Source organism: Pristis pectinata, chromosome 2 (genome assembly GCF_009764475.1).
Source record: "Pristis pectinata isolate sPriPec2 chromosome 2, sPriPec2.1.pri, whole genome shotgun sequence".
Classification (NCBI taxonomy): domain Eukaryota; kingdom Metazoa; phylum Chordata; class Chondrichthyes; order Rhinopristiformes; family Pristidae; genus Pristis; species Pristis pectinata.
In genome coordinates, this window is record NC_067406.1 from 45,570,698 (window position 1) to 45,859,055 (window position 288,358).

The following is a 288,358-nucleotide window of genomic DNA, read 5'->3' on the forward strand; positions in this document are numbered from 1 at the left end:
CGTGAGGAGGTACCGCGCTCCTCGAGAGACTGGGAGGGGGACGACCAGGTCAACATGGATATGGTTGAACCTCTGGCAGGAAGGTTGAAAATCCTGCAGGGGGGCCTTGACATGCTGCTGTACTTTCGAGGTCTGGCAATGTGTGCAGGACTGGGCCCATTCGGAAACTTGTTTACGCAGGCCATGCCAGACGAACTTGTGTGCAAGGCTGTGGATGGAATCAAACACCCGTCAGCGCCAGGCAGCTGGGACGATTGGGTGAGGTTTACCAGTGGAGATATTGCAGAGCTGGGTGTGCTCACCGGGGCCTACCTGTAGGTCTTGCAGTTGCAGGCCCGAGACTGCGGTGCGATAGCTGGGCATCTCCATGTCAGTTCGCTGTGCCTCCGCCAAGGCGCCGAAATCCACCCCCTGGGACAAAACTTGGATGGTGGGCCATGACAGTGCAACTGCGACCACGTTCGCAGTTGGGTCTGGTGAAATGGTGGATGGCATCGACCTTTGGAGGCAGGGGCGTGGCGCCGTGTTTGTCGATCTGTTAGCCCAGGAAATCGATTGTCTCAAGCCCGAATTGACATTTGGCTGGGTTGATGGTCAGGCCAAAATCCCTCAGGCGAGAAAAGAGTTGGTGGAGGTGCGTGAAATGTTCCTGGTGGCTGCTGCTGGTGATCAAGATGTCGTCGAGGTATATGAAGGCGAAGTCAAGGTCATGCCCGACCGCGTCCATCAGTCGTTGGAAGGACTGAGCAGCGTTCTTGAGGCCAAAGGGCATCCGGACAAATTCAAAGAGGCCGAAAGGTGTGATCAGCACTGTCTTTGGAATGTCATCCGGGTGCACCGGGATCTGGTGATAGCCGTGGACGAGGTTGACCTTGGAAAAAATGGACTGCCCGTACAGGTTGGCAGCGAAGTCCTGAATATGCGGCATGGGGTAACGGTCCAGGGTAGTTATGTCGTTCAGGCGTGGGTAATCGCCGCAGGGTCGCCAGCCTCCAGCTGCCTTGGGGACCACGTGCAGAGGAGAGGCCCATGGACTGTCCGACCTGCGGATGATCCCCAAATCTTCCATCTTCTTGAATTCCTCCGTGAGGCAGAGCTTGTCCGGGGGTAGCCGTCGGGTGCGGGCGTGGAGGGGTGGGCCCTGGGTGGGGATGTGATGCTGGACGCCGTGCTTGGGCAAGGTGGAGAACTGGGGCGTTAGTACAGACGGGAACTCTGCCAGGACCTTGGTGAACTCGTTGGTCAACATGGTGACGGAGTCGAGGTGTGCGGCCGGTAGCTTGGCATCACCCAACGAGAATGTTTGGAAGGTCCTGGCATGTACCAAACACTTAGCCTGCAGGTCAATCAGCAGACTGTTGGCGCAAAGGAAGTCTGCCCCAAGGAGTGGTTGCGCGACGGCGACCAGGATGAACTTCCAAGTAAAGTTGCAGGTGCCGAACTGGAGGTGTACCAAACGGGCGCCAAAGGTCTGAATGGCGCTTCCGCTGGTGGCTCTGAGGGCAGGTCCTGGTGTGCAGTTGCGAGTCTCGTGGCTGTTGGGAGGCATGACGCTGACTTTGGCTCCAGTTTCCACTAGCCGACGTCTGGAACACCTGTCCCACACGTGCAAGAGGCTATCCGGGTGGCCAGCCGCCGTAGCCATCAGTGGCGGCTGGCTCTGGTGTTTCCCGGAAACCTGCATGGTGGCCGGCATCTGCGGGCGTCTGCGCCCCATCGCTAGTGGTAAAAACATCATTGGTCAGTCGGTGTCTCAGACCTGGTGGTGGGTGGGGTGCGTTCGATTGCTGGGTCTGGCCTGCTGGGCCGCTGGGTACGTGGCGTGGCAATGCACTCGACGGACGCCCCGCTCTCCTTGATCGCCCGCCAAAGGACATCTGCCCGGGCGGCCACCTTCTGGGGGTCGCTGAAATCGGCATCCGCCAGGAGCAGGTGGATGTCATCGGATAACTGCTCCAGGAAGGCCTGCTCAAACATCAGGCAGGGTTTGTGCCCATCTGCCAGGGCCAACATCTCGTTCATGAGCGCAGAGGGGGGTCTGTCGCCAAACCCATCGAGGTGGAGGAGGCGGGAGGCCTGTTCGCGTCGGGAAAGGCCGAAAGTCTTGAGAAGGAGGGTCTTGAATTTATCGTACTTCTCCTCCTCCGGGGGCACCTGGATGAAGTCCTCAACCTGGGCTGCGCTGTCTTGGACGAGGGCGCTCACCACGTAGTAGTACTTGGTGTCGTCCCTGGTGATCTGGTGAATCTGGAACTGGGCCTTGGCCTGGTCGAACCAGACACGGGACCTGAGGGTCCAAAAGGTGGGCATTTTAAGGGCTACTGCCTGTACCTCTTCTTGTGCAGACATCGTGGGTCCAAAAACGTTTGGGCCCGTCGGAGTCACCAATGTAGTGACCAACTACACCCTATGAAATGAAGACACAGAGTCGCTGGTTTGAAATCAGAAGTCGAATGAACGACAGGGGCGTGGTGCGCCTTTAATATCCGAAAACTTCCCGTGCTACAGTTCCTGCGCTGACGTCACGTGCGGGTCACCTGACTTTCCCTCGCGTGGGCTTTCCTAGCCCGACGATGGGGAAGAAGGAGGGCCCCGCGCCATCTTGGATTGGGGCCTCCGACGATGTTCGCGATGTCGGGAGCTAGTTCGATGCTGGTGCGGTGAGTCGCTACAGTACCTTGTTAAAACTGTCCCTATTCTAACATTGTTGATACTGTGCAAAACATTATTTAATTATTTATATTCTATTATTTGTGAACTTAGTAGAAGGACCCATTTGAAAAATGTATTATTTGCATTTTGGCTAACACATTTTCCAGGTTCCATTTGCAATCCTAGTGTTTATTATTAATTTTAAGCATAACTGTTAGTTTAACAATGCAAGCATTGTTTTAACCATCCTGATGGAATGCCTTTCATGTATTACAAGTGCTTGTATCAATGTGTTTTGTTATGCTATCAATTATTTTCATCAATTGTTTTTAGTGGCAGCCATGGCTCAGTCGGTAACGCTGACTCAGAAGATTCCATGCAGAAGTCCCACATTGGAGAGTTGAGCACAAAAATCCAAGCTGATATTTCAGTGTAGTGCTTTCTGAACTATTGGAGGTACTGTATTTCAAAAGAGACTTTTAATTAAGACTTGGTCTTCTCTCTCACTTGGACATAAAAGATTTCATAGCACCTTTTCAAAGAATGGTAGAGTTAATGCCTTGCCAAAATTTATCCCTCAAATAACATCCCCAAATCAAATTATCTTACAGAGGTTTATAAAATCAAGAGGGGCATGGATGGTCACAGTCTTTTTCTCAGGTGAGTGTCTAAAACTAGAGGGCATAGGTTTAAGGTGAGAGGGGAAGGATTTAAATGGCATCTGAAGGACAAGCTTTTCAGATAGAGGGTGGTGGTATCTGGAACAAGCTTGGAGGATTACAAAGTTTAAAATACATTTGGACAGGATAGAAAGGTTTTCAAGGGATCTGGTTCAAATCCAGACAAATGGGATTAACTCAGGAAGACACCTTAGTTGACATGGACGAGTTGGGTCAAAGAGCTTGTTTCCATGCTGTATAACTCTGTGACTCTAAACTTGCTATATGCAAATTGATTGCAATATTTCTTGCATTATAACAATGACTGCACTATTAAGGAATATCACTGACTGTAAAGCAATTTGAAATACCCTGAAAGGGATATGCAAAGTGTTTTATTGCAAAAAAAGGAAAGTCTTTTACCTCTAACAATTGCAATCCTGGTCCAAGTGAGGATCAAAGAGCTTGAACTGTAGAGGTGATGTGGGAAGGATTGCTCTCGACATCAAGGCAGCTCTTGACAAAATGTATAATCAAAGTAAAACTTTGGTTAGTGGGAGCATTGGGGAAAATGCTGCACGGAGTAGAGACATACCTCATACAAAGAAAGATGGTTGTGGTGGTTGATGGTCAATCATGCCAGCTCCAAGGCTTTACAACAGGAGTTTCCGAGGGCATTGTCTACGTTCAAACATCTTCAGCTCTTTCATCGGTGATCTTTTTTTCAATGTAAGGTCATAGTGAGGATATTCACAGAGGATTGCACCAACTTCAATTTCATTTGCAACTTTTCAGAAAAGAAACAGCTCATGTTTGCCTACCACAAGATCTTGATAACATTCGGGCATGGGCTTTAAGGTGGCACAGTAACATTCATGCCACACAGCCATCTCTAACAAGAGTGACCATCATAACTTCCTTTGCCATTCACCCATCCCTTCTCTATCAAAACCCTGAGGGTTGCTATGAATCAGAAATTCAACTGGACTAATCACATAATTAGCATGGATGGAAGAGCAAGGCAGAGACAGCAAGAAGTGCTTCTCAAAGCCTTTCCACCAGCTGCAAGGTCTGTCAGAATTGTTTCAGAACACTCTTTACCTGGATGACTGCAGCTCAATTTACGCTCAAGAAGCCTGACACCATCCAGGACAAGGCATCTTGCTGGATTGGCACTCCATTTACCACCCTAAATGTTTACACAGTTTATTACAGTACACAATATAGCCACAGTGTACCAACCTACAAAATTCACTGCACTAACTCAGCAGTGCTTTTGACACCACCTCCCACTGGCAAGAACAAGGGAGCATGTGGCTGCAGGTTCTCCTTATGTCATTGGAAATATGTCATTATTGAGCAGTCTAAATCTTGGAGCTCCGTACCCAGCAGCACTGTGAGAGTACTGTCATTGGAAGGACCAGAATGATTACCAATTTCTCAAGAGCAAAAATAGGGATGGGCAGTAAATAAAAAAAACAAATTTTTAATCTAAAATAAGGACAGAAAATGTTATAAACACTCAGTAGGTGAGACAGACAGAGAAACTAAGTTAACATTTCAGGTCGAAGATAAAATGTTAGCCTTGCCATTGATGCCCACATCCTATAAAATTATGAAAAGATACTTCTACAATATATGTATATCAGTTATTGGTTTCTGTTTTCTGCATTAATTGCTAATTTGCATGTATCTTGTATGCTTAGCAGAAATTTATCCAATTAGGGAGAGGAATCCCAGGAGAAAGATGAACCATTTGTTGTTAACAAAGGAGGTGAAGGAAAATATTAAATCAAAGGTTAAGCCCATAAAGTAGCAAGGACTAGTGGTAGACCAGAGGGCTGGAAATTTTACAAGAACCAGCAGTGAGAAACTAAAAAGTTAACAAGGAGAGCTAGAAGGAAAATTAGAAAGTAATATCAAATCAAATAGTAAGGGTTTCTCTGAGTTACAAAAGGAAGAGGGTAGCTAGAGTAAACCTGGGACCCCTGGAGAGTGAAATTAGAGAATTAATAATGGAAAACAAGGAAATGGCAGTTAAGTTAAATCAATATTTTGCATCATTCTTCACAGTGGAGGACACTGCAGATACCTCAAAGATTTCTGATGAGCTACAGTGATAATTTGAAACAATATGGAAGAACTTGTAACAATCACTTACGTGAGGGACAAGGTATTGGAAAAATTAATGGACCAAAAGGCAGATAAGTCACCAGACCCCGATGACATACATCTGAGGGTTTTAAAAGAAGTGGCTACAGAGAAAGTGGAGCCATTATTTGAGATTTTTTAAAATTCACTGAGATCCGGGGAAGGTACCAGTGAATTGGAAAACCATAAATGTGACTCCACTGTTCAAGAAGGGAGGAAGACAAAAAGCAGGTAACTACCAGCCTGTTAGCTTCACATCTGTTGTTGGCAAGCTGCTGAGTCCAAAACCAAAGAAGAAGTTGCTGGTTGTTTAGAGAATCTTTAAATAGTCAAATTGGCTTCATGAAATGTAATTTCACAAATTTGCTCGAGTACTTTGAGGATGTAACATGCAGAGTCAGTAGAGGGGAATATGTAGATGTATATTTGCATTTTCAGAAGGCAATTGACAAGGTGCTGGTGCACAAGATAAAAGCTCATGATGTTAAGGGATGTTTATTAGCATGGATTGAAGGTTCTTATCGGTTAGAAATCAGAGAATTGGGATAAGTGGGTCTTTTTCAGGCTGGAAGGATGTAACTAGTGAACTGCCCCAAAAAATTAGTTCTTGGCCTTCAAATATTTATGATATATATTAATCAACTGAAGGAGGGGGCAGAGTACGAGGTATCCAAGTTTGTCGATGACAGGAAAGTAGGTGGGAGAGCATGTTGCAATGAGGATATTAGGACTCTGCAATAGATAGGTTGAATAAGTGGGTGAAAACTTGGCAACTGATTATACACTTTGGTACGAGGAATCTAAAGGCAGACTATTAGTAAATGGAGAAAGATTGCAACTGAACAAAGTACAGAGGAATCTAGGTGTGCATGTGCGTGACTCACAAGTTAGCAGGCAGGTGCAGCAAGTGATTAGGAAGGCATATTGGGCTTCATTGAAAGATGGTTGGAGCTTAGAACTAGGGAAGCATTTTTAACTATTATTCAGGGTACTGGTGTGGCCACACCCGGAGTACTATGCAGTTTTGGTCCCCTTGTGTAAGAAAGAATATACTAGCAATGGAGACAATTCAAAAGAGCAGGCACAGTAGTGTAGCGGTTAGCGTAACACTTTATAGCACCAGCGACCCGGGTTCAATTCCGGCCACTGTCTGTAAGGAGTTTGTATGTTTTCCCTGTGTCTGCATGGGTTTCCTCTGGGTACTCTGGTTTCCTCCCACATTCCAAAGACTTACGGGTTAGGAAGTTGTGGCATACTATGTTGGCGCTGGAAGCGTGGCAACACTTGCGGGCCGCTTGCAGAACACTACGCAAAAAAAAAAGATGCATTTCACTGTGCGTTTCGATGTACATGTGACAAATAAAGATATCTCAAGATATCTTTGCTAAATCCTGGGATGAAGGGGTTGTCTTATCATGAATGGCTAAAGAAATTAGATCTGTGTTCTCTGGAATTTAGAAGAATGAGGGATGATCTAATTGAAACACAAACGATGCTGAAGGGTCATGACAAGTTAGATGTTGAGATGTTTCCATTAGTGGGAGAATCTCAATGAGGGACCTTAGGTACAGGATTAGGGAGTGGTCATTTAAAACTGAGATGTGTAGGAACTTCTTACAGAGGGTGGTCTCTATTGTTCTCTACCTGGGAGTGTTGTGCAGGTTAAATTGTTCAGAATATTTCAAGAAGTAGATACATTTTTGAAAGATCATGGAATTGAAGGCGACAGGAAGCTGACACAGAAGTGGAGATGAGGCCTGATCATGTTGAATGGCCTGCTTCTCCTATTTTCTTAGATTTTTATGTTCTGATTGCAACTAATTTTAAGTATTGCTTACTATGATTTATCTAACATTAATGAAAGGAAAAGTTACTACTCTTTGGAGCTTAAATAACTCATTGGAGATTTATACTGCAATTTGTCAAAGTACAATGGGTTTTACCTCACATGAAGGACAGCTGGTGTATGTTATAGCATTTTTTTTCAGTCATTGCCTTTCAGGTGCTGTGTACACATGATGTAATATATAGACAAGTCCAACGATCGATTACCTTTGTTTGCTCAGTGCTATACTGTACCATGTAGATCCACCCACATCGTCACTAAAATTGCTTAATGTACCTTTTAGTCCAGAGCACAGACCAATTCTTTACCATGGTCCAAACAACTTTTAGGGCAATCTTTGCAGTTTTCATGTAACTTTCAAGAGTAATTTGAATTTTCTGTTTTTGTTTTGTGAACATAACAACTAACTTTGATGGATTTAATTACTGGGTGTTTCTTCGTTGTGGATATTTGTTGACGGTAACAGAAGGAGCAGCTTATGGTGCTATGGTTTGAAGTTGCCAAGTACAGTTTTTTCTGTAAGGAAACATTGAAGAAAAACACCAGGTCAATACCATTCAGGAATTGTTAAGGTGAGGGGTATTTCCATCTACTTTTCAATTGATAAAATACATGGAATTCAACTGAACCATTTATTAATGTTGAAAAATGTTGTACAGTTGATCATAATCATTGTAAACCATGAGATGCCAGTTTTATTTATTAATAATTATTGAAACCTTAAAATTTTTGTAATTAAAACAAGTCTGACTGTTGTCACGAACCAGCAGCAAAAGAAACACACTGAGCATGATTCAGCGTTAAAAACTATTTTATTAATCACTACTTATGGTAATACGTAAAATAAAAGTAAAAAAAAATGTTAGTATGTTAGAATTCAAGAATGTTAAACCTCGAACGTTAACCCCAAAACTAAACTCTTCGTGTGTGTGTGTGACAAAGTCCAAAACTCCCAGTTCCGGAATGGTTCTTAAAGTTCAGTTCCACAAGCCATAAGGTGAAATATGAGCAAGGGCTTCTTCAACAACCACCGTTGTCTGAAGATAAGATGTAGATGTAGAAAAACATAGAGAGAGTACATACGAAATCCAAATGTTCCACGATGGAACCCAAACGACACTTCAGTGTTTACTCGGTAGTGACTTCCTCACCCCGAAAAGCATCCGAACCGTGGTCGTCCACACACAAATACCTGTTTCCTTCTACAGGTCAGCAACAAAGTGAACTCCACCGGATTACTTCCAACTTCCATACATGGATTTCAGTGGCAAACACAGTTATTGTTTCTCATCCATCGATAGAGAAAACAAGCAGGCTGGTGTCTCTCTCCCTTCTCTCTCTCTCTCCTTCTTCTTCTTCTTACTTCTTCAACAACGTCATTACGTCCTTTATCTTCTATTGACGTAAGCACGCCCCACACACACATACACACACACTCTCTATCTTAAAGGGACTTTCACTGAGTCCGTAACACCTCCCACCTAAAAAAAAAATTTTTCCAAGAAAATTTTAACCGCGCATACAGTTAGTAATGTTAATAATTATCATGTTACACAACTACAGACTATCAGATTAGTACAGATACATGTTTCCCATTTAACATCGGGAAAGACAATCAGCAATCACATTATCTTTGCCTTTAATGTGAGTTATCATGAGATCAAACTCTTGCAAAATTAAACTCCAGTTTAACAGCCTTCTGTTCTTGTTTTTGACTCGGCTCAGAAACACCAATGGGTTATGATCTGTATACACAGTCAATGGTTTCTGAGCGGTGCAAACATATACACTGAAATGTTGCAAGGCTAAAACAAGCGACAGTAATTCTTTCTCTATGGTGGAATAATTCTTTTGATGCTCATTAAATTTCTTTGAAAAGTAAGCTACAGGATGGTCAATATCATCAAGGTCACCCTTCTGCAACAACACAGCTCCTGCAGCTTCATCACTGGCATCTACTGCTAATGAAAATGGCTTTTCAAAGTCAGGTGTTCTGAGCACAGGATGGTAGCATAAAATGGCTTTCAGCTTCTCAAATGCTTCTTGACAAGAATCTGTCCAAACAAACTTTACTCCCTTCTTCAGAAGATTAGTTAGGGGAAGAGCAATATCAGCAAAGTTTTTACAAAATTTTCGATAATATCCAACCATTCCCAAAAATCTTCTAACAGTCCTCGTACCTGTGGGAATAGGGAACTCAGATATTGCTTGAACTTTTGCCTGAACAGGAGCTTGCTTGCCTTGACCTACAACATAACCAAGATACGTCACAGTGGCATGGCCAAATTCACTTTTAGCCAAGTTAACTGTAAGGTTAGCCTTGGAAAGTCTTTCAAACAACCTTTCTAACGCAGAGATGTGATCCTCCCAAGTATCATTCCCAGTCACTAAGTCGTCAATGTAGGCATCTGTATGTTTTAACCCATGAATCACTGAATTAATCATTCTTTGAAATGTTGCCGGAGCATTTTTCATTCCAAATGGCAAAACATTGTATTCATACAATCCAGAAGGGGTTACAAAGGCTGAAATCTCTCTTCCTCTATCTGTTAATGGGACACACCAGTACCCTTTTAATAGGTCAATCTTTGTAAGAAATTTTGCCTTTCCCACTCTGTCTATGCAATCATCCACTCTAGGAATAGGGTAAGCATCTGACTTTGTTACAGCATTCACTTTCCTGTAATCTGTGCAAAATCTAACAGTTCCATCAGGTTTAGGTACAATAACACAGGGCGAACTCCAATTTGAAGTTGAATGTCTAATAATATCATTTTCCAACATGTATTTTATTTCCTGATCAACAAGTTTACTTTTTTCCACATTCATTCGATATGGGTGTTGTTTGATTGGTTTTGCATCCCCAATGTCAACATCATGGGTAATTATCGATGTTCTGTTTGGAACATCTGGGAACAAATTTTTAAATTTTAAAATTAATTCTCTCATCTGTTGTTTTTGTGAAACTTGTAAATGGTCCAACTTCGTTTCAAGGTTCTCCAGGATATTTTGGTTTTTCAGTTTCGATGGAACAATATTTGGTCTAAATTGGCCTTCCTCAACATCAACATCAGGCATTCTAGAAACAACCTTTACACCATCCACCAAGGCCACCACTGAATCCCTCTCATAATAAGGTTTTAGCATGTTTACATGACAGAGTTGTGTTTTCTTGCGTCTGTCTGGTGTTTTGATTATATATGTTAGATCAGTCACTCGAGATTCAATAACATAGGGTCCAGAAAAAACGAGCTTGCAAGGGATTATTTTGGCTAGGGAAAAATACCAACACCTTTTGCCCCACTGCGAATGTCCTAGGCCGAGCACGTCTATCAAAATATGTCTTCATTCTTATCTGGCTTGTTTTCAGATTCTCTCTCGCTAGCTGGCAGACTCTCTCCAACCGAGTTTTAAATTTTTGGACATAGTCCAACAGACTCAAGTGAACTTCCTCATTAACCCATTGCTCTCTTAACAACTCCAAAGGTCCTCTCACCCTATGTCCAAACACAAGCTCAAACGGACTAAATCCGATTGACTCCTGGATCGATTCTCTAACGGCAAACAAAAGTAAATGGATCCCTTCGTCCCAATCCTTGGTGTTTTCAAAGCAATAAGTCTTCAGCATATTTTTGAGAGTAGAATGAAATCTCTCCAGAGCTCCTTGAGATTCTGGGTGATATGCAGATGATACAATCTGCTTTGCTCCCAGCTCATAGACTATTTGTTGAAAAATTTTTGACATAAAATTACTACCTTGATCAGATTGGATTTCTTTTGGCAAACCAAACAAGGTAAAAAATTTTACAAGAGCCTTTGACGCCGTCTTGGCCTTAATATTTCTAAGGGGTATTGCCTCTGGAAATCTAGAAGTGGCACACATGATGGTTAACAAATACTGATTTCCAGTCTTAGACTTTGGTAATGGACCAACACAGTCCACAATCACCTTCGAAAAGGGCTCCCCAAAAGCAGGAATTGGTTTCAAAGGAGCCACAGGGGGGTTTTGATTTGGTTTACCTACCATCTGACATGTGTGGCAGGTTCGACAAAACATCACCACATCTTTTCTCAAACCAGGCCAATAGAATTGTTTCAAGATCTTCCCTACAGTTTTATTCACACCAAAATGACCACCCAAAGGCATACTATGGGCCAGGTTTAAAATCTCATCCCTATAAACTTTTGGAACAACAACCTGATGAATAACTTCCCATTCCTCATTAACAGGAACATGAGGAGGTCTCCATTTCCTCATTAACACTCCATTTTTGACATAGTATCCAGTTGGCACCTTTTCAATCTCCTCACATGAGAGAGCTTTTTCTTTCAATTCTGTCAACTCAGGGTCCTTTGTCTGTTCCACCATAAAATCCTTCCTCGACAAAGACAAATCTTTAAATTCAGGCTCACTGTAAGGATGTTGATCCTCCAGTGAAGACAGAAAAGTCTCAGATAAGGCATCATAATTTTCTTCCTGTTTAGGACTGTCACAAGGAACTACATCAGACTGCACCGGACTGTCTGTCTTGGCTAATTCTCTAGCTCTAGCTCGAGTCACCGCACATGATGGGTAAACATCTGGATCATCCTCAGACTCATCAATCCTTGGTTTGGTTGTTAACCGTACCACAGGATCACTTTCTCCATTTGCAAGGTCATTTCCCAATAACAAAGAAACTCCTTCCACTGGCAAACTAGGTCTTATCCCTATCTCGACTGGTCCTTCTACGAACTTTGACTTTAAAATCACCCTGTGAAAAGGGACAGACATGGTCTCACCTGTAACGCCTCGTACTAGATTTACTTCACCAGTGTCACTTTCTTCACCAAAATTTAAAAACACTGTCCAGCAAGAGAGATTGACTAGCCCAGTATCTCTAAGAATTTTCACTGGCACCTGGGGTGACTCATCATTCAGTGAAACAAAACCCTCTGATACATACGAACGGAATTCTTTTCTCACCTCCTCCAACTTTTCCACTTTTCCCTCTTGCAAGGACTGATCTTTAACAGCATCTCCTGAACCTTTTGATTTTTAATTGCCTGAAAGCAAGCATTGGGCCCAGCTTCCTTCTTTTTCTTCAAAAGGGCACAATTAGATATCACGTGGCCAGGTTTCCTACAGTAATAACAAGTACGCTCAACAGGTTTCTCCAGCCCTGGCTTCTTTTCATCTTTTCCTTTTTGATTACCTCCCAATTTAATCTCCGGTTTCCCTGGATTGTCTTTGTAACTCTTTTGAAAGGTTTTAGGTTGTCCCCATTTGGATTTATGGGTTAAAGCATAATCATCTGCCAACCTAGCAGTTTCTTGTAAAGTTTCCACTGCCTTTTCATTTAAATATGTTGTTAATTCAGCTGGAACACATCTTTTAAAGTCTTCCACTAGTATCAATTCTGTCAATTTATCATAATCCCCATCTACATTTTTAGCCAGGTGCCATCGTTCAAAACATATTCTCTTTCCATTGGCAAATTCCATATAAGTCTGATCTGCAGATTTCCTCAAGTCTCTGAATTTTTGTCTATAAGCCTCAGGGACCAATTCATAGGCCTTCAAAATAGCTTGTTTTACCTTGGTATAATCAGCTGCATCCTCAGCAGACAAAGCAGAATAAGCTTTTGAGCTTTACCTTTAATCACACTCTGTACCATAAGAGCCCATCCTTTCCTTGGCCAGTTTGAACTCACAGCAACCTTTTCAAAATGTTGGAAATACTGATCAACCTGATCTTCTTCAAACGGAGGGACTAATCGAACCTCCCTGCTGGCTGAAAAACCATCATCAGAATCAGATTCCGAACTCCTACGCTTCATTTGTAACTCATGCTGCCTCTGTTTTTCCTTCTCCTCTGCCTCAAACTTTAACCGAATTAGTTCCCGTTCCCGTTCAGCCTCTAACTTCATCCGAGTTATCTCTCGTTCCCGTTCAGCCTCTAACTTCATCTGAGTTATCTTTTGTTCGGCCTCTAATTTATTTTGCTCTCGTTCAGCCTCTAATCTCTTTTCCTCTTGTTCGGCCTCTAATTTCTTTTGCTCTCGTTCAGCTTCTATCTTTGCCAGCTGCACCTGTGCCTCAGAAATTGCTATTTCACTGCCAGGAAACTGTTTTAACACTTCCTTCTCAAACACCTTCTTTTCCACATAATGGCCAGCTATCAATCTCTGAATATCTGCCTTTCTCATAGACTGCTTTACTTCTGTAAGGTTTAGCCTTGTAGCAATCTTTATCAGATCATCCTTTTTCGCCACCTCCAATCCCTTTTGGGTTGGTGACTCCAAAAATGCCTTAATATCCATTGCTGCTGGTTTCCACACACACAAGCCAATTAAAAAGAATTTATCAGACCTCCCTCAAAAATCTTTGGATTGAATCCCGAACAAATCTTGTCAATCTGGGGAACAATCCCAGACAACACTCGTTAATCTTTGGATTGGATCCCAGACGAATCTCGTTAACCTTGGGAACTATCCCAGACGAGCCCCCAATTTTGTCACGAACCAGCAGCAAAAGAAACACACTGAGCATGATTCAGCGTTAAAAACTATTTTATTAATCACTACTTATGGTAATACGTAAAATAAAAGTAAAAAAAATGTTAGTATGTTAGAATTCAAGAATGTTAAACCTCGAACGTTAACCCCAAAACTAAACTCTTCGTGTGTGTGTGTGACAAAGTCCAAAACTCCCAGTTCCGGAATGGTTCTTAAAGTTCAGTTCCGCAAGCCATAAGGTGAAATATGAGCAAGGGCTTCTTCAACAACCACCGTTGTCTGAAGATAAGATGTAGATGTAGAAAGACATAGAGAGAGTACATACGAAATCCAAATGTTCCACGATGGAACCCAAACGACACTTCAGTGTTTACTCGGTAGTGACTTCCTCACCCCGAAAAGCATCCGAACCATGGTCGTCCACACACAAATACCTGTTTCCTTCTACAGGTCAGCAACAAAGTGAACTCCACCGGATTACTTCCAACTTCCATACATGGATTTCAGTGGCAAACACAGTTATTGTTTCTCATCCATCGATAGAGAAAACAAGCAGGCTGGTGTCTCTCTCCCTTCTCTCTCTCTCTCCTTCTTCTTCTTCTTACTTCTTCAACAACGTCATTACGTCCTTTATCTTCTATTGACGTAAGCACGCCCCACACACACATACACACACACTCTCTATCTTAAAGGGACTTTCACTGAGTCCGTAACACTGTACTTTGCACTTTTGTCACATTGTTGGCAGTAAAGCTTATCAACCTCTATGTATGATGTTAGCTGAACAGGATAAACACTTAAAAGTATTAAACAAGAAGGGCATTTCGTGATTTGTCTCATAAACATACTGGTGTTAGCACAATGGGCAACGTGTTTCGTAGGATCTTAGGATGGAGAATATAAACTTTTGAATGGTTAACCATGGAAATTGTGCAGAAACATACCTTTGGAGTCACGGTTGTAGGGTGAAAGGAGCTGGCTTCACATTCCTTATTTCTTAATATATTTCCTTTTACTATGCATCGCATACTAAGGAATTGAAAATAATTTGCTGGGTTGAGCCTAGCCTTATTTTCCAGCACCTCTAAGCCAGGGGAACAGGCTACTTTAAAACAAAATAATTGTATACTTTTTCTAGTCATGTTTTCTAAGTGTCACCTCCATCTGGATTAGTTTTAGGAAGGGAGACCAAAATAGCATGGAGGGTATTTTTATTGTATGGTAATAAAACTGGAAACCATGTCGTATCTAAGTATTTAAAAAAAATTATCACAAGAATAACTTTGATTGATTTTCAATGAACCTTCATTCTTTCTTCTGTAGAATTGTGACTTTGCCTAACCACTACAATTATACTTTACTAGTTTGCAGCAAGGAATTAGATGTTTTTATTCTACTTTACTGCAAGCAAACTGAGATCAGGCATAACACTTTTATCGCAGTCATAGCTGCGATGTATTAAAACAGTAAAGACCTGAGAATTTCTTTCTTTTTCAATCTTTTTATTGAATTTCAAATTAATTCAATTGATGTACATAACATTAATAATTATACATATGATACAAAGAGATCGGGGTAACAATAATAACAGTCAATATTTATACTCACAAGGAGTAAAATATGTAATCTAGACCTCCCGCAGTCTTGCTAAGTGTACATGATGGGAAAAAAAATTGAAAAGAAATTTACTTATATGAAGAGAAAACCCCCAAATCAAAAAAAAGGTATAATATTAAACAAAAGCAAACCAAAAACTTCAAAGAAAAAAAAACTGGACTGATATATCTTCGATTTAGAAAAAACTCATTGTTATATCGTCAGCTCCGCTCCTCTATATTCAAAGGTTATTGAAGGGGATTCGAAAAAGGTCTGCTCATATCGTATGGAAACATTGGATAGATGGATTCCAAACTTCCTCAAATTTAAGCAAAGGATCAACAGTACCACTCCTAATTTTTTCTAAGTTTAAACATGTTATAGTTTGAAAAAAACATTGAAATGTAGTAGGGGGTACAGGGTCCTTCCATTGAAATAGAATGGATCTCTTGGCCATTAATATAACAAAAGCAATCATACGACAAGCAGAAGCGGATAAATAGCCAGAATCCATCATTGGTAACCAAAAATTGCAGTAATAAGATGGTGTTGCAGATCAATATTCAATACAGTTGAAATAATATTAAAAATTTCTTTCCAATATTTTTCCAAAAGAGGACAGGACCAAAACATATGTGTCATGGAAGCCATCTCCGAATTACATCTGTTGCATATAGGGTTTATATGGTGATAAAAACGAGCTAACTTGTCCTTCGACATATGGGTCCTGTGGACCACCTTAAACTGTATCAAAGAGTATTGAAGATGTATTAACTAATTGGAGAATTTTCTTCCATGTCTCTGTAGGTAAGAGTATCTGAAGTTCTCTTTCCCATTCATTCTTAATTCTATCAAGTGTCTCTAGACGTATTTTCACAATCAGATCATAAATTATTGCTATCAAGACCTTCTGATAAGGATTAAACCTAAGATTTTTTCCCGTAATTTCAGTTTTATATAGTATCGAAAAAGAAGGTAAAGTGACTTTTAAAAAGTTTTCTAATCTGTAAATATCGAAAAAAATGTGATCTAGGCAAATTGTATTTATTAGACAACTGTTCAAAGGACATGAAACAGTTATCAATGAATAAATCACGAAAACACGTTATTCCTTTCATTTTCCATAAAGAAAAAGCTAAGTCAATTCTAAATGGTTGAAAGAAAAAATTAGATTGGATAGGACTTGATAAAATGAATTTATTCAATCCAAAAAATTTATGAAATTGAAATCATATTCGTATTGTATGTTTAACTATTAGGTTAATCATTTGTTAACTCAATTTAGTAAGTGCAAAAGGGAGTGGGGCTCCTAAATAGAAGCTAATGAAGACCCTTGCACTGATTCATACTCAAGATGCACCCATCGAGGACATTGAATTACATCTAAATCTTGCGCCCAGAAAATTAAGTATCTAATATTAATTGCCCAATAGTAAAATCTAAAGTTAGGCAAAGCCATACACCATCCTTTTTTAGTTTTTGTAAATATTTCTTACTTAACCTTGGATTTTTATTCTGCCATATATATGAAAGAATTTAGAATCAATAGAATCGAAAAAGGATTTCGAAATGAAAGTTGGAACCGCCTGAAATAAATACAAAAATTTTGGTAAAATATTCATCTTAACCGCGTTAATTTGACCAATAGGTCGAATAGATAGAGACAATGGGGACCATTTAGTAAACAATTGTTTACCATGATCAATTAAAGGTAAAAAGTTAAGTTTGAATAAGTCCTTATGCTTCTTGGTAATTTTAACACCCAGATACGTAAAATAATCAGTCACTAAATGGTAGTTGCCTATAAATTGGGACTTTAACTTTTTTTAAACTTTTATTTACAGCGTGGTAACAGGCCCTTCTGGCTCAGCGAGTCTGCACCACCCATTTTAAACCCAAATTAACCTACCCATACGTCTTTGCAATGTGGCTTGTATATTTAATGGGAAAAGTTCACTCTTATTAAGATTTAATCTATAACCAGAGAAAACACTAAACTGAGCAAGCAATGATAATGCTGCAGGGATAGATTTCTCTGGGTTAGAGACATAGATATAGGTCTATATCTCTAGACCTGGGAATTTGAATTTGAAACCTTCTTGATCTTGTTGTATTATGTTACACCTTTACACAATGAGCCACATAAGATGCTGCAGATATTTTTGAATGACTCATCTGTTCATTTTTGGATTACAGTGCAAGAGCCCTCTTTTGAGTACTAAGCCCTTTTCCAATCTTGTCATCTCTACTACTCGTTCAAGGTCCATTCTAAGTTTCTCACTTAGATATCCTCCCATCTGGGCTGAATTTCTGCACAGGGTGATTGCTTAACTCAGGCAAGTGTAGTTTTCATCTCAGTGTACCCTGTTTTGCCTCCTCTGACTTCATGTTAACTTGATATCTCTTAACCTCTCCCTCAATATAAATTTCTTACCCAAACTTATGGTCATCTTTTTCACATCACCATCTCACATCCTCCTAAAACCCATCGACGTACCATCTTGTATACCATTGCCATCAGCTAATCGCTTCAAACTCTACTACTTTCTTTGTCTGCCCCAGAACTAACCTCTCTTCTATGTCACTTACAGCTGGAACTTCCAAATGTTTAGTCATTTTCCCTTCATTTCTCACAATATTTTTGCAGTTACCATTCTGTTCAACTACTTTCCCACTTTCATGTTTGATATCCTTGTCCCAAATAAAACATTTATGGATAGAAATTAATCTTTGGTGGTAGTGCTAAGTGGGTGGTCTGGTATTGGCCACTTGTTGTAGTCCCTGTTTGAAGTTTGGTTTTATTGAAATGATAATGTCTATTTTAAGCTAACTTCCAAGGCAAATCCATACTTACACCTGTTCTGGTTATTCTTCCTAGTATTTCCTCCAATTTCAATGGTCTATACTAGAACACAGATGATTGATATATGATCTGTGTATCACTAGGTAGGTTTTTGGTGAGTGTGTGTCAGGTGTTTCTTGTAGCATTGTTGATGAAATCTCCCATCATTTATCTGATTATTAGAACAGAATGATAAGGAGGCCACTACTCAGACTGGATTTGTCATGCCTTTTTGAGGACAGGACAGGCATGGGCAATTTGGCGATGGTGACTGTGGTGAACGGCTTTGGGTCAAAGCTGAGCCAGAACTTGCAGGAGGTGTGCATTCACCTGTGCCTGAACATGAATTGGAATTGGAATTGGTTTATTATTGTCACATGGACCTGTGACCTGTGTAAGATTCTGCAGATGCTGGAATCTGGAGCAACACACACAAAATGCTGGAGGAACTCAGCAGGTCAGGCAGCATCTATGGAGGGAAATAAACAGTCGATGTTTTGGGTTGAGACCCTTCATCAGGACTGGAAAGGAAGAGGGCAGAAGCCAGAATAAAGGGGGAAGGGGAGGAGCACAAGCTGGCAGGTGATAGATGAGTCCAGATGAGAGGGGTAAGGCAGGTGGGTGGGGGAGGGGGGAACGATAGGTGGAAGAGGCAAAGGGCTGAAGAAGAAGGAATCCAGTAGGAGAGGACAGTAGACCATGCAATAAAGGGAAGGAGGTGGAGAATAAGAGGGAGGTAGTGGGCAGGTCAAGAGGGCGGGAAAGGGGAAATAGAAGGGGTGAGGGGGGCCATAGGAATGAGGGAAAACAAAAAGTGGGGGGGGGGAGGGGGTGGGAAGGAGTTACCAGGAGTTAGAGAAATTGATGTTGATGCCGACAGGTTGGAGACCACCAAGGCGGAATATGAGGTGCTGCCCTTCCAACCTGCATCTAGCCTCCATGTGGCAGTAGTATTTACTGTCCAGATGCTTCAGAAATGAGTATAGGGCTAGGAAGATAGCAAGATGGCATCCGCCATGGACCTATTTCAACAGTAGGCAAGTTGCAGTGGGTCAAGGTTGTCTGGAAAGCTGGAGTTGATGTGTACCATCACCAGCCTCTCGAAGCACTTCATGATAGTGGATGTCAGAGCCAAGGGACAGTAGTCGTTAAGGCACATTACCTTATTTTTCATAGGTAGAGGGATGATAGTGGTCTTAAAGCAGGTGGGAACCTCAGATTGAAGCAGGGAGAGGTTGAAAATGTCTGCAATGTCACAGCCAGCTGATCTGTGCAGGATCTGAGGACATGGCTGGGGACACCATCTGGGCCAGATGCTTTCTGCAGGTTCACTCTCTGGAAAACGGATCTGACGTCTGCAACGGTGACTGCGAGTTCAGGCACATTGCAAGCTGTCAGAGTTAAGGATGAAAGTGTTGTAAGAGACACCTTGCAGAGTCAGAGATAGAATACCTTGTGATCAGCATAGTGAGTTCTATCTAAAGTCATCTAGAATTAGGGAATAAGTAATGTTTAGAGTTAAATGGGTAGCTTGCAAATAGGATTGACCACCTCTGGAGAGAGAGAGATAGTCCAGCAGCTGCATTTAGCGGTAAAGCGTGTAAGATACAGCATACAGAAGTTCTACTTATGTACAATAGAATGCAACATTTTATATCATACTTCCGGTAATTTCTTGTAACATCATATGTAATATTATTTGTGTTTATATTCATATTAGTGGTATTTGGTAGGGTTTTAATAAACTTGTGAAGAATAAGAGGATGACTAGAGTGAGGGTAGGACCATTCAGGGATAAAAGAGGAAAAGTGCCTGGAGTTGGAAGAGGTAGGGAAGGTCCTTAATGAATACTTTGCTTCAATATTCATCAGAGAAAGAGACCTTGACATTTGTGAGGATGGCGTATGACAGGCTGATATGCTAGGGCATGTTGACATGAGGAAAGAGGATGTGCTGGAAATACTGAAAAACATTAGGATAGATAAGTCACCGGGGCCAGATGGGATATATCCAAGGTTATTACAGGAAGCTAGGGAAGAGATTGCTGCACCTTTGGTGATGATCTTTGCATTCTCACTGGCCACAGGAGTAGTGCTGGATGATTGGAGGGTGGCAAATGTTGTTCCTTTGTTTAAGAAAGGGAGTAGGGATAACCCTGGGAATTACAGACCAGTGAGTCTTCCTTCAGTAGTGGGCAAATTACTGGAGAAGATTCTTAGAGACAGGATTTATGGGCATTTAGAGAAGCATAGGCTTATTAGGGACAGTCAGCATGGCTTTGTGAAGGGCAGGTCGTGCCTCACGAGCCTGATTGAATTCTTTGAGGATGTGACAAAGCACATTAATGAAGGTCGAGCAGTGGATGTGGAGTACATGGATTTTAGTAAGGCGTTTGATAAGGTTCCTTATGAAAGGCTTATTCAGAAAGTCAGGAGGCATGGGATCCAGGGAAACTTGACTGTGTGGATTCAGAATTGGCTCGCCCATAGAAGACAGAGGGTGGTGGGTCAGTGACCAGTGGTGTTCCGCAGGGATCTGTTCTGGGACCCCTGCTCTTTGTGATTTTTATAAATGACTTGGATGAGGATGTGGAAGGGTGGGTTGGTAAGTTTGTTGATGATACAAAGGTTGGTGGTGTTGTTGATAGTGTAGAAAGTTGCTGTAGATTACAACAGGATATTGATAGAATGCAGAGCTGGGCTGAGAAGTGGCAGATGGAGTTCAACCCAGAAAAGTGTGAAGTGATACACTTCAGGAGATCGAATTTGAAGGTAGAATACAAGGTTAATGGCAGGATTCTTAGCAGTGTGGAGGAACAGAGGGATCTTGGCGTCCACGTCCTTAGATCCCTCAAGGTTGCCATGCAGGTCGATAGGGTTGTTAAGAAGGCGTATGGAGTGTTGGCCTTCATTAGTCGGGGTGTTGAGTTCAAGAGCTGCGAGGTGATGTTGCAGCTCTATAGAACTCTGGTCAGACCACACTTGGAGTATTGTGTTCAGTTCTGGTCGCCTCATTATAGGAAGGATGTGGAAGCTTTAGAGCGAGTGCAGAGGTGACTTACTAGAATGTTGTCTGGATTAGAGAGCATGTCTTAAGAGGGTAGGTTGAGTGAGCGAGGGCTTTTCTCTTTGGAGAGAAGGATGAGAGGTGTCTTGATAGAGGTGTTCAAGATGATAAGAGGGATAGATCGAGTGGGCAGTCAGAGACTTTTTCCCAGCACAACAATGGCTAACACGAGGGGATGTAATTTTAAGGTGAATGGAGGAAGGTATAAGGGGAATGTCAGGGGTAACTTTTTTTACGCAGAGAGTGGTGGGTGCACGTAATGTACTGTCAGCAGAGGTTGTCGGGGCAGATACATTAGGGACATTTAAAAGACTCTTAGATAGACACATGAATGATAGGAAAATAGGGGGCTATGTAGGAGGGAAGGGTTAGATAGATCTTAGAGCAGGATAAAATGTCGGCACAACATTGTGGGCCAAAGGCCTGTCCTGTGCTGTAGTGTTCTATGTTCTATTTTCATAAAGGAATTCTGAGTCTTGTTGCTCTGTGAGCCTTATCTGATTCCCCCCCTCTAGACAGATTCAGACTGAACGGAGAAAACTATAGCTGTGATGAAGAAGATGAATCCTGAATTTCCCATTCTACCCAACAACATGGCAGTATGCATTATAAGGGATAGGCTCAATCTGAGTTTGAGAGAGAAATGTACCATGGGATAATGTAAACTCTGAGCAGGTGGCAAAGGCACTGGAGTCCCTGATTACCATACATGAACCATAGACCAATTAGACTGTGAAGAACAAACATTGGTATGGGGATGTTTGCTTGATTGCATTCCCAGATTTTCTGCACAGAAAGAAATTTAGCTCTAAAATAAATGTAAAATGAAATAGAAAAATTGCCAGGTAGAGTGTTGTAATTGTACTGGAATAGCTTGTCTAAAGGTGCAACTAGATCAAAAGTGCTTGTTTTAATTTCTGCAGCTTGGATATTGTCACGTCCTTTTGTCTTTGTTTAACCAGTTGTCTGAGTGATTAATTGATACCAAGTGTAGTGAATTTGTTGGGGCGGGGGGATGTTGGAGGGTAGAGGAGGGGTAGCATAGCAGTGCAACTAGCAAAGCTGCTGCTTCACAGCTCTGGTGACCAGGATTCAATCCCAACTTTTGCTGCTGTCTGCGTGGAGTTTGCACTTACTCTGTGGTTGTGGGGCTTCCACCGGGTGCTCTAGTTTCCATCCAAATATCCTGGGCTTGATTATACGTATTAGTAGAGTGCTTGATATGCTAGACCAAGAATTACAGACTGATGATGTACATTTCTGTCACAGCTCAAAGTCCACAGTGATGCTTGATTTGGGCTACAAAATCTCTTCTGAGTCTGTCCTATTTTACACAATGGTAGTGCAGCACAACAAAATGAACATTGTCCTCAATGTGGAGCTGGGACTTTGTCTCCACAAGGAATTTGGTGTGTATACTCCTATCAGTGCTATCAAGGACATGCGGTTGCAGCAGATAGATTGGTGACGGTGAAGTCAAGTAGGTTTATCGCTCTTTTTGGTTCACTTAATACCTCCTGCAGACTCAGATTGGTTGCTGTGTTCTTGGGCAGTTCAGTCAGTGAGATGCAACAAAACCACAAAGAGACAATGAAGTTCTACATTACAGTACATTGTATGTCCTTGCTACTTTTAGTATTTCCAAGTGTTGTTCAGCATGGAGCAGCATCAATATATCAGATGAGGGAGGACAGTAGATGGAAATTAGAAGGAAGTTTCCTTGCCCATGTTTAACTTCATGCCATGAGGTTTCACAATCTTATGGAGTCAATCTTATGGAGTCTCGAGGCCACTGCTTCCTGCCTGTATACCGCTGCTTGTCATCTTTAGTGGATTTGTTTTTCTGCTGGGATAGGGCAAGGCAGGGAAGGAGTTTAATGTGATGTCTGTAAGGTATATTTCTGTGAGTCTGGCCATGGCTGGCTGCTATTTGACTATTCTGTGGAATAGCTCTCCCAATTTAGTTACTGGTTCCCAGAAATTTGTGTGAAGGACTTTGAAAATTGACTGGGAATAATTCTGCCATGTCTGTAGTCACTGCATAGGCTAATGCTGGGTGATCTGTCTAGTTTTATCTTTTTGTCTGTTGTATCAACTGAGTGGCTTACTAGGATATTTCAGAAGGCAGTCAACCAAATTTCTGCAGGCCTGGAAGCAGGTAAATGGTATATTGCGGATGGAAAGCAGATTTAATTTCCTGAATGATATTAGTGATCCAGTTGGGTTTTTACAATGAAGTGGTAGCTTTGCAGTCACCATTACTGAGGTTAGTGTGCCTTTTTTATCAGTGGTTGCTCTTGTAGGTTTTTAATACTGTTTTTTATTTGCTGGTAATGATGTTATTTTTATGCCTTTATGTCTTGCACTGTACTGCTGCCGCAAAACAAAAATTTCACGACATAATAATAAGCCTGATTCTGATTGACTGAGCAGAGATATAGGGTATCTGGGTCTCTTATGTTGGCTTGTTTGATATATCTTATACCCAATATTAAATTGTCATTAATATACTGGCTGGTCCTTGCCCTTGAAGGGAATCAGCTGTTGAGAGCTCAGATCATCCAGAGAGAATCATGATGCCTTAGATCTATGCATAAAAACATTCAGAACTGTCAGTAGGAGGCAGGAGAAGTCTTCCAGAAATCTTCCTGAAATCCAGTTTGTAGACTTTCTATCTCCACTAAAAAAAAGTCACCATTCATTTTGACGGTGAGAGCTCATTTACACAGTTGTCTCTATGAGACCCAGTCTTCCTGTCGGACTCATTATAATGAAGCAGGTGCTCACTAGGTTCATACTTGGGTGTGCAGCTAAATAACTTAGAGGAAGTTTAGTTATTCCTGGCTCTTAATAGCAGCAAAAAATTTGCAGAGTCAAAGTAAATGAAAGCTGGGGGGAATTACAAAAAAACTAAAGCCAGCAATTTATGGAAGCAGGATTGTTATTTTGAAAGTTGAAAATGAGTAGATTATTTTCAATCAATCTAACTGCCGTCATTTAATAGCTTTTATGTCTCTTTATTCATGTTATCTCTCTCTAACTGCTCCCATTAATTTATGGACTGGATGATCTCGTATACAGCTCATTCCCACTGCAATCCTGGCTCACTTTATCAGACATATTCCCTTTGCCCTATCCAATCCTCCCCACCCTCTCTGCAAATTAAAACCAACTTGTTTTGTTTCTTTCCCAGTTCCAATGAAAGACCTTTGATCTATAACATTAATTACATTTCTCTTTCTACAGCTGCTGCCTGAGCTGCTGAGTGTTTCCAGAATTTTCTGTTCTTATTCTTTCTGGAAGCTGTAATTTACTTTTTATCTTTATTTAAATGAATTGCAAATGAATTGTTAATATGAATACACCACAGCATCGATGGAATTCAAGCACCCTTGCAGCCTGTCGTGGAGAGTTAGTGAGTAGGATGAGGAAAACATAAAAGAGTTACAAATAGATATCTTTATGGTTTCAGATTGCATGATTTGCAAAAAGCTGCTATGCAAGTTCTTCAAGTAATCAATACAGTTAACAGAATATTATCATTTATAGTGTGGCAATTGAATGCAAAATTAGGGAGGTTATGTTTCAGTTGTATAGTGCCTGATGAGACCAGATCCAAAGTCCTCTGCACAGTATTGCTTTCCTTATTTAAGGAAAGAAGTTGATGCTTTAGAAGCAGTTCAGAGAGGGTTTAGTAGACTAATAGCTGAAATCCATGGGTTGTCTTATGACGAAAGGCTGGACCTTTCTGCCACAGTTTTGCGTTGTGCCTTATTTTTTGGCAAACAAGGGAAACAGCCATGACACCCCCTTGAGAGCTATTGAGTAAATGATCCTGCTCTCTTCTGAGTCACAAACAGCTGTTTCCACACCAGAGTAAGAATAGACTTTCTCCTAAGCCATAGAGATCCTGCTTCCCACTTTGAACATTAAGTAAAACCAATTTGCTCCACTACTCTCATTCTATTGTTCTTCAGATCTAAGCTTTAAGTTAAGATAATTTAAAATATATTTCCCTGCCAAAGTGAGCAGTTTCACATTTTCCCACATCATACTCTATTTGCCAATTTTTTTTATCCATTCATATAGTCTACCTATATCTATTTGTAACTCTTATGTTCTCTTTACAACTTCACCCACCTTTGCTACATGGACTAACTTGTTTCTATCTTTCTCTGATGAAGTGTCTCAGATCTGAAACATTAATTGTTTCCACTGATGCTGACTGACTTTCTGTGTTTTTTCCAATATTTTCTGTTTCTGTTTCAGATTTGCAGTATCTGAATTTTTTTTATTTTCATTAAGTGAAACTGGTGACTGGCAGCTGACATGTACATTGTGTCCAGGGATACATTTCAATGAGAAAGGAAGAAAGGGTTACATGATCAGATGCCAGATAGAGCATTTCCTCCAGCCTTGCCACTCACAATGAACTTGTCTGTAATTTCCATGGTCACTTCTTTTAATTATGATGGGCTGCTCACCTACTCCCCAATTTTTGCAAAATTAAGGCATTAAATTTAAAGAAAAGAGTATATTATAGTTTGTGGCTTGTTAGTGGGATGCTCAAGAGTTGGAAGGAATTGCAGGAACCAGGGCTCAGTGAGTTGGAGGAAGCATGGAAACTGGGATCCGGTAAGTGGAAGGAAGCATGAGAACCAGATACTGATGAATGGAAGCAGAGTGAAAGAACAGTGCCTGGTGAGTCGGAAGGGAGCGCAGCACTATCCCTTTGCCTCCATGGATGCTCCCTGATCTGCTGAGTTCTTCCAGCAGTTTATTTTTTGCTCAGGATTTCTGAATGGTCAGATAGTGGATTATTGTAATTTTACTGTAGCCACCAACATAAGTAGAAATACAAAAAAGTTCTTTAGGCATATAAATTGTAAAAGGGCAGTAAATGGAGAAATGGTGCTCACAAAGGACAAAAATAGGAACTTGCAAATGGATGCTGAAGGCTAAGTGAGTACTTTGGACTTGCCCTCACATTCACTATTCTAACGTAATAGTGAAGGAGGAGATGGGGGAGACACTGGGTATATTAAAATTTGATAGCATGGAGATACAGCTCTCCTCCAGTTATTGAACGGTTACTTCATAAAATTTTGCTACAATAAAGGTTTTATTTAATTTGTCCCTTAACAAAGATTTAATTTGCTACTTCAAAGACACGGGAACATCTTTGGAGACTGTCTTTCAATCTCAGGTCTATAAAAACTAGTAACATTTAACAGTCTTTTTGATTGGTTCAATGGGATTGAGTCTGTTAAATAAACATGCTTTTTAAAATGCATCAAAAATAAAATCTTGAGCACCTGTGCTCTGCCATCTGGCAATAAGGGACCATTTGGGGAATGACTTGCATGTTTCAGCTTGGCAAAAACAAGTGCAGTTTGCTGTTGATTTACTGCATCCTTACAAGGAGGAAATTGACCAGCTTCTGACTTTTCTCGCCATCCAAAGCAACTGAAATCCCCTGCAAAAGTTAAGTGTTTACTGTACATTTTATGCTATGCAATTTTCACACAATGGAAGATTATTTTGGAACCTAAACCCTTCGTAAACTGGGGGAGGGTTGAACGAGAAAAGTTGGCTGAACTTAAAAACAGGAGATGCTGGAAGCACTTTGCAGTTCTGGTAGCATCTGTGGAAGAAGAAACTGTTAACGTTTCAGGTCCTAGACCCTTTGTCAGAACTGTGAAAGAGAGAAATCGAGTTACTTTTCAGTAGTAGAGAAGCTAGGGAAGGGATAGGTAAAACAAAGGGAATGGCTTTGATTGGATGAGACCAAATGACTTAAAAGTGGCAGTTAGATGCCTATTATAGTTACTTGTCTGCAGTTATGTGTTGCTAACAGCAAAGCTGTGGGACATGGCCAGCAGGCAAGATTATATAAATGGAAAGAACAAACCTGAGCCAAAATGATTACAAGCGGCAAAGGCCAGCTCTGATACAAACAGAAAGTAAGAGCGTGGTAGACTTGGAGGCAGATGCTCAGCAAATGAAGTTTAAAGTGGAGAAATGAGAGGAAATGTGAGGTGATGCATTTTGGTGGGAAGAATAACATGGGAAATATGTGCAAAAATCATGGAAAGTGGCAATACAGGTTGAGTAAGGCATACACATTTCTGGGCTTAATAGTGACATTGAGTATAAAGGCAGGAAAGTTGTGCCAAAACTTTGTAACACAAACACTGGTACTGCCTTCACTGGAGTATTGTGTTCATTTCTAGTTGTTAAATTATAGAAAGGATGCAAAAGCATTAGAGAGGGTCCAGAAAAGATATTTGAGAATGGTTCTTGAATTGTGAGGTTATAGTTACAAGAGTGGATTAGAGAGGCTGAGATTCTGTAGAGAAGAAAAGGCTGAGGGGAGATTTAAAATGATGTGGGTTCTTGACAGAGTAGATGGTGGGAAGCTGTTCCCTTTTGTGGAAGGATCGAGGACTAATGTTTACAGGTATGAACTAAAGGGGAAAAGAATCAGAGTGACACGAGAAAAGCCTTTTTCATACAGTGTGTCATTGGAATATGGGATGATCTGCTTGCTGATGTGGTGGAGGCAGATTCCTTTCTGGCTTTCAAGACAGAATTGGATATTTTATGGTGAAAACAAATTTGTAAGGCTACAGAGAAAGAGCCAGGGGTTATTTGTCTGTAACAAAACTAACAGAATTAGTTTGTTTAGAAAATGTAGGAAATACACTTCTAAGTTTGTGTCCATTGGTATATCAGTATGTATTGCTAAATGGTACGTAGCTAATTTAGGAGGTTTTTATTAGGGCACCTGATTTGCTAGTTATGTTTTAATTTGCTTAAATTGTAGATTCTCAATAATAGAAATATCATTACAATATATATCATTTTGGACAAATATTTCCATGAGACTTAAGAGTTTGTAAAATAAATAGAATTTCACCTGATGGAATTTGTAAATTGGGTATTGCCATTGCTGGAATAAAAAAAACAGAAAAAGCTGGAATGCTCATCAATCAGGCAACATGTGCAGAGAGAGAAACCGAATTTACTGGATTTGTGCTGTAAAATAAATTGAACTTTCTGCTGAAAGTTAGGGCTACTCTTTCATGGTGTAGGTGCTTAGTTAATAAATTGATGTATAGAATGTGTGAACAGAAGCCAAGAGGAAAGGGTAAGTTTTTTTTTCCGATAGAAGAATGAGCCATTGTGGTTCAGTGCTAAAAAGGGAATAATGGGGAAGATGTGTTTGGTGCTGGCATTTGTGCTGGAGAAAAATAGTGGAGGATAATCTATCGAATGTGGAAGCTGTGGATTTATTAGCTATTCTGCTGCTCTCAACTTGCACCTCTTCTGGATCCTATTCTTTTGCCAGGCTGGAGAACTTTAATAATGATGAAAGGATTGCCTGTGTTGAGGTTGTTTAATTTTGAAGCAGAGGAGAGTTTAATTGAGGAGTATAAAATTAAAAGAGGCCTTGGCAGAGTAACCAGTTTGCCGCAGAGGCTGAAACCATTTTTCATATTGATTTTCATCATCACCACCAACAATCCCATTCCTTCCCATGACCTTCCATGCAACTGCAGGACTTGTAATACCTCACATTTTGACTCCTTCTATCCTACAGACCATGGCCTCAAATATCCTTTTCATCTTAAAAAGCAATTTACTTATTCTTCTTAAAGTTTAATATATTTGCTGGTCACAATTAATTCTCTTCATTGGGGAGACCAAATAAAGATTGGGCATCTGCTTTGCATAATACCTCCATTCAGTTAACAAGCTTAACCCTTAGATTCTTGCTGTATGTCATATTAATTCTTCATGCCACTCCTATTCCAATTGATGTCCTTGATCTCCTTTATCATTCTAAAGAAGCTCAAGAAAGGAATGGGATGTTGGTGGTGATGATGAAAATCAATATGGAAAATGGTTTCAGCCTCTGTGACAAACTGGTTACTCTGCCAAGGCCTCTTTATCTTTCAGTTTGGCACAGTGGTGCAATGGATAAATTACTGGACGAGGAACCTAGAGTCCTAGACTGACAATCCAGCTACCTGAATTCAAATCCTACCATGGCAACTGTGAAACTTAAATTTGATCAGGAAATTAAAGTTGTTAGATTGTCATAAAAACCCAATGCTGGAGGAACTCAGCAGGTCAGATGGCATCTGTGGAGGAAAATGGACAGTTGATATTTTGGGTCGAAACCCTTCGTCTGGACTGAAAGATAGAGGGGGAGAGAGGGAGGGTTCCACCCCTTCAATTAATCTTTTTAAACTGGCTATCTCCCCTCTACAATTATGGCGTTTAAAATGCATTTGGACAGGTACTTGGATTGGAAAGGAAAAGAGGGATATGAGCCTAACACGGACAAATGAGATTAGCATAGATAGGCATTATGGTGGGCATAGACAAGTTGGGCTGAAGGGCCTGTTTCTGTGGCATACAGCTCCATGACTAAGACTATTATACCTTGACAGGATGAATAAAAAAGACATATTTCCCTTACATAGAGGTCAATGATTAAAGGACATAAACATAAGTGTGGAGAGAGAAACACAGTTTGAATATTTCAAGCTGATAACCTTTCTTTAGAACTGTGAAATCAATTGACAAGAATGGGGAGGAATTGAGAGCTCAAAGAGAGTGGTTATTGTAGGGTAGATTCCAAGAGAAAATTGATGACACAGATTGCTGTCAAGTAGGAGAGTGCCGAAGACTTGCTAATGCAGCTCCTCGGTCAGGAAAAATATGGGAGGACACAGGAGGGAAAAAAAACCCTACAGGAACAGAAGTTGCTGGAAATCTGATAAAGAGAAGAATGTTGGAAACATCTAGCAGGTCAGGCAGCATCTCTGGAGAGAGAAAATGTGAGTTGGATCAGAAATGGATTGTAAAGCTCCATTTCCAGGAAATGCCTTCAGTTTGGCCAGCTTGAGCGCTGGGTTTCAGTGCTTGAGCATTGGCTGGAGGCATAGTGCTTGCACGAGACTGAAAATTATGTAGATAGCACATTTTTAGAGATGATCACCCTGCAACTAAAGGAAAGTCATTGAGAGAAGGAACGGATGACCACCAGGCAGAGGAAGGGTGGCAGGCAAGTAGCCAGTGAACCTCAAAGTGCATCTCGTTCCAAAACCATTTCTGCACATTGTAAAATGTTGGGAGTGAATGTATCCCTGAGGATTTCAGCCAGAGCCAAATCATGACACTATGGGTGGCTCAGCTGCACAAGGAGGGAGGAGTAAGACCCTAGGGGCAAATTCAAACAGTAGGAAATTCAACAGCGAGAGGAATAAACAAGTGCTTCTGTGCCTGTAAACGTGAAACCAGGATGATGTATTCTCTCTCTGGGGCCAGTGTCAAGTATGCCAAAGAACAATTGCAGGGTATTGGAAAGGGAAAGTGTAAACAGCCAGAGATTCTGGTTTGCGTTGGTACCAATGGCATTTGTAAAAAGAGGGATGAGGTCCTGCAGCATGGATTTACTGAATGAGGTAGCATATTCAAAAGCATGACTTCTCAGGTTGTAACCTTTGGATTACCTCAGGTGTCATTTGCTAGTGAGTATTGGAATAAGAAGATAGGTCAGGGGAGTGGGACACAGAGTAGATGTATAGTCAGCGGGAAGTAGTACAGTTAAATATCAAAGGAAAAGTAGTCAGAGCACATATAGACATATAAGGCACATGAAAGGAAAGGAGGGCTATATTGTATCTATTTTAATGGAAGGAATCAGTGTAGTAAGCCTAATGAACTTAGAGTGTTGATCAGCCATGGGAATATGAATTGTTGCTATCACAGGGTCATGGTTGAAGGAAGGACAGGATCTGCAACTCAACATCCAGGGTATAGAATCTCCAAGCATGATAGGGTAGAGGTGTGTAAAGGAAGAGGGTGATTGATTGAAGAGTCCATTACTTTGGAAAAAGGGAGAATATCCTAAGAGGGTCTTCAAATGCAGCTGCGTAAGTAGAGCTTAGAAATAAAAAAAGGGTGATCACTTTGCTGGGAGTATACTACAGGCCTTCTAACAGTCAGCAGGAGATAGAGAAGCAGATATGTAGACAAACCTTACAGATGTGTAGAATAATGAGGTTATAGTAGTATACGATTTCAGCTTCCCTCATATTAACTGGGATGGCCTCAGTGTGAAAGACTTAAGAGAAGCTGGAATTTTTAAGCTGCATCCGGAGAGCTTTTTGGTATTGGTTTATTATTGTCACTTGTACCAAGGTACAGTGAAAAACTTGTCTTGCAAACTGATCATACAGGTCAATTCATTACACAGTGCAGTTACATTGAGTTAGTACAGGGTGCATTGAGTTAGTACAGGTAAAAACAGTAACAGTACAGAGTAAAGTGTCACAGCTACGAGAAAGTGCTGTGCAATAAGGTGCAAGGTCCAACAAGGTAGATCGTGAGGTCATAGTCCATCTCATTGTATAAGGGAACTGTTCATTAGTCTTATCACAGCGGGGTAGAAGCTGTCCGTAAGTCTGGTGGTACGTGCCCTCAGGGAATGACTTACGGACCCGATGGAAGAGGAGAGAAGAGAGAATGTCCTGGGTGGGTGGGGTCTTTGATTATGCTGGCTGCTTCACCAAGACAACGTGAGGTAAAGACAGTCCAAGAAGGGAGGCTGGTATCTGTAATGCGCTGGGCTGTGTCCCACAACTCTCTGCAGTTTCTTGTGGTCCAGGCAGAGCAGTTGCCATACCAAGCCGTGATACATCCAGATAGGATGCTTTCTATGGTGCATCGGTAGAAGTTGGTGAGAGTCAAAGGAAACAAACCAAATTTCTTAGGCCTCCTGAGGAAGTAGAGGTGCTGGTGAGCTTTCTTGGCCGTGGCATCTACATGATTTGACCAGGACAGTCTTGGTGATGTTCACTCCCAGGAACTTGAAGCTCTCAACCCTCTCTACCTCAGCACCATTGACGTAGACAGGTGCACGTACACCGCCCCCTTTCCTGAAGTTAATGACCAGCTCTTTTGTTTTGTTGACATTGAGGGAAAGGTTGTTGTCATGACACCATTCCACTAAGCTCTCTATCTCCTTCCTGTACTCTGACTCATCGCTGTTTGAGATATGGCCTACAACGGTGGTATCATCTGCAAACTTGTAGATGGAGTTAGAGCAGAATCTGGCCACACAGTCATGAGTGCATAGGGAGTAGAGTAGAGGGCTGAGGACGCAGCCTTGTGGGGCACCAGTGTTGAGAATAATCGTGCCAGAGGTATTGCTGCCTATCCTCATTGATTGCGGTTTGTTTGTTAGAAAGTCAAGGATCCAGTTACAGAGGGAGGTGTTGAGTCCTAGGTCTCGGAGTTTGGTGACAAGCTTGCTTAGGATTATTGTATTGCAGGCAGAGCTGTAGTTAATAAACAGTAGTCTAACGTAGGTGTCTTTACTGTCCAGCTGCTCCAGAGCTGAGTGTAGGGCCAGGGAGATGGCATCTGCTGTAGACCTGTTTTGGCGATAGGCGAATTGCAGTGGGTCCAGGTTGTCTGGTAGGCTGGAGTTGATGCGTGCCATGACCAACCTGTCAAAGCACTTCATGATGGTGGATGTCAAGTCCAACCAGAGAAAGGGCAGTACTCAGCCTATTTTCGGGGAATGTAACTGGACAAGTGGTTGAAGTGTCAGTGGGAGAGCATTTTGGAAATAGTGACCTTAACTTTGTAAGTTTCAAGCTAGATATGGAAAAGCATGAGGATGGTCTAGAAGTTAAGGTCCTGAATTCAATATCATGAAACAAGATCTGGCAAAAGTGGGCTAGGAGTAACTAAGTTCAATTAAGTCTATAAGCAGGACTTATTTAAAAGTGAAATAATGAGAGTTCAGGCCAATATGTTCCCATAAGCTTGACAGGCAGGTACAACAATTCCAAGGATATTTGGGGGTGGATTAAAAAAAAACAAAGGATGCGTATGGCAGTTATAGAGTACTGAAAATGAGGGAAGCCCTTCATGAGTATGGAAAGTGTAAAGGGGATACCCAAAACTAGAAATTAGGGCAAAGAGGGGTCATGAACTATCACTGTCAGTCAAGATTAAGGAAAATCCCAAAACATTTTATATCAAGGGTAAGAGGGTAACAGGGAAAGAGTCGGGTCCATTAGGGACCGGAGGACAATCTGCACGCAGCCAGTGGAGGTGAGGGAGGTCTTAGTGAATACAGATGAGCTCTATTCATTTAAGGAGAAGGACATTGCAGTTGGAGAATACAGGTAAATTTGGTAAATTGGTTTACTACTGTCACGTGTACTGAGGTAGAGTAAAAAACTTTGTTTTGCATGCCATCCACACAGATCACTTCATCAGATCAGTATATCAGGGTAGTACATGCAATAACAGAATGCAGAGAATAGTGCTACAGTTAGAGGAAGTACATAGTGTTATATTTATAGAGAAAGTGCAGTGCAGGCAGAAAATAAGGTGCAAGGCCATGACAAGGTGGATTGTGAGGACAAGAGTCCATCTTATCATACAAAAGGTCCGTCAGTCATCTTAAAACTGGGATAGAAGCTATCCTTGAGCATGGTGGTATATGCTTTCAAGCTTTGGTAAATTGGTTTATTATAGTCACGTGCATTGAGGTGTAGTGACAAACTTGTTTTGCATACAGTTCATACAGATCAATTCATTACAACAGTGCATTGAGGTGGTACAAGGTAAAACAATAACAGAGTGCAGAATAAAGTATTACGGTTACAGAGAAAATGCTGTGCAGACAGACAATAAGGTGCAAGGTCTTAACTGAGTTAGATTGTGAGGTCAAGAGCCCATCTTATCGTACTAGGAAACTGTTTAGTAATCTTATAACAGCAGAATAGAAGCTGTCCTGAGCCTAGTGGTACATGCTTTGAGGCTTTTGTATCTTCTGCCTGATACAAGGAGGGAGAAGAGAGAATGTCCAGGGTCAGTGGGATCTTTGATTATGTTGGCTGCTTTACTGAGGCAGAGAGAAATGTAGACAGTCCTTGGAGGGGAGGCTGGTTTTCATGATGTGCTGAGCTGTGTACACAACCCTCTGCCGTTTCTTGTGGTCTCAGGCAGAGCAGTTGCCCTGCCAAGCATTGATGCATCTAGACAGGATGATTTCTATGGTACATCTGTAAAATGAGGGTCAAAGGGGACATGCAAAATTTTTTTTAGCCTCTTGAGGAAGTAGAGGCGCTGGTGTGCTTTCTTGGACATGGCGTCTATGTGATTGGACCAGGACAGGCTATTGGTGATGTTTACTCCTAGGAACTTTAAACTCTTAACCATTTCCACCTGAGCACCATTGATGTAAACGGAGCATATGCACTGCCCCGCCCTGCTTCCTGAAATCAATGACCAGCTCTTTTGTTTCACTGACATTGAGGGAAAGGTTGTTGTCAATGATTGTTGCTCTCCATCTCCTTCCTGTACTCCGACTCATTGTTATTTGAGATTCGGCCCACTAATGTGGCGTCATCTGCAAACCTGTAGATGGAGTTAGAACACAATCTGGCCACACAGTTATGAGTGTATAGGGAGTAAGGTAGTGGGCTGCGGATCCAGCCTTGTGGGGCATCAGTATTGAGGATAACCATGGTGGAAGTGTTACTGCCCGTCCTTGGACTCTGTCTTTACCTCTCGTTGTCTTGGTGAAGCAGACAGCCTAAGCAAAGACCCCACCCACCCGAGACATTCTCTCTTCTCTTCTCTCCTCTTCCATCGGGTAGAAGATACAGGTGCCTGAGGGCACTTACCACCAGACTTAAGGACAGCTTCTACCCACTGTGGTAAGACTATTGAATGATGAGATGGACTATGACCTCACAATCTACCTTGTTGGGACCTTGCACCTTATTGCACTGCACTTTCTCTGTAGCTGTGACACTTTACTCTGTACTGTTACTGTTTTTACCTGTACTACATCGATGCACTTTGGACTGACTCAATGTAACTGCACTGTGTAATGAATTGACCTGTACGATTGGTTTGTAAGACAAGCTTTTCACTGTATCTCGGTACAAGTGACAATAATAAACCAATACCAATACCTTACTGATTGTGGTCTGTTGGTCAGGAAGGCAAGGATCCAGTTGCAAAGGGAGGTGTTGTGTCCCAGGTCTAGGAGTTTGGAGAGGAGTTTGCTTGAAATTATGGTACCAAGGTGAAACACTACACTGAACAGTAGTCTGACGTCAGTGTACGTATTATCCAGATGCTCCAGAGATGAGTTTAGGGCTAGGGAAATGGCATTCGTTGTGGATCTGTTTTGGCGGTAGCGAATTGCATTGGGAGGTTGCCTGGGAGGCTGGAGTTGATGTGTGCCATGACGAGCCTCTCGAAGTTCTTCATGATAGTTGACGTCAGACCCACGGGACTGTAGTCATTAAGGCATGTTACCTTATTTTTCTTACGTACAGGGATGATAGTGGTCTTCTTAAAGCAGGTGGGAACCTCAGATTGAAGCAGGGAGAAGTTAAAAATATCTGCAAATACCCCCACCAGCTGATCTGCACAGGATCTGAGGACACAGCCAGGGACTCCATCTGGGCCAGATGCTTTCCGTGAGTTCACTCTCCAGAAGAGTGATCTGACGTGTGCAATGGTGACTGTGGATGCAAGTGCGTTGGAGGCCATTGGGACGGGTGGTGACATACCATTCCCCGTCTGTTGAAAATGTGCATAGAATGCGTGAAGCTCATCAGGGAGGGATACGCTGTTCTTGGCAATGCTGCCTGATTTTGTTTTGTAGCCTATTATAGCATGTAAGCCCTTCCACAACGGACAGCTGGTGTGGGACTTGATTTTGGACTGGTATTGTCTCTTGGCATCCCTGATAGCTTAATGAAGGTTGTACCTCAATTTCTTGTGTAGGTCAGGGTCACCCGATTTGAATTCCGCAGACCTGGACTTCAGTAGGGAGTGGATCGCTCAGTTCATCCATGGTTTCCAGTTTGGGAACACCTGGATTGACCTCTTTGGTACACAGTCCTCAACACACTTGCTGATAAAGTCTGTGATGGTGGTGACATACTCATTTAGGTTGGCTGCTGAGTATTTGAGTATGGACCAGTCTGCCAACTCAAGGCAGTCATGTAGAAACTCATCTATGTCCTCAGACCACCACTCTACGACTTTCTGTACTGGGTCCTCGTGTTTCAGTTTCTGATTGTATGCAGGGCGAAGGAGTACAGTCTGGTGGTCTGATTTACCAAGTGTAGGTGGGGAATGGATTGGTAGGCAGCTTTGATGGTTGTGTAGCAATAGTGAAAGGTGTTTGGGCCCCTGGTGGGACAGGCGATGTGCTGGTAGTATTTTGGTAACGCACTCTTGAAGTCAGCCTGGTTGAAGTCACCGTCCATGATGAACAGGGCCTCAGGGTATACTGTTACAGGGCTGTTGAACATGGAGTATAGTTCATTGAGTGCAGATGTTGACTGCCATCAGTAAGGCTGAAGTAAACTCTCGTGGCAGGTGGTATGGGCACCACTTCATCGTTAGATATTTCAAGTCTGGTGAGCAGGAACTTGCCAGGGCCATCACATCCAAGCACCACGTGGAGTTGCTTACTAAGCAGACCCCTTTGCCTCTTACTTTGCCCAAGGTCGCCGTATTGTCCATCTGATGAATTGAGAAGCTCTTGGGTTGCATGGCGCAATCAGGTGAAGCAGATGTAAGCCACTTTTCGGTGAGACAGATGGAGGGGAACAGGGAAATTCTGGAATATGTTATCATTAAAAAGGAGGAGGTATTAGATGTCATAGCATGCTTAAAGGCAGATAAATCCCCAGGGCCTGTTGAAGTATATCTCAGCTGTTATGGGAGGCAAGGGATGAGATTGCTAGAGCTCTGGTAAAGATTTTTAAATCTTTGCTGGCCTCAGGTGGGGTACCAGATGACAGGAGAGCAGCAAATGTGGTATCTTTATTCAAGAAAACCAACAATAATTACAGGACTGTGAGACTAATTTCATTGGTAGAGACGTTATTGCAAAAAATTCCAAGGGACAAGATTAATTTACATCTGGAAAGGCAGGATTAATCAAAGATCACTCTGTCAGGGTAGTGCACTTTATGTAGTTTATACTGACATCAGTATGACCTTCAACAAGACCCCACATGGGAAACCAGTACAACAGATCCAAGGCAAGTTAGCAAATATAATCCAAAATTGGCTTGGTAATAGGAGGCAGAGGGTAATGGTGGGGTTTGTTTATGTGACTGGAAACACGTGACCAGCAGTGTACCACAGGGATTGGTGCAGGGACCCTTACCATTTGCGACATACATTATCAGTTTGGATATGATGGTATGAGGTCTGATTAGTAAGTTTGGAGATGACACAAAAATTGGTGGTGTTATAGTGAACAGGACAGTTGTAGGCTGCAGAAAGATATTGATCACTTGGTAAGACTGCAAGAACAATGATTAGTGTGAGATGATGTACTTTGGGAGGAGTAATAAGGATAGGACATATTAATTATTTGGACCCTAAGGAGTACTGAGGAACAGAGGAATCTTGATGTACAAGTCCAAAGATCTCTGAAGGTGGCAACACAGATAGATAAGGTGAAAAAGGCGGTATATGGGATACTACCTTCCCTAGCCTGGGTATAGAATATAAGACTAGGGAGGTTATGTACAACTTTATAACACATTGATTTTGCTACATCTGGAGGACTGTGTGCGGTTCTGGCCGCCACACTGTAGAAAGGATGTGATTGCACTAGATAGGATGCAGAGGAGATTCATCAGGATGTTGCCTGAGGTGAAGCATTTCAGTTATGAGGAGGGACTGGATAGGTTGGCTTTGTTTTCCTTGAAGCGTACTGTGGGGCCTGTTTGAAGTATATAAAATTATGAGGGGCATAAATTGGGTAGATTGGAAGAAACTTTTCCCCAAAGTAGAGGCATAAAAAACTATAAGGCATTGGATGAGGGTAAGGGGTAAGAAGTTTAGAGGGGGTCTGAGGAGGAATTTTTTTCACCCATAGTATGGTTGGCATATGGAATGCACTGCCTGAGTTGGTGATGGAAGCAAGGACTCTCATGTTTAAGAAGTATTTGGATCAGCTAAGGCATAGAAGGCTATGACCAAGTGTTGGTAAGTGGGATTAGTATAGATGGGCACTTGATAGTCAGTTTAGGCATAATGGGCTGAATGGCCTTTTTCTGTGATGTATGACTCTGTGACTCAATGACTCAAAAAAACTAAATATTGGAATGTAAATACATCAGCAACTAAAGTGAACCCAGGATTATTTACTTCTGTATATTTCAGACTGTGGTAAGTGCAATGTTAATAATAAAGTCCTTTAGGTAAAAATTTAACCCGAAAGCATCTTGTGGTTTGCAGCAAGGAACTGCTATCAAGCTCAGTAATAGAACAGTTGGTGGCACTATTGCTTTATTCTCTCTCCTTTTGGTCTGCATTACTGCCATCTACAGCCAAATCTAAATGCAGATAAAACTTATTTCACCAGGGATGATTTCTTTTGGGCAACAGGTGATTTAAAGCTTAAATGCAATTGCAAAATGTGATTGGTGCTTCCAGGCAGTGTATACTGGGTAATTATGTCCCCGTTGCTCATGCATTTGATGCAGTGACAATAACATGCAATTTATGTTTGATGTTGCTGCAAAATTTAAGTGCACATGCACACTTCAGAAACCATTTGGACTTCAATTATAAGAGAAAGTTTTAACAGGCATGCTTGAACATAAGTTGAAAGATCCTCCTTTACCTGAGTGGCCAAAGATGACCATTTATCTTTCTGTGATGGATCAGATATCTCTGTTTCTTGTAAGGCCTTCTATTATCTTTGGGGTAGGGGAAGGGTATTCAATTTTTATGATCCTTCTGCATACTCTACTTTGAAGCTAAATTGTCCCAATATCTGTGAGACAAGCATGGCTCCCAACCCTGTATTCAACCAACTGCTTGAGAAAAGTTGCAAGCCACTACTTGAAGAGATGGATACTGTTGAGAACTGCCACTTTGATAGCTGTTGATATGGCAGGAGGTGACACTTATAATTTTGTAATTCTCACACAATCTTTGAAATCATATGTGGTAGCTGCATGTCACTATACTGAAAAGCTGGGATTCATGATGCTTATACATGTAGAACATTTTGCATGTCGTGTATAACAAAGAAATCATTCCTCCAAAGTTCCACCAGAGACTAATGTGAGTTCCCTGTGTACCATTAATGTCTACTCTCAGCCATCTGACATCCATGGGGGAGGGGGAGGTGCCAGTTTCATGAGAATTGCTCAAAAATATTACTGTACATCATACACTTGTATTCTATGCATAAACCTTTAAATAAATCACTGAGCTATATGCCATCTCTTACCCTTTCAAATAACAATGTTTTAGCCTGAAATTCTATACTTAAAGGCAAAACAGTATGAACGTAAAATACAGCAAAAATAAATCAAATGACTGTACTCGCCATCCTATCTTCAAAGAGGTTGTTGTTGCTAATTAGTGAAATAAGATTCACTGTCTGAGCTTATTTTCAGAAAAACAATCTTATGTACACAATGCACAGGCTCTTGTGTATAGCCTGGCTTGGACTAGGCTACCACTTAAACTAAAATCAGATAATACTAAATGTCAAAAGGGTAGGAAACAATTGCTGTATTCTGGATTAATGGCATTTCATTAGGTTCAACAGAACTTCTTGAGTCGAAGATGAAGGCTGAAGAGATTTAGGCTCACTAACCTTATTGAATTGCTTGCCTGCTTGCCTTCCTTCTTTCATGCAAAAAGTATGACACTTGTAAAGACGTGAGAGACTGAGGATGGGCTGCTATACTGTAGGTTGATGGGAAACAGTGCATCAAGAAAATCACATCTGAACCCGGCACACCAAATTCAAATTTATGCGTCTGAAAAGAAATTCTGAAAATGCCAAATATTCTTAGAAATATTTGCCAGTTACATGACAATTCCAGATGCATAAGTGCCAGATAAATGAGTTTACTGTATTTTAAGGATTTATTTCTGCTTTTGAATTTCTCAGAATTGTTTCACATCGTTGGTTGCATAGTTGGGTCATTAGCCTGGTATTCGGAGATTTGTGCTGTTATCTAGACACATGAGTTTGAAAACCAACTGGGGAATTTAAATTCAAGTAATTGAATGAAATCTGGAATGAAAAAATAGTAGCAGCTTTGGTAATCACAAAATGAATGGTCATCATAAAATGTATCTGGTTTACTAATGTCCGTTATTGAAGGAAATCAGCTATCCTTGTCCGGTTTGACTCTTAACTGCCTTCTATTATAGATCAGCTGCTTCATTTAGGGAGTACAGGGGAATGGACAATAAATTTTAGTCTTGCGATTGATGTTAACTAGTCAATCTTCTGACTGATGGGGTTAGACTGTTGTTTTGCCAAGTGTTTCTTGCAACATTTTCTCTTTCTTGAATTTTGTTTGATAAACTAGGCCTAAGGATGCAAATACTTCTTTGATGAGAGCTACTTTGTTATTAAGATCTAGCTCCGGACCCAGTTTTGCCCTGAGCCTGGATCATCTCAAACACTCCCCTTTGTGAGTCCCATGTCCCTTTGATCTAGAGCTTATCTTATTATGTCTAATATATAGATAGCTCAGGAATCAAACAAGCAAAAATAGGGCCATGAATGGGTATGCAGATAGAAACATAGCAAAATACTTCTGTGTTCCAAAAGGTACCAAGAAAAATTTATGCTTCATTCTTATTGGTCCCTTTCCTATCCTGACTCCAATCTCATAGGAACGTTCTCTTTTTCAGTTTATAGTCATTCTGGAACCTGAGACTGCCCACCTTAAAACCTCTTCCTAGATTATTCCTCAATTTTTAAGAGTCTCCTCATTGTACTCATGCACCTTGTAAAAAAAAAAGCCATTTTTCCAAATTGCCCTTGATACTAATAAACCTGTTCTTGTTAATATTACTTACCATAAGAGGCTCAGCTAATAAGATTCCTTATCTGAAAAGAGTGGAAATAGATACTAAGATTTTTCTACTGTTTTTTTCTATTACTTATTTTGCATTCTATTAACAAAAATGTATATCTATTTAAAGGAAGCTTAAATTTCATAATGTGGGTGTGTTAAACTATGCAAAAATGTGGAATACTCAGATGCCTGCTCAATCCCCATTTTATTAAGTTTTTCCCAATTTGGGGAGAGAACTTTTTATCACAGATTTCTTATCATCATGCAAGTTCCAAGTATTATGGTCTTAACAAACGAACTGGAAAATTAAAAAAAGTGAGGGGGAAGGGGTTAAATGTAACACATTTAAACTAATAATTTAAGCTTCTAATTGTGTTAACTATTCCATTTCCTTTAACAGGAGTTTCATGGATGCATAGAGCATTTAAACAGAAATATTTGGAATGCCACTATTTGGTATAGATTGTACCAAGCCCAAACCTCAAGGTAAATTTTAGAATTTCCTCAGCAGTTTTTGTATCTGTTTTAAATACACCCACACTACAAAGGTCCACTTGTCTTTGTCTCTGTACTAATATGTGATTTTCAAATCATAGAGCATGGAAGGTAATCCATTTGGTGGAGCTCGTGCTGGGTTTGTATAAGAGTAATTGTTTAATCTTATTCCCTGGAGCCCTCAAATGTTTCTTTCTCCAAATACTTACAATTTGTTTTGAAATTGAATCAGTTTCTATTACTCCTTCAGGCAGTCGATCCCAGATCATTCCTGTTTATAAGAATTTGATTCATGAAAAGTAAAAGACCTAGAACTTTTTCTGTGTGTTACGAACCAGCAACAAAAGAAATACACTGAGTCATGATTCAGTGTTAAAAACTACTTTATTAATAGCTACTTATGATAATAAGAAAAATAAAAGTAAAGATGTTAGAATGTTAGAAGTAAAAATGTTAAACCTTAAACATTAACCCCAAAACTAAACTTGTAGTGCGTGTGTGGCAAATCCCCAAACTCCAAGTCCGGGAATGGTTCTTAAAGTTCCAGTCAGCAAGCCATAAAGTGAAACGTGAGCAAAGGCTTCTTCAACAACCACCGTTGTCTGAAGATAAGACGTGCATGTAGAGAGAAAATAGAGAGTAATTACGAAATCCAAATGTTCCATGATGGAACTCAAATGACACCTCAGTGTTTACTTGGTAGTGACTTCCTCACCCCGAAAAGCATCCGAATCGTGGCCGTCCACACAAATACCTGTTTCCTTCTACAGGTCAACAACAAAGTGGACTCCACCGGATTACTTCAAATAATCCATATGTGGATTGTAGTGACAGACACAGTTATTGTTTCTCATCCATCGATAGAGAAACTAGCAGGCTGCTCTCTCTCTCTCTCTCTCTCTCTCTCTCTCTCTCTCTTCTCTGACTGACCGTGACTGACTTCTTCAACAACGTCCTTTATCTTCTGTTGACGTAAGCACGCAACACACACACACACCACTACGCTCTATCTTAAAGGGACATTCACCAATAGTAACCTAGTCCGTAACGTGTCTGAGAAGGCATGTTAATTCAGTGGTTTGTGGTAGGCCAATAGCAGTGGTTTCTCTTTGAGGGCCAATCTTTGCAAATTTCTATAGCATACAAAGTCGAATTAGTTCAGGTCCTACACATTTAGTGTGCTCGAAGGGTTTTACAGTGGAATATGTGAAAGGTAATGAAAGTTGTGGCTCTGGGTCGAGGAAAGTGAGTTGGGGAATCAGTTGGGCTGTTGGGGGGTGGGATGAAGTTATTGGCGAGGATCAGACAAATGATGGCAGGTGGGAGGTTATGTAGGGAAAATCCCAACGAATAATGGAGAGGGTCGGCCTTGTGGTTAACAGAAAAGATAGGTAAAGCAAATGGGGAGGGGAGGGTGGTAAGAGTTGGTCTATCGATTAGAAGGTGGTGATCAGAATGGATGGGTCTGGAGATCTTGAGAAAATGGGCTGTGAAAAATAAGGAAACTTGTTATAGATAATCTGTTGAGGTTGATTTCTAGTGCCAGGCTCCATGGGCATGCATCCAATGAGAAGCACTTTGGAATAGTGGCACAATCTTCACATCTACTAGGAAAGAGCAGAAGGATGATCTAATTTGCTTTCTGCAGCTGAACACACCAGTATTATTTAAAAGGATCATCAACCATTTATCTTTATTAAATCTGGCTGTTGCCAGAATTCCTCACTTTCTTTTGCAAAGGTTTGTTGGGAATGGTGTTCAAGTGCACAAGGAATCAGTTGTTCCTGGGTGCAATAATAGGTCTTCCCTTGAAGCTGAGCATGTGGGAAGATGAGCAGAGACCACAGTGTCACAAACCAGCAACAAAAGAAACACACTGAGCATGATTCAGTGTTAAAAACTATTTTATTAATCACTACTTATGATAATACGTAAAATAAAAGTAAAAATGTTAGTATGTTAGAATTCAAAAATGTTAAACCTCGAACGTTAACCCCAAAACTAAACTCTTCGTGTGTGTGTGTGACAAAGTCCAAAACTCCCAGTTCCTGAATGGTTCTTAAAGTTCAGTTCCGCAAGCCATAAGGTGAAACATGAGCAAGGGCTTCTTCAACAACCACCGTTGTCTGAAGATAAGATGTAGATGTAGAAAAACAGAGAGAGAGTACATACGAAATCCAAATGTTCCACGATGGAACCCAAACGACACTTCAGTGTTTACTCGGTAGTGACTTCCTCACCCCGAAAAGCATCCGAACCGTGGTCGTCCACACACAAATACCTGTTTCCTTCTACAGGTCAGCAACAAAGTGAACTCCACTGGATTACTTCCAACTTCCATACATGGATTTCAGTGGCAAACACAGTTATTGTTTCTCATCCATCGATAGAGAAAACAAGCAGGCTGGTGTCTCTCTCCCTTCTCTCTCTCTCTCCTTCTTCTTCTAACTTCTTCAACAACGTCATTACGTCCTTTATCTTCTATTGACGTAAGCACGCCCCACACACACATACACACACACTCTCTATCTTAAAGGGACTTTCACTGAGTCCGTAACACCTCCCACCTAAAAAAAAATTTTCCCAAGAAAATTTTAATCGCGCATAGTTAGTAATATTAATAATTATCATGCTACACAACTACAGACTATCAGATTAGTACAGATACATGTTTCCCATTTAACATCGGGAAAGACAATCAGCAATCACATTATCTTTGCCTTTAATGTGAGTTATCATGAGATCAAACTCTTGCAAAATTAAACTCCAGTTTAACAGCCTTCTGTTTTTGTTTTTGACTCGGCTCAGAAACACCAATGGGTTATGATCTGTATACACAGTCAATGGTTTCTGAGCGGTGCAAACATATACACTGAAATGTTGCAAGGCTAAAACAAGCGACAGTAATTCTTTCTCTATGGTGGAATAATTCTTTTGATGCTCATTAAATTTCTTTGAAAAGTAAGCTACAGGATGGTCAATATCATCAAGATCACCCTTCTGCAACAACACAGCTCCTGCAGCTTCATCACTGGCATCTACTGCTAATGAAAATGGCTTTTCAAAGTCAGGTGTTCTGAGCACAGGATGGTAGCATAAAATGGCTTTCAGCTTCTTAAATGCTTCTTGACAAGAATCTGTCCAAACAAACTTTACTCCCTTCTTCAGAAGATTAGTTAGGGGAAGAGCAATATCAGCAAAATTTTTACAAAATTTTCAATAATATCCAACCATTCCCAAAAATCTTCTAACAGTCCTCGTACCTGTGGGAATAGGGAACTCAGATATTGCTTGAACTTTTGCCTGAACAGGAGCTTGCTTGCCTTGACCTACAACATAACCAAGATACGTCACAGTGGCATGGCCAAATTCACTTTTAGCCAAGTTAACTGTAAGGTTAGCCTTGGAAAGTCTTTCAAACAACCTTTCTAACGCAGAGATGTGATCTTCCCAAGTATCATTCCCAGTCACTAAGTCGTCAATGTAGGCATCTGTATGTTTTAACCCATGAATCACTGAATTAATCATTCTTTGAAATGTTGCCGGAGCATTTTTCATTCCAAATGGCAAAACATTGTATTCATACAATCCAGAAGGGGTTACGAAGGCTGAAATCTCCCTTCCTCTATCTGTTAATGGAACACACCAGTACCCTTTTAATAGGTCAATCTTTGTAAGAAATTTTGCCTTTCCCACTCTGTCTATGCAATCATCCACCCTAGGAATAGGGTAAGCATCTGACTTTGTTACAGCATTCACTTTCCTGTAATCTGTGCAAAATCTAACAGTTCCATCAGGTTTAGGTACAATAACACAGGGCGAACTCCAATTTGAAGTAGAATGTCTAATAATATCATTTTCCAACATGTATTTTATTTCCTGATCAACAAGTTTACTTTTTTCCACATTCATTCGATATGGGTGTTGTTTGATTGGTTTTGCATCCCCAACATCAACATCATGGGTAATTATCGATGTTCTGTTTGGAACATCTGGGAACAGATTTTTAAATTTTAAAATTAATTCTCTCATCTGTTGTTTTTGTGAAACTTGTAAATGGTCCAACTTCGTTTCAAGGTTCTCCAGGATATTTTGGTTTTTTAGTTTTGATGGAACAATATTTGGTCTAAATTGGCCTTCCTCAACATCAACATCAGGCATTCTAGAAACAACCTTTACACCATCCACCAAGGCCACAACTGAATCCCTCTCATAATAAGGTTTTAGCATGTTTACATGACAGAGTTGTGTTTTCTTGCGTCTATCTGGTGTTTTGATTATATATGTTAGATCAGTCACTCGAGATTCAATAACATAGGGTCCAGAAAAACGAGCTTGCAAGGGATTATTTTGGCTAGGGAAAAATACCAACACCTTTTGCCCCACTGCGAATGTCCTAGGCCGAGCACGTCTATCAAAATATGTCTTCATTCTTATCTGGCTTGTTTTCAGATTCTCTCTCGCTAGCTGGCAGACTCTCTCCAACCGAGTTTTAAATTTTTGGACATAGTCCAACAGACTCAAGTGAACTTCCTCATTAACCCATTGCTCTCTTAACAACTCCAAAGGTCCTCTCACCCTATGTCCAAACACAAGCTCAAACGGACTAAATCCTATTGACTCCTGGATCGATTCTCTAACGGCAAACAAAAGTAAATGGATACCTTCGTCCCAATCCTTGGTGTTTTCAAAGCAATAAGTCTTCAGCATATTTTTGAGAGTAGAATGAAATCTCTCCAGAGCTCCTTGAGATTCTGGGTGATATGCAGATGATACAATCTGCTTTGCTCCCAGCTCATAGACTATTTGTTGAAAAATTTTTGACATAAAATTACTACCTTGATCAGATTGTATTTCTTTTGGCAAACCAAACAAGGTAAAAAATTTTACAAGAGCCTTTGACACCGTCTTGGCCTTAATATTTCTAAGGGGTATTGCCTCTGGAAATCTAGAAGTGGCACACATGATGGTTAACAAATACTGATTTCCAGTCTTAGACTTTGGTAATGGACCAACACAGTCCACAATCACCTTCGAAAAGGGTTCACCAAAAGCAGGAATTGGTTTCAAAGGAGCCACAGGGGGTTTTTGATTTGGTTTACCTACCATCTGACATGTGTGGCAGGTTCGACAAAACATCACCACATCTTTTCTCAAACCAGGCCAATAGAATTGTTTCAAGATCTTCCCTACAGTTTTATTCACACCAAAATGACCACCCAAAGGCATACTATGGGCCAGGTTTAAAATCTCATCCCTATAAACTTTTGGAACAACAACCTGATGAATAACTTCCCATTCCTCAGTAACAGGAACATGAGGAGGTCTCCATTTCCTCATTAACACTCCATTTTTGACATAGTATCCAGTTGGCACTTTTTCAATCTCCTCACATGAGAGTGCTTTTTCTTTCAATTCTGTCAACTCAGGGTCCTTTGTCTGTTCCACCATAAAATCCTTCCTCGACAAAGACAAATCTTTAAATTCAGGCTCACTGTAAGGATGTTGATCCTCCAGTGAAGACAGAAAAGTCTCAGATAAGGCATCATAATTTTCTTCCTGTTTAGGACTGTCACAAGGAACTACATCAGACTGCACCGGACTGTCTGTCTTGGCTAATTCTCTAGCTCTAGCTCGAGTCACCGCACATGATGGGTAAACATCTGGATCATCCTCAGACTCATCAATCCTTGGTTTGGTTGTTAACCGTACCACAGGATCACTTTCTCCATTTGCAAGGTCATTTCCCAATAACAAAGAAACTCCTTCCACTGGCAAACTAGGTCTTATCCCTATCTCGACTGGTCCTTCTACGAACTTTGACTTTAAAATCACCCTGTGAAAAGGGACAGACATGGTCTCACCTGTAACGCCTCGTACTAGATTTACTTCACCAGTGTCACTTTCTTCACCAAAATTTAAAACACTGTCCAGCAAGAGAGATTGACTAGCCCCAGTATCTCTAAGAATTTTCACTGGCACCTGGGGTGACTCATCATTCAGTGAAACAAAACCCTCTGATACATACGAACGGAATTCTTTTCTCACCTCCTCCAACTTTTCCACTTTTCCCTCTTGCAAGGACTGATCTTTAACAGCATCTCCTGAACCTTTTTGATTTTTAATTGCCTGAAAGCAAGCATTGGGCCCAGCTTCCTTCTTTTTCTTCAAAAGGGCACAATTAGATATCACGTGGCCAGGTTTCCTACAGTAATAACAAGTACGCTCAACAGGTTTCTCCAGCCCTGGCTTCTTTTCATCTTTTCCTTTTTGATTACCTCCCAATTTAATCTCCGGTTTCCCTGGATTGTCTTTGTAACTCCTTTGAAAGGTTTTAGGTTGTCCCCATTTGGATTTATGGGTTAAAGCATAATCATCTGCCAACCTAGCAGTTTCTTGTAAAGTTTCCACTGCCTTTTCATTTAAATATGTTGTTAATTCAGCTGGAACACATCTTTTAAAGTCTTCCACTAGTATCAATTCTGTCAATTTATCATAATCCCCATCTACATTTTTAGCCAGGCACCATCGTTCAAAACATATTCTCTTTCCATTGGCAAATTCCATATAAGTCTGATCTGCAGATTTCCTCAAGTCTCTGAATTTTTGTCTATAAGCCTCAGGAACCAATTCATAGGCCTTCAAAATAGCTTGTTTTACCTTGGTATAATCAGCTGCATCCTTTTTGAGCTTTACCTTTAATCACACTCTGTACCATAAGAGCCCATCCTTTCCTTGGCCAGTTTGAACTCACAGCAACCTTTTCAAAATGTTGGAAATACTGATCAACCTGATCTTCTTCAAACGGAGGGACTAATCGAACCTCCCTGCTGGCTGAAAAACCATCATCAGAATCAGATTCCGAACTCCTACGCTTCATTTGTAACTCATGCTGCCTCTTTTTCTCCTCGTTATCCAGCTCCATCCTCTTCAATTCCATCTGCTTCATTGCTAGATCAGCCTCTATCTTCATCTGAGTTATCTTTTGTTCGGCCTCGAATTTCTCTCGTTCGGCCTCTATCTTTAACTGGGTTTGTTCTCGTTCAGCCTCTAATCTCTTTTGCTCTCGTTCAGCTTCTAATTTATTTTGCTCTCGTTCAGCCTCTATCTTTAACTGGGTTTGCTGTCGTTCAGCTTCTATCTTTGCCAGCTGCACCTGTGCCTCAGAAATTGCTATTTCACTGCCAGGAAACTGTTTTAACACTTCCTTCTCAAACACCTTCTTTTCCACATAATGGCCAGCTATCAGTCTCTGAATATCTGCCTTTCTCATAGACTGCTTTACTTCTGTAAGGTTTAGCCTTGTAGCAATCTTTATCAAATCATCCTTTTTCGCCACCTCCAATCCCTTTTGGGTTGGTGACTCCAAAAATGCCTTAATATCCATTGCTGCTGGTTTCCACACACACAAGCCAATTAAAAAGAATTTGGATTGAATCCCGAACAAATCTTGTCAATCTGGGGAATGATCCCAGACGACACTCGTTAACCTTGGGAACTATCCCGGACGAGCCCCCAATTTTGTCACAAACCAGCAACAAAAGAAACACACTGAGCATGATTCAGTGTTAAAAACTATTTTATTAATCACTACTTATGATAATATGTAAAATAAAAGTAAAAATGTTAGTATGTTAGAATTCAAAAATGTTAAACCTCGAACGTTAACCCCAAAACTAAACTCTTCGTGTGTGTGTGTGACAAAGTCCAAAACTCCCAGTTCCTGAATGGTTCTTAAAGTTCAGTTCCGCAAGCCATAAGGTGAAACATGAGCAAGGGCTTCTTCAACAACCACCGTTGTCTGAAGATAAGATGTAGATGTAGAAAAACAGAGAGAGAGTACATACGAAATCCAAATGTTCCACGATGGAACCCAAACGACACTTCAGTGTTTACTCGGTAGTGACTTCCTCACCCCGAAAAGCATCCGAACCGTGGTCGTCCACACACAAATACCTGTTTCCTTCTACAGGTCAGCAACAAAGTGAACTCCACCGGATTACTTCCAACTTCCATACATGGATTTCAGTGGCAAACACAGTTATTGTTTCTCATCCATCGATAGAGAAAACAAGCAGGCTGGTGTCTCTCTCCCTTCTCTCTCTCTCTCCTTCTTCTTCTAACTTCTTCAACAACGTCATTACGTCCTTTATCTTCTATTGACGTAAGCACGCCCCACACACACATACACACACACTCTCTATCTTAAAGGGACTTTCACTGAGTCCGTAACAACAGAGATTAAAAAAAGCATCTAGAAGAGGAAGGAAGAAGGGGAGAAGAACTCCTTGGGAGAGGCAGTAGTCATTCAAGATGTTCAAACAGCAGATCCTCATGTGACTGATGTATGAGATGTCTATGCCTCACCAGGGAGTGTACACTGAAATCTTCCAGCTACTACAGCTATAAAACCAAATTTCAGAACAGAGCAGACACTGCATTGCTAATGACTGTTAAGGGGGCTTTGTCAATTGGCTGGAGATGTTTGCAACTTTTGGCAGTTTACAGTGCTATTGCATAGAGCTGGTCATTATACAGTGTTAGTGAACCCTGATTATTCAGTGAGAGATCACTTCATTTCATTCCCTTTTGCCATTAGTAATGCTGACAGATCAACATGATCACAAGGAATTCAGGCTTACCAATGGTGCTGTGCCATTGATTGTATGCATATTACTTTGTACTCACCACATATCAATTCCAGCATGAACCTGAACCAAAAAGGATAGCCATAGATAGCACATCATGCAGTTTGTGACATGGCTGCTGAATCTGGTTTGCAGCTGACACATTCACGCACCATATGCACTGCATGAAATCTTGGCTGTCATGGGAAATGTGATCGAGGAGACCCTTGGCTTACTGAAGGATCATGCTGGAGGGGTGTCAACTCTGCATAATTCCTTTGGGCATTACAATGAATGTACTAATGCCCTTATCAATATGGTAGGTGCCGTGACTTGCATGACAAATGTGTGCACAGGCATCTATCACCATAATAGAACCAAGTTGGCAACCAGATCACTCAAACAACAGGCACTACAAAGCTAATTTATGTGGCCATTGTGTGTTTTCAGTGTTTCATTCATAACATGAACAAACTTCGGTTTTGTAATTATGGTATGTGAAAAAGAGTTTTACTAGTAAAATGGCTCATATATGTGTTTACATGTAGCACAATTGTATTTGTGTTGTATTTGACTGTCACATTTAGTATCTCTAAAACTTTCTCGATCTTAATTCTTTGATAATGCAATAAAACTCCAATAGTTCACTCTCTGATTTTTCAGAAAACCCGATAGTTCAATATCTGGCTCATCAGGTTCTTTTTCCCATGCTCTGTTTAACCTCAGAGAGGCCCTGTTTGCCAAGCTCTCTTTAAACTCAGTAGGGCCCTGTTTTCCGTGCTTTCTTCAGATTCACTGAGGCCCCATTTCTGATGCTTTTTAACTCACCTGGTTAACTGGAAAATGTATTATGCTATTGTGTAACATCTACAAAAGTAAAATAACACGCTATAGTCCGGAATATTTGCCATTCTGACCACCAAAGTTTCAATGATGCTGGAATATCAGAGTTTTACTAATCTGCATAGTTATTTAAAAGGTGTATTTGTGACCCAGTGTCACAGGAATTGTGTAAGATTTATGAAGTGCATAAATAAGAAACTATGACTGAGACACTGAATGCTATTGATTGTTGCCACTTTATTAAAAATTTGTCAAAGAAATTTTGTAATTCTGAATCTGTTGAGAATAAAATCTTTATAAATATTGTCAAATCTAACCCTTTTAAGTTCATATTTTTTCTTCATTGAAAGCACTTTTAGTGTTTTATGAAAGAAACAGAAAAGAACCTGAAGCAGGATTGCAAAGATACATAGTTACATTTAGGGCAGAACATGTACAGGTCCAGTACAGTAAAACTCCGGTAATCCAGTATACTCAAGACCTTGGTGGTGCTGGTCTGGCAGATTTTCTGGACTATTCCAATTAATACTCCAACATGCCTATTAACTTGCCTTTTTTTTGATATTTCACAGTATAATAATACATTTTTTTAGTAAATCTGGTAAGTTTAAAGGGAACTTGAGAAACAGAACACAGTGAATTTCAAGGGAGTGTGGAAAGGGACCTTGATGAGTTTCAATGGAGCTCAGGAAACAACCAGATGAGTTTCAAGGGAGCGTGGGAACAGGGACTGCACTGTGTTTAAGGGAGCATGGGAACCAGGGTGCTGGTGTGTTAAAAGGAGTGTAAGAATCATGATCTCGTCAAGTTTAAAGAGAGCATGGTAAACAGAATCCAATGAGTTTCAAGGGAGCGTGGAAAGGAATATCAGCGAGTTTCAAGGGAGCTCAGGAAGTGGAGCCTCGGTGAGTTTAAAGGGAACTTGGGGACCAGGGTCCCAGTGTATTAAAGGGAGCACAGAATACTGTCCCTCAGTGCATTAAGGGGAGCATGGGAACAGGGACCCTGGTGTTATTAAGGGGAATGTGGGAACTGGGGTTTTGGGATCTTAAAAGGAGCACAAGAACTAGGGCCCCAGCATGTTAATGGGAGCACAGAAACTGAGGTCCCAGTATGTTAATGGAAGTGTTGAACCTGGGTCCAGTGAGTAAATGGGAATGTGGGAACTGGGGACCCAGTGTATTAAAGGGATCGCAGGAGCGAGTGCCCTGGTGTATTAGAGGGATCACAGGAGTCAGAACCTGGTGAGCCAGATGCCAAACCATTGGGGTTTCTGAATAACTGGATAGTAAATTATTAGAATTTTACGATAAATGGACATTAATGCTACAGTTATTTTTACCTTTTAATTTTTAAACAATATTGCTCATGCATTAACATTTGAACTGCATTTATATAAACAAATGAGTAATTAAAACCACTGTAAAGCACATATGTTATCAAAGAACCTTGTACCACTGAAGGAAGATTTTTGACCCAATATGCCTGTACTGGTTCTTTAATAGAATTGCCCAATTTACTCCCACACCCCGTTTTTAGCCATTGACCCTCTTCAAGTATATATGTGTGATTAACACAATTATTTGTTTGTATTTTATAGAGGAAGAGAGATATTTAAGGGCAAATGATAGAAATTTCAATGTGAAATTTCAATATGTGGTGAGTAAACAATATTTAAATTCCCATCATACCCTTTGATGGCTTAGTGTACAAATACCAAACATAATATGTGGCAGAACAGGGAAGATCCAGGAGTTGATGCCACTTATCCACTGGATGTAAAACAATGTTCAAACTTATAATTTGTAACATCAGATTTCTGAATTGCTGATATCCTTACCTATAAGGATAATTCTGCTGTAGCTGAAAGCTGTAAATGCATGATAAATACCTAATTTTGGTATGGGATATTGGTGTGTTACCACTTGCCATCTCATTTCATGCTGAGGGTATTTATATTCAAGTGTAGTGGTACAGTACAGTTTTGTGTTTTTCTCTCTCTCTATCCTTAACTTTTTATTAAATATTTTGTGTTTGGATCTGGCAAACCTTTGTCAATCTCTCTCAGATCTCCAATTGCACACAAGATCAATTCCTTCTAGATTAGACTCTAGCCTTAGGAATTCATCTCTTCGTTATGGGTACATACCATTGGTTTCCAAAGTAGTTGATCTATCAAAACAGATTAAAAGTTGGAAACCTGAAATCGAAACAAAAGGTGCTGAAGATACTCAGCAAGTTAAGTAGCATCTGTGGAGAAATAAACAAAGATAATGTTTTATGTTGATAACCTTTCATTAAAGCTCTGATCTGAATGTTCTGATGAAAATTCGCCGACCTGGAATGTTAACTTTGTTTCTCCCACGGAAGCCGTGTGATCTGTTGTATGTCACTAGTATTTTGTGATTTTATTATGATTGATTTGACAACTATTTTTCGGGCCCCTCCCGCAAATTGTTTTGTTGTTTCTTACCTGACAAGTTTATGCTGACAGTTTACCTGACAATTGCTTTCAGCAATTAATGATGAGTGTGAGAGGGCCTTATTTTACAAAGAAATTTACCAACATTTGGTCCTGTTATTACATTCCAAAGAGCTAATCTCACTTTGTTTAGCACAAACAAGCAATTTATAAGAATTTATAATTCCTCCAACACTAGATATATGTATATGCAGCAGATTTCTGTCTAAAAACAAGGTGATGTGCTTGGAGCAAAATATCCTAAGTCAGGTGTTGAATCAAATATTGCAGCTGTTATGATAAATATTCAGAAATTAGACGCAGCATAATAAAATTATAGTTTTTTTAATGCAGAATTCAAAGTTAAGTCCTGAGATAGTACAAGTGAATTGGAGAGTGTCACGAACCAGCAACAAAAGAAACACACTGAGCATGATTTAGTGTTAAAAACTATTTTATTAATCACTACTTATGATAATACGTAAAATAAAAGTAAAAATGTTAGTATGTTAGAATTCAAAAATGTTAAACCTCGAACGTTAACCCCAAAACTAAACTCTCCGTGTGTGTGTGGGTGTGGCAAAGTCCAAAACTCCCAGTTCCGGAATGGTTCTTAAAGTTCAGTTCCTCAAGCCATAAGGTGAAACATGAGCAAGGGCTTCTTCAACAACCACCGTTGTCTGAAGATAAGATGTAGATGTAGAAAAACATAGAGAGAGTACATATGAAATCCAAATGTTCCTCGATGGAACCCAAACGACACTTCAGTGTTTACTCGGTAGTGACTTCCTCACCCCGAAAAGCATCCGAACCGTGGTCGTCCACACACAAATACCTGTTTCCTTCTACAGGTCAGCAACAAAGTGAACTCCACTGGATTACTTCCAACTTCCATACATGGATTTCAGTGGCAAACACAGTTATTGTTTCTCATCCATCGATAGAGAAAACAAGCAGGCTGGTGTCTCTCTCCCTTCTCTCTCTCTCTCCTTCTTCTTCTAACTTCTTCAACAACGTCATTACGTCCTTTATCTTCTATTGACGTAAGCACGCCCCACACACACAAACACACACACTCTCTAAAAGGGACTTTCACTGAGTCCGTAACAAGAGCAGGATGAAAATTAGTGGCAAAATTTATGAAATTGTCGAATTCCGCAAGGGTAGAAGAGGTGGCACCAATGCAGTCATCGATATAGCAGAGAAAGAGTTGAGGAATGGGGTTTGGAGTTGGCTTGGAACAGAACCTGTTCAACATAGCCAATGAAAAGGCAGGCATAGCTGGGGCCCATGCAAGTGCTCATAGCTACGCCGTTCATCAGTAGAAAGTGAGAAGTATCGAAAGTGAAGTTGTTAAGGGTGAGGACAAGTTCAGCCAGGCGGAGGAGAGTGTTAGTGGAAGGGGACTTCACTTGGACTATCTCTGACATCTCTCTCTCCTTCCTTGATCTTTCCGTCTCCATCTCAGGAGATTTCTTATCCACTGACATCTTCTACGAACCCACTGACACCCACAGCTACCTCATTTACAGCTCTTCCCACCCTGTTTCTTGCAAGGATGCTATCCCCTTTTCTCAATTTCTCTGGCATCGCCGCATCTGCTCCCATGATGAGGCTTTCCACTCCCAGGACATCCGAGATGTCCAATTTCTTTTCTAACCGGGGCTTCCTCCCGACTGTGGTCGAGAGAGCTGGCACCCATATCCCTGCCATTTCCTGCACCTCCACTCTCACCCCCACCCCTCCCAGACTCAACAGGGATAGGATCCCCCCTGTCTCACATTTCATCCCACCAGCCTACGTATCCAACACATCATTCTCCGTCACTTCTGCCATCTCCAACAAGACCCCACCACCAAGCATATCTTCCCCTCCTCACCCCTTTCTGCCTTTTGCAGGGACTGCTCTCTCCACGACTCCCTAATTCACTCCTCCAACCCGTCCCACCACACCCATCCTGCTCCCACCCCGGAAACTTTCCACTGCCCCTGTCACAAGTGCAACACTTGCACCTGCATCACCTCCATTCAGGGACCCAAACAGTCCTTCCAGGTGTGACAGAGATTCATCTGCACTTCCCTTAATATCATCTACTGCATTCGGTGCTCCAAGTGTGGCCTCCTCTACATTGGTGAGACCAAAGGCAGACTAGGTGACCATTTCACAGAACACCTGCACTCTGTCCGTAACCGCGATCTACATATCTCCATTGCCAGTCACTTCAACTCCCCCTCCCACACTATCACTGATATGTCAGTCCTTGGCCTCCTCCACTGCCAGGAGAATTCCAAGGGCAAACTGGAGAAACAGCACCTCATTTTATGTCTCGGAACCTTGCAGCCTAACAGCATGAATATTGAATTCTCCCACTTTAAGTAGTACCCACCCTCCTTCCCCACAACCCCCACCATGCTTCTTCTCATCTTCCCTCTCCTAGCCTCTTTTTTTCTACCTTTTATTTCCTTTCTCTCCTTACCTTTGAACTGCTCTCCCCTCCTCCCCGTGCCTGCCTATCACTATCTTTTACCTGCATCTACCTATCACCACCTTGTGCCCACCCTGCCTCCCCTCTTTTGTCCACCTATCACTGCTCTACTTTTCCCTCCTATATATTGGGCTTCCCCTTTTCCTATCTTCAGTCCTGAAGAAGGGTCCTGACCCGAAGCGTTGACCACCTGCTTTTCTCCACGGATGCTGCCTGGCCTGCTGAGTTCCTCCAGCATTATAGTGTTTTTCAAAATAGGTTATAATTGACCTTCTTCATAGTTGAGAAACAAACAGAAAATTTTGAAACTTTTGTCACTCTCGTTTAAAACAAAATTGGTGTTACCTAGTATTTGTATTAAAGGTAATTCCTTCTACATGATCCATTACCAAGCATTAGAATCTTTGAAATAAGCAAAATAAAATCTCCCTTTTCTCATTTATATAGTTATTGGTTATGATTATTTTATTTTAAAGTTATTTAATTTTTGTGATTCATCCACTTAAAGTCACATTTTACACAGTGATTCTTGGTTTTGATGTGAAAGTGTTGTAATTTGATATGTATTTTGGTTACTTAATGTCACATGCTTACTAAATACAAATATTGATTTTCTTTTCAGAACAATAGAATTAAAACTTCCAAATATAATATTTTTACATTCCTGCCAGTCAACTTATTTGAACAGTTTCAGCGAATTGCCAATGCTTATTTTTTATTTTTACTAATTTTGCAGGTGAGTGCATATTTATGTTACCTTTTTAGACCAACCTGTGGCCTCTCTAATTTCTTCTTTGGTTTGACATTGACTTTTGCAAATTCATGCTACAATGCAGCACTTTTGGACATTTTTTATATAATGTATTGCTGTAAAATGTATTGTTAAATTACTCCATAGGCTTTATGTGTATATAATCAAAATGTTAATTAGGGAAGATTTCCTTCTGCCACATGCAACAACCAAATCCATTTATAAAAAGTCATTTATGATTTTGTAGCATCTGGAATGCACTCTGGAAACTACTGTCAATACATCCAAAGGCTACAGTTTTCAGTGCCATTGTTGAAAGAGGTCTGTCACATTCCGCAGATAGAGTTCCAGCCAAGCACCCTTCCTGATTGTTTTATTAATAAAGAATAAAGTTGGGTTGCCCTGAAGTAATTAGCTGCAGGAAATTTCCAGGGGCAGGCCCTCTATCTGCCACATGCCACAGTTTTCAGCACACAGCTCCATACAAAGTATTAAGGGTTCTCTCTACTCAAGGAGATGGGAATTTAATTAGCCTTTGAGTGGAGACACCAGATAACCTCTGCTTCTGGAATTGTTTATATTGGTGGGCTTCTTGAGAGTTCAGGGAGTGAAAAATTTCAGTAACGTAGTAATGCAATTTCTAGTCCTACTTTTAAATAGCATTAAAGCAACACTGTGGGTCACTCTAATGCTGATTGTGAAAAGAGCATAAAGATTGAGAGCCTCATTTGAACGGTCCAGGGAATAACATTATTGGATTACCCTTTGAAACTGTTTGTTTTAGAACAGCGTTCTCTAATGATGTGGCCTAAGTTCTTACAGTTGCCAGCAGTCAGCACAGCAGGTGCAATCTCTGAAACCAACATTTAAAGTGACATATTACATTACAAGCAACAATCTTCCAGGTGTGGAAAATATAACTACTGAATGAATGGATGCTGCAATGATAGGGAAGGTGTGGGAGGGTGATCCCAAAGAACCAGCAGGACCTCTTTAAAGTAGTGAAGAACAATATCTGCAGGAGGCATGTTCATTGTTCTAGATTGCAACAGAAACTCTCTGGGTTATAGTCAGATGCTCCCAGCAGGAAATTACTGGGGAGCTCTCTGTAAGAGATACAGTGTAGTCTATGAATGCCTGCACTTTGGGGGAGTCTGCCCTTTAGGCAAGTACCCATGTCCATTCTGCCTGCTACTGTTTGCTAAAGATTCCTCTCTCTGAGTATGAAGTTTGGATAACCTCCCCAATGCACAACTGAGCAGCAAACTGTGAAATATGACAGGGATCAGTAATAGCATCATGGCATGATCTGGACCATGAAGTTGAGAGAGGTCATAACCTTGGCTTCTGAGGGCAAAGCACATAAAGCCCATATGTGTGGCTGTATTAGAAAATGCAGGTCACTGATCTCACTGAGGACAACAAGTGCAGTTTGAGTGTTGGCCTTTTTAAAAGCCCAGTCTCAGGGGGAAATGGGATTAGTAAAACTTGGTTTCTGTAAGTAAATAAGAACGGTTGCATTTCAGTTAATTGAGGTTGAAAATCTCACTGCAGATGAGTTATATATGTTTCACAACTGTTAAAATCATAATTCCATGACAAGTTTATGACATGCAATAAGGCCATTCATCCCATTGTGTCCATGCCAGTTGAAAAAGAGTTTTCTGGCTGTTTCCCACCTTCCCATTCTAGGTCCATAGCTCTCCAGATTGTAGTTCTTAAAGCACACATTAAATACTTTTTAAAGGTGATCTGGGTTTTTGGCTCTTTCAGGCAGTGAGTTCCACTGGGTGAAAAATATCATTTTTTTGTTTATCTATGCTCTAATCCTTCTGCCAATGTCCACACCTATTTTACATCTGCCCCTAGTTTTTGATCCCATTGCTAAAGGGAAAATGTCTTGCCTGTTTGTTTAGGCCCTTTGTAACTTAATACATCTCAAGCATGTCTTCCCTCTGCCTCCTATAATCCTGAACAAAAAGTGATAACATGCTTGTAAATCTATTCTAAATGAGAAAGGCCTGTGTGTGTGGTTAGGAGACACGGTGGCTGAAGAGGGAAGTTTAAGCCACTTGAATCTTAAAAGGCTGGAGAGAGTTGGGATGAGGGGAAATGGGATCTGAGCATATTGTTGTCTTCAGTGACCTTTGAATGTCATGAAATATCCTAGATGTGTGGGGAAAAATAGAGCCAGTCATAGTGTCCTATTTTAACTAGTAACCAAATTAAATAAAATACAGACAATTTTTAATATTTTAAAATTTATGGAATTACAATGTGTTCTAATTCTTGGCTTTGATGCATGTTGAAAATTGTTACTCCAAACCCTATGTTGTTACTTTTTGAAATATTACAATAGAATGATAAATCTTGATGCATTACACTGCAATTAAAATAATGGCCCATATTTTCCTGAGAAATGCTAGCTGTTCCATGTGACTCATTGCTTCCAGGGAGTTATGGGCCAGTGTTTCTTTTAATAGTTATTTACAAGATACTATTGTTATTTATTTTGAAGATATTCAAATGAATTGTTTCATGTATCCTTCAGCTTATTCCACAAGTTTCATCTCTGTCCTGGTATACCACTGTTGTGCCCTTGGTCCTGGTATTGTCAATAACAGCAGTGAAAGATGCTATTGATGATTATGTAAGTTCCTTTTATATTCTGTGTTATTATCTTCTTTAACAAATATAGGCTCTGTGATTCAGTCTCCTTGTAGAGGTAAATGCATGGGTTTTACTGCTTGTCGTAACTTCAGATGAATAAACCTTACTTTTCTAAGCTTTCCATTGCTTTCCTGTGTGTATCAAAACTAGTTATAATTTTTGTCAGCCTTTTTGTTAGATCACTCCTCAGCCTTCTCTTTTTCAGTAAAAAGTTTTTTAACATATTCTGCAGGCAACCTTATGGAACTTTACACCATTTTGGCTCTTTAGAAAAATAAGTCCTGAAATTATGAAATTACTAGTAAATGAATTTGCAAGTTGTTTATTTGAAATTCTCTCTCTGCTATTTTACTAGGAGCTTCGGTCTATTTGTTTTAGTCTCTGTTTAAGATGCCCCCCCAAAAAAGTGGAAAATGGTAATCATAATGTGTTGCATTGAAGAAATTCATAATTGTTTTACACCACAGATCATAATTGTTTATATTTAATTAATTACTAAAACATTTGTGGTTCACTACTGAAGCATTAGTGGTTTATTCAATATCTCTGATGAAAAAAATCCACAATGACATGCTTTAATCTGTCTCCAAGTAATTTGTATTTGATGTCATGTTTTGGGTAATGCTTTAATCATCCATTGGATACGAGTCCTGATTTTGGTTTTTAGTATTGCATTCATTCACTTCAGATGAAGTAATTGGAATTAAAAGATGGGTAAAGAGCTAACCATGGGTTGGTAAGTTTACACCTACTGCATTATTCTTGAAGTTTGTAACAGGGGCATATTGTGGATAGGGCCTCACTCTCATGCAGGTTTGGACCGAATAAAGCAATAAGGATGCAGTAATAAGGGACACATGGGATGAATACACTTGAACATGCTTACCATCTGAAAATAATATATAATCAATCATGTCATGCCTTTGCTTCTTAAAAGGGGAATTGATCCAATTGTTGTTAGCTTGTGGTCAAAGTGCCAGTGGACTAACATTCCTGGCTGAAGATCAGTGAGCTATGTCACTAAAATAGCATGCATGTACAGCATGTAATTAAAAGGCTATTAAAATGTTGGTCTTTATTGCAAGGATATGTAGTATAAAAGAAGGGAAATCTTGATGCATACTTGCAGTGTGCTAGTGGGTCCGCATCGAGAGCACTGCATTCAATTTTGGTATTCATATTTGTGGAATAATACTTGCATTGGAGGCAATGCAGAGAAGGTTCACTAGGTTGCTTCCTGGTTGAAAAGGTTGACATATGAAGAAAACTGAGAGGTTTGGGCTTATATTTATTGGAATATAGAAGAATGAAAGAAGATCTTACTGAAATGTATGAGAGTCTGAGAGGAATTGATAGGGTGGATGCTGAAGATGTTACCTCTGATAGGCATATTTAGATCTGGGGGTGGCGGGGGGGGGAACAGAATTTCAGAATAAGCAGCCCTCCTTTTTGGACAGAAGTAAGGATGATTTTCTACTCTTAGGGAATTACAAATTCTTGGAATTCTCTTGCCCTAGTGAACTCTGGAGGCGAAATTATTGAATATATTTGAGGCAGAGATTAATAATCATTTAAACTACAAGGGAGTCAAGGCTATTGGGAGAGAGCTGGAAAGTTATGCTGAAGACCAGATTGAATCTGCCATGATATCACTGAGTTGGTGGCGCAGGCTTGAGGAGTTGAATGGCCCACTTCTGCTCCTTTTTCTTATGTTCAAATTTAGAATTTGGTAACAGCAACAACTAATCTTAGATGACCACAAAAACTATCTAATTGTTGTAAAAATTCATCTGGTCCGCTAACTTTCTTCAGGAGAGGAAAGCCAATGTCCTTACCTAGTCTGGCTTAAATGTTACTTCAGGCTCATTCTCCCCACGTGTTTGACTCTTAAATGCGCACTGAAATTAGTAGCTTGCCACTCAGTTGAAGGTGGTTCACCACTGCTTTCTTTAGTGCAATTAGAGATAGGCAATAAATGCCAGCTTCCTCAGCAATGCCCAGATCTTGAAAAACAAATAAGTAAATCAGCTCCAATTTGTTTACTTAATCTAGAGTAGTAGCTAACAAAAACATTAGAGTTTTGAATAATTCGCCAAAATATAAGAACATTAGAAATAGAAGCAGGAGTAGGCCATTTGGCTTCTTGTGGCTGCATTGCCATTCATTAAGATTATGGCTGACGTTTTACTTAAGTGCCATTTTCCTGCACTAGCTTCATATCTGTTGACTTCCTCAAAATATAAAAATATATCAATCTCTAGTTTGAACATATTTAGCCTCTGGTGTTCTCTTGGATAATGAATTCTAAACTCGAGAGTGTAGGTCTCGACTCCTTAATCTCTCCTCATAGGACAATACCCCATCCCAGGAATGAATCTGCTAAATTTTCAGGGATGCAAATCATCAGTCATCGGGATTGTCTGCTTTTAGCTTGATAAATGTTTCCAATATAATTTCTATTAATGCTAATTTCTATTAATTATTCTTTTGCTTTAGATTTGTCATTCTCCACAATTTCTGAGATTTCCAAGATTTCCTCTGCCCATTTCCATGAAGACAGGCACATATATTTGTTTTCTCTTTCTGTTATCTGTTTATTCATCAATATAGTATCCGCAATCTCTGTCTGTAAGTGGTCCACATTAATTTTTGTTAATGTTTTTCTTTATTGTATCTACAGAATCATTTACAGCCTTTTTCATTTCTCTCTAGATTATTCTTGTTTTCTACTCTCACTTTCCTTATCAGTTCCTTGGTCCTCCTTTGGTGAATTTTGAAATTTTCCAAATCCTCAGGATTGCTGCTCTTTTTAGCAACATTATAAGCCATTTCCTTTGTTTAGCCATACCTGAACTACCTTTTCTGTTGGATTATTGTGCCTTGTAGGGATATAAATTTGTTGTTAACCATATTATTAGTTTCTTTAATATTAGTCATTGCTTTCATACCTTTTAATGTAGTTTTCCCATTCTACCATGGCTAACTTATGCCTGATACTTTCATTGTTTTCTATGTTTAGATGACCTGGGTTACAGATTGAACTAAATCACTTTAATTATTTATATAAATTTCTACCACATTATGATTTCTCTTCCTTAAAAGCCCCATTATCTACCAGATTATTAAACTTGAATCTCTTTTGCGCCCTTGAATTTTTGCACTATTGAATTTTTGAGTATCAGGTATACAACCAAAATGTTTGTTGGTGCATAGTAAAGTGATTTGTTCACAGAATCATAGAAACATTGCAGAATGGATGGGGACCATTTGGCTTCTTTTCCTTCTTGTCACTTTTGCCAATTACTTTCATTCCAATACCTCTGTTTTTGACCCACTCACCAATGGGAACAGTTTATCACTATTCTGTCCCTACCCTTAATGATTTTAAACATTTCTATCAGATCCATTATCAACTTCCAGTAGTTCAAGGTGAACAACCTCAACTTCTCTGGTCATTCCTCCTTAGAAATATTTTAGTAAATCTCTTCTGCGTCCTCTTGTTTCTTTCCATTTGTGGCCTAACCAGTGTCCTATAAAGTTTCATTAAGACTTCTTCATTCTTGTGCTCTTCACCTTTCTTTATAAAGCCGAGGATCTTGCATGCCTTTTAATGACTTCCTGAAAAATCCAACAGGAAAAGTGCCTTTTGTAGCGGTTGCTACCGCGAAATAAAACAAGACGCTAGTCGGAGGATTGTCGAACAAGAACTGGTTTATTTTCCCGCCTTGTGCGGGCCTCTTTAAGGGAGACTGTTCCCGCCCAATCCAACCGGCAATGACGTAAGTACTACGTCATCAAGACTTTCCCGCACGCGGGTTCTCCCCGTCGCTTGGGAAAGACGAGGCCCGCCGCCATCTTGGGCCTCGTTGCTCCGACGCCGCTTGACCCGACTGCCGAGCCGGTTCGACCGACTAAACGGTGAGTCGCCACACAACTCCCCCCAGAACCGGCGATACAGTCCCCAAGGTCCGTGGGCTGTGCCAGCTGCCGCTTAGGGGGCCGGCCTCTGCGTTGCGGCGTTGCAACCTCGACAGGTTGCTGCAGATCCAAATGGGCCGGTTTGAGGCGGTCCGCCGTGAAAACCTGTTCCCTGCCTCCAATGTCCAAAATAAAGGTGGATCCATTAGTCCTTATGACTCGGAACGGTCCCTCATATGGTCATTGCAACGGCGCCCGAGGTGTGCCCCTGCGAACAAAAACTAACTTACAGTCCCATAGATCCTTGGGCTGGCAGGATGGGGCTTGACCGTGCCGTGAGGTGGGAATCGGGGCCAAGTTGCCAAGCTTCTCACGCAGTCTTTGTAGGACTGCTGGGGGTTGTTCCCCTTGGTCCCGAAGGGCAGGTATGAAATCCCCGGGGACAACTAGGGGTGCCCCGTACACAAGCTCAGCTGACAAAGTGCAGAGGTCTTCTTTGGGGGCAGTGCGTATGCCGAGCAGGACCCAAGGCAGCTCGTCAACCCAGTTAGGACCCTTCAGGCGGGCCATCAAGGCTGATTTCAGATGGCAGTGAAAACGTTCCACCAACCCGTTTGATTGAGGATGGTAGGCCGTGGTGGTGTGCAGCTGCGTCCCTAGCAGGTTCGCCAATGCAGTCCAGAGACTGGAAGTGAATTGGGTGCCTCTGTCTGAAGTGATGTGGGCCGGAACACCAAAACGTGAGACCCAAGTTGTGAGCAGCGCCCGGGCGCAGGAATCAGTTGTGATGTCAGTCAGGGGGGTTGCCTCAGGCCACCTCGTGAACCGGTCCACGATGGTAAGGAGGTACCGGGCTCCTCTTGAAACCGGCAGAGGGCCCACGAGGTCGACATGTATGTGGTCGAACCTCCTACGGGTAGGCTCGAACTGCTGTGGCGGGACCTTGGTGTGTCGCTGGATTTTTGACGTCTGGCAGTGCGGACAAGTCCTGGCCCACTCACTGACCTGTTTGCGCAGGCCATGCCAGACAAACTTGCTGGCCACCAGTCGGACAGTTGATCTGATGGATGGGTGTGCCAACCCATGTACAGAGTCAAAAACGCGTCTCTGCCAGGCTGCAGGGACTATAGGGCGGGGCTGACCAGTCACAACGTCGCAAAGTAGGGTCGCTGACCTGGACCAACCAAGAAATCTTGGGGCTGCAGGCCCGAGACTGCGGTTCTGTAGCTGGGCAGTTCGTCGTCGGCCTGCTGTGCCTCAGCTAGGGCCGTGTAGTCGACACCCAAGGATAGGTTGTGGATGGTCGGTCTGGAAAGTGCATCAGCAACGACATTATCCTTTCCGGAGACATGTTGGATGTCAGTTGTGAATTCGGAAATGTAGGATAAATGTCTCTGCTGCCGAGCTGACCAGGGATCTGAGACTTTGGAGAAGGCAAAGGACAAAGGCTTATGATCGGTGAAAGCGGTGAAAGGCCTGCCTTCTAGAAAGTATCGGAAATGCCGGACTGCCAGATACAGTGCTAGAAGTTCCCGATCAAAAGCGCTGTACTTCAGTTCGGGCGGTCTAAGGTGCTTGCTGAAAAATGCCAAGGGTTGCCAGCGGCCTTTGAGTAGCTGTTCCAGTACCCCACCCACCGCGGTGTTGGATGCGTCTACCGTGAGGGCGGTTGGGACGTCAGTCCTAGGGTGTACAAGCATTGTGGCGTCTGCCAGGGCGTCTCTGGCCTTAACGTAAGCAGCCGCAGCCTCGTCGGTCCAGGTGATGTCCTTGCCCTTACCAGCCAGCAGCAAGAACAGAGGGCGCATGATATGGGCTGCTGCAGGGATGAACCGATGGTAAAAGTTGACCATCCCAAGGAATTCCTGTAGGCCTTTGACTGTGTCGGGGCGGGCAAAATGGCGGATAGCGTCCACCTTGGCGGGTAAGGGTGTTGCCCCGTCACTGGTGATTTTGTGGCCGAGGAAATCGGTAGAGTCAAGTCCGAATTGGCACTTGGACGGGTTGATCGTGAGGCCGAAATTGCAGAGGCAGGAATACAGCTGGCGGAGGTGGGAAAGGTGTTCCTGGTGGTTACGGCTGGCGATCAGTATGTCGTCTAAGTAAATGAACACTAAGTCCAGGTCTCGGCCTACCGCGTCCATCAGCCGCTGGAAGGTCTGCGCGGCGTTCTTAAGGCCGAACGGCATCCGAAGGAATTCGAACAGGCTGAATGGGGTGATAATCGCAGTCTTGGGGACATCATCTGGATGGACCGGGACTTGGTGGTATCCCTGAATGAGGTCCACTTTGGAAAAGATGCGGGCCCCGTGTAAGTTCGCTGCGAAGTCCTGGATGTGAGGGATGGGATAGCGGTCCAGGGTGGTGGCGTCATTCAGCCTGCGGTAGTCGCCGCAGGGCCTCCACCCTCCGGTGGCTTTGGGGACCACGTGCAGGGGGGAGGCCCAGGGGCTGTCTGAGCTGCGAACAATCCCCAGCTCCTCCATGTGACGGAACTCTTCCTTTGCCAGGCGGAGCTTGTCTGGAGGTAATCGTCGTGCTCGGGCATGAAGGGGTGGCCCTGTAGTAATGATGTGGTGTCGTACCCCGTGTTTGGGCCTAGAATTCGTAAACAAAGGTGCCAAAATTGATGGGAATTCGGCTAGGAGCTTGGCGAAATCGTCGCCAGAAAGGGAAATGGAGTCCAGGTGCGGGGCTGGTGTGCTGATTTCTCCCAGGGGATAGGTCTGGAAGGTGCTAGAGTGGATTAACCGCTTTCCTCGCAGGTCAACTAACAGGTTGTGGGCCCAAAGGAAATCGGCTCCTGGGAGTGGTCGGGTGACAGTGGCAAGAGTAAAGGTCCAGGTAAAGCGGCTGCCGCCAAATTGTAATTGAAGTGTACGGGTGCTGAAAGACCGTATCGTTGTACCGTTGGCGGCATTGAGTAGAGGACCGGGTGGCCTGTTACGAGTGTCGCGGCTGGTCGGGGGCAAAATACTGACCTCCGCTCCAGTATCAACGAGGAAACGCCGTCCAGATTTCTTGTCCTGAACGAAGAGGAGGCTCTGTCGGCGGCCAGCCGCCGTAGCCATCAGCGGCGGCTGGCCCTGGCGTTTCCCTGAAACTTGCAGGGTGGGCGGCATCGACGGGCCTCCACACCCCACCTCTGATGGTAGAAGCACAGCTGGTCACCCGTGTCGTCGTTTGCATTCCTGGGGTTTGGTTGCTGGGGCCGGGCGAGGCGGGAGTTGGGCTGGCGGCCTGGTGATTTGACTGACGGACGAACCGCTCTCGCGCTTGGCCCTCCACAGGACATCTGCCCGGGCGGCCACCTCACGGGGGTTGCTGAAGTTGGCATCAGCTAACAACAGGTGGATGTCATCGGGGAGCTGTTCGAGGAAGGCCTGTTGGAACATCAGGCATGGCTTGTGTCCCTCGGCCAATGCCAGTATCTCATTCATTAGGGCGGATGGGGATCTGTCCCCCTGGCCATCCAGATGAAGCAGGCGGGCGGCACGCTCACGACGGGAGAGGCCGAAGGTCCGAATCAAAAGGTCTTTGAAAGCCGGGTACTTATCTTCCTCCGGAGGCGACTGGATGAAGTTTCCAACCTGGGCAGCTGTCTCTTGGTCCAGAGAGCTAACCACATGGTAGTACTTCGTGGAGTCGGAGGTGATCTGCCGAAGGTGGAATTGTGCTTCGGCCTGGTCAAACCAGACGCTGGGCCGAAGTGTCCAAAAGGTGGGCAGCTTGAGGGCCACTGCGTTGGCTGCTGCGCTGTCGGCCATTGCGCGGGTCCAAAATCCGTTTGGACCGTCGGGGTCACCAATGTAGCGGTTGCTACCGCGAAATAAAACAAGACGCTAGTCGGAGGATTGTCGAACAAGAGCTGGTTTATTTTCCCGCCTTGCGCGGGCCTCTTTAAGGGAGACTGTTCCCGCCCAATCCAACTGGCAATGACGTAAGTACTATGTCATCAAGACTTTCCCGCGTGCGGGTTCTCCCCGTCGCTCGGGAAAGACGAGGCCCACCGCCATCTTGGGCCTCGTCGCTCCGACGCTGCTCGACCCGACTGCCGAGCCGGTTCGACCGACTAAACGATGAGTCGCCACACTTTCCCCTTTCAATGATCTGTGCACGTACTAACATGCTTTTGCGGGTGCAAATGAATTACTTAGTTCAACTTCTTATCTGTTTGTGTTGGAGAAACTGAATTTAAAGCCTCATGCAGATATTTTTATTTTTAGTGTGCACATGATGTCAGCTTTGGGTGTTAGCATTAAATTGGGTGGATTTTTGACAGCCATTAGAAAGTTGTTTTTTTCTGAGATTTAGGCATAGTAACTAGATTGATACTGTGATGCGTTGCTGAATAAGGAGAGTCTGAAGTGTTGTTTTTCAGGTAAGATGCGTCTTGTGAAAAAAGAGCAGTAGAAGTGTGCTCGTTGACGCTTATATTTCAATCAGCAAACTAACAGATTATGTGACATTTTATTTCATTTTTATATGTCGGGCTACAAATTCCACAACTTGGTCGTCTCTTTTGCAGATGTTACAAAAACAGCAATGTTTCAAAAACAGTTAAAAGCCCTGGCCTGCCTCTGTGATTTCCTGTATCCTTAAATATTTCATTCTCCTCCCCAACCCTGCTCTCAAGCATGCATCATCCTTGCAAAACTATTGGCAGCTAAGTCTTCATCCACCTGGATTACTTTTTCTCTTAATTCCTCCACATCTTTACCTCTGTTCCTATATTTAAAAAAAATGTCAAATCCTCTGCTCTTTGCCTCCTAATGTTTACTTTCCAGATTGGATGGTTATCCTCCATTATTACTACAATTACAATAGCACAGTCTTGCATTCCTCCTGAGATCCTCACCCATCACAGAAACCAGTATTCGGAAGCTTTGATTTACTCCATGTGATGTATAAAACAGTTGAGAGCATTATTATCACAAAGGCTGTGGGACCAGGCAATATATTAGCTATAGAATTGGAGACTTATGCTCCAGAACTATATATGTCCTTGCCAAACTGTTCCAGTGTAGTGACAACACTAGCATCTTACTATAAATGTGAAAAATTGCCCAGGTATGACCTGTTCACAAAAAAAAGAACAAATCCAATTCATTTAATTACCATCCAATCAGCTTGCTCTCATTCATCAGCTAAGTGATAACAGATATGAATGACAGTGCTCTCAAATGCTACTTACTCTCCAGTAATCAGTGCACACTGAATGCCCAGTTTGGATTTCCCCTGGACCCCTCAGCTTTAGGCCTCATCACAGCCCTGGTCCAAACATGGACCAAAGAGCTTAATTCCAGAGGTGAGGTGAGGTAAGAGTGACTGCTTTTAACAAAAAGGTAATGTTGACTGGATGTGGCCCTGGTGAAGCTGAGGTCAAGAGGCACAAAAGGGAAAACACTCCAGTGGATACCTTACACAAATGAAGATGGTTGTGATTGTTGGAATTCAATCATCCCAGCCCAAGGACACCACTGCAGGAGACACAAGAGCCTGCAGATGCTGAAATCTGGAGCAACAAACAATCTGCTGAGCTCCTCCAGCAGATTGTTTGTTACACCACTGCTGGAGTTTCCCGAGGTAGTGTCCTAAGCCCAAGCATCTCCAGGTGCTTGATCAATGATCGTCCTTTCATCAAAGTGTCAAAAATGGGTATGTTTACTGATTGTGCAATATTCAATTACGTGTACAATTCCTTAGCAAATTAAGGAATCCATGCTTGTATGCAGCAAAATATAAACAACATTCAGCTTTGGGTTTATAAGGGGCAAGTAACAACTGTACCACAGAAATGCCAGGTGCTGGCCATTTTCAAGAAGAGAGAATCTGACCACCTGCCCTTAATAATTAATGGCATTACCATCACTGAGTCTTCCATCATTATCATCATTGACCTGAAATGCAACTGGACAGGTCACATAAATACTGTGGTGAAGAGAACAGGTCAAGTCTGACTATCATGTGGTTAGTGACTTCCTCTTGTCCACTATCTTCAAACTTGATAATATACTTCGGATGATTGCAGCTCCAACACTCAAGAAGCTTAACACCATTCATGGCAATACAGACTACGTGATTGGCTCTCTGCTCATCACTTTATACAATCATTTCCTGCACCATTGATGGACTGTGGTTGCAGTGTGCACCATCTATGAAATGCACTGTCGTCAATCACCTGGGCTACTCCAACAGTACCACCTAAACCTGTAATTGTTGTAACTATTACCATCAAGGAAGACAAACATGGAGACATGAGCATCTAAAGGTCCTCATCCAAGTGATCTCCATCCTGTGGAAGTACATCAGCATTCCCTTGTTGTCACTGAATCTAAATCCTGGAACTCCCTACCCAATACATCAGAAGGACTGCACTGGTTCAAGAAGGTGGCTCATCAACACCTTCTCAATCTGGGCAATGGATTGTGGCCTTTTTGGTGACACCCACATCCAGAGAAAATACTAAATAAAAAAAGATGCTCAACAAAAGCTGGGTTTTGGAGACTTGTAAGGCTGTAAAATAAAATGTTTATAAATTTCAGAATGGTTAATATAATCTTTTCATTTAACCAACATTATGTTCCATAGTGACAGACTAAGCTTTAATATCCAGAACTGTTATTACTAGCTGTTCACTTTCATTGATCTCTATACAAACTTAAGTATGTACAGCTAGAACATCAGTATATTTTAAGTGTACACATTTTAGAACATCAACTCTTGGTTGATGGTAATTGAAAACTGACATTTTACCACAATATATATGTTATAGGTTAGTTATTGTTTAAATATTTCTCTTAATTTAATGCCTCCCACTTCAGTAAAAGAAAATCAGTAAGTATAATTTCCATATCCCTATTTCCTTGTGACATTGTCGGAGGCCATTTTGACCCTTCAATTCTATGCCAGCTCGTGGAGCAATCCCTTTTCCACTAATTTTCCAAGTAACCTATTCTCCTCACATTTCCATCACCTCTGTTCCCTCCTCCTTCAGATTCTACCATTCCCCTACACACTAGGGGCAAATTACAGTGAGCAATTTACCTGCTAACCTATGTGTTTTGTTTATCTGAGAGGAAACTCATGCAATTACAGGGAAATACATGTAAACCCTACACAGACTGCACCAGAGATCAGGATTGCACCCAGATCATTTGGTGCTGCAAGCTGCGTCACTGTGCCATTCCTTTGTTTTGGACTGTCATTTGCTCTACAAAGACAATGGAATGGATGGCTTTATGATCCTGTAGACAGATTCTTATATATAAATAAACACCAATTCCTGCTGCTAGGATTTTACATCTCATAAGTTAAGAAATATTAGATTGAATTTTCAGCTTCAGTGCTAAGTAGAGCAGCTGGGCTGCATTTCCTTTCAATTAACATCCTTATAGTGGATGTCTGATTTGTTCCTGTTTTATGCCCTACCAATGTTCTACTGATTATTTAAATTGCTAAAATAATTTAAAACAAGAATATAATCTTTCATCCAGTGACAAATAAGAATAGTTCTGTTTAGTTGATTTCTACTGTTACCATATCCATATCACTTTGTTGTTGCAGGGTTTATTGAATTTACCTAGACACCTCTGTGAGCCATAGGGCCATACATTATTATTAATAAATGTTGAAACAAAAAATAGATTAATTTTATTGTGTTATGTAATTAATTACATGCTTAACTGAGTCAGGAAGTGATATTCCTTGCATAATATGATCAACTTCACTTGTGCAGGAATTTCATAAGAATTAATTTTATCATTTGCTTAAACTTCCAGCATCGCTATAGAAGCGACAACCAAGTCAACAATCGGGAAGTCACAATTCTCCTTGATGGAACGTAAGTATTACACTTAATGCTTCATGTGTTTTCTTCAAATAAAAAATCTCTACATCTCTAATCATTTAAAATTATATTCTGTGTATCCATTTGTCTACATTTTTCTTTTTTTCTTACTCCTACTTGATATGTTATTGGCACATTTGTATTTCTCACATTAAGTTAATTTATTCACACTTATAATGGAAATATTGCTGTTATTGATTTGCAACAACTCCCAGCATCAGGCAGTGAAGTATTTTGTGATGCTTTCAATTTATTGTTTTCAATATATGGGGAATGAGGTAATACAGTTATTGTTGCTCATTTCTGATTGTCTTGGGGGGGTCAACTCTTTGTGACCGGGGCACTTGTAGGTCGACTAATTATAAACGATATTACTTCCTTGAATATTACTGAATTTGCAGGGTTTTCATGATAATCTGGTAACTTTTAAGGTAATTCTCTGATACAAGCCTGCAACTGTCCTGATAAATTGAACTCAATTTCCAAACTTGCCATGGTCGAATGTGAACATAAGAATGATCGCTGGATGGTACTACCATAATAATAATAATGGCTGGGGAACTGAGTACTGCTCCTTCCCTTTGCTACCTGAAATGAAATAAGTACAGTCTACCTTCTCAGGTAAAAATATTCCATTAAACATGCTCCTCCCAGCTGTAACAGAGGGGCTCAGTATCCTCTCCTGTGCCTGGTTAAATGAGTGAGGCAGGCAGGTTTGAGAATCTGAGTTTGTGTTGGATTTGAACAAAATGGTACAGGCTCAGAAACTGTAGAGTCTGTGGCTGCCATGGATTCACAGCCTCTCAATCTGAGTAGCCAGGAGAAGGATTATCCAACACCTAATGGATCATTTGTGGTTTTCTATGGCTAGGGCAGGGGTATGAACAAAATTGTTTTAAATTTATTTTAGCTAGAGTAGAATGTCTATAAAAATGTTTTATTATTAACATTATCTTGAGGCAGCAGTTGCAATTTCATTGTTGTCTACATGGCTTGTTATTGTGCCTTTAATTTCCTCCTTTAGTGGTCAAGTGGCTGTTGAAGATTGAGGTGGCTGGATCCCATTGAATTGTTTCTGTTTGTCCTTTTCATTAATTCCATATTTTAGTTTCTCCTTCAATATTTACCACATAGTTTATGGGAAACTCTGTAATTTGAGTCGAAGAGTCATACGATACAAAAATAGACCTATCAGTCCACCGAATCCACACCATGGATCAACTGTCCATTTTCACTAATCCCTTGTATTCTCCCTATGTTTCCATTTTATCGTCCCCAGGGTTCAACACCACCCAGGTCCTACCTGCACACAAGCAGCAATTTACACTACCAGCTAACCTATCAGCTGCATGTCTTTGGGATGTGAGAAATCAAAGCATTCGGAGGAAATCCACTTTTTCATAGGGAGAAGTTGAAAATTTCACATAGTCAGCTCTGGAAGTCTGCACTTGCAAACTCCACATAGACAACATTGGAGTTCAGGATTGAACCCAGGTCACTGGAACTGTGAGGCAGGAGTTCTACCAGCTGTGCCACTGTGCCCCAGGAGTGAGTCATCGGTGAAAGAACTATGAGCTACATAGAATTATTGGAAATATGTAGTAATATTGACAAAGGAGAAAACAATAGGAAAGTCTAAGATACACAATGAGGTTGTCTGCTACATTTAGCACACAAATGTGCGACTGGCAGGATGATCATTAAAATAAAGCATAAGATTATTTTCTCTTAGTTGCATTTTATACAAGGAATGTTCTTATGAGCACAGACTGAGCACATTGGATTGTGAATGAGTAGGCCACAGTGAGCATTGGAGATACCTTGTAAAATGTTGCAATGTCAGCAGAATGTCCTGTTGAACTTTGTGTAAAATGAAACAGGAGCCTGATGCATTGAATATTTTCCCAGACTGTTCTACTGCAGTCAGTGTGTGGACTTTTGAGCTTCAATTTATATGGTTACGAGCCGAATCTTGCGTCGTATAATGATTGACATTATCAGGTGCAACCTGATTCTGCATGATCAGGCATGTTAACATTGAACATTGATAGGGCAGGCATGGTAGTGTAGTGGTTAGTGTAACGCTATTACAGCGCCAGTGACCCGGGTTCAATTCCGGCTGCTGTCTGTAAAGAGTTTGTACATTCTTCCCGTGTCTGCGTGGGTTTCCTCCGGGTGCTCTGGTTTCCTCCCACATTCCAAAGACGTATGGGTTAGGAAGTTGTGGGTATGCTATGTTGGCACTGGAAGCATGGCGACACTTGCGGGCTGCCCCCAGAGCACTCTGCACAAAAGATGTATTTCACTGTGTGTTTCGATGTACATGTGACTAGTAAAGATATCTAAAAAAAAATCATGAATAGGAGTGTCCAGTCTAATTTTGCATTTGGCATAATTGCACCTGGAAAGAATTGCTAACATAATTTAGTTTTAGTCTGGTTAAAATTAACCTTGGATTGCATGGCACCTAAAATAACAATTCCATGCAATTCACTTTGTCACTTAAGAGACAATCATAAAAAATAAAAGAAAATAGCAGATTGACAGTTAAATGAAAACAATTTTTTTGTTTGTGGTAACATCATAGGAGATAAATTAGTTCATTCTTTTTTTGGGGGACTGAATTCTTGCCATTGAATTTCAATCCCCATGTGTATCACATAGGATAATGCATAGTACAAAATAGCACCAGTAATCTTTTGAAACTCCAGTGATGTGTCTTTCTGCATTGGACATCTAATGGCACTTATTTTGTTTTCTTGTAGGTTGCAAAGAGAAAAATGGAAGTACGTTCAAGTGGGAGATATAATTAAAATGGAGAATAATCAATTTGTCACCGTAAGTATTGACTAAAATTCCATTCTTCCTTTCGCCAGTGGAATAATACTTTCAGAACCTACATCATCACCCAAAATTAGTACTGCAAAGCAATGGGAGTCTTGTGAGGAAATTACAATGGGTTGTTTTACATCCTTCAGCCCATTTCTTATTCTTTCTGATTTATTGCCATAAATACTCATTCAAAACTCTGCTGTCCTCACCCATCAATACTTTGCTTTTTTTCAATATTCCAATCATAATATTCAAATATTTCCATAAACTCAGTCTTCCTGTCCCTGAAATGGAATGAGATGGCTCTGACAGGTAAGGTTAAGGAAAATCCTAAGAGGGTCTATAGCTATATTAAGAGTAAAAGAGTGGCTAGGGATAAAGTAGATCTCTTTTGAGATCAGAAGGGCCGCCTATGTCTCAAGCCACAGGAGGTGGGTGGGATTTTTAACTAATATTTCTCCTTGGTGTTTACTGAGGAGAAAAAACGTGATTGCTCAAGAGGCAAGGGGAACAAGTGGAGATGTTTTAGAGGACGTTCGTATTACCAGGGAGGAGGTATTTGCAGCCTTACTGCGCATTAAGGTGTATAAATCCCTAAAGCCTGACTGACTGCATCCTGGGAGGCTAGAGAAGAAATTGCGGAGGCCCTTGCGGGGATATTTGCTTCATTATCAGTCACTGCTGAAGTTCCAGAAGACTAGCTAATGTCGTTCTGTTGTTTAAGAAGGGTAGCAAGGACAAGCCAGGGAACTACAGGCTGGTCAGCCTGACATCAGTAGTGGGGAAGTTACTGGAGGAAATTCTGAAGGACAGGATCTACTAGCATTTGGATTGACAGACTCTGATTAGGAGGAGTCAGCATGGCTTTGTGCATGGAAAGTCATGCTTGATGAATCTTTGAGTTTTTTGAAGAGGTAACCAAAAAGGTAGATAAGGGTAGGTCAGTGGATATTGTCTATTTGGACTTTAGCAAGGGCTTCGACAAGGCCCCACATGGTAGGCTGGTCTGGAAGGTTAGGTCCTATGGAGTTGTTAGGTGGATTCAAAAACTCGGCTCGCAGTTAGGAAGCAGAGGGTGGAGGTTGAAGGTTGTTTCTCTTTCTTTTTCAATCTTTTTATTAGTTTTCAAATTAGTACAGATTAATATATAACATCAATGTTTGTACATGTAATACAAAGAGATCAGGAGAATAGCATAGATAATCATAAAGAACAATAAAATATAAAAAAACTGTAGATCTCACGATCTCTTAGTAAATGAATATAATATAAAAGAAAGAAAAAGATTTATTTTATATATATAAAAGAAAGAAAAAAAATCCCCAAATCAATAAGAAAAATTATAAACAATATATAAAACCAAACTAAACAGAAGAATTTCAAAAAAGAACAAAAAAAAAGAAAAAAAAAGACTGGACTGAAATTTCTCAGTAAAAACAGAGCAATATTATGTCGTCAACTCCGTTCCTTTAAATTAGAAAGTTTTGAAAGGGGATCTATATCATGTGAAAATATTGGATAAATGGACTCCAAGTATCTTCAAATTTAAGCGAAGGATCAACAGTACCACTCCTAATTTTTTCCAAGTTTAAACATGATATAGTTTGAGCGAACTATTGAAAAGTAGTAGGGGGTATTGGATCCTTCCATTTAAGCAAAATGGATCGTTTGGCCATTGAAGGTTGTTTCTCGACATGGAGGCCGGTGACTGGTGGTATGCCACAGGGATCAGTGTTGGGACCCTTGTTATTCATTATTTATATAAATGATTTGGATACGAATGAAGAAGGCTTGATCACTAAGTTTGCGAATGACATGAAATTAGGTGTTGTCAATAGTGAAGAAGGCTATCGTAGATTACAGGGGGATCTCGAGGAGTGGAAAATAGATTTCAATACAGAGAAGTATGAGGTGATGCATTTTGGAGAGTCAAACCAGCATTGGATTTACACTATGAATGGTAGGGCACTAGGGAGTGTAATGGAACAGAGGGGCCTAGGAGTACAAGTGCATAGTTTGTTGAAAGCAGTGTCACAGGTAGACGGGGTGGTAAAGTAGGCACTTAGCATGCTGGCCTTCATCAATCGGCATTGATTATAGGAGTTGGGACATTATGTTGCAGTTGCATAAGTTGTTGGTGAGGCCACACTTGGAGTACTGTGTACAGTTTTGGTCACCCTGTTATAGGAAAGGCATGGTTAAACTGGAAAGAGTGCAGAAAAGATTTACGAGGATGTTGCCAGGACTGGAGGGCCTAAGTTATAGGGAGAGGTTGGCCAGACTAGGTCTTTATTCCTTGGAATGTAGGAGAATGAGGGAGGACCTTATAGAAATATTTAAAATGGTGAGAGGCATAGATAAGGTGAATGGTAACAGTTCTTTCCCTGGAGTAGGAGAGTTCAAAACTAGGGGGCATAGCTTTAGGGTGAGAGGGAAAAGATTTAAAAGGGACCTGAGGGGCAACTTTTTCACTCAGAGGGTGGTGAGTATATGGAATGAGCTGCCAGAGGAAGTGGTTGAGGCAGATACAATAGTATCATTTAAGAAGCACTTGGATAGGTACATGGAGGGGTGGGGCTTGAAGGGATATGGGCCCAATGCAGGAAATTGGAACTAGCTGGGTGGGCACTGTGGTTGGCATGGACTTGGGCAGAAGGGTCTGTAACCAGGGTCTGACTCTAAATGGCATCCAGTTCTGCAACTTCCCCAGGGTAGCTGTATTCCTCTAATTCTAGTCTTACAAATCTGCAACCCCCACCAGCATGACTGTGCCTTCAGCTTCCCAAGCTTTAACATTTCAAATTACCTCTTTAAACCACTCTCACACTCTAGTAAAATTTATCTGTTTGGCCAAATGTATCATCAGCTACCTGATCACCTCCTCACATGGCTCAGTACTACATTTTCTTTGCTCCTGTGAGGCAGTATAAAAACAAATTGCTTTGTGTTTTGCAGTACTCTTAGTTATCTTCTACTCTTCTTAGAGAATCTTAACTCTCATACAGTTTGTGCCTGACAAATCACAGTTGCTTGCAGCAGGCACTGAACTGCCTACTTATCTTTCATATAGGCAAATTGACTGCCACGCTTCCTACAATGCACCTGTGACTACATTTCAACAAATGCATATTTGACAAAAAATGCTCTGGATATTGAGGCTTTAAAAAAACACCATATTTACATCTTTCTTCTTTACAGGAAAACTGCACAAGTGCACTAAAATAGATTAATAAGAGGCGAGATTCTGCTGAAGTGATATGGGTTCAACAATAAGGAAAAGTTCGTATATTCAGAGTACAAAACAAATTTGTTTGCTTGCTTGTTGTTGATCTAGGTATTCCCAGTTACGTAATTTTTGTTGTCCATTCGCCAATCGAAATAGTTTCTCTCCATCTACTTGCTGGACCCGCCATATGTTTAAATACATCTATCAGATCCCTACATAATTGTCTCTGGTCAAAGGAGAATAACACTTGCTTCTCCAGTCTATCTCCGCAACTAAAGTCCTTTGCGTCATTCTAGCGAATCTCTTCTGCACCTTCACATATTTCCTGAAGCATATCACCCAGAACTTGACAAAATACTCAAAGGTAACAAAATATTTTCTTACAAAGATTCATCATACTTGCTTGCATCTTATGCCTCTATCTATAAAACAAAGAATCCTGTATTTTTTTTAGCCACCATCTTAACTTGCGCACCACCTTTAATTATTTTCCATTATATTTCATCTGCCAAATGTCTGACCAATCCAGTAGCCTATTTTGTATTGAAGACTATGACAATCCTCCCCACAGTACACCACTCTTCCATGTTTTGTATCAACATTCACTACCAAGTCATCAGATAACATTGGACACCAAGAAAGACTTCTTCCCTCTTATCCTTTCCATGTTCATCAGGTTGTGGGAATAGTGACGTTGTGATTATAAGGATATTAGCTGCAGAATGTTGTATTCTCTGCAGATGGAGGTAGACTGAAGTGTTTAGCAGTGAGTTGAGAACAGTGCTGGTAGTCATAGGAGAGAAGGTTTCAGGAGGATGATGTCAGGTGGTTATTAACAGTCTTACCTTAGCATCCCTAGACAGTTCATTAAACTTTTCTACTGCTCTCCTGTTTCTGCCACTGCTGCTGCATAACTTGGGATACCTTCCCTTCCACCTGTGTCCTGCCATTTTTGCTACTGGTGACCTTCTCTACCAAGACCAAGGATGTGTTGGAATCAATTAATATATGATGATCAGAGAATATTTATCCAGAGAGTAGAGAATACAACTGAAAAGCTGAAAATAAAGAGCAAATATCTTTATTTGGTTATAATATTTTATTTGTTTCTGTAGTTTATTATATATAAAAGCTAATTATACTAATACATGGTTAATTATACAACTAATAATAGGTTCATCAATCTATTTATTTCTACTTAGGCAGACTTGCTCCTGTTATCAAGCAGTGAACCATATGGCTTGATTTACATTGAGACAGCTGAGCTTGATGGGTAAGTGAATTTCAGAGTTAAAGTGTGTTCCAGTATGGTGATATGTCATTCAAAATGACTTATTCTGCTAAATAGTTTGTGCAATTTAAGTGAAAAGTTTCTTGGACATAATTTTATTCATTGAAACGCTGAATTCTGCTCTAGAGGAAGGAAAAACTAAAACAATTGGTGTATTTCTTTCAGTTTAGAAGGTTGCAGCAAGACCTGGAAAGCATTCTAGGAAAATAACACTTGCGTAAGTGCCAGGCAATGTGTGCTTACAACAAGCCAGTCTAAACACCGTAAATTGTGATTTCCCTATCATCAGATGCTGGGATACCTGGCAGACATTTTGTTTTATTGTCCTTCTTCGCTGTTTTCCAGATTTTCTATAGGTAATATTTTACAAAAAATTCATCCTCTTATCTTTCAACTATGCTTTCCCTTTAATTTATTGACTCACTTCCCATCTAGTATGGAGTCTTGCATTGGACTGGAACTTGCTGCTGGCTGTTTGCCAACTTTTACCTGCTTGCATTTTACCAGCACATACATTTTCATATCTACTTCTTAACATGTTCATCTTCAGGATCTCGCATCATTAGCAAGTCCAGCATTTATGTCCCATTCATAATTGTCCTTGAGTGGCTTACTACATCATTTAAGTCGATCATTGCTGGGTCTTGAGATATATAGGCCAGGACAGCAGATTCCATGCTCTGAAGGACAACAATGGACCAGTTGGGTTTACAGCAATTCAGTAGTTTATATGATCTTATGTGTCAGGTGAGTTGTGTTTATTTTTCCCAAATTCAAGATTATTAACTGAATTTAAATTACACAGCTGCTGTGATGAGAATTTAACTCCAGTCTCCAGATTGTTAGTCAAGCTTGTGGATCTCTACCCTTACTTCACAGCATCTTGAACCAGCTCCAGTATATTTCTTCTATTCCTAATCCTAATGTCCCTTTCCCAAAGATACAATATGATCAAACAACATGTCTGGGAATAATAAGGAGGTTGATGAGGACACAGAGGAAAGAAGAGGCAGCAATGGAGACTACTGCCCAATGTGAACAGAAAGTACAGAGAGTGCTGGAAGTTGTACACAAGCTATGCACCGGGCTCCATAGATCTATCCTTCTCTCTCATTTATGGCATTTTACATAATCTAATTGTTGGAGCATGCAATGAAGGAATCTTGTTTTGAAACACCATTGCCAGAAAAATTGGCAGCTGAAATATATTCAAATATGAGAGTCTCAACATAGAAAAAGTATTACAACAATAAGCAACTGGGTCATGTTTGGGATTATAAAGAAATTGCAAAAGCTCTCCACTTTTTAAAGGTGATTAGTGCATATACAGTATATAAGTTTCAGAGATACATGAATCTGAAGGGGAATACAAAAGGTCACTTCAGACCACTTTTCAAGTTATGATTGAAGGACATTAGTACAATAATTATGCATGGGTGAATGACTGTATTTGGTCAGTGGCAAGTTGAATGCTTTTACGTGAATGTTAATGTGCAGAGCACATGGGTTTGGAAGTGGGTAAGGGCAAATGCACAGATATCAACAGCGCATCAGAACCTGGCTCCAACCTGCTAACTTCCAATGTTTAGCTGCATATTGCTAAGGTACATGTAGGCAGCCCCTTCTCCACAGATGCCTTATCAATTTCAATATTTTAATAGCCCAGTTGCAGCTATAGTTTTACAGCTTTTGTTACTAACTGTGGAGTTCCTGGAAGTCACTTGTGAAAGCAAGTGAAGAATACAGAAGCATTTGACATAACTAAACTTATGACAAGAACATATGCCAATAAATATTGATAACTCACAACTGCTTTCATGTCTGCTTTAGTGAAAATCTTTGTTCAAATCACATGTACTGATAGATTACTTTGACAAATTTGAAGTTTTTTTTGACAGCTTCAGAAGTTTGGACTTTGGAGCTTTGACCTATTGGAGTGGTATGGATGCTGCTTATGTTGAAACCTAGTGCCATGGACAAGGATCATGATGACCAAAAGCAATGAGGAACAGATCCAACAGTACTCACACAAGCACCACCAGGAGTTTCAAAAGAATAGTTTGTTCCTCACAGGCTAGCAGTTCCTCGAGATCAGTCAAGGGGTGCAATTTACAAGAGGCCATACTTGAATCATAATTCTTAGAAAGAGAAAATAAGCTTCGAAACAAAGAGAAAGTAAGCTTTGGTGTTGCAGGAGGTGAACCAGACATTGCAAATTTTGCCAGCTGAATTAGGTGGTCATTACTTTCAAGTTCATCACCACCAGGTTCTAACAAAGCTGAAATGTAAGCAATTATGGTGGACATTTGGCACCTGTAATCTTTCTGTACACATGCATAATCCGGCTGGAAAATTTGGTGATGCATTGCACATTTATTGCCTTATCTTCAGAAGCATCCTGTAGATTGATGGCCCTTGAGTTACAGCATCTGCATCCTGCTATACAGAGATTTGAGCAATCTGCAGCCTCCAATATTACTCCTACTCACATGTAGAATGTGAGTTGTCAAATGAAAGTTGAACATTCGGCCTTGCTAGATTCACTGAGGGGTGAATATTTGAACTGGTGCAAGGGGTGATATATCTTTGGAGGAGGTGATCTCCGTTTAGGAGATTTGTTCTGGGACCACTCCCTGTGAGACTCTTGAAGATAATTTAAAAAATTAATTAAGCTGTCAAGTTAAGCATGCTTTAAGTAATCATTATCACCCTTCTGGCATCAGACCACCATGAGTGAGTGTTGTATAACCCATGACCATCTGCTATTTAATTCCTTCACTAGATAGATGAGAGGCTTCCATCTCCCCTGATTAAGCCTCTCAAGATTCCACTGATGAACAATACTTTCTCTTCTGTTGCTGTCAGCTGAAAGATGGCTTGTGAGCACTTTGGGTAGCTGTTTCTTCCTGGTGTTTTCTGCTTCTCCAGCAGGAGAAAAAGAAAAGACCCATAAGTGAAAATATCAGCATATGCTGAACAGATAGTGCATAAGATTGAGGGTGAGTGTTAGTTTTGCCTTGGCGGATGGCAATGTGAGGATATGAATAAACATACTGTGTGTAGCTGCAAGATAAATTAGCTTTAGGAGTGATGGAGCAAGCTCGATAAGGCCAAGTGAGAGGGCTGAGGGTTGAAGGTAAATGTGTTGTGGAATGTAGATAAGTGAACCATTTTATTTAATTTTAGTGCTTACTGTGTTCATCATACTGTTTCTCACATGTTTCTCACAAGCTGCGGACCTTCTGTTTCCGGTACATTGACAAAGTGTCGAATTGTAAAGTATTGCCATTCTCTTTATACTTCCAGAGAGCTATTTTATAATATTCATTAAATGTTAATGTATTTTTTCTCTTAATCCAGTGAAACAAATCTGAAAGTTAAGCAGGCATTAACAGTCACTTCAGACATGGGAGAGAACACCCAAGCTTTGGCTGATTTTGATGGTATGTTAGTTTTCTTATAAAATATATAGTATAGATATTAAAAACAAAGGCTTATAACCCTTTATGTGAATGTTATAATAACAATTATTGACCAGAGGATTGTAAAAGTTATCAAGGGTATTTCATCCTATCAAATTTACGAGAAAATTAGGAATTTTGAACAGTTCATTTATATTTAATAGTAATCCAAAGATAAGATCAATCAGTTAAACACTCCAATGATTAATATTGCAGGCAGTGATTCTTACAACCTTGTGAGTGCTATTACTGTAAGCTGACCTACTACCTACCTCTGATATCTACCAGAGAAGCTATATAGGGTAGAACCATGTAGAATAATGTAATAAGTACAAGTTAACAGTTTTACATTGGTAAACAGGCTAGTTAATTTAGGGAGTTATAGTGAATTTGCATTGAGAAAGAATAAATTGTTCCAAGACTCCAGCTAAGTTTTGCTGATTAAATGGAACACACTGCTGAACAAGAGTGGATATGAAAGCAAGATTAAAAGCAATAAATGTAACATAGCCATTTGTTGCATAAAACGAATCATAAATAAATAGAATTCAGAATCTAATGAAATTGAAATCACATGACCTTATGATAAAGGTAAGAGTGGTAAAATGCACAGGCAGACATAGATCAGATGAAAAACTGCTGGAATATGTTCAATGGAGTATTACAATAGAAATAATATAAATATTTGAAGGTAAAGGAACAGGGTACACAACCTAGATGTCATAGAGTCATACAGCACGTAAACAAGCCCTTTGGCCCAAGTGGTCCATGCCGACCAACATTCCCACCTAAGCCACTCCCATTTGTCCATGCTTGGCCCATATCCCTCTGAATCTTTCCTATCCATATACCTGTCCAAGTTCCTTTTAAATGTTGTTAAAGTCGTGTGGCAATTTTGTTTTAGTGCAACAAGCATGAAAATTGTCCTGTTGTGGAATGTGATTATGATGGCTTCTAGGTTGTCCTGCAGTTTAGAAATAACCTGTGCAAAGTTCATTCAAAATGTTGCTGAGGGAAATAAGGTTCATGTGGTTCCAAAGTGCACCTGTTGTTGGCTATTCTCAGCCCAACCAGGTTTAAATGTTGCAGCTTACACCACAATAGTGTGATTTAAAGAAGGACCCATGAATAGATCATAACTTGAGACAGGGAACATTAGTTTATTTGTTTCTAGCAAACAGAAAATGCTGGAAACATGCACCAGATCAGGCAGCATCTATAGAAAGAGAAACAGAGATAACGTTTTAGGTTGAAGACTCTTTATCAGTGCCACGTGACTGAATTCCTAGGTGGTGTGTCCTGTTCAAATCCCCTTTCCAGAGATACTTCCACCTTCTCAGACTTTTAGTTCAACCTCTCACGGTTATTCTGTTATTGTCACATTAGCATTTCTCTTTGCAGTGTTTCAGATTGCACTACTATCCTTGCACCGTTCTGTTTTGCGCTCGTCGGTGGGTTTATTGTTGTATTTATTATTTACCATGTATACTGTTTACTGTTTCCTCTGAGCTTCACACAAGCAAGAAATTTCATTGCACCCTGGTATAGATGACATTCTAAAACTGAATCTGAATCTCAATCATATGTTTGTATCATGTTTCCATTGTTGTCCAGTATTTTCTGTTTTATCCCTATCTTTGATGTCATATAGCAAAGAAGTACTACTAAAGTAAGGCTGGGGAGTTTCAAAAGTACATTCTGTAGGTAATGAACAATGTATCCACAGTTCTCTGGTGGCAGAGAGGTGGATATTGATTCCAGTCATAGTATTGCCTAGCAAGTGAACTGCTTTGTCTCAGAATGTAAATAGTATTGCAGCTCCACCCATCTAAATAACAGTTTACTATTCCTTTACATTGCTAACTTGGAGTGACTTTAAAGGGTCAAAAGTTGAGGTACTTGCCATTTGCCCTGTTCTTGAGGTTATGGTAGAGATACGGAGATAAGTTCCTAATCAACATGGCCACCTGAATTTTGTTGGTGGGGGTATATTGTGATTATTATGTCCTTCTATTCAGCTGGCCCAAGACTGTATATTAATTGTAACCATGAAATTAATAAGCAAGCACATAATAGCATTATTTCTTTACAAATCCTAGGTGAGGTGAGATGTGAAGCTCCCAATAACAGGTTGGACAAGTTTAGAGGAACACTTACCTACAAGGATAATAAGTATTCTTTGGACAATGAGAAGATAATACTACGTGGCTGTACACTGAGGAATACGGAATGGTGTTATGGACTTGTTATCTTTGCAGGTAGGTGAAAAGCAAGAGGATACATTCAGTAGCAATAACTAGTAGGACAATGTCTTCCAAAAACAGTTATAAGTTTGTATGATCAAACTTACAATTTAGTAACATCTATTATGTTTATCATTTCAGCGGTTGTATGCGCCATCATCATGATCTCTGCATACAAAGACATGGTAGACTCCTATGGAGCTTAGGATTAGTTATTTCTAAAATGTTTAAGTTCTGCTCGGGTTCTCAATGGCAAAATAAGAGACAGCATTATTAATTATTTACTAATAACTAGTTAATTAGTCAAAACGTTTGGAATAAAATTAATTCATAACTCCATAATCTTTACATAAATAAGACTATGGCCTAAAAATTCAACCATGTGACAGATTTTTAGAGCAAAAAATGAGGTGTTCTGGATCCAGTGTTGTGGTTTATTAGTTTGGATTCACAAATAATCCCAGAAATATTAAAAGTGATCATCATAGCCTATAAATATGGTCCTTATTCCTGTTAACAAATGTGTGTTAACTTTAACCTTCAAAAAATTGTTTGAGCTTCCAAAGCAACAGTGTGAATGAACATTCTTCAAAGTTGTTGGCATAGGTTTCAAAATGGTGGCAGCCAGAGTTATACACATGGGGCTGATCATGTGTTGTGTAAAGGCATAACATGTAGCTTACTGGTAGGGTGCAATGCACTTAGCATTTCTTGAACTGTGCCCACCAACCTACCTCTGTAGTCCAGATATTTGAATCTGCTTCTCTGAATTAAAGTTATTATTTGATTTCACCAAATTCATATCTGTGTTGCCCTATTTCCCCTTGTCTAAGAACTTCCGCACTTGAAGCCAATGAATTCCCTGAGGACACCTCACCTAACCTCCTTATTCTAAATTGGCATGGGAATGTCAATATTTTCAGCAGATAAATTGAAAGATAGAGATAAAAGATTGCTTTTTGTGTGATAGAAGAACAAAGAGTAATGATTGGCTGTTGTGTTGAAAGTATAAGTTAAAATTAGAAACAGAAGAGGATATACTGAAGAAATTGTGCTGCTGTTCTCCAAGTCAAGATGGTGTCTCTCCCCTGCTTGTGAGGTCAGCATATTATTTTCCAGAGGGAAAATATACATTTGGGCAAAACTCATGTGAACAATTTTCTAGTTTGCAGATATATGTACAACCTTTCTTTGACACCTCCACAGTTAGAACAGAGGTTTCCTAGGGAGGAGATGAAGTTGTTGGGGGAAAAGGATAGAGGATTTTGCTCTTTTCATCAGCAGCCTGAATTAGGGCCTCCAGATCTACATCTAAGATACTAGAAAATTTATTTGTACTTTAACCAGCCTTTTTATCCCTTTGACAACATTTCCTTGATCGCTGACAGTTTAAACTGATATCATCCAATACCCACCCCTCTCTCCAAATCGGCACAGAGCCAGCAAATAATATTGGCCTCATGGCTTGATCATGATAACAATAATGAGTTGGTAGATTTGCATTAGCTCTTTGCTCATCATTTTTTGTCTGTAAGACCTGCTGATACTCAAAATCCAATGAATAAAGTGTGCCATTTTTATTATCATACACAATTTGGCACAGTGGTGCAGCTAATGGAGCTGCTGACTCACATCTTCGGTGACCCAGTTTAATCCTGACTTTTGGTGCTGTCAGGAATTTGCACATTGCCCCAAAGACTAGAAGGTAGGTAAGTTAATTTGTCACAGTAAATTATGCCCAGTGTGCAGGTGAGTGGGAGAACTTGGGGGGAGTTGATGAAATGTAGGGAGAATAAAATGGGAATAGTGTAGCTTCAGGGTGAATGGGTGCTTGATGGTCAATGTTGTCTTGGTGGACCAAAATGCCTGTTTCTGTGCTGTGTGACTCCAGTAACTCTATAACGTTAATGTGAACAAATGTAGGTAACATTCAAATATGCATAATTGAACCAAATGTTTAAAGTGTTAACAGTTCGCACTTGTGTTGTTAGAAATATCATGTGGTTACTTTTGACATTGTTCAGTGATTGCAAATACAAAATTCAAATTCATGTGACATACATTTTGCTGGAATATATTGAAATATTTGCTTTCTTTGAAGATTCATAATTTGGCATTTCATAATTTAGAAATCATAAAATATCAATCATGCTGCTATAAACATTTAGATGTCATAACAAGGTAACAGGCCAGTCAGCTGAATATTTCTATTTCATTGTTTATTTTCCATGAGAATAATAGACATAATCACTGTTATTCTCAATGATGCAATAATCACTACTGCTGTTTAGCAACACTATGACCACTCTGATCACTTTGCAGTAAAATGGACTTTGTTTTTTTTGTTCTAATTGTGTTTTTTCTTGTAGAAATTGTGTATAATTTATGTCTAATTTATGTTTGTCTTGTGTACGCTGCTTATCTGATGCTATGTGCCTATGATGCTGCTGCAAGTAAGTTTTTCATTGCACCTGTGCATACGTATACTTTTGCATATGACAATAAACTCGACCGACTTTGTTCCCATATCCCGTAAACTCCATTTTTTTATTTCACCTTTCCAGTCTCATCTTAAACATTAACATGGCTTTATTACTTTTTCCAGGTAACTTAATAACTCGGCGTGGAAATAACCTTCTTCATCCCTCTGTTCTGTCTTGTGTATATCATTATCATTGGTCCCTTGTTTATGATCCCACAATCTTTTTAGAACCCATCTCACTCTGACCCATCTTTTCATAAGTTTAGACACTTGTACATTTCTGGCAGAAGGATCCAATCTTTCAAGTCTTTGTATTCTATTTCATTTCAGGCAGCATTCCAAAGTATTCGATTTTGATCTTCCCTGAAAAGCTTCACAATTATTCCTAACGTTGAACCTGATTCTGCACAATATATTTTTGCTAAAGATCATCATTAACTGTTGGCTTTCATTTTTTTACATCTCTTAACATAAAAGCTTGATATCTGTAATGCATTTTATAGCATTACTAAGCTGAAGCCCTGTTTGAATGCAGTTTACATGTGCATCATCGTCTCAACGAGTACTGAATTTACTTCATTCGCAGTGTAATTATCCAACTCAGTTCATGCCTCAGAAGATGCAAATGCAGTCTTTCTGAAAATGGTATCCCACTTCAAGGTTGTATCCCTTCATTTCTTTCTCTAAGTTATTCTGTATGTCAATAGATTGTAATTATTGCTGGTATATTTTATTGAAAATGCATCACAAAACACTGATTTTGATTTCCATTTGATATATTTTAGCCCATTACTCCAGCTGAATGGGACCACATACAGCTGGTTCAATCTAATCTATCTGTTCTTATCTGTCCAGAAAATCATCAGCAATGGATTCACTTCCTGATCCCACACCATTATCTCTGGTCAACCTTGGGGATCTGCCTAAGTCCCTTTTTTTCATGTGCACATGGCTCTTTGGCAACATTTGAAATCACAGTAGCAGTTTCCATGTATAAGCTGATGAAACCCAGCTCTACCTCATCATAACTTGTCTTGAGTTCTCTCCTGTCTTCAAATTGACAGAATGTTAATCTGAGTATGGAATAGGTTAAGCACAAATACCTCCAACTAGCCATTGTGAAGACCAGAGCCACTGACTCCCTCTCTCTCCCAAGAAAGGTCTCAGACAACTTTGTTTCATTTTTGACCACTGGTCAGGCTACATACCTGTGTCATCACTATAATTGCCTAACTTCTAACTCCGTAACTACTTCTTTAGCTTATCTGCTGGTAAAACTTCGTCCATACCAGTGTACTCCTAGACTCCTGAATGACCTTCCTTTTTCTTTTCTGTGGTAAATTGTGGTCATTCAAACCTTTGTAGAGTGCTATTAGCCAGGCTTTACCTCCCATTGATTTATCCACTTATCTCTTACCTATGGCTCTTCATACCATCAGAGGCTACTAATTTTCCTGAAGCCCTGACCAATTAACTGCTTTGTGATGACCACTTGGCATCAATTCCTTTTGGTATTTTGCAGGTGAGATCTGGGTTCCCTTGTCAGTGAGACTCAGATCTGTGTTTTCATGCATCTTTTACAAATGTGATACCCATTTTATTGCTGATTTCTGTATTTTACTTTGATTTTGTGCATTCAGATTGGACTTTGGTAATGATGGAATGTATGTGTTTTAAAATTTAACATTTTCAGATCTTTCCTCAATATTTCTGGAAAATCTTTTACATTCACAGAACACGCTGGTGTGGAGAATCCTTTTTTCCATGCTTAGTCTATTCTTGATGTTGTGGGTTGAAATTTATGCAATATATAATTATTCAGGGTGGTTGGGATAGAAGTTACTAAGGGGAGCAATTGGTGTTATCAAAAGAAATAGAACAATTTCAATGAATTCTGAAAAAAAGCAAGTTGTTAGCTTAATAGCCTTTTCTATTCAGGATATGCTGAGTGCTGTGGCAAGTGAAAGGCCAATTGCCACTGGCACCAAAGCAGATGCTCTCACATCAATGATGTGGTTCTTAAAACTTTTAATATTGATCAAAAATTTTCATTTTTCTAATACTTTGCAAATGGTGACTTGAAGTATTTTGTCAACCAATCTTGTGAATTGAGAAGATGAGCTAAAGAAGGCCTGGAGATAAAAGCACAATTAAATAATAGCATGTTGAGGAGCCTTTTGAAGCAAGAAAGAGAAATGTTAAGACAAAGATATTGGGGAGCAGAGAATTCTAAGGTTGTTGTATGATGGGGGAAAAGAATATCAATTGATGAGTAGCATACAATAATGAGTAGAACAATGTGTGCAAAGCTGATTAAAGACATGTTTAAGCCCAAAGGATCATTTTGCAGGTTTATCCCAGCTTCTCTGCTCCATTTATAAGACCAAGGATCTATATTTTTTTCTGTATCCTTACCATCTAACTGATCACTTCTTATTTTAAGGACAAGACACCAAATTGATGCAGAATAGTGGATTGTCAGCCTTTAAACGAACTAATATAGATCGCCTCATGAATGTTCTTGTGATGTGGGTAAGTAGAGGTCTAACCCATATAGTATGAGTAGTCATTGATATGAGATATTTGAAAGAACTGCACCAGATAGTTGCTCAGAATATTAACCATTTTAATATTAAAAGGACAGTTAGATTATGCATTATGGCAATATGAGATTTTTTACATGGCAACAGATATTATTTAAGTTAATTATTTCAAATTTCTTGTGGCATGCACTCAAAGGTGATGTAATTAAATTTGACAACTCTGGTATTGAGTAGTATTCATAATTTTACTGGTAATGACAACCATCCTGGCCAACAAAACACATTGTCTATGTGTCTATAACATGAGGCTTAGGCTAATACATTGTAAGTGCCCTATAATGATCATACTGAAAAAGTGAAAACTTCATTGCCACTTTTTGACCTTGGATTGTACTTGTTCACCACTAGCAGCACCCTTGGGATCCCCTAGACATCAAATGGATCAGCCATGCCAAAACTGTTGCTATGAATAGAGGGTAGAGATCAAATGTTCTATAATGAATATCTCCTCATCCTTCAAAGCTTCCCCATTCCAGGACTCAAATTAGAAATGGGATAGAATTCACACCATTCACTTGAAAGGATACAACTGTAACAATGCTCAAGTGGCTTGGTGCTAACCAGAATATAATAATTTGCTTAATTGAAGCACTGTACTTCTGGATGGAATATTCATTACCTCTGCTGCCAGTGCACTGTGGGTATAGTTTATAAGACCCATATGATACATGCAACAACATGGCAAGGGTCTTTTGACAGAACCTCAAAGCCTACGTTGTTCATTATTAAAAGTCCTCCAACATTTGTCGTGGATGGTGATGGACAATTAAACAGCTAACAGGAGGATTAATGCTGTCTTCAAAATAACACTGATATTTTGATTATTTTTGTTCTCTGTTTGCAGATTTTTGGCTTCCTTGCGACCATGTGTACAGTCCTGGCAATTGGAAATAGTATCTGGGAATATCGTAAGGGATACTATTTTCAGGTCTACTTACCTTGGGATGTGGACATTACAAATTCTTCCTTCTCAGGATTTCTTATGTTCTGGTCATATGTGATCATTCTGAACACTGTTGTCCCAATTTCCTTATATGTGAGGTAGGTGTTTTTATTTCCATGATATTTTAATTTTTTTTGCATATGGATATCATTCATCTAACACATCAATACACCAATTCATTCTGTTGGCTCATGGAGAGGCACAGCATTTGTCTCATTTTCTACATATTTTTCCTGTTGCAATTCTTTTTTACTCCTTTATTTAGTTTTCTCTCTGACACACTTGCATCATCTACTTTTCCACCTGCAAGTTTCTTTCTGTGCTCATTGTCTCTCCCCCAGTATTTCATTCAGCTGTTCATCCAATTTCTCTTTCTATAACTGATTTGATATTTTTACTTACTTTATCTTCTTTTTCTATAATTGTCTATTTCCCACTGTTTGCATTCCTACACAGGTCTCACTTTGCACATCTTCCACAGTGCGTCTTCTGTAAGTTGTTGTTTTATTTTCTGTCATTCTTATGTCAATTGTTTTTTATATGGTAGTTTCATTCACTCTTATACCTCTTTCACTCTAATAAATGTCACCTCCTATGGAGGTGTCTCAACTGTCTGTGAGTTTTCCTTCCAATTGTCAATGTCATAGTCATATTCAAAGTTATGTTTAGGTTTATGTCACTGCCATTTTGGTGATCAGTTTTATTAAACTTACACCCCCCCACCTTTTTCTTGGAACGTTTTGAGAGCCTGTTGTCCTGATGACCTTTTAATCCCTCTGAAGAATTCCAAGGAATCTTGTACTGCCTGGTGATTTCAACAGCGTATGTCAATTCACTTCTCAGAACCCCAGAGAACAACTAGAGATTCAGGATCAGAATCAGGTTTATTATCACTGACTTATGTCATGAAATTTGTTGTTTTGTGGCAGCAGTACAGTGCAAAGACATAAAATTACTAAAAATTACAAAATAAATAAATAGTGCAAAAAAAAGAATAACGAGGTAGTGTTCATGGACCATTCAGAAATTTGATAGTGGAGGGGAAGAAGATGTTCCTAGATTGCCAAGTGTGGGTCTTCAGGCTCCTGTACCTCCTCCCCGATGGTAGTAATGAGAAGAGGGCATGTCCCGGATGGTGAGGATCCTTAGTGATGGATGCTGCCTTCTTGAGGCACCGCCTCTTGAAGATGTCCTTGATGGTGGGGAGGGTTGTGCCCGTGATGAAGCTGGCTGAGTCTACAACCCTCTGCAGCCTCTTGTGATCCTTTGCATTGGAGCTTCCATACCAGGCTGTGATGCAACCAGTCAGAATGCTCTCCACCATACATCTGTAGAGATTTGCAAGAGTCTTTGGTGACATACCAAATCTCCTCAAACTCCTTACAAAGTAGAGCCACTGGCATTCCCAGGATCTGTTTTGGGCCCATGATAGATCCTCCAAGATGTTGACACCCAGGAACTTGAAGCTGCTTGTCCTTTCCACTGCTGACCCCTCAATGAGGACTGGTTTGTGTTCTACCGACTTCCCTTTCCTGAAGTCCACAATCAATTCCTTGGTCTTGCTGACATTGAGTGCAAGGTTGTGGTAGTGATAGGGGACTTGATAGTCAGGGAAACAGATAGGAGGTTCTGTGGCAGTGAGCATGAATCCCGGATGGTATGTTGCCTCCCAGGTGCCAGGGTCCGGGATGTCACTGATCGGGTCCACAGGATTCTTGAGCGGGAGGGAGAGCAGCCAGAAGTTGTGGTCCATATTGGCACCAACGATATAGGTAGGAAGGGGGATGAGGTCCTGAAGAGTGAGTTCAGGGAGCTAGGCAGAAAATTGAGGAACAGGACCTCAAGGGTAGCAATCTCGGGATTGCTGCCAGTGCCACGTGATAGTGAAGGCAGGAATAGGAGGAGGTGGCAGATAAATGCGTGGCTGAGAAGCTGGTGCAGGAGGGAGGGTTTTAGATTTCTGGATCATTGGGATCTCTTCTCGGGAAGGTGGGACCTGTACAGAGAGGACGGGTTACACCCGAACCAGAAGGGGGCCAATATCCTTGCGGCAAGATTTGCTAGGGTGCTTCGGGAGCATTTAAACTAGTTTGTGAGGGGGAAGGGAACCAGAGGAGTAGGTCAGAGGAAGAAGGGAATGGGGAAAAGTTAGATCAAACAGGTAGAGAGGCTTTGGGGAAGGAGAAGCAGAATACAGACTATAAAAGTAGTAAAGTAGATGGACTGAAGTGTGTTTACTTAAATGCAAGAAGTGTCAGGAATAAGGGAGATAAACTGAGGGCTTGGATAAGTATGGGGGACTATAATATCGTGGCTATTACTGAGACGTGGCTGACGTCAGGAGAGGAGTGGATATTGAATATTCCTGGTTTTCGGTGTTTTAAGAGGGATAGGGAAGGGGGGAGAAGAGGAGGAGGGGTGGCGATACTGGCCAGAGACACTGTTACGGCTGTGGATAAAATGGATGTTGTAGGAGGATCATCTCTGGAGTCAGTATGGGTGGAATTAAGGAACAAGAAAGGAGCAGTTACTCTACTAGGAGTATTCTATAGGCCCCCCGGTAGCAGTAGAGATATAGAGGAGCAGATTGGCAGGCAGTGTTTGGAGAGAAGCAAAAATAACAGGGTTGTTATAATGGGAGACTTCAACTTCCCAAATATAGACTGGAACCTGCTTAGTGCCAAAGGTTTAGATGGGACGGAATTTGTTAAATGTGTCCAGGAGGGATTCCTGACGCAGTATGTAGACAAGCCGACTGGAGGGAATGCCATGGTAGATCTAGTTTTAGGAAATGAACCGGGACAGGTGAAGGATCTATTGGTGGGTGAGCATTTGGGGGACAGTGACCATTGCTCCATAACCTTTAAAATTGTCATGGACAGGGACAGGTGCAGAGAGGACAAGAGGATTTTCAACTGGGGAAGGGCGAACTATGAGGCTATAAGGAGAGAACTTGGGAGTGTAAATTGGGATGTCCTTTTTGAAGGAAAATGTACCATGGAGATGTGGTCGATGTTCAGGGATCTTATGCAGGATGTTAGGGATAAATATGTCCCAGTGAGGCAGAGAAGGAATGGCAGGGTGAAGGAACCGTGGGTGACGAGAGAGGTGGAACGACTTGTTAGGGAGAAGAAGGTAGCATATGTGAGGTATAAGCAGCAAGGTTCAGACAGGGCCCGTGAGGAATATAGGGTAGCGAGGAAGGAACTTAAGAAAGGGCTGAGGAGAGCTAGAAGGGGACAGGAAAAGGCTTTGGCTATTAGGGTTAAGGAAAATCCCAAGGCCTTTTTCAAGTACGTGAAGGGTAGGAGGATGGCTAGGGTAAAGGTAGGTCCGATTAAGGACAAAGGTGGGAGAATTTGCCTGGAGGTGGCAGAAGTGGGAGAAGTTCTCAATGAGTACTTCTCTTCGGTATTCACCAGGGAGAGGGGTCTTGATGATGTGGAAGGGAGTGCTGGTAGGGGTAATGTTCTTGAGGTTGTAGATATCAAGAGAGAGGATGTGTTGAAGTTGTTAAATAATATTAAGACAGATAAATCTCCAGGGCCTGACGGAACTTTCCCCAGGCTGCTTCGAGAGGCTAGGGAGGAGATTGTTGAACTGCTGGTAAGGATCTTTGAGTCCTCGTTGTCCACAGGGATGGTGCCAGAGGATTGGAGGGTTGCGAATGTTGTCCCCTTGTTCAAAAAAGGTAATAGGGATAGGCCAGGGAATTATAGACCGGTGAGTCTCACGTCTGTGGTGGGTAAGCTGTTAGAAAGGATTCTAAGGGATAGGATTTATGAACACCTAGAGAATCATGGACTGATTAGGGACAGCCAGCATGGCTTTGTGAAGGGAAGATCTTGCCTCACAAGCCTGATAGAGTTCTTTGAGGATGTGACCAGGAATATTGATGAGGGCAGTGCGGTGGATGTGGTTTACATGGATTTTGGATTTTAGTAAGGCGTTTGATAAGGTTCCTCATGGTAGGCTTCTTCAGAAGGTCAGAGGCCAAGGGATCCAAGGAAGCTTGGCTGTGTGGATTAGGAATTGGCTTGCATGTAGAAAGCAGAAGGTTGTGGTGGAAGGAGTGCCCTCGGATTGGAAGGCAGTGACTAGTGGTGTCCCGCAGGGATCAGTTCTGGGACCTCTACTTTTTGTGATATTTATAGATGACTTAGATGAGGGGGTGGAGGGCTGGGTTAGTAAGTTTGCGGACGACACTAAGATAGGCGGTGTTGTGGATAGTGTGGAGGGCTGTCGGAGCTTACAGAGGGATATTGATAGGATGCAGAGCTGGGCTGACAAGTGGCAGATGGAGTTCAATCCGGAGAAGTGTGAGGTGGTACACTTTGGAAGGACAAACTCCAGGGCAGAGTACTGGGTAAATGGCAAGGTACTTGGCAGTGTGGAGGAGCAGAAGGATCTGGGGGTTCATATTCACAGTTCATTGAAAATTGCCTCACAGGTGGAAAAAGCAGTTAAGAAGGCCAATGGGATGTTGGCTTTCATAAATCGTGGGATTGAGTTTAAGAGCTGTGAGGTGATGATGCAGCTTTACAAAACTCTAGTTAGGCCACACTTAGAGTACTGTGTTCAGTTCTGGTCGCCTCATTATAGGAAGGATGTGGAGGCGTTGGAGAGGGTGCAGGGGAGATTTACCAGGATGCTGCCTGGATTAGAGAGTATTGAATATGAGGAGAGGCTTAAGGTGCTAGGGCTTTATTCACTGGAAAGGAGGAGGATGAGAGGAGACATGATAGAGGTATATAAAATACTGAGAGGAATAGATAGAGTAGACAGTCAGCGCCTCCTTCCCAGGGCACCAATGCTCAAGACAAGAGGGCATGGCTTTAAGGTTATGGGTGGGATGTTCAGGGGAGATGTCAGGGGGAGGTTTTTCACCCAGAGAGTGGTTGGTGCATGGAATGCACTGCCTGGGGTGGTGGTGGAGGCAGATACATTGAACAGGTTCAAGAGCTTGTTGGATAGGCATATGGAGGAGTGTGGGATGGGGGGATATGCGGGAGGAAGGGGTTAGGTAGTGTGAGGGTGGTTTGATGGATGGCACAACATGGTGGGCTGAAGGGCCTGTTTTGTGCTGTATGGTTCAATGGTTCTATGGTTGTTGTTGCGACACCACTCAACCAGTTGATGTGTCTCATTCCTGTATGCCACCTCGTCACCATCTGAGGTTCTACCTACAATAATAGTGTCATCAGTGAATTTATATATGGTGTTTGAGCTGTGCTTAGCCACACAGTCATGAGTGTAGAGAGAGTAGAGCAGTGGGCTAAGCACACATCCTTGAAGTGCGCCTGTGTTGAGTGTCAGAGAGGATGATGTTGTTACTGATCCTCACTGAGTGTGGTCTCCTGATAAGGAAGTCGAGGATCCAGTTATAGGAGGAGGTCCAGAGGTCCAGATTTTGAAGTTTGTTGATTAATACTGAGGGGATGATGTTGTTGAATACCAAGCTGTAATCGATAAACAGCAACCTGATGATGTTTTGCTGTTATCTGGGTGCTCCAAAGCAGAATGGAAAGCCAGTGAGATTGGGTCTGCTGTAGACCTCTTTTGGCAGTAGACGAATTGCAGCAGGTCCAGGTCCTTGCTCAGGCAGGAGACAGCATCAGAATCTGATAAAGAGCATGAGAAAGAATAGCTTAATATATATGAAACTCAGGATCAGCCAGCAAAGGAAAGAAAATATCTAACATCCATAGTGTCATAGAGTAATACAGCATGGAAACAGGCCCTTTGGTCCATGCCATCCAAGATGCCCACCTAAGCTAGTCCCACTTGCCTGCTTTTGACCCATATCTCTCTAAACCTTTCTCACCTATGTACCTGTCCAAATGTCTTTAAGTCCAAAATTTGATCCAAATTTTAATAACTGGATGAATTGAGATCTATAAGTATGTTGGAGTTGATTTTTGATTTGCCGCCAAGGTATAAAATAGGCATTTTGAATTAAGTATCCATTATGGGAACTTTCTAAACTATCATTATTATTATTTATTTTCTCTCAATTCAAATTCTGAGTAAACATTCAGTTAAAATTTAAAATCTTGCAAAGAAGTTTCAAGTATGGATAACAAGGAATCCAGTAAAATTAATTTAGTACATACAGGCAGAACTCTTGGTTGAAAATTTATTTAAAATTATACAAAGAAGCATTTATTTATTTTCAGTTTGAGAACTGGGAATCGGACTGCATTTTAAACCCATAAGACAGCCAATGAGGCTAAGATCAACAGATTTTTAGACACTGAGAGAATCAACAGAAATGCTAGTGTAGACAGCAACGACTTGGGAATCATCAGAGGTCACAGTGTGGATGAGAAAAGAAGCTATTACTAGTGATAATCTGGCTGTGAGAGGTTTTTTAAGAATGGAAGTGGTTAAGCTGTTTTACAAGGAATGGCATTGGAGAGATTGCTTTGGTCAGCAGTGCCAAAGACTACAGACAGGTTGAGAAGGGTATAGAGGGATAGATTATCCAGCTACACAGGATATCATGAGCAATTTCACTCAGGTGTTTTGGTACCATATCAAATGTGGAAATTTGATTGGAGGTGATTCAGACGTGAGTTGCAGGTAATGGTTGCAAGATGAACATAATTTTTGTAGGCTACTATCTGTTTAAGCGTTTTGGAGATGAAGGGCAGGTTGAAGATGGGAATATAGTCTGCAAGGACAGTAGGATCATCAAGGAATATGCGTGTATAAAGGACATGGAGTTGTATCAGAAATACGGCCATGATCATGTTGAATAGTGGAGCTGGGTAAAGGAAACATACGTCCTACCGTTGTCCTGTTCCTTATATTCTTACTGTAGGTACATATAAATTGGTTGACTTCATCTTGGCTTTAATTTTATTTGTGGAACCTCATGAAATGCTTTTGGGTGTTATTAGGTGAAGTTCACATAAATAGCACCCATATTATACAGTATCTGATGACCTTAAAAAAAAATTCAAAGTATAGTTAAAGACATACATAACTCGCACTGCATAGATACTAACCACTTACTTCTAGTGAGTCTCATATTGAAAGTCTCATGGGTAATGCCTGGAAATTCAGTTGCTTAACGTAACTATTTATGGCATTACATAATTGAAAATTGTTTTGCCAAGGTGAAATGTGATAATGATCACTCCCAGATCATCTCTCACTCTGGGAACATGACAATAAGGGTTTCAATGTCATGACCTTGAAATTATGAACTGCATCCACAAAGAGTAAAAGATGAGGATATACAAGTATTACTAATATAGGTACAATGTTCAGTTATAGGTAACTATTCATCAAATCCAGCATTTGTCAATTTCTGAGCAGTTTGGTTGCCTGTTAGATCAGAATTTACTAAAATTTATTAGTAGTTGGCTACTTTCCTTGTTGTAGACTGAAATGATTCAGGTGTTTGTTCACAACATGAGTTTTGTTGGTATGGCAGCCAGGATCACAAGATAATTCAATAATAAAAAAGGTTGATAAATCCCTATTGAATTGTACAAGATCCTAATGCCACTCCTTTGTTGCATCTATTTGTTTCTTAAATTAATGTGGGTTTTCTCCTCCATTATGGTGGATGTTTATTCTAAACATTGGGTGAAAACTTTGCTCTGGAAACATAATTCCTCATTAGTCAATAGGACTACAGGATATTATTGGAGATAAACCAGATGTTTTACGAGCACAATGGATCTCTAGCCTTATAAAGAACCTGCTTGACTTTTATTCTGTTGAAATAATGTTTGGGAATACATATTCACTGTTTTAGCATTTAGATATTGAAGAGGAAGGTTCACTTTCACTCAGCCGAGGTATCAGATATATAGGTATTGGGAACAAAGTTGAATCCAGTACTAGGACAAGGGCTGTGCTCATTGCGGAACGATATTTTACATACTGGAATGTGAGATCTTTGGGTTTATCTGTAAAAATGTAGTGAATATTTCCCACAAATTAATTACTTTTCCGTCCGTTCATTTTAATATAACACACAAGGATATATGAAGGGTGATCATAATATAAAATTATGAGAGGCAAAGATAGGGTAGATAGTCAGAGTCTTTCTCCCAAGTGTCAATATGTTTAATAGAGGGCATGCATTTAAGGTGAGAGGAGATGTGTGGAGCAAATTTTTTACACAGAGAGTGGTGGGTGCCTGGAATGTGCTGCCAGGGGTGGTAGTGGATGCAGGTAAGATAGAGGTGTTTAAGAGGCTCTTAGGTAGGCACATGAATATGTAGAGAATGGAGGTATATGGACCATGTGCAGGCAGAAGGGATTATGTGTCACTAGCTTAATTAGTTCAGCACAACATTGTAGGCTGACGGGCCTGTTCCTGTGCTGTACTGTTCTATGCTCTGTTCCTGTGCTGCACTTTTCTGTGTTTTCTGACTCCTTGTACCACGTCCATCATTCAATAAGTTCCATGGCTGATGTTCTGGTTCAAATCCACTTTCCTGTCTGATCCCCACACTCGTTGACTTCCTCAAAAGTCTTTGGAAACCAGCCTTGATGGTTGAGAATAGCTGAGAATCAACTGCCAATTGAGGGTGAGAATTAGAAGGATTTACAACCCTTTTCATAAATACTTTTCTCCTCGTGTTATTTTTAAATGGCCAGCCCCTTATCCTGAGACCACTTCCCTGAGTTATGGATTCTACCTAGAGCTGACAACCTTTCAGTTTCTATGCTGCTCAGTTCTTTCAAATAAAAGGTAACATTAAATTGAACCATGTGGATTTTTACCAAGGTAATAAACTGCGTAATTAGTGGTGCTTGGATGTATATTCATGATAAACTTTATGATTGGCCGGCCTACCACAGCTTAAATCTGTGCCTTCTTTATAGCATGATTGTTACCTTCATACTTAATGGTAACGTCGACAACAACAGCTTTATTGTCTCTGATGAAGATCAGGTCAGGCTTCCACAATGATCCATCATCCTCAGTTAAGTGCACTTCCACACATGATGCCCATCCATATTGATTCGCCTTGGTTTTCAGGCAATCAGCAATTTTATTATGTCTTTTTATTCGGGCATTTTTCACGCTAAGGCACCATCCAGAAATGTGTGCCTGTGTCTCACTGGCAATCTTGCATCTTCTGCAGGTTTTCACAGCATCGGGCCTACCTCGACAAAGTGTACATCTTGTCAGGTATTGCCCGCATTTAAGCAGGAGGACATTGATTACCTGATACCCTTTCCAGTGCCGATTCGTTGATACCCAAGAGTTGGAGATCTCTTCGTTTTGCAGTACTATCCAATTCCTTCCACAAACAACTTTAATTTTTTGCAAAAAAAATCTAGAAATTCTTAAAATTTTAAGTACAATGATTAACTCATGACGTAAATATGGGATGGGTCATCTGCAAATATTGTTGTTTCGATTGTAGCTTTGGGTAACTAAATTAATAATGGTGCTGCAGTTCATGAATAACATCTCTTCTCATTTTAAGGAAATTCAACTAAACTTCATATGCACCATTCATCTCAAAGGACAGTTTTCACATTTGATCTCTGTATCCCTGTATCTCCTGATCATCTAAAATATGCTGGCAGTGAAGGGCAGGATTGTTATTCTCGAGGGATGGAAAACGGTTTTTGAGCGACCTCAGTGATGTCTTCATCAGTTGAGCTATTTTAACTGTTTTAGCAAGTCCATTATTTTCTTCCCCTGAACTCATTAAAGTATGACCAATTCAAGTAAATGTCAGGGAATGATTTATCCTAACACTAAATATCTCAATAAAGAGAACAGTAATTAAGATTATTACTCAAAGTGGATACTGTTTTAGCTTGAGATTAAATTATTGATGTTTTAAGGAAAATAATTGATTTTTCTTGTAATTTTCTATCTTGTGTTTTTATCACCAGTATTGAAGTAATACGTTTGGGGAGCAGCTTCTACATCGACTGGGATGGTAAAATGTATTATCCAAAGAAGGATACTCCTGCAGTAGCACATACAACTACATTAACTGAGGAACTTGGACAAATCAAGTATATATTCTCTGATAAGACAGGAACTCTGACACAGAATATTATGCTATTTAGCAAATGTACAATCAATGGCAAAATGTATGGTAAGGAGCTGAAAAATGCATTTCTTATAGATCCCTTGACAAAACACACTGCAAGATTTCCTGATCCTTTGCTATAATTACTGAAAGATCTTTAGAATTCCTGGAGAAGTGACATAAATGTCATTTTTAGTCACTTGCGCCATTTTTCTAGGAACTTACTATTTTTTCACTTAGCTACAGCAGTATATTGGAAGAACTCTCTCACAAATCAAACTGGTACATTCAGCCCCAATAAGTGTCATCTGGGTTCACACAAACTGAGTGTTTCTCTTTGTTTATCCTGCTTAATCCCATTGTAATGCGAATACAGTCAACAATTTGAAGCAAATCAAGGTATTTCTAATTCTGTGCTCGGTACAAGTAATAGGGTAAAGTCATTAAACTTTTGTCTTGTGGTTTGAATTTTCATACAGAAAAGTGATACCAAATGATTCTTTTACTTTTCTCTTTTGTATTAAAGATCACAAAGAAAATTACTTCTTCGACCATTTCAAGCTAGATCCCAATAGATGTGATACACTGAAAGAAGGATGTTTTGTAAAAGCTTTTGTTCTTTTTTTCAGCGTTGGCCTCTCCCTTTTTTTGCCATAATGTTGCCACCTTTGTATGGTGCAGTCCTACAAGCAAAGGCAGTCCTTTCTTAACTTACATGTCTATTCATGACCATCATGTACCTTCAAAACAGGCATCACTGGCCCATTCAATTATTGAACAATTTGAGTTGAGCCATGAATTATTTTCAATATTAAATCAGGTGCAGATCAGGGTGTTTACTCGATAACGATCAGAGGAACTGAAGCTAATTGAAACCTACTACCACGATGGTTCAAGTTACCAGAAGTATATAGTAGAAGTATTCTGGTCAAGAGAAACTGCAAAAGGTGCTTTTATAAATATAAGTATGAAATATGGATCTTCAAAAGCACCTCTCAAAATTATGACCACCTAAAAGAAGGACAGCAGGTGCCTGGTTAGTCCAGGACCTCCATGGTTCCCGTCAAGTCACACCTCATTTTGATTTGGAAAAATAATGCCAATTCTTCACCTTTGCTGCGTCAAAACCCTCAAATTCCTTGGTGTGGCATTGCCAAATAACTCACCACAAGAACTGTAGCAATTCAATAGGTAGGACAGCTCCACCATCCTCTGAAAAGCAATTAGGGATTGGTGCAACAGCCATATGTAATAAATAAACAACCAAATAAATAAATAAAAGGAAAACGATCATTGGATGTATCAAAGATCAATGGAATCGTAGCATCTATTTTAAAAAGGTTAAGAATAATTAGGAACATCAGTTCTTCTAGCGGTAATTTTAAGATTGCTATACATCCCAACTGAGATGAGTCAGAATAATGTAGTCCTTTCACCTGCTGATTGCTTAAAGCCTATTGCTGACTACCTTTTATTACTTGGAGCTTAGACCTTATTATTAGAGCAGTATGTTGATTAATGTTTCTCTTACTTCATGAGTAAATTCAAATCCATATTTCAGAGTATATATTTATTACCTGTCTTTCTTTCTCTGACAATGCATTACAGTATACTGTGTAATGTGGGGTAACTAGTGGAGCTAGAATGGGCTTTCTAATCCACATGCCTCTTAGTAATGTCTGATGATGAAGAAAATATGTTGCACAGAAATAAGTTGTGTACAGGATCTTGTATAGTTCTTGTAAATTATTGGATATGGATATGGATATGGCTGAGACTGATGTCACATTAAGATATGACTAGGTAAATAAGAAAGGGTTGAAATTTAAAATTTCAATTAACCTGTGTTTGCCCTAGGTAGGGAATACTGATTGGTTACTTGTCTGTCAATGACATTGTATAACGTCACCAGGAACCCTAGTGCTATTTCCTCAGTGTCTGATGCAGATGAGTGCTCAGAATATTTAAAGTAAGAAATCTATGCATTTAGAGCGAAAGGTCTAATTTTCCATTAAATAGTAATGAATAGAAAATATGAAGTCTACTTATGTTGAAAAGTATTACATTTAGAATATTTTTTTCTTTTACCAAGCTGAAACATATCTTTTTTAATGTATTAACAGGTTATGTTTATGATTTCGCTGGACAAAGGACAGATATAACTGCCGTAAGATTTTTTTCCTTGTTCAGAATTACGATATTCCACATAACATAGAACAAAAATAAGTATATTACAGATAACTTGTGCTTCAATTCATCCCCTGTGAACGTGTGATATACTTGTCTGCTCGATTCCGATACTCCTGCACAGTGACACAGTTGGTAAAGCCGCTGCTGCAACACCAGACAGCTGGGTTCAGTCCTGACCTTAGGTGTTGTCTGTGTGGATTTTGCACATTCTCCCTGTGAACACATGGGTTTCCTCCAGATGCTCTGGTTTCCACCAACATGCCAAATATGTGAGGGTGAGTAGGTTAATTGGTCACTGTAAAATTCCCCCAGTGTATAGGAAAGTGGTAGAATCTGGGGGGAATTGAGAACGTGGAAAGAATAAAAAAAAGGGATTAATATTGGATTAGTGTAAATGGGTTGTTGATGATTGGCATGGACTTGGTGGCCTGAAGCGCCAGTTTCTAGGCTGTATCTCTCTATGACTCTATGATCAAGGTGTCATCGCACAGTGATATCAGTTCTGTTGTCATGGCTAAAGCAAGATCCAAGTTACTGATTTAATACTTAGTCAAGCATCTCATTTGCACTGTGTCAAAAGGAATTCAGAGAAACTGTGATGCTCAGATGTTCTTTGATTATTTTGTTACTTATTGAACAAAGACTGGTTGTGCATTAAATCTGGGAGTATGAACAATTTCTGAGCAAGGCATTGGAACATTGGAATCCAGAATAGTTTTTTCAAGTAATTGGAAATTAAAATATCTGCTGATGCTGGAAATCTGAAATGAAAATCCAAGAAACTCTCAGTAGGTTAGGCAACATCTGCAGAAAGAAAAACAAAGTTAACATTTCAGGTGAAGACCTGCAACCTGAAACATTAGCTAAGAGAATCAGACTTCCACTCCATAACTAGCCATACCTCTAGTTTAACTATCCAAATACATTTACAACACTAGTATCCATCCAACAATGTAAAAAATTGCTCAATTGTGTCCTATTCATAAAAATAGCAAGATAAATCCAATCTGGCTAATTACTGTCCAATCAATGTTCTCTTAATCATCAGCAAAATGATGGAAGGTGTCATCAACAGAGCTACCAAGTGGTATTTAACTCACCAGTACCCTGCTTACTGATGCCCAGTTGGAGTTTTGCCAGGACCACTCAGCTCCAGATTTCGCTATAGCCTTGGTCTAACCATGGACCAAACATGAGGTGAGATCAAGGCAGCGTTTGACTGAGTATGTCATAAAGGAATCCTGGTAGAAATGAAGTCAGTAGGCATCAAGATGCAAACAAACCAAAGGATGGTGAGACATACATCCACTGTGGGAGGTGGTTGTGGTTGATGGAGGCCAGTCATCTTAGCCCTAGAATGTCACTGCAGGAGCTTCTAAGGGTGGCACCTTAGGCCCAACTATCTTCAGCTGTTTTATTAATGACTTTCCTTCCATCATAAGGTGAAAAGTTGGCACAGTGCTGATGGTTGTGCAATGTTCAATTCCATTTGCAATTCATCAGCAAATGAAGCAAGATCTAGAAAACATTCAGGGATGTGCTGAAAAACTGAAAATGACACTGCCTCGCACATATGCAAGAGTGATTATCTCCCAACAAGAGAGTTTAACCACCTAACTGCCTTAATATTCAGTGAAATTCTCTGCACTTACTTGGATAAGGGCAGCTCCAACATAAGAAGCTCAACACATTCAGGACAAAGTATTTTGCTTGATTGTTATTTCATCAGCCACCCTAAACATGATGCTAATTCAACAGCACCAATGCCATTTGCAGTAAGCACATGGGGACGCTGTCACCTGCATGTTTCCCTCTCAATTGCACACCATCCTGACATAGAATTAATCGCCAATTCTTCAGTATAAATGCTGAATTCCTTAAACATTAGCATGAGGGAGTATTTTTAACAAGGAGTTCAGTGATTTATGATTGATGGTTAACAGCAGTAAATGCAAGAATTATCTGCACTATTATATCCTCATAAACAGCAGTAAACAAGGGGAAGATGTTCTGATCAAGCTCATGAAAACTTTTGTGGAGTTGACATGCTAAGTGGACTAAGAGAATCCCAACTATAATCCAGATCATCATCTGACTGGTGAGCCTTTGAAGCCCACTCCTACCTGGAGCAGTTCCACAGATGCAATCCTCCTCCAGGGTGCTGGCTGTCAGTTGATTAGTGAGGCACAGCATAGTGTACGATCATTCGGATGAAAACTAGCAGACACCACCAGAAATACTTTGTGAGACAAATAACCAGCTTACCAGCTGTTGAAGTTGCCAGAGAAATTGATTATCTCTGACATCCACAAACAGGAGGTGGTAGAGATAGGTTCAACCACAGTGATTAAAAAGCATTTGGACAAATATGTGGATAGGAAAGGAATAGAGGAAAATGGGATTAGCGTGGATAGATATCTTGGTTGACATAGACAATTTGGCCTGTTTCCATTCCATTAGATTATGATTCAACATTCAAAAATACTCAATAGCTATTGCAAAACAAAATATTAACTTCTTAAAGAAATATTTTTAAGAGTTAAAAATATACTAAAATACATTAGGAAATAAAAATCTTCCAGTCCATAAAAAAAGGAAAAGAAAATTAATCTCCTCCCAACAGCAGTTTTTTCCAGTGGGACTGCTGAACTGGATTTACCTGACATGCAGGAAAATTTTCAGAAGTTTGTATTTCCTTGAGGCATCCAGTGATGGAACAAAGTTGTCCCCAGTTCAGAACTTTAGTCTTCACTTGGGTGTCCTGAAATTCTGCCCAGTTTTATAGAGGAACATCTCACTTATAATCAGAAGGTCCAATTTCTGTAGGGCATCTGATAATGTTCCACACACACATAGGAAATAAAGAATGTTTATTAGAGAAATTATATCATATTAGGAGAAATATTAAGCAGGAAACACAAGGCTGGGACTAATTCTACTTACAGTAATTGGATTTAGAGGATTATGCAGAATGATAAATTTGCAGATGATACCAAACTACTATGCCAGAAGAATTGAAAGACATCTCTGAAATTGTGCAATAAGGGGCAGAATAATCAATACAAGTTTGTGTAAAATGTTAGTAAAAGTTAGAGTGCTCTGATTTCCACACTTTAGTAGAATTATTGCATCATTGAAATTTACTACACAGAAGGAGATTATTTGGCACATTGTGTCTATGCCAGTTAAAACTTTATTTATACAGCATAGTAACAGGTCCTTCTGGCCCAACAAGCCTGCGCTGTCCAATTACACCCATGTTAACATACTAACTTGTATGTCTTTGGAATGTGGGAGGAAACTGGAGCACCCAGAGGACGTCCACACAGTCATGGGGAGAACGTACAAACTCCTAACAGACAGCAGTGGGAGTTGAACCCCGATCATTGGCGCTGTAACAGCTAGGCTACCATGCCGCCAGTTGAAAATGAACTTTAGATTAACACCACTTCCTAGGTATTGAATCACAGAAATATAGGATAAGTTAAGGGTGTAGAAATAAGATATGTTCAAGCAGTAAAGACAAGAACAGTGAATTTTAATTCCTACCAAAATAGCTCAGTTGAATTTGAGTGAGAAGTTAATTCTTTTAAATTCTCAAAATTGACTGTAATCTGCCTGCAAATTGTCAACATATAGGTTTAAGGAGGTGGGACAAGGTGTGGACAACCAACGCAGGTAATGGATGAGCAACTTGAACATGTAGATGAGGAGAGCAGCCTTAGATATATTCCACTTTACAAATTTAACCCGAGCCATTCAGGTTTCCTAAACCTCAAAGGGAGTGAAGATGGCTTCAAGGTGGAAGGCAAGTCCCATTAACTGATACTGCAACAGCTTTTAACAAAGCTTCAGCACAAGGTCAAACGAGTTGCTTCATGCAAACAAGGATTTCTCTTGTCAACAGAGTTCTTGTGTCAGTAGTTCTTTCCACTTAAATTATTAGTGGTGGAGGGAGTGCATTCAGATTGGAGGGCTTTGACTAGTGGTGTCCCACAAGGATCGGTTCTGGGACCTCTGCTTTTCATGATTTTTATTAATGACTTGGATGAGGGGGTAGGAGGGTGGGTTGGCAAGTTTGCAGACGACACAAAGGTTGGTGGTGTTGTGGATAGTGTAGAGGATTGTCGAAGATTGCAGAGGGACATTGATAGGATGCAGAGCTGGGCTGAGAAGTGGCAGTTGGAGTTCAATCCAGAGAAGTGTAAGGTGGTACACTTTGGAAGGACAAACTCCAAGACAGAGTAAAAAGTTAATGGCAGGATTCTGGGTAGTGTGGAGGAGCAGAGGGATCTGGGGGTCCATATCCACAGATCCCTGAAAGTTGCCTCACAGGTGGATAGGGTAGTTAAGAAAGCTTATGGGATGTTAGCATTCATAAGTTGTGGGATCAAGTTTAAGAGCTGCGAGGTAATGATGCAGCTCTACAAAACTCTGGTTAGACCACACTTGGAGTACTGTGTCCAATTCTGGTCACCTCATTATAGGAAGGATGTGGAAGTGTTGGAAAGGGTGCAGAGGAGATTTACCAGGATGCTGCCTGGATTAGAGAGTATGCATTATGAGGAGAGACTAAGGGAGCTAAGGCTTTACTCTTTGGAGAGAAGGAGGATGAGGGGAGACATGATAGAGGTGTACACAATATTAAGAGGAGGAGATAGAGTAGACAGCCAGTGCCTCTTTCCCAGGGCACCAATGCTCAATACAAGAGGGCATGGCTTTAAGGTAATGGGTGGGAAGTTCAAGGAAGATATCAGAGGAAGGTTTTTTATCCAGAGAGTGGTTGGGGCATGGACTGCGCTGCCTGGGGCGGTGGTGGAGGCAGGTACATTGGTCAAATTCAAGAGATTGTTAGATAAGCATATGGAGGAATTTAAAATAGAGGGATATATGGGAGGAAGGGGTTAGATAGTCTTAGGCGAAGTTTAAAGGTTGGCACAACATTGTGGGCCAAAGGGCCTGTATTGTGCTGTACTGTTCTATGTTCTAAATACATATGCAGTAAATGAGTATGTATTTGGAAAATGCTAACAAAAAGGCATGTGTTTCATCTCCACAGAATACAGAAAAAGTGGACTTCTCATTTAATTCTATGGCCGATCCGAAATTTGTGTTCTATGACCACAGTCTTGTTGAAGCTGTTAAAATTGGTGACCCTAAAGTCCATGAATTCTTTCGTTTGCTGTCACTGTGCCATACAGTGATGCCTGAGGAAAAGTTCAAGGGTAAGAAATGCTGTCATTCGTGAATAAGAGGAGGTTTACTAATAGGGATAGTACATTCATTTGCATGTGCCACACTATTGAGGGAAAGTATAAAATTGATTGTTGAATGTAATCATTGTGCACTATGTGAGCTTATAAATAATGTACAGCAAATGGCATTTTTGCACAGTAGGTGTGTAGCAATGTCCATAAATCAGCCTGTAACACAAGGCCGAAGATGCTGCTTCAATGCTGAATTAAGTAAGTCTTAAATGTAGAATAAATTGTTGATTAAAAGGACAGTCTGCACTTGATGAGAGTGCCATGGAGGATAATGATCCACCAATGCACGAATCGAGCAGATGGCTTTACATTTTGCTGGTAATGCGTTCTAATTTTTGGGGGCCTTCAACTGTCACGTACCTTACTCTGAATGTCCACCTGCACTTCTGCAATGCCCAGTCACGTACCAGAGAAGTGGGGACCAATCCTCTTCTGTGTATGTCCTGCCACTATAGCATTACATGATGTACCACTTGCAGCAGTAATTCCTATTCAGAATCCCCAATGTGAAAGCCACGGCAAGAGATCTTGTATGTTAAGTTGGAACTACCCATGTGTTACTATGAGTATCTGAACCAATGATTTACATAAGCATTTTAGGAACAGTCCCAAAATACACTGTCATGGTTCCTCCTGCATGCAACCACATTAGAGCACATTTCTAAGTGTTAAACAATTTCTAGCCCAAGGAGTTGAATTTTACTTTCTTCTGTGAAAGCTAGTTATTGAAAGACTTGATGTTCTCTTTTTAATATAGGAAGTATTATTACTTTCCTCTATAAATCAGGAGCAATATTCCACTAAATTGAGGAAAGTTTAAAAGAAAGGCTGGAGACAAACATAACATGCATTGAGGATGAAAAGGAAAGGGATAAATAGCAAAATGACAGAAAGGTGAAGAAAGATCATGAGCAAAAAGGAAGAGAATTAAAAAACAGATGAGCACCATACTGGGCTTGAGGTGTTAATGAAAAGAGTGTTACAAATAAGATTGAAAAGTTGCAGATGCTGATGTCATATGGGATTATGACTGTATTTATAACCGAGAATTGGCTTAAGCATGAGCAGGAATGCAAACTAAGCAATTCAGGCTACAATATATTCAGAGGGTTAAGAAGAAATAAAAGCAGTAAAGGTGGTGGTATTGATCAGGAATAATATTACAATTGTAAAAAAGAAAGATATCCTAAAGGGTTCAAAGACAGAATTTATTTGATTAGGGATAAGAAACTGATGCATGGCTGTCTTTACCTACAAGTTCTTAGCTTTTGCAAGAAACAATTGAAAAACTGGTTCTAGGCTGTTTAACGGAGTGAACCTGGATAGGTGGAAGGGTAGCACTGTAAAAACACCTTGAAGGTTGTGATCATTGTTCACTAATTCTGAAAGCCTCCTCCCTCTCCCCTACTGTCTCCCTCTTTTTCCTCCCCTTCACATGTTGCAGCTGGTCTAATTGTCATGGGAATCTACCATTCTCAGATACGTTCTCAGATTGGTGAGCAGGAGTGTCTGAAGTTGTACAAAATTGAACATATTCCATCAGTAATCCCACAGATCTGGTTTTAGCAAATGGTGCTGGATGTAAACCAGCTTAGTGTTGTTTTAAATGTCACCTACATGATTTTTTGCATTGGCCCAAATAGGTGTTTTTTTTTTACTAACTTTAACAATATTTTAGTGCACCAAAGGCTGAATCCATTTTCTAAGCTAGTGAATTTCATCCTAATTAGCTAGAAACATTGGATTAAAGAAAAAGCATCTGTACATGTTTTTGATGCATAAGCCATACCTAAGTGTGTTTCATTGGTGTCCATCTCCAGCAGTAATCTCACTCATCAGGAAATTGGAGCAGGCAATTCCAATCGCTATTCACATGTGTGATACCATCATCAATGTGTTTGGTATGCATTTCTGACTTCCTTAGAAAAATTAGATGAACAGATCATGACCCACTCTTTTTATTGTTCATTCACAGGAGAACAAGGAATGCATAGTGTAGAAAGTTAGAAATCATAATTCACTATAATTTACCTGAACAGCAAATCAAATGCCCCTAAAAGAAAGGCATAAGTTAGCACAGTTTGCTTTATGAAACCAGTTTTGTAGCTTTCTCCCATCCAAAAGAATTAAATGTTTGCTGAGTTTACAGCTGTCATTTTGGTTGTGTGCTGGGAAACAGGTCAGCAGTACTAAAGAGTTTTTTTTGTGGCAGCCATACAGGCCACGTTGGCTAATAGGGCTCCCTATGTTATGCAGTCGCATTTTTCACTGACTCTTCCACATTGATTTCCGGTTGCTGCCACTTTGTACTCAGGCAACACTGACAAAAATCTCAGGACTTGTAAACTAGATGTTGAGATCTGTGGCTCCAATGATCACTATGGAATGACCAGTTGCTGCAGAGGGCCTCTGCAGCACAAACCTTGATTAAGCGACTGCATAACATAGGGAGCCCTATTAGCCAACGTGGCCTGTATGGCTGCCACAAAAAAAAACTCTTTAATACTGCTGACCTGTTTCCCAGCACGCAACCAAAATGATAGCTGTAAACTCAGCAAACATTTAATTCTTTTGGATGGGAGAAAGCTACAAAACTGATTTCATAAAGCAAACTGTGCTAACTTATGCCTTTCTTTTAGGGGCATTTGATTTGCTGTTCAGGTAAATTGTAGCATTCATTTTGCACACTAAAATGAGTGAAATCCATTTACTAGGCTAACATGTTCCCAATAAGAGAAGTGTGTGAATGGAGTAGGTGTCTCCCAAATCTAGATGCCCTCTACACCCCTGGTTTTCATGAAACAAATGGTAGGATAGGACAACAAAATGAAACATAACAAAGCAATCAAGAACTCAACACTGCAGAAAGTCTTGCAGGTTATACTGAACACAGAGGTGAAATGAATAATAGTTAGGAAGGCAGAGAGGGTGCAAGAAAAAATATTGACAGGTATAGTGAAGTAAGACTCCGACAAAGATCTGCTGTTACTGCAGCAATAAATTTTGTCTTTATTTTCCATGCCATACTCTTAAAACAATAACATTGGTTAAACTGAGTGAATCTAAACTCTACGAATTGGTTTCTATTCTGGATTTTGATAATGTGAGGAAAAGAATGTCTGCATTAGCAAGTCTGGTTACCTAAAAGTATCATAAGTTTTACTTTCATCAACAAATATACTATAAACATTTATATATTCAATTGATTTGATATGTATTATAATTACATGAAGTGAAAGACAATAGATTAGGACCTGTTTATGGAGATAGAAGGTATGAGTATGCTTCTGAAAGAATATGTGACCTTGTAGAAAGAAAAGTTATTGTGGTTAATAGAGATACATTATTTCAGCTACATGACATCAATTCAGCAGTTCTCATGCAATGTCCCTGGCCTAAATATCTTAAACTGACCTTCCGTCCATCATAAGATTAAAAAAATGGGCATATTCACTGATAATTACTCAATGGTTAATTCCATTTGCAAATCATCAGAAAAATAGACTGACTACATGCAGAAACACCTGGGCCACATTCAGGCATATGCCAGTAAATGACATGCAAGTTCCAGACAATGCGATTCTCCATCAAAAATACAGTTATATATCCTTGAAATTCAGTGCCCATCACAAGCAAGTTCCCATACAAATCCCACAATAACTTGAAAATATATTGCTATTTCTTCATGACACTGTAGAAGAACTGAAGCAGGTGGATGCTGTACCCTCTGAATGCTAACTGATGCAGTTGCATATTTCCATTTAAAAGAAATGCTATTGCTTCATTATATTTAAAGCTCATTTTAGTTTTGAAGGTTAGTAAATTAAATCAAAATTGGTCTGTTTTCAGTTACTTAAAACACATCTAATCCATTGGTACTAGAAATAACTATAATTATATCTGAGGTATCTTTCTTACAACCTCCTCTTTTATTGAATAGGTAACCTTGTGTATCAGGCTCAATCTCCAGATGAAGGTGCACTTGTCACTGCAGCAAGAAATTTTGGCTTTGTTTTCCGATCCCGTACTCCCGAAACAATAACTGTGGTTGAACTAGGTGAATCTAAACTCTATGAATTGCTTTGTATTCTGGATTTTGATAATGTGAGGAAAAGAATGTCTGTCATAGGTGAGTCCATTTTACCTGAAAGTATTCCAAATTTTTTTTTAACTTTCAATGACTTATGTTCTACTATATTGGCATTTATATATTCAATTTGTTTTATTGCATAGTTCGATGTCCAAACAAGAAACTGTATTTGTACTGTAAGGGAGCTGACACTATTGTTTTTGAGCGACTAAATTCTTCATCTCAACATTTAAGAGATATAACCACTGAACATCTTGATGTAAGTAATGATACTGATATTGTATTAGAAGTGTTAAAATGCTGAACAAAACATCCTATTATGTTAGACTTCGCAATCCCGAAAAAGAAATAAAGATATTAATTTGCTTAAAGTTCATATCTAGGATGGATAGTTTTCTCCATTGACACCTGTTTGGAATTCCAAGCAATGTTTTTGGTTCCAGTTTAATAAAGTTCACAATTAACAATTGTCAGGCACACAGAAGTCCTTTAAAGTTCAACTCCATTAATGTAATGGGCAGTCCAGAATTTGTAATGAGAATAATGACAAGACTATCTGATATACGCCCTTGTGCATTAAACTGCAAAAATTCAGTACTTGGTGTCAGTGATACACTGTTTATCTACAGAGTATGATATTGCAGCATTTTCCAGTGAACTCAGCAGAAAAAGTGAATTAACATGAACTGAAAACAAAAAAACAGATATAACACCTTGTTGATTTGGATGTAATTGAGCTTTTGATGACATTCTAAGACATAATTACTGCCTAATAACTTCTTTGAGAGTAAAAAAACTAGTTTTATTTTTATGGAGTTTAATTCTGTCAGAGAATTCCTTGTGACTAAAAATTATATTGAGTAGTATAAGATTATTTTTTTTTACCTTGAGACTGAATACTACTTCAACATAAGTTTTCAGAAAGTGAATGGCTGCTTGAGGATTCTGAAATCATTTGAGGACACCCTTGCCATGCTCAGCGCTGAGGCTCTCTTATCAACCCACAATTGAAATGGTTGAACACATATTGGTGGCCTAGTTGTACCATATATGGTGGCCTAGTCGTGCAGACAGTAGAGCTGCTGCCTCACAGCTCCAGTGATGTGGGTTTGATCCTACGTCTTGTGCTGTCTGTGTGGAGTTTGCATGTTCTCCCTCTGACTGCATGGGTTTCTTCTGGATCTTCTGATTTCTTGCCACATCCTAATGTGTGGGTTGGTAACTTAATTTGCTAATATAAATTGCCCCAAGAGTGTAAGTGAAAGAATATCGGGGAGTCGACGGGAAAGTCAGTTGAATAAAATAGGGTCAGTGAAGGATTAGTGCATGGGTGCTTGAGCGTTGGCATGCTGGACGGCTGAAGGGCCTGTTTCCATATCGTATGACTTAATGACTTGATGATCTATGACATATGCTTGTCCTTCTATCCTCAAGTTTGTTAGCAAGTACATTGACGGAACAGAGAAAAGCATAGATATCAAGGACAAACCTGCTGTTTGGACAAATAAAAAAATCTTTAATGCAAAACTGAGGGCAGACAAAGGCAATAATGACATCCACCTGCCACCATGTTTCTCCATTGAAAAACATTGTGGTTTTGTAGTTTACCATGATCAGTTCAGAGTGTTCTAAATCTGTAGCAAACTTGTGCACAAAGCAGCCTGCTATGAAGTGATCATCTGGCAAAACTACAGAAAGACGGGGGCCATCAAACACTCAACTGCCAGAAAGCCAGTTGCTGCAATCTGTGTGTAGAGAATAGTTACCAGTACAAGACTTGCCCAAATGACAGTGCAGCTGTACCCAGGTAGACAAACAGAGACAGGAGTGAAGGGCATCAACTGCAGCTGCTTCAAAAGAAACCAAAGCTCTTACCTGCAGCCTCACCCCTTATCACATTGAGGAGCAAGAGGAGAAAAATGACAAGGAAAATTCAGAACAACAAGACATCATGGAAAAAGTTTGGTATAAACAACCCGACCTAGTCCAGAAACTGCAGAGAGAATTGAAAGTGACCCAGAGGCAGGGGTGGGCTGGATCACTCAAAGGAGGGAGAGAAAAGCCTTTCAATCTACTGGGCAACATCCAAAGCTGTGAGAGGTGCCTGTAGTCTCCACAGAACAACAGTGATACTTCCACTGAAGAGGAGCAAGGGGGCCAGCAAAAGAAAAGGCACAACACAAAAGAAAAAGGTGAAGTTGACAAAAAGAGAGAGGAATCACAACAGGAACCAAAATGCTCAGAGCATCTGCATGAACACACCCTATGTCCAGGAAATGAAGAACAGCAATGCAGACAAAATTCATGAATTCCAAGAAACCAGAGTTGATGCAGCATTCCATGTACCCCATCTCCGGGAATCAGAGAGCAGCATTGACCAGAGCGAGGTATCCCAGCTTTGGGAATCCATAAGCATCTTGGAGATTAATGCACCCCAGCTCCAGAAGTCCAGGAGCAGCATTGTACACAAAGATCAAGACAAACCTTCAAAAAGGACTCTTACCCCACCCCAACAACAACCACTTGTTTCTCTACAGCAGCTGCGGCAGATCAAGATCCATATCTGAGTCATGGGTAAATGCATCAATTGACACATGCTGTTGACATGCTACAACAATTAAACTAGTTGTGCAGTGACTTAGACTATATTTTATCATTAAAAATGGGTTTAAAAATGTCATCTATTAATGTGTGCTGTGTCAATTATATTGCCCAATGAGTGCAACTTCAGGTTACTTCACCAAAATTAAAGCCAACCTATTACTTTTACAGCAATGATATAAGGGAGGCAGTGGAGAATTATTTCCTTATGGCAGACGTAACGTACAAAAATCCTCCAAGGCACATTAATGTGTGCTCCATCTCTAAGGAATGAAAGGCTGGACACTTTCCAACAGCTCCCAATGTTGCTGGCAATGTTGGTGTAGCTGGACGATCCAGCAGAGGCATCAGCTTAATTCTATGCCATCTTGGAGGTCCTGACTAGAACAGGAAAAGAACATAGAACATAGAACAGTACAGCACAGTACTCGCCCTTCAGCCCATGATGTTGTACTGACCTATAAAAACCTTATCCACATTCAATCTATCCCCCTCTGTACTTCACCTCCCATAACTCTCTATTTTTCTTTCATCCATGTGCCTATCCAAGAGTCTCTTAAATTACCCTATTGTATCGACCCCTACCACCACCCCTGGCAGTGCATTTCAGGCACCCACCACTCTCTGTGTTTTTAAAAAAAAACACTTACCTCTGGCATCTCCCCGAACTTCCCTCCACGCACCTTAAGTGGGTGACCGACTCTCATCCTCTGTCGCTACAAAGAGAAAAACCCTAACTCTCTCAACCTCTCTTCATAAGACATGTTCTCCAATCCAGGCAGTATACTTGTAAATCTCCTCTGCACTCTCTCCAAAGCTTCCACATCCCTCCTATAATGTGGCAACCAGAACTGAACACAGTATTCCAAGTGTGGTCTAACCAGAGTCTTATCGAGCTGCAACATTACCTCTCGGCTCTTGAACTCAATTCCCTTGCTAATGAAGGCCAGCACGCCATACGCTTTCTTAACCACTCTATCAACTTGCGCGGCAACTTTGAGGGATCTATGTACTTGGACCCCAAGATCTCTCTGTTCCTCCACACTGCTAAGAATCCTGCCATTAACCCATGTACTCTGCCTTCAAGTTTGACCTGCCAAAGTGTATCACTTCACACTTCTCCATCTTGAACTCCATCTGCCACTTCTCCAGATTGAACTCCATCTGCCACTTCTCCGCCCAGCTCTGCATCCTGTCTATATCCCGTTGAACCTACGACAACCTTCTGTACTATCTACTACACCACCAACCTTCGTGTCATCTGCAAACTCACCAACCCACCCTTCCACTTCTTTATCCAAATCATTTATAAAAATCACAAAGAGCAGGGGTCCCAGAACAGATCCCTGTGGAACACCACTAGTCATTGACCTCCAGGTTGGATATTCCCCTTCTACAACCATCCTCTGCCTTCTGTGCACAAGCCAATTCCGAATCCACATAGTCAATTTTCCATGGATCCCATACCTCGACTTTCTGGAAGAGCCTACCATGGGGAACCTTGTCAAATGCCTTGCTAAAATCCATATATACCACATACACCGAAGTACTTTCTTCAATTTGTGTTGTCACTTCCTCAAAAAACTCTTGTTAGCCTCGTGAGGCATGACCTGCCCTTCACAAAGCCATGTTGACTATCCCTTATGAGACTATGCTTCTCCAAATACTCATAAATCCTGTCCCTAAGAATCCTCTGCAATAGTTTGCCCACCAGGTGCAAAGTTATGCATTGTTTTCAGCAACCCTGAAGATGGAGCACCATGACAATACATCTGGTCTAAACCAGATGGGCCTGTCCAGTCTAGAATAGATTTTCCATTTCTGTACTTAAAAAGTCAGCAGTAAATCCACCAAAATCGTGCCTGTGTTCTTTTCTCACCACTGCCTCTTGCTAACTGGCTATCATCTGCAAGAAAACTAGAGGGTTGACAGAGGAGTATGGAAGTTGAATATGAGACTACTGACACCAGAAAATACCAAGGAACTCGAGCTATTTCATAGTTTGGAGAACCATGAAACCCCTGTTTGATTCTTCAGTGCATTGGTCATAAACAATCAAAGTAAACATCAAGAGGTTCCTTATCCATAAGGGTGTTCAGAAAGTAAAAGAGGGTCAGAGGATATATGCCAACTCTGGGAAGAAATTTAGATTCATAGAGTCATACAGCGCAGAAAGGGGCCCATGTCAACTATCAAGTACTAATTCTATACTAATCCCAATTACCAGCACACAGTCTGTAGCCTCCTAAGCAGTGGCAATTCAAGTGCTTATCTAGATACAACTTAAATATTTTACTCCTTCTGCAGTTGATGAGGGAGTTGATGTTGAGAAGGATCTCCAAGAAGTAAAGAGCCAGCAAACCTTGCTCCTTGCCTTGGATCTCACCAATCATCTTCAGATTTAGAATCCACTCTATGGAGCAAGATGATATATGCTTGCAATTCTTCTTCCAAAAAGTTTACAGCAGGACTTCTGTGATCAGCAGCCTTAAGGGAGAGGATGGATGAGTAGCATCCTTGCAGCCTGACATATTAAGGATTTGCAAATCCTGCTATGCTGGGTTTACAATTTTAAGGCCACATACAGCACAGCTTCTCAAAACTTCCTGTCTCGGAGGTTTTAGATGACTGCAAGCTGAAAAGTCTGGACCAATCATTAACCTTGGATGAGCTGACAAAATTGATCCATTCCTTCAAGGCAAGTAACAGCTAGCGCATCATGTTGTACTTGGCTCTGTGGGACTGGATTGGCCCAGATCTGCTTAAAGTGTACAATGCTATGTTTCTGGCAGACAGCATGTCAAAATGCCCTTATAATGAAGTGACAGCATCATCACTTTCATTATAAGCAAAAGAGAAGAAAGAAGAGGAAGTCAGCAGAAGTTGGTGACCCATTACACTGCTCATTGTTGATTAGAAGATTCTGTCTAAGGTCATTACCAGTTGAGTCAGGCCTGTTCTTAACCTGCTGATTCACCTGGATCAGACTGTGCTGTCAGCCTTACACTATTCAAGATAAGGGTCGGCTCGCCACAGGACAGGTGGGTAGACATATGCCTAGTCAGCTTGGACCAGGAGATGGACTTTGATGGAATATCACACATGTAAATGGTAGAGGTGTTAGCCAGAATGTAGGGTTGGGAAACAGAAATCTTCCTGATTAAATCAGAGCTGCCCTCTCTCCTCTGCCTTGTTTATGTGATCCGTAGCATCTACTGAGTCCTTTAGTAAGGATAGGTTATGAAGGATGATGATCCCAGGCAGCTGAGGCATTCGGGTTCAAGCCTTGCTGTACACATATAAAGTTATTGCCTTCTGCTCAGGTCCACTACCATCCACAGATTGGTTAGCATCTGCAGCCATTTCAAACTGATCCCAGGAGCCAGAGTGGATTGCAGTAAAGGCAACATCATGTTCTTTGGCAGTTAGTTCAACCAATCCTTTGTTATTTTCACATTCAGGTCCAAGTACCTGAAGGTGCTGGGAAAATAGTTCAGAGGAGCTAGACCAAGCACCAAGAACCTGGTGGAATGTATGGATAAAGTGAGGAAAAATACTAGTATTCTGGCAATAGCACTCATTCTCCGTCATGAGAAAGAAACTGGTCATCAAGTGTGAGATGCTGTCAATCTTGCTGTACTTGATGCACGTGTGGCCTATATCCCACATCAGGTTTGCAGAATGTTCCTGCACAAACCTCCAGAAAGGCTGGGGGTGGGGGGGGGAGGGAAATCTATCCATTCTGATGGCTATCTTTGTATGTGGCTGCATCAAGCTGTGCATAAACTCTGGATATGCAAGCACCAAGTATCACTGTGTGCCAAGATTCTGTCTGTCCCTGTTATTGCACATTACTTTGGAACCTTCCTTTTAGTTGGACCATGCCACACCACATGTTGCCTAATAGTGCACTTTATCAAGAAGAAAACTTTTGATCACAAATCAGTCAGGTAGTCGTTTGCAAGAAATGTCATCAGAGCTCTGCAGGAAAAGGGGATGGTGGATTCTGGCAGGTGGTTCCAAGAGCAGATTGTTAAAGTCATTTAGCAGAATCCTTTACCACTAGAACTATCAAGCAGGGACCAAGATCTTGTTTGATTGGCAACGAGAAAGGCTCTTCCTGTCATGCATTGTCAGAGTATCAGTGACAGCTACATCTAGGAATACCTGGGAAGGGATAGAGATAGTTGTAGAGCTTTTTGTCCTGAATAGCTACAATGCACAGGACACTGTGTTGCATGGCATGTTCCCAGTGACTTACATCAAAATAAATATCGACTGCTACTGGAGAACCATCAGTTAGGTATAAGATGCCCTCTGATCTTGCTGAAACTCTCAGGTTTTCCAATGCAAAGTGTTGTCCATGACTGAGTCTGCAAAATGGCATGCTGTAAGGTCCAGAACTATGTGCTAAAGGACATGCTAAAGCTGGGTATAGCCACTGCAGAGCCTCTGTAGGGAAGGGCCACTATTTATGGCACACTAATCTTAAAACCCTAGGAGCTATATGCTCAAGGATGGTATATAAATGAAACTGATGTCGTAATAAATATGTAATTGGAATATCCTGACTTGATGAGAATACTGACTTGAATGTTCTGTATTATATTCATTTAAAGTTTATATGAATAATATATTTGAATTAAAAAATGTATTCCCACTCAACCATGATTCTTCACCCTCCCATTCCCTCTCTACCGATATTCTAAGCTTATCCTGAGGACATATTCAACCCAGTCTGATCACATGTCTCTCAATCCCCTCCCACAATCTCTGATCTCATATCCCACCAATACTGAATCCCAATTATACCTCCAATCAATGCCCATATTCCCATTTCTATCAATCTCCCAGGGTCCTTGCCAATTCAACTAATTTCCCATCTTGATCACAGGCTGATCCTTCCCCCATCTTGAATCGCCAAAGCATAGAAAGCCATGGACCAAACACTGGTAAATGGGATTAGTACAGATAAATTCAGTAGTCGGCATGGACATGGTGGGCTGAAGATCCCATTTCTGCAGTATGACTCTGTGACTCCATGACAAAGGCCATTGGAAAAGAGAAGTTTCACACTGTAGAAATTGCTAGATTATGATTAGCAGCTTTCTTCAAAGTCAGTGCCATCGCTTGATACTGATTGCAATATCAGTGCCAACATTTCTAGAAGAAAATCATACTGGTGTAGTTTTGAGTGTTTGGAAAATGGCATAGTGGGAATTTTATCAGGGCATCTGTTTGCCATGTCTTATCCTTGGAATATCCTTAATGTCAAATGATCACTAATTACTAATTCCAACATTTAGTTTGCTGCATTCTTTAATGTTCAGTCACATATAAAAATGAATAATATTGGATTATTGTTTAAGATATTTCTGTGTAAAATTACATACTTCTTAGATAAAGCATAGAGCATAATTTTACTTGTAGGAGTTTGCAGGTGATGGCTTACGCACTCTCGCCCTGGCATATAAACAGTTAGATGAAAGGTACTTTCAAAACTGGCAAAGTCGACACCATGAAGCAAGTACTGCATCTGAAAATCGGGATGAACAACTGTTTACGTTATATGAAGAAATTGAAAAGGACTTAACTGTAAGCTACTTTTTAATATCATATGCATTATTGCATTCAGTAAAATCTGAGATGCTTTATTTTTTATATTTATTGAATACATGCTTTTCAAATATTATTTTATCGCTTGAAGGTTATTATCGGTTAATGTGAAAAAAAACTACTAATGTTTGTGGCTTTCATGATGTTGTTTATTGAAATTTCCTTTTAAGAACCAAGATGGAAATAATCCCAATATATTTTGCATGACAATTTATGGTTTAGAAAACACTATACTGTATATTACAGCTGTATATTATTTGATAAAACTGACATGTCTATCACTCTATCCACTAAGAAGGTCATTTCTATATATGTGTAAAAATTTGCCTTTTTTCATACTCAGTTACTCCTGAAGTATTTGTTTGCTGACCTAGGTAACTGTGCAGCCATACAGATCAAAGCTGTTTATTTCTTTGAGCCATTAATGTTACAAATGTGTTGTGCAAAAAATCCACCTTTAACTTGGAATTGGAATTGGTTTATTATTGTCACTTGTACCGAGGTACAGTGAAAAACTTGCCTCGCATACCATTCATACAGATCGATTCATTACACAGTGCATTGAGGTAGTATGAGGTAAAACAACACAGAATGCAGAATAATATGTCACAGCTACAGAGAAAGTGCAGTGCAGGGAGACAATAAGGTGCAAGGTCGTAATGAGGTAGGTTGTCAGGTCGAGAGTCCATCCTATCATACTAGGGAACTATTCAATAGTCTGTTCAACAGCAGGATAGAAGCTGTCCCTGGGCCTGGTGGTATGTGTTTTCAGGCTTTTGTATCTTCTGCCGAATGGGAGAGAGGAGAAAAGGGAATGTCTGGGGTCTTTAATTATGCTGTCTGCTTTACCAAGGCAGTGAGAAGTATAGACAGAGTCTATGGAGGGGAGGCTGGTTTCCATGATGTGCTGAGCTGTGTCCACAACTCTCTGCAGTGACCTGACCTTGTCGATAATGCCCTGCTGGTTATTAAACTCTCTGATATTTCTTGAAACAGTTTATTCAAATTGCTTCCCTGACTTTTCTCTTGAGAGGTTAATACCTTTGATGGTCTGCTTTTTTTACGTATACCCTGGCTCCTTATACTCTTCATTATTTCTGGTTCTGCCTACGTCATTGAGTGATAATGGATTATAACTATTGGTATTGGTTTATTATTGTCACATGTACTAAGATACAGTGAAAAGCTTTTGCTCTGCATGCCATCCATACAGATCATGCCATACATAACTACATCGAGGTAGTAAAAATAAAACAGAATGCAGAATATAGTGTTGCGGTTACAGAAAAAGTGCAGTGTAAGTAGACAAATAAAGTGCAAGGCCTAATGCAAGATTGAGAAATGACACCTCATCTTCTGTCTGGGAACACTGGGTGTGTTGCTGCCTGCAGGTCTCAGTATTAAATTCTCCAACTTTAGATAAGTCAGTCTTTCTTTCGGTTTGTATCAGAACTGGCCATTTTTGCCTGCAATATTTTTGCTCGTTTTTTTCTTTTCTTGTATAGAATGGCATGTTGGGCATGTCACACAGCCTTATTGTTACATAGACAAAGAAGCATAGTATGATCTTAACTGTCCCTTAACTGCCATATTAGGTCATCTTGGTCTCACCCTATCAGAAATATTCCCTTTGTTCCACCTATTTCTCACTCCCACCTTCTCTGTTACTTAAAATAACTGATTTATCTTTTTCTCACTTCTGATGAAGGTTCGTGGACTTGAAACATTAATTATTTCTCTTCCCACAGATGCTGCCTGACTAGCTGAGTGCCTCCAGCATCAGATTTTATTTCAGATTTCTAGCATCTTTAGCTTTATTTATTTTCATGTTGGGGGCGCATTGGACAGTTAAACATGGAAGAACTCAGATTTACAGAAAGTAAATGAAGAAAGCCATCCAGCAGTGCTTTGTAATAATCAAGAAATAGCAAATGCAAGGATGAGGCTTGCAGAAGCAGATGTTTTAATGAGGTGCAGAAATAGGGACTGTTATATAAGTGGGGATAGGTGGTTTAAGTGGTGACAAGAGCAGCTGGTTGGAAGACTTTTGAAAGTCAGGAAGTGAATCGTCCTTGTAGGATATTCAGCCTCTGCCCTGCTCTTGTAGTCTTTGTATTTGTATAAGTATCTGGTCAACAGTGACCCCTTTTATTATCCCCATTTCCAAAATGTTAATGGTTGGGGAATTTGACAGTGCTGTTTAATATCAAGGAGAATCACGGAGAACTCTCACTTCTTGGTGATGATCCAGGTTATGAAATAGTCTGTGGACCTTTTTCTCCCTCAGCAATAAATTCCTGTTCTTACTAATTCTCCATGCCTCACAAAATTTACACTGCTGTCTGTGATTACACTATGTAACCCCATCTAAATTTTAATAGTTTGTACTGAGCATATGACACCATAGAAAACACAGCAATATCTGTACAGCTCTTTGCTAGCCATGTGATGTGATCAGTTCCACAGTAATGTATAGGAACTATATTTTAAAGATTAAAACTAAAGCAAAATGGCAAATACTGAATATGTGAAAAATATTAAGGTTAAAAAATGAAAGTTTTACAAGTGTTTACTCACAAGGTCAATATCAAAAATTCAGATGTAGATTTCAACAAATTTTCCTGTTTTTATTTTCAATGAATAAACACGGACCTCTGCACCCAGATACTACGCACTGTTTTTACTAAATGCTGAATACCAGCTACTCAGATTTATAGAGAATATGAAAATATGTGCACCTTCATCTGAAGAGAGAAGAAATTCATTCTTGACTTAAATATTGACAATTTAGATCAAGGTATTTCTATATAAAACATGAAAAATACTTGCAAATGCTGATGGACTGAAAATAGTATCTTAAATTGTTGTTGTCTATTATAATTCCTATTACTTATCTCTTTATTTATTTGCTTCCTTTTTTAATGTCATATTAATTTCCGTGCCTCTTGATATAGCCAGAAGCTAACCAACAAAAGCATTTAGAAACAGTGAGGTGTAACACAGAGGCAGGAAAACCCACATAATGTGGAAAGGAATCAAAAATTTCAGCAACTCAAGAATATGAGTAGTCCATTTACAATTCAATATCCCATACCATCATTCATTTAGATCATGGCTGATCTGTATCTTGACACCTTGGCCCTGTAACCTTTAACTACCAACAATACAGATATATCTGACTATTAAAAATAGAAAATATAAAAAGATACAACATGAAAATGAAAAGAATTTGGGAAATATTATTTTATTGCTTCCATTTTTGTAGTTGTTAGGAGCTACTGCAGTTGAAGATAAACTCCAGGATGGTGTTCCACAGACAATTGAAACACTTGTGAAAGCAAATATCAAGATATGGGTTCTTACTGGTGACAAACAAGGTAAGTAAATCTGGTCATTTGTTAGCGATAGAAATCAATGGCTGGGATTAAACATGGAAGTTATTTCTAAATTTGGTGGTTGCCATTTGCTTTTATTCAAATTATGGTATAATGCATTGGTCTTTGTCTGCTGGAAACATTTGCTGTAGAGACTAATGTAATTGTTCATTCACCTGTATAATATTGCTGTATAGATTATTCCTCCAAAACTGATTGAATGAAAATGAGTGAGAAGAGGAAACAATCCATTTTCACCTTTTAAAACACTTTTAAATGATTCTTTACATAGCATGTTCAGATGTGCCCAGCAGTGGGAAATTATCCCAGCCTCATTATAGCAGTAATGAGTTCTGTGAAAGGAAAAATTTTGATGTGATTTAGAGATGATAGAAATGAATACCATGACAAATTTCCTGATGGTGTGATACAATTCTACAGCCTGGTCCACTCACTGGGCTCACAGCAGTAATCACATCGGAAGAAAAAAACTAGCTGGTAGATAAGCATAACGAGGCCATAACAAGGCTCAAGGGGGCTGAAGTACAAAAGGGAAGCAGCTATGCTTCAGGTTTCTAAAGAGCTGATCAGATCTTGCCTGGAGTACCTCATTTGCTCTTAGACACAGCAGCCCATGAACATATATTGGGCTTGAAAGGTATGTGCACAGGTGCATCAGAATGAATTCGGGACTTAAGGAGTTAAATTTTAAGAAAATGCTGTTTTTTTCCTTGAGTTTGGAATAAATAGGTGTTCAAACTGTTAAAAGGATTCAGCAGGGTAGGTAAAGAGCAAGTATATTCTCTGATCTGGGAATAATTCTTTCGAAACAGACCTAGAAATTGCATGGCACACTTTCTTCTGCACTGTGGGTTTGAATTGTGTAAAACTGATTGTTAAACAAGATTGGAATTTTGTAATGCTAATTTCATGCACTTTATATATACATCTGTGAAACTCTCAAGCAAAAGGATGAAAGATCACCTTTAAACAATGTACACAAGCTGCAGTCTGCCTCTTTGCAGTTTTCATATTACGTCCTTAAAGATCCTTAAGATTCATTTCTGCAGCCTGAACTGCACGGTGGGCACTCTGAAGACAGCTCATGTTTTGTCATTGTTGTGATGCATGTTATGTTATAAGATAAACATGTAAGTACAGACTTAATCCACTACACAATAGTAGGTGGGAGTAGGACAAGGAGGTCGATAGCAATGGCATGCAGCGGGTGGACTCTCTGGGAGCGCCATTGTAACCAAAAGTTCCCATAAGGACCAAATTCCAGTGATATAGGGAAAAACATTGAGGCAGTCAACCATAGAACCATAGAACAATACAGCACAATACAGGCCCTTTGGCCCACCATGTTGTGCCGACCTTCAAACCACTCCTAAGACTATCTAACCCCTTCCTCCCATATATCCCTCTATCTTAAATTCCTCCATATGCTTATCTAACAATCTCTTGAACTTGTCTAATGTATCAGCCTCCACCACCACCCCTGGCAGCGCATTCCATGCACCAACCACTCTCTGGGTGAAAAGCCTCCCTCTGACGTCTCCCTTGAACTTCCCAAGCCTGAATGCAACAAGAACTTGATACCTGTGGTATATAAATAAAAGAGGCAAGTTAGCATCATTCAAAAATATTACTTAGCAATAATCATTTGTATCAGATAGAAGTCTTGCCATTTTCCCTTGGCATTAAGCAACATTAACTTTACCTAAACCCTCCATTCCCAGCCCCACCCTCCTTGTAGTTCTCTACAGTTTCAAAAAAAAAAAAACAGAAGGCTCTTTACATGCCTCTATGAGTGCAGCTCCAAAGATGATGAAAAATGCACAAGTCAGCCTGTAGCACTACCACACTAATTCATTAATCTAAGCCTTTATCACAAAATGCCTGTACAGTGTCCCATGTACCAAAAGATGGGATAGTGGAACAAAGGCTAGTCAAGTAGAATTTAGGAAGTACCATTTAATGTGATATGGAAGAAATTTTCCCAAGGATTGAAATAGAAGGAAGAAGCAAACACTAATAAATATTAGTGAAATATTTGTAAACCATACTAAAGATAAGTAAGATTTTTACATCAAAGTAAATAGCTATTAAAGAGAAGAAAGAGGTTGATTTCATATTATATGCAATAACACAACAAAAGTCAGAAGAGATGAAAGAAATTTAGAAAACCTACAAATCACATCTGTAAATTTAGATTCAGTTTTTGTCATTTCTGAGACTATTCAAACCACGGAGTCTGAAAACTTCTGTTATGGAAGTTACCAAATCAAAAATGTCTTTTTTTCACTTTTATTGTCTTCTTCTGCTAAGATTAGTTTGCAGTGTACTAACTTAGCCATCAGCGAATTTGTTGGTCCACAGCTGTCCTAGCAACCAGTTAGCAAAATCCAGTGCTACACTTTGCCTAAATTTCAGCATCTTTATTGGAAAGTATGGCATTTTGATGTTACCCACATGAGGCTGCTACCTGTCATTTCCTTGCACAATAATTACAAAAGAGTTTCTCTGTGATACTGAAAGATATTTTCGGAAATTTTCATCCTCCCTCTGCTGTTTGTGAAACGCCTGTTCAGCCAATAACTTTACAGTGTTATTGTATTCAGTGGACATTGTCAGTGTCAACATTATTGGTCAGAATATTGCATCATAACATGCAAAATGGGCCTTGGTTTCTTGGGTTACAAATCCAATGGTGCAAGCCTTAACCAAAAACTCAAGAGACAGTATCATTAATCTGAATCTTTTAACAGTGCTGTCTTATTATTTCAAATCGATACTAAAGGTGTGCATGATACACTTTTTACTTTATTTACATATAGTTAACAAATTCCCTAAAGGAATGTTGCTTTAAATAATCAAGAGCTCATAGTCAAGTCAAACTAATTTACTTCAATGTTACAACCCTCAGTTACTTTGAGATTACAGATATTACCCAATCTCGGATGGCCACTCCTCACAGGTTTCCTGTGGAGTATGCGCATTGATGTTGATTGAAGCTCTGGTCTTCTCATTTTGAGAGTCTTTGGCCACATCGTATATAGTAGAACAAATGAGTGGACCCTAGGCATATTCTGTCTGTCTGTCTGTCTCTTTTCATCTCTCCAGCAAGCCCAAGTTTCACACAACTTGTTACACTTCACATTCCACAAGTGTATTTTTGTTCATTCCTTTAACTAATGTTGCATTCTACCTGGCCACCTGACAAATTCAATCATGCTGTACATCTGGTCAGTTAACATGTCGTCTTTATCTTCTCTCTGTACCATTGTTTAGTTCAGCTCCACTAACTCCACAGTCTGTCTCTCACATAATCTTTACAATGATCATTCCTTGATTAGGCAATATACTATACTTCTCTTAGTAGCTAAGGTTTTAATAATTAATGTGAGTACCATTTTAAACAATACTGGCACGCTAAATCGTATACATATATGTGGGCATAGTAAATACTGCTATATTATTACAATACTAACCCTCAAATAACTCATTTATATATCAAAATATAGAAGGTACCATGAAAATTTACATATGTTAAGGTTAAGTTTGCTTTCCTGTACTAATGTAGCAAGTTTGTAAGCTCATTCCTTACTCTTGAAGCATTAATGTATGTAGTTCCTATTCATTGACCTTTCATCAGAATATTGTTTTGAAAGATCACTGATCTGAAATATAAAGTCTATTTCTCTCTCAACAGATGCTGTCTAAATTGCTGAGCGTTTCCAGAATTTTCTCTTTTTATTTTAGATTTCCAACATCCACAGTATTTTGCTTATATATTTAGTTTCCCTAAACTTTAAGTAATGTTGTTTTCTATCTTGATTATTGCCATACACAGGTTAGGAAGCGTTCACATTTTGTTTTACATTTTCTCACATTAATAAAAAAAATTAGATGTTTGCAATTATCTTGTCTGATTTTCCATTGACCAATGATTCTTAGCCCAAGTCCTTCACCCATGCTCTTAATCTTAGTCTCTTATCAGATATCTTGGTGCGATATTATTATATTAGACTGATCATATAAAAGTACATACAATTCTTGAATATTATTTCACTAAAAGTAATTTCAGAAACCATGAAATGATTTTTTTTCTTACAGAGACAGCTGTGAATATTGGCTATGCATGTAATATGCTCCAGGATGAAATGAAACAAATATTCATCATTGAAGGCAATGATTCAAGTGCAGTTAGAACAGAACTAAGGTACAGAGAGAAAAATCTCACATACAAGAAAATAGAAAGTTTTTTACACAGGGAATGGTAGGTGCCTGGAATGGGCTGCCAGGGGTAATGGTTGAAGCAGATATGATAGTGGTGTTTAAGAGGCTTTCAGATAGATACATGAATATGTAGGGAATGGAGGGATAAGGGTCATGTGTAGGCAGAAGAAATTTAGTTTAATTTGGCATCCTGTTCGGCACAGATATTGTGGGCCGAAGAGCTAGTTCCTGTCTCTAGTATTCCATGTCCTAATATTTTGTGAGTTAGTTGATTATAAAGGATTTGCAATTGTACGTTTTCTAATTTCAGTGGGATTCCTGCTCATTCTTCCGAACTCTAGAGAAGAGCAGGTCTCATCTATCCAATCTTCCTTCATATGGCAGACCTGCCACCCCGAGAACTAGTCTAGTGAGTCTTTGTTGCATTCTCTCTACCCTTTTTTAGGTGGGAAACTAAAACTATACAATGTAGGTGCTGTCTCACCAAGGCCCTATATAATTGCAATAAGAGACATTTTTGCCCTGTAGTCAAACCTTCTTATAATAAAGGCCAACATACTATTTGTTTCCTAGTTGCTTGCTGCACCTGCATATTAGCTTTCAGTGTGGTCTTCGGCTACAGAACAATTTGATGAGTTAGTAAGATGGACAGAGCAATGGCAGATGGAATTTAATCCTGAAAAATGTGAGTTGATGCATTTTGGAAGGACTATTAAGGTCAACATACACATGATGAATGGTAGGAACATAGGAAATAGTGAGGAACAGAGAAACCTTGGAGTATGTGTTCAAGGATCCTAATGCCGGCAGTACAGGTGGAAATGGTGCTTAAGAAGCCATTCGTAATACTTAACTTCTTTAGCCAGAGCATAGAATATCAGAACAGGAAGATTATGGTACAATTGTATAAAATAGTATTTAGGCCACGGCCTTTGTGCAGTTCCAGTCGCAACACTGTAGGAAGGATGTGACTGCGCTGGAGAGGTTGCAGAGGAGATTCAGCAAGATGTTACCTGGGATGAAATATTTCACTTTTGAGGAGAGAATGGACAGGCTGGATTTGATTTCCCTGAAGTAGAGAAGGCTGAAGGGGGACCTGTTTGAGGTGCATATCACTGTGAGGAGTGTGTATAGGGTAGATAGTTAGAAACATTTCCTCATTACGGAAGAGCCTATAGCCAGAGGGCTAAGGGATTTAGAAAGAATCTGAAGAAGAATTTTGGAATTGGAATTGGAATTGGTTTATTATTGTCACATTTACTGACGTACAGTGAAAAACTTGTCTTGCATGCCGTTCATACAGATCAATTCATTACACTGTGCATTGAGGTAGTACAAGGTAAAAGAACAACAGAATGCAGAATAAATTGTAACAGCTACAGAGAAAGTGCATTGCAGGTAGACAATAAGGTGCAAGGTCATAACGAAGTAGATTGTGAGGTCAAAAGTCCATCTTATCGTACTAGGGTACCGTTCACTAGTCTTATAACAGCGGGATAGAAGCTGTTCTTGAGCCTGGTGGTACATGCTTTCAGGCTTTTGTATCTTCTGCCTGATGGGAGAGGGGAGAAGAGAAAATGTCCGAGGTGGTGGGGTCTTTGATTATGCTGGCTGCTTTACCGAAGCAGTGAGATGTATAGACAGAGTCCACGGAGGTGAGGCTAATTTCCGTGATGTGCTGAGCTGTGTGCACAACTCTCTGCAGTTTCTTGCGGTCATGGGCAGAGCAGTTGCCATATCAAGCTGTGATGCATCCAGATAGGATGCTTTCTATGGTGCATCGATAAAAATTGGTCAGGGTCGACGGGGGACATGCCAAATTTCTTTAGCCTCTTGAAGAAGTGGAGGCGCTGGTGAGCTTTCTTGGCAGTGGCGTCTATGTGGTTGGACTAGGACAAGCTATTGGTGATGTTCACTCCTAGGAACTTGAAGCTCTCAACCCTCTCAACTTCAGCACCGTTGATGTCGACAGGAGCATGTGCACCACCTCCCTTCCTGAAGTCAATGACCAGCTCTTTTGCTGACATTGAGGGAAAGGTTGTTGTCATGACACCATGTTACATAGCTCTCTATCTCCTTCCTGTTCTCTGACTAATCATTATTTGAGATACAGCTGTTTTGCTGACATTGAGGGAGAAGTTGTTGTCATGACACCATGTCACTAAGCTCTCTGTCTGCTTCCTATACTCCGACTCATTGTTATTTGAGATACAGCCAACTATGGTGGTATTGTCTGCTAACTTGTAGATGGAGTTAGAGCAGAATCTGGCCACACAGTCATATAGGGAGTAGAGTAGGGGGCTGAGGACGCAGCAGTGTTGGGAATAATATAAGCAGGGCACCAGTGTTGGGAAAAATTATGGTGGAGAAGTTGCTGTCTACCCTTACTGATTGCAATCTATTGGTCAGGAAGTCAAGGATCCAGTTGCAAAGGGAGGTGTTGAGTCCCAGGTCTCGGAGTTTGGAGATAAGTTTGCTTGGAATTATAGTATTGAAGGCGGAGCTGTAGTCAATAAACAGTAGTCTAACGCAGGTGTCTTTATTGTCCAGATGCTCCAGAGATGACTGTAGGGCCAGGGAGATGGCGTCTGCCGTAGACCTGTTTTGGTGGTAGGCGAATTGCAGTGGGTTGAGGTTGTCTGGGAGGCTGGAGTTAATGCATGCCATGACCAGGCTCTCGAAGCACTTCATGATGGTGGATGTCAGAGCCACTGGGCGGTAGTCATCAAGGCATGTTACTTTGTTCTTCTTAGGTACTGGGATGATAGTGGTCTTCTTAAAGAAGGTGGGTACCTCGGATTGAAGCAGGGAGAGGTTAAATATGTTTGCAATTACCCCCTCCAGCTGATCTGCACAGGATCTAAGGATACGGCCAGGGACACCATCCAGGCCAAGTGGGCTTCGCAGGCGGACCCAGCATTTAATTATCTATCCCTAATTGCCCTTGAGAAGCTCATGGTGAGCTGCTAAACTTCTGCAGTCCTTGAGGTGTGGACGTACCCACAATACTGTTAGAAAGGGAGTTCCCAGATCTTGATCTTGTGACAGTGAAGGAACTGCAATATGTTTCCAAATCAGGATGGTGTATGGTTTGGTGGGGTATTTCTGGGTAGTGGTGTTTCCATGCTTTTGCTGCCCTTGTCCTTCTAGTTAGTAGAGGCCATTGATTTGGAAGGTGCTGTCTGAGGAGTTTTCTAAGATGAGTTGCTGCAGTGCGTCCTGTAGATGGTACAAAGTGCTGCTGTTGTGTGTCAGTGGTAGAGTGAGTGAATGGTTGTGGATGGGGTGCTGATCAAGTGGGCTGCTATGTCCTGTATGGTGTCAAGCTTCTTGAGTGTTGTTGAAGCTGCACACATCCAGGCAAGTGCAGAGTATTTCATCTCACTCCTGACTTAAGCCTTGTACATAATGGACAGGCTTTGGGGAGTTAGGAGGTGAGTTACTCGCTGCAGAATTCCTTGCCTCTAACCTGTTCTTCTAGCCGCATTTTGTATATGAATACTCCAGTTCTGTTTCTGGTCAAGGTAACCCCTAGGATGTTTATAGTGGGGAATTCAGTGATTGTCATGCCATTGAATGTCAGGGGGTGATTGCTGGATTTTCTCTTGTTGGATGTCATCATTGCCTTGCACTTGTGTGGCATGAATGTTATTTGCCACCTAACAGCCCAGACCTGGATGTTGTCCAGGTCTTCCTGCATTCGGATGTGGACTGCTTCATTATCTGAGGAGACACGAATAGTACTGAACATTGTGCAATCATCAGCAAACATCTCTACTTCTGACCTTATGATTGAAGGAGGGTCATTAATGAAGCAGCTAAAGGTGGTTGGGCGAAGGAGGAGAACTCCTGAATCTCTCCAGGAGTTCCTGACTACTCTGTGGAACTCCTGCAGAGATGTCCCGTGGCTGAGGTAATAGACCTCTAACCACCACAGCCATCTACCTTTGTGCTAGGTATGATTCAAACCAGTGGAGGGTTTTCCCCCTGATTCCCACTGACTCCAGTTCAGCCTGGGCTCATTGATGCTATACTTGATCAACTGCTGCCTTGATGTTAGGGCAGTTACTCTCACTTCACCTCTGGAGTTCAGCTTTTTGGTCCACATTTGTACCAAAGCTGTAATGTAGTCAGGAGGTGAGTGACCTTGGCAGAACTCAAACTGAGCTTCCATGAGCAGGTTATTGCTATGCATCTGCTGCTTGATGGCACTATCGATTATCCCTTTGATCACTTTGCTGAAGATCAGGAGTAGACTAATGGGGTGGTAATTGGCTGGGTTGAATTTCTCCTGCTTTTGTGAACAGGATATACCCAGGCAATGTTCCACATGGATAGATGCCAGTGTTGTAGCTGTACTGCAACAGCTTGGCCGAGGGCATGGCAAGTTCTGGAGCACAAGTCTTCAGTACTATTACTGGAATGTTGTCAGGGCACGTAGCCTTTGCTGTATCCAGTGCCTTTAGCTGTTTCTTGATATCACTTAGTGTGAATTAAATTGGCTGAAAACTGGCATCTATCATGCCGGGGCCTACTTGAGGAGGCCAAGAGAAGATCATCCACTTGGCACTTCTGGCTTAAGTTTCTTGCAAGTGCTTCAACTTTCTCTTTTGTACTGATATGCTGGTCTCCCCCATTGTTGAGAATGAGGATATTTATGCAGCTGTCATCCATTGAGGGTGGTCTGGAATCTGGAATGCACTATCTTGGGGGGGTGGTGGAGACAGAGACTCTCACAATATCTAAGAAGTATTTGGATGAGCACATGAAGCACCATGGCATAGAAGTCTACAGGATGAGTGGAAAATGGGATCAGTATCAATAGGTCCTTTAAGGCAGGCATAGACATAGTTAGTTAAAGGACCTATTTCCAAGCTCCTTGGTTCCATGACAGGAACTACTTTGTTTACATAATTGTTCTTCTTCATGTAAAGTATCTGACATGTGACATTGACTAATCTCCACACAGAAAAGCTTGTGCAATAATGAAAGGGCAACCACAAACAGAAAATGATTTAATCAGGATCCAACAGCCAACAAAACCTAATTTCCTACCTGAGGAAACTGCTGATGCAGATTATGGGCTGGTGATCAATGGTGACACACTGGTAAGAAGTATCAAACTAATATAAGTTTTTCTTTCATTTCTTAAGAGCAAGATTTGAATCTGATTGTTGAGAAATTTGACAGATTTACTGTGGTGTTACTAATGTTAACAGGGAAGTTTGAAATCTGATAGTGTTCTGGTGGAAAAAGACCAAAAGGGGTGAAAATTTACTTGTCTTACCACCTCCTCTCTTAACCCTTCACTTGTTGTTCACATGACCAATGCCATGTAAGGGGGCTGGCCAGTGATAGATTATCCATTTGCTCTCTAGTGCTCATTCGAGAAGGACAGCACAATCTGATGTTCAGGGGTAATAAGATGCAGAGTGGGGAGCACCACAGAAGTAATTTTGGTACTTATGGGGCCCATTCTGCTATTCTCACAGCTTTTACTGAGGGGAATATCTGAAAAGTTGTCAGAACAGCACCAGAGTTTTCGGTCTCATATAGGAAACCAACTTGCCTGGATTAATAATTCTGTAAACACCTTGGTCACCCAGCAGTAGTATGACAAATGAGTGGGGACAAGATTTCCACCTCATTTTAAATTCTGTACTGGTCTTTTTTTATGAAATAAAAGTCATAAAAATTAATTCCAATATTTTCTCCTCTGCTCAGGTGCAGATCTACATATATTTTCTGACCTTGAAAATAGTGACATCTAATTTTTATGCCACCTTTATATGGCTTTCAGACAAATTCTAAAGCCATTTAGAGATCTGAAGAAATATGCAGTAACTACTTTCTTTATTTGGATATTCAGGGATAGTTCAGTTAGTCTCACTCCGCAATCTCTCCAAATAGTTTTGCAAATTCTTTCAGATACTTATCCAAGTCCATTTTGAATGCTGAATTGAATATAATTGAATCTGCCTAATAACAGTCAGTTACAGCCAATAACAGTCAATGGCATAACGTAAGAAAGCACTGCCACCTGCTGCTTAAAACTAGCTAGCCTAATTTTTATTGACCCTATTTCTAGGCATAAATCAATAAGCAAAAAGTTCTGCCAGCTGCATTTTAGTGGTTCATTATTTCAGGGGCTCATATGTTCTGAAGTGTTAAAAAATACCTTTACAAAACGACCATTACAAAAGCTGTATTTCTCTTTTGAGAGTCTCTTGGCTTTAAGACAAAATATGGTGGTTTATTGCATTCTTTGTTGATAGAAATAAATTTCCAGGGTAGTTCAATAATGGCACCAGCACCATCTTATTAAAAAGCGGCTTTCAGAATTAAGGATGCCTTTGGCATCATTGCTGTTATGTGAAAGACTGAATTTTTTTTATCATACATGTCTGTGAGACAAAGATTTTTTTAGTATTATTGTAATTATTAAGATAGGTTTTCTAAAATGTATTCTACTCAAATACAGGCACATGCTTTAGAAGAAGACATGGCATTAGAGTTCCTAAAGACAGCTTGCCTTTGTAAAACAGTAATCTGTTGCCGTGTAACACCCCTTCAGAAAGCTCAGGTGGTAGAACTAGTGAAAAAGTACAAGAAAGCAATAACACTGGCAATTGGAGATGGTGCAAATGATGTAAGCATGATCAAAGGTGAGTGAGAAATTTGAATACTACAACTGGCTTGCAAAGATCTGACTGGATACTTAACATCATTATGGAAATTATTATTCCTAAACCAAGAATTGTTTATTATCATAAAGAAACATTAAAAAGTAAATGTTTACCTATAATTACTTGCTTTCTTTTGAATTATAATACTAATAGGGAAGTAAGAAATGTAAGGGTTAATTTCCAAGATGCTTTCAAAATATTGTCTCACTAAACTGAAGCATAAATTGGGTCAGAGATCTTGTACTGTGTATTTGATGACGAATAACAACTGCAAAAAATAGCATTACAAACATGCAAGCAGACTTTTTCCCAATAAAGTTAGAATTTTGGACATAGAATTTGAGAACTGAATACACGAAAGTAATTTGTCTTAGAACATTTGTAAAGTCATCTATACTCTGGTCACTCTGTTTGTTTTATATGTTCTATCTTATAAAATTGTAGCCCTTTCTCTTCATTCAAAATTTATCACTTGAAACTTCACTCTGTTAAATTCTACATTATGGTGGCCAAGAATAAACAGGAATGCCACTACTTCGTATCACATATCATTCCACTTATGAAACACTCCATATGATATGTATTGGTTCTCACACTCAACTCTCTCAGGTTGTAAATTCACATCCTTCAAATTAATTTGTCTATTTTTGCTTCTCTCCTCTTCCCCTCTGTATACTCCTCAACTCCAGTAATGAGGAAAGATTTAAGTAGATTTAGAAAATGATAACAGTGAACATTTCCTGTATATGCTGCTATTGCCCCTTTAATTCCTTGGGCCTCAATTTTATCAACCATCTGTTTTTGGCCACTTATCAAAGGTCTTCTGAAAATCCACAAGTACAGCACTGATTCCATTTACCTCATCAAATACAATTTGCTTTTAACGGTCCATGCTGCTCACCTATGTCAAATCATACTTCTTCAAATGGCTATCTCTTTTTGTGAGTATAGTTTCTAAAAGCCTCCTCACAACCACCCTTTCAACTTGCATGACAACTTTGAGGGATCAATGGACTTGGACCCCAAGATCCCTCTGTTCCTGCCACTGCTCAGAATCCTGACATTAACCTTGTACTCCACCTTCATGTTTGTTCTTCCAAAGTGTATCACTTCACACTTTTCCAGATTGAACTCCATCTGCCACTGTTCTGCCCAACTCTGCATCCTGTCTATATCCTGTTGTAACCTACAACAACCTTCTACACTATCCACAACCCCTCTAACCTTCGTGTCATCCACAAACTTACTAACCATCCCTCCACTTCCTCATCCAAGTCATTTATAAAACTCACAAAGAATAGGGGTCCCAGAACAGATCCCTGCGGAACACCACTAGTCACCAACCTCCAGGTAGAATATTCTCCATCTACGCCCACCCTCTGCCTTCTGTGGGCAAGCCAATTCCGAATCCACACAGCCAAGTCTCCATGGATCCCATGCCTTGTGACTTTCTGGATTAGCCTACCATGAGGAAATTGAAGTCTCCCATGATAACAATCCTGTTATTTTCGCACCTTTCCAAAATCTGCCTACTTATCTGTTCCTCAGTGTACTGGTGGCTATTGGGGGTCCTACAGAACACTCCCAATAGAGTGATCGTTCCCTTCTGGTTTCTCACTTCCACCCACATTGACTCAACAGACGATCCCTCCACGACATCCTCCCTTTCTTCAGCTGCAATACTATCCCTGATTATCACAGTGCCACGCCCTCCCCCCCACCACCTTTTTACCTCCTTCCTTAACCCTTTTGAAACATCTAAACACCAGAACATCAAGCAGCCAATCCTGCCCTTGTGACAGCCAAGTCTTTGTAATGGCCACAACATTGTAATTCCACATACTGATCCATGCTCTGAGTTCATCACCCTTATTCTTAATCCTTCTCGCATTAAAGTAAAGACATTTCAACCCATCCAACTGACTGCGTTTATGACCTATCCACTGTCTATCCTTCCTCACAGTCTCTCCACATAATGCATCTACCTTTACACCTGCTGCATCATCTGACCTAACACTCTGGTTACCATCCCCCTGCCAACCTAGTTTAACTCCTCTCCAACAGCTCTAGCAAACCTACCCGCAAGGACATTGGTCCCTCTCGAGTTCAGGTGTAGCCCATCCCTTTTGTACAGGTCATACATTCCCCAGAAGAGATCCCAGTGATCCACAAATCTGAAACCCTGCCCTCTGCATCAACTCTTCAGCCATGCATTCATCTGCCGTATCTTCCTATTCTTATTTTCAATGGCATGTGACACAGGCAGCAATCCAGAGATTACCACCCTTCAGGTCCTGCTTTTAAGCTTCCTTCCTAACTCCCTATATTCCCTCTTCAGGACCTCATCCCTTTTCCTATCTATGTCGTTGGTACCAATGAGTACCACAACTTCTGGCTGCTCTCCCTCCCCCTTAAGAATGCTGTGGACTCAATCCGAGACATCTCTGACTCTGGCACCTGAAAGGCAATGTACCATCCGGGAGTCTCATTCTCGTCCACAGTATCTCCTATCTGTTCCCCTAATCAATGAATCCCCTATCACTACCGCAGTCCTCTTCTCCCCTCTTCCCTTCTGTGCCACAGGGTCAGTGCCAGAGACCTGGACGCTGTGGCTTTCCCCTGGTAGATCGTTCCCCCCCAGCAGTATCCCAAATGATATAATTGTTATTGAGTGGAACAGCCACAGGGGTACCCTGCACTGACTACCTATTCCCTTTCCCTCCCCTGACGGTCACCCAGCTACCTGCATCCTGCAACTGAGATGGAGCTGCCTCCCGGTAACTCCTGTCTATCATCTCAGTTTCCCGAATGATCCAAAGTTCATCCAGCTCCAGCTCCGGTTCCCTAACACAGTCTATAAGGAGCTGCAGTCGGATGCGCTTCTTGCAGGTGTAGTCATCAGGGACACTGGAATTCTCCCTGATTTCAACATCCTGCAAGAGGAGCAAACTACTGCCTGCCTGCTATTCCCAGTGCTCTAAACTGTGGCAATAAGAAAAAAAGAGACATTACCTGAACATCACCTTAACCTCTGCTTACTTACTCTGCCTCTTCATACCAAAGCCTCTTGAGCCAAAGCCTCAAGGTCCCACTCTTACACTGAGCCACTCACACAATGGACGCCCTGCTTGAGCTTCTTTTTATTGGCTGCTGCTGCCCAATTAGCCCAATTAGCTAAGCAACAAGACTTGCTCTTCAAACTGCTTCCTGTTCTCGCTCCTGTAAAATGAAACTTACCAGCAATGAGACTTGCCCTCCAAACTGCTTCCAGCTCTCGGTCTCGCTCTTCGCTCTCATTCCTCTTGAAATTAGTGCTAACACTGCATTTGTCTTCCTTACTACCAACTCAACCTGCAAGTTAACTTAAGGGAATCCTGAACTAGGAACTCCCAAGTCCTCTGCACCTTCAATTTCTGAATTCTCTTCCCTTTTAGAAAATAGTTAACACCTTTATTCTTCCTACCGAAGTGCATAACCCCACACTTCTCTATACTGTACTCTATCTGCCACTTCTTTACCTACTCTCCTAACCTGTCCAAGTCCTTCTGCATACTCCCTGTCTCTGCAACACTACTTGTCCCTTCACCTATCTTGGTATTGTCTGCAAACTTGGCCACAATGCAATTAGTCCCTTCATCCAGATCATTAACATATAAAGTAAAAAGTTGTGGTCCCAACACTGACCCCTCTGGAACTCTACTAGTCACCAGCAGCCATCCTGGAAACAACCCCTTTATCCCCACTCTTTGCCTTCTGCCAGTCAGCCATTTTCAGCCATTCCTTTGTCTGTTTTAGGAAGGCAGTGTAAATCTGAATAATATTTAATTCATATTCCAACAGCTGCTCATATTGGAGTGGGTATAAGTGGTGAGGAAGGAACACAGGCTGTTCTTTCAAGTGATTTCTCCTTTGCTCAGTTTCGTTATCTCCAGCGTCTCTTACTCGTCCATGGAAGATGGTCCTACCTTCGAATGTGCAGATTTCTCCGTTACTTTTTCTATAAAAATTTTGCTTTCACTCTTGTTCATTTTTGGTATGGATTCTTCTGGTGGATTTTCAGCACAGGTAAGACCATTTGCAAAAGAGTTATTTTGCTAACTCTTATATGGCCCATACTTATATTATGCCATTAATCTAGAGTGGGAGGGAAATGAAAAGGGAAACACTATTTTCAGAAAGTTTTGCTTTAATTCGAACAAGATTTCCAGTGGGAAATGGGCCAGTGATGACAAGGAAAAAAAAAGAAGTGTAGTTTCAGCTATCAGTTGGTGAGACATATTTAATCAATGGAATGGTCCAAGAAGGGCATATCTGCCCTCAAGTGTGCTGATCTAGGTGGGGTTTTAAGATGAAAATGTCTCAAAGCCAAGCCCATTGAACCTTAAACCTGCTCATTTCCGGTTTCAATCGAGGGAGGATTGAGCAGTGTCAGGCGTTGATTGACCATCCCACTCCAAAGTTTTATGTGTTTTCAGGAACTCTGAAACTCTGATACTCTGGCAGGAATATTAAATGCATTGAAGCCTAAGTAACATTCCCAGTAGCAAAGTGGCAGTTGTTCCATTGGAACTTTGCATAGGATGCTAAATAGCCTAAGAAATTACACTTAGTTTCCCAGTTTTAATTTGAAGTTATCTCACTAAATCTTATGAATTTTTGTTGAAGTTTTGTTTGTTCATTTTCAATGCTAAACTTTAATACTGTTTTTCTTCTTTACGTAGACTGTGTATGATGAATGGTTTATTACACTCTACAATTTAGTGTATACTTCACTCCCTGTATTAGGATTGAGTTTATTCGATCAGGTATGTCTGTAAGATTACTGTTTAATTCCCTCTTGGCTGTCCTGTCATTATCTGCAACATTAGCTGACAATAATCTTTTTAAATATGCAGATTCGGCTCTGATGATATCCATATATGACAAATATGCTGACTGTAAATGATGAGAATGATCTTGAAAGCTGGAACCCTGGATTTAGTTGTAAATCCAGCAAGTGACAATGAAAGTGAGGCACAGTTGTAAACTCAACCTACCTGCTTGCTGCCACCCACTTTGCTGTTTTTTGCCAAGGATAAAAATTGAGTGCAGCATATCTGGAAATGATAGTTTAATATATGGCATAATGTAGTTTATTAAACAGTATATAATTTAATAAATTAAGTATACTTATATTGTAAGATAATAGTTTTGACCAGTCCAATTGATTCCACAGCAAACTCAGTTGTAAAGAATTATTGTGAAATAAACAAATATTAATTTTGTAAATTAGAAGGTGACGAAGCAATTAAATTCTATGCGTTGGACTACTTTGGCACATGATGCCATAGTTATAGAATTGTGCCTGTCACCACATTTCACTGTACTGAAGTTTTCAGGGATATTGTGGATACAATTAATTACTCTGGAAAAGGCATCCAGAAGTGCCACTTAATTGCATTTCATGCAGTCATCTGCCTCATTTGTCTGACAACATATTCTCTCACTCGATTTGGATGATGATGGACAAACAAATCTACTCACCTCTTTCCTTCCCATCACCCAAGGGACCAATCATTCCAGGTAAAGCAGCAATTCATTGACACATCTTCCAATCTAGCCTGCTGCATTCGGTGTTCACAATGTAGCATCTTCTGCATTGGAGAAGCAGGACAAATCCAACCAGGCCAAATGCCACCCCATTTGTCTATTCTCAATCATTAGCAAATGGGATAGTCATAGCGCTATCAAGTGGCACCTGCTTAGCAGTAACCTGCTCACAGAAACTCATTCTGTGTTCCACCAAGTCATTCAGCTCCTGACCTTATTACAGCCTGAATCCAAACATGGACAAAAGAGCTGAAGTGAGAGTAACTGTGCTTGACATCAAGACAGCATTTGATCCAATCTGGCATCAAGGAACCCTGGCTAAACTGGAGTTAGTGGGAATCAGGAGAAACCCTCTGTTGGTTGGAATCATACCTAGCACAAAAGAAGATAGATGGCTGTGGTTGTTGGAGATCAATCATCTCAGCCACAGGACATCTCTGCAGGAGTTCCACAGGGTTGTGTCATAGGTCCAACTATCTTCAGCTGCTCATCAATGACCTTCTTTCACTTATAAGGTCAGAGTAGGGATGTTTGCTGATGATTGCACGATGTTCAGCAACATTCACAACTCCTCAGATAATGAAGCATTCCAGAACTAAATGCAGCAAGACTGGACAATATCCAGGCCTGGGCTGATAGGTGGCAAATAACATTTGCAACATACAAGTGCCAGGCACTGGTGATATCCAACAAGAGAAAATCCAGCAATCACCCCCTGACATTCAATGGTATTACCATCGCTGAATCCCCCATTATCAATATCCTGGGGGTTACCACTGACCAGAAACTGAACTGGAGTAACCATATACACAATATTGATACAAGAACAGTTTGGGGGTGAGGAATCCTGCCATAGATAACTCACCTCATAACTCCCCAAAGCCTGTCCACTATGTATAAGCCTCAAGTCTGGAATGTGATAGAATGCTTTACACTCGCCTGGATGAGTGCAGCTTCAACAACACTCAAGAAGCTCAACACCACACAGGACATAGCAGCCCACTTGATAGGCACCCATTTACAAACATTCATTCACTCCACCACTGATGCACAGTAGCAGAAGTTTGTACCATCTCCGGAATGCATTGTAGCAACTTGCCAAGACTCCTTAGAGAGCACTTTCCAAACCATAGCCTCTAACAGCTAGAAGGACAGGGCAGTAAAAGCATGGGAACACTACACCCTGGAAGATGCTCTTCAAACCACACACCATCCTGATTTGGAAATATATCACTGTTCCTTCATGGTCGCTGCAGTCTACTGGAAACTCCCTCCCCAACAGCATTGTGGGTATACCCACGCCTCAAGGACTTCAGCAGTTCAAGGTGGTTGCTCACCACCACCTCCTCAAGGGCAATTGGATCAGCAATTAATTGCTGGCTCAGCCTGCAAAGTACACATTCTTTGAATGAATATATAAAAAAATGCCGCTTTTGTTCTCAATCCCACTCCCTTTCTGACCTGTCTGTTTGCTGCCTTCTCCACTGTCCTAGTGAGGCCCACTGTAAATGAGAAGAACAATGTCTTATTTTCTGTCTTGACAATTTGCAACCTTCGGGAATGAACATTGAATTTTCCAACTTTAGGTAAACTTATCTCTCATTGCTTAGCATTATCATGCTTATGCCCCTTTCTCGCTATTGGGGAGTCAAAAATTTCTCCTTTGATTTAACTGTGGGAATTCCACAGATCGGACCTGCAACTGATTTATATTAAATTTTAGTGCTGGTGCTATTGTCATCACAATCTGATATTTGGTATGGTGATCATATGAATATCTTATTATGGGACAGAAAGAGCCTTGGCCTCAGTTATGTACTTTAAGATTTAAAGTGGTGGGAATGAAATCAGGTTGCATGAACCTGATATTTTACCTTACAAAACCTCTCCTACCTGACCTGTGCAGTAAGCAGGAAGGGGAGCTATGTTGTAGAGGTTAAAATCAAGGCCAAGATAATCAGTTTGGATTCTGGTATGTTGCTACTACCAGCTGAAATAAAAGAGGGTTCTTAGTAATCCTGGTTATGAGATATTCAGGGAAGATAAGCAAGGGAAGAATCAGTATTGATAAAGGGAAATATTGCAACACTGGGGACAGAGGATCATCTGGAATGATCGAGGACAGAATTCATCTCTTTATAGTTGGACCACATCAAGGTAAAATAAGTAAATTAGAAAAGGGCCAATTTTATTGGGATGAGAACACAACCGGCCTGGGCAAATTGGAATCAGAGTTTTGCAGGCCAATCTGCAGAGGTATTTCAACTAGAGTTTAGATATATTCCCATGTGGGATATGGGTAGGGAAATTAAAACCAAAGCCCCTGGATAGCCATAAGGATAGAGATTAAAATAAAAGAGCACATGACAGATGTCAGGCTGTTAACACACGAGAACCTGTGAGAAAGTTCAGAGGGAAAATTAAATAAAGGAATTAAGACAGGACATGATAAAAGATTGACACCAAAACATAAAGGAGAATCGAAAATAATTTGTAAGCATGTTAACAGGAAGAGTTGCAAGTGGAGATATGGGGCCATTCAGAGGTCTACTAATGGAGGGAGAAGACTTGATTAAGGTACTAAATAAGTACTTTATATCAGTTTTTCACAAGGAAGAAGATGCTGCTGGAATCCCAGAAAAAGAAGATATAGCTGAGAGTCTAGATGAACTAAAAATTGATAACAATAAGGTACTAGAAAACTGGTTGAACATAAAGTGGTCATTTAGTCCACGTGGGATGCTGAGGGGAGTATAGAAGGGCAGGTAGAAAAGATTGTTAAAAATAGGATGAGTGTTATAAGTCGAAGTGAAGAATAACAAGTGCAAGAAAGCTATGAGGAACCTTTGTAAATCACTGGTTCAACGACAACTGGAGTATTGTGCCCAGATCTGGCTATCACGCTTGCAGAAAAATAAAAGCTTTAGAGAGTGTGCAGAAAAGATTTTTTAAATTATTCCAGAGATGCGGGACTTTAGGTTTATGGATAGACTAAAGAAACTAGGAATGTTCTCCTTTGAACAGAGGATATGGGAAGAAGGTGATTAGCAAAAGAATAAAAAATGACGTTAGTAAATTTTTCAGTTTTTAAGGAATAAGTGATGAGGGCCTTGTATGCAATGCTGTGTGAAGTAGTGGAGGCAAATTTAACGATCAAGAGGAACCTGGAGAAGTATCTGAAAGGAAAGAAAGGTTGGGTTTTGGGGAAAGGATTGAGGAGTGGGATCAGCTACTTTACTCTTACATAGAGCTTTAGGGACTTAGATATTTAGATATTTATTAATCACATGTACATCGAAATACATGGTGAAATGCATCTTTTTGCATTACTGAGAATGTGCTGGGGGCAGCCCACAAATATTTCCACTCTTCTGGCGCCCACATAGCATGCCCACAGCTCCTAACCTGTATGTCTTTAGAATGTGGGAGGAAACCGGAGCACCTGGACAAAACCCACGCAGACATAGGGAGAATGTGGAAACTCCTTACAGTTAGCAGTGGAATTGAACCCGGGTTGCTGGCGCTGTAAACTACGCTAACCGCTGCACTACATAGTAGGCTGAATAGCCTACTATGCTGTGACAGTCTGTGATTCTGTAAATCCAACATGAAACAACATTTAGGCTGGTAGCTGCAAATTTTCTCCTTAATGAGGGAGACTTATTAGGGAGAGGCTTGACCAAGCATTGTTGTAATTAAACATTGATTATTTATTATACACACAGACCATATACAGCTAAGAAAGTCTCTCCCAACAGACTGCTGTGTCTTATCTGTTCCTCACATGGTCTGTTTGCTGATCAAAGATAGTGATATTAGCAGTGATGTCATTGCTATCCCACTAGAATCCTTGAAGAGACGTAAACATATATCTCTTCTTAAACAGAAAGTTTAAAATGTACACCAGTTATTTACAATACATTTGGAAGTTAAGTTTACATGTTACAAATACACTTAAAGATTAGGTCTTTGGGCTGGTTTCTGCCTAATCTCCAAGATTTCTTGAAGTGAATGATATCTTAAGTTCCTGGGACCTTCAGCTTCTCATGTGACATACCTTTCTGACCTGATGAGCTCTCATAACTGTTGTTACATAACCTCTTGCTTATCATCCATATTGAGTTCTGCAAAATCACTCACTACTTCTTCTGGAGCTGTTTTTATAAGATTTGCATATACTTTCAATCACCATCTTTGAATTTCACAATATAACTTTTATTGCCTCTACTTATACCATTTTAACTAACTTCCTGACATCAGTCATGTGGCTCGAGATGTGTCCGAGCACTCTTATGACTTCAGCCTCACTAAGTCTTCTAAGTTTTCAATTTAAAACATAGAACAATACAGCACAGGATCATGACCTTTGGCCCATGATGTCTTTGCTGACCACAATGCCAATTTAAAATGCATATCTTCCTGCACACGGTCTAGATCCCTCAAATCCCTGCCTGTTCATGTGCTTGTCTAAATGCATCTTAAACATTGCTATTGTAATTTCTGCTCTCTCTTTCTTGGGTTCTTTGCAGTGGTACTCCCTCGAAGTATGCCTGCCTCAGTTCTGGGGCAACACCAATATGTATCTGCCTGAATTGTTTTCTTTCATCTGTAGACCAAATGCTCAGTTAGCACAAAGATAGAGTTATTCTGTTTTTGAGTTGAATGTTTGTCAGTCTGAGATTCAGCATAGTATTATTCAGCCATCAATTTATGGGTTTTTAAATGCTTCTTTAAGTACTTTCACTACCAATTCAGCTGCTTCATTTGCCACTGAGTGATATGGTGAGACAAGTGCAATCTATATCCCATTATATTTAAGGAAGTACTTGATTGCAGCTAGTTTGCCATGAGTGGCAAATATAACTCGGAGTTTATCCATGGTTCTCTGGGTCCTTGTACAGCTTCCCATCCTTTTGACATCTAACCAAAAGTTTAAAGAAACTGCAAATGCAGGAAATCTTAAATGGAGACAGAAAATACTGGAAAAACTCAGCAGGTCAGACAACATCTGAGGAAAGAAAAAAGGAGTTAATGTTCCGGGTCAAAGATGCATCGACAGAATTGAGAAAGAGAAAAAAACAAGTTAGTTTTATTTTGCAGAGAAGCTAGGAGAGGAATGGATAGCATGAAGGGACTATCTGTGATAGGGTGAGGCCAGGGCTGCCATGGGGCTATGTTGTACAGGTTGTAGAGATGCAACACCTCTCACTTCCCACCTTCCAAAGAACCAAAGAGTCCTTCCAGGTGAAGTGGCGATTCACTTGCATTTCTACCAATCTAGTCTCATATCAAGCACTTCTGGTTCACTGACAGCTGTAATTCAAAATGAAGGCAACAATCACTTGTTCTCCAGTCACATGAAGTGTTTATTTCCACTTGTTTGAAGGTTCTGTCTCAGTGTGTCGAAAGAGCAGTGCTGTATTCAGATTATCGTCATCAATGAGGTAAATGTCGAATACTGAATATTTCAGAAAATACATCTGATCCCTCACATGGCAAAGCTTGTTAATGCAACTGCTGCAGAATTCTGTTTGGCAAATGGTTTATAGACAATATAGACAATAGACAATAGGAGCAGAAGTAGACCATTCGGCCCTTCGAGTCTGTACCACCATTTTGAGATCATGGCTGATCCTAAACAATCAATATCCTGTTCCTGCCTTGTCCCCATATCCATTGATTCCCCTATCTATAAGAAACCTATCTAGCTCCTTCTTGAAAGTGCCCAGAGAATTGGTCTCCACTGCCCTCTGAGGCAGTGCATTCCACAAATTCACAACCCTCTGGGAGAAGAAGTTTTTCCTCACCTCTGTCCTAAATGGCCTAGCCCTTATTCTTAAATCATGCCCCCTGGTCCTGGACTTCCCCAACATCTGGAACATATTTCCTGTCTCTATCTTGTCCAATCCCTTAATAATCCTGTATGTTTCAATCAGATCCCCTCTCAATCTTCTCAATTCCAGCGTGTACAATCCCAGTCTCTCCAACCTCTCAGCATAAGACAGTCCCGACATCCCCGGAATTAACCTCGTAAACCTACGCTGCACGCCCTCTATAGCCAGGATATCCTTCCTTAACCCTGGAGACCAAAACTGTACACAATACTCCAGGAGTGGTCTCACCAGGGCCCTGTACAAATGCAAAAGAATCTGTTTGCTTTTGTACTCAATTCCCCTTGTAATACAGACCAACATTCCATTAGCCTTCATCACTGCCTGCTGCACTTGCTCATTCACTTTCAGTGACTGATGAACAAGGACTCCTAGATCCCTTTGTATTTCCCCCTTACCTAACTCCACACCATTCAGATAATAATCCACCTTCCTGTTCCTGCTCCCAAAGTGGATAACCTCACACTTATCCACATTAAACTTCATCTGCCAAGTATCTGCCCACTTACCCAACCTATCCAAATCACCTTGAATTCTGCTAACTTCCTCTACACATGTCGCACTGCCACCCAACTTTGTATCATCAGCAAACTTGCTAATGTTATTCACAATGCCTTCATCTAAATCATCAACATAGATTGTAAACAGCTGCGGTCCCAGCACCAAGCCCTGTGGCACCCCACTAGTCACGGCCTGCCATTCTGAGAAACATCCATTCACCCCTACCCTCCCAATAGAGATGTTTGGGGGCCATCTCTGCCATCGTGGCCATAGTTTCCCACCAAAAGAATCCTCTCCCAGTGTTGCCTGAGTTGTCGCTTGATTTCACTACATGATAAACAATGCCAGCTTCCCACTATTTCTGCATGCTGCAGAGGATCTAGTTGTGCCTCTCAACTGCTCACCTGTTCCTAAACCATTTTGCCAACATGTCTTGTGTTATCCCCTCCATGGACTTGGTCTACACTTCTCACTGCCTCAGTAAAGCAGTCAACGTCATCAAAGACCTCTCCTTCCTGGACATTCTCTCTTCTCCCCCCTCACATCGGGCAGAGATACAAAAGCCTGAAAGCATGTACCACCAGGCTCAAGGACAGCTTCTATCCCACTGTTATAAGACTATCGAACTGCCCCTTGTACGATAAGATGGACTCTTGATCTCACAATCTGCCTCGTCATGGCCTTGCACCTTATTGTCTACCTGCAGTGCACTTTCTCTGTAACTGTAACACTTTATTCTGCATTCTGTTATTGGTTTTCCCTTGTACCACCTTGATGTACTGAAGTGATGAAGTAATCTGTGTGGATGGCATGCAAAACAAAGTTTTTAACTGTACTTCGGTACATGTGACAATAATAAACCAATTTAATTACCAGTTAAGAAGTTATTGCCTCTGTGAAATTCTTGGATTTTCTCCCGATATAATCCACAATTGTTATTATTGGAAAGAAGAAAAAATGTTACCAAAGCTTCTTGTGGGTCATTGTCGATTTCCTCATTGCTGTTGTTACATTTGCTTATAAGTGCAAACGTTTCCCTAGTAATTCAGAGGCTTTACCAGGCATTGTTTTTTTGTTGAACTTTGACTGTTATGACATGTGTACAAATAAATATATCTCTCACTGCAGTCTTCTGTGCTTTATCTACTCTACACATGGTCTGCTTGCTAATCAAAGACGGTGGTACTTCTTACAGTATCAATGATGTCGTGCAATCTCAGTATTTGTAAGATAGATGCACACATATGTAACAACAAATCATGATTTACTTGCTCTGACATTCCATACAATTGTGATTGATTTTGTTTCTGCAGGATTTTAACGACCGCTGGAGTATGGCATATCCTCAACTTTATGAACCTGGACAGCTTAATCTTTATTTCAGCAAATTAGAATTTGTGAAATGTGTTATCCATGGAGTTTACAGTTCCCTTGTACTCTTCTTTATTCCTTATGGTGCCCTTACTGAAGCAGTAAGAGATGATGGAAAGACCATTTCAGACTATCAGTCATTTGCTTTAATTGCTCAGACATGCTTGCTTGTGGCTGTTACTGTACAGGTAACATAATTATTCACATTCTCATTAATTTTATGTATGTTGTGTGTAATTTTAAAAATGCATTTCATTCGGCCTTAATTTAATAATGTTGTACATGAAACCAGTCACAGTCACGATTTCCCTGAGGTAGCACTTGTCACAACCACAGTGTGAGAGATTGAAAATTGCTGAGTTGTTCATATATTGTGAATCTGTCAAATTTTTGCTGACACTGCATTAAGCCATATATGTTAGGTACATTTTCTAATTTATCATGTTTGCTCCAAGAAATTAAAAACAACCTCTCCATGTTCTGTGTGCAGTATTACAATGATTAAGTTATTCAGTTAGTAATCCACAGGCTGAGGCTATTCATACATTGTACTTAATAAGATAGGATGGAATGTATACTCTCATATACATTTCATCCTATCTTCCTTCCAAGCCAGTGGAAAGTTGGTTCTGTTTCTGTCTCATAATGCTTTCTTCATAGTCTTTTGACAATATACTTATTGTTCAAAATGTGATTTTCTCTGATTGGGTGAACACAATTTGTGCCCAAAAAACTTCTTGATGATTGATGAAGTAAATTAGGGATAATAATATATTTTATGAAAAAATAACAAAGCTGTGCCTGTTTGTGTTTCCCTTTCGTGTCCTTACCTGGGACCAGCACACATTCATTTTAATTAATGCCAAGTACCTTGTTTCTGCTTATTGTTATAACATTGAATAATATCAGCAAATATTAATTGAATGTCTTAATGAAAGGTACTTTAAGTTTGCTATTGTAAAAGAAAACCCACAATTCTTCAAAAGGCTAGGTTCACAGATGTTTATTTATTGATGAATAATTTCAACCTTGCATTTCTTGCTGCTTGTCAACAGATTGCATTGGATACATCTTACTGGACAGCAATCAATCACTTTTTTATCTGGGGCAGTCTAGCAGTCTACTTTGCAATAACATTTACAATGTACAGCAATGGCATGTATCTGATGTTCCCAATTTCATTTCCATTTATAGGTATGTACTTTTAATACAGTGATCATAATAGATGTAGTATATTAATGTATGGATTTCCTATTAAAAATACTTTATAGATATATAATGCAAGAGATGGCTGATCCTATTTTCTTGAACAAAAGAAAATTATTTTATTTGACTAATGTTCATATGTAATACTTTACATGTAAAAGAGTAACATACAAAAGAAATAGATGATACGATATCAGCCATTCACATTTGGTGAGTGGAGGGTGGGTTTTCAATAGTCAATGGTTTAGTTATCAAATGCACAATATGTTTCTCTAACCTTTCTTACATTTTGGGGGGTTCCATTTTTATTAATTTGAGTTGAAAACATAAAAATGTGGGTTTTCCGTTTTTTTTGAACCACAGCAATGAAAATGAAGTGAAATAAAGTGACATCCTGGGAAGATAATGAGAGGTCAGAAGATTCATTCTGAAAAGCTGCATTCTTAGTTGTTTCTGGCAAATAGGAGGGGAAAGTACTTGTTTTGGGATATTTATTTATACAGTTTGGAGATTCTCAAACAGAGAACATTACAATGGGCAGTGCTATAGCTGCTTTTGATTATTGTTCAAATGAGATGAACTATCAGCAAACATAAGCAGAAAGATCATGATATGAAGGGAACTGTAGGTGGCCAGCAAAGAATAAACAGAAGGGTCAACCTTACAGAAGCTATTATTCTCTTCCAGTCCCCTTCATGTTCCCTGTATTTTCAGTAGCTGCAGCTTCAGTAGCTGTATTTGATGGCCACAGAAACTTCAATTTGAAAGTACCTAGACAGGACTGGTTTCTTCCAACTAAAACTATTGCTTTCAAATCTACTTTTCATTGGAGCTGGACTATTTAGTCCTTAACACCTGTTCTGCCATTTAATTAGATCACAGCTGATTATACCTCATTCAACTTTGATTCATATTGCTTGATATTCCTACTTATAAAAACCCTTGAGCTTGAGTTAGCGCCCTCATGCAGCAACACCTGTAAGATATTGTAGTATCTGCTGGAAAGTTGCAGATACATAAGAAAATAGGAGTAGGCCACTTAGCCCCTCAACTCTGCAAATTAAATGAGCATAGCTTCAGACCTCATTTCCTCTTCTGTGCTATTTCCCCATAACCCTGAACTCCCTGATCTTTAAAAAATGTATTTACTTCCTCTTCAAATTCCTGTAATGATCTAACCTCCAGAACACATTGGAGGAGACCCCAGGATTACTGGGACATCTGAAACTCAGTTTCAGCAGTTTTACAAATTACTCAAGGACTAATTAAGACCTCTTCTATCTTTGATTAACACCTATGCGACTCAGGTATCGTGAATGGAGGAGTGCTGGATACTCCACAACCACACCTCCATTTTGAGGAGACATAACAGCAGTCCTCTTTGGATAAGGAACCTGGGGATGGGGAGTCAAGGAAAAAACAGAAGGAAAGTGACCTCATTTCCTTAAAGCAAGAAAGTATTAAAAATAATCAAATGGAAAAACTGCAAAGATCCATATAAGAATACACTGCAGTAATACCTCTGCCACAATTATTCTCAACACTGGTGCCCCACAAGGCTGTGTCCTCACACGCCTATTCTACTCCCTGGACACTCACGATTGTGTGGCCAGATTCTGCTCTAATCCATCTACAGGTTTGCAGGTTATACCACCGTACTGGGCCATATCTCAAATAATGATGAGTCAGACTACATGAAGGAGTTAGAGAGCCTAGTGACATGGTATCATGACAACAAACTTTCCCTCAATGTTAGCAAAGCAAAAGAGCTGGTCATTGACATCAGGAAGGGGGACAGTGCACACACTCTTGCTTACATCAATGGTGCTGAGGTCGAGAGGGTGGAGAGCTTCAAGTTCCTAGGAGTGAACCTCACCAATAGCCTGACGTAGTCCAACCATGTAGATGCCATGGCCAAGAAAGCTTACCAGCGCCTCTACTTCCTCGGGAGGCTAAAGAAATTTGGTATGTCTCCTTTGACCCTCATCAATTTCTATTAATGCACCATAGAAACCTTCCTATCCAATTGCATCACAGCTAGGTATGGCAACTGCTCAGCCCATGACTGCAAGAAACTGCAGAGAGTTGTGGACACAGCTCAGCACTTCACGGAAACCAGCCTACCCTCCATGGACTCCCACCCCGGACATTCTCTCTTCTCCCCCCTCCCACTGGTCAGAAGATACAAAAGCCTGAAAGCATGTACCACCAGGCTCAAGGACAGCTTCTATCCCACTGTTATAAGACTATTGAACGGTCCCCTGGTACAATAAGATGGATTCTTGACCTCATAATCTACCTCATTATGGCCTTGCGCCTTATTTGCCTACCTACACTGCACTTTCTCTGTAACTGTAACACTTTATTCTGCATTCTGTTAATGTTTTACCTTGTACTACCTCAAAGTACTGTTGTAATGAAATGATCTGTAGGTACAGTGTACAAGACTAGTTTTTCACCGTACCTTGGTACCTGTGACAATAATAACCAATTTGCACTGGAGCTATTAATATTAATAGCCAAAGAATTCTTTATTGCAGTATGTTAAAAATAACACACCATTTTTGTTTTGTCTAGGAACTGCAAGGAATGCCTTGAACCAACCTCATGTATGGTTGACTATTTTTCTAGCAGCAGTACTGTGTGTCCTGCCAGTTATTATTGTGCGATACCTCTTTGCTGAACTGAAACCCACTTTCAGCAATAAAGTAAGTTCTTAATGCATGTTATTAGAGTGAATCTACCTGGCATGAAATACATTTATTTTTAGCAGTTATATTACTTGTTACTATTTGAAATAGTCAACAACAGTGAACGATAATATTACAACCATTTAATATTATGCTGCAAAAAATACAACACTGTATTTTATTTCAAGTATATTTATTTCTAGAGTTAATGCAGCATGGTTGTGTGTACAGAGCAAGCATTCTTTTTGTGTTTCTGGGGCTGGACCTGAAATCTGATACTTAAATATTTATTGAGAGCTCTCAATATCACACAATCATTTTTTAAAGTTATGAGAACCAAAGCCTTAAGGAACATGTATCCTATTTCCCCACCTAGATTTAGAAACACAGAGCACATGGCAGTTCCAATTGAGGGTTTGGTGTTACATATATTAAAAGACCATTAAATAATTCAAAATAAATGATTACAAACTATATTCCTTAAATACTTGAGCTACAACATTTGGAATATTCAAGTCTAGACAAATATTAGCATGGATGACACTTTTAGCATCATGTGCTCTGAGTGCCAGAGCTGAGCAATTTAACAGAAGTGGAAGTACATTTTAGAATCAAATATTAGTTAGAAATGATTAAAGGAGAATTAGCATTAGGCTGAGCAGAAACCAAGTGTGAAAAACCAGAAAACTTTTGGGTGTTCATGGTGTTGCAGTTCCTAAAAAAGAACATTCACACAGGTTGATTAACTTTGAGTAAAACTGACGAGCAGTGAGTCATTTAAATATTAGCTAGTATTGATGACATAGGTGAAGGAGCCCAAGGGTCTTTTTAGCTGCCTGAAAAGTACTCATTTGATTTGGGAATCTTCAATATTTGTTTAATTAGAGTGCTCAGTGAATAGGGGCTGCTCTGCAAAGGACAAGGCAGAACATAAGAACGTAAGGAGTAAGAGCAGTAGAACGCCATCTGGCCCGTCGAGCCTGCACTGCAATTCAATAAGATCATAGCTGATCTGTCCGTGGAATCAGATGCACCTATCTGCCTTTTTTCCCCCATAACCCTTAATTCCCCTGCTATGCAAAAATCTATCTAATTGGGTCTTAAATATATTTAAGGAGGTGGTCTCTACTGCTTCCCTGGGCAGAGAATTCCACAGATTCACTACTCTTTGGGAAAAGCAGCTTCTCCTCATCTCTGTCCTAAATCTATTCTCCTGAATCTTGAGGCTATGTCCCCTACTTCTAGTCTCACCCACCAGTAGAAACAACCTTCTTGCCTCTATCTTATCTATCCATTTCATAATTTTATATGTTTCTATAAGATCCCCTCTCAGTCTTCTGAATTCCAGCGAGTATAGTCCCAGGCAACTCAATCTCTCCTCATAGGCTAATCACTTCATCTCCGTAATCAACCTGGTGAACCTCCTCTGCACCGCCTCACAAAGCCAGTATATCCTTCCTCAAGTAAGGAGACCAGAACTGCACGCAGTATTCCAGGTGGTGGCCTCACCAGTACCCTGTACAGTTGCAGCGTAACCTGCCTGCTCTTAAATTCAATCCCTCCAGCACTGAGGCCAACGTTCGCATTTGCCTTCTTGATACCCTGTCGCACCTGCAAATCACCTTTGCAATTATGCACAAGCACTCCCAAGTCCCTCTGCAACAACAGCATGCTGCAATCTTTCACCATTTAAATAATAATCTGATCTTCTATTTTTCCTTCCAAGTGGAATGACCTCACATTTACCTATATTGTACTCTATTTGCCAGACCCTTGCCCACTTACTTAACCTATCTATAGATTAATGAATTTTCATTCATTGGAATTATTTGGTAATGGTAAAAGAATCCATTCGCATTTATAGATAACCTTTACAAAACTTATTAAGCCTGTTTTTCCAATGTACTTCAGAATTAGTAACTGAGTATGCTGGAACCCACTATCCAGATTCCATAAAGATTGCCTATAAGGAAACCTACCTCTGCCTTCTAGCCAAATGCCTTGTCCTTATTCTACAGTTGCTATCTATACTTATCACTAACAAGATATTGTTCAGGCTTGTTCTAATAGTTAGATTTCATTCCCTGTACATTATTCATGAGCATACAGTGTGTCACTCTGGTCATGTCAATGGATTTCCCGCAGCAGCAGATTGCAGGGATCTTTGACACCCGTGCTCTACGGAATTTACATCATCCAATTGGTCAGACCATTATAGAAATAAAGAAAATGGCCATAGAGAGGATGCAACAGCAATAGCATAGAGTGGAAGGCAAGGCATGTTGCAAGGTTATAGAATCATACAGCAAAGGAAACAGGCCCTTTGGCCTATCACATTCTTGCCGACATTTACCAATGTTTGTCCATCTACACTAATCCCATTTGCCCACATTAGGACTGTATCCTTCTATGTCTTGCCTATTTAAGTGTCTAAATGCCTCTTAAATGTAGTAATTGCATCTGATTTCACCTCCTCCTCTGGCAGCACATTCCAGATATCAACAACTCTCTGTATAAAAAATTACCCTTCAGATCCTCTTTAAAACTTCTTCTCTTACCTTAAACCTTTGCCCTCTTCTTTCTGATACCCCTACCATGGGAAAAAGATTTTGACTATCTACCCTATCTATGCCTCTCATAATCTTATATCTTCTATCAGGTCACCCCTCAGCCTCCTTTGTTCCAGGAAAAAACAAGCCCGCCTATCCAATCTATCCCCATGACTAAAGTCCTCCAATTCAGGCAATATCACCTCGCACTTGTAAGGGTTAAATTCCATCTGCTAACACTCTGCCGAACTTTCCATCTGATCTGTAATCCTGCTGTAGCCCTAGACAACCTCAGTATCCTTCCTCGCTATCCACACCACCAAATTTCAAGTCAGCTGCAAACTTACAAAATCATACCTCTGACATTCACATCCAAGTCGTTAATATATTTCACAAGCAGCAAAGGTCCCAGAACCATTACCCTCTGCTTCCTATTACAAACAAATTTTGGGGTCCAGTTAGCCAGATTGCCTTGGATCCTATGTTCCTTAACTCATTGATATCACAGGACAGCAGAAACCAGCCAAAGGATCTGCTTTACTCACCTGAATAGATCTGGGCCAGTTTTCACTATGCTGATGATTGTTGGGGAGGGGGCACCATTGGGAGTAGAGGAGGAGGTGTCTCTCAGATAACTCAAGTGCTTAACCATTCAGGACCTGAAACTCCAGCTTTGTCCTTGTAATGCTAAGGTAACAGTTCAGTGAGTTTAAAACAAAATCAGGACAAATAACAATTACTGGAGCTGGAGTTGGATGCACTCAGGATCATCTAGGATGCTGAGAGCATCATAGATAGGAGTTTCAGTGAGGTGGTCACACTTAAGGTACAGGCAGCAGGTAGCTGGGTGACCACCAGGTAAGGCAAGGGGAGTAGTCAGACACTGCAAGGTTCCCCTGTGGCCATTTCCCTCACTAACAGATAGACCTCTTTGGATACTGTTGGAGGGGATGACCTTACAGGAGGTAGCAGCAGCAGTTAGGTCTGTGGCACTGTGACTGGCTCAGAGGCTGAATGGGAAAGGGTGCATTCACTAGTTAGGGGGACAGATAGGAGATTCTGTGGCTGCAGAAGAGATGCCAGGATGGTGTGTTGCCTCCCGGGTGCCAGGGTCGATGATGTCTCTGAGAGGCTGCAGAACTTCAAGAGGGAGGGCGAACAACCAGAAGTCATTGTACATACTGGTATAAATGACATAGGTAGAAAAAATGCATGTCCTGCGGAGTGAGTATTGGGAATTAGGAATGAAGTTAAAAAGCAGGATCTCAATGGTAGTGATCTCTGGGTTACTCCCAGTGCCTCATGCTAGTGAGGGCTGGAATAGAAAGGTAGGCCAGCTGAATGCCTGGCTGAGGAGCTGGTGGCAGGGGGTAGGGATTCAGGTTCTTGGGTCACTGGGATCTCTTCTGGGGTAGAGGTGACCCGTACAAGAGGGACGGGTTGCACCTGAACTGGAGGGGAACCAATTTCCTGGCAGGGAGATTCGCAGAGCTAGTCGGGGAGAGTTTAAACTAGATTGGCCTGGGGGGGGGGGGGGGGGTGGGACTCTGAGCAGTAGAGAGGCCAGGAAACAGTGGAGGGAGAAAACACTATAGCCAACAAGAGAAAGTTTAGTAGTCAGGTTAGCTAGGAGCACAGTAAAGGGAGAAGAAAGACCGCTGGTTTAAACTGCATTTATTTAAATGCAAGAAGCTTAACGGGTAAGAACTCAGGGCGTAGATTGGCTCTGGTGACTGGGATATTATTGCCATAACAAAAACATGGCTGAGAGAAGGGCAGGACCAGTAGCCCAATGCTCCAGGATACAGATGCTGTAAGTGTGACAGAGGTATAGGTAAGAGACAAGGGGGAGCTGTGTTTTTAATGAGAGGGGACATAAAAACAGTGCTGAGAGAGGATATTCCTGGGGATCATCCATTGAGGCCATATGGATAGAACTTAGAAGAAAGAAGGGGATGGTCACTTTGATGGGAATGTTTTATAGGCCACCCAGTAGTCAGTGGGAATTAGAGGAGCAGATGTGTTGAGAGATTGCAGATAGTTGTTATAATAATACAATAGTATTAGTGGGAGATTTTAGATATATTTGCCTTGCAGAGATATTTGCTTCGTCTTTAGCCACAGGTGAAGTTCCAGAAGATGGGAGGGTGGCTAATATTGTATGATTATTTAACAAAGCCAGCAAAGACAAGCCAGGGAACTACAGGCCAGTGAATCTGACATCAGTGGTGGGTAAGTTACTGGAGGATATTCTGAGGTACAGGATCTATCAACATTTGGATAGGCAAGGTCTAATTAGAGATTGTCAGCATGACCTTTTGCCTGGGAAATCATGTCCGACAAATCTCTTGGAGTTTTTCAAAGAGGTAACCAAGAGGTTACCAAGAGGTTAGTAAGCAAAGAGTAGTGGTCGAAGATTGTTTCTTGGACTGGATGCCTGTGACTAGTGGTGTGCCACAGAAGTCAGTGCTGGGAACCTTGCTATTTGTTATTTATATAAACAATTTGGATGTAAATGTACGAGGCATGGTTAGTAAGTTTGTGGATGATGCTAAAATAGGTGGTATCATAGACAGAGAAGAAAGTTATGAAAAATTACAGGCGATCATGATCAGTGAGGTAAGTGGACCGAAAATTGGCAAATGGCTTTCAATTCAGTTAAGTGGGAAATGTTGCATTTTGGGAAGTCAAACCAGGATAGGACTTGTACAGTGAATAGTCAGGCATATAATAACAACATTCAAAAGACATTTGGATAAGCACATGGATAGGCTTAGAGGGATATGAGCCAAAAGCAGGCAAATAAGTCTAGCTTGTTGGGCACCATGGTCGGCATGGATGAGTTGGACGAAGGACCTGTTTCATGCTGTATTTCTCTATGACTCTAATTCCTTTGAGTGGGTCATGACAAAGCCCCTAATATCTGGGCGATCATTATATTACTGAATTGCCTGGTTACCTAAGTGAGAATAAATACAGTGGTTTGCTATAAATTACTAATAGCACTGCAAATATGTAGTTGGGCATAAAAAAACAAGAAAACCTGTAGATGAATCCTGGCAAGATAAATATTGAGATCTGTGACTTTAATAAGCTTTTTAGAGTTGAGGAAAGCTAGAAGAGGAAAACTATTCCACAGGATTGAACTACATTTTGAAAATAAAAGGTCATTAATATTTTGCACATTTAGCTTATGAATTAGGATGAATTTCTACCCCAATAGTTGTTAAAATGAATGCAACTGAGCTTACTACAATATTTAACTGACTAACACATTTCCCACCGTAGAAATGTTTTTCATCTCAGCTCTGTCAAAACTGGAAGTCTTTGGTCCCTGTTCCAAATTTTTTGCATTAATATCTAACATGACCCCACCCCATTCATTTGTGGAAATTTACTAATTGTTTTGCAATATCTTCTTTACAGCTGCAATATAAAATTCGTCAAATGAAGCTGCTTCCTCCAAAACAAACTACTTCATACCTGAGAAGGCCCAGTACACGTCGCTCTGCATATGCTTTTTCTCATCAGCGGGGTTTTGGTGCCCTCATTACTTCAGGGAAGAATATGCGAATAAAATCTATGAATTTTATCCCTTCAAAGGCTGGTACATCATCACAAACTGATAAAGAGAAGCATTCAAAACTTAGTGCGAAACAGAAAACATGAATACCACACAGAACTGACACTGATTTCATGTGCTGAGCATGGCAGATGAGCATTGGCAAAGAAAACATTTAACATTTGTACATAATTACTGATTGTATAAATAATTTTTTACGTGAATTTTGTGTAACTTTTACATAATTATTGTTGAATAGCACAAACAAAAAATATCAACAATAGATACTTCAACTGTTTACCTGTTCTTGAGTTTTAGATGGACCCTAATTCAAAGAATCTTTTCAAGTGGAAATATTGAAACCAAGAGATTTACAGCAAGACTGTAGTGTTACCCATTATGGCATATGTTCTCAAATGAAGTTAGTTTTCTGCCAGAATCTTTATGAATCCTCAGTATTTTTAAATGAAAAATCTCACCTGCTATAGAGAAAAGCTACATTAATAATTGAATCAGTTAAACTTGATTCAATGAAAATGTCGCATTGTTTCTGAGCTTAATATGTCCTAGAATCACCTAAACTTGTTTCTTGAGCTTGTTGATTTGGGGAAATTCTGTTTTTTTTTAACATAGTATTGTCCAGAGATCTAGAAAATGGTTGTCTATTCCAAGAAATATCTGTGTTGTTTATTTTATTTGTTGGAAACTGGAGTGTACTAGAAATTGGAAACACTGCATTTTATATACAAGAATATAAATTAGACACAAAATGGGTCTTCTGATCCATGTGAATTCTACAGGTGCTCTTGCCATTTTTAAGCTGAGCTTTTAAACTGATGTTCAGTCACATCAGAAACATTGTGAATTTACTGAGAATACCATGGGACTAGAAACTATACCAAAGCTGAAAAGGCATGTTAAATTAGAGCTGCACAATGTTTATTTATGTGAGATTTCCCCAACAACAAAATTCTGTTTTTCAAGAAGTCCAAAGGTATAGTTCACTTTCCATAAGGCATGGCACATTTTATGCACACAATAGCATTTTGTCCAACAGCCTCACTGTTGTGCAGCTCCTGGAAGAAATTAGTTGTATTGAGAATCATGGGGTTTCAAGAGAGAATCAAGGTCGGGGTTGGTAATAGAAACAGAATTGAGGGAGAGGTGTAAAGATTAAGATCAGCAATGAAAGAAATGGTCAGAATCAGTCAGAGATATAGATTGGAGATGGAAATCTGGGTCAGATAGACAATTGGGAAATAGTAATTGGGCTGGAACCAGAGGATCCAGAATTAGAGGGGAGCGGTCAGTCAGATGAGATCCATTTAATAGACAATAAAGACCTTGCATTCACCATCAGAAACCAAGTCAGGTTGAGTTTGCCATCTGCAGGCCTCCTGTGCATGTGAATTGTGTGAGTTCTGTCACAATGCACACCAGGTACCTCTATGGATGTTTGCATCCTGCATACAGAGTTCCTGGAACAAAATTTTGGAAGGAACATACTGGAGTACTTAGTTTGGATTTTACATCACTTAATTGTGCTATGTGATAGAATTTCTGGACTGCAATTCCATAGTAGGATCTGAAGTTAGATGTAAGTATAGAAACATTTAAATCAGTAAAATACAATCAGATAGATTCTATAGTTTACATTGCATAAAAATGCCACAAAAAGATCAAAATAAAATTTGGAGGAAGTGGTCTCCTCTTTGATGTTACATTTGGAAAATAAACATTCAACATGTAATATTATGCATGCATTGATGATTTGTTAATTTAAAGGAAAAAGATGGAAACCATCCAAAAGATACAGTGCTCTAAATGACAGACTAAAGGGCATAAAATAATATTTTGAAATATAATTAATGAATTGAAAATAAGTATCTTCTATAATACAAATGCTAAATTTATAATGTGACTTAAATATTTTACTTTGAACTCAAGTTACTTCTAAGGTCCAGTTGTAATCTCTTTTTAACTGTTGCGTGGTCCTGGCAGAGGTACTTGCTGGAATCCATTATTATTCCCTCATCACATTGACCATGAGAGAAAGCAAAAAAATTGATGTGATGAGTTTGGTCAATCCCAAGAACCATTACAATGAAAGAACTATTACAACTGCAAGGTGCAAATGGTGGAATATATATACTGAAAACCTGGCCATGTATACACTGATCTAATTCATATCTACCAAACTAAGTCCTCCTCCTTTCAGTGTGAATTCTGTGTAGGTTTATAACCCTAGCTGAGTAATCAGTCAACATATATAGATTGTGATGGTAGTTCCGTTTTATCATTATGCTCATGACTATGTGTAAGCCTTGATCGTCCAATTTTCCATATTTAGTCTTCACTCCCTGCTGCCTGACTGGGATTTTGACAATACTGCCATTTTTTTTCTAGGGTGTACTAACTTACAGAAGTTGCAGGAAACAAGTAGAGAGAATAGATAATTTGTCATTTTAGATGTGGACCCTTCATCATGATAGTTTTCAGGAGTCACACATGAGCTACGAATTTGCCTATTGTAACTGCTGAAAATATCAGTTCTACATTCTTCCCTTTTATTGGGAAATGTTTATCCATTTATCAGATGACCAGGTGAGAATGTGGAAAATTAGGAGGTCAGCATTTAGATAAATGAGTGCGGAGTAGGTCATATCTGGGATATGGACAAAAAGCATCATGGAAAAAAAGTTAATAGATAACCATCAAAAATGTAAGGAAAAGGAATGGAACAATTTCTGATTGTAGAGCAAATACTTGTTTCTGTGCTTAAGACTATTCTTGCGTTGCTTTCTCTGCATATCACCAGGATATTACTTTACTATTTGTATTAGCAAATGTACATATTGAAATGGAAACAAAATCTTGTTTACATTCCCACGCTTGTATTTATTTTAAATTAGCTAATTGTAAAATTAGCATTATGCCTGTGAAATTATATAATAAAATGAGGAAAGTTATAAAATTACGATGAATTTTTTTTTAGGGGAAAATGCCTAACTTTACATTTAACTTTACCAATGTAAAGTTACATTTTTTGTTGTTTAAAAGGAATTTTTAAATTTGTGTTTTAAAAGGAATAGAGGTTCATCTTTTAATATGCAAAGAAAGCATCTTTACATTGAGTGGGCCTACCAGAAGTTCACTAGCTCAAAGATTGGGATATTTCTGCAATCCATTTTACCACACCATTTGATTATACATTTTACAGTGAACTCCATGATAGAAGATATATTGGAAGATTTAAAATTATGAATTTGAGGCAAAATATATTTTCATTAGCTTTTGTTATATTTGACTAATAATTTGGGAAATAGACGAGTAATAATGGTTAGGAAAATAATTATTAGGTCTATCCTCTCAAAAACTTATTTGGACCCATGGTTAACAGAAAAAGTGGTTGTATTCACTGTAATAATGCTAGCTTATGAGCAGAAGGCATATTTATAAGATGGAAAATTCATTATAAATATTGCTCACTTGGTCACCATGAGTTTCACTTTAAAACTACCAATAAATAGGGAGGCCTGCATGTTAAAACATGTATGTTTGATATTCCATTCTCATTTCTCTCAAATTTTCCATTAAAAAATGACAAACAATCTGTTCAACACATCGTTGTGGGCCAAAGGGCCTGTTCCTGTGCTGTACTGTTCTATGTTCTACTTGTTTCCATGAATTGGATGTTTAATCACAACAATTCCATTTTCCAGAGAAAAAAAAGTTTTTTTTCACTCATGCTGTACTCGTGCATTTTCAAGTTTTTGCTGGAGTAAGTGTAGTAACTTGGGCCTGCAGCCAACCAACCATTTTAGTCAAAGGACTGAGTGGAATCTATAACAAAAAAGTGACAGCAAAAAAATTAGAATAAACAGATTCTCCAACACTTTCTGTTAATAGAGTTTAATGTAACAATTGATAGAACTGTGAATTTGTAATATACAGTATAAGCTGCTTTTGGAGAGTTTTAATTCTGCCAGTTTTGCATAATGCTTTTCAAAAAAAATTCTCAAAATATCAAAACCATGATTTTATTTCTTGGACAGCTTATCTTGTTGTTTATATATGTGTGTATTCAAAATGTTTGAATTCTAATTAATCATAAATGAAAAATGTAACGTGATATTATGACAGATTATGGAGTAGCACTTTATCATTTGGTTGCATATTAGTTCATCGTGCCAAAGACACTTCTGGCTCTATTCCTTCCTTGAATAATAACAGGTTTATCAAAGATATTTCACAATTTGATTAAAATAATATGTCATTGAATATATTTATGATAAAAGTTACTTCAAACTTTATACATGATAACTGAATGCCAAAGATGGTAAATGTCTTGTATGTATATTTTAGTATTTCATTAAATCCCTCATAATTACCATAGCATGTGATTGCATTTCTCTGTTTTTATGTACATTCATACACACCTTTGTATATTAGCAGCTGTTTTTTTTATTCTTTAGTGAAAGGTAGTTATTTACTAGCTCTTTCTATATTTTGTTTAGGAACAAGGGTAGGCTGTTTAGATCCCCATGGTTATTCTGCCACTCATTGAGATTGTAACTGATCTGTGAACTAAGTCGATTTAACTGCCTTGTTCCCATCTCCCTAAGTACCTTTGCTTCACAAAGATCTGTTCAAACTTAACAGTATCTGTTGAATTTTTGAAAGAAAGTTCTAAACACCCATAACCCATTGTAGATATGTTTCCTAACTTCAAGTCTGGCACTGATTTTTAGACTAGCCGGCCTCCTCCTCCAAACCAAAGAAGTAGTTTAACTGTATTCCCCCCAGCTCTTCTGAATGTAAGGGAAAGCAGCCTTTTTAGGTAATATGTCCTCATAATTAGATAACTAAGAAGCTTGATGAAGACAGGGCAGTAGATGTTGTCTATATGGACTTTAATAAGCCATTTGACAAGGTCCTGCATGGTAGGCTGGCCCAGAAGATCACCCAAGGCAAGCTGGCTGATTGGATCCAAAACTGGCTTGGTGATAGGAGGCAGTTTTAGTGGTGGAAGATTGATTTTCTAATTGGAAGTCTGTGACCAGTGGTGTAATGCAGGGATCGGTGCTGTGGCCCTTGTTGTTTGTGATATGTTATGGTGACTTGAATATGAATGTAGGAGGTATGATTAGTAAATTTGTGGATGACATGAAAGTTGGTGGTATTGTGCATTATGAGGAAGGTTGTCTAAGACTACAGCAGGAGATAGATCAGATGGAAAGTTGGGTGCAGCACTGGCAGATGGAAGTTAACCTGAACAAGTGCAAGATTATGTATTTTGTGAAGTCAAATTAGGGTAAGGCATACACAGTTAATGGTAGGCACTAATGTTGGCCTTGGGGTTCAAGTCCATCGTTCCCAGAAAGTGGAAAAACAGGTAGATAGGGTGGTGATGAAGGCATATAGCATGCTTGCGGTCATAGGTCAGGGCATAGAATATAAAAGTTGTGACATTATGTTGCAACTTCACAAAGTACTGGTTAGGCCACAATTGGAATATGTGTGCAGTTCTGATTGCCAAACCATTGGAAGCATGTGGTTGCACTGGAGAATCCATGAGAAATTCACCAGGATTGGAGGACCTAAGTTATGGGAGAGATTGAAGAGTCTGCATTTATTATCCCTGGAGTGAAGGAGGCTGAGGGGTGACCTGATAGAATTATATAAAATTAGAGGTGTAGATAGTCAGAATCTTTATCCCATGGTAGGAGTATCAAAAACAAAAGGACACATTTTTAAGGTGAAATGTAAATTTTTGACTCTTCCTTTTTGATTATTTTCTGTACCTGTACATGACTTTTTAAAGATCTATGTACATGGACACTATGATGAAAAACACTATGATGCTGGAGGAACTCAGCAGGCCAGGCAGCATCAGTGGACCATAGAACAATACAGTGCAATACAGGCCCTTCAGCCCACCATGTTGTGCCAACCTTCAAACCACTCCTAAAACTATCTAACCCCTTCCACATTTCCCTCTATCTTAAATTCCTCCATATGCTTATCTAACAGTCTCTTGAACTTGCCCAAAGTATCAGCCTCCAGCATCACTCCCAGCAGTGCATTCCATGCACCAACCACTTTCTGGGTGAAAAACCTCCCTCTGACATCTCCCTTGAACTTCCCACCCATTACCTTAAAGCCGTGTCCTCTTGTATTAAGCATTGGTGCCCTGGGAGAAAAGCAGGCAGTCAACAATTCAGGTCAGGACCCTTCTTCAGGACTGAAGATAGGAAAAGGGGGAAGCCAAATATATATGAGGGAAAAGCAGAGTGGTGATAGGTGGACAAAAGAGGGGAGGTGGGGTGGACATGAGGTGATGATAGGTAGATGCAGGTAAGAGATAGTGATAGGCAGGTGTGGGGTGGGGGAGGAGGGGAGAGCAGATCCACAGGGGGGATGGGTCAAAGGTAAGGAGAAAAAAAAGGGGTAGGACTTTCTGGATTTCTACTGTTTCCAGTGCACCAGTACTACACACACATATATGGGATTAGCAATTACAACATTTTGATAACACCAATCTGAGGTATTCGGTAAACTGAGACAAGGACTATGAGACACTGTGGGAGGAAGTTGAACAGAAAGGTGCTATTTGATTATGGAGAAAATGAAATAGGGAGATTATAAGAATTCAAGTGATATGCAGAATATGTACACACAAAAATGTAATTAAATTTGGCAATGAACGTAAATACTGAATAGGAGAAGAAATATTTATATTGCATCTGCTGATATTGCATGTAAAAACGGAATTATTGAAATTGTACAAAACCTTAATTAAATTACAGGCTTCAAGAATTGTGCATCAGGAAAACGTAGGTTGATTGGGATCAGAAACGTGGTTAGTTATCGAATGTGGATTGTCCCAGAGAAATTACATTTATTGTCCATTCACAAATTGTCCTGAAATGGAGGGGTGGGGGGCTCGAACTTCTGCAATCTTTCACGCATTGGTGTTTGGTCCAATGAAAACTAAATGGCGTTATTCCATTGCATTTGCCGTGCAGCCCTGGCCAGAAAGGGGACACAATTTATTTTTCTTCCTCTGGTTCCTGTTTACTAAAATTATAACATATTGCTTTTTTTTAAAAGGAGAAGCGGTATTTGTGTAGCCGTGGCCGCAGACTTGAACCTGGTATAATTACACCAGACCGAAAAAATGCAACTTGCGGTGTAAAATGTCATGAACGCGTACAGCCGTAAAAATAAAGAAAGCCATAACGATGCCTTTCTAATTCCAAAAATGAATAGCATTTCTGGAGCGTTTGTCATTATATATTTCCCTGGGGAATTGAAGCTGTACATTGCATTCGAGGTGGGCGCTGGGCTGTGAGCGTGTGGAAGTGGCGGCGGCGAACTACAGACGTCAATGGATGATTGACATGAGTCCGCACTGAGGGGTGGGATGCTGTGACGTGTGTTTTCCAGTCTCGGTTGCCAGTGGAAACGGAGCCTGGTTCAAGCGGCGGACGGAGGCAGAGATGTATGGAGGCAGCGAGGAGACTGTGTGAGCCTTGGGCGACGGTAAGGGCTGGTCACTCACTGGCATCTTCCACTCTCTCCCGGCGCACTGCGGTTGCCGCCGATCGCCGCCGCCCCGCTCCCTGTTCCCGGTGACGGTCTCCGGCCTCGGGCAGCCTGTGTGTTGGTTCCGCCCGCATGCACCTTTCTGTGCGGTGGATCTGCGCTGGGACCGCCTGTCAGCGGCTCCGGTGGGAGACGGCTGTCAGCGGCTCCCAGCTGTCACTGGGTAGCGCCGCTCTGTGAATCGTAACGTCGTATTAACATTGAGATTAACTGTTACCAAGTCGATTCAAGATAGATCAAGTGAAATGGCATAAAGAATTCATTGGAATTTTTGTTTAACAACTTTTCTACCGATTTAGTTTATTCTACTAGATGCAATAGTTCTCCGTGCATACGTTGTGCCAATTCGCTGCTTCAGCACAACACGTGGAAGACTCTTATTCCAACAGTATATCGCCAGCCAGATCAGTATTTTAACAGCAGTAACTCAAATATTCAGTTATATTAAACATGACGAATGATATTAGACATTTTTTGGAAATACATTGCAAAGGGGAAAACAAGAAATAGAGTAGATTGTTGGATTAAGTAATAGTTGGAGGAAAGGAAATATGGAATCTATAAACCTACAAGAGTATGGGGGATGCATTGTGGATTTTGCGAATTCATATATACAAGTTGATGACTCAACAGGCAGGGAATAGAAGGATACAGACCATGTGCAGGCAGATAGGATTAGTTAGATTGGTATCATGGTCGGCACAGACCTGTTGAGCTGAAGGGAGTATTCCTTTCCTGAACTAGTCTATGTTCTGTGACTGTGAAATGGAAATAGTAAAAATATAGAGGGACAGAAGGTTCTCAAAAATGTTATAATTGAATAATAAAGTGTAATTAATGTTGCAAAGATTACTTGGGCTTCTAATGTAATATCCTTTATCTATGTTTTAGTACACTTATATGGAGTCAAAATATAATTACTTGTAATTGGTGAGGACCATTAATATATCTTAGTTGTGAATTGTACCTTCCCTCGGATATCTTCCTGAATGCCAAGGACAAAATTACAAGTAGGGATGGGATTAGGGGCAGAAAACAGAATCCTAGTGAATAGTTGCCTTTCAGACTGGAGGAAGATAGTGATGGTCCTTGGATGTCAATGCTGAGCTCATTACTGTACATGATATATATTAGTAACTTGGTTTTGGGTGTAAAGACTATTTCAATGTTTGCAGATGACACAATTTGGAAGTTTTTTTCTTCAAAACAAAAACAAAATTGTGAGTATCCAAGATAATCCTAGCAGTGATATACTTCATTGAATCAATCAATGTTTTTGCTACCAAAATTATATCAAATAGATTACACCCAAAAAAGCCTTAAGTCTGAAATTCCATTCTAAAAGTTTATTGTTAAATTAGCAATCAAAGTGAACCCATGAAAAATCCAACAGACAACCCTCTTAAGAATCACTTGCTGAAAAGCCATTATTTATTTTATAGTAGGAAAATAGTAAAACATTGTATTTGATATTTAACTTGAACTGACACATTTCATAAGCATAGTAATTGGCAAGGATGCAGTGCAAGTTTTCCAGGCTGATTTCCTTTTCCCTTGCACACATGCTGGAAATTATAGCTAACATTTTTTCAACCATTTCAGTTAAGATATTTCTGATGCAGCAATGTATTAATCTGTTGTGAATAAGTGGAAATGATGAATGCACTTTCTGAAAAGTGTTTGAGATTAATTACATAACTATGAATATTTCCAGATTTTAAGTTCAATCACGAAGTCTAAAGCTATAGAGGAAAATGTTTAATCAAAATGTGTTACTATATGCATATATGTATTCATTGCACAGAAACAGGCATTATACCTTTAGGGTGTACTGAGGAGTACTAGCTAGTATTAATGAGAATACAGAAGTACTAAAGGAAAAGAAGGTCAGTGGCTAAAAAGAAAGGATAATAGTTGCACTTGGACCTGGGGTAATAAACAAATGTGGACACAATGTAGGAAACTATAGTTCCATCCCTTTAATTTTTGGTAACTTATTAAATTTTACGTTTCTCCTGGATGAAAAAATGTACACACATAGAAGCGAAAAAATAGTGAACTGATTGTGGAGATTATCATTCCTGTTGAAGCAGGTCAGCACAAACAACAGAGGTGGCATATTTCTTCCTCCACTTGCTTCATGTCCAAGGAAACGTGGTCATGAGCCTGCCAATGGTGGTGTTGCTCAGGATTCCAAGCTGCATGAATAAGAAACCATTTTGTCTAAACTTTGAATTCGTCTTTGATTAGCTTAAATCCTGTGGCTTGTCCTACAGAATCCTCAATATACAATTAAAACAGGTAGGTTTTGAAACCCTGGCTCACTAAACAGCTTAACAATTTCCTGCACTATTTACTGGATCTACTGGCAATTGAGGAAAGAAACAAAGTTCCACCAAATTGATACCTGAAATGGAGGAATTTGTCCTATAAGCAGAGGTTAAGCAGACCAGGCCTATCCTGTCTTGAGCTTAGAAGAATGAAGGCTGATTGTACTGATATGTAAAAAAAATGACAGGATAGATGTAGGAATGATAGTTCCCCAAAGTGGGGAACCAACACCTAATCATTAACAAACCAAGTTAGCTTGCCTTTATCCAGTTTATGGCATTTAAAAGATATTGTAAAATACTTTATAATCAATGATTATAATGATTATCAGTGATTATCCTCCTATCCTTTCTTTCTCCCTCTGTTTTCCATGAACCCCCACCCCACTGCATTTTAGCTGTGACTATCTTTCTAGAACCAATGATCATGGTTTCAAAATAAGTGGTAAACCATTTATTTTTTCTTTTGCTTTAAGTACACTGAAGTTGGATTTAAATGTCTTTATAGGCCATACCATGATCTTGTGGGACATGTAATTTATATTCTGATTTTTTTTCTCTCTTTCTCAAGCTGCTGATACAAAGCTTCTTAGTGCTGTGATTTAGAATTTCTCTGTCAATGTGAAAAGTAGCCCTTGGCAACTCTTGGCTCACAAAGTTCAAACTGAATAAGCCTGCAGTTAAACATAAGTAACTTGATTTTTCTGATTTTTGAGGATTAAGCGGGTTCAGAGGGCACACCTGTGTTTATTATTCATTATTGGTAATTCTAAAATTGCACTATATGAACAAAACTCTATTTGTCTTTTACCTTCACAGTGATTATATTTCTCTTTTATTCCCAATTATGTCTTGGCTACTCTGGAGACTCTGCAATTGAGTTTTATTCTGGCCTTGGTATTGAGACATTTAGGTCAAACTTACAAGTAATATTTTGTGTGGCTACAAATGTTCATTCTCCGTGCTCCCTGGTCTACTCGTACAATTCTGTTTCATCCTTAACTCTGATAATTTGAGGTTAAACTTAATGATGGGAAATTGGATTTCACCCAGTTTCCGTGTACTAAATGGGTGCTATATGTTTCCTTAATCTCAAATTGGGGTTTGCCAAAAGAAATGTAAAATAGAGACATCTTTATTTAAAAAAAAATGCAATTATGGTTCCCCCCTTTGAAAAGCATTAACATCCCTCCAGCACAATCGAGCAGGCTCTATGGAAATGAGGAAAGATGGTTGGGGGATAGATAGTCACAGCAAAATGCAGTGGGGTGGGGGTTTGTGGAAAACAGAGGGAGAAAAAAGGGTAGGAGGATACCTCTGTATTGGTCTCCACATGGAGTAGGATGATTGTATCCTGTGCTGTAGGTAGTTCCAAGCCACCATGAGCATCAAGGCAACATACTTTTTGTGAACATAGGTTTCTGTGAACTGAACATACAAACATACACCACTTCAATCTGTTCTAAGGGCTGCTAGCAATGAGATTTTTAATATGTTAAAATGATGATGGGGATTTATAAAAATGGTGACCCAGCAGGACAGTTTTAAATCAGGCATGATTCTCTGCTTTCAACATGATGTATTTATTATACTGAGAGTTTAAAAATGAAGGTCAGGTTATGATCTTCTGATCCATTTTCCTTTGGTGAGTAATTATTGGAGGTTGTGCATGTTGGTACATGGAATTGTCTCCAACATTAGGGTGAATAGCAATGGGAAGCATCCTGTCCAGTTTCCCCACTGGGCAAGAATCCAACAGGAAGTCAGTGCAAAACCTTCAAAGTTTGCACAATTTTTTTCTGAAATATATAGTTAAAATGCAAGCCCAAATGGGTTAAAGTTCTAGGCAAGCCTGGAAGAGGCTGAATGGCTTATTCCTTTTCTTGAATGAGTACATACAGCCTTTGATATTGTGCTCATTAATTTTAATAGCCTGAAAATCACTAATTGTATATATGGTGGGCATTCCCTGCACAAGCCCATCACTAATGGAAGCATAAGATCATGGAATCATTAGTTTACATTTGCCTGCTTTTTATTCATTTGCCCACAGATGCATATGTCATACCTCAAGGCTTTCTGGTTCCTTCCTAATTGTTATTAATGTGCTACCCCCAAAAACTTAGGGTTAATTTCATGTGAATATTTTTGTGTCTGTTGCTCATTGTAATTCACATCATTGTTTCCCCAGAGTTCAGATGTGAAGAGGTCTGCACATAGTCCATAATCAGAATCAGGTTTATTATCACTGACATATATCATGAAATTTGCTGTTTTGTGGTAGCAGTACAGTGCAAGACATAAAGATGAAAAAATGACTATAAGTTACAAAATAAATAAATAGTCCAAAAGAGGAATAATGAGGTAGTGTTCATGGACCATTCAGAAATCTGATGGCGGAGGGGAAGAAGCTGTTCCTGAAACGTTGAGTGTGGGTCTTCAGGCTCCTGTACCTCCTCCCCAATGGTAGTAATGTGAAGAGGGCATGTCCCAGGTGGTGAGGGTCCTTAATGATGGATGCTGCCTTCTTGAGGCACTTAATTCAGAGAAGTTCAGTTATATTTTTCTGTTGCTCTTTGGATCAGTGAATACAGTGGAAGATATGATGATAAATGCATCAGTGAACTGCCTTTGCATTATATTTTGCCAGCTGACATTTGTGATGTCTTCCTTAGGGACTTGGAATTTAAAGATAGTTGTAGAAATGAAGAGAATACTTCATCTTCCCTGCTAATGATACTGAGGGTTGAATAACTCCTACAGATGTAGCACATAGGACTTGACAGAGATTTGCTGTTTTCTGCTTATGTAGATAATGGCATTAGATATGAGCTATTTGGTACAAGATGCTGTAATATTTATGCTATGTGGGGTGGGGAAGGGGTGACATTTGCAGCCAAATATGCACCATTCAACTCCTGACATTTCTATGTGCATACGTTTATCATCTTGAAATATCAGACGATAGCAACTGGGTGATTTGTTCACTTTCTTTCCTGATTCTTATTAACTGAAAAAAATTTAATCCTATAAATTTTGCCATCTCAGAAATTTAGTCTTGACAACTGACATTATTGCACTTAAAAAGTTGTTTCTATTCTTGGGGTTGTGTATGGTAAGCAGTTAATGAAGAAAGCTGTCCAAATCAAAGGATAAAATGTGGAACAAAGCAAATTGGAAAGTTTTGAAGTCTGTTGATGAAATTGTGACCTGTGACTCTCTCTCACCATTGACAGCAGGACCTTTCACCTGCATTTGTTTCCTGAGAGCTGTTGGATTACTACTCTGTTAAAGTCCTACACAAGCCCTCCCAGGGTTATGAATGCTTGACTTATGGAACCCATACATGCAGTCAATCTCCCATAAATATCAATAAATTCAAATGAGAAGCATTCTTGGATAAAAATCTGTTTATGTAACCTCCCCCTAGCAATCAGACATGATTGTCTATTAAGTACACAGGCTGCCAGTTTCACTGCAGGAGGCCACTTAAGAGAGTTGCTTTGGAAATTGACAAGCAATCACTTCTATTGATACTTATGCAACAATAAGCTATTAAATAATGTAACATCCACTGATACTTCAAGTCCATCGAAACCAGCCATTGGGCGAAGGATATCCTGATTCTGTACTGTTGTAAATAGGCAGGAGAAGACAATAAATGAATGTTCATGTTAATTGGCCCTTAACAACACCATTCGTTACAACACTGTGGAAGTATGGTTCCCGTATCAAGTGATTTTGTGTATTTTCCAACATGGGCAAAATCGACTTATACACGTATATAAAAATGGAACCCATTTGTAACCTGGGGATGGCCTGTACTTAACAGAAATTCCTTTTTTTTCTGGAACAATAAATTTTCTTTGTAAGTAACTCCAGACTTGAGGACAAGGCAATCTTTCAAAGATTAGAAGCACAGCAAACAAAAAAAAATCTAATTTTGCAATTCACATTAATTATAAAAACTGAGTTTTTTTAGTGACCCATTAAATAATGCAAATAGACAAAAATGAGTGGGAAATTGAGGTAGACAGGCAGAAAAAAAGTGAGGTTATGTTGTGACAAGCTGGTTTCTAATTTTTCTCCTATCCACTGATTGGAAGTTGCAGCCAAAGCTGAAGGAAGCAAAGGCGGATGTCTTTAGGAAATGGGCAGATGATTAAAAGATGCTCAGGTCAAGAGTACTGTTGCCCTTCCACATTCCCATTATAAAGAAAAGAAATATTTATAAAACTAACACTAAAAGTACAGTTGGTTTAATACAGGAAGCATTTGTTTCTGTAGGAGCTTGAATTAAAGAACGTTAACAGGCCGCAGGCTTCTCTCACCAGATGCCTCATTGTGAGCTAGAAATGTTGGCAGGGAGTAAAACTTGCAACAGCTTAGCTCTCCAAAAGAATGCTATTCTAAGCTGGCAACAATTGGGTTGCTGTTAAATTCGAGTCCTGTGCAGGCTTCCCTGCAGAAAAGCAATGAGGTTATTTTTGTGCAACAGCTGTCTTCTGAAAACCACATTTGAAACATTTGAAAACTGGTGGGTGTTGCAGGACTAGAATACTTGGCACAATTTTTTTTCAGGGAATTCAGAATCCTCACACCCATCTTGTTTGACTTGCTGTACTCTTGTTCAGTTGCATATAATTACAGTATCCACAGACATTTCCACCTTTCACAACAGCAAATTTTGTGTTCATATCCTTTAACAAAGTACAGAAGTCAGTTTACCTGATGGATGCTAAATAATGCCTGCAGAAAATAGTTATCTCAACTACTGAGATATCATATGTGTAATTATATGTTAGAATATAAATGAGTGGTGATTTTAGAAGATAAATGAGATACAAAGGCAAAAACAGTGAGGTTATGTTCTAATTTTCTCCTTTTCAATAACTGGAAGTTGCAGCCAAAACTCAAGGAAACAAGGGTGGATAGTCCTTAGGAAATGGGTGGATGACCGAAGAATGCTGAGAAAGTCAGTTAAGTATGAGTTATAATTACAATTCACAGTGTGTCATTCCAAGAAGTCCATTCCAGGAACTGCTTCACTGAATAGGCACAGTTATCTACACACTGGAAGACAATGCTAAAATAATCAGAATTGAATTTAACAGTTTACATGATGGAGTTTATACTCATGACCTCTGAATTGTGAATACAATGGTTGGTAGATCATTAGTTCCAAAGTGACTTTGGATATCAAGCTACTTTAGCCCAAGTTGGAGCAAATGGAGAAACCAAAGGTAGATTGGGTGACCATTCTGCAGAGCAGATCCTTCCAGTCCATAAAGGTGACCCTGATGTTCCCTTATGTAGCCTGCCTCTTTAATACTCCATACCAACCTCACTCTGACGTCACTGAACTTGGCCTCCCATTTTGCTCTAATATGTCTATCCTAAGCTCGAGAAACAGCACCTCACCTTCCTTCTAGAGATGTTGATGGCCTTGGGACTTAATGTTGAATTTAGAAATTTCAGGGTTTCCCTTCTCTCCCTCCCCACTGATCTGGTCGTACCTTTTGTGTTTCACTGTCTTTTTTTTCTGCCATTTGTCAAGGTAATTGTGACTTGACAACTTTGGTCTGCACCCTGTTCTTTCCACCTCACCCCCTCTCTGTTGCATAAAGCACACTTGTTTTTTAATGTTATGTTAAAAGCTCCTTGGCCAGTAATATAAACTCTGTTTTTATTCCCACTGATGCTGCTTGATCTGCGACGTGTTTCCAGCAGTTTGTGTTTTAATTTAGACCAACACTTGATCTTACTTCCAAAATGTCTGTTAAATTTCAAGTCTGCTATCTTCTTGTTCCACCCTCTTCCAACTTGCCAATATTCACAATCAGAGCCTCCACACTTTTCTTGTCCTTCATTGGTGCCTCAGAGGTCCTCTTTGTGTGATCCACTTCTTCCTCCCATCTAACCCTCTGCATGCTACTCTTGATGATGCCACTGGATATTGCCACTACTTCTTTTGCCCCTATAATCTATCAGTCTACCATTGAGCAACATTAAGAATCAGTTGCAACCACTTCCAACTGAACAATGGGAAAACTGAAATAACTCCCCTATTTTCTTACCCCTGCCCTCACCATCCCACACCCCCCACACTACCCCCCAACCAGTCCCACTTACTGTTCACATCAGTGCATACTTTTATCATACCTCTTTATTCTTTCTCCCTTTTATAACGTACTCTTTAAGTGGTTCTGACAGCTGGCATTTCATGTCAGATGGAGTCCTGGCTGCTCATTTGGTAGCACTTTAACCTTTCAGTCAAAAGATTGCTGATTTCAATCCCCCTCCAGAGACGTGAGCAGGTAAAGGCCCCAGCACAGTGCTGAGGGAGTACTGCAATGCCTGATGTGCCATCTTTAGAATGAGATGGTGAGCAAAAGATCTGTCCTATCTCTCAGATGGATATAAAAGATTCTATGGGATTATAACAATGGAGAAGTGGAATTGGAATTGATTTTAATAATTTTTAAATATCTCTGACATTTAGAGAGATCTTTAAATATAAAATATGAAACACTTAATAAATTGAAATATAATAATCTTTAAAAAAAATAATATTGTGCTTTGCCTCCTAATCTGCTGACAGAATCCCTATTGAAATCAATGGGATCTCTGATCCTACATCAGATGTTACATGGTGGAGGTGATTTCCGTAACCTAATGCTGAAAATCACAGCAAAACTGGACTTTGCTGGGAGAAAAGCGACAAATGCAGCAACATCCGTCACTTAGTATATCCCGGCCTTACAACAAATCCATTGATGTATGGAATTTACTTTCATTGGAATGACTAAATGGCAGTAATTCTTTCAGAACCATCAGTCACAGCAAGAAAGATTCATTCCTTTAAAAAAAAACTATTTGCCCTTCTTTATATTTGTTGCTTGACCTGCTGAGCACTTCTAGCACTTTTATTTTTATTTCAGGTTTCCAACAACTGCAGTATTTTGATTTTCAACACTAGTTTGAGAGATCTGATCTAATTGGACCAATAGCCAGAAGACTGTTCACCTTCCAAGGCATTTATACACACCTACATTAAGATAAGTTAAATAAATTGGGCCTTTAGTGAATTTTCTTTCATGCTATTGAATATACTTATAACTGGAGGGGCAAGATAAAGTGAAGAGTGACAGCTTTTACAATTGTCAAGATATAATTCATCATTACCTTCTAATAATGACTAATATCACATGTATTTGATCCCTGTCCTTAATTAGAACCAGTTGGTAACTGAGATTTTATATTTGTTCTCAGTGGCACAGTCTTGGAAATGCCCATATTCAGAAACTTTTTTTATGTTTCCCCTGTGCTTAGCAGGATTATAAAAACTTCTATTTCAAGTACACTTCTAAATATTTTTATGTATTGAAAAAAATCATCCCTTTTGATGATATCCATCATTGGATTGTCACTAATGAAGATATCAAATAGGATAGGTGACAGCAGACATTTAGCTCACCTATTCTTCAGGGAAAGGTCCAGTGAGACCTTTAATGGTCCTTGCACAGATCTTTCAAGATGGAAAACACATCATATAAAATCCAAGATTTGACTTGCACCCTTGCAACTTTTTCTGATTTCTTCAGATGCCAAGTGAAAGCTTTACAAAAATTACTGAAGGCAGTTACATTGAGGTTTCTGTGAGTATGATATGCAAAGCAATAACTTATCCTAAGCATTTTTCATGCATCTTTCTGATTATTACGCTGCACTCCAAGCATCAGATATAAAACCAGAAGATGGTGTAAATACTCAGCCAGTCAAGTAACGTCATTTAGAGATGTAATGTTTCAGGTCAATGATCTTTCATGAGATAAACTCTGAGTAAGACATTTCAAGGAGCCACAAATATTAGTGAGAGTCCTGGGCTGTCTTGAAACTTACTGAAATCCCTCCTGTGGTTGAAAACACTGAGACTGTATGGTTCTCTTTGGGAAACAGAATTGAAATGGTACGACCCTGCTTCATCCTACTAATAACCACTTAAAGGAACATAATGGACTGCATTACAATCTAACTTTGCATTGGCTTTAGATTGCTTCAAATTAGCTTCAAAAATAACTTTAAAGGCCCATATTTGTCCAGTGGCTCTCCTTTCCTTCTCATAGTTACCTTTCTGTAACTGTACTCATTGGATTAGCTAGCAGGCTCAGCTGCAATTTGTTTATGATTTCAACTGCTGAGGCAAGAAAATCATTTGCCAAGTAATCTGCTCTTATGTCCATCCAATCAGTCATCACATGATGCTGTTAAAAGGCTTCATGTCAGGATAATGGCTACATATTATACTGTTGTTGGCTGTTCAAATAAGACTGCACAAGTAATCTGATTGTTTGCCTTTGTAAAGAAGAGGGAAACATCCTGACTTTGCATATTAATGTAAAACTTCAGTGCTGGATGGCATCAGCAGAAGCATAGTGTTTGTGGTAAGAATCAAAAACTGCAGTTGCTGGAAACCTGTTTTAAAAAAAACATAGAATGCTGGAAAAATTCAGCGGGTCAGTCATTCATTAAAGGGTTGCACACCTGAAATGTTGACTGTTCTCTTTCTACAGATCCTGCCTGACCTAAGTTTTTCCTTTCTCTTCTGTGTTTGTGATGTGACCTTGGTTGGGTACCAAACACATATACTTATTTAAATGCAAAAAACAAACTGCTGGAGGAACTCAGTGGGTCAGGGAGCATCTGTGGTGGGTAATGGATAGTTGATGTTTCAAGTCGAGACCCCTTCCTCTGGACTGACCTGAAATGTCATCTGCCCATTTCCCTCCACAAATGCTGCCTGACCCACTGAGTTCCTTCAGCCATTTGTTTTCTGCTCCAGATTCCAGCAATCTCTTGTGAAATACCAACTTCAAAACAATGTTGTCATTGAGAGTCCATTTAATTAAAGCAAATTAATCAAGATTCTCACCAATCTCAATTATTATAGCTATAATTCATTTTTGCAATATGATAGACAAAATGCCATGGATTTGGTAGATACAGTACAAATATCTGCATAGAAGCCAAGATATCAGCATTAATGCTTATAACAATGGCACACATATCCTCAAAGCTATTTGCAATACCTTCAGCTGATTTGGTAGTTTATATCTGTACCAGGATTTTTTTTAACTTTTCGACTTGGAGGACCATTTTTAGGTTGGAAGAGTTATTGACAGCACCTAAATGTGTATGAAACCCCAGCATAAAGAGCTGTCTGAACACACACAGGCATGTAAAATAATATTCTGTGCTCATTTGATGTCGCCATGGCAAATTTGTGCCATATATGCAGGGCCTGCGATAACATTTTATCTTATAGCTTCACAGATTTATAATCTTCACATTTTAGATGGTGGATATTGGAAAGATTATGAAATTGAATTAAATTTGAGTGGTGAGCTATAAATTGCAGTGGGCTCACAATTTTACGGTTCTCTTTTTATTATCATCTGTTGCAATCACGGAAGAATTTTCTTGTTAGTTAACAGTTAGTAAAGTGTTTGAGCTAAATGGACTAGTTATGGAATATTATGACTCATAGTTGGCTTCAGATTGAGACAGTAAGAGTCATTTAGTGCATTCCAGACTCATGAGCCTTGAAATTAAGTCAAATAAAACAACATACATTGCCAAGGCATGGAGAAATTTTGACTCAGGACTTCATTTCCATTAAACCCAAAGAAAATTGTTATCTACCAGGAGGCCAGTGAGTAGGAGGAGACTTTGGGTGCCAGAAGACCACAGCTGGAGAAAAATGAGAATGGTTCCTGGAATTCAAGTAAATGGTAAATTACGAGATGATTGTCACTGAAAGACGTGGGAAGTCTTGAATCAAGGTGGTTTAAGCTTTCTTTGTGGTACCAGAAAAGCTCTCCTGGCCCTCAAGCATATATTTTCTAAAAACAAACTTTACTTTTAATGTTATGGTTAATGGTTCTTGATCCAGCTCAAAGCTGGTTTGTTTACTGGTGTAACCACCACTGCTGCCTCTCTGAGGGTTTGGGTTGAAATTGCAGTTGACCTCTTCTCTGCAGTTTCAAATTATTGTCGGTCAAAATAACGTGAAAAGGAGAATGTAAGAACCCCACCTCTCTTCCTTCCATTTTCACTGGCATCTATTTCATGAGATCTAGGCTAGTAAAATCAAGGCCACTAATCCAGAATGATATCACTCATTTTGAGAATATTGTGACTTCATTAACATCTGAACACAGAGAAAAGGTTCAGTTATGTCAATTTGCTGCCTGAAGCCTTTCGAAGACCTCAGTGGGAGGCCTGTGAGCTAGCAGGTCTTGAAAGACATAACTGAAGAACTAACCTTGACAGATGACTAAGTCGCAGGTTTTTCCAGCTGTCATCCTTGTCAAGGACTTTAAATGCTTCAGAATATCCTTGACATTTGGAAACATTCAAAAGAAATTAAGTGAATCAATTTTTTTATATAAATTTTTTTATAACAAAAATGTATTTAACAAAACTCAGTTAATTAAAGGTAAGTAAATTTACTGATACAGGTCCTCCCCAGGTTATGCAGGGTTAAGCTCCTGTGAACTGTTCATAACCTGGGCAATTTGCAAGTCAAATCTACAGCCATGAACTGAGTTCCCACATGGCAGAAGATGCCTGCGGCCCCTCAGTAACCAGCAAATCCATACCGCCGGTCTCCTAAATGCTCGTTTGTATGTATGGGCTGTGCATAAATTGGGCATTTGTAAGCTGGGGAGGACCTGTACTTAACTTTATCACTTGTATCTGGTCCAGCTTGGAGCACAGTTCAGACCACCCCAGGACAGAGTAGCTAGCAGGTTCATCAGGGTTTCCTGAACATCCTGACATTGGCCAGTGTTATGGACTAGGTTACTATTGGTGAATGTCCCTTTAAGATAGAGCATAGTGGTGTGTGTGTGGCGTGATGGCATCAACAGAACATAAGGACGTAATGACATTTTTGGAGCAGACAGTCGGAGTCAGTCAGAGGAGAAGAGAGAGAGAGAGCGAGAGAGAGAGAGAGACCAGCCTGTTAGTCTCTATCGATAGATGAAAAACAATAACTGTGCCTGTCACTACAATCCACGTATGGATTTTTGGAATAATCCAGTGGAGTCCACTTTGTCGTTAACCTGTAGTGGGAAACAGGTATTTGTGTGGACAGCCGCGTCTCGGATGCTTTTTGGGGTGGCAGATACTTCGGAAAAAAGCAGTGGAATTCACTTTGTTGTTGACCTCTAGAAGGAAACAGGTATTTGTGTGGACGGCCACGATTCAAGTGCCTTTCGGGGTGGCAGATGCTTCGGAAGAAAGCGGTGGAGTAGTCACTGCTGAGTAGACACTGAGGTGTCGGATGAGTTCCAAAGTAGAATATTTGGATTTCGTAATTACTCTCTATTTTCTCTCTACGTTTTGTCTTCAGTCAATGGTGGTTGTTGAAGAAGCCTTTGCTCACGTTTCACCTTATGGCTTGCTGAACTGAACTTTGAGAACCATTCCTGCACTTGGAGTTTGGGAATTTGCCACACACACACTACGAGTTTAGTTTTTGGGGTTAATGTTTAAGATCTAACATTTTTACTTCTAACATGTTTACTTTTATTTTTCTTATTATCATAAGTAGTTATTAATAAAGTAGTTTTAAACACTTATATATGTATTGGTGTGTTTCTTTTGTTGCCGGTTTGTAACACTAGGGTTAAATGATAGCAGTTCACTGTGCAACTACTGTCATTTCCCAGCAAATTTTGACCGATTTAGATGGAGTTCTTAACCCCAACCTCATACAAGTATACTCAGCGGATCACGTTGGCCAATATCATTGGTTCCAAATACAACCACCAGCATTTAGCTGTTTTACTGACAATAAGCCTAGAACTTCTGTGCATGCAAAGTGAAATGTCAAAATCTCAGACTTAACCCAACGATATAGAATATTGAATCTTGTCATTTCTTTCAGTTTCTAGGTTCCAAATGGATCCCAGTAGAAGACCCCAGTCTTACTAAGATTTGTCAGCATCTTGCTGGGAACAGCAGGATCTGAGATGGCTTTGATTTCAGTGGAGAATGTAGGGATATGTTAGAGGCAAAAGGGAAAGCAAGTTATTATTTAAACATTTTCCTTTGGTTTAAAATTTTTAATTATTTTCATTTTTAGTTAATTTTGATACATTGTTATCATTTTCATTTTAAAAAAAGTTCAATCTCTGAAAATCAGGTACATTTAAAAACTATTAAATAGCTCTTGTAGCTTTTGCAGCTGGCAGAGTTGGGAGCAAATCTAAAGCTCTAAAATCATGCAGAGCAGTTTCAGGGACTGGGCCTCCTTGTGCATAATTTGTGTGTGAAAGTAATTTTACTTGGGTTATATCAGGGAATTATTATTTCCAGTGAAATCATGCCCATTGAGAGTTTGGGAAAGACACTTCCTTGAACAGTCCACACTAGTCCTCTGTCTTTTTCCTGGCAGTAAGCATACAACTAATGATGTCAAGGAGTCATGGAGTCATGCAGCATGGAAATAGGACCTTTGGCTCAACTCGTCCATGCCAACTGTGTTGCCCAGCGAGCTAGTCCCATCTGCCCGCATTTGGCCCATAGCCCTCTGCACCTCTCCTATCCATGTACTTATCTAGGCGGCTTTTAAATTTTGCTAATATGCCCGCCTCAGCCATTGTTTCTGAAAGCTCATTCCAAATACGCACCACCCTTTGTATGAAGAAGCTGCCCCTGATGTCCCTTTTAAATCTCCCGCTTCTGATCTTAAACCTCTTAAATCTCTTGCCTCTGATATCACCATTCTTGTGATGCCCATTTCCACCCTTACCAATGTAAACTGAGCTCTAAGAGGCATGCCAAGGAATTCTTTGAATAGTCTCAAAAAATAAAGCTGAAATACCCATTGAGACATGAAATGTAAACTATTTAAAAGTTTCAAACCTCTTTTTGGTCAATTTCAAGATTTTATTTGTGGTGGAATGATTGGGCATTGGCACTAAGCACATGTTTCTTTTTCACCTACTCTCATATTCCACTTTTCCTTTCTTTATCAATGCGTTAGTCCTGCATTGGCGAATTTTGAATTTTTTTTCAATCCTCCAGCGTATTGCTTTTCTTTTGGCAACTTTATAAACCATTTCCTTTGATCTGATATTTTCTTTAAATTTTCATAAAGTCAGAAAATCATACAGCATAGAAACAGGCCCTTTGGCCCACCATGTCTATGCCAACCATCAAGAACCTATCTGTACTAATCCTACTTAACAGCACTTGATCCATAGCCTATTATGACTTGGCAATTCAAGTGCTCATCCAGAAGCTTCTTGAGTATTGTAGGAGTACCTGCCTCCACCATCTGCTCAGGCAATGCATTTCAGATTGCATCTACCCTCCAAGTGAAAAAAATTCTTCCTCGGATCCCCTCTAACCTCACTTGAAACTCATGGCCACTGGTTTTAGACACCTCTGCCAAGGGAAAAGGTTTCTCACTATCAATCCTATCTATGCCTCTCATAATATTGCATACTTCTATCAGGCTCTCCTTAACCTCTGCTGTTCCAAGGAAAACATACTCAGTCTATCCAGTCTCTGCTTTCTTGATAGCCTTGGTTGAACCATTTTTCCCATTGTGCTTTTGTGCTTGAAAAGAATTTATATTTGATAAGGATGTTGTAGAATTAGAAAGAGTGCAGAAGAGATTCACCAGGATGTTGCCTGGAATGGAGGGCTGTAGTCATAAGTAGAGATTGGATAGGCTGGGTTTGTGCTCGCTGGAGTTAAGGAGGCTGACGGGAGACCTTACAGATGTTTATAAGATTATGAGGGGCATAGATCAGATAGATAGTCAGAATAATTTTTCCAAGGTAGGGAGTCTAAAATTAGAGGGCATTGGTTTCAGGTAAGAGGGGAGAAATTTGAAGATCTGGGGGACAGGTTTTTCACACAGGCTGGTGGTACATGGAACAAGCTACCAGAGAATGTGGTAGAGGTAGATATAATTGCAATGTTTAAAAGACATTTAGACTGGTATAGATCAGAAAAGAGTAGAGGAGTATTTTTAATTAGATAGGCATCATGGTCGGCATGGACGTTGGGTGGAAGGGCCCCTTTCTATGCTGTTCTATGACTCTATGATTGTATATTTTTTGTGAATTATGTTTTAATTCTTTAAAGCTTAACTACTACTTATTTTCTGTCAAAAAGTTGAGTTTATTGTCATATGCACAAGTTCATGTATGCACAGGTACAATGCAGCAGCATCACAGGCACATAGCATCGTATAAGCAGCATTCACAAGAAGAACATAAATTATGTACAATTCTTACAAGAAAGAACACAATTAGAACCAAAAAAAAAGTCCATTTTAGTACAAAGTGATCAAACTGGTCATTGTGTTGCTAAACTGTAGTGATGAGGGTTTTGCTGTTTGGCTCAAGAACTGAATGGTCGAAGGGAAGTAGCTGTTCTTGAACCTGGTGGTGTGGGACTTCAGGCTTCTGTACCTCCTGCCCGATAGTAGCTGCAAAAAGATGGCCTAGCCCAGATGGTGGAGATCTTTGATGATAGATGTTGTCTTCTTGAGGCAGCGCCTCCTGTAGATACTACCAATGATGGGGAGGGATATGCCCGTGAGTCCACTACTCTCTGCACCTTCTTGCATCTCTGTGCATTCGAATTGCCGTAGCAGGCCACGATGCAGTCAGGATGCTTTCAACAGTATATTGGTAGAAGTTTGTTAGAGTGTTTGGTGACAAGCTGAATCTTCTTAATCTCCTCAAAGACAATAGTATGCTTTCTTTATGATTACATCTATGTACTGGACCCAGGACAGGTCACCTGATATCAGAATCGGGTTTATTATCACTGACATATGTTGTGAAATTTATTGTTTTGCAGCAGCAGTACAGTGCAAAGACATAAAATTACTATAAGTTACAAAATAAATAAATAGTGCAAAAAAAGGAATAACGAAGTAGTAACTCACACAAAATACTGGAGGAAATCAGCAGGTCAGGCAGCATCTATGGAGGGAAATGGACAGTCGACGTTTCAGGCCAAGACCCTTCATCAGATACTGCCTGACCTGCTGAGTTCCTCCAACATTTTGTGTGTGTTGCTTCAGATTTCCAACATCTGCAGTCTCTCTTGTATCCTTGATAACAAAGTAGTGTTCATTCAGATATGTTAACGCCCAGGAATTTAAAGCTGCTGACTCTTTCCACTGTCGATCCCCCAGTGTAGACTGGTGCATGTTCAACCTCCTTCCCCTTCCTGAAGTCAGCAATCAGCTATTTAGTTTTGCTGACGTTGGGCGAGACGTTGTAGTTGTGGTACCACTGAACCAGGTGTCCTATCTCGCTCTGGTAAGCTGGCTCATCGCCACCTGTGATTCGTCCAAAAACAGTAGTGTAATCGGCAAATTTGAAAGATGGCATTGGAGCTGTGCTTAGCCACACAGTCATGTATGTATAGACAGTAGAGCAGGAGACTAAGCACGCAGCCTTGAGGTGCACCTGTCATACCTTTCAATGCTGTTTTCCAGAGTTCCTTAGCTAACTCACAGTTCATGTCTTAGTAGTGTGCTTTGCTCAGTTTTAAGGCTCCAGTTTTAGATCGAAGCAAATCACATTCAATTTTATATAAAATTTGATCACATAATGACCATAGTTTCCTTAAGTTCCCTTAACTACTAGATCATCAAACAACCTTTTTTCAATGGGGCAAACTAGACCTATATATAGATCTAGAAAAGTATCTTGTATGCTTCTCACAAATTTGTTGTCCGTGGTATTGTGGCTAATTTGTTCAGTCTATCAGTAAAATCCTCCATGGTTATTATATTACACACGTTACACGTGGATTACCACTACTACTTGGGAGCCTATATTGAACTTCAACCAATTTTTTCTGTTTTTTAGCTCCACCCAAACTAATTCTACTACTTGATTTTCTGAACTGAGATCCTTCCTCTCCATTGTCTTTAATATCAGGGCTACCCCATCTCCATTTTGTTTCGCCTATCTTTTCTAAAAGGTAAGTATCCAGAAATATTCAATTCCCAACTCTGGTCACTTTGCAGCCTTGTCTCTGTAATAGTTGTTAGAGTATACCAATTTATTTCTATTCAAATCAGTGATTCACCTATTTTTTTCAATGAACGCTATGTGCATTCAGTTAAAGGGCCTTCATTGCTGTCTCTCTTTTACCCTACTCTGATCTAACTGAAAATATGGCTGTTTATATGTGTTGCTCTTTCTTGACAGACTCTGGTTACTAAACCTGCTACCCTGCATTATCACTTTGTCCTTTATCTTTTAATGTTCTGAATGTTCCTTCATTGGAACCCATCTCTCCCAGTATTTAGTTTAAGGCCTTATCTATTATAGTCCTAGTTGTTCAACTGGCGAGGACTCTGGTTCCAACTTGATTCAAGTGAACCCCATCTCTACAAAACAGTTCCCTTTTCCCCAGTACTGGTGCCATTGCCCAATGAATTAGAACCCATTTCTCCCACAGCAATACTTGAGTCACGTATTCAATTCTCTGATCTTATTCACCCTTTGCCAATTTATTTGTGACCAGGATTTAATCCAGAAATTATCACTTTTGTGGTTCTGCTTTTTAATTTAAACCCCAGCTGCTCATATTTCTTCTTTGTCCCATTTATGTCATTAGTTCCCATGTGAATCATGACAACTGGATCTTTTCCTCCCGGTCCTGAGGAGATGTCCTTAAAACTTGCATCAGGGAGGCAACACAGCCTTTGGAACTTGCACTCGCAATTCTAGAAAACACTGTCTCTCTAATGACACTGCCCCCCATGACAACCACATTCCTTATTGTAAATCATTCTGCGCTGTGAACCTCCACCATTGAACTTCCTAAAGGATCCGTTAGCTGTGCTGAAACTTAATCAGATTGATGTTGGTGAAGAAATAAAATTGGTTATGATGCCTTTCATCATCTTCTGTGGTTTTATTGCTCATTGTCAGTTTCATCCTTTGACTAGTACAAGGTAATAAGGGGTGGTTTTATTTTCTTCTCTCATTCAATTATTAAAATATGTGTCCAACATAATTCTCCTCTTCTGTACATTTGGCACTATGCATACACAGTACCAAAATTGTTCCTGTATAGTTTGGGAATTGCTATGTCAGCAAGTCCAGGGATTCCAAAGCTGTGTCCAAAGTAGGGCTGATTATCAGTAATACTGGTGTGCTGTACTCTAATCTGAAATGGCATTTGGTAAGCTAATTAGTTTAATGATAAATCCAATTACCAAAGACTGATCATGCACCTTTAGCCACATAGCAAAGTCGCCCTGTAATTGATCCTGTGAGAGTGTAAAAAAAACCTGATCAATTTATTGTCATAAATTTAGATTACTAATGACACATGTTTTAATGGGATACCACTGCATTACAATCACAAATATCCAGCCTTTGCTGTTGATACACACTGCCATAAGTGCTGCATGCAATCTGCCAGATATGTGACCCAACAGTTTTTCAGTGAGATCGCTAAGAGTCAATCACCAATAGCATCGATCTTAATATCTTTTTTGTTTCATCACCATTCAGGTGTTTTGGACACAGCTTTCAAGTCCAGTCATCTTCTGTCTTTTTCCATACTTACCGGATGGGCCATCCCTGTGTGGCACAGTGGGACAGCAAGCAGAGCTGCTGCCTCATTGCTCCAGCGAACTAGGTTCAGTTCTGACCACCAGTCCCTGTGGAGTTTGCATGTTCTCCCTGTGACCATGTAGGTATCCTCCAGGTGCTCCAGTTTCCTCCCATATCCGAAAGATGTGCAGATTTGTCGGTTAATTGGTCACTGTAGGTTGTCCCTAGTGTGTAGGTGAGAGGTAGAATGGGAACGTAGGGAGAATAAAATAAGATTAGTGTAAATAGGTGGTCAGTAGTTGGTGGGCTGAAGAGCATGTTGCCCTATGAATCTATGACTCTATAAGGAGGGTTCAGAGCAGGAGGGGATGGTGGAAGCAGAGAGGATAATAATGCTAATGATGACAATGTTCACAATGTGTCATTGTACCTCATAGCATCACCTCAGAATTGGGAGGGATGAACCAATAAGCTTTGCGAGACTCATGATACAGGGAGATAATGGGCTCCAATCAGGGACCAGTTGCATGGAATGTAGTGCAGGGACTCACCAGTGGAAGAACCCATGCATCCATACTGCCCCAGAGGACTCTGATAAAGACCATAATGGCAAGCTATCAGGCTAACCTGTGGCCCACAGCCTTTTGAATGCTCACTTGTGGCCTACAGTCTCTAATTCCAGATGGTTCTCTGAATTGGTCCTAGGAAGCAATCTGAAGCCAGCCTATTTAGAGGTTCTCCTGGGTCAGAAAGGATTTATGAGCAGGCTCAAAATGAAAGGGAGCAGCCTTCCAGCGCTAGACAACAGCTACAGAGGGGATACTGCAATGTAACACCAGGACTTTGAAGAACACATACATGGTTGTGAAATAAAAAGGCACCAGGATATGAAACTTTATTGACAAATGTTTATGCTTTCCAATGTTTGTGTAATTTATTTATTTTTCTGTTTACAAATGAATCTGAGCACATTAGCATTGATAGAATGCTTTCTTATTTGGGAAAAATCATATGCTTAATTATAGAACAGAGAACAGTACAGCGCAGTACGAGCTTTTCGGCCCACGATGTTGTGCTGACCTATATAAACCTACTCCACAATCAATCTAACCCATCCCTCCTATACAGCCCATAACTCTCCACTTTGCTTACATCCATGTGCCTATCTAAGAGTCTCTTATGTGTCCCTGTTGTATCAGCCTCTGCCACAACCCCCGGCAGTGCATTCCAGGCACACACCACTCTCTGTGTTTAAAAAAAACAAACCTACCTCTGACATTTCCCCTAAACTTTCCTCCACTCACCTTAAACGGATGACCTCTGGTATTGGCCATTGCCACCCTGGGAAAAAGGTGGATGCTGTCCTATCTATCAATGCCTCTCATAATCTGATACACCTCTATCAAGTCGCCTCTCATCCTGTGTTGCTCCAAAGAGAAAAGCCCTAGCTCGCTCAACTTTTCCTCATAAGACATGTGGAGATAATTCGCACTGATGTGGCGCCTGCTGGCATTGAGCTGACCCTGCCATGCCTCAGCTATGAAGGTTTGGAAAGGAGTGTTCTGTGCGGAACACCACTAGTCACCAATCTCCAGGAAGAATACTCTCCAACTACTACCGTGCTCTGCGTTCTGAGGGCAAGCCAATTCCGAATCCATGCAATATGGATCCCATGCTTTGCATTGTAGAATTGTGGCTTTAAGGGATATGAGTATTTCAGCCTATGATTTTCTGTTTGCTGAATGGCAGAGGACACCCCGAGTGCAGACCTGTAATAAAAGAATCAGGCTAATCAAGGAAAACTTATGGAAATTGCATAGAAACAATGCCACCATCCATTTGGACTGGTACAGTATGGTATAATAACATTGTATTTACCTGGATCATGAATCTGCTATGTTCAATGTATGTGACACTCATTTGTCATGATATCTGAATAATCTTCTTCTCACCAAATTGGTTTGCACAACAAATTGTTTAAAATTCTTACTAAGTATCTGGTACAGTTTTAGATAGTGGTCATCTGGAGGAAAGATGACAAGAAACAAAATTTATGAGATTGTAGCTACAATCTTTCTGGCACTTAGATGTTGGTAATTTCTATGGATGACCAGTGTGACAACTTACTGGCAGTGGAAGAGTAAGAGCAAATACTGATGGCAGAGACAAGTGTCAAGTTGATAGGTCTGGTTGCGCTCAGCTGGACATAGATGCTGTATCCACTAGCCCATCTCAGCATGTCTTATGCCAGTGTCTTATTTTAATAGAGTAGGTAACTGCATGAAAGATCATAGTTATCGAGTGAGTCCACACAAATCTTAATATAAGATATCTTTATTAGTTGCATGTACATCGAAACACAGTGAAATACATCTTTTGCATAGAGTGTTCTGGGGGCAGTCTGCAAGTGTCGCCACGCTTCCAGCGCCAACATAGCATGCCCACAGCTTCATAACCCATACGTCTTTGGAATGTGGGAGGAAACCAGAGCACCCGGAGGAAACCCACGCAGACACTAAGAGAACATACAAGTTCCTTACAGACAGCAGATGGAATTGAACCCGGGTTACTGGTGCTGTAATAGCATTATGCTAACTGCTACACTACAATGTGGATGCCAAAAGATACCTTAGCACCACACTGAGTAGGTACTGAGTAGCCATTTTTAGCTCTGTGAAGCTATAGACAAGATTCTATATGGTTAATGAATAGAAGGAATAGGAGTTTCTGCTCTTTAGTGAAATCATGAATTCAGTTAGTATGTTTCAATTACTTGAGTTCCTGTTTCTGTTTTTTGGATGGATTTGGGTTTTAAACATGAATTTATGTGGTGGGTGTGCATGTAGGAGTTGGTTATTTGCAGGAATGCTTTGTATTATTGATATTGTGGGGGCAGAAGGAGTATAAAACATGTAATGGTCACAAATCTATTGATTCAATTGAAGTGCATTCCAGGCAAAAATACAAACAACTGTTGCTGCGTTGTATCATCACCTTTGTCCTCATCTTCATTCTTGGAATCATCCATGGTCAATGTGTTTCGGCATATTGCAGCTCCGTATATTGCTGTTGCACAGTTTAGTGCAGAAGGTAGCATGCTATGCTGGATCATTCTATGCATCCTATGAAGAGCACATTGAGATCTGCTGAGGCACCCGAAACATACCCTCAGCACATTGGTGGCTTGTTCAGTTTCACATTGGATAAATATCTGGCATTTAATGTAAAGTTGTTGAGCTTCATTGGTTGGGTTTCAGTCAGATGTTGTCACACAAGTGCAGCTCTTCAGGTTGTCAAAGCTTGAATCTACTTTCAGATAGAATGTTTTCAGAGAGCTTGGACTGCTCCATGATAAAAAGATCACGGCAGCTCCCTGGAAATCATGTGCACAAGAGAATGAAGGCCGTTGTGGCCAGGACCAGAGCTTTCTGCAATTGGAAGGCTCCAGAATAGTTGTTGAGCTGTTAGAGCTATAATTCTGTGACAGAAATACACATTAGTTAATTAGAGATGCTGCATTCCCTTCCAGTGTAACTTATTGTTGGGAATGTTGAATCAATAGGTTTACTTTAATGCAGAGGTCTCATTTGAACAGAATTTTGTACTATATAGACAGAATCTTTTGCTCAAAGGCAAAAGAAGTAACAAATGCATTTGTGAAATCCAGCATTTGTCCTGTGGTCTACTGGTCCCCAACGGGCACTTCTTTCCAGTAGCTCCAGGACACGGGTTCTCGACGTGAAAGCAGTGGGAGCTGGGTGCTTGAAGTGGCAAAGAATAGGATCTGGAGAAACTAACAATGGGAGTGGGATGCTGGAGGCAGCAGCATTGGGAGGAGAATCACAGTAGAAGCAGCGTTTGGAGCAGAGTCCTCCCAGGTGCAAAAGCTGCAAGGTTCTAGAAACAGCAGCATAGGGAGCAGGGTCTTGGCAGCAGCAGTGAGGGAGTGGGCTCCCAGCAGCAGCAGATAACTGTAGCTGGAGTGGTATCCTAGAAGAGGCCCTGGGGAAGCAGGGCCATAGAGAAATAAGAAAATGTGCTTATTGAAAGTTTATGCTGATTTTGAATGTCCAGATATATTTCTGTAATATGGTCTTAGCCTCTTGTTATAAATGTGATTGGTACTTGGAAAGTACTTTCATCAAAGGACCTTGGCATATATTGGGTATGGTCCCAGATATTCATTTTTATCATGAGAAAGCTCTGTTTATACTGTACTGTTTGGGGGATGTTTACTTCATCAACCTGAAATTATTATGTTTTGTTGGAAAAATAACAAATGATTCAAAAATAGCTGTTTTATTGAAAAAGTAGATTTGGAAATTGTATGGATTTTAAAAATGCATGCTTTTAAAGGCTCTGTGATATATTTAAATATTTGCAAGTAATTCTATCTTTGTAGCTTGAATTTATTAAAGCATAAATACAGTTTCTCAAACTGCAGTGCTACTGTACTCTTACATATGATGCTTATACTACATAAATAATACACTAAAGCAATATATCAAATGTTTAATAAGTAGTGAAAATGTTTCAACTCAATAATCATCTTGACCTTGCTTTTATATTTCCATTATTAATGTATTTGTCCACATTTATAATGTAAACTTTAACGAAAGTAACGTACATGCGAGTGATATTGTGACACCTGCATTTGGGAGATGGGTACAATTAAAGCAAAGCAACTTGCATGGTTTCCATTATAAATGTGGGCAGAGGAACTTATATTCTCAACAATCAAAATCCTGGGGGTCAACATTGACCAAAAACTTCACTGGACAGCTGCCTCTAAATACCTGGTTACAAGAGCAGGCTGGAGACTGGGTATCTTGTGGTAAATGATTCGTCTCTTGACATCTTTCCACAGTCTACAAGGCACAAGTCACAAGCCTGATGCCCTGGATTGGCACTGATCCATCACTCTAAATTTTCATTCCCTCCATCACCTGTGCACAATGGTTGTGTGTCCCATCTACAAGATGCACTGCAGTTTTTTGCCATGGCAACTGCAACAACAGCACCCAAGCCAGCAACCCATGCCAAAGTGAAGGACAAGGGCAGTGAACTCATGGGGAACACCTGTAGGTTCTCCTTCAGATTGCATAATGTCCTAACTTGGACATAGATCTCTGGTCATTTATTGTCGCTGGATGTAAATCTTGGACTTTCCTACCCAACAGCATTGTAGAACTGCAGCAGTTCAAGAAGGCACCCCACCACCTCTATGGGCAATAAATGCTGGTCTTGACAGTGAAGTGCAGATCTCAGAAATGAGTAAACTTAAAAAAAAACTTTCTCGGTTGGTTCCTTTACATTCTGATTTAGAAAGCTAACGAATGCAGTCCATTGTGCAGTCTGCTTAAAGCTATTCATGTTTGTGCCTCATTTCACAAAACGTAAAGTCCTTTGAGTGTAGTTGTGCCTGTACAATAATCTTTCTCTCCCCATCCTGTGGGAAATTGAGAAGCCTGTTCATAAGTATTAGGTTCTAGTCTGAAGAAATGTGTGCAAGTTTTAATTAGTTGTGCTATTCAGTGCACTTTGCATCAGGCAGATAAAGAGTTGCTTCGCCAAATGTGTTGAAGAATCCCATCTATAAAGGAGGTACCATTTCATTATTAAGAGACCAAAAATGCTGAAGAACATAAACAAGGGAAAGAATTGCTGCTGCGATGTGTTGTATGGAGCAGTTTTTTGTTGGATAGCATATCGACAATTTTGAGTTTATTAAAGCCAGCATCAAGTATGCAGTATAATATTTAGACAGCCATTGATATATTCAATAAACTGTCACAATCTAAGTGAAGCCTAATTGCAAGTAGATGGAAAGAATGGTTGTATTTTTATCTGATTGGCAAACTGCTTTTATCTTATTGGATTAAAATGTTTTTGTACGTGATTCACATTATTATGCATTGGAACAATAACATCCAATCACAGGGTAAACTATTTTGTTTGTTTTAGCTAGCCTTTCTCTGAAGATTTGTGGTCTGATCTTTTAACTCTAAGCTTAATTGTATTCCAAGGTCTCAGGCACTGATTGCAGTTGCAGGCTGTGGGCATGCCTGTTAAATGATGACGTTAGATCATTCTAGCAAGCAGCAGCACTAGCACTGTGTTTGCGCAGTCCACTGCATTGCTATAGCTGCTATTAAATAAATAGCTGCTCTGCCATAGTATGGTTATGTAATAAGGTTAAATGTAAAATTTGTGGTTCTGGTGCTTATCAAGACAACAAAAGGTAATTTGGGCTGTGAAACGATAGTGATGAAAGATGAGAAGATCTTGAACAAAAGGCATGGTAGGGTGGAGATTAAGCTCGCATCTTTTCGATGCATATTTTTTCCTTTGCTCACTGTCTTTTTTCTGATAACCTGTTAGTGCTGTCAAGAGTGTCAATACAGATTAAATTACTGTAGTATTATGTTCAATCGGTTAAAATCAATGATATTACTGAGATAATCCAGAAAATTATTCTGTGTAGCTGCTGTGGTTAGTAATGCAGAGGATTTTTGTATGGAAGCTACTATGCTGTATCTTTGGGTGTCATTGCTGTTCACCATAGTGCTGTCATGGCTGCTGTTTATATTACGGGCTAAGATGTTGTGGAGATTTAAGTGCATGACAAGCCATTCTGGTAGTGTGTAGTTGGTGACTAATTCAGATGTCTGTTTAAAGCTCAGTTGTAATGTCTGACAGCTGCCATTATATCATTCTTTATTTCTGTCATTACTGCTGCACATAATGGGAAAAAATGGGGGAAGGGGTATAAATATCGTTCTTTTCTTCTACTAATTTAAAAGGAGGAATCCGAAATGGTTTATCCTTGTGCTGTGGCCTGGTATTAAATGACAAGTGGTGATTTAATGCTCCATTAATGACGTGGTGTGTTTTGTGTTGAAGTGCCACGCTGCATTTCTGGGTGGAGTATATTTTAAAATGGCAAGCATTTTTGATGGTCTAGCAAGCTGGTTTAACAGACTGAGATGGTTCTCAATCATTTTAGAAACCCTAGAAGATCTAGCAAGTTAAATTACTTTTTAAAATAAATGGACTCAGATTTTTGGCTTCTGTTGTGTGCTTTGTGTGCAGAATGCAGTGAACCCAGTGTAATGGAGACTCTAAGTTAAAAGTCATATATAGATGGTGACTGTCATAATTAGGTCATATGGAATGTTTATTGGAAATCAACTACACACTATATATAAATTGCATGTTAACTTCATTTGTACCATCTTATATAATATTAAATCATGCTATTTATCTGTTAAATCTCTATTTGTGTTAAATTTCTTATTTGCTATGTTTGTTTTGAATGTCATAGTGGATTATAGTAGTGTTTAACTCACCATGTTAAATATTTTGCTTTATAGTACAATAGTAATGGTGAAATAACCTATTTCAAGAACATTGTTTTCATTTATTTTGAATTCTCAATCTGCTCAATATTTGTATTATAACATTTTATTGCATGTTATGCAGCTCATCATTGTATCCAATCCTTGTGTATGTTATGATTTACTGTGAGTTTTTGTATGTGAGATATTGTATTGAATCTTGATTTCTTTTGTTCTGGAACAAAAACATACCTGCGCTTTTTCTAATCAGTCGGACTATAACATTGGCTGCCTACAAGCTGTTTACAGAGCTCATGTGATGAAAGTGACCAACCCCAAACAGGAGAATGAGACGCACAAATCATTTTTAGTCAATCTGGCAGATGCAAATAGGCACAGATGAGGCGGAGCAGCTGTAAACCATCTCTTGATGGTGGGGGATGGAAGCGTGGATTTTGACTGCTGTGCCTGCAAAAGCAGGTGTCTTGTAGGGATTATTATTTCAATTAAATACATGTTTTTCAAAGCAAATTAAATGACTTCTTGTCTCTGAATTGATCATTTTCGCCCATTGGTTCTTTATGAATCTTATGTGAAGTGGTTTATATTTAGACTATGAACACAAACCACAAAATATTGTAAATATAAGTTTTATTTATGGCTTGGTGCCTAATCTTGCACTTATACTTGTCTGAACTATTCAGAAAGCATAACCCTGCCCATTTCATTTAAAGCATCTTGCTATTTCTTCAACATTACTCACCACAGTATTTATTGTTTAAGCAATGTGAAATTCTTGTTGTGGGTTGTTGAAGTTTGTATTTTAATGTAAATATTTAGTTTTGCTGAATATGACCACGCAGCTCAGTTAAGCAATTCATGTACAATTTAGTAGGAACAGCAGAACTGCACAAGGCAATTATACTTACCGCTAACTATAAGAGACAATTCTACATTCCCACACTCCAAGTAGAATGAGATACACAATGCATTCATCTTGATTTGCCCCTTGTTCTTTGGAAGCTCAGTGTGGCCTCACACCATTAACTTAGTTGTTGTTTCCTTTGCCTTGAAATCAGAAGATTAAGGGATCATGCTCCACTCCAGAAAAATTACTATGACTGGACTAATACTCAGTGCAGTCCTGCAGAAATACTGTATCCTTATTCAGATAACATAGAAAACTAATGCCTCGTTCTATTTAAAATAAAACCTTATGTAGTTTATTTGCAGAAGTGAAAGTAAGTCGGCACAGGTTTCTGGTGAGAAAGTGACCAATGCATTCTATACAAAAGGCTCACATTGTTAGAGTTAGTGATACAATGATTAGAAATATGAGTTGCTTTTACCTCTGTTCATATGAAGCACATTGGGTAGCCTGAGGAGGTGTTAATTTGATATCAATATTCATTCTTTTTTTTTTGCAATTCAACTTGTGTAAACGCTGAATTCCTTGAAGAAGAATCTGAGCATGCGCAAGTTGGGATGATGGTCTTGGCTATGTATGAAGGTTATCTTGGTGAACATAAATGATGTTGATTTGTAATTGTTAAAATAAGACTGGGCAGTGGATCCAAGTTAGGGGAGTGATTCTCATTCTCCTAAGGTTTTGTGTGCATAATTAACAGGCTTTTAGCACAGTTATTGACATATAATTTTGCAGGTCACATGCAAAGTGCCATAATGATATTCTGCAGGATATTATTTTGATTGAGCTCTTAAAATAGCAGTTCAAAACTGTAACAGCTGATGGAAATAGTGGGGCCACTTGCGGTGATTTAATTTGAAGAGTGCTGGATTGTGCACAGGAACATTGTAGTTGTGGAAATGGACACTTGGGGAAATATCAGAGCAATTATGAATGTACTCTCCAAAAAATCATGAAAGGCACCACCTGCAAGACATTGAGAAATGCAGTCAATGTTGCCGCCTTTAGCAGGCTTCCCAATGATGGTACAGAAGAGATCTGTTCCCTTAATGAGCACTTGAATGGTTTGCTTCCTTCCATTAGGGTTTGTTCTCTTGTTTGGATTTGCGCCCATTCACAAATGGAATTACTTGATTTAAAGTCACATAATGCCATATGCACATTCTGAAGTCTTGGTCATGTTTGATTGACTTTAATCAAAACAATTAAATAGCACATAAAAATTAAATTCAGATTAATTTTCCCTTCTGTTTCCTCCCCCCATCTCAAAAATACAAAGACAACCCAATTTACATAAAGTGGAGCTTCTGGCAACTATTACTGAATTGTGTTTCTATGATTATAGGCTGCATGGTTTTGTTAATTTCATTTCTATAAGAAAGCCAGATCGATTACACATTTGATTCGACTAAAGTACATCTATCAGAATCAAATAAGGTAACTGATATCAGTATCTGTTGTTCACTTAGAAGACCACACTATTTACCTATGCTGATTATTCTTAGGAGGAGGGTAAAGGGGATTGGGGAGAAGCAGAAAGGAAGAAACATATGAACTTGGTCCCTCTAGAACAAATGGAGACATAGGAGACTGCAGATGCTGGAATCAGGAGCAAGATACAAAATGCTGGAGGAACTTAGCAGGTCAGGCAGCATCAGTGGAAGCAGCATCCAGATGAAGGGTCTCAACCCCAAACGTCGACTGTCCATTTCCCTCCACAGATGCTGCCTGACCACTGAGTTTCTCCAGCATTTTGTTTTTTCTTCCCCTCTGGGGAAAAAATGTCTTGTGTTTTTTGCATATTCGCTTAATAAGTTCTGCAATGAGAGACAAGTCAAGTTCAAAGGGAAGCTTTACTTCACCATGATAGGTCATGGATTTTAGATGCACAAGTGAGGTAGAAATCCATGCCATCTACAATGTATTGTACATAAAGTTAGGAAAAAACTCTAAAAACCTTGAGAAAAAATTTGATCATAGTGAACTATTGAATGCATCATTGAGCACATAATATCATGGAAATTTGCAGCACAAGAAGAGGTCATTGTGTCTATGCCAGTCAAATAAGGGCTACTTCCTAGCTTTTGGTGCTTTTATATTCTAGTTTGCAACACTTAAAATGCTCATCCAAATTCTTTTTAAATGTGATGAAGAATTTTGTCTCCACCACACTTTCAGGCAGTGGAGTGAGTTCCAGAATCCTGCATCTCTTTGGATATTTGTTTTTTGCTTCAACTCCCCTATAATCCTTCTACCAATAACATGTTCCCTGACTATTACCCTCTGGTTTGGAAATAGGTACTTCCTGTTCACCCTGCCTAAGCTTCTCATAATTTTATACACCTCCATTAAATCTCTCTCTGACCCCTTGGCTTAAAGAAATCAACCACAGCCTAGCCAATATTTTTTCATAACTAAAGTTTTCCAACTTGACAATATCTTTCTAAATCTCCTTTGAATCCTTTCTAGTACAATCATATTTTATATAGTTGCAGCTGTAATATTCTATGCCTCAGCTGTTAGAGAGGAGCATACTTTGTTGTCTTAATTACCTAATCTACACTGCAACCTTGAGGACAGACTTCAATCTCTATTTCCATCTTTATGTCTCATTATCCTACAAGTCTTTGTAAATTCCCTTGCTTTGCTTGACTTCTCAATGCATTACCTCTGACTTAGATTCCATTTGCCACTTTTGTGTCCATATAATCAATCTATCGATTAAACTTCAGCCAACTATTTTCTGCCTTCAATCTCCACCTTTCTTCCTCACTATCAAAATATTGACACTGCTATTTTTAGTATCACATGCAATCTTCTTAATGATGGCTTCTGCATTTAGCTCCAACTCATTGATTCTGCCCTGCAGAATCCCATTACACAGAGTCTTCCAGTTACTAAAAATTAAATCAATCATTATCCTTTGATTTTACCCATTGGAGAAATGTTGAAGTCAGTGCTATTTTCCCTTGATCCCATATTTCTTTTTTATTTTTCTATTCTGTGTGCTGTGTGAGATTTTGTCAAACACTTTGCTAAGATGCATGTACACCACATCAAATGCACTTGTCAATCTACTCCTTTCTGTCCACACCTGTAGCCACAAAGGTTGGAAACTAATAGCCTCCTCTGTTATTTCTTCCCTTGCTTCTTCCTGTCTCTGTTTATCATATGTTAACAACTTCAACTTAATTTTTTGTGTACTTACTTATGGCTTAAACTATATAAAAAACTATTGTAAGCCAGTCTAAATATAATAGGTGGAGGGTTTTGCACAGTATTTACCAGCCTTCAATTTTCCATCCATTCACTTTAATGTACAAAAATAATCACAGGCTAATGAGACTGTAAGCCATTAATTTTGGCCATGGCCATTTGTATCTCAGCCATGGCATTAATGAATAGAATAAGAAGTGGAACTGTTGACTGACTACATTTTATGGCATTTGCTTTTGACTTGAAATGTGACACCTTTTGATTTATCCCATTTTACAGATTCTTCAATTGAAGCTATTTTCTCCCATATGTTTCCAGTTTTTCAGATACTGTGGTCAATGTGACTGCCATCGACATGCTGGCATGTTGGACTGCCGTAGTTTGGGACTGTAAAATGGATGAATTCACATCCAACTTACTGTACAGTATATAGCAGACTGCACACCTCTCACCTGCAATTTACAATGGGGTCACAAGTGGTGCTATTCAACTTTTGCATAAGATCTGTTGCATTCTCTGTTCTTCCAAGTTCATTCACTTCTCTCCCTCACTTCTCGTACTCCATCCCCACATGAATGCCTGTAAATTTAGTCATATGATGCCGTGGTTTCCTGCATTATACAACTGAAGATATTTTTTTCCCCCAGTGAAATACAAAAATGACCATTTCAGTATCACTCTGGAAATTCACTTCCAGGCATTAATGCATCACATGGGACAACATCATTGCTTCTCGTGAAGCATTATGGGCTAACTTGGACAAAGTTTTCCAGAGGGCAACCATCATTGGTTGCTTCTGAGACAACTAGGTCATCCCCAAGCAATGTGAACTGGTCCTCGTATAAAGTAAGTTCTTTACCTTTCATCCTATTGGCTTCTTACAACACCATTCCCTGCTTCCCTTACTTTCCCTTGCCCTCAGCTTCCCACAACCCCAACATGATATCTATTACCATGGTGAGCAGACTCATTGACTCCTTGGTACTGCTCAGAAAGCTGTATTAAAATCCTGTACAAAGTGACACTAAATCCTTGTTTAGAAAGGAGTACTACACTCATGTTTTGATGACCAGTGATAACACAAAAATCCTCAACTAGCAACTAAATGAACCAATGAGAATTGGTACAGGGACTTTTGAAAACAATCTGTGATAAATGGCTGCTAGTTTAGAGCCATTTCGCCTCTCCTGTAGTCAAACATGCTCAAAATAAATCCACCAAATGCAACTAATCCTGTTCAACAGCCCACTACTGAGTTGGACAATCCCCTGAACCCCAGGAGATCAAGCCTACTCATCTGGAAATGACTTGAATATCTTAAAACTGCTGTGTGGTTGACCAACATTGCCTGTCACAAGAAATACTTCATCTAGATTCCTACATCTGAACTACTAGGCTTTGACGAGCGGAAAGAGTGGTCATACTTGAACAGTACCAGATCTGGCCAGGGTGGTGCAGTCAACAAATGAGCTGCTGGAATTTTAAAAATGTGCCTATATGTGCTGCAGGTATTCATCTGTGAATTTTATCCTCCAGCACTTCCCAATCTGCTTCTTCAAAAGTATAATATCTGAAGTTCATGAAATATGCATTTACCTTGCTCAGCAACTTAAACATCAAATGTTAACCATTACTGTTTCCACTATCCCGTCATATGAAACAGATTAATATTGGTGAGTTTATTTTTCTTGGAATAGAATTAGTGCTGGGAAGAAAAATATGGATGTGACATTCCAGTGGTACTAACCTAAGTCTCCAAAGTTAACTATAATTTAGGTTTTCGACCCATAACGTGAACAATTCCTTTCACCCCACAGATGCTGCTTGACCGACTGAATTCTTCCAACAGATTCTTTATTGCTTGTTTATCTATTATTTCTTACTTTACCTTCTGTGCCTTAAATGCTCAATAGCAAAGACAATGTTTGAATGCCTATGATAAACCCTATGAATTCAAACAAAAAACTTTAGTCCGGAGCACTTCTGATGTTTGTGCTGGACTTTCTGAGATGACCATGTTTTGCCCACATGATCCAGAACTTCGTGGTGGGAGCATCTATTATTATAACAATTTCCACCGATCGTATAATGAAAAGGTTAATCCACAAATAAACCTGTAAATATGAATATAAATCTCACTTTGGCAATCCAGGGATTATAAATAAGCTAAAAAGCATAGGAAGTAAAAAAAAACAAGTATCAATAAAAGCAATATAAAGTCCCAACAGGATCACTAACGTTCCATTGGGGAAGGACATCTTCTGTCTTCATCGGGTTTGAAATATATGACTGCAGTCCTACATCAATGTAGTTGATTTTTAATAGTCCTTTAAAATGAATTAGTAAAACATTTGGTTGGATCAAACTGCTTGATGCACAACAAATGATCATGTTGACTTGCATTTACTTTGGAGTTCATATAATAGCTGTGTCTTGAACCCTGGCTGCAAAATGCAGTTTATCCAGTATAGTCACAAATAAATTTATAGAAAGGAGTTCATTTTCCATATTTTCAGTTGACTTTTCCACTTCTTGCACAGAAGGACCTCTAAACTATTGGAAGATTGATCAATATATAAACAACTGTGACAAGAGTGAAAATGTGATCTGAGAGATTTAAACATGAAGGTTGTTTTGCTCTTTCCCATGCTCTTGAATGGAGATGAAGCTCACTAAGCAGCTGTTCCTTTAAACTATTTTGTTTCTTACAGTGATTGAAGTATCACTGCTGAAATTAAAATTATCTGATTAATAATGCAATTGATTCCTTGTTAGGACAAACTGCAAACCTAGAAAAATTTCCACTATTATACAGTTTAATTATGAAATGCAAAATTGTCGAGCAGGAGAAGGCCATGAATTCTGCACTATACCGATCATAACTAGACACAGCCTACTTCCCCCATCATTCCGTCCTGCAGTGATTCCTCTTTTGAATATTTTGTTTCCCGATTGATAATAACATTATTTTGTGTGGGTTGAACAGTACCCTGTGGGGCTGTATGGTAAACATACAAGTGCCAAGTTTTTGCCTTTTGATCTGTGTAAATTACACTTATTTCTGAGGTATCACCATAACCTGCCTGTTTGCATCTTTCTGAGGAATATAATTTGTAGAAAAGGCACCAATAGCTCCTAATTTATATAATTTGGTCACCAAAGTTTTAATTATGTAAAGAAATTCTAGACAGCCAAAAAAAAAACAAAATAAATGTTGAGATGCTAAAAATAGAAATATATTCTGAACTAAGCAGCAAAATACTGATCTATTTTAAACCTGATTGCTTTTAATATGTGGATATCTCAAGTGAGTCCTTGCAGCTAACCTTTAAGAAAATAGTAGAATCCAATATAGTCTGGTAGTTTTTTAAAGCATTTCCTGATTTTAAAAAAAAGAACAAGATTCTTTTTGTTTGTTTATCATCCAGCTTTTTACATGGGTAACATGGAGTTGTTGACTAATCATGTTGATCAATCTACCCCATTCCAAAGAATGATTCAATAAAAACCTCAGTGATGGAAAACTTTAGAACACATGGGTCCAAATCACCTGCTCCACCCAATCTTGCAATACTCATTGCATGTCATGTCTCAAATTACTGATGTACTACGAACATAAGAAATTGAAGTGGGGTAGGCTATTTGGCTCCTTGCACTTTCTCTGCCGTTCAGTATGGCCAGTGCTGATCTTTTACCTTAGCACCATTTTCCTGTATTAATTTAAAAGATTCATCTCTGCATTTCCTTCCCAAGCCTCATAAGATTTTTTGTATTTTTCAATGAGATCACTTCTCATTCTCCCAAACTCTTATGAGTGCAGGCCCAATCTGCTTAATCCCTCCTCATGGGTGTATCCCCTCCCCCCACTTTCCCAATATCCCATAATATTATTGTATAATGTTAAAGTAATCAATCTAGCTTGCATTTGAATGGATCAATACTAATTATTTCTACCATCACTGTATAATACTGGATCTATTGATTATCCACTCATTCACTGAAATATTACTTCCAAAGGTTGGTTTTGAATTTACCCCTTGATGTGGAGGTTGTGTGCTCGTGTTTTATAATTCTAGACAGCATGAAATAGCTTATCATGGTCTCAAGTATCAAGTCACTAATTGATTCTAAAAGCAGGGAGAAATGTTACTTAACCTTAGTAAAGACATGCCTAATGTAACAAATACTGTAAAGCTATGTTTTTGTTTTCTCCTATGTCTTCCAGGTTTGTGAGCCACAGTATGTTACAGGCTATCAATATGCCCATTGGAGATACTGTATGTTCTGTTCAGCTTGGCTGATGACCTGATACATCATGGATAGCCCACCCAAACTGACTGGAGAAACTTTGATAGTACATCACATTCCCCTGGTTCATTGCCAGGTCCCAGACAGACAATGCTGTAGCATGGGCAAGAGACCAAACCCTTTCTACCATAATGATCTGGGAATCACAAGGACTACGTCACTGCCAGAGAGGGACCTGCTTCAGAAGGAAACATTACTATACAGCAGCTTAATTCAGGCCTCTTGCTTACCTGCTGGGGCAACACATGAAATTGAAGGCAGGCGACTAAATTCAAAAGAAATCTCTACAAGTGAACAGCACAATTCATTAATTTTGAATGAGAACAATGATCAGGAGAGCTCCAATAATTGTTCTTTTCATCCTCAGAATAGCAACATTAGTAACCCACCATTTGTTCTGCATGAACAGCCATTTCATCTTCATACTGCTGAAAACAGCACACAACAGTGGAGCCCCCCCAGTAGGCAAGGAATTATTGAAGATCAAGAGGAACAAACTCATACATGTGATGCAAAGAAATCAAGTAGCACCATAACATCAAGATCAGTATCAGCTGACTTAATACAATTACCTATATGCAACTGTGCTAAGGAAAGCACATCAACCTTATTCTTTGATTGCAATCAAGGATTGGGCAACAGCCCAGATGGAATGTTCAGGAAGCAAGATTTACTGGAGAGCAGAACATGCAGCTGCTCTAGCTTAGATATGCAACAAAGCAGAAGTTGTGTCTTTTCGGATCAATCTGAAGTAGATAATCAGCATATGACCTACAATAGTGATTCCTCATGTAACAGTTCAGATGGTGTGTTGGTCAACTTTACAGCCATCTACAATAAAATGAAAAGCCAGTCAAAGTCCAACCTAAGTTCAGGTAACATGTCCCATGATTCTTCATATTGTAGTCACTCAGAGATGGGTGCATTCTACTTGGACCTACATTCTTCACCTAGTGAGCCAAAGAATTCATGTGAGACACACAATGGGGATACTGCCATGAAAACCTGTCTGTGTCAGCAGTGTTCACCTGCTGTAGATGACAACTGCAATTCTTACCATCTACCATGTGAAAATGTGCCCTGTTCTTCTGAGAATTCAGATTTTACTGCTTGTTTTCAAAGTCAAGCAAGACTAGTTGTTGCCACACAAAATTACTACAAACTTGTGACTTGCGACCTGTCTTCTCAGTCTACACCAAGTCCAGCAGGGTCCTCGATAACAAGCTGCTCAGAAGATCATACTAAAAGTACAAGCCCTAGTCAACCTACAGAGTATTACCTCTTTCAGCAACCAGAAGATACAAAGAATGACATTGATCATTGCTGTTCTGAGAAACCAGCACGAGAAACTACTGAAAATCTCATTGAAGGTCAAGTGTACGTGAACGTAGCTTCAAATGCCTCTGGCAGGCAGAGATCAAGGAGTTATGATCGCAGCTTGGATAAAAGTCCAACTCCCAGATTGGGATCCTTGGAACGCATGTATAGCTGCCCAGGCAAGCTAAGCGATGGTCACACAGGAACATCTCAGAGATCACCACCAAGGCGAGTAACTTCATTTGCTGAAATCGCTCGAACCAGGAAAAGAAGTGGGAACTCTCCACCACTGAAAACTAGTGGAGATTCAATAGAGTTCTCTCCAATACTGGAAAATCAGAAAGAAAATAATGTGTTTGTTTATTCAGAAGAAGACCACTACCACGGTATGCCTGGCAGAACCACTACAAAAATGGATTTAACAACATCATGTGATGCACCCTTTATCCATCATTTCAACAAAAACAGTAATTCAAGTGGGCATGAGAGAGCTCACTTGGTAGGCTGTGGACCATGTTACAATGGAGAAGATACCAGGAAACCAGAACCAATTAATAAACGAATTGAAAGGGAGGCATCATTTGACAGCAGAATTAAAGTGGAAGGTAAGCTGGTGCATAAAATATTCACTGGTCTTGTAGACATTTACAATATAACTTTGTCATCCTGGGCAATTTTAGTAATAGAACTAAGTTTCTATATTTATGTATTTCATCTCAGCAAAAGTACTTGAACAATATGATTCGTAAACAATTTCATATGGCATATATGTCAGCATCAAGAGCAGCCAGAAAGGTTCAGCTGATTAAACGCAGCACAGCTTAATACCAGAATCAGAATGCTGTCTCTATAAAACACCATTTTATTTTTGTTTCTCCACATCTATTTGTGTCGTGTGATTTTTACCAAAATGCTCATCTGTGGGAAGCTATGGTCTAGTAACCACCTAGACTCTACGTGGGATCTGATATAAGAATTCCTAGATGGGACAGACATTCTCAGTAAAATCCTTGTTGTTTTCATTGCTGCTGTAATATGAGTGTGGTGTTTTGAGCAGCTTCATCTATTCTGATCTTGCAAACCTTCCAGCTGTATTCTGACCATGAATGCAACTCTCCATCCCTTTTCATAATGGGAAGCAAACAGGAGAACAATTATGTTACTCGATACGTAAAGCAGAAAACTTGTTCAAATGCAACCAGTTTAAGAGTTTTGCATTTGGTCTAAGAAAATCTAGAAATAAAATGCTTTTAAAATAAGAGCGATATTAAAAACACAACCAGATTCTTGCTGTCCTGAAAGAAAGAAACCTGGTATTGGCATATCTTTGATTTAATTCTCATACCACTTAACTTCTTTCTGTTGTACCAAGCTACAACCACAGTTCAAGAACCACCTTCTGAGGTAACAAGGGATGGACAATAGCTGTTGACCTTGCCAGTGTTGCCAATGTCTGAAGAAAAAATAAAATTACTTTTACAAATTATCCAATAAAATCTTCGATTTATATAGTAGTTAAATGTACCTGCTTCAGAGCAGGAGGAGTTAGTAAACTGAAATAGGAAAAAAAAAGAGTTTCAATCTTGTGACCAAATGATTGGCTGAAAGCGTAAACCTTAAGCAAATTGTTAAAGATATGGAGGTAGAAAATTTAGTTAGGCATTTCCAGAAACTAATGCTAAAGCAGTGGATTTGAAAGCAGGAATTTCAAATTGAAGCATTAGAATAATCAAGTCTGGTGGGGATGATGGTGAGGATGAAGGTTTCAGCAATCACTGAGCTAAGACATGGGCAGAGTTGGGTAGCGCCACAATGGTGGAAATAACATAGTAATGGCACATATGTGTTCCAAAGCTCATCCATTAAACAATTACCACACCAAGGCTGCTTAATTGTTGCCTGCTGTTAATCTTTGTTGATATAATGATTTAGGTATACAAAATATTCAAGTGAGATGCTATTCTTTAAGATATCTTGAAAACACGATGACACAAGTTATTTTTGCTTCTCCTGCTGTTTATTCATCATCTTCAGCCTTAAAGTCATGCATTGTCCATGTTAAATAAGAAATATTTGATTGTTAGGTTTAGATTCCAAAAGTTCTGGCATTTTGAGGTCTATCCAGAGTGGTGTTGCCAAATCACATTCAGAAAGCTTGTAGAATGTTTCGTGGTATTCTTAAGAGATGTCAATCAGATAGTAATTTACATTAAGATGTAGTTGGTATGTTGTCTGAAAACTTGGAACTGAAACAAACCCTTTACCCTATTGTGTCTGTGCCTGCTGCCAGGTACCTACCATGTATCTATCTATACTACTCCCATCATGCACCTACCTATACTTCTCTCATTTTTGAGCACTCAGCCTGTGACTTTGTATGCTCAATCCCACTACTCTAACTCCCATGGGAAACTGGCAGAGTCACCACAGAAGTGCAGTACAGGTGCTTTTCTAAAAATTCCATTGATTTCTTGTCAAAGTTGGTAGAACTTTCACACGACAAATGTGATCTTAGTGGAAAGAGCTGGAATACTGTGGAAGAAAATATTAAGTAGATGTTCACAGTTATTTCTTTTAAAAGAAAGTGTGATATCTCATGGCTGAAGTTGAGAACTCTATGCATTACGTAGTGTAATACCAGACATTCTGCATTTCAGCTTGTTGGGTATTGGCATGTTGAGCAAGTGCTGCATTTATTATTTACTTACCCAAAAGGCATTAATGTACTTTTGAAAGTTCTGAAAATAGACCCATTTTCCTCTGCTAGCTATCAATATCATACAGCATGGAAACAAACCCTTCATGTAACTGTGTCCATGCTAGCCATCATGAACTTATCTATACTACTACCATTTTCCACTGCTCGGCCTGTAACATTGTGTGCCATAGTGTTTCAAGTGCTCATCTATGTACTTCTTAAATATTGTGAGAGTACCTACCTTTACCACCCCTCAGGCAGTGCATTTCAGACTTTCCACCCTTTGGATGGAAAAATTCTTCCTCAAATCCCCGAAAAATCCCTTTACCTTAAACATATTCCTTCTGGTTATTGCACCCTCTGCTAAGGGGAAAAGTTTCTCATTATCCACCCTTGCTTGTGCAGTCTTTTATTGCCGAAACACTTCATACCAGATAACATCCTGGTGAATCTCCTCTGCACTCTCTCCAATGCTATCACATCCTTACTAAAGTTTGGCAATCAGAACTGCACACAGTACTCCAGCTGTGGATTAACTAATGTTTTATACAGTTGTGCTCTGTCCTCCCTACTCTTACATTCTTGGCTTCATCTAAAGAAAGCAAGTGTCCCATATTCCATCTTAACCACCTTATCTACCTATGTTGCTGCCTTCAGGGATTTTTGGGCATGTGCACCCAGGTTCCTCAGTATTTCGTAGGGTTCATTGTCTATGTGCTGGCCTTATTAATCCTCCTATAATGTACTGTCTCGGATTTTTCTGAAATAAGTTCTTTTTACCACATCTCTGCCCATCAAATCAACTCATCAATGTGATTCTGTAGTCACAAATTATTAGCTTCACCATCAACAATGCCACTAATTTTCATGTCACCTACAAACTTTCTATCAAACCTCCTTCATTCATATCCACATCTGTTACGTATATAATGAACAGTAAGAGTCCTTCACCAATCCCTGCAGTACGCCACAGGTCACAGGCTTCCAATTGCAAAAGCAACCCTTGACCATCATCCTCTGCCTCCTATCACCATCTGATGTTGTAATAGTCTAGATTATCAATTCTTTTCCATTTAAAGGATACAATTTTCAAATTGACTGTTCATACTTCAAACAGGGCTAAATTGTAGAAAAAAGGTAAATCACTTTTTGATCTGCTCAGTGGCAAAATGCAGAAGGGGGATAACAGCATAATGAAGGAGAAAGCCTGGAGAGGACCATTACTTAGGTGGAATGAAATCCACATTTATCTTGGAATTTCAGTGTGCCTCGTGCTGGAATAGCCTAGACCCAGTAAACTAACTTGTCAAAATTCATTTGTGACTGAGGCACAGCATGGGAGGTGGGGGAATAAACCACATCACAGAAACCAGCCTCCCCTCCATGAACCACACCTCAGTAAAGTACCCAGAATAATCAAAGACCCCATCCACCCCAGACATTCTCTCTTCTCCCCTCTCCCATTGGGCAGAAGATACAAAAGTCTGAAAGCACATTAACACCAGGCTCAAGGACAGCATCTATCCTGCTGTTATAAGACTATTGAACAACTCCCTAGTACAATAATATGGACTCTTGACCTCACAATCTACCTCCTTATGACCTTGCACCTTACTGTCTTCCTGCGCTGCACTTTCTCAGTAGCTGTGACACTTTATTCTGCATTCAATATTGTTTTACCTTGTACTACCTTAGTTGACTGTGTAATGAATTGATCTGTATGAATGGTATGCAAGACAAGTTTTTCACTGTACCTCGGTACATGTCACAATAATAATCCATTTCAAATTTCAACCTTACTATTGTTTGAAGATTGGAGAAGTCAGACAACACTCCGCATCAGGGGAATGATCCAGCACCACTAGGGCTTGGGGATAGGAGTTGGTACACTAACCTGGCAATTGAGGATAGGAACTAGAGTACTTACTTGGAGGTGGTAAGGATGAGGGAAGGAAGGAAACTACACTTTTACCTGCAGATCATGAAAGGAGCTGAAGATGGTGGTAGGCAGCACTGTGCTCTGAGACCAGAAAGCAGTATGATATTCATTCTGGTGGTTGGGAGGGTTGGGAGAGGAGGATATACATATATTTCTTACCTTGCAGACCTCCAAAGTTGGCTGTGTCATTTTAAGACTATGTTAACCCAGTAGTGCACAATGGCAATCTGGTATAAATTTCCCAATGCTTGTCATTATCATAATTCTGATTCACCACAGCAAATCTCTGTCTAACACCCTGATGGGAGTAAATCAATCACAATAGTGGTTACGCTGGGTTAAGCCTGCTTTCAGTTGTGTAGTACTGAAAAACAGTGCTATGTGATCCATTTTCAATGCAAGACTGCTTTGTTAACTTCAATGTTAAGTATAACAAATAATTAAAGTTTATATGCACAGTGTCAGCACCACTTGGTAGTATTCTCATCACAGATTCAGGAGATTATGAATTCAAATCCACTCTGGAGGGAATGTAGCACTATTGGATGTGCCATCTAGTTGAAAAGATGTTAAACTATTTCTTCAGGTTTCTGGTTTCAACCCAAAAGAAGCCATTCTCCAGAAAATTTGATTCACTCCATGTGATTTTAACAAATGACTATATCCAGTGCAAAGGCTATGAAACCAGATAATGCCCCAGCTGTAATACTAAATACCTCCAGCCCAGAGCAATTAACTCCTCTAGCCAACCATTTCTAGTATAATTACATCATTGGTATCTGTCCTCCTGGAAAAAAAAACATAAGAAATGAATATTCCTAATAAATCTTGCATGTTATGTAGTCTTTCCATTTGAGTCAGTCTCATAATTTCAGAAAGAACTGACTTAAACAATGTATGACCATCTGTCAACAATGTTTCTTTTCTCCTCCAGTTCCACGAGGCAGGTCTGTGAAGCCTTGGTCAGAATGAGATGAAAGTATACTCTTGGTATCATGTAATCTTTTGAATCGGTTTGAGCTTTGCTCTTTTTAATCTCCAATAGAAATTTAAATTGTCCACTCAGCAATTTAATCAACCTAAGTAATACCAAACAGTTTTAAAATTTTCATAATTTTTACTCATTCACGATAACAAAACATAATTGAAAATTTACTCTCTAGCTTGTATGGATCATGAGACCATAAGAAAAAGGATCCGGGAATGACCTTACAGCCTCCCACAGTACAATAGAATTGTGGCTGAACTTCTAACTCAGCTCCACTTTTCCACCCTAATCCTCATATTTCTTGATTCCCTTATTGCAAAAGCTATCGGTCTCAGTCTTTAATATACTTAGAACATTAAAGGAAATCCAGGGTAGAGAATTACAAAGATTTGAAAACATTTGAATAAAGCATATTTTCTTCATCACAGTCCCAGGGAGATCCCTTATTCTGATTATGTTTGTCAGCACTTAGGTGTTTAGGCAGTGGAAACAGTCTTACAATATATCCATAAAGCTCTGCAAGAATTTTATACATTTCAATAATCATCTTTGCATCTTATAAACTTCAGAAAATGTAGGATATACTGCTTAAATTTTCTTCATAAGACATTCTGCTTTTTCCAGAACTCAATCTACTGAACCTTTGTTTCATCTAAGGTAGGTATATCCTTGCTTGAGCAGGAAGACCAAACCTGTTCAAAGTACTCCAGTTCCAAACTCAGTGTAATTGAAACAAGAATTCCTTTAACATTCTTGAATCCCCTTCCAATGAAGATTAACATACCATTTATCTTCCTAATTTTTTGATGTGTCCTATGATTCATGCACAAGGACCCCCAAACCTTCTGAATATAACATTTACTTTATAATATACTTTTTTATTCTTCTGACCACTTTTACCCTTCTCTACCTTATACTTCATCTGCTCTCTTCTTGTCCAATTATATAGCAGGTTTCTTTCCCTTAACGGCTTCTTTGCATCATTCTCATTCCTGACATTCTCACCAGTGTGATTCTGACAGGCAAGTGGCCTGTTTCCATGTTGTAAATGTTATACATTATTGGAACACTTAACTGAAAGTATTTGGAACCAGACTTATTTAGGTCAAAGACATTTACTAATGCTTATTCATCTAAAACTGAAACTGATTGTGGGCACACTGGTTGAAAACCCTCTGGATGCCATCCTCCTACCTACCAATACAGATTGTCTGTAGATTACAATTGGTAATTATTGTTTTGTTGTAGACTGCGTGGCATTATGCTGCTATTACACTCTATTTTAGGTTCCGAACTATCTTTTGGATATCAGCTGTTGAAAATTTAACTGTAGGAATCTTATTGTATAGTCTATATTTTTATGCACTACATGGTGGAATTCTGTCAGAAAACTAACAGGGTACTTCAAGAATGGCATATGTTTATAAATTTCAATCTGGTCTGCTTTACAGAGGCAATTGAGCACATGCAATGATGTTAAGAAGTGTACTGCACATGATGTATGCCACTTGCATCATTTCTACTGTGTATATCAGTTTATGATTGTCACAGGCCCTGAGTATAGAAGCAGGTCTTAACCCAAGGGTTAAGGGTTGTTTCTGTGTTGCTTAAAGGACCTTTCCCTACCTGGGCTTCTGCTGGAAAATCCAGCAATGAAACTTTCCATAGATGGCTTGTTCTTTTTTGAGGCAAGTTCTCTTTTCTCAAAGTATTCTCAGTGATCATCTTTACACCCAGCACTGCACAAACTTCTCCTTGGAATCCTCAATCATCTCTCTGATTTCTTTCCCAGCTTCTTCCCAAATTTCTTGCCTCCCATTTCCTACCAGCAATGCCACCCCCAAGCCTTCTCTTTGGCCTGCTCCATCCATAACCACCCCCCCACCACCACAGTCTTACCCGGTCATCTCTCCCCCACTCTTCCTCACCCAATATCCCCTCTCAACCTTGGAAGAGATCACTGAGGCAAAATCTTCTCTATGGTTTGTTTACAAATATGTGTACAGGGTCCAAAATTGCCTATTTGCATTACATTATCAGACCCTTGCCCCCATCCTCAAAACTGGCATAGGCACCCCACACTTAGCCACTTCAATATGTAAAAATAGGTTGAATAAATTCTAACCTTCAGCCTTTGTTAAAATTTACCAATTCTCAAGTTGAGTAGGGATCACAAATAAATATGCACGGTATGGTTATTTGTCATTTTTAGCATTGTTTTCAAACATAATCAATTTTGTTGTAAAAATTTATCTGTGGCATCTCTTTTCACTTAGCTGTGTTTTCAAAAAATCCCATTCAGTAATTTTCTTTAAGGGCAATTTAAATATTTTTAAAACTTATTTAATCTACTTGTCTTTCTGTTTTTGGTCTTGGTCATCTCTTGTTTTTTTAATCTTCTTTTGGTACTACAGGTGGTGGAACAGAAGGCAATGCAGTTATCCGATATAGTAAAGAGCAGCGTCCTACTACGTTGCCCATTCAGCCTTTTATTCTTCACCATCCATTGAGCAAGCAGCTTCCCAGGGTTCGGCCAGTGCAAAACCACAGTAAATCTTCAGTTTCATATATGTACAGTATTCCAAATAGTCAGCTGACAACAAATGAACATTCAAGTGGATCATCTAGTTCTTCTAGTGGCATGTTGTCATTGGAAAATGTGGCAACAGTAGGACAATCACAGAATGGATTCAGCACAAATGAGAATGAGAAAGCAGGAAACTCTTTCCCCATAAATGAGTACTGCTTACGGAGACCCATGCCAGATGCAATTAGGCCCTCTCCGTTGGGCAGTTACTCACCAATAAAAAGTGATGTGCCCATCTTGCAGAGTGGAGACTCATCATCTTCTGCAGTGTCATCAGAAAGGAATTTTGGTAGCCACCCTCCGAGGAGCAGGTCCTGTCCTTTATCTGCAAATCTCCTTCCAATACGATCACCTCCAGCAAAAGTTGTTTCACCGAACAAAAGTCACCTTCCACAGGTTAGAGATGAAAGGAGGAGTCCGAAGGAGGCCCAGAATAAGGAGGAAAGATGCTTTCAAACTGCACAGAACTCCATTTGTTCTTCCCAGAAAACACTGTTACCAACATCAGCTATCATAACAGCAAATGGTGTCAAGAATCATTTGAACCATCACTGGGATAACAGAAGCAGAGGTGGAAGAGCAGCACTATTTCAGCATATGGCATCGGGTTTCACTGCCGGTACATGTCTGACTTTTCTTTCTAAAGCAACAGAATACAGTTATAAGGGCCAAAATCTGAAGTACTTCATTACTATATTATTTAGCTCCAATCCATCTGTTTAACTGATTGTCCCAGTGAGAATCCAAGCTATTCATTCACTTCTTTTGGAATTTGATTTGGCGGTGTTGACCTTGATGTAAATGCCAAGATATCAAAGGGAGTAAATGTGCTCTTCTGGCAACCTACCATAAAGTGAATGAGGAGCTGAAAGAAACTAGTATTAGGGAAAAAATAATATTGGAGAAATAAACAGGACTGAAAGACAATAAATCCCCAGGATTTGCTGATCTACATCCTACTATTTTGAAGGATGTTGATTCAACTGTTATCATCTTCCAAAATTCCATAGATTCTAGAACTGTTCCCACAGATTGGACTATAACTAACATAACCCCACTGCTTAAAAAAAAGGAGAGAAATCGGAGAGCTACTTATTAATTGGCTACTGTAGAGGAGCCCAGTCCCAGATAATGGGGATCTTCAAGTGGGGAGGAGCCTGCCAGATCAATGTAAAAATAATCTAAGAGGACTTGATGAGCATGTGAGAGAAATAAGGAGAGGGAATAGGACTAATGAGTTTGCACTGTTGGGATCCAGCATGGATCTGATGGGTTGAATTGCCTCCTTCTGTGACACAATATAATGAATTCCCTCTAGACCAGTTAGCCTGAAATCAATACTGGGAAAATGGTAGAATTCAAAAGTAAGAAAGTGGTTGCAGGCACTTGGAAAATGATAATAGGATTGGGTTTAATCAACATGAATTAGTGAAAGGGAACTCGTGTTTGACAAATCCTATGGAACTTTTTGTGGTTGTAACCAGCAGAGTAGATAAAGATAACCAGTTGATATGTGTTTACCCTTTCAGAAGGCCTTAAATAAGGTGCCATACAAAAAGACTATAAACTAAAATTCAATCCACAGATTTGGCCTGGATTGATCATTGGTTAGTAGAGAGAAAAGGAAGAGTAGGAATAAACAAATCATTATGTGGTTGTAATACTGCAAGAATTGGTGCTGGGCCCCAGCTGTTCGCAATCTATATCAATGAGGGGATTACGTAAGATATCCAAATGTTCTGATGATACAAAGAGGATGCAGAGAGGCTTAATTAAGTAGGATGTAGACAGGTTAAGTGAATGGGCAAGGTTATGGTAGATGGAATATCATGTGGAAAAATGTGAAGTCATCAACGTTGGTTAAAAAGAAAATGGGGTATCTTTTAAATGGTGCTTTGAAAGGTGTTGTTATTCAGAAAGATTTGAATGTCCTCATACACAAATCACTGAAAGTTAAATTCAAGTTCAGCAGGCAATTAGGAGGCCAGATTGTATGATGGCCTTTGTTACAAGAGGTCTTGAGTACAAGATTAAAAACATCTTGCTCCAAGTGCATAGAGCCCTGCTGAGATCACATGTGGAATATTGTGTACAGGTTAGGTCTTCCTACATAAAGTACAGTATATTTGTGAGAGAGGGAATGTAACAAGGGTTCATCAGATTGGGATAGTGGGTTTGTTGTATGAGGAGGGATTAAGCAGAGGAAGTCTGAATTCTCTTGAGTTTAGAAAAATGAGAGGTAGCTCATTGAAACACATACATTCCTATGATGCATGACAGAATAGATGCAAGTTGAGGTTTTCCCTGAGTAGAATGTTGAAAACCAAGGGTCACAGTCTCAAAACAAGGGGTTGGCCATTCTGGACAGAAGTGAGAAGAAATTTCTTCACCTGGGGCACAGGGAATCTTTGGAAAACTGTACCCTGGAGGACCATGGAAGTTAAAGTTCAGTTGCTGAGAATATTCAAGAGAGAGAAAGATTTTTAGATATCAGAGGACTCAAGGGAAATGAGATTAGTGCAGGATTGGCCATGATCTTATTGAATGGCAGAGCAGGAACAAAGAGCCAAACTGTCTACTGCTTCAATTTTTTTTATGTTAAGCAATTACTTTTCAGCAGGGTATTGACTGAAGTGTTCACAGCTACTGTAACTTAGCAGCAGAATTTTATAGTTTAATTGTCATCAATACCTAGAATAGGCCATATTTTTCTTGAAGAAACTAAAGCAATTCAAAATAAAGATATATATGAACAAAATAAATGTTTATGTTGCAAGGCAAAAGTTATTATTTTCCAATAATTGTAAAAGAATCTTTCCAAACAAGGGTGGGAACAGGACTTTAAATAAGATGGTTAAACTTCACTAGTGAAAGCACATGTGGTAGCCAAAGTAATGAAATCAGGACTGATGATTCTTAACAACAATCCAATTATGTTAGCTGAATGGCATTTAAATTTAATCCAAAAGTGTTTACTTAATCAGAGAAAAGCTCTCATTCATTTTAATTTTCTCAACTTCTCTCTTGCTCTTCTGTGTTTTCCATCTGTTAATTATTCCAGCTAATCATCTTACACCTCTGGCTTTGAAATGGAAGGAATATCGCAGAAGAAATCCCCTGGGTCCTGACCGTGTAACAGGATTTGGCTGCAATTTGGAGCCTAAGCAATCAGGCCCTGGGATAACCAAGAAGAATGCTTATCTGGAATTTTCTGGCACTAGTGGTGTTAGCCATGTTCGCTCAAGGCTATATGGTGCAGTTTTGTTTTGTGATTTCTGAATTAAATATAGGTGTCAACTTTATTAATAACTTCAATCCCAGAATCTTTGCTTAATCCTTTTCCACACTACTTTTCTTTCTGTTTCATACTTTAACTATCTAAGTAATATCATTGGAAATTTACTGTTTTTGAGTGTATACCTCGATTCATGATAATTATGGGACCAGAGAGAGAAATTTTTTTAAATGTTTGAGACATCGTTAAGGTGGTGCCTGGTTATTAACTAGGACGTATTAGGTCAACAGGGTAGGGAGGGATTGGAATTTTGGACTCTCGGAAATTCTGACATCTCCGTTTCTTCGCATGCTGTAGAGTTTTAACTCTTTGGTGTGCATCTCTGGCCCTGACAGGTTCCTTATCTTTGAATCCAGGGGAAAGGAAGGGTGCAGAGTTCAATCATGACCCAAGAAATAATGGACTCCAGTCCCAGATCCCTGGGATCTTCCTATGGGGAGGAGACTGATTGTAGACTGTCTGGGAAGCTTGTCTGCAATCCTTGATCTACAAGGAATTCTTTAAAGGCAGGCCTAAAGAAATTCACCAGGCTGCTTTCTGGGATGAGAAGGTTGTACCATCATTAGTGGCTAAAGAAGTTGGATCAGTAACCTTTGGAGATCAGGAGGGATGATCTTACTGAAACATATAAGGTCTTAAGGGGTGCATGACAGGGTAGACATTGAGATGTTTCAACTACTCGTTGAGTCTTGAACAAAAGGACATAGTTACAAGATAAGAGGGTGGTCATTTAAAACTGAGGTATGTAGGAATTTCTTCTTGCAGAGGGTGATGAATCTCTGACGCTTTCTACTGTGGAAGGTTCTGGAAGCTAAATCATTGGAAGTATTTAAACAAGAGGTAGGAAATTTTTGAAAAATTGTGGAATAGAGGGCTGTAGAGAACTGGCACAGAAGAGAATGGCAGGGCAGGCTTGAGGGGCCAGGTGATCTACTCCTTCTCCTATTTTCATGTGTTTTTGTGAAAAGGCATTTACCTAAATTGGCCTCACTTTGTTTTAGTTGGTTTTCCTGAGTCATGGCTATCTGCCATAAAGCTTGTAAAGTGTCCAGCCTTATTGATGTATTTAATATGTCAACAGTCTCCTGGGAACATATTGGTTTTTCTCTGAAGACACAACAGACTGCAGATACTGGAATCTGGAACAACAAACAATCTGCTGGAAGAACTTAGCGGGTCAAGCAGCATCTTTGGGGGTGGGGAAGGAACTCCTGTCCTGCTGCAGGGATTCAACCCAAAATGTCAACGATTCCTTTTTGGAATGCTGATGCTGCTCGACCCGCTGAGTCCCTCCAGCAGGTTGTTTGTTGGTTTTTCATTCTTTGACTCACCTCTTTAACACTTGGATGATGATTGGAGTAGGCATCCTAAGAAAGTTATATTTTTTTATTTTAGCCCCTCATCTGCATCTGATCCACTTGTAACTTCTTGCAAAGATTTATTCCAACGTTGCTGCTCATTTGAGTGTTGATGTGAATGACATTTTGGCTAGAGTTATCTTAAACTCTGTGCTTGTGACTTAACATCAGAATATTCCAAGTATCAACCTAAGCTAACCAGTGGTTCAATAACTAGATGCAACAATAGGCTACATAGGATGCAATTGATGTTTAATGTTCCTCAGATGTGGGATTTCCTGAGTGGAGGCAAGAAGATACACAAAGAGGTAATGATAATGATGAAATGGGTCTCTCTTGATAGTTTCCATGTTGATCCTGGTTTTTACAATCTGACTTTGATGAGTGCACTAGAAAAAGTCATGTTCTTTGCAAAATTTAATGAAAGGGTATATTTAATATTGTTACTATTGTTCCTGGAGCTGGTGTTCGCAAGCAACAATACCTTGGGCACTGAACACTGTTGTACAGTCCAGTTCCTATCAATTAAGCCAGCCACATTCATCTAAATCAAAAGGCCCTAACAGTTGGGATAAGTTAGACTAGTTAGAGCTAGAAATATAGAGACCTTGAGGAGAAATTAATTGCCTTTAAAATATGGAAAAATAGATTCAATCATAGGATATATTTGAACCAGGTGACATAAATATGTTATGAAAGCAGCTGCCTGTGTCAAGTAAAGAGCAGCAACCATTCACCAAGACCATTGAACTAAATTACAAAAATGCTGCTTGTAACACAATAGGATGATTTGTGCCAACCGTGGCTGGCAGTTCCAAAGGGAGCTACCAGCATTCAGCCATCTCACACAGTGACTTGTATGGACCCACTCTATGTCTGGCCCATACCGAGGGACAGGTGCTTCCCCCAGTCTCTGTGGAGTTTAACAGCTGAGTCCAATCTCACTGGGATCCTGCAGCATCACATTAGGCAATCAGATTCTCTGATCCAATACCAAGTAGACCAGGCATAGAATCAGAAACCCCATTCATCTTATTGGGGATTTTCAGCCTGGTGAATGGGAAAGGTAAGTGTTCTTCTAAATTATTTTCAGTTTTAATGTTTTATTGCATTTTCTAAATAAATGGGTTATTTATTTACTTCACTTTCAATATTTTTTTAAATGTCTCTGAATCTCAAAGCCCCTGGCTCTGCCTTCAATCAAAGAGCTTCAGCAGTATATCACCTGAAGCTTACTTGCCGCGGAAGCCTCATGTCCTTTACTTCCTGACACCTGGATGCAGATGATCAGCCATAACAGCCCTCCATATTCAGTGCAAATGGATGGCAACCAAAGGCAGGAATTGCAGGTGGCAGACACGGTTCAGCATGATCTGGCCTATTAAGCCTTGGTTCTTTTGAGCAGTTGCAAATGTAACAGTTGTCTTGGCAGCTGTGATACTGGAGGAGGCATTCATAGTCCTAATATGAGAGAAGCGGCTTGGTCATGAAATATTAATAAACTGTTCTGTATTGTCTTTTGTTTTGCACTGTAATTTCACAAAGCCAATTGTTAGCAGTTGTTTACAAATATACAAAAATAATCATGGGTTAGGTGCATCTTCTTTACTACATAACCTATTGCCAATATGGCTTCAGTTTCCCTCTCCACCTCAACATCCATGTTCATTCTCCTTTTTCACTCGTGGGAAAATAATCAGAAAATTCCCAGTCCATTAAGACCCACAACCCTCCTGCAAATACATTGGCCAATCTCAGGAACTCACCTTACTGAATGCTTGCAGTCCATCTACACTCAGTGTATAAGCTACTAATTTACTCCAAAGCTCTTCAGAGAGAGGTAAAATAGTGCTCTCTAGTATATGCCTTAGATTTACACTTGAATAACTTTGCTTATATCTCCTGGCCTTCCACTAAACTCTTCGACAAGTACCTATCTACTACGTTTGAGATTTATTCTTCCATTTTCTTAAAGAGTTCAATTAAGATCTCCTTGTGGCCTGCAAGATGAAATAGCCTGGGATTCCTTAGTCTCTTATGGTAGCTGAGAATTGTTCATCCAGTGATGATCCTTTCAAATTTTTGTAGGTGTTCTATGCATCCTTTTGTCTGTGGGGACAAAGACCTGATAGTGTGTACTAATCCCAAAAGGATAGAATTTCTGATTCCTTTATTGCCCTAGCAATATTTTTGCAATATTAACCCCAGGTCCTCCTCCTCCTCAGCAACCTTAAACAGGCAATCCTACATGGCATCAGCATTAATGGAGTTGCCCCCTTTTTATAGCTATGTTCTGCATTTGTCTATATTAAAAGACAGGTGCCTATTCATTCATCTCTTCTCGATCCACCTGTAATATATTTTTATTACCCACCATGGATTGCAGATAGTTTCCCCATGTCTGCATCCAGAACATTGTTAGATGCTGCAGTTATTCATCTTTAGCAAAGAAATATCTTGAATATGAAAGTTTCCAATGGCTGCTGAGTTCTAGTTGACATTAGCTAGTCACCTAAATTTATCAGTTAAGTCCAGAATTATGTGATTTTCTGGCAAACATGCGAGAAAATCAGCTTTTATTGAAGAAGATGTTTTTTGATAGTCTTAAAATATCAAATTTATATTAGCAATGGTTTACATAATATGGTTTCCTTTATTGTAGGCCAATCTGTGAAGCAACTTCAGAACTATTACAGTGATTTCTTTCCTGATTATTTTTCACTGGCTGAGAAGCCCCCTGCAGAGTTCTGTTTATCGCCTGATGGAACCACTGAAAGTATCTCCATAGATTTACTGCAGAAGAAAGGTATAAGTCAGCTTTTGATATCAGCAATATTGGATGCAAGTTATTGAAAGTAGCTAAGCCAGAAATATGCACAACCATTTTAAATGCTATATAAAGTATACATTAAATCAATTTATAGAGATTTTATTTAACTGGATATCAATATTTAACATTTCAAATATTTTGTGGTCACAGAGGTACATTTTAATTAGAATAATCACTTCTACTCTACTAAATTGAAAAACTTCATGTTTAATAATGTTAAATTCTCCAATAATTTTGACAGAAACTAAGTTATATGCAAGGCATTTGAACTAAAATCTGAGGAGATTTGGCTTGTAAATTTTAGGAATTCTTCCTTGCAATATCTTTGAAATGAATGATATCAGTGGCAGGCTAACTAATTCACACGATTACAGAATAATACATTAAATTATTATGAATTATATGAAATATTTTATAAATGTTTTTGTGACCTATATTTTTAGTGCATTTGTTGCATAAAACTTCCCATTCCAGTGAGTATCAAAGTGATTTTTCGAAAGAGAGAAATTGATAAGCATTTTTTTAAAAAAGCAATACAAACCCTAACAATATGAAAACCAGTACCATTATGCCCTTTTTTTTGTAGGTCTTGTTAAAGCTGTGAATACTGCTGTTGATCTAATTGTAGCACACTTTGGAACAAGTAGAGATCCTGGCGTAAAGGTAAGATGAATGTAATAATAGTTTAATATTCCTTTCCCATTTTGTAATTTATCTCAATGAAAATCAGCTAATTGATATTTTAACTAATTATTTGGCAAAATTTACTTGCATCTTTTCAACTTTTTTTTATAACGTTGCAATTTTTAGAACGTAGAATGTGGAACAGCACAGTACAATAACAGGCCCTTCAGCCCACAATGTCTGCATTGACCATGATGTCAATCTAAACTAATCCTATCTGTCTGCACAAGGTCCATATCTTGCTGTTCTTTGCTTATTCATGTGGTTCTTTAAATGTTTCTTAAACATTGCTATTGTATTTGTTTCTACCACTTCCCCTGGCAATGTGTTCCAGGCAGTGAATCAGTCAATGTTTTATTGCTGATGAAGAGAACCATTGCTTTATCTGTGCCTGCAATCTCTGCTTTTAGAAACATGGTAAAATGTTCCATAGCTACAATGGTGCATGGACCATTAAAGGCAACATGAGTGAGTCAGAAAATTTTTGACCTTGCATGCTTCCTGTTTTGCACTACCCTCTATCACCCAATTTTCCTACCAAAACTAATTCCCTAGCTGCGTTCCTGTTGAACCCTCAGCAAATTATGTAAATTGTCCCCAAAATGGATTTGCATTTTGACCACTTAGAATTAATTGTGAAGACCGGTTAGTGTGACAGAATACATCATGACAGATGGAAGATGCATGCTAGGGTGCTATCTTGACTACAAGTATGCCCATATGGTTCTGGAGGACGAGAAGCAAGTACCATCTCTTCATAAGTCATAGGATAGGATGGGAGGACTAGTCTGCCCTCATTCATCCTCTGTGATTCTGGCCATTCTTGATCTGTTGATAAATGCTAAATTGGGAATAAATGATGGGCACACCACCCACATCCATTCAGCTCTTCTCTTATTGACACCTTTCTCAATTATTTGTAAGTTACTATCATGTTTATCTGATAAAGCTCTTTTTGAATCAACTTACCATGCAGTATTTATATCTTGAATTTCTCTGTCAACATGAAAACTTGGCAGCTATTATCAGTGATGTACCACAGCGACTGGTGCTTGGGCCCAAACGATTCACACAATCTATATTAAAGATTTGAGTGAGAGGACCAATTGTAATATTTCTAAGTTCACTGATCACATGAAACTAACTAATGAATATTGAGGAGGATATAAAGAAGCTTCAAGGAAATACTGAAAAACTGAATGCGTGAACAACACAACATTGATGGAATATAATGTGGAAAAATGTAGGGTTACACTCTCTAAAGAAAAAGAAGTTCTGCGTATTTTTTAAATGGTAAGAGATTGTGAAATGTTGATGCTCAAGGAGACCTGTGTGAACTTGTACATTTAGCTGCAGCAAACAATTAGGAAAGCAAATGGTACGTTGGCCTTTATTGCAAGAGGATTCAAGTACAGCAGTAAAGATAAAGAAACAAAGGACTGCAGATGCTGGAATCTAGATGAAAAAACAACAAGATGCTGGAGGAACTCAGCAGGTCAGGTAGCATCCGCGGAAAAGAGCAGACAGTCAATGTTTCGGGTCATGTTTGTTGAGCTGCTAAGTTCCTCTAGCATTTTGTTTTTTTCATACAGCAGTGAAGTTGCTTACTGTAGTCACGGAGGACCTTGGTGAAACCACAATTGGATTATTTTATATAATTTTGGTCTGCCTCCTGAGAAAGGATATACTCATAATAGAAAGAATGAAGGGGAGGTTACCTAGAGTGTTTCTTCAGATGACTGACCTGTCAGATGAGGAAATATTGATGAACTTGGCCTCTGTTCTTCAGCATTTGAAAGAATACAGGAACCTAATTGAAACATGCAAATTCCTAGGGGGTTCTTAACAGGATAGACACAACAAGGATGTTTCCCCGTTGATCAGGAATGTAGAACTAGGGGTGGCAATGTCAAAAACGGGGCAGACCTATTTTGAACTGAAATTTGGTGTCTTTTTCTCACTCTGAATCCTTGGAATACTCTATGTTGGAGAACTGTAGAGGCTCAGTCATTAAATACTTTCAAAATAGAGTTTGATGTATTTCTAGCTATAAAAGGAATCAAGGAGTATGAGAATAGGACAGGAAAATATTGGGGTGGAAGATCAGCCGTGATTTCATTAAGGGGTGCAATAGAATCAATGGGCTGAATGGACTGCTGTGGTTCACATCTATGATGTACTTAAGTTTTCACGTACTTCTCTTCGTCTTTGCCATCCCAATATTTCTCCAGTGTTTTGATGAAACTTCATACAGTATCAGTTCTACAAAAGTCTAAGTGTAAGATTTGCTGACACAAAAACCACTCACCACATTTCTGGACTCATTTCAATTACAATGGTGTGAATATTTTTTGCAGCAGAGTGTAGGAATACATTGCCCACACCATGCCAACCACAATGTTTGATTTGTTGTGATTTTGTTTTGCAGGCAAAACTTGGGAACAGTTCAGTTAGTCCCAATGTGGGCCACCTGGTACTTAAGTATCTGTGTCCAGCGATGAAAAATATTCTTCAGGATGGTTTGAAGGCATATATTCTGGATGTGATTGTAGGACAAAGGAAAAACCTGCCATGGACTGTCATTGAGGCTTCCACTCAGCTTGGTATGACACATCACATTCAGCATTGGCTGTATGAAGTCTTAATGCTCAATTTACAGATTGTGATTTAAGGAAGGCTTCTCGTATCAAATCTTGTCAAAGATTGATAGTTATGGAAGCATAGCTCTTTCCAGCTCAATAAACAGTCTGCTAAACAGTCAAGAAACCTGTTCAATAAAATCCAGCAAGATGTGCAGGATGAGTGTGAATGTCATTAAGAACAATATCTTTGGGTAGATGAGATAGGGTAGTTGGTTATTGAAAGTGCAGACATTAGTCAAATATTGTAAGGGTAAATTGGATATCATGGGTGGTGGTTGAATATCACGGAGAAACTAGGTGGTAGCTAGGTGTCACAGATTGGGATTTGAACAAGATGTTGTTGGTTGAGGTTTGAATCGGACATCTTGGCTGTACTTCTGTTGAATAATCACTGGGGGTTAATGATATGGAAGTGAACTTGTTGAGCCAGGGAGAATGCTCCAGCTTCCCTTCAGGCATAAACAGTGGAATGAAGACATCTGCGTTTGCTTGATCGTCCATACCGCCATTAAAATTGGAAATGGGTGGGTTGGGAAATTTAAAGTTTTATCTTCAACCAGCACTGGATCCACCTGTCTTTGGAGGTTAAACTCCCTCTTCATCTTCTCATAAGATTCATGCAACATACAGTGAAACCTGAGTGAACTGACGTTGAAATATTTTGTTTTCCTCTGCATTTATCCATATGTATTTATTAGTATCACTAGATGACAATCAATCCCCATTTTTTATTTTACCTGTCAACATAAAAATAACACTGATTTATTAATGTTAATGCATAAAAGTCCTAAAAGAGGTTTAAGAAAACAATGCAAATTGTACCAGAGAAGGATATTTTAGGAATGGCTGTCAGAAGTCTGGACAAAAAATTTTTCAGGAAAATAGTGTCATTGGAAGAGGCTTAATTGAGGAAATGTCAAAGCATTGGTCTTGAGAAGCAGAGTTAACATTTTTGGTGAACGATCTCTTCAGTACTGGAAGAAGTTAGAGACAAAACAAATTTAAAGATGCAGAGAAGATGGGACTTAGACTTTGAATTTTTGAACTTTAAGGGAATCAAGTGATATAATACACAAAAGTGATACTGAGGTAAAGGTAAACTGTGATTTTTTTGAATGTCAGAGTAGTGTGAAGGGCTAAATGATCTGCACCTACTTCAATTTCTTATGGCCTCATGGGAGGAGATAAGAGAACAAAAGGGAAGATTTCTGTTAGGTTATAAGTCTGGAGAAACTAAATAACTTTGTTACCCTAATGTGCCTTGCACTAATTTAGTGATAAGTGCTCATTATATACACCGAGGACCTGGATCAAAAGTACTTAACTGTGCTTATGCAAAACTTTTTTTATTGGAAAATCAAGCAGAGCACATAAAAGTAGTTGGTCTATGTGATGGAATTTCAATTCCAGAGGATATTCATCAAGCAGAACATGCAACCTTTGTTTTGACAACATATGATCAAACTTGTGCCATGCAGATGATGTGAGCCTCAAACACCAAAGCAGAGGTTAATTAGAATGTAAAGTTCTGCTTTAGCATTAATTAAAGGGAATTCAAAGCATAAATCTCCTTTTCAGGGAACACATCCTTTACATTCGGTTCAACTAAGCATTGAAATTTGGAATTCTTTACTCAACTGGAGGGTCAGATAATCAGTGGTCCTAGCACTGATCTCTAGGGAACACCACCATTTACTCTCCTACAATCTGAAAAATCTCAACTCTTCAATTTCTCCCCTAGTTTCTTATCTACGTTGACATTGACCCTTTTATTCCTTGGTGCTCAGTTTTGTTAATCAGCATTTTATGTTGGTCTCAGCCAAATGCTGTTGCTATTGCTAACTTGATGAATGATGCATTCCTTCATCAACCTTCTCTGTCATCTTGTAAAAAAATTCAATCAGGTTAGTTAATGTTTGCTAGATATGAAACTCGTTACAAATACATTTATGCAGTCTAGTTAAATGTATCACAATTCAAAACTGAGAATCATCCCTTTTTGACCAGGGAACAGTCCTAATTAATGTTAAATTCACAGAATCTTTTGTCTCTTTAGGTCCTTCTACCAAGGCACTCAACAATCTTTTTTGCAAGATAAGCCAGTACTCTGAATTAATGAGTCACAGCACAAGGTTTAATGCATTCATCCTTGGCCTTCTGAAGTAAGTCCTTGCTAACTGTAAGAATTTGAAAACAATACTGAACTTGGAATAGAAGAATTCAAAATAATGAAAAGAATTTCACAGGGTGTATTACAAGATTATTGGTAACTTTGGTAGAATATAAATGATTTTTTTTATAAAGCTTTTTATTGATTTTTGAATCAATTTGAAAACATAAATAGTTATTTAATATATCAAAGGACAGTAAAATTCTCTAAAATTTACTTTTGTAATACACACATAGTTTGAGATGTCATTTTTACATAATTCACGGAGTCCTCTGTTTCATGCTTTTTTTTAAAGCACAGTCTGGGTTTAATGGCAACTACCATCATTCATGTTTATTTATTTTGAGGTTATTTATCAAAATTAAGAAGTAAAATTACCAAAATTCATATTACCAGTGCATTGTCATTTGCAGATCTGGAATCTAGAATTTAGATCTATTAGAACTTGCTTATCATATACAAATCACACACAAAAGTGATTTAAGATAAGATTTCTTTATTAGTCACATGTACATCAAAACACACAGTGAAATGCATCTTTTGCATAGAGTGTTCTGGGGGCAGCCTGCAAGTGTTGCCACATTTTCAGCGCCAACGTGGTATGCCCACAACTTCCTAACTAGTACGTCTTTGGAATGTGGGAGGAAACTGGAGCACCCGGAGGAAACCCACACAGTCACGGGGAGAACATACAAACTCCTTATACACAGCACCCGGAATTGAATCTGGGTCGCTGACCGGGCAGGTTGTACAAATGATAATTTCTGTGTGAAATCATGCTCATTTGGAAATTTAGATGGAATGCACGTGCACTATTTACCTTAGTATGGCTGAAATTTGTCTATTGCCAGTGACACACCTCATAACGTCATACGTTTCTTTTGCCAACATAAGTTGAAGGTTTTGGTATAACCTACCACCTTCATTGAATAGTCACAGAAAATTAAGAGTCAGTACTGAGGTCAGTGATGATCTAACAATTGGATGGTCGCCATTCTGACACTGATGCTTTTGACACAGCATTTGGTAATATCGGTTTTCAAAGCTCTGGATATTTAAAACCTTATCATTTATTAACTGTATCACTAATTGCAGCCTTTTCATACTCTATATGCCTGTGATCAGCATTAGAGCACAGCCTGCAGGTGTAAGTTGAATTGCTAGCTGCATTTTTTAGATTTCTGGATTTAGCACAAATGAACAGAAGTCCCAAAACTACTGTTAGTTTTGTGAAATAATTATTTCACACATCACGAGTTTAACCATAATTACGTTTACAAGATCCATTGTTTCTACCCTTGGTACCCAATTTTTAAAATTTTTCCCTAGTTTGGTATAAAATTAATTTCCAGTGGATCCAAATACTTTTAAGAGATGCATATGTACAGTAGCTAATGCTGAATCAAAGTATCTGTGACAAAGTATGAACTGATAGCTGTTAGTTACCATATGAATAAACTTCAATCCAAGCTTAAGTATTTAGAAAGTGACTACTGGCAAGCCAGATCAACATTTTATTGTACTTTTTTTTGTCTTTAATACAGTATCAGATCCTTGGAGTTTTGGTTTAATCACTTGTATAATCATGAAGGTAAGCCAACTACTATTGCTAGATCTTTTTTCAAATAATTAGTTTGCTGTGACCCCAGTGGTGTGCCCCAGGGGTCAGTGCTGGGCCCATTGTTATTTGTCATCTATATTAAGGATTTGGATAAGAATATAGAAGGAATAGTTAGTAAATTTGCAGATGACACTAAAATAGGTGGTGTCATCGACAGTGAAGAGGAGGATGAAGAATTGCAGCCAGATCTTGATCAGTTAGGTAGGTGGGCTGAGGAATAGCAAATAGAATTTAATTAGGATAACTATATATGGATTTGGTCACCCTATTAGAGAAAAGATCTAGTTAAACTGGAAGATTTATGAGGATATTGCCAGGACTAGAAAGCCTAAGTTATAGGGAGATATTGGCCAATAGCATTATTCCTTGGAATGTAGGAGAATGAGGGATGACCTTATAGAAGTGTTTAAAATAATAAGAGGCATAGATAAGGTGGATGGTAGCAGTCTTTTCCCCAGGGTAGGGGAGGCTAAAACGAGGGGGCATAGGTTTCGAGTGAGAAGGGAAAGATTTAAAGGGACTTGAGGGGCAACTTTTTCACACAGAGGGTGGTGAGTATACGGAATGAGCTGCCAGAGGAAGTGGTTGAGGCAGGTACAATAGTATCATTTAAGAAGCACTTGGATAGGTACATGGAGGGTGGGGCTTGGATGGATATGGGCCGAACACAGGAAATTGGGACTAGCTTGGTGGGCACTCTGGTCGGCATGTCTGTTTGGGCCAAAGGGCCTGTATTGCTGTATTACTCTATGACTCTTGAGTTTGAAGTGTTACATTTTGAAAGGACAAATCAAGGTAGGACATTTACATTGAACGGAAGAGCCTTGGGTATTGTTGTAGAACAGAGGGACCGTGGAGTACAGGTGCATAGTTCCCTTAAAGTGGAGTCACAGGTAGATAGGGCAGTGAAGAAAGCTTCTGGCATGCTGACCTTCATCAGTCAGGGCACTGAATATAGAAGTTGGGAGGTTATGTTGTGATTGTACAAGACATTGGTGAGGCCACACTTGGAATATTGTGTTCGTTTTGGTTACCCTGTTATAGGAAGGATGTGATTAAACTGGAAAGAGTACAAAAAGGATTTACAAGGATGTTGCCAGGACTCGAGGAACTGAGTTATAAGGAGAGGTTATACAGGCTAGGTCTTTACTCATTGGAGTGTAGGAGACTGAGGGGTGATCTCACAGAGGTATATAAAATCATGAGGGGCATAGATAGGCTGAGCGGTCTTTTTTCCAGGGTTGGGGAATTGAAACCTAGAGGACATAGTTTTGTTAGAGGTGAAAGGTTTAATAAGAACATGAAGGGCAACTTTTTTACACAGCAGGTGGTAGGTACTGTATATGGAACCAGGTGTCAGAGGAAATGGTTGAGGCAGGTATATTAGATACATTTAAGAAGTATGTGGACAGGTATATGGATGACAGGAGTTTCGAGGGATATGGGCCAAGTGCTGGGAAATGGGAATAGCTTGAATATATATCTTGGTTGTCATAGACACATATGGGCCAAAGGGCCTTTTTCTGTGCTGTATGACTCTGTGACTTTACTTGTACAACATTATCAATTCTGGACTAGAAATCATGGTAGGCTGTTGCGCTACCATAAATGTGGCTAGTTAAGGCATGTGTATAATAGTCATCCCTGCTGATGGCCCCATTCCAGATCCTGTGGATGAAGTCATTAGCATCAGAGAAAAGGACTTCACAATGTTTCTAGTTTGAAATTTTGGAGCAAAACCCTGATGCTGCACAATTGGAGTAGAGAAATCTTTCTGGCCTGAGGGGGGGACAATTCATCACATCCTCATCCTTGGTACAGTTGCCACCATTTGTAATGGAATTGATCTCTTTGAAATCTGTTGCTATTGGCTAATGACATTGTGAAACCATTGATGCTTACTGTAAGGCAACTATACCTCAAAGCTGTCGGCCTATTGTACCCTAGCCATGTATTAAGTTGAAAAAAGGTGGGATATATAATTTTGGAAGGATCACCTTTCCATTTCATGCCTACTGAAATTCTCCATCAAAGCATAGGAAAATCTTCATAGCTCATCTCACATCTACATTTAAGATTTCTACACATGAAATCTTAGGAACTTTTGAGGCCCCAGTTTTCTGATTTATGCTATTTTATTAACTACAAGTAATGTTGGAGGATATGTTTTAAAGTATTTGCAGGAAAAAGTTGAAGTTGGGAATTATGAGAGAAAGCCTTGGTTTACAAATGTTCACCACCAATTTTCACTACATCGCAATTGACTCTATGGGGCATACATCCTTGATTTACCAGGCTTTTTCACTATGATGAACAGATTAATTGCAATTAAAACCCCAAGCTATTGAAATGCCTGTGGGGTGAAGAGCAATTTTTATTGATACATCTGTTCACACATGGCAATCCATTTGCCTTCCAGCTAGCTAAAAGAATACAGGAGTGAAAGTGGGGATGAGAGTAAGGAAAATGGGAAAGAGTGAGTAGCAGGAGGTGGAAAAGGGAGTCATGGTTGGGGGAGAGTAATAAAAAGAGCTGGAGGGGTGGCGGGGAGGTGAGGGCACAATGTATTTTGCAGCATCAGCAGGGGAAAGAGATGACTTGCACTGGGAGGAGTATGGGAGGGTTGGGGGGGATGTTGAGAGCAATAGGGGATGTTGGTGGGAATGAGAGAGATGACTGTCAGTCGCTGGCAAACAGAGAACCCGTGAAAACCGAGAAAAGAGGGCGCTGGCTAGAGAGAAAGAGAGGTAGCCGGAAAGAGCCGTGAAAGAGAGATGGTTGGCAAGAGCCAAGGGGGAGAGAGAGTTGACAAGAACACAAAAAACACAAGAATATAGGAGCACAAGTAGGTTACCAAACCCCTCAAGACTGCACTACCATTCAAGATGATCATGGCTGATCTGTGCTGGCCTTTACTCCTCTTCTGTGCCAGTTCCCCATGACACTCAGTCCTCAATGTTTCAAATATTCATCTACCTCCACCTTAAATGCATCTAATGATCTTGCCTCCCCTCACCCTCTGGGGCAGAGAATTCCAGAGATTCACTACCCTCTGAGAGAAGAAATTTCTACACACCTCAATTGTAAATGACTGGCCCTTTATTTCATAGCTGTGTCCCATTTCATGATGTTTTTTAAACTCCAAGACTTGATCGAACAACCCTCTCAGCCCAGGAATTAGCCTGGTGAATCTCTTTTGCTACAACATGCCTTTTTTTAGGTATGGGGGCCAAAACTGTGCACAATATTCCAGATGTGGCCTCACCAGCATCCTGTACAATTGTAACAATATCTCCCTTTCACCAATAGCCTGTCCTGGTCCAACCACGCAGATGCCATGGCCAAGAAAGCTCACCAGCGCCTCTACTTCCTCAGGAGGCTAAAGAAATTTGGCAAGTCCCCTTTGGCACTCACCAATTTTTATTGATGCACCATAGAAAGCATCCTACCTGGATGTATCACGGCTTGGTATGGCAACTGCTCTGTCCAGGACTGCTAGAAACTGCAGAGAGTTGTTGACACAGCACAGCACATCACGAAAACCAGCCTCCCCTCCATGGATTCTGTCTATACCTCTCGCTGCCTTAGTGAAGCAGCCAGCATAATCAAAGACCCTACCCACCTGGGTCATTCTCTCTTCTCCCCTCTCCCATCAGGCAGAAGATACAGGAGCCTGAGGGCACATAGCACCAGGCTCAAGGACAGCTTCTATCCCATGATGATAAGACTATTGAACAGTTCCCTTATACGTGAGATGGACTCTTGATCTCACAATCTACCTTGTGACCTTGCACCTTATTGTCTACCTGCAATGCCCTTCCCTGTAACTGTGACACTTTACTCTGTATTCTGTTACTGTTTTTACCCTGTACTACCTCAATGCACTCTGTACTACCTCAATGCACTGTGTAATGAATTGATCTGTACGAACGGTATGCAAGACAAGTTTTTCACTGTACTTCGGTAAAAGTGACAATAATAAACCAATACCAATACCAACACCAATATTCTTAAACACCATCCTGTTTGCAGTAAAGGCCAAGATGCCTTTGCCTTTTTAACTACTTTTTGTGATTCATGTATTAGGATATCTGGATCCCTCTGAACTTCGCTCATTTGCAGTCTCTCTTCATTTATCTAATAACCCACCTGTTGACTCCTCTTACTGAAGTGCATGACCTCCATTTGCAGATTTTCACCTAAACACACAATCTATCTATAGCCCTTTGAAGAATCACAACATCCTCATTATAACATGCCCTTCCACCTATTTTTGTATCTTTGGCAAACTTGGAAACCTTACATTTTGTTCCATCCTCCAGATCATTAATGAAAATAGTAAACAATTAAGGCGATTCCTGGGGCACTCCACAATTTACATCACTCCAACCTGAAAAGGATCTATTTATTCCACCTCTTTTGTTTTTCCATATGACAGACAGTTTTCAATAAATGCTAATGCACTTCCTCCAATGTCTTTGGGCTCTTAATTAATGCACCTACCTCTTATATGGCACCTTGCCAAATGCCTTTTGGAAATCTAAATACACTACATCTACTGGTTCCCTTCATCAACTCTCCCTGTCACATCCTCAAAGAATTCAAGCAAATTTGTCAAACATGATTTACCTTTCATAAAACAGCCTTGACTGGGTTTGATTATATTCAGTTTTCTTAAATGATGAGTTCTTTCCTCCTTGATTATTGACTCTAGCATCTTGCCAACAATAGTTGTTAAACTAACTGGTCTATGGTTCCCCACCTTCTGTCTTCCTCCCTTTTTGTACAAAGAAGTCAAATTTTCTGTTTCCCAATCTTCAGATACCCTCCCAGAATTTAGTGAGTTTTGAAAAATTTCAACCAATGGGTCCTCTATCTCTACATCCACTTATTTTAAGATCCTTAGGCACATACCATCAGGTCCTGGTGATTTGTCCACCTTTAGTCCCATGAGTTTCTCTAATACTATATCCCTTGTGGTTGGGATTTTTATTAGTTCCTCCATGTTATTTGAGATTAGCCCATCTGTTATCTAAGGGATATTTGGAGTGTCCTCCAGAGTGAAGACTGATGCAAAAATTGATTTAATATATCTGCCACCTGTTTGTTTTCTGTTTTTAATTCAGCAGCCTTGTTCTCCAAACTTCAACTGTCTTCTTTCCATTTGTATCCACAGAAACTCTTCTTGTTTGTTTTAATATTACCCGCAAATTTTCTCTCAGAAACAATTTTCTCCCTTCTTATGACCCTTTTAGTTTTTGCTGTTGGATCCTAAAATCTTCCCCATCCTCTGCCTACCACTAGCCCTTGCTGCCTTCAATTTAACATTATCCTTGACCTCCTTTGTTAACCACAGATAGTGCCTCTTTCTCATGGAATCCCTCTTCTTAATTGGAATAAACTCCTATTGAGTGTTATGGACCAGTTGTTTAAATATCACCGCTGTTCATCTACAGACGTGTCCCTTAGCTTATTTTCCCAGTCCACTTTAGGCAATTCCACCTTCAAAGCATTATGATTTCCTTTATTTAAGTCGGAGACAGTGCTTTTGGTCCTGTGATATTCATCCTCAAACTGGAACTGGAATTTTATCATATTTTGGTCACTACCTCTTAGGGAACCTTTAACCACAAGATCTCTTATCACTCATGGCCAAATCTAAAATAGCCTGTTCCTGGGCTACTGCTCTGAGAAGCAATCCCTGATACACTCCTAAATTCTTCTTCTATGATACCTTTGCTAATTTGGTTCATCCATTCAATACATGGATTAAAGTCTCCCATGACAATTGTAATTCCCTGCAAACATGCCCTAGATATTTCCCCAGTAATGGTGCACTCTATCAAGAGGTCACATTTTGGGGCCTAAAGACTACTCTCACTTGTGTCTTCTTTACCCTGTTATTCATGATTTCAAGCCAAACTGATTCCATATTGCTATCCAGTGACCATATCACAACTCAACACCACTCCAAAACCTTGATTAATAATGCTACCCCACCTCCTTTCCCCATTTGGCCTATTCCTTTGGAACATAATACAACCTGGAATATTGAGCACCCAGACCTGATCACCCTGCAACCACTTCTCAGTAACAACTATCATATGTTGCCATCTGCGCTGTCATCTACCTTATTGCAAATAAAGACTGTTAAGCATTGATTTTTTTTACTGTTTTACTAACTCTGGATTTGCTCTGTGCTGCATACTTTTGTTTGCATTTTCTGCCCCAGCATTGCACACTTTGCTTACCAATTTCCCCCTCAGTAATCTGTGCCATCATTCTCCCATTTTCTTGTGATTTATTGAACATTTATGGAATGAGTTACCAGATGAAGTGGTTGAGGCAGGTACAGTATCAACATTTAAAAGACACTTGGACAGGTACACGGATAGGAAAGGTTTACAGGGATACGGGTCAAATAAGGGCAAATGGGACTAACTTAGATAGGCATCTTAGTTGTCATGGACGTGTTGGGCCAAAGAGTCTGTTTCTGTGCTGTATTACTCTATGACTCTATGTTGTTTTTGGAGCCCTCTCTCCTTCTACTTAGTTTAAAGCCCTGTCTACAAACCAATTTATGTGATCCACCAGGAAAACTCTGATTATATGCTATCTGACTATACGGAAATCCTGATGGTTCAGCATCTGGCTGACCAGGTGTGTTTGCCTTGCTCCCTGTCCACTCACCGGAGCCCTGATGCCACCTGGTTCTGTAGGGCCACATTCCCTCGAAACCAACCAGGTTCTGTTTCCTACACTCTCTTTAAAGGGAATGTTTCCCATAGAAAATTTATTGTTATAATGTGTAACATCTTAAAAAAATTGACTTAAAAATGTGAAAGAACATCCAATAGTCTGGCATCACGAAGGTACTGAGTGTGCCAGATTAACGTAGTTTTACTGTAAATTAATTAATGTACTCATGAACAATTCTACCATGAAATTTTGATGGGTCTTAAAATGTCATAAAATATTCACCTCAAATTTTGGTTCCTTGGATTTCCATCCCAGCAGATGTCATAATAATCTTAAATCTATTGTGCGATTGTCAGATAAATCATCTAAGGCCTTCGGTGGGAAGGGGATTTTGTCAATTTAGCAATCCATAGTGAATAAATCTAGTTTTGAAAATACCTAAATATTAGTCAAACATGTAGAGAAACTATGGTATTGTTGAATGTCGGCAGTTAACATGCCTATGTACATACTTGTATAGGAGCATTTTTTTCCTCTCCTTGTGGAGTGTTTTATACTGAATATCCAAACTATGACATTACTTCATTTCTTTTTTTTAGATATTATTGGAATTCACTATCTGTCCACTGGCTTCCTAGCACTGTCACACAGTGTTTGTCAGGCACTGTTTGAGGAACTCCTGCTTTTGCTGCAGCCTCTTTCATTACTGCCCTTTGATCTAGATTTAATGTTTGAACACCATGTTATTCAAATGAACAAAGAGCAACAAAAGAAGAAGGAACAGCTCAAAGTCAAGCAGGACCTCTTGCAGTCTGCACACTCCACCTTCCAACTAATGAGAACCAATGGCAGCAGTGATGGTGGAAATAAAAATTTGGGATCTCAGCAGAACAGGGAGGAAAAGTCACAAAGAATCACTCGAAGTGTAGTTATACCAAATGGTACAATAGCAAAAGATGCAGTATTATTAGATAAAGAAGATAGAGATGTGGAGAGAATGCAAAAGGAGACAGTAATGGACGTGAAAAAGGACAAGCAAGCAGGGTGGTGGTACCAACTCATGCAGAGTTCACAGGTGTACATTGAAGGGTTTTCTGATGAATCAAAGTTTGTCAAATGGGAGAAGAGAAAGAGGCAGAGTAATGGTGCTGTGCCTGTACAGGTAGATATTGATGTGGAGAAAGGATCAGTTCGAGAAGATGTTGTAGAGGGAGCAGAGAATGGGGCTGTATCTGAGTTACAAAATTCGGACATTTGCAGTATGGTGTCTGATCTGGCTGCATCAAATGAAGAGGCATTAGCCATGAAGGAACTCTTAAAGAAGAATCAACCTGAGGATTCTAAAAATGAAACCAAATCTTCTTGGATGGGGAGTCCTCCAGAGTCTGTGCTACATGAACTTAAACATAGCAAAGTGAATGAAAGTGTGGCTTCATGTGATCATGTTGAACAACCAGAAAAAAACCTAAACCTTGAGCACACTGAAGGCAAACAAGGAATGTGGCTGGGCCGACTGTTTGGTGCAAGTGTAAATCAGACTCGAAAGGAAGAGTCAAGGCTAGTCAAACCACAGAAAAGCAGGTAAGGCTTTTCCTTATTGTCGTGTTGAAGTAATGTTGCCAGAACCGCAGCATTTATTCATCCATGTAATGCGAGCATTGCTAGCAAGGTCAGCATTTATTGCCTATCCCAAATGTCCTTGAACTGATCGCATGTTAGACTATCTCAGCCAGCAAATGAGCCACAACTACAACGGGCCTACAGTGCTGTAGAGCCGAACGTATTGGTCAGAACAAGTAGGAAAGACAAATTTCCCCTGTCCAGATGAAGGGTCTTGACCCAAAACATTTCCCTCCACCGATGCCGCCTGACCAGCTGAGTTCCTCCAGCATCTTGTTTGTTGCTCCAGATTCCAGCACCTACAGTCCCTTGTGTCCTTCCCTAACATTTGTTTGTGAATCAGTAAGATTTTTTACAACTATCTGGTAGTTTCCTGGTTACTATTACTAGCACCATTTTTTGATTTTATGGATTTCATTATCAGAATTTAAAATGACATGGTGGGATTAGAATCTTTGTCTCCAGATCTTTAGTGCAGACCTATGGATTAGTTGTGCAGCTAATTGATCTTTACCCTTTATTTACACCACTGCAGTCCTTGTAATGGTACTCCAATAATGCATTAATGACAAGTTCCAGGATTTCAACCCAATTAAGGAAAAATTCAGGTTGGTGTGTCAATTGGAAGGGAATTTGTAGAGTGTGATGCTCCCAAAATATTGCCATTCTTGATGGTAAAGATCACAGGTGACACAACCTTGACAAATTGCACAACATCTCTAGTTGATTGTACAATGTGGTGAAGGGGCCGGATATTGGATTCACCGGAGGTAGAACAAAGAAGATTATTGCATAGGAACAGGCCCTTCAGCCCACGATGTTGTGCTGAACCAATTAGACTAGTAATTAATCGCCTAACTGAACTAATCCCTTTTGCATGCACAAGTCCATATCCCTCCATTCTCTGCAAATTCATGTGCCTACCTAAGAGCCTTTTAAACATCTCTATCATATCTGCTTCCACTACCACACCTGGCAGTGCATTCTGGGCACCCACCAGTCTCTGTGTGTTTCAAAAAAAACTTGCCCTGCACATGTCCTGCACTTAGCCCCCCCCCCCCCACTTTAAATGCATGCCCTCTAGTATTAGACATTTTGACCCTGGGAAAAAGATACCGGCTGTCTAATCTATCTATGCCCCTCATAATTTTATAACCTTCTAACCTTCTATCAGGTCTCCCCTCAGCCTCTGCTGCTCCAGAGAAAACAACCCAAGTTTGTTCAACCTCTCCTCATTGTACATGCCCTCTAATCCAGGCAGTATCTTGGTAAACCTCTTCGGCACCCTCTCCAAAGCCTCCACATTCTTCCTATAATGGGGCGACAAGAATTGAATGCAATACTCCAGATGCAGCCTTACCAAAGTTTTATAAAGCTACAACTTAACTTCCTGACTCTTGAACTCAGTACCTTGACTACTAAAGGCAAGCATACCATATTCTTTACTACCCTATCAACTTGTGCAGCCACTTTCAGGTACACCATTAAAGCAAACTGCTCTGCCATGCATGGCTTATTAGTTTACTAATTGTTGTTGAAGCTGCTTCTATCTAAGCCCTTGGTGAGTATTTTCTCATACTCTAGACTTGAGGTCTGCAAATGGTAGTTGTGTGTTGAGGCATGCTAGGAAATATTGAAAATCTACTTTATAGCATCCTTTAATTAAAAAAAAGACAATTTAAGATGAACTATTTATTAGTTCTGATGGTAGTACATCTGTCTCTGAGTCAGACAGTGGGTACGTCCCAGGAGACACAAGACACTGCAGATCTTAGCAGCGGGGACAAGTACCGAAGAAGGACACGTGGCTGTAGTAGTGAGTCTAGGTGTCTGCATTATAAAAGTGACTACACTTCAAAATTACTCCATTGACTAAAAAGCATTTGGGAAATCCAAGGTTGTGAAAGGTGCTATTCAAATGCATGTATGTCTTATTAATTTATTGACAAAGGTTGTAAGTTGTTTTTACTCCTAATTATCTATATATATTTTAGCACATTTTCCTAGTTCACATTAGTAGGACTTCTGGCCAAATTATTGGCACTATTTTGTTACTCTAATTATTTCAAATCCCCTTCTCACTTTGAGCTGGATTCATCAGTCCAAGTTGAAATTTTTGTCACATTATTCTGGGCTGCATTGAAACCTATGTACCAGAAGTGACTGCTGAATCCATTGAGACACCTTCCTAACTGACAGTTTTGAATTGGACATAACAAGGATTCAAAGTAAATTTTACAGTTTTGAGTTCTTACTGAAAGAGTGGGTAATTAGCTTTAGTCAGCTTAAGATTCTCAATTTAACATATGAGGAAATTGAGGAGTAAATCAGTATCGCACAAGCATGTGTCACTATTCTGCTGAATACTTGAAAGCTGTGCCTTACAGACACATGAGTGCTTTCAGTGGCTGCCTGCACTCATGGGAACCCTGCAGATCCAGTAGCTGAGATGCCACCTGGTTGCGACTGAAATCAAAGCAAAGGTACTCATCTCTCTGTGAATGCTGGGATGACCACTCTGGGTGCAGCAGGGAGAAGCAAATTGTGAGACATTGCAGAGATCTGGTGCAACTGTTTAGAAAGGTCCTGTGGCAAGGAAGTTAAGAGCCAGCATGACTTTGCCTTTGACGGATAGAGCAGTCCATGAATGAGAGCAAGGCTGAAGATTTTCCTGCAGCATTTGATGTATCCGTGCGATTTCAGCCTTGGAAAACATTGGCCTTTGGCTACATATACAAGTGGGTGTATCTTTGTCTTCTTCCCTCTGAACAACCCTGCAGCATTGCTATACTAATGCATATAATAATGGAGTGGTGCACTTATTGAATGAGTATCTCAGCAGCTAAGAACTTGAAGAAAACACTTCCTATTAGTTAAAACACATTCTATGGGCTTTAGAAGGTATTTGATGCATCTGCAAGCAGTTTTAAAGCTGCTCTTACTCCTTGTCACAAACTATTGTTTTAGATATCATGGGAAAGGTGCTTGTGTGGGAAAAGTTTTAGATATCAAGGGAAAGGTGTTTGTGTGGGGAAAAACTATTTATAAAGTTTGCCTAAGCTGAAAGTAATTATACACATTGAAGTGGAGGTAGAATTTTCTTGGCTCTGGCACAGTAATATTTTCGTGCATCCCTGTCGTTATTAATTTGTATTTTCTATTTTTTGTCTTCAGATTACCTTCTGGCTGGTTGGGACTTGATAAATCAGTGTATGATCTAATGGTGCGGACTATGGGAACTGGAAAATGGAGAGGATCTCAATACGTAGCAGAACAAATCAACCCACAGACTGGAGGTAGTCAGCCAGAATCTCAAGAAACAAAAGCCCAATATGAGCGGTAGTGGTATTTACATTATTTTCTTGAATCTAGGTGGTTAGGCAATATGTGTTAAGCAATTTCACAGTATTTATAACTTGAAATACAAGGCTAACTTCTCGGATGTCCTGGTTAATAAAACTACAGATACATATGACATTAAACCATATAAGTAAAAGGTCTTGCATTTCGTGCACAATCTGTGTTGATTCACCAGATTTCACTGACAGCAGCACTTGGGATGCTGCACTTGCTAATATTATAGTTAAAACTTCTAATGCCAAATATCAAACTTGTGGCTTTTCCCCTCCTGATATCTGGTATTAATGGAGAAGGAATTAAGAGAACGGGAAGGCAGAATACTGTAAGAAGAAAATGAAGTACTTCAGCTGCTTAGGTAACTGAAATCACCTTACATCCATTATATATTAGTGGACAACAAGGAGTACTTGAAGTACCCAGAAAAATTCTAAATAATTTTGGTAATATTTTTATTGATAAACTTAGAGCATTTACTGTAGCATTTTCTTCTGTACATAACTTACTAGAGTCATAGAGCAATACAGTCTTTGGCCCAATGAGTCCATTGCTAACCATGGTGCCCACTTAGCTCGTCCTAATTTCCTGCATTCAGCCCATATCCCTCTAAGCCCCATCCCTCCACGAACCTATCTAAGTGCTTCTTAAATGATACCATTGTACCTGACTCAACCACTTCCTCTGGCAACTCGTTTCATATACTCACCACCATCTGTAGGAAAAAGTTGTCCCTCAGATCTTTCCCCTCTCGCCCTAAATCTATGGCTCCTAGTTTTGGACTCCTCTACCCTGGGGAAAAGACTGTTACCATCCACCTTATCTATGCCTCTCATAATTTTAAACATTTCTATAAGGTCCCCTCTCATTCTTCTATGTTCCAAGGAATAAAGACCGAGCCTGGTCAACCTCTCCCTATAACTCAGGCCTTCTAGTCCTGGCAACATCCTCGTAAATCTTTTCTACACTCTTTCCAGTTTAACCACATCTTTCCTATTACAGAATAACCAAAACTGTACACAGTACTCCAAGTGTGGCCTCACCAGCAACTTAACAAATGCAACATAATGTCCCAACTCCTATGCTTAATGCCCTGACTGATGAAGGGCAGCACCTAAACGCCTTTCTCACCACCCTGTCTACCTATGACACTGCTTTCAATGAACTATGCACTTGTACCCCTAGGTCCCTCTGTTCCATTAAATTCTCTAGTGTCCTACCATTCATAGTGTAAGTACTTCTTACACAACAGAACAACATTAGCCACCTTCCAGTCTTTGGGAACTTCACCAGTGGCTAACAATGAAGCAAATATCTTCCTGACTCTCTTCTCTCCCTGGTCACGCTTTTACTCTTAATATAGCTATGGAACGTCTTGGGATTTTCCTTAACCCTACCTGCCAGATCCATCTCATACCCTCTCTTTGCCCTCCTGATTTCCCTCTTAAGTGTATTCTTAATTATTTTATAGTCATCAAGGGATTCACTCGTCCTGACCTCCTAAACCCAATGAATGCTTGCTTCTTTTTCTTGGACCAGAGCCTCAATACTCAATATCTCTTGTCAGCCAGGGTTCCCTAAACTTGCCAGGTTTACCCTTCACCCTAACAGGAACATGCTGCTCCTGGATCCTTGATATCACTCTCTTAAAAACCTTCCACTTGCTATTTGTTCCTTTCCCTTCAAACAGGCTCACCCAATCGACCTCTGCTAGATCCTGCCTAATTCCCCCAAAATTAGCCCTGCTCCAGTTTAGGACCCTAACCTGTGGACCTGTCCTATCCTTTTCCATCACTATCTTAAAACTAATAGAATTATGGTCACTTGAGTCAAAGTGCTCCCTGACTGCTGCTTCAGTTACTTGCCCTGCCTCGTTCCTTAAGAGAGGGTCCAGTATTGCACTCTCCCAAGAAGGGCTCTCTATATATTGACTCAGAAAACTCTCCTGGATACATTTTTGCTCTTGATTCTTCAGTTCATATGTTATTCTTCAGCCAAAACTTGGCAGACATATGATCTGTTTTGAGTCCTCAGAAAATACCAGTCATAAGATAATCAGAAACAAATCCACTGAAGAATACCAAAACCTCCCTTGTGTCTTTTCATGTTACGAAGAATTTTAGTCCTCCCGCATAACACCATGCTGAGATGTGAAATAATTAATAGGCATGAGTTTTTGATGCAGCATGTGTGTAGATCTTCTTCTACAATGTCACTGTTCACTTTCAGTTAATCATAGTGGAAGGGACCTGGTCACAATTAAATGTGAAAGATTGGGGATATTCAGGCACACCAACTGAGATTTGTCAGCTCAGCACATAATGATAAACAAACTTATCCTTTTCAAATGACCAATGCATTTACTCACTGAGCAATATTGGAAACGTGTATAATTTTGTAAATTATTGGTAATCAAAAATATTGATAGGATATTTTGTTGTGAATAATTACCAACAGTTTGAAAATGTGTTTAACTAATTAGTTATACAATTTATTTAATCCATTGGCAGAAGCTTGACAGGAGCCTGTAGTCTGTATGACACATAATAAAATCAATTGGTACTGCAAAACACACAGTGGAACATAAAAATTCATTGCTTATTCTGAGACATTGTTCTGATTATCTCTCCTCTAGATTTTTATGTTTTAACTTTCTGCTACTTATATTCAGCAATCTCAGTTTGTATTTATTCTGTGAAGCATCTTTTAGTCACCTATGCAGTTTAATACTGATCTTTTTTTTCTAGCTTTTTGGTGCTTTTAACCTCAAAGTTGTCACAGGACACCAATATAAGTTATGATGGAAAAGCAAAAAACACCTGCAGATGCTCTAAATATGAAATAAAAAAAGAATATGTTGGAAATACTCAGCAGATCAGATAACATCTGTTTGATAACCTTAAATGTTAGCTCTGTTTCTCTCTCCACAAAGCTGCCTGTCCTGCTGAGCATTTCCAGCATTTTCTGTTTTTATCATACAAATATGAGGCCTCGGTCCCCATGGCTGATGGCACTAGTAAGCTCAAGTACAAGCAGCACATCCTTATTCCTCTTTTTCTGTTTACCACGTGTATTTCTGCTGCTTTGTGGTATTAAATACCAACATTGCTAAAATGCATTGCTTCTTACAATTTTTTGATTAATTTTTAAGTTTTAACACAAAAGAAGAGAATGTGATAGGATAGCAAAAGCCCAACATGAAAAAAAATTAAAATAACTTCTGTGTTATACCTTCAGCTTTACAAACACATATTTATTTTTTTTTCCATTTAAGAGAAGTGAAGGCACTTTGCCATCACATAGCAACCGAGAAAGGACAACTCAGCTTTAAAAAAGGAGATGTTCTGAGGGTGATGTCAAAAGTGGATGCAGACTGGCTGCTGTGTGGCCTTGGTGCTGAATGTGGATTAGTACCTTTTACTTATGTGACTCATCCAGAAGATGAAGATTATTAATATGAATGCTCGATGGACCGTGCAATTTTAATTGAGGAGGATATGGGAAGGAGATGAAAAAGTAATAATTGTTAACTTCAGCAAGATTACATTGAGCAAAAAAAGCACTAAATTGCCAATATTTCTTTGCTTATTACTTTGTTCTTCATTGATTGCATTTAGAACCTCAACCAAGTAGAATATATTGCTCATCCATTAATTCTCATTGGTGATTATCAAGCATGCCTGCCACACAAACATTTGTTCTAATTTCACATGCCTTTAGTAGTTAGCAGCTTTATATTAACAGACTTCCAAATAAGTGGGACAGAACTAAAATATGAAGTATATATATAATATATGTATTTCATATATATAATATATATGCTACAGTTTATTATTTAATAATGTATATCAATTTTCATTTCAAATGGTGTAAATTGCATGAATTTGTGAGGTACAAATAACAGGCAGTATTTCTGTTTGTGAAAGACAGTATTGGTGCCTTGATTGGATCTTGTAGGGTGACTCAACTGCCTCCCCTGCACAGACATTCTACAAGAATGTGTAACGTTTGAGTTAGTATCAGAATCAATTAAAATATAATAATTTGTAGTAATATATACCTCTGGCTTGTATATATGCAGTTAAAGAAGGTACACCATATTTAATTTTTTTCTGGACATTCTTTCAACATGTATGTATTATTTATTTTGCACATTAAAAAGTGCTGAAATGATGGCATGTGATATAGTGGGTGTGTTGTATTCCTTTGCAAGAAATTGTAGTGAATTCATGATAAGTGAATAATGTATTTACTTATCAAATATAATCTTTAAATTGGACTGTGATATTTATATATCAGTAGTTGCAAATCTTTAATATAACTGCACTGAGCTTGGATATTCTGTTTAATTCACTTACAGAAGAGAATCTTTAAAAATTGTATGCAATAGAATCTCTAGGGAGTCTAAATCTACATATATTTAGTAGAATCATATAATCATACAGCATGGAAACAGGCCACATGGCCCAACTTGTCCATGACGATCACTGGGCACCCTTCCGTATTAATCCCATAACCCAGCACTTGCTCCATAGCCCTCTATGTCTAAGCATTTCAAGTGCTCATTCAGAATTTCTTAATGCTATCAGTGACCCAGCTTCAACCACTCTCTCAGGTAGTATAATAACCTATATCTTTTTATCTGTATAAATACATCTGGAAGCCTTACAGATTGAATGCATTCTTTGTGAATCATATGGCTGTTGCACCATAGGGTGTCATGCCTGAAAAGTGTTGTTCATGAAAAATAATTACCATTGTTTTAAATAACAAATGTGTGTTAATTGCACTGCGTGCATGAAATACTTTATTGGGTATTGAGAATCTGACTTTGCAGGCTGGGGCATCCTACATTATCTCATGATCATTCTTTTTATTGGGATGAATATCATGTGGGACAAGTTAACCTTCACAGATTTCACATTACATGCTTCTATCATTTGAAGCCATGTGCCAGAATCCATTTCATTTGCTTGTGTTCATATTACATCAACCTGTTTAAAAACAAATCAGATGGTGAACTACTTCGAAAGAACAGTGACTTCTGTATTGTTAGTAAATGAGGTAGCAAAGAGAATCAGTTAATGTTTGTCTAATCTACTGGAGCAAATAGATTGGATGGTAGTTTAATGATTTTTCTACAGCAAGATTTCTTGAACTTTTCTGTGCTTGGATCCAAAAACAATGGCTTACTGCAAGGCACAGCTAGTTTTACTATGTCAGGGTTTCTCATTCCTGTTTTGGGCAACCCACTACATCTATTTCAAAAAGCAAAAAAAAACCTTCAGATTATTGGAAATCTGAAATTTAAAATAAAACAGAAAATGCTATTGCTAATTAGTAGGTCAGACAGCATCCATGGAGAGAGAAATCTGTAGTTAACATTTCAAGTCGATGACCTCTCATCAGACTTGTAACCTTAACTCTGTTTCTCTGTCCACAAATGCTGCCTGGCCCCCTGAGTGCCATCAACAGCATTTGTTGTTTTTACCCCATGTCTTCCTGTTGTCTTTTAAAGTTTCAATAATTTAATTATGGTTGATTTCATGAATATTGTGATCAATTATTAGACACTTATGCTGCATGCGGCCCTTCAGCATAAAAGGAAAGCCTTTAGTCTTTGAGAGGGAGAGGAGGAGAGAGAATATGAAGGGGTAGGGACTGGGGAGGCTTAGAGTTTATGGGGAGGAGGAGTTGAAGAGGTGGTTAAAAAGTTTTTATTTATTCATGTTTTGGGGTGCAGGTGTTGCCAGCATTTACTGCCCATACCTAACTCTGCTTGAGAAGGTGATGGTGATCCACCTAGTTGAGCCATAGCCGTCCTTCTAATGAAGATACTCCCAAAATGTTATTGAGCAGGGAGTTCTAGGATTTAGTCATAAACGGGATGAGGACCATCGATATACTCCCAAGGCAGAATATTTTGTGACTTGGAGGGGAACTTGCAGATGGTGGTATTCCCATGTGCCTGCTTCCCTTCTCCCTCTTGGTGATAGAGGTTGTGTGTTTGAAGTAACCTAAGATAGTAAACACAGTAAATTTTGTAACTTTCACCCTCTGTAGCCACAATGCATGATATTGGATCAAGCAGCCTGCTTTGCTTGGGAGGTGTTGGGGTTCTTGAGTGTGATTGGAGCTGCACTTATCCAGATGAGTGTACAGCACTCCATCATGCTGCTCACTTGTGCATTGTAGATGGTGGAAAGGCTTTGGGATGTCAGAAGATGAATTACTTGCCTCAGGCTACTCAGCATCCGACGTGCTCCTATGGCTACAATATTTATGTGGATAGCCAACTGAGTTTCTAGTCAATGGTGAAGCCCAGGATGTTAATGATGAGGGACTCAACTCTAGTAGTGCCACTGAATACTGAGGATTAGTAGTTAAACTTTTCTCTTGTTGGAGATGGTCATTTCCTGGCACTTTCATGGCACAAATACTACTTTCCATTTTTCAACCCATACCTAAGTGTCATCCAGGTCTTGCTGCTTTAAGGCATGGACTGCTTCATTTGCTGAGTGGTCTGGACAATTAATAATCGAAACCAAGGAGATAACAGATGTATTAAATAGGTACAGTCTTCCCCAGAAATGACAGGAACTTGGAACAATACATAGGTCGGAAATGTGGCCATGAACCGAGTTTCCACGGAGCAGAAGATATCTGCAGCCCCGCAGCAGCCGGAAAATTCAACCCACTGGCCTCCCAAATGTTCATTCATAAGTACGGGCTGTACATAAGTTGAGTGTTTACTTGCTGGGGAGACTTCTTTGCTGCATTAACCTTCACTACAGACAATACAAGTAACCTCACAGAATTAAGATATCTATTAGTCACATGTACATCGAAACACACAGTGAAATGCATCTTTTGCGTAGAGTGTTCTGGGGGCAGCCCGCAAGTGTCGCCACGCTTCCAGCGCCAAGATAGCATGCCCACAACTTTTTAACCTGTACGTCTTTGGAATGTGGGAGGAAACCGGAGCACCCGGAGGAAACCCACGCAGACACGGGGAGAACGTACAAACTCCTTACAGACAGCAGCTGGAATTGAACCCTGGTCACTGGCGCTGTAATAGCGTCACGCTAACCGCTACACTACTCTGGAAAATTACAGTCACTAAGGAATGAGATTGTGCAAATTGTTGGAGCAGCAGTTCACAAGTGTCTGGGTCCTGATGGACTTCATCCTAGGATTTTAAAAGAACTGGCTAATGGAATTATTAGTGTATTGGTTTCAATTCTTCAAAATTTGTGAGATTCAGTGAGAATTTAATTATATTTGGAAAATAGCAACTGCAACTGCTTTGATCAGAGGGATTCAGAAATCAGGAAACTACAAGCTAGTTAGATCAACATCTGTCATTGGGAAAATATTATAAACCATATTAAAGATGATATAGTAGGGCACATCAAAAACTTCAAGATGATCAAACAAAGTTAACATGGTTTTGTGAAAGGGAAATCATATTTGACCAATTTACTGGATTCTTTGAAAAAGTAGCATGTTCTGTGGACATACTATACATAGATCTCAAGAAGGCATTTGATAAAGTGCTGCATCAATTCTATTGCAGAAGATAAAAGTTCACGGTGCAGGAAATAATATTTTGGGTACGGATAGAAGATTAGTTGGCTAACGTGAAATGTAGGCATAAATGAGTTTTCTTCTAGGTGGCAAAATGTGCCACAGGGATTGGTGCTGATTTCTCATCTCTATTAAATTTATGACTTGGATAAAGACACAAAAGGCACGTTTGCTAAATTTGCTGATGACACAAAGTTTGGTAGGAAAGTAAGCTGGGAAGAGAACATAAGGAGTACGCAGAAGGATTTAGATAGGTTAGATGAAGAGGCAAAGATCTAGTAGCTGGAGTATAATGTGGGAAATATGAAATTGTTCCTTTTGGCAGAAAAAGTGATCAGTAACATATCATCTGAACAGTGAGAATTTGGAGGACTCTAAGATGCGCGGGGATCTGAGTGTCCTAGTGCAAGTTTCACAAAAGACCAGAATGCAGGATCAACAAATAATAAGAAAAGCCAACAAAATTTTGTCATTTAATGCTAAGGAAATTCAATTCAAAAGAATGAGGTAATGTTTGTTATACAGGGAATTGATGAGATCACATAGAATAGTACAGCACAGAAATGGGACCATTGACCAATTATGTCCATGCTGAATTTTTTGCCCATCAACACTAATCCCACACCCCCATTAAGACTGTATCCTTCGATGCCTTGACAATTCAAATGCCTGTCTAAATGCCTATTAAACGTAGTGATTGTATCTGATTCCACCATCTCCTCTGACAGCACGTTCCAGATATCAACCAATCTCTTTGTTTAAAAAAAAGTGTTCAGCTCAGCTCCCCCTCAAAACTCCTTCCTTTCACCTTAAAACTATGCTCTCTCGCTTTTGATAACCCTATCATGGTAAAAAGATTCTGACCATCTGTATCATGGAGGGTCATGGCCGTCACGTGACAGTGACAACACTGACCCCATCTGGTCGGATGACAGCACTGCTCATCTGGTCGGAAGACACACCACTGTCAATCAAGGTTTGGCTCCACCCTACCCATCAAGTGCACACCTGAACCATTGGCCCTTTTAAGCACCTTTGTCCTTACTGGCACCAGGCCATTGGCCCTTTTGAATGACCTGGGCTGGACCACGCAGCCCTCCGGCAGTATAAAGAGTGCCACATGCTTGGTTCTGTCTCTTCGTCTTCTCTGAGGGATGTTGAGGTAAACTGTGCACTGCTTAAGAGTAATTAGTTAGAAAATCCCTCTAGCATAGAGCTGATGCTTGCACTGAGTCAAGGAGGGTGGCAGGCGTTGTATTGGTTCTTCCTTGATTTGTTTGTACCCAGTTTGTTGTGTGTGTGTATCTCACCCTTGTTGCCATTCCACCCCCCCCATGTTTAGATTTTTTTTTTAATTTTTAAAAAAAATTTATTTACAACGTGGTAACAGGCCCTTTTGGCCCAACGAGTCTGCGCTGCCCATTTTAAACCCAAATTAACCTACCCGTACGTCTTTTTGCAATGTGGGGGGAAACCGGAGCACCTGGAGGAAACCCACACAGACACGGGAGAACGTACAAACTCCTCACAGACAGCGACGGGAATCTAATCCCATTCGCTGGCACTGTAATAGCGTTGCACTAACCGCTACGCTACCATGCCATCACGATCATTCATGTGCATGTGTGTATTGCCCCCATTATCCTGTCCTGCGTTTGTCTTTTATAAATAAATTATTTTAACTCCAAAGACTGTGTCCAGAGTCCTTGCCCTTTAAGACCTTATGAACTTGTCTTACAATGCCATCTACCCAATCTGCCTTTCATAACTATATATCAGGTCACCTTCAGCCACCTGCACTCTTGGGAAAACAAGCCCAGTCTATTCAATCTCTCCTCATAACTAAAATGCTTAAATCTAGGCAACATGCTGGTAAATCTTCTCTGCACTCTCTATAGTGCAATCACGTGCTTCCTATGGTGGAGTACTGGGGTCTTATATAAGATAGCACGTAAATGTGTTGGATGCTGTTCGGTGAAGGTTTACCAGACAAATATTTGAAATGGGCAGGTTATCATATGATAAAAGGTTGAACAGGCTAGGCTTGTATTTGCTGAAATTTAGAAGAGTGAGAGGGGATTTGATTGAAATGCATAATGTCCTGAAGCAACTTTACAGGTTGAATGTGTAAAGGGTTTTTCCTCTTGTAGGTGAATCTAGAACCAGGAGTCACTGTTTAAAAATAAGGGGTCACTCAGTTAAGACTGAGATGAGGTGAATTTTGTTTTTCTCTTGAGAGTCACCAGTCTTTGGAACTTTCTTCCACAAAAGGGGGTGGAAGCAGAGTCTTTGAATATTTGAGGTAGATGCTAGATAACCAAGCTGGCGAAAGGCTACTGAGGGTAGGCAGGGTTGTGGAGTTGAGATTAAAATCTTATGATCCATAATCTTATTAAATGGTGGAGCAGACTGGAAGCAAAAAGTGATCTACTCTTGATTCATGTGCTCATATGAGTTGTGGATGGAAGGGACTATCCTTCCAATCTGATAATGGAAGGACCATCATGATTGAAACAGCTGAAAATAATTGGGTTTGGGACACTTCCTTGTCAAACTCCTGCAGTAATATTCAGGAGCTGGGATGACTGAAGTTTAATAAACACTGCCACATTCCTTTGCAAAGTATGACTTCATCTCCTTGGAGTGTTTTCCTCTCTATGTGCATTGACTTCAGTTTTATCAAGGCTTCTTGATGGCTCATTTGGTCAAATGCTGCCTTGATGCTAAGTGCAGTCATTCCCACCTCACCACTGGAATTTGGCTCTTTGGTTCACATTTAGATCTGAAGACTGTGATGAGATCTGAAGACTGTGATGAGATCTGAAGCCAAGTGGCCCTGGCAAAACCCAAGCTTGCCTTATTGCACATGTTATTGCAGAGTAAGTGCCATATGAAAGCACTGTTGACAACCTCTATGAATCATTGTTTTCATGATACTTCTAGAAACATCTGGATAATTGTCATCAGCTTGTGCATGCATATATATGTTTATGATGCAGCTCTCAATTCCTCACGTGATTGGACCAGACCTTGCTTTAATGGGACCCACTGCCCTCAGGAGCTGTCTGCTGACACAACACACTGTATTTATCTTGTCTAGTTGTGAACGTCCAACTTCTGGTTTGAAGCAAAGACTACCAAAAATTAAATTTATAATTAAAAAATTTAAAATTACCAACATTTTCAATCGTAAAATAAAATTAGGTTAAACCACCTAAAGCACATAAATAATGAAAGTCATTAAGCAACACCTTCCATAACTTTGCTGATGATTAAGAATAGAATGGAGGATAATTACCAGGAGTAGATTTGTCCTGGCTTTTGTAAACGTGCTATAGCTGGGCAATCATTCACATTGTTGGTTGGATGCCAGTGTTGTGACCAGGAGGGATGCAAGAGGGAGTGAAATGGGGAACAGAGTGTTGGGAAATAGAGGAGAGAAAAGAGGGATATGAGACTGCTGATGCTGGAATCTGGAGCAACACAAAGTGCTGGAGGAACTCAGCAGGTCAGGCAGAATCTTTGAAGGGAAATGGACAGTCGATGTTTTGGGGTTGAAACCCTTCAATATGTGTTCATGTGACCACATGGGTTTTCCCGAGGTACCACAGTTCCCTCCCACATCCCAAATATGTGCTGGTTGGTAGATTAATTGATTACTGTAAATTACACCCAGCATAGATGGGTTGTGGGGAAAATTAGGGTGGAGCTGATGGGCATGTGATTGAATGGGTTGCAGTAATATGTGGGGGAATGAAATTGGTGGGATTGCTTTGAAGGGTCTCAACCTGAAATGTCAACTGTCCATTTCCCTCCATAGATGCTGCCTGACCTGCTGAGTTCCTCCAATGCTTTGTGTGTTGCGAGAGAAAGTGAAGGGGGGTGGGATTGGATTGATGCCCCAAGAATGTGCAGTGAATCAAACTGTGCCCCTGTTTTAAAGGAGCCAACCCAAACCGTGTCAGAGAGATAGCAGCTCCCTTTTCTCCTCCACTTCCCTCCCTTTCTGTCATTCCTCTGTTTCCCCCTTTCCTCTCCTCTGCTTTATCCTATACACCTCTTCTTTGTCTTTCCTTCCTCCCCCACTCTTCACTCTTCTGACTCTCACAGGAATTGGAGCTGATGCTTTTTATCTGCATTTTTATATATTAGCAGATCAGCCTCAAGTAAGTTCTGCTTCATATTTGCATCTCTGAGCAATTCAGGAATGGGGAAGGGTTCTGACAGGCTTGGGGAGGTGGCATAGCATATCTTCCTTGGGCCTCAGATTTCAAGCAGTAGGTTAGTTAAGGCTTACAGAAGAACAGAAAATTGGGAAATAAATGCACTGAAGTGGGTAGTAATGCACCAGAAGTGACAGTCATGGGTAAAAAAATCCATGCCATGTAACTAAATATTGTTGCAAACAAGATTCCTATGTTAACCAGACATGGCAATTTTAATAAAAATCAAAATAAGCTGCAGATGCTGGAAACTTGAAATTAAAAAAAAGTAGAAACTGCTGGAAAAACTCAGCAGGTCAGGCAGCATCAGCAGAAAGAAACGGTCAATATTTTGGGTCTGTAACCCTTCTGATGAAGTGACACAGCAGGTAATGCTGGTGCTTCACAACTCTCTCAACTGGGTTCAAGCCAGGCACCCAGTCTCTCCATTGGGGAGTTTGGATATTCTCCAATGTGACCACATGGGTTTTCCCAACATACTACAGTTTCCTCCCACGTCCCAAATATGTGCTGATTGGTAAGTTAATTGGTTACTGTATATGACACCCACTGTAGGTGGGTTGTGGAAAAATCAAGGTGGAATTGATGGGCATGTGATTGAATGGGTTGCACTAATACATGGGGGAATGAAATTGGTGGGATTGCTCTGATAGCACATTTCTGTCATAATGAAATACAAATTACATATAGTGCCAGAAATATTAGCATGAGAGAAAAATAATGAACATTGCTGAAATCAGATGTAATGGTATTACAGTTGAGTAAAGCTAACTACAGAGGCATGAGGGAGGAGCTGGCCTGAGTTGAATGGAAGGGGACCCAAGCAGGGAAGATGGTGGAGCAGCAATGGCAAGTGTTTCTGGGAGTAATTTGGGAGATACAACAGAATTTCATCCCAAGGAAGAAGACGCATACCGGGGGAGGATGAGGCAACCATGGCTGACAAGGGAAGTCAGGGACAGAATAAAAGAAAAAGAGAAGTCATACAATATGGAAAAGATTAGTGGGAAGCCAGAGGATTGGGAAGCCTTTAAAAGCCAACAGAGGACAACTAAAAAAGCTATAAGGCAGAAAAAAGATGAACTATGAGGGTAAATTAGCCAATAATACAAGAGTTCAAGAAGTTTTTTTTGGATTCATAAAGGGTAAGAGAAAGGCAAGAGTGGACATAGACTAGTAGTAGTAATAATGGAGAAGTAGTAAAGGGGAACAAATAAATGACAGAGGAACTGAATAAGTACTTTGCAGTACTTATGCCAGAAATTCAGCAGAGTTAGGGGGCGAGTATAGTGGACATTAATAAGAAGGTGCTGGGGAAACTGAAAGGCCTGAAGGTAGATGTCAACTAAACCAGATGGACTACACCCCAAAGTTATGAAAGAGGTAGCTGAAGAGATTGTGGAGTCACTAGTAGTGATCTCTCAAGAATCACTGGAGTCAGGGAGGGTCCCAGTGAATGAGAAAACTGCAACTGTGACACCACATTTAAGAAAGGAGGAAGGCAAACAGCAGGAAATTATAGCCAGTTAGCCTGACATCTGTGGTTGAAAAGATTTTAAAGCCCACTATTTTGTGCAATGTTCTTGGCTGCTCAGCCCCATGATAGCCTGATGATTGACACTGCAACCACAGAGATTCCCCACAGCTGTATAGTGGTTAGCCCAATACTATTACAGCGCCAGCGACCCGGGTTCAATTCTGGCTGCTGTCTGTAAGGAGTTTGTATGTTCCCCCTGTGACTGCGTGGGTTTCCTCTGGGTGCTCCGGTTTCCTCCCACATTCCAAAGACGTACAGGTTAGGAAGTTGTGGGCATGCTGTGTTGGCCCCTGGGCTACAAGGTCCAGTTTACAGCAGGGGAGAGACAGCACCCCAGTTCATGTGCTCGGGACCCGCCCCCTCTGGTGACGTAGGAGGATGACGGCACTCAGGATACTGCAAATAGTCAGTTCCGCTTGTTCTCTCAGCCAAACATGCTTGTGCTTCCTTGAAAACGCCCCACACTGCCCCGCCCTCCTCTCTCTTTTTCTGATTGGTTGGTGGTCAATGTGAAGCGTGCTTTCCGCAACAATCCGCCGTTCTCTATTGGGCTAGTGCCCCGTCACTCAGTCGGGGTGGGCAAGCAGGTTCGGTTGAGGATCGTACCGGCGCGTTGCATCAGCTCGGCGGGTGCAGGATGGAGGAGATGGCCGAGCGGCTGGAGGCCATGGACGTGGAGGGTCAGGTGAGTGAGGATGGCGGCGAGGCCGGGGCCGTGGGAACACTACAGCTCTCGTCTCGGTATCGCTCGATCCCCGGTGAGCCGCCCTCTGTGGCGGGGCCGGGGTGTCGGTGGTGGGGTCCCCACCGGGGTTTCATCTTCTCGTCAGGCCGGGGGTGGGGGTGGGTCATCGTTATCATGTGCTCCTTGTTCTGGCCGCCTCGTCTCCACCGTGTCCCGACACCATACAGCTCACCGTGCGATCTTTATTACTTCAGGGCCCTTCGATGAAAGCGGTGATTAGCCCGACGACTTGTGCGCCAGATCACTGCCGACTCTCCAACAGTTAACCTGCCGTTGCTATTGACAGGGTGTCAGTCGGGTGCCCTGAGTGGCGGTTGTCCGCTGATCTCTAACCCAGGTGTATTGATTTTTTTTAGTCCCCCGACCGCTCCCTTGAGTAAGGTTGTCAGTTCTGACTGGTCGCAGAGCTCCGATCATTTAATGTCGGCAAATGTTATTGCACTTACCTTGTGAAGATTAGGTCCCTGTAGCTTACCCTGTAGACCCTAATTTGGTACCAGTGGTTGTTGACCAAGAAGTTCTGAGAATCGGGCTGTATCTGTGAAGAAAAGAAACCCAGGAAGTGAGGAATGTGCAGCAGGGAAGCCAGAAGAATCTAAACCATTACATTCCACTACGGAAGTAGTTATTTGAAGATTCACCTACCATGATGTGTTTATGAATAGTATTAATAAGCGTAGGGTTCCAATATCCTACTTGTAATCAGTAGTACTCATATATTGTTAAAGCTCCTTCCAATAGTAAGACCAGAATCCTTCTATACTTCACAATTATTCTTAAGATTTTTATTTTGTTTTTGCTTTCAGGTTGAAGTTGCACCTGCAAAACCCAAAGGATGTAAGAAGACATGTGTTAAAGAAAGTGGTGATACAAAGAGAGCAGAGGTGTGTTAATTCATTCCCTTTTTCTAAAGGACAAAAACTATGGTAGAATGGAGCTATTGGTAATAATCAGGGTTAATGTAAATGTAATCATTGAACTCAAATGTTGTTTGTTTTATTATGTTGGGTGTACACCCACTCTGAAATGTTTCTGACTGACTGCATTAGTCAATTCGTGAAATAAAAAATCCAAAGAGGTTCTTATCAGTAAAAAGAAACCTTTTGGTATTTGTATAGTGCCATTGATTGCTAGCATAGAGTTATACAGCATGAATTCAGGCCCTTGCTGGCCAAAGTGCCCCATCCAAACTAGTCCCATTCGCCAGCGTTTGACCCATAACCTTCCGAACCTTTCCAATCCATGTACCTGTCCAATTGTCTTTTAAAAATTTTTATTGTACCTGCCTCAACAATTTCCTCTGGCAGCTCATTCCACATAGATACTGCCCTTTCTGTTTTTTGGAAAAAAAAGTTGTCCCTCAAGTTCCTATTAAATCTTTCCCCTCTCACCTTAAACTTATGCCCCCTAATTCTTGATTCCCCAACCCTGGGGAAAAAGACTGAGTGCATTCACTTATCAATGACCCTCATGATTTTGCATACCACTTTAAGATCACTTCTCCGTTTCCTATGCTCTTAGGTCTAAAGTCCTAGCCTGTCCAATCTCTCCCTATAACTCAGTCCCTTAAGTCCTGTCAACGTCCTTGTAAATCCTTTCTGTACTCTTTCCAGTTTATTTACATCTTTCCTATAGCAGGGCGACCACAACTGAACACAATACTCCAAGTGTGGCCTCGCCAGTGTCCTGTGTAACCGCACCGAGACCTCCCAACTTTTGTACTTGGAATCAGATCTATTATCACTGATGTATGACGTGAAATTTGGTGTTTTGCAGCAGCAGTGCAGTGCAAAGACATAAAAATCTATAAATTACAAAAATAAGTAGTGCAAATAAAAAAGAAATAATGAGGTAGTGTTCATGGATCATTCAGAAATCTGATAGCAGAGGGGAAGAAGCTGTTCCTGAATTGTTGAGTTTGGGTCTTCAGGCTCCTATACCTCCTCTCTGATATGAGTAATGAGAAGAGGGCATGTCTCGGATGGTGAGGGTCCTCGATGATGGATGCCGCCGCCTTGAGGTCCTCTGGTGGGAAGGGTTGTGTCCATGATGGAGTTGGCTGACTCTACAACCCTCTGCAGCCTTTTGCGATCCTGTGCATTGGAGGCTTCATTCCAAGCTGTGATGCATCCAGTCAGAATGCTCTCCCCTGTACATGTATAGAAATTTGCAAGACTCTTTGGTGACATACCAGATCTCCTCAAACTCCTAATGAAGTAGAGCCACTGGCATGCATTGACTCAATGCCCTGACTTATGAAGGCCACCATGCCAAAAGCCACCACCACCTGTCGCTCCACTTTCAGTGAACCATGTACTTGTACTCCAAGATCCCGTTGATTTACAACGCTCCCCAGGGTCATGCGTTCACTGTGAAAGTCCTCCCTGGACTTGACATTCCAAAATGCAGCACCTTGCACTTATCCAAATTAAACTTCATTTGCCATTCCTTGGCCTACTTACTCAGCTGATCAAGATCCCCCTGTGATTTTTGATAACCTTCTTCACTATCTACCACTTATTTTAGTGTCAGCTGCAAACTTACTAACCATGCCCTGTACATTCTTATCCAAATCGTTGATATAGATGACAAACAGCAAGGGGCCCAGCACTGACCCCAGAGGTACACCACTAGTCACAGGCCTCCAATCTGAGAAACAACCTTCCACCATCACCCTCTGCTTTCTAACATCAAGCCAATTGTGTATCCAATTAGCCAGCCCTCCCTGGATTCCATACAATCTAACTTTCCAGAGCAACCTACCATGTGGAACCTTATCAAAGGCTTTACTAAAGTCCATATAAAGCACGTTTACCACCCTGCCCTCATTAACTTTCTTGATCACTTCAAAAAAAAAAGTCAAGTTTGTAAGACATGATCCTCCATGCACAAAGACATGCTGATTACTCTAAATCCAGATGCATGTCTATCTTATCCCTCTGAATCCTCTTCAGTAACTTGCCTACCACTGATGTTAGACTTGCAAGTCTATAGTTCCCAGGCTTTTCTTTGACGCCCTTCTTAGATAAAGGCACAATATTTGCTACCCTCCAGTCTACCGGCACCTCGCCCATAGCTAACAATGATACAAATATCTCAGCTAGGGCTCCCTCAATTATTTCTCTATCCTCCCACAGTGTTCTTGGATATACTTGGTCAGGCCCTGGAGATTTGTTGACTTTCATGCCATCTCAGACATTGAGCACCTCCTCTACTATAATATGGACTATCCCTAAGATCTCCCCATTTACTTTTCCTAGTTCTGAAGTCTTGTTGCTTGATGTTGAGGATTTTGCATTGGGAAAGACTGAGAATAAGTTTGTGCAGTAAACAGGTTCAGCAAACTTTAATAGATATAATTATCATATTTGACTACTACAGATAAGTTCATTCCTAAGTGTGCAAACATCTGTGAGTAATTGTGATTTATGTATTGTTTCATTCCCTTTAGACTGTATATTTTGAGCTTGACTGAATGCAGGTGACAATTCCGTTAACAATTGGATACTTCATCAAGTAAATTATCACAAAGATGAGTGTATATGTTTATTTCTGGCTGAGATAGTATGGAAGTTCCTAATATAATTAATTTTCACTTTTGCCTCCTGTTTAGTTGGATCCATGGCCGGTTTATATCAATGAGCGACTTGAACTGTACAACAAACTCAAAGCTGAAAGTGACTCCATTTTAGCAGAGCGAGCAAGCAAAGAGAGTAAACAAATAACAATTACTCTGCCAGATGGCAAACAAGCACAAGGGGACTCCTGGAAAAGCACACCTTACCAGATTGCCTGTGGAATCAGGTGGAGTATTTGAGCCTGTTCTGTATATTTTATTGTAGTGAAACCTATTATGGTCTCCATATTTAAAAGGAGATTGGAGTTCTGGTGAGATTAGAGAAAATTTACAAGAATGAGAAGCAGAGGTTAAAGATGGATATTAAAAGTTGTAGCTTTTCTCACTGAAGTAGAGAGCTAAGATTCTAATATACACAGTTTAAATTCTTTTGGAGCAATGCAAGTAAGATTAGCATTTATTACTCATTCCTAATTGCCTGCGATCTTGGGTGTGGAAGGGATGTTATTGAAGAAGCATTACCCTGGGGCACCTGCGCAGCAGTGTGAAAATCAAACAAAATTTCCAGATGCAGGAAATCTGAAATGAAAATGGAAAATGCTGGAAACCCTCAGCAGGTCAGGCAGCATCAATCAGAAATGGAAAGGAGAGAAATAAGCTTGTGTGGGGGAAGGGGTGGCAGAATGAATGGGACGTATAGAGTATCTCTGATGGGGTGAGGCCAAGGTTGTCCTGGGAATAAGCTATAAACGAGGTCATCTTGTGAATATAGGGAAGCTAAGGATAGAGAATGTGATTCTCTGTTCATAAAAGGTGTGAAGAGGGCATTTAGTGAGTGAGAACACAGAATTGGAAAATGCAGAGCTGCAGGTCAGGCTGTGCTAATGTAGAGAGGGAAAACTGAGCCAGCGTTTTGCTTGGATGACTGGACCTGTTAACTCTTTCCACAAATACTGTCTAACCTGCTGAGTGTTCCCATTATAATCTGGTTTTATTCCTATGGCAGTGTAGGAAAAATAATCTCCCAATTGCAACAGCCATCTTCTGTGCTCTGTATGACTAGCTGGAAGAGAGCATTCCCCTTGGTTTCCATTGACTTCAGCTTTTCACAGCTTTGATCTGACTCAGTAAAATGGTGCCTTGACGTCAAGGATAAATGCTTTTGTTTTGTCTCTGATGATAAGCTCAATATTTTGGTTGAGGCTCATGAGGTTTGGAGTCCAAGTGACCTTGGTGAAACTCAAATTGAGGATTTGTGTGTAGGTCATTGAGAGTGCTGGTTGACGATGCTTTCCTTCAGTTTGTTGATAACTGAGAATAAAGCAGAATGTTTTTCTCCTTTGTGTCAAAGCGCAGTCTTGAGTAGTTTTCTATGTTGTCATAATTTGGTCTGTATGTAAACTTGTAGTGACGTGAACTCGATTCACATTTTTCACTTGATTGTATACACAGATATTATTTATTGAGATTATAACTTGGTCATGTGCCTATTTGGTGATTAATAATCCCTATTAAACATGCTGTTAATTTTTTTGTTGGGCACTAAGGTTTTTTAGGGACCTTGTTTCAGTTTACTAGCTATGCTGTCATACTGACTTGTATTCCACCATCTAGCATTTCTCCATGTGGTCTCTTTTTTTTGGACTGTCCTGTTCCTGGTTCAGCACAATTAAATTACTAATTGCCTTAGACGGCACGGTTGTGTAGTGGTTAGTGTAATGCTATTACAGCGCCAGTGACCAAGGTTCAGTTCCCGCCGCTGTCTGTAAGGAGCTTGTACGTTCTTCCCATGTCTGCGTGCGTTTCCTCCAGGTGCTCTGGTTTCGTCCCACATTCCAAAGACGTACAGGTTAGGAGTTGTGGGCATGCTACGTTGGCGCCGGAAGAATGGGGACACTTGCAGCTGCCCCCAGCACATTCTCAGTAACGCAAAAGGACGCATTTCACTGTGTTTCAATATACATGTGATATTTTGTATCTGTTTTTATTTATGGGAATGTTAATGTAGATGATCAGTATATTTGTGTGAAGACTTTCAAAATGGAAGACACTAAATAAGTACTGTAATTTGAAAGAAAATACTTCGTATAATTCTATTTAGTTAATTTACATATTTACTTCAGTCAGGGTTTGGCTGACAAAGTTGTTGTTGCTAAAGTAAATGGAGTGGTTTGGGACCTGGATCGACCTCTGGAAGGAGACTGCAGTCTAACATTGCTCACATTTGATGATGAAGAGGCTCAGGCGGTAAGTATTTTTTTTCACAGCTATGGTGAAGCATCAATGATCAGCCTTAATTGTTTTATATCCCTCTTGTCAAATGAGCTGGTTTGTCAAATAACTACAATGTAGTTTAGTACCCAGATTCTTGGCTTGTCCTTAACACCATCAAAAGACATAGCTCAACCTTGTCCAAATCCTCCGTCTATCTGACCCATCAAGCTTTAATTTGTGTAATACTTCAACAGAAGTTGTTACTTAATATGATCTGATTTGGCCCTTGCTTGGAAATGTGCATAAAACCTTGAATTTAGTTCCAATTCAGCAAACAAAGGACCTAATGGGCTGAATGTTGCAATCATCAGTGAAGAAACTATGTTTCTTAATCATTGCATTTCTGCTTGACCCCATGCTTTAGATGGGGGTTTTTGTACAAATACCTCCTTTAAATAAGCAAATTCATAAGATGGCCTCTACAGCAGATCTGAAGCCTATAGCAGGGCAAGTGATTACACTGGTCATTTGCTTAGCGCTGGGGATGCATTCCCAGAAATAAGATTAGAACTGGAATCAGTGCTAAAAAGGGTCATTATTTATCTTAATGACCATGCTGCTGGGTCAAGAACCTAGTACAAATACAGCAATGAATCGCCCCATTGCTCAGTGGGGAGAGGTGGCCTGTGAGGGCTGCTGTTGGGCTGGCCAGGCAAGTGGTACAGCTGTTCATGTTAAGGTGCGAGGCCTAAGGTTGCACCTTAGCTGGCACAGTGAGTTTGGATTATTGTAGCACTTGGTCCATGTATTGATGGATTGCTTTGGATCCTTGGGTCTCTCAAATCATCTCCTGTTGGGTGTGATGGAAACTGCTGTCTTCTTTCTTTATTTGGCTGTACAGCTCTCCTCAGACAAGATTTCTCCATAACAGTACCAAAGGCCTGTGACCACCACTGAACATGTTGCCTATGAGAAATCTGCAGACGGGAGGTGATGAGAGACACCATGAGATTCTGGAGGTCTGTTCCATGGCGTGGGTGCTGCCAGTCCCCAGCAATAGCCTGCTCTTGCCTTGCTGGCCAGAGTGCCGTCCTGAGCCCCACATTTCAGCACTAAGCAGTCAGTCTGCCCAACACTAGCCCTCGCAGCCTCTTCACACCAAGCTGCCGGGTGACTCGTTTTTTTTTGCTGTGATTCATTTACACCAGCACCAGGCAGAAAATCATGCCAGATACCCAGTACAGCAGTGTGCAGCAATGGGAAGGGTGGGACATCACACAGCCCGAGCACATGTCTCTTTAATAATACAGGCAGATACATACTTGTTCAGCATGGAGGGTCAAGGACACCATTACAGATTGGCATCTTGCAGGCAGCACTAAGTAAGATACCAGTACAAGTAACACACAAAATGCTGGAGAAACTCAGCAGGTCAGGCAGCATTTATTGGAGGGAAGTGGATAGTTGACGTTTCGGGTTGAGACCTGTCATCAGGACTGGAAAGAAAGAGGGGAGATGGCCAGTATAAAAGGGTGGGGAGGAGGAGGTAGAGCAAGAGCTGGCAGGTGATAGGTGAATCCAGGTGAGAGGGGGAACATGGGCAAGAGAGGGAGAGTGTGATTTATGTAAAAAATAAAACTGGGAGGTAAAAGGTGGAGGTGACAAAAAGCTGAAGAAGGTGGATCTTCCCTTTTTTTCTGATAAGGATCACGGCCCAAAATGTCGACTGTCAATTTCCCTTCATAGATGCAGCCTGACCCACTGTGTTCCTCCAGCATTTTGTGTGTTGTTGTAGATTTCCATCATCTTTCCTGTGTTATCTGTATAAGTATCTGCTTGACCAGTCAAATTGAAGAACTGTTAATGAGCAATGCAGATTCTAATCCTGGAATTGTCCATGAGTAGGTATTTCTGTCATCACATACATTGTATTGCTTCTGTCAAGAGTTTTGTTTTCTGTACCAGGTATATTGGCATTCCAGTGCCCATATATTGGGAGAGGCCATGGAAAGAATCTTTGGAGGGTGCCTCTGCTATGGACCACCTATTGAAAATGGATTTTATTATGACATGTTTTTGGAAGAAGGGTATGGTGAGGCTAATGTTATCAATTTTTTTTTAGTTCTAATTATCTGTTTAGTGTTACATTATTTTTTATATTTTATAACAAACCTTCTGTTCCAACAGAGGTGTTTCCAGCAACGACTTTCCAGCTTTAGAAAGCTTATGTAAACGTATAATGAAGGACAAACAACCATTTGAGAGACTTGAAGTGAAGAAAGAAACTCTTCTGGAGATGTTCAAGGTATGTAGCTTGATAATTTTCAAACATTTTCCTGCTTTTTATAAAAGTATATGTTAACTGCACTGTGCCTTGTTCCCAGTAGTGGCATCTGTCCTCCCCATTCCCTGTTGACATTCCTAGAATTGGTAAGCTTGTTCGTAGTGTTGCTCTTCCATGTGTATGGTTTGTATTTAGTTTCTGGCTTTAGACATGCTGCCTCCTTTCTCTGCACCATTTTTGTTCAGTTGCTTATTAATTTACTAACTGCCGGAAATATTTATTCCTTCTGATCTCTGAATTATCCATAGAAAATGTGCACATTTTGTTGATAAGGAATATTTGTCTCGATCTCTCATATATTGTCAGATTCAAATTGGATGTGAAATTGGTGTTTTGCAACTCAATACTGGTAATTTTGTTCCACACTATTTATTAAAACTGCAGACTTTCTGCAAATGCTGGATTTAGTTTGAGTCACACAATGTGCTAGATGCTAAATGGTCTACTTTTTACGAAGCTAATTGACCTGGATAGTGTGTGCTGTGGGAAATACAATTGAAATGAAAATAAATACATGACTTGGAAAATTCCTTTACCAAAAATAACCTGCTATTTTCTTGTCTCTCAACATAGTTTAAAATGATGCTATACTTTTGAACTGGTTTGATTCCTTTTGATGCAAATCCATTCACTGTTCCCATACTCTGAATTAGTGCATTGTTTCATATGCTGACATTTATTAACTATTCCTGTTGCCCTGAGGCAGGGATGAGACAGTAGATGTTGCAGTGCCATGCTTGCATGGCTTGTGGGGTAATGTTAATAGACCCTGTCTTCTGACACACTCACTTTTTTGCCAAGGTGAATTAAGAAACCAAAGGGAATCAATCTCTCAAAAGTGATTTGATGTAGAAGTTCAGTTTCATAGATTCTTCACTGTATTAAGCAAAAATAAATCAACTTAATAGGGATGTACCAATGTAAAAACCAAACTGCTGTAGGAAATCAGTGGAACAGACAGCATCAGTAGAGGCAAAGGGATGGTCAATATTTTGGGTTGAGACACTTCATTAAGTCCCAAAATGGCGACCATCCCTTTGCCTCCACAGATACTGTCTGACTTGCTAAGTTCCTCTCAGTTTGGTGGTTTTTTTTGCTCCATATTACAGTATCTGCAGTCTCCTTTGTCTCCAGGGACGTATTGATCTTAGACATTGCGAAACTGATCATGGTTTTCATTAATTTAAGAGGATGTTGTGTTTCTTTTTGGGCTTACTGATTGATGTTCACTTTCTCAAACTATCTTTCTTTTCATTTTAGTATAACAAATTTAAGTGCAGGATTCTGAATGAGAAGGTGAATACTCCTACCACAACAGTGTATAGGTAAGGAGCAGTGGTGCTGTGGTGATTTGAAGTTTCCTTTGAGAACTATCAAGTGATTTTTTTTAAATTTATCGATTGCTATTTTAATTTGTATATAAGGATTGCAATAGAAAGATTAAGCACTACTATTAAGAGAGAAATAGAACCAGGTGATTATTTGGCCTCTTGTACTGTCTTTGTAAAATCATAGCTGAGCTTTTACCTTTGTCCCAATTTTCTGCACTAACTCCATAACCCCAATTCCCTTATAAACTACTGATCTGTCTCGAATATAGCTAATGACTAAGCTGTCACAACCCCCTCAGTTGGGGAATTCCAAAGATTCACTGCCCACTGGGTTAAGAATGTTTTTCTTTTCATCCTAAATGGCCAACCTTTTACTCTGAGACTCTGAACCCAGGTTCTAGACACTGCTGCTGGAGGGGAATTGTCCTGTCATACCCCATATTTTAAAAACCTCCCATTCTGAACTCCAAGTGCAAGCCCAGTCTGCTAGTCTCACTGGTACTGATCTGATGAATTGTTAAATAACTGCCTTTTTCATTTCTTAATGGGCTTAGGTATTTGGGGGGAGGAAAAGTCATAGTTTGAATTTGATGGACTAAATGTTTGGGATCATAAAACAAAATGTGACTTAATAAAATGTCCATTGTCCTTGGCAACAAGGCACATGATATTAGAAATCAAAAATTATCACTGACTTGGCATTAGTGCTTTTAAATTTGAGGCTGAGATAATGTCGGGGCAGAGAAGGAATTTTATTATTTTTGACATTTATGTGCCTGACTTGTGTGTGCTTGATGCTGATTAAATATCTGCAAGAATGGATGAGCACAAATTTGAGTTTAAAGATGTGGTGACCCATTGTATGTTTGGTAAATATTAATTGTAGATCTTGAGCTGCATATTTGGTGTGCTACCTTAATGCAGGAGTGTCTAGTTTAACATTGCCAGTGCTTGTTTTCATTCCTTGATTTCAGATGTGGACCATTAATTGACTTGTGTAGAGGGCCTCATGTCAGACACACTGGAAAAATAAAGGCCATGAAGGTTCACAAAGTAAGAATTTTGTACATAATTTCTTTTTAAAAAAAAATTACATTGTTTCTGTGTGGGGGAAAAACTGCATGAATACAAACAAAAAATATGTTTTGGTGTTGTCAATTTGTGTTGGGCTGAGTAGAAGTGATGTTATTAATCTGCAGTCAATTTACTTTTTGATTTTAAGATCCATATCATTTTCCCTATCTTTTCACAGAATTCTTCCACTTACTGGGAAGGAAAGGCTGACATGGAGACGTTGCAGAGAATTTATGGGATTTCTTTTCCAGATTCCAAAATGTTGAAAGAATGGGAAAAGTTCCAGGAAGAAGCCAAAAACAGAGACCACAGAAAACTAGGGAGGGTTAGTCTTGTAATTATAATAAATAATCTTAGCTACTATATGTGTAGAAAAATGCTGCTAATTTGCTAAATGCCAAATCCTGGATCCCTTCTGAAGGGCTGTTCCTTTTTATGTTTTCCTTTTGGTAAATTATGATAAAACTGCATAATCTATAACTTAGTTAAGAAGGAGCTGCAAAGCACATTTGGCTCTTTAGGCTGCAGTAGTTCTACCAAATCATTTTTCGTATGCAACGTTCTTATTTTGTTTAGTCACTGAAGCTTAGTGAAATTTCCTGTGATTCTTGTAAGCCAGCAGTTGCTATTGAAATGCAGAATGCTCTGTCCTTTAGAACACTATTCCCTGTTAAATGTGGCTGAAGTAGGAGTGGGAAATCCTTAACTTGCAGTTTAAAAGTTTAACTTCCTATGTTAAGATTGCTTTCACTTTCATGAGTTTTAAAACCACCATGATAAACATTGGTTTAAGATTACTTTTAGCTGTTCTCTGAGACAAAATATATGGTGAATTTTTACTTTTCAGGAGCAGGAGTTGTTTTTCTTCCATGAATTGAGTCCAGGGAGCTGCTTCTTCCTTCCAAAGGGAGCTTACATCTACAATGCACTGATTGATTTCATTAGGGTATGTGTTGTTCAAGTTTTATTATAGATTTAATTACTTGTGAAAGATTTACTAATTGGATGTAAAGGAGGATATTGGGATGAGGGAAGCATGAGCATTTTGTATCATGTAGCAGGAGGACGAAGCATTGTAGGAGGAGGGGAAAAGAAAAAAAGTGGACTGACAGTGCTCATTAGTTCATGTGCTAGCATTAGGTACTTAGGACTGCTAAACATCAGTATCATTCATCGTGGTGAAACATTGAAAGTCAACATTATAGATGCTATCTTCAATAACTTTGCAAGTTATTCTTAACCAACCTGACCACCTAAATCTTCCTACAATTGAAAGCTTTTCTAATTACTGTTAACCAGATGGCCAATTTTTGTGTTATTTTCAAACTTCTATACTGTGCCCCCCTGCAATTAAGTCTAAATCATTAATAAATACCACAAAAAGCAAAAGGGCTGAATACTGAGATAACACACAAAGGAGCTGGAGGAACTCAGTGGGTCAGGCAGCATCTATGGAGGGAAATGGACAGTTGATGTTTCAGGTTGAGACCCTACATCGGGGCTGGAAAGAGGGGAGATAGCCAGTATAAAAAGGTGGGGTAAAGGGGTGGAGCACAAGCTGGCAGGTGAGGCAGGGGGGTGGGGTTGATGGGCAGGTGACAGGTGGGGGGAGTGGGAATGATGTAAGAGGCTGGGAGGTGATAGGTGAAAGTAACAAAGGGCTGAAGAAGATGGAATCTGAGGGCAGTGGAACATGGAATAAAGGGAAGAAGGGGAACCGGTGGGAGGAATGTGTGGGTGATGGGCAGATAGAGAGGGGAGGGGAAAGAGATGGGGTGATGGGGGCCAGTGGGATTAGGGGGAGAAAAGGACAGGGGAGTGGTTACCAGAAGTTAGAGAAATCGATGTTCATGCCGTCAGGTTGGAGAATACTAAGGCGGAATATGAGGTGCTGTTCCTCTAATCTGCGTCTAGCCTCAACTTGGCAGTAGAGTAGGCTGTGGACAGACGTGTTGGTTTGGGAATGGGAAGTGGAATTAATTAATTAAGGGCTGAATACTTAGGCTTGTTGAACCGTATAAGTAGCAGCTTTCCAGTTATTTAAAAAAAAATCATTACCCTCGGTTTAATACTGCTTTGGAGTCAATTTGTCAGTCTGCCCTCCTTCAGGTGGACTTTTACCTTTCTGAAACACTTGCCATGTGCGAATTTGTCAGAAGCCTTAATAAAATCCACGTAGACTGTATCAAATATGCTTTTTCAATAACTGCTAAATCTAATTGAATTATATTCATTGCAAAAAAAATGCTCTCTCACTAATGCACTTTCCACCTGCCCAATTTCATTCCTAAAACTATCCAGAATTTCATTCCTTCCTCTGCCTGGTTGTGCTTGCTGCATTCATGCTAAAGTCCTGAATGCAGTTTAGGAATTCTTGTAAGCTATACCAGATATCCTGAAAGTATTCCAGTTAATATTGGGGAAATTGTCCCAGTGCTTTGGTACTTGTCAGAAATCTCCCTACAGATTTGCTTTTTCATATGTCTCAGATTGTTTGCAAGTTTAAGATATACTCCCAAGTGTTGTTCCCACTTTATTCATTAGTTAGCTTATTTGATGATCCTTCTCACAACTGTGATTGTTTCCTTATACATCACTTAATTGAAAACTCTGTAACCAGGAACATTGCTGCTAGTCCTGCCGCTGTTAAAGCAGTGTTTCAGTAACTGCCAAAATATGACACTGGTATATGTCAGTCTCTGCCTTCAACTCATCAAACTTGTTCACTAATATTCATGGAATATATTATGAAGCACAACCAGGCTCCTTTGCTCTGTTTTCTAACTTTGTATTGTCGTTCAAAAGATCTAACTAATTTCCTGCTTTCAACTTGTGGTTCTGATTTTTTTTCTGTTTTGAAGTCCTGACGATATTGGTCCCAGCCCTTTTGCATGCAATCCATCGAACATGTACATGTTCCACCTTCCCAGAACCATTTCCAATACCTTTTCTCTCCAACCATGCATTCACCTATGTTGTCTCTTTGTAGTCATTGGTGTATGGCACTGAGAATAATCTGGAGATTAATTTTTCGGGTTCTGCTTTTTAATCTTTTTCACTGTTCTTTAAAATCTGCTAGCCACTCCTTATCCCTTTTATCTCCTTTGTTGGTACCAGGAGCTTTGGATGTTTGCTTCTCCCTCCCAGAATGTTTTGCAGTCGTTCAGCACTATCCTCCATCCTGGTGCAACTGCAGATACACCTAAATAGAGAGTTCCCTGTAACTATTTCTCTCTTGACCTGTCTCCTCCCTCCCTGTTCACCTGAGGCACCTAATGTATGATTTTTCTCCATCAGGCAAAACCTCTTGCCCATCAGTATTTAAGTTAAATCCACTCAGGAGTTTGGGGATGGGGGGTGGAGGTGTCCAAGGTAGTCTTCTGAACTACTTGTCATTTTTTTTTGTCTCGCAGTCACCAAATCACTGAGACCTTTATCTACATCTTCTAAAGGTGTCATCCATTTAACAGTCAGATTCACAAGTGGATGTAGAGATGTTAAAGTTCCAAAACTTGAAGCTCAAGTTTTTCCAGCTGATAACACTTCCTGCATCTGTGGTGTACAGGTTACGTGAAGTATCCTGGAATTGCCACATGACACAGGATGTGTATCCCATATGCCTTGCCATGTTTAATTTTCAGTTTAGTTCAGTTATATTAATAAAGTATTGTAACAGTACTTTTCCACTCACTGCACTGAATTTCCATCTCTTGCTAATTAATTCCTGAGTTTCGTATTCCAGAGAAGAAATACTCTGTAGAACTGGACTCGATACTATGTATTGGGTGTGTTATTTGTACTTTTTAAAATTGCGAAGACCTGAGTCATTCCCTGCTAACGATGATTGCCCAGTACCCAGTTCTAGCTAGCTATATAATTAGCTGCAACTCTAACAAGCAGCTTGTTTATCATTGACTAACAATGTAAAGAAACAGAAAATACACTATGGGTTAGGTAGCATCTGTGGAAAGTTTCTCTATTCACAGGTGCTGTCTGATCTGCATTCAAGCATTTTCTTGTTTCAGATTTCCAACATCTGCAGTTTTTGATACTAATTTTTTAAAAATTTGCATTTAATGTCAAACTTGGAAAAATATCCAATTACTTGAGTTCTTGAAAGGGTTCAATCCCTTTTGGTGGATGGACAAATTTTGGTGAATGGACAGTTTCATACTGTGGGTAGAAGCAATCCTGTATGGAAATGAATTCTTTGCTACTTCCTGCTACCAAACAGAAAATACTGAAAGTAACAGTTCGGGTAGCATCTGTGCAGAGAGAAATCGAATTAACAGTTTTGGTTGATGGCATTTCGTGAACAGAATCTTCCTGGTATGCTGAGTATTTCCAGTGTTTTCTGTTTTTGTCCATGTTTTCCAGCATCATATTATTTTGCTTTTGTAGTTGGCTATTTTACTCTTTGTAATCTTGGCATTCAGCCGCTAAGCAGAGAGTAAAATCAGTTTTGTCATCCTTGAGTTGAAAGATGTGTGATTTCCACTGATGCAAGATCTGCCACAGTACTTGGGGGTTGTGTGAAAATGCATATTTTAAATTGGCAGCATAAATTTATAAGATCAATGGTTCTTTATTAAATTCTGTTTCTAGAGTGAATACAAGAAAAGGGGCTTTACAGAGGTCGTGACTCCCAACATTTATAACAGTAAACTCTGGCAAACTTCAGGACACTGGCAGCACTACAGTGAGAATATGTTCAGCTTTGAGGTTGAAAAGGAGCTCTTTGCCTTAAAACCTATGAATTGTCCAGGTCATTGGTAAGTGATTGAATTTCTTAAACATCAAACCTTTCAGCTTTCCCCTAGTTTTAACATGCCTTTCTGAGGCTGTGACATTTGAAGTGATTTGTGTTAGCAGTAGATATAGTAACTCTGTGGTTGTGTCAATGGACAGAAACCTGGAGCTCAAACCCCACTGTGAGAGTCTACATTGGTTTTGGGAAGCAATATTTTAAAAAGTGTGTGTGTGTTTGAGAGATGATGGAGTGAGGAAAGCAACAAGGGGAAAAAGTGGTCCAGCTATGATTATCTAGAGAAACAAAAGATTGTTCTAATACTAAGGAACAGAAGATAAAGATTATTCTAGTTCTGGTACTACTCATTGCCAACAAAGAAGAATTGGAAAGACACAGAATTCAAAGGAGGATCAGGGCATTGACAAGGAAAGAGAAAGTAGAATATGAGAGTGCAATGAGAATCAAAAATGGGGTGGAGGGGCGTTCCAAAGATTTGTAAAAAGGAAAGATTAACAAAAAGTTTTGTAGACAGAGTGGGGCAAGTGTATTTTAAGAATAAAGAAATGGCAGAGAAATGAATATTTTGTCTATAATCACTGAAGAAGGCCAGAAAACCACCTGGGCAGTTATAGACAAATTAGCCCTGTATCCATAATGGGGGAAATGCTGGAATCTTTTATTAAGGCAGTAGTACTACTGCACAGACAGTAGAACTACTGCCTTATAGCTCCAACAGCCCAAGGTTCAATCCTGACATTCAGTGCTGTCCGTATGGGGTTTACACATTCTTCCTGTGACCACAAGAGTTTCCTCCCACATCCCACAGACATGTGGATTGATAGATTAATTGGCTGCTCTAAATTTCTCTTATTGTGTAGGTGAGTGGTAAAATCTGGGGGCATTTGATAGGAATGTGGATGGCTGCCACACACTCAGTGGGCTGAAGCTGTTTCCATACTTACTTAAACTCTGAGAAGACCACTTGAAAACAATAATAGGATTAGACAGAGTTAACATGATGGTTGGAAAATGTCAGATTTTTTTGAAGTTGTAACTAGCAGAATAGATGAGAAGAACCTGTAGATGTGGTGTATTTGAACTTTAAGAAGGTCTTTAAGGTGCTACACAGATTATTAGACACAATTAGATTGAATGCTGTTAAAGACTGAGGACTGGTTAACATAAAGCAAACTAGCACAGGAGTAAACATTTCATTTTCGGGTTGAGAGGTTATGATCGGTGGGTAGTTGCTGGGGTCTGAACTCTCTTCACAATCTACAGCAGTGATTTGGATGAGGAGATCATGAAATATATTCCAAGTTTTCTGCTGATACAAATATAGGTGGTGGTGTGGACTCTGGAAAAAGCTGTAGAGAGGTTCAGGGATTCTCGCAAGATGAATGGGTGAGGACATGGCAAATAGAACATAATCTGGAAAATTGGGAACCATCCACTTTGGCAGAAAAAGATAGAAAGGAGGAATGTTTTTTTTCCTAAATGTAGAATTTTTGAAAGGTGTTGATGTTCAGGGGCCATGTATGAATCACTGAAAGTTAATATGCAGATAAAGCAATCAATAAGCAAGGCAAATAGCATGTTAACCTTAATTGCAAGATCATTTGAGTATAAGAGTGGAGAGACTGTGCTGCAATAATATAGGGCTCTCATGAGACCACATCTAGAATATATAGTCCAAAGGAAGGATATACTTGATTTGAGGGACTGCAGCAAAGGTTCAACCAATTGATTTATGGGTGGGTTTGTCATATGATAATAGAGTAAGTAAATTAGGCTGGCTCTGCTCACAAATTCCCATGCCTGCTAAAGTAAACCATGGTGCTAAAGTAAAAGATCAGCTATGAGCTAATTGGTGGCACAAGAAATAGGGCTAAATGGCCTTGTCATTAATCTTTCTTGTATTCTTATGTACTTTAGTATTCGTTTGTAAGCTAACACTAGAAAACCATGGAAGCTGCTGGTTTGTCAACAAAATTAATCCCCTAATGTCTTTTTAGCAAAGGAAAACTCGTCCTTACTCAGTCCTGCCTAGGTGTTATTTAAATCTTTCAATATTTGGTTGACCATTAATGCTTTTAGAGTGACTAAGAATGGCAATTAATGTTGCTTTCCTGGTGTTTACTACAATCTGATTTTAAAAAAAGACTAAACATCGTGCAATGTTTTATAGAATTGAAGTTTTCCTCCATTTCTGCTAACATTGTTCTTTCTCAGTGGTTTAATTTCCATGGTGTAAAATGCAGTCTCCTGTTGCTGCCAGCTGAATGAGATGCACTTGGAGGGAAGTTATTTTCCAGTGCTTATGGAAATTTTTGTAGCATTTGCTACCCTCTCTTAAATTATTCAATTTTTTTTGGGCTTTTGGGAAAAACTTTTGTGGGACTCACTTTTTTTTTGTAAGGAAGATGGACATGATGCCAATTAATATCAAGTTCTATTCCTTCCCCCCCCACCCAGGGCCGACATGTTTAGAGTATAAGAAATGTATCTTTCATTGTTTTAGCAAAGAAGTTGGAAATTATGGTGCTTAATTTGAATATTCAAATATTCAATGTCCACTGACATTAAAATCAAATTGTTTAATTTCACATCCATTACAGCAATAGTGAACTCCAGCTGAAAACTACGTGGAATTCATTTATACATTATTAATATTAAAGATATTGTTAGGTAATCCTCTACCAATCATTTAGTGATGACAAGTTCATTGCTCTCTTGTGTGCAATATTTTCTCTGCCTTGTCCCCTACTTTCTTTCTGTTAATCCCAAATTAGTCTCCAAATCTCTTGATGCTGCCTTGAGTCATTTATTGCAAAACCTCAATTTCTTTCTTTTTATTAAACTGGAAAATTCCTACAAACATCAGGCCTATTGTGTTGCCAGTTATCCCCATCCCTTCCCATTTCCTTATGCTAAATATTTGACTTCAAGTGTTTTTTTTCATGTGTTTTTAAAGTTGCTTTATTTCTTGCTTTGGAAGTTTGATGTTAAACATATTGCTACTTTTTAATTTGCAAGGCATTTGTTCATGTTTCAGCCTCATGTTTGACCATCGCCCACGATCCTGGCGGGAGCTACCAATACGTTATGCAGACTTTGGTGTGCTCCATCGTAATGAGCTGTCGGGAGCACTGACTGGCTTGACTCGGGTGCGCAGGTTTCAGCAGGATGATGCCCATATTTTCTGCACTATGGAACAGGTATTTTGAACTTCACAGCCAAAGTTGGTAATGTGGTAAATAAAATTGAGACAGCCAAGATGGAGTAAACTAAAAATAAGTGGTGTGATGACACCGCTTGGATTTTTAGAACCTTTAAATTGTAGGAGAGAGGAAGAAGTAACCTAGAGTAATTTAGGTGATTCAGTTGCACAGAACCAAAGAGCAATTAATTGTTCAATTTTGTCCAAGGACATGGTTATAAGGTCATACAGCAAGGAAACAAGCCCTTCAGCCCAACTGGTCCATGCAGACCAAGATTCCCATCTAAGCAAGTCCCATATCGCTGTAAACCTTTCCTATCCATGTGCTATCCAAATGTAAATGTACCTGCCTCAGTCACTTCCTCTGGCAGCTCATTCAATATACTGACCACTCTCTGGGTGGAAAAAGTTGCCCCTCGGGTTCCTATTAAATCTCTCCCCTCTTGCCTTAAACATATATACCCTTTTGTTCTTGATTCCCAACCCTTGGAAAAAGACTGTTACCAGCGAAATTGCCTATGCCCCTCATGATTTTATACCCCTTTATAAGAAGATCACCCCTCATTCTCCTATGCTCCAATGAAAAAAGTCCCAACTTGCTCAACCCTTCTCCTTAACTCAGTCTGTTGAGTACCAGCAACATACTCTTAAATCTCTGCAATCCCTCCAGCTTAATGGCATCTTTCCTATAGCAGGGTGACCAAAACTGAACACAATATTCCCAATGTGGCCTCACCAGCATCTTGTACAACTGCAACATAATATTCCACTTCTATACTCAGTTCCCTGACTGAAGGCCAGTGTGCCAAAAGCCACCTTCACCACCCTGCCTACCTCCAATGCCATGTTCAAGGAACCATGTACTTGAGCCTCTGCTCAACAACACTCCCCAGGGCCCTACTGTTCACTGTGAAAGTCTTACCCTCATTTGTCTTCCCAAAATGCAACACCTCGCACTTATCCAAATTAAATTCCATTTGCCATTCCTCAGCCCACTTACCCAGCTGATCAAGATCCCTCTCCAAATCCTGATAACCATCTTCACTGTCGATGACACCACTTATTTTAGTGTCATCTGCAAACTTACTAACCATAACTTGTACATTCTCATTCAAATCATTGATATAGATAACAAATATCAATGGGCCTAGCACCAGGCCCTGGGGAACGCCACTAGTCATGGGCTTCCAGTCCAAAAAAACAATCTTCCACCATCACCCTCTGCTTTCTACCATCAAGCCAATTCTGTATCCAATTAGCTAGCTCTCCCTGGATCCCATGTGATCTAACTTTTCATAGCAGCCTATCATGCTGTGGTAGGCTGCTATGAACCTTATCAAAGGCCTTGCTGGTCCACGTAGACCACTTCTACCACCCTGCCCTTATTGACCAACTTGATTACTTTTAAAAAAAACAATCAACGTGAGACATGATTTCCCACACACAAAGCCATGCTCGTTATCCCTAATCAACCCCTGTCTTTCCAAATGCTTGTATATCTTATCCCTCTGAATCCCCTCTAGTAACCTGCCTACCACAGATTTTAGGCTAACTAGTTTATAGTTCCCAGGTCGTGCAATAGGTGTTGGTTCAACAGTGAAATCCAAGGAAGAACAAATACTTGTCAATATTACTTTCCTTTAAGGTACTGAATTTATTGTATTACAAGTGAATGGGCTTAATTATTAAATGATAAACTAATACTTGTATCACTTCAAAATGCAAGGAACTCACTGAATTGGAAAGTAAACTCTAAGCTGAAGAAAGAAGAAAGATCATTTGTGATGATATATGATGTAGTGTTCTGCTTGTTGTAAAAATGTTCTTGATGTGCCGGTTTAGATCACAGAAGAGGAGGTGCCCTGTATCTCAGAAGTTTTTCCTGCTTCCATAACTTGGAATTAAGTTTGTTTCTGTGGAAGTGAATTCCTAAACTTTTACAGATGTGCTGTTTTATACAAAATAGGAACATGGCTAATATTATCAGTACTGTTATTCTGTCACTTGTCTGGCAGATAAGTAGCTTCTCTCATTCGTCCTTGTTGTAGTTTCAATGCCTGCCTGTTAATAATAATTTTTTAATGTCAATTGTAATACTTGATACTTTTGTTTTTTGTCAGATTGAGTCAGAAATTAAAGGTTGCCTGGACTTTCTGCGTGCTGTCTATGATGTTTTCGGATTTACTTTCAAACTTGAGCTTTCTACTCGCCCAGAGAAATTTCTTGGTGATATTGAAGTGTGGAACACTGCTGAGAAGGTCTGTGATCTTGCATGTAATCAATGATGCTGAAATGCTCAATGCTGTGTTTCCTTGTGCATTTTTTAATGTGACCAGTTAATGGTATAACCCTTTCTCAACAGCAATTAGAAAACAGTCTCAATGAGTTTGGTGAGAAATGGACTTTGAACCCTGGTGATGGTGCTTTCTATGGGCCAAAGGTAATTTAAAACAGAATATCCCATCAAAAATATTCAATATGATTATTAAAAGATTTCTAACTTTTAAAATATTCTTGCAGATTGACATAAAAATCAAAGATGCTATTGGTAGATATCATCAATGTGCTACAATTCAATTGGATTTTCAGTTGCCAATCAGATTTAATTTGACTTATGTGAGGTAAGCCTCCTCGAATGTGCATCAGTTGGGGTTGTTTTTGAACTGTCTATTTGTAAAGTTTGTGTTTCGATCACTTATTTTCTACCAATAAAGGTTTTACATTTGGTGATGCAGTAGGCTAAATAATTTTAGTAATGACAAAACTTCTATGTAATGGAAGGTTGATTTATCCTAATGCTCTAATTTCAGTGTTGGGAAATTGGTATTAATTTTTTTCACAAGCTAATGCTGAAACAAGTGTCTGATTTTTTTTTTAGATTTTTGACCACAATGAGATGAAATCTGCTGCTGTAAAAAAACATGCTCCTTGTGAATAAAAATAGAGCAAAATTATTGTAATCAGGAATCTTTGGTTTTAATCATTTTTTTCGAGAGGATAAAAACAATATTCTAACAAATATTTACAACAGTGTGTTCCTAAAAGGAGTTGATGTAAACATTATCCAAATCCTTTGGTACCTTGTCTTGCTGCCTTCTGCAGTTGCACTGTTCTCTTAGCCAACTGTGTGCAGCACTTCTTTCATAATTTTCAGTATTTACTGAATTGTCCTTTTTGGGTCCTCCTCTCTCCTACTACCATGACCACTGCCTCGCACCCTTAAACTCAAAGTACCTCAATTGTAGCTAATCGTACTGTAATTCTGGATTTTCATTTCTTTACAATAGTATTTGTTTGGGTCAAAACACTGTACACTTGTGATCTTGCATATCGGAACACTATGACAGGATTCAGTAACTTGTATTAGAACCTCCTGAAACATCTCCCAATAGATTTCTAGGTGGACAATAATAATTGTTGATACCTTGCATAAATTCCTTATGCATTTATGGGTTAATTGCATGTCTTGGTTATTAATCTACAAAGCACAATTAATATTTTAGAAAAGAGTAAGTACTGACATAGTGTCACTTTATTTTCACAGTCATGATGGTGGTGAGCAGAATAGGCCAGTTATCATTCATCGTGCCATCCTGGGTTCTGTGGAACGAATGATTGCAATTTTGACTGAAAACTATGGTGGCAAATGGTAATTTTATTTCCATTTTAATTGTATTCAGATTCTATTAAGAATAGTAGATTCCATATTTCTTGCTGTAATGTATATTACTTTCAAAAATGGGTATACAAATATGGCTTTAAACAATCAATTGCATTTGAATACTTTTTTGTATGATGCAAGCACTTCCTGCATATTTTACTTGCACATGCATTGTACTTTTGTCATCTTATTTCTGCCTCTGAAATCAATCCACTTACCATAAGTTAGCTTATTTTATTTAAAAGAAAAGCAAAAGGAAAGAAAAATTTCATTTTTGAATCGGTTCTTTAAGGTGATTGGCAGAGTCCAATGCTGAACCTTTTGGCTTCCCTAAGAACAACCATCTGTTGTTGGAATCTGATGTGTCGCAGCTGGCATACAATCAGCTGAGAGACAATACACTTGTTGTGACTGTCAATTCTTTCCAGTTAATCCATCCATTAAGGATCCAAGTACTGTGGATCTTAAGTGGAAGATTAGACCTGTCACGAACCAGCAACAAAAGAAACACACTGAGTCAAGTATAAGTGCTAAGAACTATTTTGTTAATAACTACTTATGATAATAAGAAAAAGTAAAAATGTTAGAAGTAAAAATGTTAGATCTTAAACATTAACCCAGAAAACTAAACTCGAAGTCTGTGTGTGGCAAATTCCCAAACTCCAAGTCCAGGAATAGCTCTCAAAGTTCAGTTCAGCAAGCCGTAAGGTGAAACATGAGCAAAGGCTTCTGCAAAACCACCATTGATTGAAGACAAAACGTAGAGAGAAAATAGAGACGTTACGAAATCCAAGTGTTCCACGATGGAACCCATACGACACCTCAGTGTCTGCTCAGCAGTGACTACTCCATTGGATTGTTCCGAAGTATCTGCCACCCCAAAAGGCACTCGCGACGTGGCTGTCCACACAAATATCTGTTTTCCACTACAGGTTAACGACAAAGTGGACTCCACTGGATTATTCCAAAAATCCATACATGGATTGTAGTAACAGACACAGTTATTGTTTTTAATCCATCGATACAGAGACCAGCAGGCTGGTCTCCCCCCTCCCCCCAAAAACGTCATTACCTCCTTATCTTCTGTTGTCGTCATCACGCCGCTGTGCTATGTCTTAAAGGGACATTCCCCAATAGTAACCTAATCCGTAACGACCAGTGCTGCAGGAATGAGTGTCTGTTGGTCTTCTCTGCTGTCAGTGATGAAAGTGGTAGCTTTTTCTGGTATTCTTGTCCTTGGGCTGTCTGAGCTAAGCATTTGCTCAGCTGTGGTGTCCTGAAGGGAGCAAGAGAGGAGGTTGAAGTTTTGGTCAACTTTCTTGCAACAAGCCAAAACAGTCACGTACTAATACTATATCCAAGCATGTTAATATTTCTGAATAGCCAAAAGAATAACCTTCCCGGCATCAAAGTCCAGAGTACAGAAGGATCTAGTAATAATTACTGCTTGGATTCCACTTCTGTTGCCTTTTATAATGCTTTTACAATGAAAAACAATAGATGATTAAGAGAAACTATTTCCCAATTTATAGAAAAACATGATGAAAGAAGTGGTGAAAGTGATTTGATCCAATTCTACTGGTTTGATCTAATACCTTTTTTTAAGAAAAAGTAGAAAATAGATCAAGAATTGGCTGCAATTTAATCACAGTGCAGTATTTAGGGTTTTATGGGATATAAAAATGGATGGAATTGCAAAATGAGAGATCTAAATATCAGAGAAATTTAAATAATCTGTTACATTCATGTTCCTAATAATAGGTGCGTCCAATGTGATTTCGTTGATAGCATCTGTATCAGAATTCTGTGAATTAGAGCACAAAAATCTAGATTGAGAGTCCAGTTCTGTACTGAAGGACTGCTTTATTGCTGGTGCTAAATTAAACTGTAGCCGTGCCCATTCCTTCAAGTGGATATGAGGTCCCATGTCATTATTTTGGAAAAGGGCAAAGAAGATATTTTACCCATGACTAACATAATGACTGGATTATTTTAGTGATTATCACATTGTTGATTGTGGGAGTTTGCTAGCTGTAAACTGGCTACTGCATTTCCTGTGTCACAACATGACTATGCTTCTGAAGAATTTTACTTGCTGTTGCATGCTTTAGGATATCCTGAGGTAGCTTAAATTGATAAATTTGTAGCTCTTAATGATAGGAATCCTGAAATAACATTAGCAGGCATCCTGGAAGTCTGTAATAAAAATGGAACTTGTTTACAAATGAATCAAGTATGCCAAGTACTATAATCGTGATTTTCCTTGATCTGGCAGTTACCTGCTTTTGGATCTAGCCCACCACTCGAATATTGGACGCTGGTAGTTAAGTACAGAAAGGATTGAAAAATGCAGGAAGTTTTTGGGCAGAATATCTGAGAGAATGAGGTTTCCTCCCTCAGAGGGACCTTACTTGCAGCACCTTTGTTGAATGACATTATTTCATGTCCTATTTGTTTCCAGACACTTTCAAGTAATGACATTATTCTGCAATTTTTACCTTGCAGGCCCCTTTGGTTGTCTCCGCGTCAAGTTATGGTTGTACCTGTGGGACCTGCATGTGAGCAATATGCACAAAAGGTAAAGTTGAGGAAGCTACTGTCTTGCATTTGTTCATGTTGTGAGACAGATGTGTGTAAAGTGTTGAGAGTTTGTAAGATTGAATCTAATGCAAAAGAACTTGGATTTTAAACCAAAGCATTGCAGTAGATTAGTTCCATTGTGGTAGTCAAGCTCTAGTACTCTGTTAGATCAATTTCTTATTTGTAATTCCTTATGGTTTTCTAATAGGATTGCATGATTTTTGTATTTGGTTGAGCTTGGGGTGAATCAGTTGATGAGGAAGTCCATTATGTTTATACATGGACTCTTGATGGAGTAAGTTTGATAAATCTTTTCGCTCTGAATTTTCTCATGTAAAATTTCCCAATAGCAATTTTTGAAGGTGTACAATTACCTTTGTTCATGTGTATTCTAATGTGATAATTTATTTATGTTGCCTTTGTATTACTTGGATGAACAGTAACCCAGTAGTAATGGAAGTGAACCTGTTGGTATTTTCCAAGGTTATACTGTGAAGCTGACTGCAACAAATATTGAGATTTCTCTGCGCTGTGGAAGTCAGTGAACATTTCATATATTTCCTCTCATCTGGAGAGCATATAAATAGGAGTGGGAGTAGGCTATTCGGCCCATCAAGCCTTCCCTGCCATTTTAATTTGATCATGGCTGGCTATCACAGGCTTCATCTCTTCTAGGCCAATTCCTCAGTTCTCAATTCCTTGATCTTTCAAAAACTTATCTGCTTTCTCTTTAAATACCCCCAGTGAACCCTCCAGGGTATGGAATTCTTCCACCCTTTTGCTGTAAAATAACTAAAATCCCTTTAAAGTGCCATCACAAAATCCAGATCAAGGCATTCAAGGTTTCTGGCTCTTTTCAGAATTATTTTCCTCTAATGATTTCTTTTTATAAACATCTAGGTTCAGCACCAATTTCATGAAGCTGGTTTAATGAGTGATGTTGACCTCGACCAAGGGTGCACTCTGAACAAGAAGATCCGAAATGCACAACTTGCCCAATATAATTTTATCCTTGGTAAGGATAAGAATGGTGGAGGAGGGGGTGGGGGTTAGTGTCAGGAGGAGAGAAGAAATACAAAAAATCTTGTTAACTTTGAGCAGCCTAATCTGTTTCATGAGTTAAATTTTGGAATTTTTGCATGCTAGGTCATAGCTGATGAGCAATTTTTGTTTTTGCACTAATAGTACAGTAGGAAATTATACCACAGGATGTACTGTGCAACATAAACTTACATTTCAGGAGTGATTACTGCTTTCATGGTTTTCTGTCCAAATAACACAGTGCTGCTGGAAAATGTAGATCTGGGGAGATTATATATTAAAGTGGATAAACCTCCAGGACCTGATGGGATCTATCCCTGGTTATTGAGAGGAGATCACAAGATCACAAGACAAGAGAGCAGAAGCAGGCCATTCGGCCCATCGAGTCTGCTCCAAGGAAAAGGGAAAAAAGAAATGAGAAATGGGGAATGGGGGGGGGGGGACAAAAAAACCTATTCTAATCCCAATTTCCGGCCTTATCACCATATCCCTTGATACCCTGACTATTTAGATATCTATCTATCTATCTCCTCCTTGTATGCCGCCACTGATCTGGCCTCCACTGCTGTACGTGGCAAGGAGTTCCACAAATTCACCACCCTCTGGCTAAAGAAATTTCTCCTCATCTCTGTTTTGAAACTGTACCCTCTAATTCTAAGATTTTGCCCTCTGGTCCTGGAATCACCCACCAAGGGAAACAGCTTAGCCACATCTACTCTGTCCTTTCCTATCAACATTTTAAATGTCGCTATGAGGTCCCCTTTCATTCTTCTGTACTCCAGTGAGTACAGTCCAAGAGCCGACAAACGCTCCTCATACGTAAGCCCTTTCATTCCGGGAATCATCCTCGTAAATCTCCTCTGAAACCTCGCCAACGTCAGCACATCCTTCCTAAGATGTGGGGCCCAAAACTGTGCACAATATTCCAAATGAGGCCTCACTAGTGCCCTGTAGAGCCTCATCAACACTTCCTTACTTTTATACGCTATACTTCTCAAAATGAATGCCAACATAGCATTCGTTTTCTTTACCACCGATCCAACCTGGTTGTTAACCTTTAAGGTATCTTGCACGAGTACCCCGAAGTCCCTTTGTACTTCTGTACTTTGAAGTTTCTCTCCTTCTAGATAATAATCTGCCCTTTTATTTCTGTTTCCAAAGTGTACAACTGCACAATTCTCAACATTGAATCTCATCTGCCATTTCCTTGCCCATTCTCCTAAACTGTCTAGGTCTCTCTGCAACCCTCCTATCTCCTCAATACTCCCTACTCCTCTACCTATCTTGGTGTCATCCGCAAACTTAGCCACTAAACCATTTATTCCATCATCCAAATCGTTAATGTACAAGGTAAAAAGGAGTGGCCCAACACTGACCCCTGCGGCACACCACTAGTAACCGGTAGCCAACCAGAATGAGATCATTTTATTTCCACTCTTTGCTTCCTGCCAACCAGCCAATGCTCCACCCATTCTGTTATCCTACCCGTAATACCATGACCTCTCATCTTATTAATCAGTCTCTTATGCAGCACCTTGTCGAAGGCCTTTTGAAAGTCTAAATATACAACATCTACCGCCTCTCCCTTATCCACCCTACCTGTGATTTCTAAAAAACTCCAATAGGTTGGTCAGGCAGGATCTTCCCTTCACAAAACTATGTTGGCTAGGACCTATCTTGCCTTGCGCCTCTAGATATTCCATAACCCCATCCTTGAGGATAGATTCCAATATATTCCATAACCCCATCCTTGAGGATAGATTCCAATAATTTTCCCACCACTGATGTCAGACTAATAGGTCTGTAATTTCCTTTATGCTGCCTCCCACCTTTCCTATACAGCGGAACTACATTTTCGACCCTCCGTTCCTCCAGAACCATGCCGGAATCTATCGATTCCTGGAAAATTATCACCAATTTTTTTTTCTTTTTTTTTTCTTTTTTTTTGCCTCCCTCCCTCACTGCCTCCCTCAGTACCTCTACAACATATGCATGACAACAAAGATATTTGCTTGGGCCTTGACAGAGATCTTTTTATCCTCTTTAGCCACAGATAAGGTACAAGATAACTGGAGAAGAGCAATATTGTTTCTTTAGTTTAAGAAGGGCAATGGGGATAATCCAGGAAATTACAGGCCAGTGAGCCTTGTGTCAGTGGTAGGGAAATTATTGGAGAAGATTCTTGGGTGTGGGATTTATCTGCATTTTAGAAAAGCATGGACTTATTAAGGATAGTCAGCATGGCTTTGTGCATGGGTAGGAGGTGAATAAAGACGATTAAAGAGAGTGCAGTGGATGCTGTCTACATGGATTCGACGGGGTACCTGGTAGGCTGATCCAGAAGAATGAGGCACATTGGATCCACGGTGACTTGGTAGATTGGATTCAAAATTGGCTTGGCCATAAAAGACAGGGAGGAGTGTTATTCTGATTAGAGGTCTGTGACCACTGGTGTTCCATGGTGATCAGTGCTGGGACCTCCTTGTGATGTATGTAAGTGATTTGGGCAAAAATATAGGTGGGCTGAATAGTAAATTTGCAGACAACCTAAAAATTAGTGGAGTTAAAGATAGTGAGGAAGGTTGTCAAAGGATACAGCAGGATAGAGAAATTTGGACAAAGAAATGGCATTTAATCTGGACAAATGAGGGTGTTGCATTTCGGGAGGTCTGAATGCAAGAGGAAAGTACACAGTAAATAGTGGGAGCATTGATGTACAGAAGGATCTTGATGCACAGCTCCCAGAAAGTGGCAACACAAGTGAGTAGGGCAGCAATATTCAACAGGCATTTAGACAGGCACATGAATAGGCAGGGAATGGAGGGATTTAGACCATATCAGAGCAGATGGGTTTAGTTTAGTTTGGCATCATGGGCCAAAGGGCCTGTTCCTGTGCTGTAACGTCTTTATTCCTATGAAGGATCAGGCTGGGTGTCCATCTTAATAAACTAGTAACTTAGACACCTGCACTAGTATTTCAGAATTTCAGTTAAATACTTCAGTTACACCCACATACCAACATTTTTTTTCAAGACCAATCATAATCATGAGTGTAGTATCAGGCTGTTACTTTCTAAACCAAAAAGCATTTGTGTAGTGTTGACAGGTTATTGCATTTTTATTAAAGTAGAAAAGTTGTGTTTAACATTATCATTAATTGGAGAATTGTAGGAAGATTGTTTTTCTTGACTTCAACCCATGTTAATGACCACTATACAAGAAGATGTATTTTTAGCTGGTGAAGGTCACTATATTGATGTTTTGATAATTCTGAGGGTTATCATAAATTCATAGAATTACTTTTGTAGTGTGTTTATTATACAATGAATTAACAATTAAACTATTGCATTTTCAGTGGTTGGTGAAAAGGAGAAGGGCAGCGAAACAGTCAATGTACGCACAAGAGACAACAAGGTGCATGGGGAGCGCACAATATCTGAAACCATTGAGAGGCTTTTACAGCACAAACGGTCCAGAACCAAACATGCTGAAGAGGAGTTCTGAAGGTTTTTCCCTTTTGTCTAGCAATATAATATGGATCCAAACTTTTTATTGGGGAGAAGAAAGAACCAATTGTTTTTAAAATTCAAATTACTAAGCAATCAACACCAATCAGTGTCCATTAATGTGGGTTGAATGTTTTAAAAAAAATAATTGTTTCAATTTGTGTCTATTGGCAGCAGCTTGCATAAATGTTTTGAAAATAACACCTTTAAAGCTGGTATATTCTCTAATTCACCTCAGGAAATTTCTTGTGATTCAGGACTAAGTGTAAACAAAAGTGCTCAATAAAATGAATTTGTCTGTGCATCAGCTTTATAATCATGACATGCTGAGAATATTAGGAGAACCTCTGCTACTTTTGTCGATGCTGCCAGACCTGAGATTTTCTTGCATTTTCTAATATTTCAGGTTTCCAGCATCTGCAGTTTTATTGTTCTTCACTTTTTTTTTTGTTTTTAAAGCAGATTTAAAAAAAACAAGCATTATATTTCAAGCAGGGGAACTGTTGCTTTCTGGAATGTGCAAATTGTCAGGTGTTGCCTGGCAACATGAAGTTCAAGTCTCAGTTTACTTGCAGCACCATTGCTTGAACTTGAGATTTGTAACTTCTTGCATCAAAGTAAGACAGGATTTTTTAAATGTTTTGTTTGCTCTCTCCCCAAAAATAAATACAAGGAAGGAAATATATAATTATGAAAGAAGTGAAAATGTTTCTTCAGGAATTGTAAATTTTCTTCCTTTTTAAAAATAAATATTGGAGAGGTGGTTCTAGTGAGAGGAAATTTAGATAGTTAAAGGACAAAGTGACAGTGGAGGTGAGTGGAATGGGCCTATAAACAAAATGGTGAGGCAAACAAAGGCATGCAACATTTGTAACCAGGAAGATTTTAACATACATAGGAATAAATGGTATAACAGCACAGTGGCACAGATAGTGCCACACACCTGGAATGTTCCCTATCCAAGGAAGGATATATAGATGAAAGAGGGAGTGCAATGAACATTCACCATATTGATTCTTGGCATAGGTGTTTCATCCTGTGAGTGAGATTAAGCAGACTGGGCCTGTATAGTCAAGTTTATGATAATGACAGCTGATCTTGCTGAAGCGCACAAAATTCTTATGGCCTGAGAAGGAAGCTGTGTGGATGTTCCTTCCCTGGTTGGGTGTCCAGACAGGGATCACTGTCTCAATAAGCAGTTGACCATTCATTCAAGACTGATTTCTTCACCCAGAGAACATAAGAAGTGGAAGCAGGAGTAGACCATTTCATCCTAGTGCCTTCTCTGACGTTTTATTTGATCATTTATATTAACTAAGTGCTGCTTTCTGCACTAACTGGCTCCATCAATTTCCTTAAGATAAGACTCCATTAATGCAGCAAACTAGGGACTTTAGTGATGAGGTTAAAGGGAGTGCAGCAACTGGGGGTGGGAGGGGCAGGTGTGTCAGAGGGAGCTGAGGGTCCCTTGTGTGTTAAAGGGAGTGTGGGAATTGGAACTCAGTGAGACCAATGGGATTTTCAAACAATTGAATAGCAAATTATCAGTTTTACTGTATCTAGATTTCTATTGATCTTTAACTTAAATCTGTTCAGTGACTGCAACACCACAGCTTTCTTGGGCCTTGAATTCCAAAGACTTGTCCTCTGGGTGGAAAAACCTTCTCATCTCATCCTGAACAGCCAACCCCTTATGACTAAGTGACCTGGTTCCAAATAGGGGTAGTATTAACTCCACATCTAACCTGTCAATCCTGTTAAGTTTCAATGAGATCACCTCTCATTCTTCTATACTCAAGATTATTGCAGAATGTTCTCAAGGGGGAGAGTGAGCAGCCAGAAGTCATAGTGCATGTTGGCACAAATTACATAGGTAGAAAAAGGCATAAGGTCCTGCTGAGTTAGGAAAGAGGTTAAAAAGCAGGACCTCAAGGGTTGTAATCTCTGGCCTGTTGACTCACTGCGTCACCACACTCCGGTGCCACTGACAAATATTGCCTCAAAAAGCTTGAACCAGGCAATCAAGAGCCACCTGGGAGAAATCATGTCTGCATTGGTAGAGGCTTAAGTTTTCAGAAAACTAGATGCCAGAGACAACTAAAGTGATGTGAAGCTTGATGAGGAACTTTTAGTACCGACAACATTTAAAGATACCAATTGAACGATGCAAGTTCTATCATCTACCTATTGGCCTTAGAGGAAACCAGATGTGCTTCAGCTGAAGGTAGCTGAGAATTTAAAAGGCCACAAGAGAACAGTGGACCCCTCTTTGCCTTGCTAATTTCGCTTTTGAGCATCACCCTTCACTTTTTATTCTCTTGATAGGCCTTCCCCCATCCTCAGTTCTCGATATGCTTCCTCTTTATACCCACCCTCAATAACCCTTAACATCCAGGGTTCCCTTTATTTGTAAACTTTGGTGTTTACCCTTCTGGAAACATGTTTTGAACTCTTGCTATCTCTCCTTAATGCTTCCCAATGTGCAGATGTAGACTTACCTGCAATTAGATGCTTCTGGTCTCCCTTTGCCAGATGATATATGTCACCTGAAGTATGGAGTTGATGAAGCATTCAAAGCTAGGAGTATATTCAAGGCTGAAATAGATTGATTTGAGGACTAAATTAGGGTTTTGGGGATCAGTTGGAAAATGGAGAGTCGGAGCAGGATTGAGCAACGTTGTGGCCTGCTTGTCCTATTTCCACCATCAAGGACATCTTCAAGAGGTGGTGTCTCTCACCATCTGGGACATGCCTTCTCGTTACTACCATCGGGGAGGAAGTACAGGAGCCTGAAGATTCACACTCAACGATTTAGGAATGGCTGCTTCTCCTCTGCCATGAGATTTCTGAATGGCCCATGAACACTATTTTCTAATTTATAGTAATTTTATGTCTTTGTACTCTACAGCTGCTGCAAAAAACAAATTTAACAGCATGTAAGTTAGTGATAATAAGCCTGATTCTGATATTCTTACTCATAATTATTGTGATATCAGTTTAAAAAAAACTGCAGTATTGCAATAATAAGTGGAAATTTCAAATTTAAAGAGTTGGTTAATGGCCACCAGCATCGTAGATTGCAGTTTTTTTTTAAACTTGTAAATTACTTCTGAACTGAAAGTGTATAAACTTGATGTTTGCACCTTGATACCCCCAGTTATTCAGGGAAAAATGTAGCATTTTAAAATGCCATTGGTAAATTAAAATGTTGGGAATTATATTTTGAAATAACGTTAATAAAATATTGATTAATGGGGAATCAGTTGGGAGGCCAGAAGCACAAAAGTTTGGAAGAATCTCTCAAGGGATTCTCTTAACATGGACAGAAAGTGGCAGAAAAGCTTCAATAAATCAGTGGCAGAAAAGAAATATTGAAGTGGGTTACTGACTGGGTGAGAGGCCAAATAGCCAGATGCACAGTCAGACTTGTTTCAGATTCCTGGGTAAGGGAGGAGTCACTACTCATCACTTACCACTGGGAAAATCCCACGTAGGAGCCATTCTGAGGTATGATATGTTCACAAGAGTGCAGGGTATACACAGCAAATTAATATTGTATCAATCTTTTGCACTAATTGGTATTGGTTTATTATTGTCACTTGTACTGAGGTACAGTGAAAAACTTGTCTTACAAACAGATCGTACAGGTCAATTCATTACACAGTGCATTGTAGTACAGATAAAACAATAACAGAATACAGAGTAAAGTGTCAAAGCTACAGGGAAGTGCATTGCAGGTAGACAATAAGATGCAGGTCATAACAAGGTAGATTGTGAGGTCAAGAGTCCATCTCATCATATAAGGGAACCGTTCAATAGTCTTATTACAGTGGGATAAAAGCTGTCCTTGAGCTTGATGGTATGAGCCTTCATGCTTCTGTATCTTCTGCCTGATGGGAGAGGGGAGAAGAGAGAATGACCTAGGTGGGTGGGGTCTTTGATTATGCTGGCTGCTTCACCAAGGCAGTGAGAGGTATAGACAGAATCCAAGGAGGGGACGCTAGTTTCCTTGATGTGCTGGGCTGTGTCCACAACTCTCTGCAGTTTCTTGTGGTCCAGGCAGAGCAGTTGCCATACCAAGCCATGATGCATCCAGATACGATGCTTTCTATGGTGTATCGATAAAAGTTGATGAGTGTCAAAGGGGACATGCCAAATTTCTTTAGCCTCCTGAGGAAGTAGAGGTACTGGTGAGATTTCTTGGCTGTGCCGTCTATGTGGTTGGACCAGGACAGGCTATTGGAGATGTTCACTCCTAGGAACTTCAAGCTCTTGACCTCAGCACCATTGATGTAGACAGGTGCATGTACACCACCCCCTTTCCTGACGTCAATGACCAGCTCTTTTGCTGACATTGAGGGAAAGGTTGTTGTCATGACACCATGTCACTAAGCTCTCTATCTCCTTCCTGTATTCTGACTCATCGTTATTTGAGATACAGCCCACTGTGGTGGCATCATCTGCAAACTGGTAGATGGAGTGAGAGCAGAATCTGGCCATGCAGTCATGAGTATATAGGGAGTAGAGTAGAGGGCTGAGGACGCAGCCTTGTGGGACACAAGTGTTGAGAATAATCGTGCTGGAGGTGTTGCTGCCTATCCTCACTGATTGCGTTCTGTTGGTCAGAAAGTCAAGGATCCAGTTGCAGTGGGAGGTGTTGAGTCCCAGGTCTCGGAGTTTGGTGATGAGTTTGCTTGGAATTATAGTATTGAAGATGGAGCTATAGTCAATAAGCAATAGTCTAACATAGGTGCCTTTACTGTCCAGATGCTCCAGAGATGAGTGTAGGACCAAGGAGATGGCATCCACTGTAGACCTGTTTCGGCGGTAGGCGAATTGCAGTGGGTTGAGGTTTTCCGGGAGGCTGGAGTTGATGTGTGCCATGACCAGCCTCTTGAAGCACTTCATGATGGTGGATGTCAGAGCCACTGGTCGGTAGTCATTAAGGCATATTACTTTGTTTTCCTTAGGTACCGGGATGATAGTGGTCTTCTTAAAACAGGTGGGAACCTCAGATTGAAACAGGGAGAGGTTAAATATGTCTGCAAATACCCCCGCCAGCTGATTAGCACAATATTTGAGGACACAGCCAGGGATATTATCTGGGTCAGATGCTTTCCTCAGGTTCACTCTCTGGAAGATTGATATTATGTCCTCACCAGTGACCATGGGTCAGTTGCATTGGAGGCTGTCAGGGTGGGTGGTGACAATCCACTCCCCATCTGTTCAAAACGCACATAGAATGCACTAAGCTCATCGGGAAGGGATGCGCTGTTGTTGACTATGCTACCCGACTTTGTTTTGTAGCCCGTTATAGCATGTAAGCTCTGCCACAACTGACGGCTGGTCTGGGACTCTGAACCGATATTGTCTCTTGGCATTCCTGGTAGCTTTACGGAGGTCGTATCTCAATTTCTCGTAAAGGTCAGGGTCACCTGATTTGAAGTTCTTGACTTCAGTAAGGAGTGGATCTCCCGGCTCATTCATGGTTTCCAGTTTGGGACACCCGTATTGTCCTCTTTGGTACACAGTCCTCAACACACTTACTGATGATGGTGGTGACATACTCATCAAGACTTTTTGTACTGGATCCTCCTGTTTCAGCTTCTGTTTGTATGCAGGGAGGAGGAGCACAGCCTGGGCATCAGATTTACCAAAGTGAGGGTGAGGAGTGGCTCGGAAGGCATCTTGATGGTTGTATAGCAATGGTCAAGGGTGTTAGGGCCCCTGGTGGGACAGGAGACGTGCTGGTAGTACTTTGGTAACACACTCTTGAGGTTGGCCTGGTTGAAGTCACCTGCAATAATGAAGAGGGCCTCAGGGTATCCTGTCTCAAGGTTGTTGACCACAGAGTATAGCTCACTGAGTGCAGGCTTCATGTCAGTCTGTGGTGGGATGTAGACTGCCATCAGGATAGCTGAAGTGAACTCCCATGGCAGGTAGTATGGTTGACACTTAATGGTTAGATATCCCAGCTGGGTGAGCAGGAGCTCACCAGGACCGTCGCGTCTGAGCACCACGAGTTACTGATTAAGAAGCAGATCCCCTCCCTTCCCCTGCCTCTAACTTTGCCTGAGGACACTGTACAGTCCATTCGGTGGATTGAGAAGCCTTCAGGTTGAATGGCACAGTCAGGTAAAGCAGGTGTAAGCCACATTTCGGTGAGACATAGCACACAGTTCTCTTTGGTAGGTCAGTCTTGTCCTTAGTTCATCAACTTTGTTCTCAATGGACTGGACGTTAGCTAGTAGTATGCTGGGAAGGGGGGACTTATATCCATGCTGTTTCAGCCTCACCTGCAGCCCAGCCCTCTTACCACACTTCCGAGATAAGTGGCTGTGACTCAACGGTCCTGGAGTGGAGCCACCTGGTAAGTGATTGCTTTAGTTAATACAAAACTTTAATTATTAAAGATCAAATAGGATGGCAAGAACAGACATAACCAGCACTTTTCACAGCAGCATGTCACCCAAAAGTGCATTCATGTTGAAGAGTGGACACTCTATTAGAGTAGGAAGTAAAGTTGCCAGTTTTCTCAGAGCAAGATGTGACAAATGGCAACGTTATAATGAGCTGACAGCCTGTTTCAGCAACATTGGTTGAGAAAGGTCAGGATGACCTGATGAAGATCATAGGTTCTTGAAAGTACAGGCTACTAATGTACTGTGATTCTAGTTCTGACCCCTGAGGAATGTCATGATAAACTTTCCTCACTTCAAAAAGCAGCCATTCAGTACATCTTTGTTTTCCACACAGTTTGCAACTGCCCCCTTCAACAAATGGACTTGTGCTTTGCCAACCAACCTAATGTATGGTACTTTATCAAATGGTTTTCAAACGTCCATACAGATAACATGAACTATGTTATATTCGCCATGTTTGTTGTTACTGTATGAAAAACTTCAATCAAGTTAATCAAATACAGTTTGCATTTGACAATCATTGCTGGATCTCCTTTATACACCATATTTGTCCAAGTGGTTATTAATTTTCTTACTTTCCTAACAAAATGTTTCACCTGATACTTATCCTTGATAACATTTATTTACCAGGTAGCACTGCCTGTTGATTGGGAGGGGTAAGGAGCTGGTATTCTGCTTGTAGCTTGTAAATTGGTTGGAGGGACTCTGCCTGAGGAGATTGGAAAATTGTCACCAGAACTTGAGGGCCTGAGTTATAGGGAGAGGTTGGGCAGGCTAGGACTTCATTCCTTAGAGTGTAGGAGACTGAGGGGTGAACTTTTGGAGGTGTATAAAATCACGAGGTACATAGATAGGGTGAATGCACATAGTCTTTTTCCCAAGGAAAGGAAATCAAAAACTAGAGGGCATAGGTTTAAGATGAGAAGGGAAAGATTTATAAGGGACTTGAGGGGCAACTTCTTCATGCAAAGGGTGATGCATATATAGAATGAGCTGCCATTAGAAGTGGTTGAGGCAGGTACAATAACAGTGTTTAAAAGACATTTGGGTAGATACACGGATAGGGAAGGTTTAGAGGGATATAGGCCAGACATGGACAAATGGGACAAGCTTAGATGGGAATCTTGGTCAGCATGGACCAGTTAGGCTGAAGGACCTGTTTCTGTGCTATGTTACTCTATGACTCTAAATCAGATGGAAGCTGTATGAAGACAAGTGAAGGTCAGTGCAGTGAGAAGTCTGGGAAGGTCAATGGATGTAGATAAGTGAAGTACTTATATTTCGATGCTGGCCTCCCAGGGGCATTGTGCGGGGAATTATGTCATCTTGCAAGCCTCTGATGTGGAAATCATGTCCGGGTTGCTTGGATTATTCAATGTCGAATTTACTGTGTGATGCAAAATGACCAAGAAATGGTAGCTACCCTGCTTCACTTGAGGGAACATCAATTTTCAGCTGCTGAAAGAATATCTTATAGAATTGAATTTCCATCAAATTGTATTGAAGCTCAGTTTATATTGTGATTTAGTGGGTATTGCATTACCTTGTTCAAT

General features: G+C 40.0%; 3 protein-coding genes across 7 annotated transcripts; all 3 read left to right on the plus strand.

Moving 5' to 3' along the window:
- The first annotated feature begins 7,780 nt into the window (after nt 1–7,780).
- Nucleotides 7,781–157,956, plus strand: LOC127580699 (phospholipid-transporting ATPase ID-like). Its single transcript, XM_052034465.1, is given in 29 exon segments — nt 7,781–7,880; nt 41,626–41,711; nt 52,791–52,849; nt 56,759–56,872; nt 59,439–59,537; nt 71,257–71,318; nt 74,090–74,162; nt 78,585–78,655; nt 82,034–82,116; nt 84,234–84,392; nt 89,303–89,391; nt 90,307–90,503; nt 100,282–100,490; nt 102,548–102,591; nt 107,674–107,839; nt 111,822–112,010; nt 112,115–112,230; nt 120,003–120,167; nt 123,454–123,565; nt 127,682–127,787; nt 132,774–132,912; nt 134,286–134,469; nt 138,331–138,539; nt 138,541–138,555; nt 139,212–139,295; nt 147,785–148,030; nt 148,898–149,036; nt 151,626–151,756; nt 157,714–157,956. Coding segments are annotated over 28 exon segments (3,546 nt in total). The 5' UTR covers nt 7,781–7,880; nt 41,626–41,668.
- A 7,354-nt stretch (nt 157,957–165,310) lies between these two features.
- rusc2 (RUN and SH3 domain containing 2) lies at nt 165,311–241,176 on the plus strand. 5 transcript variants are annotated; one of them, XM_052010296.1, is made up of 12 exons: nt 165,311–165,394; nt 201,109–203,113; nt 210,548–211,339; nt 213,782–213,973; nt 218,036–218,179; nt 218,790–218,866; nt 221,316–221,490; nt 223,586–223,691; nt 225,244–225,290; nt 232,619–233,600; nt 236,814–236,978; nt 240,268–241,176. In XM_052010296.1, exons 2-12 carry the CDS (start codon nt 201,199–201,201, stop codon nt 240,446–240,448), a joined length of 4,776 nt encoding a protein of 1,591 aa, XP_051866256.1. In that variant the 5' UTR covers nt 165,311–165,394; nt 201,109–201,198; the 3' UTR covers nt 240,449–241,176. The 5 variants fall into 5 exon arrangements, with proteins under 5 accessions (XP_051866256.1, XP_051866258.1, XP_051866255.1 ...); XM_052010298.1 differs by lacking the exon at nt 165,311–165,394 and adding an exon at nt 191,513–191,643; XM_052010295.1 differs by lacking the exon at nt 165,311–165,394 and adding an exon at nt 191,557–191,703.
- A 9,590-nt stretch (nt 241,177–250,766) lies between these two features.
- On the plus strand, nt 250,767–280,685 carry tars1 (threonyl-tRNA synthetase 1). Its single transcript, XM_052009517.1, has 19 exons — nt 250,767–251,025; nt 251,892–251,969; nt 254,699–254,889; nt 256,786–256,909; nt 258,842–258,963; nt 259,064–259,181; nt 260,481–260,545; nt 261,526–261,604; nt 261,804–261,950; nt 262,473–262,571; nt 266,231–266,397; nt 269,431–269,593; nt 271,716–271,853; nt 271,958–272,035; nt 272,116–272,216; nt 273,140–273,244; nt 275,762–275,834; nt 276,737–276,851; nt 280,233–280,685. The coding sequence occupies exons 1-19, from the start codon at nt 250,978–250,980 to the stop codon at nt 280,379–280,381; spliced, it is 2,160 nt and encodes a 719-aa protein (XP_051865477.1). The 5' UTR covers nt 250,767–250,977; the 3' UTR covers nt 280,382–280,685.
- Nucleotides 280,686–288,358: the final 7,673 nt, after the last annotated feature.

Coding starts and splice junctions, on each gene's coding strand:
- tars1 (XM_052009517.1), top strand. CDS start 250,978: ATGGAGGAGATGGCCGAGCGGCTGGAGGCCATGGACGTGGAGGGTCAG. Junction 266,398..269,430: donor ATGAATTGTCCAGGTCATTG/GTAAGTGATTGA, acceptor TTCATGTTTCAG/CCTCATGTTTGACCATCGCC. Junction 269,594..271,715: donor TTTTCTGCACTATGGAACAG/GTATTTTGAACT, acceptor GTTTTTTGTCAG/ATTGAGTCAGAAATTAAAGG.
- rusc2 (XM_052010296.1), top strand. CDS start 201,199: ATGGATAGCCCACCCAAACTGACTGGAGAAACTTTGATAGTACATCAC. Junction 225,291..232,618: donor TCACTTGTATAATCATGAAG/GTAAGCCAACTA, acceptor TCTTTTTTTTAG/ATATTATTGGAATTCACTAT. Junction 233,601..236,813: donor GTCAAACCACAGAAAAGCAG/GTAAGGCTTTTC, acceptor TTTTGTCTTCAG/ATTACCTTCTGGCTGGTTGG.